This window comes from Hypanus sabinus, chromosome 11 (assembly GCF_030144855.1).
Source record: "Hypanus sabinus isolate sHypSab1 chromosome 11, sHypSab1.hap1, whole genome shotgun sequence".
Classification (NCBI taxonomy): Eukaryota; Metazoa; Chordata; class Chondrichthyes; order Myliobatiformes; family Dasyatidae; genus Hypanus; species Hypanus sabinus.
The window spans coordinates 52,455,435-52,702,707 of NC_082716.1; the positions used below are offsets into that span (position 1 = coordinate 52,455,435).

General features: G+C 40.5%; 6 protein-coding genes across 12 annotated transcripts; 2 read left to right on the plus strand and 4 right to left on the minus strand.

The window, feature by feature from the left end:
• The first annotated feature begins 769 nt into the window (after window positions 1-769).
• Window positions 770-41,262, plus strand: podn (podocan). Its single transcript, XM_059984327.1, has 9 exons — window positions 770-1,112; window positions 4,306-4,399; window positions 19,392-19,456; window positions 24,072-24,181; window positions 28,235-28,391; window positions 28,483-28,598; window positions 29,503-30,160; window positions 32,320-32,468; window positions 38,336-41,262. Exons 1-9 carry the CDS (start codon window positions 861-863, stop codon window positions 38,505-38,507), a joined length of 1,773 nt encoding a protein of 590 aa, XP_059840310.1. The 5' UTR covers window positions 770-860; the 3' UTR covers window positions 38,508-41,262.
• Window positions 41,263-52,257: 10,995 nt separating this feature from the next.
• slc1a7a (solute carrier family 1 member 7a) lies at window positions 52,258-140,709 on the minus strand. 2 transcript variants are annotated; one of them, XM_059984330.1, is made up of 13 exons: window positions 140,569-140,709; window positions 135,538-135,635; window positions 128,306-128,418; window positions 127,869-127,948; window positions 107,039-107,254; window positions 96,124-96,166; window positions 94,598-94,823; window positions 86,158-86,257; window positions 72,114-72,347; window positions 68,604-68,798; window positions 65,609-65,743; window positions 65,395-65,494; window positions 52,258-54,535 (listed from the first exon to the last, which is right to left on the minus strand). In XM_059984330.1, the coding sequence occupies exons 1-13, from the start codon at window positions 140,604-140,606 to the stop codon at window positions 54,323-54,325; spliced, it is 1,791 nt and encodes a 596-aa protein (XP_059840313.1). In that variant the 5' UTR covers window positions 140,607-140,709; the 3' UTR covers window positions 52,258-54,322. The 2 variants fall into 2 exon arrangements, with proteins under 2 accessions (XP_059840313.1, XP_059840314.1); XM_059984331.1 differs by lacking the exon at window positions 128,306-128,418 and having other exon boundaries at window positions 140,569-140,601.
• On the plus strand, window positions 140,619-158,859 carry cpt2 (carnitine palmitoyltransferase 2). Of its 2 annotated transcripts, none has more exons than XM_059984328.1 (5): window positions 140,619-140,974; window positions 145,749-145,829; window positions 151,066-151,172; window positions 153,840-155,144; window positions 157,241-158,859. In XM_059984328.1, the coding sequence occupies exons 1-5, from the start codon at window positions 140,757-140,759 to the stop codon at window positions 157,570-157,572; spliced, it is 2,043 nt and encodes a 680-aa protein (XP_059840311.1). In that variant the 5' UTR covers window positions 140,619-140,756; the 3' UTR covers window positions 157,573-158,859. The 2 variants fall into 2 exon arrangements, with proteins under 2 accessions (XP_059840311.1, XP_059840312.1); XM_059984329.1 differs by lacking the exon at window positions 157,241-158,859 and adding an exon at window positions 156,193-157,234.
• Window positions 158,860-159,000: 141 nt separating this feature from the next.
• czib (CXXC motif containing zinc binding protein) lies at window positions 159,001-175,838 on the minus strand. 5 transcript variants are annotated; one of them, XM_059984332.1, is made up of 8 exons: window positions 175,785-175,838; window positions 175,619-175,702; window positions 172,737-172,793; window positions 171,702-171,783; window positions 162,959-162,990; window positions 162,694-162,771; window positions 159,820-159,885; window positions 159,001-159,239 (listed from the first exon to the last, which is right to left on the minus strand). In XM_059984332.1, exons 1-8 carry the CDS (start codon window positions 175,788-175,790, stop codon window positions 159,162-159,164), a joined length of 483 nt encoding a protein of 160 aa, XP_059840315.1. In that variant the 5' UTR covers window positions 175,791-175,838; the 3' UTR covers window positions 159,001-159,161. The 5 variants fall into 5 exon arrangements, with proteins under 5 accessions (XP_059840315.1, XP_059840316.1, XP_059840318.1 ...); XM_059984333.1 differs by having other exon boundaries at window positions 171,702-171,818; window positions 175,785-175,837; XM_059984335.1 differs by having other exon boundaries at window positions 171,702-171,818; window positions 175,597-175,702; window positions 175,785-175,802.
• A 2,153-nt stretch (window positions 175,839-177,991) lies between these two features.
• On the minus strand, window positions 177,992-190,488 carry magoh (mago homolog, exon junction complex subunit). The gene is made up of 5 exons (XM_059984338.1): window positions 190,337-190,488; window positions 184,414-184,472; window positions 184,056-184,166; window positions 180,881-180,963; window positions 177,992-178,366 (listed from the first exon to the last, which is right to left on the minus strand). The coding sequence occupies exons 1-5, from the start codon at window positions 190,452-190,454 to the stop codon at window positions 178,267-178,269; spliced, it is 471 nt and encodes a 156-aa protein (XP_059840321.1). The 5' UTR covers window positions 190,455-190,488; the 3' UTR covers window positions 177,992-178,266.
• An 8,925-nt stretch (window positions 190,489-199,413) lies between these two features.
• Window positions 199,414-237,194, minus strand: LOC132401960 (cytochrome P450 4B1-like). The gene is made up of 12 exons (XM_059984340.1): window positions 237,021-237,194; window positions 229,450-229,594; window positions 227,716-227,760; window positions 225,540-225,667; window positions 224,460-224,584; window positions 218,336-218,487; window positions 217,891-217,997; window positions 215,460-215,650; window positions 214,632-214,765; window positions 213,430-213,494; window positions 210,038-210,120; window positions 199,414-199,744 (listed from the first exon to the last, which is right to left on the minus strand). The coding sequence occupies exons 1-12, from the start codon at window positions 237,192-237,194 to the stop codon at window positions 199,561-199,563; spliced, it is 1,533 nt and encodes a 510-aa protein (XP_059840323.1). The 3' UTR covers window positions 199,414-199,560.
• Between the last annotated feature and the right edge of the window lie 10,079 nt (window positions 237,195-247,273).

Consider the following 247,273-nt stretch of genomic DNA (forward strand, 5'->3'; position numbering starts at 1 on the left):
CATTACTGAAATGTTGTTTAATAGTTCCTGTTAATTTTAATACGTGGCATTTTCCTGCTTTCGCTCTGGAGTGTTATTACCGAGTTAGACATGGTTCTCTCTTATTAGGGCTTTTAGCCAATTGAAAATGAATGATTAGACATAAAAGAAGTTTGTTCAATAGTGTGTTTTGGCTAGGCTTTCCAGAGACTTACCCAAGAAAAGTTTTGCAGAGTTGTGTGCTCCCATATGATAACTCCAGAATGGTCCTAAACATTTCTCTTGCATGTTTCTGAAAGAGAACGGAAGTTATGTTTGGAAGTTGATGCATAGTTTCTCTCCATTTTTGATTCACATCTGGAAAAGATCTTCCTAGAATAAAAACTTGTCCAAGCCCAGGGCACTTTGGAGAAATGAAAATCACATTCTCACTGTAAATCTTTACACCCTGTTCTTGGTTAAGAGGTGATTACGGTAGGCTGAGTGTATTGTTCACCAGCAGTAATAATTATTTGTTGAATGTAAAGAAAAATATGTACATTAATAACAATACATATCTAAATATTTAGTGCAGTCTATTAACTATTCCAAGTGAAATAATACCAAATATTAATATTTAATACCTTTAATTTCTCAATCTGCATGTTACAGTGAAAGATGGAGATTTTGGATTATAAATGTGAGGAATTTGCAAAGTATATATTATAATCAGTTGTACCTCAGGCTAACTTCAAGTTTTAGCACATTTAATAATTAATTTTCTCCACTAATTATAGTTAAAATGATGGAATTAAAATTTTGTATTAAATAGGCTGTGAAATTCTATCCCACCTTGTATGTGCTAAATCTTAAAAAGAGTTGCATTGTTTCAGGAGGTAAAAATGAATTGGAGCAGTTGGCACCCTGTGTTGCTATGTCTTCTGAGTTTCAGCTGCAGTGCAATAAGTGAAGAAAATTACATCCATGAATTAGTAAAGAATCAAACAGGAGTGACAACTGATCTCAACGTGCAAGTAGACTACTGCCCTACTGACTGCAGTTGTAACCTGGATGGAACTGTGAACTGTGCTGGGGTGGACCTAAAGGAATTTCCCAAGAACTTATCGCAAACGATATTACATCTGTCTTTGCAGGTAACCAATAGTATAAATACGAGGATTGTCTTGCTCTGTCCTGTTCCACTGCAAAAAAAGAACTTTTAAGAATGTCTGCCCCTTGATGTGTAGCAAATAGTAGCTTTTGATGAACAGCTATACATGGCAATTGTTCCATGCCCTCTCCAGAGTTGTATTTCCACCTGACATTCTATTATCATTTCAGGCTAACGCAAGCTGAAACCTTTTTGGTATTAGGCATAGGCAACCATTTTAGCAATTAGCATTAACAGACTAAAGGACAGTACAGTTCATCTAGTCAAGCGTAAATTTATTTTTCTCCTGAGCAACACACACAACATGCTGGAGGAACTCAGCAGATCAAGCAGCATCTATAGAAATGAATAAACACTCAAGGTTTTGAGCCACGACCCTTCTTCAGGACTGGAAAGGAAGGGGGAAAATGCCAGAGAGAAAAGGTGGAGAGAGGGGAAGAAAGACAAGCTGGAAGGTGAAGCCAGGTGGATGGGAAAGATAAAGGGCTGAGGAAGAAGGGATCTGATAGGAGAGGAGAGCAGACCATGGGAAAAAGGAAAGGAGGAGCATCAGGGAGATGTTATAGGCAGGTGCGGAGAAGAGGTAGGAGACTAGAGTGAGAGTAGAATAAGGGGAAGGGGAAAAATTTACCAGAAGTAGAAATGGATCAGCTTGGAGGCTATCTAGATGGATTATGAGGTGTTGCTCCTTCACCCTGAAAGGGGCCTCATCGTGGCAAAAGAGTAGGCCATGGACTGACATATTGGAATGGGCATTTCTGTCACTTGCTGGGATATGTGCCATGAGGGGGATTAGTGGGGAGGGACAAAGCGCAGAAGGAGTGGTCCCTGGGGAAAGTGGAGAATGGGGGCAGGTAAAGATGTATTTGGTAACAAGATCCTGTGAAGATGGTGGAAGTTGTGGAGAATAATGTTTTGGATGCAGCTCATGGTAGGTGAGGACTAGAGAAACACTATTGCTGTTAAGGCAGTGGGTGAGCACAGATGTCCAGGAAATTGAGGCGCAGGTGAGGGCGGCATCAATGTTGGAGGAAAAGAACCTGCATTCTTTGAAGGAGGAGGACACCTCTGACGTCCTTGAATGGAAAGCCTTATCTTCCTGCCTAGTCCCTGCATACTTAAACTCATTATAAAGACCTTTCTCCAGGGTTTGGTCCAACCAGATATCAACCCACGACCCTCTGGTTGTTCTTCCCACTGCATTAATATATTAAGCTTGCTGTATTATGAAAATACAACATAAATTGAGCTTCCTTTTTATTTTAAAAATTCAGAGTAAATTTGTTATCAAAGATGTCACCATCTACAGCCATAAGGTTAATATTCTTGCAGCCATAACCAATCCACAATAATAATCAGAATAGAACCATTGAGGGACAACACCAGTTTAGGTGTTCTACTAGTGTGCAAAGGATAACAAACTGTGTGATGCAAAAAGAAATAAATAATAATAAATAAATTAGCAATAAGTACCAAGAACATGAGATGAAGAGTCCTTGAAAATGAGTCCATAGGTTGTGGGAACATTTCAACGATAGGGCAAGTGAAGTTATCCTCTTTGGTTCAAGAGCCTGATGATTGAAGCGGAATAATTGTTCCTGACCTGGTAGTGTGAGTCCTGGACCTTTTTACTGATGGCAGCAGTGAGAAGAGAGCATAACCTAGGTTGTAGAGGTCCCTGATGTGGGATGCTGCCTTCCTGTGACAACACTCTATGTAGATGTGCTCAATGGTGGGGAGAGCTTTACCTGTGATGGACTGGGCTGTATCCACTATTTTTCTGAGATTTACAGTTCAAGAACAATGGTGTTTGCATACCAGTCTGTGATGCAGCCAGTCAATATACGCTCCACCACACATCTACAGAAATTTGTTTAAGTTTTAGATGTTATGCCGTATCTTCGCAAACTAGAAAATAGAGAGACTGTTGTGCTTTCTTCATAATTGCATTTGTGTGCTGGGCCCAGAACTGGTCCTCTAAAATGACATCATTGAGGGATTTTAAATTGCTGATCTTCTGATGACCTCGGACCTCTACCTCCGATGAGGTCTGGTTCATGGTCCTAGTTTCCTCATCCTAAAGTCAATAAGCAACTCCTTTGCCTTATTGACATTGAGTAAGGGTTTTTTGTTATTTTATTTAGAGATAAGGTGTGGAACAGGATCTTCTGACCCAACGAGCCACAGCATCCAACAATCCCCCTATTAATCCCTCGCCTAATCACAGAACTGTTTTACAATGACCAAATTAACCTACAAGCTAATGTGTCTTTGGACTGTGGGAGGAAACCAGAACACCTGGAGGAAACCCATGTGGTCACCAGGGGAACATACGAACTCCTTAGAGACAGCGACAGTATTTGAAGCATTACGCTGACTGATAAACTGCCATGATGCCCCTTTGAACTTATCAAAGCCTTACATTTGTTGACCAAATAATTTAAAATCAAAATAACATTCCAGTTCCAGTTAACTAATTATAGATCTATTTGTATATAAAGAGAACTTCTAAGCTTTTTGTAAAGCACGGTTCCACAAGCTGAGTTCAAAACAGTGATTGAAATTGTCATTAAAACAAGCATGACTCATGGGATGCCCCATGAGGTAGAAATATTAAACACAAATCATATTGTGACCTCAATCAACATCTTTTACAAGATGAGAAAAACTACTTTGAAAAAGTTTGTGATACTTTGGGTGGCCTGAGAGTAAAATATAGGAGTTAATTGTTGACAGAATATGGAAGTAGCAGAGGCTACTTCAATCATTTCATTTATCAGAACATTTCCACACATGCAGAAATCCACTACTTACTTGTATCAGCCAAAAGTCGTCTGTTGATTTGAAACCTACAGTATGTACCCAGAGGTTTTGAAACGCGGGACATTCTCATGGGATAGGGTGGAGTGAAGGTGCCAGTAGACCTTGCCAAAACTACATTTTGAAAGCAGTCCAGAAATATAATAAGCACTGAAGTTAAATGCACACATTGTTATACAAGCATCATCATTGCTTCGCTTTGTTTTACTGTAATCATAGATCAGTTTCCCACGGTAGTGCACTACTACGGTGAGATATCCTTCTTCCAATTCACTTCTGATCACCTCCTCAAGCTTAAAGGGAGCTTTCTGGGCTTTTGGCAGAACTCAAAATTCATGTCATTTCTTTTTATACAGAACAATGCTTTGGAAGTGATCCCACTGGAGGAGTTATCAAGGCTGCAGAGTCTGGAAACTTTTAACTTGCAGAATAATCGGCTTACATCTAAAGGTAATGGAAGCTTTTCTCTCTGCTAACTCCTAAAGCTAAAGGGAGGGCTCAGGCCCAGTATGAACATGGATTCATTTGCTAATCACCCCTCAAAGTTAACTAAAACCCATTTACATAATGGTGTATATCTTAGCTTTAAATCGGAAATTTACAGATTGTTAGTCTGGTTGCAATCTGCTTGGCTTCCAAGAGAGCTTTGGTCATAGAATCACAGAAAAGTACAACAGAGAAAAAAGCCCTTTGGCACATCTAATCCATGCCATAAGACCATTAGACATAGGAGCAGAATTAGGCCATTCAGTCCATCAAGTCTGCTCCACCATTCCATCATGGCTGATCCTAGATTCAACTCAACGCATTACACCCACCTTCTCACCATATCCTTTGATGTCCTGACCGATCAGAAAATGATCAACTTAAGCCTTAAATATACCCATGAACTTGGCTTCCACCACAGTCTGTGGCAGAGCATTCCACGGATTTACGACTCTGGCTAAAACCTCTGTTCTAAAGGGTTGCTCCTCAGTCTTGAGGTTGCGCCCTCTAGTTCTGGATATCCCCACCATAGGAAACATTTTCTCCATATCTACCCTATCTAGTCCTTTCAACATTTGGTAGGTTTCAATGAGATCACCCGCATTCTTCTAAATTCCAGTGAGTACAGGCCCAAAGCTGCCAAATGCTCCTCATATGTTAACACCTTCATTCCTGGAATCATCCTCATGAACCTCCTCTGGACCCTCTCCCAATGACACACATTTTTTCTGAGATATGAGGCCCAAGACTCATATCAAGACAGTGCTCCAAGTGTGGCCTGACTAGTATCTTATAAAGCTTCAGCACTATCTCTTTGCTTTTATATTCCATTCCCCTTGAAATGAATGCCAACATTGCATTTGTCTTCTTTACCACAGACTCAACCTGTAAGTTAATGTTCTGGGAGTCTTGCATGAGGACTCCTAAGTCCCTGTGCACATCTTATGTTTGAACCTTCCCTCATTTAGATAATAATCCATACTATTGTTCCTTTTACCAAATGTATAATCATACATTTCCCAACACTGTATTCCATCTGCCACCTTTTTACTCATTCATCCAATTTGTCTAAGTCCTGCTGTAGTCGCACTGCTTCCTCAACGCTACCTACCCTCCACCTATCTTCATATCATCCGCAAACTTTGCCACAAAGCCATCGATTCCATTATCTAAACCATTGACAAACAATGTGAAAAGCAGCGATCCCATACCCGAGGAACACCACTAGTCACCGGCAGCCAACCAGAAAAGGCCCCTTTTATTCCCACTCACTGCCTTCTGCCTGTCAGCCATCCCACTAACCATGCCAGTATCTTTTCTGGAACGTCACAGGATTTTATCTGGTTATGCAGCCTCATGTATGGCACCTTATCAAACACCTTCTGAAAATCAAAGTAAATGACACCCACTTTGTCCCCCCAGCTTCCTTGAAGAACTCTTAACAGATTTGTCAGGCAAGATATCCCTTCACAGAAACCATGCTGACTTTGACTTATTTTATCATTAGTTTCCACCTACCTCAAAACCTCATCCTTAATAATAGACTCCAACATTTTCCCAACAACTGAGGTTAGGCTAACTAGCCTGACATTTGCTTTCTTTTGCCTTCCTCCCTTCTTAAACAGTGGAGTGACATTTGCAATCTACCAGTCCTCTGGGACCATGTCAGAATCAAGTGATTCTTGAAAGATCATGACCAATGCATCCACTATCTCTTCAGCAACCTCTCTCAGGACTCTGGCATGTAGTCCATCTGGCCCAGGTGACTTATCCACCTTACGACCTTTGAGTTTCTCCAGCACTTCTTCCTTTGTAATAGCAATGGCACTCACTCCTCATTCCTGACACTAATGGACCTCTGGCACACTGTTACTGTCTTCCACAGTGAAAGCTGATGCAAAGCACTCATTAAGTTCATCTGGCATTCCTTTGTCCCCCATCACTACCTCAGCAGCATCATTTTCCAGTGGTCCAATAGCAACTCTCACCTCCCTTTTACTCTTTATATAACTGAAAAACTTTTGGTATTCTGCTTTATATTAATGGCTAGCCTAGCCTCATTTTTTTTCTTCTCCCTTCTTATAGCTTTTTTAATTGCCTTTTGTTGGATTCCCACTCATCCAACTTCCCATTCACTTTTGCCCATTTAAACTTTCTACTCTCATCGACCTGCACCAGGACCTTAGCTCTCCATGCCCTACCATCCATATAGCTATCCAAACTTCTCTTAATCTTTGGAATCAGGTTTGGATGCACCACTTGTGCTGGCAACTCATTCTACACTCTCAAGACCCTCTGAGTGAAGAAGTTTCCCTTCATGGTTAGTTCAAACATTTCACCTTTCATGACTTCTAGTTGTACTCCCACCCAACCACAGTGGAAAAAGCTTACTTGTATTTAACTTATCTATACACTTAATAATTCTGTATAACTCTATCAAATCCCCTTTCAATCTTCTACATTCTAAGGAATAAAGTCCTAACTTAATCAATTTTTCCTTTTAACTCAAGTCCTCCAGTCCCGGTAACATCCTTGTAAATTTTCTCTGTACTCTTTCAGCCTTATTTACATCTTTCCTGTAGGTAGGTGACCAAAGCTGCACACAATACTCTGAATAAGGCTTCACCAATGTCTTGTACAACTTCAACATAACATCCAATCTCCTGTACTCAATACTTTGTTTTATGAAGTGCAATGTGCCAAAAGCTTTCTTCGTGACCTTATCTACGTGTGATGGCACTTCCAATGAATTTTGAGACTAAATTCCCAAATCCCTTTGTTCTACAGCAGTGCTCAGAGCCCTACCATCCACAATGTAAGACCTACCCTGGTTAGTCCTACTGAAGTGCAACACCTCGCACTGTCTGCATTAAATTCCATCTGCCATTTTTCAGACCATTTATCCAGCTGGTCCAAGCTCTCATAGTCTTCTTAGCTGTACACTACGCCCCCACCTTGGTGTCATCTGCAAATTTGCTGATCCAGTTAACTACATTATCATCCGGATCATTGGTACAGATGACAAACAACAGACCCAGCAACGATTCCTGCGGCATTCCACTAGACACAGGCTTCCAGTCGGAGAAGCAGTCATCTACTACCACTATCTGACTTCTTCCACAAAGCCAATATCTAATCCAATTTTCTATCTCATCTTGAATGCCGAGCAACTACACCTTCTTGACCAACCTCCAATGTGGGACCTTGTCAAATACCTTGGTATATTTGAAAACTGTGTGCATTACTTTATACATTTAAACAGAGGATTCTTGGAGTGAATTGCATTACTCTGATGCTCTTCGTTCTGGTTCACTTTCATTTCCATGTGAAAAATGTCTTTTGTTTATGTTGTACTTTTCATTTAACTTTCATTTTAAGCGTTATATTTTCTTTAAATATCCTTTTGTAGTTTCTCTTTAATGAAAATGTTTTTCAGCTTTCAAGTTCTCTGGCCTCGTATTCAAATGAAAAAGAGGAAGTCTGCTCATATAGGTATCCTATCACTAACTCATGTATGGTTACTAAGGAGTGTGTGACAGCAATGCAGTCTCTCAGATTTACTATTATGTCCACTATACTGCATCTAGATTGTTTCTTCTTTTAGTGTGAACTATCAACTTGAGATCTTTCTGGACCTTGACCTGAAAGATCTTTAGGAACACATACTCAGTTTGGTTTTCATTCAGCAGTTGGACAATACAGAAAGGCTGACACATATAATGCATCCATGGTTACCATTATGCAACCAAGCAACTTGTTGGATTACTTCAGATTCAGAATTCATTTAGGGTGGGAATTGGAGTCTCACATAGTGTAAGGAGCTCAGATTCCCTGCTTTAAAATGCATTAATTTGAGTTTTTACAATACAGTCACTTCATGGTCATGTTTATGATAACCATTTTCTTCAATTTTTAAACTAAAATCTTCAAGTAAACAAGGTGTAGTTTAATGAGATGTACTTATCCAGCAATGCTTACATTTTGCTTACACAGTTCCTGTCATTATAGTGGTGGTCATTCTCAGCAGATGAGAGATTTTTCTTGGATTGTACCACAATTATTTTCATATTCTGGGTTGTGCAAGAATCTTCCAAGATGTCATAAAGTTACAAGATCTTTCTCTTGATACTTGATCTCACTTACCCATAATTATATTTGTAAATGCCTTGGAGCCCAAACTAAGCACCACATTAACACATTTTTTGATTCTTATTTTTTTTTCTTCTGTTCCTTTTCTCTTTATGGCTTGTTGGTCCTCTTTACCATAACACTTAGCTATTGCATAACCCTTGTTGATTACATCCATTTAAAATTCCCCCTTCTGCTAAATAGAGCTGGCAATAACAATTTATAAAATACCATTGCATTTTAGTGGTTTATCTCCAGCAGAAAGCTTAAAACATCAAATGTCACTTCAGTCTTTAAGAAGGGAGGGAGGAAAAAGACAGGAAATTATAGGCCAGTTAGCCTGACTTCAGTGGTTGGAAAGACGTTGGAGTCCATTAATAAGGATGAGGTTTCGAGATACTTGCAGGCACATGCTAAAATAGGTCAAAGTCATCATGGTTTCCTTAAAGGGAAATCTTGCCAAGCAGATCATCTAGAATTCTTTGAGGAAATAACAAGCAGAATAGACAAAGGAGAGTCATTGGATGTTTTATACTTGGATTTTCGGAAGGCCTTTGACACAGGGCTGCACATGAGGCTGCTTAATGAGATAAGAGCACATGGTATTACAAAAAAGAAGATTGACTGGCTGGAGGCAAAGAGTGGAAATATTCTGGTTGGCTGCCAGTAGCTATTGGCGTTCTGCAGGAGTCAGTGTTGGGACCATTCTTTCTCATGATCTGAATAATTGAATTGATGGCTCTATGGCACACTATAGGTTGCAAACGATACAAAGCTAGGTTGGCGGACATGTGTTGAGAAAGCAGAGTGTCTGCAGAAGGACTTGCACAGATTTGGAGAATGGACAAAGAAGTGGCAGATAGAATACAATATAGGGAAGTGTGTAGTCCTGTACTTTGGTAGAAGGAATAAAGGTGTGGACAATTTTATAAATGGAGAAAATTCAGAAATCAGAAGTGCAAAATGACTTGGGAGTCCTTGTGCAGGATTCCCTAAATGTTAACTTGCAAGTTGAGTATGATATTAAGTACATTATGTTGCACATTGGTGAGGCTGCACTTGGAGTATTGTGTAAGTTCTGGTCAGCCTATTATAAGAAAGGCATTGTCAAGTTGGAGAGGGTGCAAAAGAGATTTATGAGGCTGCTGCCTGGACAAGAGGTCCTGAGTTATAAGGAAAGATTGGCCACACTGGATCTTTATTTCTTGGAATGAAGGAGAATGAGAGGTGGCCTCATGAAAGTTTATTATATCATATTGGGTATAGATTAAGTGGAATTTCATAGTCGAGAGGTAAAGGGCATAGATGCAGTTTGAGATTTAAGAGACCTGAGTGGTAAATTCTTAACACAGAAGATACTGAGTATCTGGGATGAGCTGCCAGAGGGAGTGGTCAAGGCTGCTGCAATTGTAACATTGAAAAGGCGTTTCGATAGGTACACGGTGGGGAAGGGCATGGAGGGATGGATATGGGCACAAAGTAGGCAACTGGGATTAGCAAGGAGGATGCATGGACCAGTTTGAATGAAGATCCTTTTTCTATACTGTATTACTGAATGACTCCATATGGAAAAAATAGAATAGCTGTGTGTTTTTTTTAACTGAGGTTTGGCAATGTTGGTATCAAAAAAGACCATATTGTTTTTAAAAGCTAATATACATGTACAACAGGCAATGAAGAAGAGGGTTTAAGTGGAAGAGCAAGAATGCATTACTGTATGTGCAGTATGTCAAGTCGTGCTAAGGACATTCCTGTGTTATCATTTACAGTTTTGATATCCTTACCTAAAAAATTAATATAATTACTATGGAGAGAATGCAGTGAAAATTCATCAGAGTGATGATAGATCTGTGGTATGAGAAAGAATTATGTAGGCTATACCTCTAGTTTTTAGAATTGAGAAGAATAAGAGATGAACTCATTGAGATCTGCAATGGTTATACAAGAAACTACCTGTGCTGTACAGGTAGCATTTTCTGTTTTTTATTCTTCCTTCAAATCGACAGCTTATGTCCCCAGTGTTGGAAAAGTGGCTATCTTTTCTATGTGGCTATCTATTCCAACTGCTTCCCATGTGCCCATGTGGATACAGGATTTTATATTTTTAATTCAATTAATAATTGTTCGTACCACTATAAAGGCCTGCATTTACTGTCCATCCAGAATTGCTTTTGAACTACAGGCTTTGCTGCCCCTAAGCTCACACCTACGTCAAATCATGTAAAGACAATAATTTACTTAAAGCTCCTCTTTCATTCTCAAGTTTGATTCATCTCACAGGTAACTCCCAATCGCAGTGCACCTTCATTAAGATGTCCTTGGAGCAATGTGGGCTGCCTTTAATGTACTAATATGTTATAATTCTGCATTCCTGCTGATGAATGCTGACAATTAACTACATATTTAGCACTAGCTTCCTGCAAACACAATAAGTTGCTGATTCCATTGCATTGAGTAAGTAAAGGACAATTCTGCCTCATTCTTTTTGTAGAGTAATTGATTTAGGTCAAATAGGTAATTTTTGGGCTTCTGGCCAGGTACATGTATCGAGTATAACTGACGTTTTGATGACAAACTCTGCCATCTTCTTCAGGGATGATGCCTGGGTACATCTAGACTGCTGGTATCTATAGCCCTGTTGGCCATCCCTCCTGAGCAGTTAGTCCTCATACAATCAGGTTTTCATTCTTCCCCCTTGTTTACCATTGAATTCCAGTTCTTACTTTGAACGAGGATGAGAACAACCAATCAGGAGGAACAAACTATAAGGGCATAGGTACCACCCAGCCTAGACATACCTGGGCATCATCCGTGATGCACCATCAATAACTCACTCTGAGACGTAAAGGCGAGATATCGGCTTTTATTGACTGGAAGAAGGAACAAGCAGTGGCTGACCACCATACTACATCCTGGGGACAGAGAGGCCGGGCTCAGACCTCAATCGCCTTTATATAGGGGTCTGTGGGAGGAGCCACAGGAGCAGTCAGCAGGGGGCGTGTCCAGACAGGTATATGTAGTTCACCACAATCCGTGAAGAAAATGGCAGAATTTGTCATTGAAATGTTGGTTATAGTCAATACCTGTACCTGGTTGAGACCTGAGAAGAGTTTATTTGTCATGTACGCTGGGAAAGCACTAGATCTTTTTTCAATTGATTTAGGTCTCAAAATCTATTGAGTTCTGTTTCTTGTGTCCCATCAGTTTTGAGATGATAGTTTTTGTAATCAAATCAGAATATTCATATGTGTTATGGTACAGAAGCTGACAGTCCCTGGGCACCTTGGAGTATCATCACCCCACGTGGGTGTCACGGTTGAGGATAGGCTTCTGGTTTAAGGTACTTCCCATTTACGATCTGTTATGGTTTGTAATTTCAAAACATTAAACTAATTCAAAGGAAGACATGGGAGTCCAAAATACGGGTCTAATTTTATGTTTACTTTAAGCGAGGCACACAGGTATCATGTGGTAATGTGACGATGTATGCAATTCACATGTTTATACATATAACCCAAAATGAATTATTCAAGAATGCTTAATCAATACACATACATACACACATACATACATACATACATATATACATACGTGCATACGAGGATTACTCAAGTATAATTGAAATGTTAAATACACAACAGGATCAAACAGATCCAGTCCTCAACACAACCTTTAAGATTATTATCAGAGGTTAAGCTTGGGTCACCAGAAGCAAACTTAGATATGACATCAGATTTGAGTTTTCTGTCCAATCAAGCAGAAGTGTCAAGGTAACACTGTTTAGTGCATGGTGGGCAAAGTAAATGCTGTGGCATTGAGAATAGGTGCTGAATTTGTTATTGTATATTGTATAGTTACAGTGTAAAGTGAAGTAGAACAAATTTCATTGTAAACTACATTCAAGCTATTCAGATATTGACTGTAAACAGAACCAGTTGATTTGTAATTAAATTTCTTTTCTCAAGGTTACTGGTCAGTTCATCTCCAGGAAGGATGGGGAACAACACAATAGAAATTGACTTGATTAATAGACTTGATTCACACCATCCCAGGGTTAAAATAACAGTTGGAATATTTTCTCTAGACAGTAGACTGTGGTTCACTATTGAAATATTTGGTGAAACTGATACACTGAAGAGTTGGAATTTTTAACAGCTATTTATATTTTTCACAGCCTTCTCTTTAAATGTCCCCCTGAATGCCCACATTAATACTAGTATAAGAGCAAATTGGAAATTTTGCTCTAGCTGTTTTATTCTTCTGTGCAGCTGTTGACTCATAAATATCCTGAAGCATGTCCTTATCAATTTCCCATCTGGTTTCCCTTCTTTTTTGCTGGATGTCATTTTCAAAAGTACAACTTTTCAAGTAGTCTTGTTTTCATTTAAGAACATTATTTTAAACTTCCCTTAAGAATGCTGAGGTAATAAGTTTTAAGCACTTAAAAGCAAATGGTCATCTGCTTTGGTGGTAAACCATGTATACCTGTCTGGTCAGGCCCTTCTGCTGACTGCTCCTGTGGCTCTTCTCACAGACCCCTGGATAAAGGTGATTGTGTCTCTGCTCCTCCCACAGTCAGCTAGCATGGACGTGCTCCATTTTACTGCTAATAAAAGCCTTTCAGTATTTACTCTACTTCCAGTCTTTTGGAGTTATTGATAGTGCATCATTTTATAAGCTGTAATTTTAAAGCATGGAGCACATTTTGAGACGCGACAAATTGGACATCGACCCGTCAACACCTGAGCCCGGCATCGCTTTCGAGCTCTGGCTAACCTGCTTCGAATCAAACCTGGAGGAGATTGAAGTGACCGAGTCTGCCGCGAAGTGCAAAGTTCTCCTCTCCAGGGTCAGTCCACGGATTTAATCGATGATTAGAGACCAGCTGAGTTACGACGGCACGATAATCGCCCTCAGAAGACAATACCTGCGGCCAGTAAATAAAGTCTATGCAAGACGTTGCTTAGCAACACAGTGGCAGCGGGCAGGAGAGTCGAGCGCCGAGTTTGTCCAGGCCCTACAGACGCTCGTGCGGGCCTGCGATTGCCGGGGGCTGACGGCGGAACAGCATGCGGCGCTCCTAGTAAGAGATGCCTTCATTACAGGGATCAGGTCAGTGTACGTGCGCCAGCGGCTGCTGGAACACGCCGATCTTACCTTACATTCGGCGATTGTGCTGGCCAACATGCTGGAGGCCGCTCTACACAACTCTGACGATCTCCAGGCACGCGATCTCCCGACAGCCTTGTGGATGCCGCAGACACCTCAACCTGCCGGCAAATTGACCACGGCTGCTGCCAGTCGCAAGTCCACGAATTGTTATTTCTGCAGATTCGAGAAGCACCCCCGAAAACACTGCCCGGCCCGAGAAGCTACCTGCTCCAGCTGCGGAAAGAAGGGCCACTTAGCCAAGGCCTGTAAGTCCAAACCGCAAGCAGGATCGAGCAGCGCCGCATGCGAGGCATGGGGGTCGCCATCTTGCCTGCCCGCCGCCGTGTGTGAAGCATGGGGGTGGCCATCTTGGTTGGCGCCTCCTTGCACTGCCTACAACCCAAGGGTGCTTACTGGGCACCCCACCACGCCGGACCAAGACAGTGATTCAACTCTGGCCTCCGTGACCCTCGACCAAAGCGCTCCCCACCAGCTCGCAAGGTCAATGATGGACATCCTGGTGGAGGGACGCAGGACAAGTGGCTTGTTTGACATGGGCAGCACGGAGAGTTTTATCCACCTGGACACAGTGCAACGCTGCAGACTCGTGACATGGCTGGTAAGCCAAAGGGTCACCATGGCTTCTGGGTCGCATACAGCAGACATCCGGGGGGGGGGGGCGGTTGTGTAGCGACACTAGTGGTGCAGGGCACAGAATATCGAGACTTTACATTACTGGTCATGCCTCAACTGTGTGCCCCTGTGCTATTGGGGCTCGACTTCCAGAGCCACCTGTAAAGTGTGACAATGGAGTATGAGGGGCCCCTCCCACCAATCACTGTCTGAAATCCACAGTTCTGTGGGAAATCGTCACATACCCCGCTACTGACCACACTCACGCACCGACCCGCGCATCCCACCCAGCACCATGCCGACAGCTGTGCTACTGACACCACTTACGGCCTCTCCACCCTCAAGATCCCTCCCCCACCGCTGTTCGCCAACCTGACCCCCGACTGTAAACCTGTGGCAACTAAAAGCAGGAGGTACAGCGCGGGGGACAGGGCCTTCATTCAGTCGGAGGTGCAGCGGCTGCTCAGGGAAGGGATCACTGAGCCAAGCACAAGTCCTTGGTGGGCCCAGGTGGTCGTTGTTCGGAACGGGGAGAAGAATAGGATGGTCGTGGATTATAGCCAGACCATCAATAGTTTCACGCAGCTTGACGTGTACCTCCTATCCCGCATCATGGATATGGTCAACCAGATAGCTCAGTACAAGGTGTACTCGACAATAGACCTAAAATCCGCTTACCATCAGCTCCCCATCCGCCCGGAGGACCACCCTTACACTGCCTTCGAGGCAGACGGCAGGCTTTATCACTTGCTGCGCATCCGCTTCGGTGTCACAAATAGTGTATCTGTCTTCATAGAGGGAAATGGACCGAATGGTGGACCAGTGCCAAATGCAGGCCACGTTCCCATATCTGGATAACATCACCATCTGCGGTCACGACCGGCAGGACCATGACAACAACCTCCAAAAATTTTTCCAAGCGGCCAAAGCTCTTAACCTTACCTATAACAGGGACAAGTGTGTGTTCAGAACCACCGGACTTGCTATCCTTGGGTGTGTTGTGGAGAACGGAGTCACTGGCCTTGACCCCTGTTGTGCCCCCTGTTGGAACTCCTTCTTCCCGACACCCTCAGAGCCCTCAAAAGGTGCCTGGGCTACTTTTCCTATTACGCCCAATGGGTCCCTCATTATGCAGACAAGGCCCGCCCCCTGGTCAAGTCCACAACATTTCCCCTCTCAGCCGAGGCCCGCACAGCCTTCAACCACATTAAAGGGGACATTGCCAAAGCAGCAATGCATGCGGTGTACGAGACCATTGATGCACCATCAATAACTCTCGGAGACGTGAGGCGAGATATAGGCTTTTATTGGCTGGAAGAAAGAACAAGCAGCAAGTGGCCACCACACAACATCCTGGAGACTTGAGGCCGGGGCTGTGCCTCCAATCACCTTTATACCGGGGTCCGTGGGAAGAGCCACGGTCAGTGGGAGGAGCCACAGGAGCAGTCAGCGGGGGGGGGGGGCGTATCCAGACAGATATATGTAGTTCACCATAACCATTCCCTTCCAAATAGAGAGTGGCGCCTCCGACTTCGCACTGGCTACTACCCTCAACCAGGTGGGAAGACCAGTGGTGTTCTTCTCCTGTACTCTTCAAGGCCCTGAAATTCGGCACTCCGCGGTGGAGAAAGAAGCCCACGCCATAGTGGAAGCTATTAGGCACTGGAGGCACTATGTCGCCAGTAAAAAGTTCACCCTGCTGACCGACCAGCACTCAGTCGTGTTCATGTTTAGCAACCAACAGCAAATCAAAAATGAAAAAATTTTGAGGTGGAGAATCAAACTCTCCACCTACAGCTGTGACATCATGCCTGGAAAGCTCAATGAGCCCTCCAATGCCCTGTTCCGGGGGACGTGTGCCAGCACGTATAACATATAACCATATAACAATCACAGCACGGAAACAGGCCATCTTGGCCCTCCTAGTCCGTGCCGAACTCTTAATCTCACCTAGTCCCACGTACCCGCACTCAGCTCATAACCCTCCACTCCTTTCCTGTCCATATACCTATCCAATTTTACCTTAAATGACACAACTGAATTGGCCTCTACTACTTCTACAGGAAGCTCATTCCACAGATCGACTGGCTATACACCCTACATGCAGATCTTTGCCACCCAGGGGTCACCCGACTTCTCCACTTCAGGATGATGACCAGAGACTGCCAAGTCTGTGCAGAGTGCAAACCACACTTCTACCGACCTGAAAAGGCACAACTAATCAAGGCCACCCGCCCCTTTGAGCAACTGAGTGTCGACTTTAAGGGCCCCCTTCCCTCCACCGACGACAATGTGTACTTTCTCAACATAATCGACGAGTACTCGCGGTTCCCCTTTGCCATCCCCTGCCCTGATACCACTGCCACATCCGTCATAAAGGCCCTGCGCCAGCTCTTCACTCTGTTCAGATATCCCTGCTATATCCACAGTGACAGAGGGTTCTCGTTTATGAGTGACGAGCTGCACCTGTACCTGCTGGCTAGGGGTATTGCAACTAGTAGGACTACAAGCTATAATCCCTTGGGGAATGGACAGGTGGAGAGGGAGAATGCCACAGTGTGGAAGGCCACACTCTTAGCCCTTATGTCAAAGGGATTGCCGGTCGCTCGCTGGCAGGGGGATCCCCCCCCACCCCCCACCGAGGCACTCCACTCCATCCGCTCCCCGTTATGCACGTCCACCAATGCCACCCCTCATGAGCGGCTCTTTTCTTTTCCCAGGAAGTCGACCACTGGGACCACCCTACCGGCTTGGCTGACGTCCCCAGGGCCAGTGCTGCTCCGGAAACATGCGAGGAGCAATAAATACTCCCTGATGGTTGAGAGGGTTCACCTACTTCATGCAAACCCTCAGTATGCCTACGTGGTCTTACCTGATGGGCGGGAGGACACAATCTCCATCCGCGACCTGGCACCTGCAGGAGCACCAGACCGCTACCCTGAACACTCCGTAGTGACTATGAACCCTGTACCCACCGATATATATACCCACAAGACACCGTGCACTCCAAGCCCTACACAGACACCTCACGACACTCCCATACTGGGCACGACGCACACGCACGAGGGATTACTGATGCCTAATGGGCTGGCACCTCAAGTCAGGCCGGAGCCAGCACAAACACCGTCGCCAGTACAATCACCACAGGTGCTACGTAGATCACAGCAATGGACTCGACCACCTGATAGACTTGACCTGTATATGTACTTGTCAGACACTTCACTCCGCGGGACTCTCTTTTTAAAAAGGAGGGCTGAATGTGGTAAACCATGTATATCTGTCTGGGTACACCCCTCTGCTGACTGGTCCTGTGGCTCCTCCCACAGACCCCTGTATAAAGGTGATTGTGTCTCTGCTCCTCCCACAGTCATCTAGCATGGACATGCTCCATTTTACTGCTATTAAGAGCCTTTCAGTATTTACTCTACTTCCAGTCTTTTGGAGTTATTGATAGTGCATCAGCTTTATTATGAGAAAATTATGGTACAGATCAGATGAAGGTTGTATCAAACAGGACCATAATGTTAATATACAGTAAATAACTTAATTATGATTATGTTAAGAAACAATGCTGAGAGAGGGAAGGATAGAAGCAGAATATTAAGGTCTTTTTATCATCCTACTGAAAAGCAATGTAGTTACAGTTTTGAAATAAATGTGTTTCTACCTATTAAATTGCCAGTGTGTAGGGAAGCAATGAGACGCCTCCATCTCCGGAGGTGTTCAGTAGCTTCCTCTCGGTTTTCAGTACTGTCAGCCATGCATTTCTCGGGTGGAGACTCAGGAATACTATTGCACTCAGATGTAGAAGGTTTCTTCATTGCCGTTTCAATAACAATTTGTTTTACCAGTCCGGGTTGTTAGCCCTGAGTGAATCCTTGTACCTGGAGGACCGGGTGGACCACTCCGAGACTTGTCTTCTACCCTTTCACCTGTTTGGCATGGGTGACCCTACCAAGAGCCAAAGCACAAAGGCAGCCAACACGGCTCTCTGAGTCACTGAGGCATGCAAACAGCAACAATGTTGTGGTCCCCTTGGAGGTTGAAATAAGTGATCCAATTCACTTTTGCAGGTTCATAGTGTTGAAATCAGGACTCAACATCCTGAGCCCCATGCTTGTTCTATGTCATTCATTTTGTTCTCAGTGTAGACTACCTTCACATAGAATGTTTGTTGCAGTCAGCATTTACGGTAGTTTTTTTTTTACTTGCGCATTCCCGGGCAGGAACCAATTGAAAGAAGCCAACTTCCACAACCACACCAAGGACTGGGCATTCCACAACAGAAATAGCAGCATGTTGTAGGGCTGGCAGAACAAGTCCCCCAGCACATCACCATACAGAGTAAGCAAAAGTACTTTAACAGACAGCTGCTCACGTCCTCTGGCATAGCTGACAACGAAAATAATTCTGAATATTTCTGAAGGTCAAAACTGAACTTCAGAAAAATTTTAAACTAGTGAAAAGATTAAAATGTTTATTTATCACTAAAAACTAAAATATTTTTATAGACAGAACTATGGATAACTTCAAACAAATAAATCAAATCTAAAATATTAACAGTTTATTCCCTCACAGCTCTTCCGCTACATTAAAATCAATAGAGGACAAATATTGGACAGCTTATTCAGCAAATTACCCAAAATAATGATGAGGAATTTCCATAACTCTGTGCTCCCAAGTTGTAATGCAGTTGGGAAATCATTCACAACTTGCTGATAACTCTTTTGGATCTTCTGTGTTTACTCACAGTTCTTAAGGTTTCCCTTGGTTACACAGGGAAATGTTGAGAGCTGTGAGGGTAACTACCAACAATTCTCTGACGCGTGTAGAAATAAAGAAAATTCTACATTTTTTATTCTGATTCTGCATATGGTTAAAAGAAAAACCCCAGTCTAATCATAACAAAGTTACAATTAAACTAGGCTTAAAATAACATGGCAAACAGTACTCTATTGCTAAAAATGGGTTTTCATTTCTGATGAATTAAACTATTCCAGTGTCAAATGTAGATGATTGAATTATCCTTCTTTGGTTTTCAAAGGTCTTCCTGATGATGCATTCCGCTCTCTTAAGAATTTGCTGTATTTGTACCTGGCAAACAATAAGGTAAAATAATTTCATTACTGCATTTGATACACGTACAAGATTACCTGGATACTGTTTAAACCAGTAGATTACAAGCTGAACAAAAGCATATTATAACATTCAACCTTCATCAGGAGCAACCCTTGCCAATGGATAAAAAATTGTGATGTAATGGTGCAGAAAGAAATGATCATCGTGTTGTATGATTGAAATAGTAGTCTCACTCTCAGATGACTGCTTAAGAATACAACCAGGATTAGAAAACTAATTGCCTCTCAATCACTATAAATATATGTTGAAAATGTTCATCAAAATTGATGCTAATCAATCATTCAACTTTAGAATTACATTTTAAACTTTCAAATGTAGCTAATTGTTATAATTTGCTCTGTTATTTGAACTTTTCCGCCATTAAATCCCCAGTGCTCTTAAAGCAAAGGAGCTGTATTTTGTAGACCTGGGCATACATGTGTACATCTGCTCTTGTTCGTGTTGTTATGGCAGCGTTGAGTTGAGGCTGGAGGATTCTACCTGGCAAGTTAAACATCAGCAGAAAAGTGAGCGCTAGATTTGTTTTCCCCTGTCAGGGTGCTCATGGAGTAGTCTGATCTGACGTCAGCATGTTCACACGTGGTGTTATAATGAGAAGGTGAAAAACTGATGGCAAACAGGAGAATAATACACTCAGTAGCCACTTCCTGATTCCAATAGAATGTTCGTGCTGCTGTGGCCTATCCACTTCAAGTTTCAACATGTGTATTCCGTACTCTGTTGCTGTGTGAATGAAGTCACCGGAGAAAATTACTGGTAGATACAAAGCAGCTTCTCTATTCGACAAAACAAGGCACAGCAGGCATCGTGTGGAGAAACTTACAGTGGGTAGGTCTGCTGGCCCAGCATGGGGCTCCATATTTTATGTGCCAAACATCAAAGGACAACTCCAGATTTACAATGTCTGGACAATGCTTTCTTTGAAACTACATACAAACTTCACACCTCCTGATTCACATCCACACCACAGACATACAAATGAATTTTAATCAGTATTGTCTGGACTGGGTTTCAAAGCTTTTAGGAGCCCTTTGTTCAGAGCTGCACTCCAAATTAAATCCACAATATATATTCAGATGTGAAGACTGGTAGCCAAAGTCAACTGTTAAATATATGTGTCCTAAACCCAAAAATCACTCTAACAACACCATCGTTGTAATGCGTGGTTATTTGAGTTACTGTCACCTTCCTGTCAGCTTGAATCTGTCTGGCCATTCTCCTATGACCTGTCTCATTAACAAGGCATTTTTGCCCACAAATCTGTCTTACACTGGCTGTTTTTCTTTGTTTTTGTACCATTCTCTTTAGAAACTTGTATGTGAAAATCCTAGGGGATCTGTCATTTCTGACGTACTCAAACAACCTAGACTGGTACCATTCTACGGTCAAAGTCACTTAGATCATGTTTCTCCCCCATTCTGCTGTTTGGTCTGAATAACAACTGAACCTCTTGGCTAAGTCTGCATGCTTTTATGCATTGAGTTGCTGCCACTTGATTGACTGATTAGATATTTGCACTAACGAGCAGGTGAACCTAATAAAGTGGCCACTGAGTGTGTATGATTAACTTTAACCCTCATAACAGGTTTTATTTGATAACAGAAGCAAAATTCGTGACAGTGCTGGAAAATAGTGCCAAAATACAGTAGATGATCAGCCATGTTTAATTTTCTTATAACATTAACAAAGTTTATAAACAACTTACTGGTAAGCAATAGTCTAATATAAAATTGGGATGAGTATATATGAGTCACTGCTACACAAATTTTATGATGCATAAGTATCTGAGGAACATGATAAAGTGACGTCTGGACAGCAATTTCTTTTCTTCAATTCATTTAACCTCAATTGAATTACTTTAGTTCCTTTAACTCAGAAGTTTTGTTTTGGTGGCTTCTTTTGAGTTGGTGGTGGAGAGGTCACTAAACAAACTGTTATCTGTTATGGACAATCGGGCACATCCTCTCCATGGCCTACTAACTAAGCAGCAGAGTAGCCTTTCAAGCAAACTCATTGAGCTCTGCTGTACCAAGGATCGTCACAGACAATCATCCTACCAGATGAAATAAGCATATACAGCACTTTATCTCTGCGCAGCAGGAGAGCACACATCATAGTGTAATAGTCTCTGCTTTATTATTTTGTACATTATTGCACATCATTGGTGCATTATGATTGTGTATGTTATTATTCTGTACTTAATTATTAGTTAATATTATTGTATTTATTATTATTTTATTATCATTGCTAAGCGTGTTTTTATATGGTGCTGCTATAGTGAAATGATTCCCCACTCTGGATCAATAAAGCATTTATTATTATTATTATTATTATTATTATTATTATTATTATTATTATGTCCCAATTAAGGTCACAAGGAGTTGTCAGGTACCTCAAAATATTTAGTTAATTGAACTAAATGCATGTATTGAATTGCCTGATGTTGTCAATCCCACTTCATTTACTTAAAAGGCATTTGCACCTAAAACCAAGGTCAGCAAGGTTTTACTGCTGTGCACTGACACATTGCCACAGAATGGTAGATATGGGTTTGTCCTCCTCCTGCTTAGCACTATGGGCCTCTTACCCCAATTTTGTTGTCACATGGATTTTTTTAATCCCATTAGCAATGGACAGAAGGTTGCATACATTTGATTCTACTGCCTATAATACAGCATTGGTAGGTTCATTCACCACTGTAAATTGCCCTTGGTGTGTTGGAAAATGTTAGAAAATGGTGGGAGGTGATAAGTATATGGGGAAAATAAAATACTAATCTTACAATAAAAGTAGCATCAGCGTAAATTGATTAGCAAGGACTCAATGGGCCAAAAGGACTGTTTTTATGCTGTATAATTCCATGACTCCTTGTCACCCAAGGGAGATGAATTGGCAGAAGGCAGAAACAGTAAAGGGAGAGGAAAAACATTGAGTGTAATCCTCTGGAAATTAAAAAATAACTTCAATATGCTGAAAGAGCTTCGGTTTCATGTCAACAACAGAACACATGGCGGACAACCAAGGAGTACAGTAGTGTTCCAAGGTAACATCATTGGAACATGAATCATTTATAACTTTTTCCAGAGAGTTCTGCTTTCCTTCATTAGCAAAGATATTTTTCCATATTCACGTTTGTCTGAGTATATGTCTACTGAAATATTTCTACGTTGATTCAGCCGACAAAAAAATCTAAATTTGCTCCTTTCGGGAGGACATCAGTTCTTTATCGATAACATTTGTGTGTCATGCAGTTTCTCTGTTTACTCATCAAGCTAAGATTACAGTAAAGCTCGGCAATCAGTTACACACAAGGTGAAGTTAGACTGGTGGAGCAAATGAGTGCTTTATTTATATTGCTGGTGTTTTTCTTGAGGAATAAAACACATCCAAGATACTCTTGTGAGACATTGGATGAAATTGCAGCCAACAATTGACAATGTTTGACATGGAGAACATAATGTTTGGACATCTTGAGGCACTCCAAGGCAGAATAATTCACTGTAAGAAAAAAAAAGTGGTTACAGAGTACTGTACACTTGAGTGCAAGTGAGTGGGAATTAATGGTGCATGTCAGTATTGGGAAGCTAAGATGACCACAAGCCTGTGGGGAAATAGTAAAGAATGATGAAATTTGACTGCTGCTGGATCAGACAACATTCATAAGTGGCTGCTGTAATTTATTTTGTAACTGTTACCTATTGAATAGATCATCTTTGTAAAAACAAATGTTGAAAATTGGCTTGAGGTCAAAGATGGGAGAGCATAGATTTGGAGACAGACATGGTGGATTGCTTTCATCACAGTCTGTCAGCACCACTAAATTCCTTTCCCTTTCCTCTAAAATATTTGGTGTCAAGTGTATGTTAACATTACAAATTAAAGGAGCAGTTTTAACTTGCCTCACTTGGTGGGAAACTCGGTGGATCTGATCTAATCTGTACCCAATTTTTATTTTTCATTGAGGGTGGAGTCAGAAGCTGGCTGCTGAGCTAATCTGATCTATTATTTCCCTACTGGGGGTGGGGGGTAATGTTTAAAAAAAAAACCCTTGGAAGGTTTACAGTGCGCTGAGATATCCAAGTGATCCCTGACCCCAGCAAGGACTTGTGCCTCAGGAAAGAAATAAAAGTTATTTTAATAATAATATGGTTATTTTAGCATATCTGTTAATCATTATGTTTAAATGGACATTTTTCATACCGAAATATTGCAGATGCAGGAAACCTGAAATAATAACTGAAGACCTTAGAAATGCTCAGCAGTCAGGCAGCATTAGTCAACATTTCAAGTCCATGACATTTGTCATTAACCTGAAATAGTAACTCTGTATCTCTCTACATCAATCTTCTTTCAGCATTTTCTCTTTTGTGGATAGTCTTTCTTTGACTTGCAAGTGGAACAAGTAATAATTCAAACTCTGCTTTCACAATGATATGCAACCATTTATTCACATGGTAGCTGTCTAGCCCATGAAGCAGGCCAGTTAACATGAAAAATAATTGTACATCTTTTAGAGTTAAGTCTGATTTATTAACTTAACCATAGAGACCAGCAATCTATTGACTGCCTATTGTATGTTTTTCAGCTAACAGTTGCTCCAAAATACCTGCCGAAAACCTTGATGAGTGCAGATCTTGCAGCTAATTACCTTACAAAGATATACCCTCTCACTTTTGGGCAAAAACCAAATCTAAGGTATGATTTGCCGAGAACCTAATGCATGCTTCACAGTATATCCCAGAGCAATGAGAAGATATCATTATCATCATAACCAGGATTCTTTCCGTCCTCCCCACTGACCCCCTTTCCAGCCCACCTGAAGCTCTTGCTTGTGTTGGGATCTATTGGCCTTTGCTTAACGGTTCATACTTTTAAGTCAAGTGTACTGTGTGATACTGTCCACTCTTCACTGACATAATTTGTTGGTGCAGTTTACCATATAAATCCCAGTCAAGGAATACATTTTGTTATAATTGCAATAAATGCTGTCTTTAAGCTGGTTCCACCCTAGAAATACCTGTTGCATTTCTTAATGTGAACAACACGCACAAAATGCTGGAGGAACTCATCAGGCCAGGCAGCATCTATGGAAAAAAAAGCACAGTAGACCTTTTGGTGCGAAGCCCTTCGGCAGGACAGGAGAAAAAGGAAGCTGAGGATTAGTCTTGAAAGGTGGGGGGAGGGGGAGAGAAATGCCAGGTGATAGGTGAAGCTTGGAGAGGGAGGGATGAAGCAGAGAGCTAGGAAGTTGGTTGGTGAAAGAGGCAGAAGGTCATGGAAGAAAGAAAAATGGTGGCGGGGGGTAGTAAGGAGCATGGTGGGAGGGAATGGGCAGGCAAGGAAATAACATGAGAGAAGGGACAAGGGCATGGGAAATGGTGAAGGGTGGGGAGAGGCATTACTGGAAGCTTGAGAAAACAATGTTCTTGCCATCAGGTTGGAGGCTACCCAAATGGAACATAAGGTATTGTTTGGATAGCCTCCAACCTGATGGCATGAACATTGTTTACTCAAACTTCCAGTCATGCCTCCCGCCCACCCTTCACCATTTCCCATCCCCTTGTCCCTCTCTCATGTTATCTCCTTGCCTGCCCATCGCCTCCCTCTGGTGCTCCACTCACCCCCCATCCCCTTTTATTTTCTTCCATGGCTTCTGTCTCCTTCACCAATCAACTTCTTAGCTCTCTGCTTCACCCCTCCCCCTCCAAGTTTCACCTCTCACCTGACATTTTTCTCTCTCCTCCCCCTACCTTTCAAATCTACTCCTCAGCTTTTTTTCTCCAGTCCTGTTGAAGGGTTTCACCCCAAAACATCAACTGTGCTTTTTCCCATAGATGCTGCCTGGCCTGCTGAGTTCCTGCAGCATTTTGTGTGTGTTGTTCGGATTTCCAGCATCTGCAGATTTTCTCTTGCTTGCATTTCTTAATGTGTTTCTCTCAGTATTTAGCAATTATTTCCAGTCAGTTAAAATACATAGTATTAGACCTATGTTGATTATCATAGGAATGTTATATGATAATATCTACTAATAGTTACTATCAATTTGTTCGAGGTTACAAATAGAAAGGTCCCAGTGCTTAAGCTGTACCATGTTTCAACAAGCAACACTAATTAGTGGTCCAAGGTTTTTAATCTAAACTATATCGTTTTGTGAGGAAGTACTCAATGCAGTTGAGATCTTTCCCAAAGGTTAGAATCAGTTCTCTTTGGTCTTCTAGCAGCTGCTTGGCCGCAGCTTAAGTCAGGACCAGTAAAGGTAATAAAAGGAGGAAAATCTAGCTTTGATAATGCTTTCTGTCATTTGTTCATTGTTTTATTTCTGTTTCTTGGATATCTATGAAGAGTAAGAATTTCAGGTTGTATACTGTATTCATTCTCTGATATTAAATTGAACCAATGGTAGTATACAAATGACGTGAAGCCTACTAGTTGTATTGTAGCATGGAGTGTATTATCAGGAGCCCCATCAAGAGTGTCCTGACCAGCTGCATCACTGTCTGGTACGGGAATTGCAAGGCATCTGACTGCAAGTCCCTACAAACGATTACAAGGACTGCTTCGGGGATCATGAGGCATCTCTCTTCCACCCATTAGAGATATTTATCAGGATCACTGTATACACAGGGCCCTTAGCATTGTCAATAATCCCTCCCATCTGTCCAACAATCTCTTTAACTCCCCCCCCCCCCCCAACCCCGGCCATCGGGCACTAGGTGCCGGTAGCATTAGGACAAGAACTGTTAGGATGGAAAGCAGCTTCTTTCCCCGTGCCGTAAGACTACTGAACTCCCTGCCACCGCTTAGGTCTCATAACGTATGAAGCATCAAAGAGTGTTACAATGTTGTGCTGCATGTGCACCTTATTATTTGCTAATTAATTTGTGGTAATATTACTTCGTGCTATGTGTGTGATTTATATGTATCGTGATGCCCACCTTGATCCAGAAAAAAGTTGTTTTGTTTTGTGGTTTTTCTGTGTATGAACTTGAACTTGAAGGCTACCTCAGCTAGGATGGCTTGTTGAGATGAGATGTGCGTTTAATCTCAGTTCAGATAAAACTCAACAATTGCTGCCACCTTGGTCCCTCCTGATCCTGTACTAAATCATCATTCAGCGATGCCTCCTCTTTTGGAGGGCACAGTTCAACATCATTCTACAGCCTTGTCATCAGTTATTCTGGCCTAAATCAGTGTCCAAGTTTGTACAGCATAAATATCAGTATGAGGATGACTGAGACCTTGCATTTATATCCATCTTTCACAACTCCAAAACAGTTTTCAGCTGTTAAGCTGTGTTTTTGTAATACTGTAGGAGCCAATTTATGAATGGCAAGCTCTCACAGAGAGCTCTGTGAAAATTATGAGGTAATTTATATGTTACTATTGTTGAATGAATGAAAGATATTCGTCAGGACACTAGGGATGATCCTCTAACTATGAGGTCTTCTACAAATAGCTTCTTGTTTCATCCCTAGAAAGCAGATTCAAAAATATAGCACTCCCACAGTACTGCAGTACCTGTCTAAACCATTGTGTTCATGTCTCTGAAGAGGACTTTTGGCCAGCAGCCTACTGACATGAGAGCACTACCAACTGATCCAAAGCTGAGAGATGAATGGATATACTCAGGAGAGGACGAAACAAGCTACAAAAATAAAACAATGAAAACTTCACCCCAATATTAGTCATTTTGTTAATATTAAAACTGAATCAATATTAGAATACTCTTGGCTGCTGGAAAACAACAATTCAAAAGCTGTTGATAAGTTGTAAATAATTTGGGGACATACAGAAAGCACCCTGTGTAAACGCAATGTATTTCAGAATCAGAAACAGGGTTTATTATCACCGGCATATGTCGTGAAATTTGTTAATGACACACCTTCGTAACTGCCTCTGTGGATAACCACTAAATTTGAAACAATACAAAAAGTTCATTGTATCTGGTTTATGAAACTAAATCCTGGGGTCTATGTACAAATCTTGTGATTTTAGACTATGCACAAGTTGAGATGGCTTCATGCAGTTATGGAGCACCTTGCTGAGACAATACCTAGAGTATTATATACAGCTTTGATCTTCATATCTAAAAAAAATGTTTTTCACAGATGAATGCACCCGACTGGCTTCAGGCATGGTGGGTTGCTCTGTGAGCAGAGATTGAGTAGTATAAACTTGTATTTTCTGGACTTTAAAAAGATTTGGAGGAAGTTTCAATAAAACTTATGAAATTCTTTACATGGCTGAATGCAGAATGAATGGTTTCCCTTCCCTAGACCCAGGGTAATAATTTCAGAATAAACAGTAGGCCGTGTCGGACTGAGATCAAGAAAATGTTCTTCATCAGCAGGTAATGAGTATTTAGAATTCTCCACACTGGGTGTCTACGGGGCTGAGTTATTGAGTTCAATCAGAACAGAGACTGATAGATTTCTTGGCATTGAAGAAATCAAAAAGTACAGAGAGAGTGCAGGAAATGCCATTGAGGTAGAAGCCCAGCCATAATCTCAGCAAGTGGCAGAGCAGCCTCACTCTTACTCCAAATCCTTTATATATATATATATATAGATTGTGTGAAAGAGAGACATTTGATGCATGTTTAAATTAGTTTGGTTCAAATTGGGCTTAGTCTTTAAATATATTTGAGAGATTCTGAATAATCAGCTTTTCTCTTTGAGTTGTTATCATGAGTTGTTATATTGATGACATTTTACAAAATTATTTTTTTTTAATTCTCAATTCCAATAGGTCTATCTATCTCCATAACAATAAACTGACAGATGCAGGATTACCTGATCATATGTTCAATGGATCTGATGGTGTTGGAATATTAATCATGTCCAGTAATTTCCTGAAGTACGTTCCCAAGAATTTGCCAAAAGGGCTGTTCAGATTACATTTAAAAGTATGTACAGTCATTTTAAAAATAACTCGCTGTTATTCTGTTTAATATAATTTTACCTAATTGCACTCTTTTTATCTTTAAATATTTACAGAACAACAAACTGGAAAAGATTCCAAAGGGAGCTTTTGATCATCTTTTGAATCTCCGTGAACTATACCTTCACAATAATTACATAACCAATGAAGGAATGGACAATGAAACATTTTGGTAAGTTTTGCATGTTAAGCAGACTCTGGTTATAATCTTCTGTTGATTCTACTCCATAAAGTGTCAAGCATGCACTTTGGAAAAAATCTACAAAAGTTTTTTGAAATTCTTGATGCTGCTTGATATATTACTTTACAAATTCCTGCTTTGTTCCTGCAAATCTACACATCTGCTCTTTTTAATCAAATTGCTATTGTTTCCCAACTGACTCTTTAATTGAAAATGTACAGTATATTGTTGCAGTATTTTCCATTTTATTACATGTTTACTGACTTAACATGATTCCCACATGAAAATGTTGTTTCATATTGACTGACCTTGTGAACTGAGTTGTGAACAGCAAATGAAAGGCCAAAAGTACAGTATGTTCTATGCAGGTTTGCAAGCAGGAAGGGATTGTTGTTTTCAGAAAGTGCACTCCCAAAAATATGACTCAAACTTCATTCTTACTTTTCCATCAATTTAGGAGGTTTGTAGAATTTCAATAGCTGCCAAGATTGAGTGTAATGAGGCCACGGAGAGATTTGAAAAGAAAGATGGTGATTGTCAAACTGAGTGATATACTAGACACTAATGTAACATTGAGTGAATACATTGTGATGTGAGTGCAGACCTTTACTAGTCCAGTGTTATAGCCACTAGCTATCTGATCCTCAATATGAAGTATTCATAGATCATCAGTCATCCAAAATGATCTCCCTTATTGTTCCTCATCCAGACTAATTCTGTGTGCTTCCTAAGTCAAGCTTACATACCAGGTGGAAAGTATGCAGAATAAAATGACATGCCGCATTGCAGCTAAGTTGCATCTGAAACCATCCTAGGACAATCCCCTTTCCACTAGTACACAAATATCTGTAGCATGTATATGATTGTACCTTACCTAAGTTCTTGTTGATTTAAGGAAACTGTCAAGCTTGGAATACCTGGATTTGTCGAGCAACAATCTGACTCAAATACCACGAGGGTTACCTCGAAATATTATCCTTCTACACTTGGAGAAAAATGCCATTAAGTCAGTACCTGCTAACTGGCTGACACAGATAAAAAATCTTGAATACCTCTTGCTTCATAATAACAAGATAAGAGCAAAAGCAATTCACCCTCTTGCATTCAAGGGGCTTAAAAAGCTCCATACCTTTCACCTCTACAATAATTTGCTTGAAAGAATCCCAAGTGGCTTACCGCGAAGGGTGAAGACGTTAATGCTCCTCCACAATCAGATCTCAGAAATTTCCAGAAATGATTTTGCTTACACATATTTTTTGACAGAACTTAATTTGAGTTACAACAAACTAACAAGTCCAAAAATCCACCCTGAAGCATTCCGGAAAATGAGACTGCTTGAATCGTTGGATTTTTCTGGAAATAACCTGAATGTAGTGCCCAGTGGCCTGCCGAAGAATTTGCACATATTGAAGCTAAAGGAAAATGAAATCAGCTCAATTCCTGAAGGCTCACTCTCAGGAATGACAAAACTTAAGGAGCTCTTCCTAAGTAATAACAAACTTAAACTGAACTCGGTCTATTCAGGAGCATGGAAACAACTGCCTGCACTCCAGGTAAAGAAATATAATTATCATCTAAGCTGAGAGAAGGGTAATAAATCTTTGCAAGGCTGTGGAAGAGGTTTCATAGACTAACTCCAGAAAAGTGAGACTTCAGCTACAAGTTTAAGTTGGAGAAGCTATTCTTGTCCTCACTAAAGACTTGAGAAAAGTGAGCAAAATTATGAAGCATTTATATAATGTTTACAAAAAATATTTTCATTAGCTGATCGTACAAGGACAAGGAGAAACAGTTCTAAAGTTTTGAAGTTAACCAAAGTCTTTTTCAGAGGCAAGTGAAACTAACTGCCTGTGAGGGGGTAGGGCTGGAAACGAAATTCCGATCGGAAGTGGATATGTTTTTCTCCTCCTTTAGTTGTTGGATGGTTAGGATTGGTGCCCAAACAATGCTGATGATATCGGTTTACTTGAAAAACAAATAAATTACAGATACAGGAATCCTGAAGAGATAACAGAATGTGATTGGGATACTCAGCTGGTTAGGCAGCATCTGTGGAGAAAAAGCAGTGTTTAAGTTTCAGGTCAATGACCTTTACCAGAACTTGAAAAGATGGGGGGGGGGGGAGAATAAATAAGCTTAAGCTTAAACTGTGTAAAGGTAGAACAGTGGAGAGGGCAAAGGGAACATCTGTGAGATGGGTTGGAGATCAAGATATGCAGATAACACATTAGTTTTTGGTAACTCAAGAACAAAATGAAAATTAATTATAACTAATCAACTTCTTGAGTATTGGTGTTATTACATCTATCAAGTATGTATTATGAATGGGTAAGAAAGTAGTTTTGCAGTTGTAAATCAGAGTTTTCTGTTGCAATATGATTAAGCAGAAATAAGAATAGAAATGCTGGAAATATTCAGATGGAGAGCAACTGTGGAGAGACAATAGTTAATGTTTCAGTTTGATGATCTTTCAACAAAAAATATTTGGATAGGTTTTTACTTAGTAGGGGAATGAAGGGTTATTGGAAAAAAGCAGGTAGAGGGAGCTGAGTTTACAGACAGATCAGCCATGATCTTACTGAATGGGGGGTCAGGTTCGATGGGCCAGATGGCCTACTCCTGCTCCTATTTCTTATAGTCTTATGTAACTGAAAAAAAGTTAGAAATCAAACATATTTTATGTTGCTGAAAAAAGGGACATTTGGATGTGGAATAACAGGATTCATTCAGGCTTTCAAACTTGTACAGTGGGAATTTCAAAATAGATTGGACTCCGTTTAATGAACTTGCTAGTTTAGATGATGCAAGCCTGTAATTTCTATCAGTGTGTGTTATAAACATCCTATATTGGCCATGATGATGGTTTGCAAATTAGAATTATCTGTAGAAAATGTGAAAAATATCAAACATGGTAGCATACTGGTGCATTAATCAACTGTGATGTCTCACTGCTCAGGAGGCCTGGCTTCCATCCTGGCCTTCTGTGTGCAGTTTGCACACTTTCCTTGTGACCATTCTGATCTTTTCTTGTGCCCTAAAACAAACAGAGTAGTGGGTATTTAATAGGTGAGTGAGAGACAATAGATTAATGGGAAATGAGTGCAGCAATGAAATTAATGGAAGTTCTCTATGATCCACAGTCTGAATGGCATCCTTCAACAGTGTGAAAGTACACAAGAATATAAAGAGGTCAGGCAGAATCTGTGAAGAGAGAAACAGTATTTTAGGTTGATGATCTCTGATCAGAACTGAAGATTGCGACAAAGTCATTGATTTGAAATGGTAATATGTTTCTCTCTACATGGATGCTTTCTGATCTGCTGAGTATTTCTAATATTTTTAGTTCTTCAGAATTCCAGCATCTGATAATAATTTAAAATTAATGAGAGGATTTTTTATCGTGGTAATAGGCTTATGAAGAAATGGTAAAACTGTCAACTTTACTGATTCAAATGTCAGTCAAAAGAGTTTCAGGGCAGAGAAGGGACTGAAGAATGGGATGAAGAAGATTTTCAGGGGATTTATGATCTTAAAGGAGATTTAATTGCAAATTTTAGCACCATCTGCTGCACAATAGACCTTCAATTCAGTTAGCTAAAGTAAAACACTAGCAAAGCATCTGAAGACAATTAAAATAATCTGCATTTTGCTAATATCTAGGATACAGAACATATTTCAATGTCCGTTTACATTTCTTGTATTCTATCTTCAGCTTTTGGATTTATCAGGCAATCAGCTTTCCCATATTCCTACTGATCTGCCAGAGTCTCTTCAGTATGTTTACCTTCAGAACAATCAAATTTCTGTCATTCCAGAGAATGCCTTTGAATCCACGCCTAACATCAAAGGGATTTTTCTTAGGTAAGTTGATTTTAAATAGCACAAAATTTGAAATTGCTGATTGTCAGAGGAAAAAGTCATTTTTGTTTTCAAAGTTTAATAAAGGGAAAAAGCAAGTTAGAGATTAATTACTTACACCTCTTAAAACAATGTTTAATCCATTTTGAAAGCTATGTGCACTATTATATGTTTTAATATATTCTAGATGTAAGTTGCACTGAGGAAGAAAGTGAGAAAGGTTGAAAGATCCGTCATGTTGAGGCAAGTGGCTCTTCCACATGCCTCCTTGCCTATGATATTTCTTGTCATATCTTTGTTCAAAGATAAATATATCCATGCTATAGCAGAGGTCCTGAATTATGTATAAAAAATACATAGGAAATAAGCAGGAAGATAGAAGGATTTGTGGTGCAGCAGAGCTGTGGTTTGAGACGACCAATGAAAATCCTCTTAATTAATGACTATACAACCAGCAAGTTAATGGATTTCCAAGGAAGGAAATTGAACTGCTGATTATTTTACCTAACTTTGGGGAATTGTGGATCTTTACATGTGTTTTCCAAACCTTTATCAAAAGTATATTCAATTCATTTTCTCCTTTGAGTCTGGAGCAGTTTAGTTAGGCAGTTTGAATCCAGGGATACAGTGTGTCTGAACCTAAAATACAAAGTTCAATATTAACTCATATTCTCAATTAGAGAAATCAGCCATGATCTTTCTGAATGGCAGAGCAGACTGGATGAGCCATATTGCCTACTCCTACTCCCAATTCTTATGGGAACTGGAAATCTGAAAATATATACAGAATATGTACATTTTTAGCACAGACAGTTCCTGGGTTTACCATGATGTAATGCATGTATATTAGATAAGTTGCAGACATTTCCAACATTTTCCAGTTTATCATCTTGTGTCAAAAATGCAGCTGTGGTATTGAGTGCATATTTGGGATTTTGTCATGGTATCGATTGTAGGACTATTGCCTTTAGTTAATGAAGTTATGGATCCAAGCAGACCTTTCTCTTCACAGCCACACGTGCCTGCAGGGGGTTTTTATCTGTAGCTTGCCCTCCCTTAAAATACCTACATAATCACCTTCAGAAAGAGTTAGTGCACTGCAAAACAAGATGTGAATTGAGCATGGCATGCTTAGAAAATGCTGCACTACCAAAGGTGCCACATTTACTTTTTCATGTGGATGTAAGTATTCTTATTGAGCACAAATGGTTGCCAGGGAAGTTGACTTACTATCATTTATTAATCAATCAATCACTATCATTAACAGATATTCGGGTGACAACACATGAAGCTAGACCTTAGCTGAGATTTGGCATCTCTCAGTGTAAGCACTGCTAAGTTTTGGGATTCCTGTGGAAACTCCAAGAATCCAAGATCGTGTTTCCCAGCTCCACTAGTTATTACAGTATTGCTTCCCCATTAGACTCTCAAACAAATGGAAGAAGAGGATCTGGTTGGGGTATTTGCTCAGTTAATATTCATGGTTCTAGTCAATTGTTGATGATTCTATGACTCCAAGTTGGGGTGGTGGAGGGCAGAAAGGGATAAATGAAGTAAGTTTCCTGTTTCTAAATTAGAACATGGAACACTACAGCCCAGTACAGTCCCTTTGGTCCACAGTGTTGTGCTGACCTTTTAACCTACGTGAAGAGCAATCTAAGTCTTCCTTACTACGTGGCTTTCCATTTGTCTATCATCCATGTGCCTGTCCAGAAGTTTCTTAAATGCCTTAGCCTCCACCCCTGACAGGGTGTTCCATGCACTCACCACTCTCTGTGTAAAAAGATTTAACACTGACATCCCCCCAACCCACCCATACTTTCCTCCCATCACCTTAAAATTATGCCCCCTGGTATTAGCCATTTCCACCCAGTGAAAGGATCTTTGGCAAGCTACTTGATCTGCATCTCTTATCTTGTACACCTCACATCCTCCTTCACTCAAAAGAGAAAAGCCCTAGGCTCGCTCAGCTTATCCTCGTAAGACATGCTGTCTAATCCAGCCAGCGTCCTGGTAAATCTCCTCTGCACCCTCTCTGAAGCTTTCCGCATCTTTCCAATAATGAAGTAACCAAAACTGAATACAATATTCATTAGAATCAGTTTTAATATCACTTCCATATATTTGTTGTTTTGTGGCAGCAGTAGATTGCAATAAAAACTATAAATAAGTATAATAAATATATATAAAAAAAGAAAGTTAAATTCATGGTGCAAAAAGAGAGGGAAAAATATTGAGGTAGTATTCATGGGTCATTTTCCATTCAGAAATCCGATGGAGGGGAAGAAGCTGTTCCTGAAAAGTTGAGTGTGTATCTTCACGCACCTATACCTCCTCTTTTTTTTAGTAGCAATGAGAAGACCTGTCCTGGGTGATGGGCATTCTTAATGATGGATGCTGCCTTCTGAAGCTGTCTTGGATGATGTGGAGTCTAGTACCCATGATAAACTGGCTGAGTTTACAACTTTCTGAAGCTTTGTCCGATCCTGGGTAGTGGTCCCTCATACTGCACAGCGATTCATCATTAAGAATGCTCTCCAGGTACATCTGTAGAAATTTGCGAGTTTCTTTGGTGACATACCAACTCTCCTCCAACAGCTAATGAAATATTTCTGCTGTTGTGCCTCCTTAGTAATTGTATCAATATACTGGGCCCAGGATAGATCTTGAAAGATATTGGCACCCAGGAACTTGAAACTGCTCACCCCTTCTACTTCATGTTCCTTGATGAGCACTGGTGTGTGTTCCCTTAACTTCCCCTTCTTGGTCCACAATCAATTCCCTTCATCTTACTGATGTTGAATGCAAGATTGTCGCCGCGACACCACTCATTCAGTTGATCTTTCTCACACCTGTACTCCTCATCATCTGAAGTTCTGCCAACAATAGTTGTGTTGGCGGCAAATTAATAGATGATGTTTGAGCTGTGCCTAGCCTCACAATCGTGTGTGTAAAGAGAGTAGAGCAGTGGGCTAAACACACATCCTTGAGGTGCACCACTGTTGATTGTCAGTGAAGAGGAGATGTTATTTCCAATCCACTCAGACTGTGGTCTCCTAGTGAGGAAATCAAGGACCCAGTTGCAGATGGAAGCACAGAGGCTCAGGGTTTGGAGCTTGTTGATTAGAACTGGGGATATGACTGTATTGAAGGCTGAACTGTAGTCAATAAACAGCAGCCTGATGAAGGTATTACTATTGTCTAGATGATCCAAGGCCAATTGGAGGGCTAGTGAGACCTGTTGTGGTTATACGCAAATTCTAGCTTAGACAGGAGTTGATTGTAGCCATGACCAACCACTCAAAGCTACTGGGTAGTAATCATTGAGACAGCTCATCCTGCTCTTCTTGGGCACTGGTCTGATTGTCACCCTTTTGAAGCAGCTGAGAGAGATTGAAGATGTCCTTGATCACTCCCACCAGTTGGTTAGCGCAAGTTTTCAGAGCTTTACCAGGTACACCATCAGGGCCTGATGCCTTGTGAAAGTTCACTCTCTTGAAAGATGTTATGACGTCGGCCTCCAGAACAGAAGTCACAGGATCTGCAGATGCTGTAAGGATTCACACAAGTGTAGTTTATTCTCCTTTTCAAGACGTGCATAAAACACACTGAGCTCATCTGGGAGTAAAGCATCAGAGCCATTCATGATGCTAGGTTTTGCTTTGTTGGAAGTAATGAACTGCAAACCCTACCAGAGCGAATGTGCATCCAATTCCATCTCTAATCTCAAACAGAACTGCTTTTTTTACCTTTAAAGCAATCTTCCATATGTCATACCTGGACTTCTTTTATAGTTTGGATCACCAATCTTGAATGCCAATGATCTAGCCTTCAGTAGACTATGAATGTCCTGGAACTTTGGTTTGGAAATGGTTTTGAAGGCAAACATTCATCCACACAGGTCCAAGTGTAGTCTAACCAGGGTTTTATAAAGCTGCAACACCACCTCGCAGCTCTTGAACTCAGACTCTTGACTAATGAAGCAAACACCTTCTTCATTGCCTATCAACTTGCACAGCAACTTTGAGGGATCTATAGATATGGGCCCCATGACCCCTCTGTTCCTCCGTACTGCTAAGAATCCTGCCAGTAACCCTGTATGCTACTTTCAAATGCAGCCTTCCAAACTGAATTACTTCAATGTTCAAATTTCAAGGTAAATTTATTATCAAAGTAGATCTGTGTCACCATATACAGCCCTCAGATCCATTTTCTTGCAGGCAATCACAGTAAATCCAAAAACACAATAGAATAAATAAAAGACTGCACCAGACAGGATGGACAAACAACCAATATGCAAAAAAAGAAAATAAATTGAACAAACACAAAAGAAAGATAAAACAATAAATAGTCAATATTGAGAACATGAGATGAAGAGTACTTGGAAGTGCTCTTAGGTTGTGGGAACAGTTCAACGATAGGACGAGTAAAGTTGAATGAAGTTACCCCTTCTGGTTCAAGAGCCTGATGGTCGAGGGGTAATAACTGTTCTTGAACCTGGTGATGTGAGTCCTGAGGCTCCTGTACCTTCTTACTGATGACAGCGGTGAGAAAAGAGCACGATCTGGATAATAGGGATCTTTGATTATGGATGCTGCTTTCCTGCAACAACACTCTCTTTAGATGTGCTCAGTGGTGAGGAGGGCTTTACCCGTGACAGATTGTGCTGTATCCAATGTTTTTTTTTATTGGCTTTTTCATACAAGGGCATTGGTGTTTTCATTCTAGGATGTGATGCAGCTGATCAACATACTCTCCACCACACTTTAATAGAAGTTTGTTAAAACTTCACAGGACATGCCAAATCTTCACAAACTTTTAAGAAGGTAGAAGTGCTGCAGTGCTTTGTTCATAATGGCACTTACATGCTAGAAAGACCGACCCTTGGAAATAATTACACCAAGGAATTTAAAGTTGTTGATCCTCTACATCTCTGATCATCCAATGAGGACTGGCACAGGGACCTTTGGTTTCCTTCTCCTGAAGTCAGTAATCATCTCCTTGGTCTTGCTGACATTGAGTTAGAGGTTGTTGTCATGACACCACTCAGCCAGATTTTCAATCTCCCTCTATATGCTGATTTATCACCACCTTTAATTTGGCCAATGAAAGTGAACTTAATCAGCAAACTTAAACATGACATTGGAGCTGTGCTTAGCCTCACAGTCATAAGTATAAAACAAGTAGAACAGGGGGCTAAGTACACAGCCTTGTGGTGTCCCTGTGCAGATGGAGATCATGGAGGAGATGCTGTTGCAAATCCAAATTGACTGGGGTCTGCAAGTGAGGAAATAGAGGATCAAATTGCACAAAGAGGTATTGAGGTCTAGGTCTTGAAGCTTATTGATTAGTTTTGAGAGGATGATAGTACTGAATGCTGAGCTGTAGTCAATGAAGAGCATCCTGATATATGCATATTCACTGTCTAGATGTTCCAAGGTTGCTTGAAGGATCAATGAAATGGCATTTGCTGTTGACCTGTTGTGACAGTAGGCAAATTGAGTGGATCCAAGTCACTCTTCAGGCAGGAGTTGATATGTTTCATCACCATTTCTCAGCCCAGCTCAGCATCCTACTAATGTCCTGTTGTAAGCTACAACAACCTTCTACACTATCCACAACACTACCAACCTATGTGCTAACTGCAAGCGTACTGGCCACCCTTCCACTTTCTCATCCAAATCACTTATAAAATTAAATTATTCATTTTGTTTGTCTCATTAGTGTTCAAACTAGTTGTTCTAAATCCAAGCAACAATATTGTACTTTAAAATTTTGATTTGGATAGATTTTAGAGCCGTTAAAGATTCTGTACAAGTGCGAATTTTTTCTCACGTTCATAATTTGAACCCAACTTTTTCCTTTCACAGGGACAATAGTCTCACAACAACTAGAGTGAAAGTATTTGAAAAGCTGAAGTTCTTACAAGTACTGGATATGGGCCCCTACACAGAGTCCACTTCCACATCCACAAAGGAAAATGGCACCTCAGAAGACAATTCAGAGAATGATTCTGACCAAGCTATTCAGAATGACAAGTAATCACCCACGAACAATAATCAAGACATTTAGCATTGTATTTTCCATATACAAAGGTTGTGTATGTGTAATCTAGCCATTATTACCTCTCTTCCTACAACTTTAAGCTCATTCCAGTCTACGTACCCAGTGATGCCTTAGCTCCCAGTTGTTTTTCACCTCTTTTTCTACTCACTCATTTCATTCAACTACATCTTTGGTATTATCTCATTCCAGATCAAGTATTCAATTTCACCTCCCCAGCCTCACTCTTGCTGTTGTTATCATCCTGAAAAATAATTGAGACATTAAGCATTCTGTTTTCATGCACAAATGTTGTGTACGTCTGCCATCCAAATCTGTGTACCCTTTTATCACCCTTAAAAAAGTCTTCTTAATTTACAGATTTCTAATCCTCTAGTTGTTCTTCACTACCAGTGTTGTTTTACGTCCATAGTGTCTCTGCTCCTTACCCAATGATCCCAAATCCAGTTTATTTGCTGCCAAACTATGATAATTAAAGAGTCAAGTATATATTTCTCCTTATGTCCACAGCCTCCTAGGTCTTTCTAACATTATCAACAATATTGACATTTAATCTTCCCAAAATATTCTAATATACTCTCTGCTACAGGGATGACGTCTCATGAACTTCTCTCAATATTGGTATTATCTGTGTACAATGCCACCTCCTCCTCTGTTCAGCTAATCACTTCTGGGTCTGCCTTTCATTCATGACTATAGCATTACTAAAATTTAAGAACAAAGTTTGTTTCCATAATCTGTTTCTGCCTCTTCTATTTCTGAACCAAGGGTGATTGCTTTTGGTTTTGAAATTGCCTGTGAGATATTATTTGGGCCAAAGCTTCCCCTAGCTGAGGCTCTCGTGCCCCCATGTCTCTGGCTTCCGTTCCCTCACCCTCTTTATCAATATCTCAAAATAAATCAAATGTGAAAAATTGCCATTCCATTTAGTCCTGAAATAAAAAGAGAAAATTCTGGAAAGAGTCAACAAGCATGTAAACATCGGTGGAGAGAGAAACAGAGATAATGTTTCAGAATTCAACAGAAATTTAACATTTTCCATTTAACAGAAATGAGGAAATTTAGAAACCATGATTTGGACTGCAACAAAGGGAGCGGAATGCAGAGAACAAAGGGGATATGTGCATTCGAGACCAAGGGAAACAGAGTGACTCAAAAGTAGTGATGAAACTGGCTAAGAGATTGGGTGAAAGGATGATCCAAGTGAAGAAGGATGTAGAGGAGATGGATGAAGCAAAGGCAACAGACAAAACAGAGATTGGTTTTCACCACTGTAAGAAAAGAAATGTATGCCCAGTGGACAACCTCTAAAGATTTGTAAACCTATTACTGCTGCAGGTTGATGACCCTTTCATCAGAACTGGTCAGCTCTGATGCAAACTAAAAGAGCTGGCGATTGCAAATGGTGAAATTCTACTTGATACCTACAGGCTGCAGCTGCCTTGTTGGAATGCTGATCCTCGAGACATCAGGGTTGAGGTACAATGGAATGGAAAATTAGAGTAACTAAGAACTAAAAGCTCAACATGTTTTTCTCTCCACAGATACTACCTGACCTCTGTGTATCTTCAATATTTTGTTTTTATTTCAGGCTTGCAACACCTGTCCCTCCTTCACCACTGATTCTCTGAAATCTTTGTAACAATTCTAATCTCAGTTTCCATCTGTAGCGTTCTGTTGGCAAAATCCTGATACGTGCCTAAATTATTTCTTACATTTGCCTCCCCTCCCTCCCCTACTGTAGCTGGATTTCCCATCTGTTCTCCACAAGATTTATGAGATCAAATACAGTCCATGTTTTTACCAAGATTAGGTCTCGATCCCCCATCATCTGCTGCCTCCAAGCTTACAAAACGTCTGTGTCCTAAATATTCTTAAGGATTTCCCATCATCATATTCTTCCTGCCATCTGTTTTAATCCAGTGCATAACTACACAACTGAAATACCTGCTCTCTCCTCAATATTTACAACTTTATTGCACCACAGAGGTTGCTGAATGTTTATACCAAGCTGTTTTGCCTGCCTTCCTCCCCCCTTCAATCTCACCATCACTTTCTAGTCTCACCACTTTACTTCCCTTTTGTCATGTTCACATCCACAATTCTTTCCTTCATCAGTGTAAGATACTGAGACACCTTTTGTAATAAAAATATGGTTTAAAATATGGTTTGTTTGCAGGGGAAGACAATGGTGTTTGTCAGAAGATAATGGCTGAATTGCTGTTACTGTACTTTTATAAATAAACCAGCTGATTGTGTTTATATCCATGTTAATTAGAATAATCTAACAGTTATATATCTTAATTCTAAATTTCAAAGGTTAAACTTCTTTTATTGAATGCACCTATCCTTTGAAGGATTGTTCTACAATCATGAACGCTGCAGCTTAAAGGAATCCATCCAGTCCACTGTTCCTGTGATGAGGAGACATTCTTAATTTACTCTGACTGTTGATATAGATCAGGGGATTCCAACCCCTTCATGCCATGGACCAATACAAGTACACAAGGGGTCTGTGGACCCCAGGTTGGGATCTCTTGATATAGATAATACCTATCACATGAGAATATTACAAGCATTTAATTTTGACGATAAAATTTATTGTTTCTAATTAGATTTTAACTGGGTGCATTTAGCCTGGACGTTGATTTTCAATAGGACTGGTTGAGTATTTTACGGTCTTGGTGACATGTTAGAAATGTTATTATGTGTGTACATCATTTATTAAAAGATAATATACTCACCATAGTCTCCATGGATCAATAGAACTTATGGCTGTTAAGTTTCTTGGGTATGTGGGAGACTGAAGAGATTCCATTTGCAGGAATCTTGAGCAACACACAAATGGAACTCAGTAAGTCAGGCAACATCAGTGGAGGATTAATGTTTCAGGTCAAGAACCTTAATCTGGAATGAAAGATGATGGCAGGGGGGACAGTATAAAAATGTATAGAGTGAAAACTGGAGCAAGAGCTAACAGGGTGCTGGGTGGATCAAGGTGAGGAGAGATGATAGGCTGAAAGGGGAGGAGAAAGTTGGAATAGTGTCAGAAGCTGGGAGGTGATTGGTAGATGTGTCAATGGTCTGAAGATGATGGAATCTAATAGAGGAAGATAAAGGGAGGAAGGTAGGGAGGGTGGAGGAGAGTAATGTGAGAAGGGAACGAGTTGGAAGTATGTGTGGATGATGGGCAGATGGAGAGTGTGTAGGATAAGAAAAGGAAAGTAAGGTGGGTGGCAGTGCATCATGAGGAGACTGACAAGAGACAGAGGGGAGCTGTTGACTGGAAGCTAGTGAATAAATTGTTCCTGTCACCCAGGACAGAATTTAAAGTGTTGTTCCTCTGGTTTTCATGTAGTCAAATTTAGCCTGATCCTCAGGCTGAAAAAGGCCTATCAAGCTACTTTAGCATATGGGGAAATTTGAAAAGGAAAAAAAAAGCTTATCTTGCTTGTCAACTCCAACTCTGAATAAATAAGTGACAAAATATGAATTTCCCATACCTTGGAAACCAATTCTGACAAAGAGCCTGACATCCAAAAAACAAAATATTGCATAAAATGCACTAGTTAAATTTTTGAAGAATGGATTTTGATGACTCTGACATTTAATAAGAGCAAGCTTATTTTTAAATCAGGTGTTCTCAATTTCTGCCGCATTCCACATTGCTGAGATGAAAAACACCTCAAGATGCTGGAGAAATATTATCAGTACTTCACAAGCTGTTATACATGCAGTCATAAATAGATGAATATGCATCACCTTAGCCTGCCAAGCAAATATAACCAGCATTGATTGAATGATAATTTTGCATTCACTTTGTCCATTTAAAATGCTACTAGTTTCCAGATTCACAAAGTGAGCTTATTCTTCATGGTCAACCATGGCACACCAGAAAAGAAGTGTTTCAATGGTGTCCTCAATTTAAATATGAGGAAGGGAAAATTCAAACCAATGCACAAAAGACTTTTGCCTAGGATTAATACAATTGGATGGAGTCTGCTGCAAAGTTCACAACCACCTTGTCTCTACACCATAGCAGCTGCTATCAACCATCTAAAAGCTACACGATAACAGCTAAACAACAACGCCTCACAAACACATGAATTCTATCTGCTAGAAGCTCAAGAACAGCAGACATATTTACATTCTGCTACTGGCAGGCTTTCCTCCTAGTTACATTATTACTCTGATTCTTCCATCATTGCGAGTTCAGATCCTGAAATTTCCACCTCACAGGAAAGCAACAGTTGAAGAAAGTGGCTTGCCATCAACTTATCAAAGGCAATTCTAAATCAATAATGTCTTGGTTTTGCTAGTGATACTTACATTACACAAATTACTAAAAGAAAACTAATTCAATCCATTCTGCAATGTTATTTGCTTTCTGTATCTTAGACACAAACAGAATATGATCAGATTAGATTAGATTCAACTTTATTGTCATGGTGCCGAGTACAGATACAAAGCCAATGAAATGCAAAGAATAGTGTTATTTACAAAATAACTGTGAATAAAAAGTGCTACAGTATACAAATATAAAAGTACTGAGACAGTACAATATAGGTGCAATACTGCTTAGCGCTGTGATGTGAGGTTCAGCAGGGTCACAGCCTCAGGGAAGAAGCTCTTCCTGAGCCTGCTGGTGCGGGAGCGGAGGCTCCTGTAGCGCCTACCGGATGGGAGGAGAGTAAAAAGTCCATGGTTAGGGTGAGATGCATCCCTGATAATGCTTTTCACCCTGCCCAGGCAGTGTTTATGGTAGATGTTCTCAATGGTAGGCAATTGAATACCAATAATCCGCTGGGCAGTTTTCACCATACGCTGGAGTATTTTGCGGTCCGATATGGGACAATTGCCATACCATACTGAGATGCATTTGGTGAGTATGCTCTCAATGGTACAGCAGTCCGTCAGTACCCTGGGACAGAGGTGAGCTTTCTCGATGCTCCACAGGAAATAAAGGTGCTGTTGCACCTTTTTGATCAGGATGGAGGAGTTCAGGGACCAGGTGAGATCCTCAGAGATGTGGACACCAAGGAATTTGAAGCTTGATACACACTCTACTACAGCTCTGTTAATGTAGATGGGGACATGAATGTGGCTCCTAGCATGCCTGAAGTCCACAATGATCTCCTTGGTCTTCTGGGTGTTAAGTGCCAGGTTGTTGTCAGCACACCACGTGGTCAGGTGCTATACATCGTCCCTGTAGGCCATCTCATCATCCCCTCTGATCAGGCCAACCACAGTGGTGTCATCTGGGAATTTGATTATGGAGTTAGAACCATGTACAGGAATGTAGTCATAGGTGAAAAGGGAGTACAGAAGAGGGCTCAGCACACAGCCTTCAGGCTCGCCGGTGTTCAGGGTGAGAGTGAAGGTGGAGAGGTTGTCTAACTTAACAGATTGGGATCTGTTAGTCAGAAAGTCCAAGGTCCAATTGCAGAGGGTTGAGCTGATACCAAGCTGGCGAAGTATGGCAATCAGCTTGGAGGGGGGGTCACAGTATTGAATGCCGAACTAAAGTCAATTAACGGCGTTCTGACGTAAGAGTTGGGGCTGTCCAGGTGGGTCAAGGAAGAGTGAAATGCCATGGAGATGGCATCTTCTGTTGACCTGTTGGTGCGATAGGCAAATTGATGGGGTCCAGGGTAGTGGGCAAAGAGGATTTCAGATGTGATAGAACCAGTCACTCAAAGCACTTTGCAATGATGGGGTGAGTGCAACTGGGCGGAAGTCATTCAGGCCCATGGCAGTGGAAGGCTTTGGCACTGGCATGATGGTGGCAACCTTGAAGCTTGTGGGGACAACTGCCTGGGCCAGGGACAAATTGAAAATGTCCGTGAAGACCCCGGCCAAATGCCCTGCACAGACTCTGAGCACACAGCCAGGTATTCCATCCGGACCAGCTGCCTTCCGTACATTCACCCTGCTCAGGGTGGCACAAACATCAGAGGTGGAAAGTGAGAGAGGCAGTTCACCAGGTGGGAGATCCGCTTTGAGGGTGACCTCCTTGTTCTCTCGGTCAAAGCGAGTGTAGAAGTAATTGAGCACCTAAGGGAGGGAAGCAGAGTTGGAAGGGGGTACAGTACTAGGTGGTTTGAAGTCTGTAATGATCTGTATACCATGCCACAGGCACCGGGAGTCTGAGGAGTTGAAATGCTCCTCGATTCTGTTTGTATATGTGTTTAGCCTGAGAGATTCCCCTCCTTGGGTTGGCCCTGGCTTAACTGTAAGTCTCCCGGTCTCCAGACCTGAAGGCTGAATCTCTGGCTTTGAGCAGGAGGCGATCCATGGTTCATCCATGGTTGCTGATTGGGGAAAACTTGTATTTGTTTTCATCTCTCTATCTACACACTTGCTGATGTGCTCAAGGACAGAGTTGGTATATGAGTCAATATCAATCTGAGAGTCTGTGGTGGCATGGGCAGCAAACGCTCTCCAGTCTGTCTGCTGGAATTGGTGCTGAAGAGCAGAGTCAGCACCCTCCAGCCAGATCTTAATAGTCTTCATTGTGGGATTCACACGTTTAATGACACGGCTGTACTTGGGAGGCAGAAACAATGAAAGATGGTCGGACTGTCCCAGGTGGGGGAGGGTAGTGGCTTTGTAAGCATCAGCCACATTTGTGTAGACGTGATCTAAGGTTTTATTTCCCCTTGTGGTGCATGATACATTTTGGTAAAATCTTGGAAGCACGGTACGTAAATTGCAATGGTTAAAGTCCCCAACGACAACAAAGGCTCTGTCTGGATGCGATGCCTGCAGCTTGCTAATAGTGACACTGAGGGCTTTGATGGCTACTTCAGCATCCGGTGGTACATAAACTGTGACAGCAATGATGCATGTAAACTCTCGCCGTTGATAGAAAGGTCTGCACTTGTGAGAATCTTGATTCAAGGTTTCGCAGTTGAGGACATTGCTCTTGTCCTTGCAACAATGCCTAACTTTGAACAAACAACACTTAAGAATCTTGATCTCTGACAAAGGTTAAAAGAAAGCATAAGACTGTCATTTTTCAAATCATACCTAATTGCTTCAATTGTACGACCTTACGCACTTTTGCAATAAAGAATGCCATCAAATCATTACAAAGGGGTGACATTGGATTGGAAGGTATTGAATGCGTTGAGTTAAGAAATGACAAGGGTGAAAGGACCCTGTGGCAGTTATATACAGGCTTCCCAACAATAGCTGGGTTGTGGACTACAGATCACAACAGGAAATAGAAAGGGCATGTCAAAAGGGCAATACTATGATAGTCATGGGAGATGTTAACATGCAGGTCAATTGGGAAAATTAGGTTGGCAATGGATCTCAAGAGAGGGAGTTTGTTGAATGCCTACAAGATGGATTTTTTTTTTTTAAGAGCAATTTGTCGTTGAGCCTACTAGGGGATCACTATACTGGAGGAGGTGTTATGTAATGAACTGGAGTCGCTTAAGGAGTTTAAGGTAAAAGAACCCTTAGGAAACAGAGATCACAATAGGATTGAGTTCATCTTGAAATTTGACAGGGAGAAAGTGAAGTCTGACATAGCAGTAAAGGAAATTATAGTGGTATAAGAGGATTTGGCTGAAGTAAATTGGAAGGAGATGCTAGCAAGGATGACAGCACAGCAGCAATGGCTTGAATTTCTGGGAAAAATGAGAAAGGTGTAGGATAGATGTATTCCAAAAACAATGAAACACTCAAATGGCAAAATAATACAACTGTGGCTGATGAGGGAAGTCAAAGCTAATGGAAAAGCAAAAGAGAGGGCATACAACAAAACAAAAATTAGCAGGAGGATGAAGGATTGGGAAGCTTTTAAAAACCTCCAGAAAGCAACTGAAAGAATTACTTGCAGGGAAAAGAGGAAATATGAAAGCAAGCTAGCAAATATTATCAAGGTAGATAGAAAATGCTTTTTCAAGTGTATAAAAAATGAGATGAGACTGGATTTAGGGCCGCTAGAAGATGAAGCCAGAGAAATAATAATGGGGGCCAAGGAGATGGCAGATGGACTAAATGAGTATTTTACATCAGCCTTCACTGTGGAAGAGGCTGGCAGTGTGGCGGATGTTGAACGGAGTGAGGGAAGAGAAGTGAGTGCAATTACTATTACAGTCAGCCTTACGTATCTGCAGGGGTTTGGTATCCTCCCACGGATATCAAATTCCACGGATGCTCAGGTCCTGTATATGAAATGGCATAGTATTTGCATATAACCTATGCACATCCTCCCATACACTTTAAATCATCTCTAGATTACTTGTAATACCTAATACAATGTAAATGTTATGTAAATAGTTGTTATACTGTATTGTTTAGGGAATAATGACAAGGAAAAAAAAGTCTGTACATGCTCAAACAACGAGTGCTGGAGAGGGAACTTCCGTTTTTTTTTCGATCCCGATCCACGGTTGGTTGAATCCGCAGATGCAGAACCTACAGATATGGAGGGCCAACTGTAAAAGGTGCTCACAAATCTGAAAGACCTAGAAGTTACATAAGTCACCTGGACCAGATGAACCACACCCTAGGGCTGTGAAAGAGGTATTAGTAGAGATTGTGGGGGCATTAGTAATGATCTTTCAGGAATCACTGGAATCTGGCATGGGTCCGGAGGATCGGAAAATTGCAAATGTCACTCCACTCTTTAAGAAAGGAGGGAGGCTGCATAAAGGAAATAATACACCAGTTAGCCTGACCTCAGTTGTTGGGAAGATATTGGAGTCAATTGTTAAGAATGAGTTTATGGAGTTCTTGGTGACACAGGACAAGATAGGACAAAGTCAGCATAGTTTCCTTTAAGGGTAAATCTTGCCTGACTGAACCTGTTGGAATTCTTCGAGGGCATTACAAGTAGAATAGATAAAGGGGATGCAGTGGATGTTGTATATTTGGGCTTTCATAAGGCTTTTGACAAGGTGACACACGAGGCCCAGTTAAGAGTTCATGACATTACAGGAAAGTTACATAGTTGCAGCATTGGCTGATTGGTAAGAGGCAGCAAGTGGGAATAAAATGATCCTTTTCTGGTTGGCTGCCAGTGACTAGTGGTGTTCTGCAGGGGTCAGTGTTGGGACTGCTTTTTATACTGTATACCAATGATTTAGCTGATGGAATAGATGGCTTTGTTGTCAAGTTCGCAGATGATACGAAAATTGTTGGAGGGACAAGTAGTGTTGAGGAAACTGGAAGGCTGCAGAAGGAACACACACAAAATGCTGGTGGAACACAGCAGGCCAGGCAGCATCTATAGGAAGAAGCGCTGTCGACATTTCGGGCCGAGACCCATCGTCAGGACTAACTGAAAGAAGAGATAGTAAGAGATTTGAAAGTGAGAGGGGGAGGGGGTGATCCGAAATGATAGGAGAAGACAGGAGGGGAAGGGATGAAGCTACCAGATGAACTCAGCATCTTCTATGCCTGTTTGAAGGGGAGAATATAAACACAGCTATTGAGATCCCTGCTGCACCTGATGACCCTGTGTTCTCTGTCTCAGAGGCTGATGTTAGGCTGTCTTTAAAGAGAGTGAACCCTCGCAAGGCGGAAGGTCCGGATGGAGTACCTGGTAAGGCTCTGAAAACCTGTGCCAACCAACTGGTGGGAGTATTCAAGAACATTTTCAACCTCTCACTGCGACAGGCGAAAGTACCCACTTGCTTCAAAAAGGCAACAATTATACCAGTGCCTAAGAAGAATAATGAGCTGCCTTAATAATTATTGCTCGGTAGCACACACATCTACCGTCATGAAATGCTTTGAGGTTGGACATGACTAGACCATAGAGCATAAGACAAAAGAGCAGAAGTTGGCCATTTGGCCCATCAAGTCTGCTCCACGATTTCACCATGAGCTGATCCAATCTCCCCTTTAGTCCCATTCCCCTGCCTTCTCACCATAACCTTTGATGCACTGACTACTCAGATACCTATCAATCTCTGCCTTAAATACACCCAATGACTTGGCCTCCACTGCCGCCCGTGGCAATAAATTCCATAGATTCACCACCCTCTGGCTAAAATTTTTTTTTCACATCTCTGTTCTGAATGGGCGCCCTGCAATCCTCAAGTCATGTCCTCTCGTACTAGACTCCCCCACCATGGGAAACAACTTTGCCACATCCACTCTGTCCATGCCTTTCAACATTCGAAACTTTTCTATGAGGTCCCCCCTCATTCTTTTAAACTCCAAGGAGTACAGTCCAAGAGCGGTCAAACGTTCCTCATATGTTAACCCTCTCATTCCTGGAATCATTCTAGTGAATCTTCTCTGAACCCTCTCCAATGTCAGCACATCCTTTCTTAAATAAGAAGCCCAGAACTGCACACAGTATTCCAGGTGAGGTCTTACCAGTGCCTTATAGAGCCTCAACATCACATCCCTGCTCCCATACTCTATTCCTTTAGAAATGAATGCCAACATTGCATTTGCTTTCTTCACCACTGACTCAACCTGGAGGTTAATCTTAAGGGTATCCTGTATGAGGACTCCCAAGCCCCGTTGCATCTCAGAACTTTGAATTCTCTCCCCATTTAAGTCTGCCCGTTTATTTCTTCTACCAAAGTGCATGACCATACACTTTCCGACATTGTAATTCATTTGCCACTTCTTTGCCCATTCCCCCAATTTATCCACGTCTCTCTGCAGACTCTGTTTCCTCAGCACTACCGGCCCCTCCACCTATCTTTGTATCATCAGCAAACTTAGCCACAAAGCCATCTATTCCATAATCCAAATCGTTGATATACAACGTAAAAAGAAGAGGCCCCAACACGGACCCTTGTGGAACACCACCGGTTACCGGCAGCCAACCAGAATGGGATCCCTTTATTCCCACTCTCTGTTTCCTGCCAATCAACCAATGCTCTATCCACATATGTAACTTTCCCTTAATTCCATGGGCTCTTATCTTGTTTAGCAGCCTCATGTGCAGCACCTTGTCAAAGGCCTTCTGAAAATCCATATACACAACATCCACTGCACCTCCCTTGTCTAGCCTACTTGTAATTTCACCAAAAGATTGCACTAGGTTTGTCAGGCAGGATTTTCCTTTAAGGAAACCATGCTGAGTTCTGCCTATCTTGTCATATCCCTCCAGGTACTCCGTAACCTTATCCTTGACAATCAACTCTAACAACTTCCAACCACCAATGTCAAGCTAACAGGTCTATAACTTCCTTTTTGCTTCCTTACCCCCTCCTTAAATAGCGGAGTAACATTTGCTAGACTGAACTCCTGCCTCAGCAAGGACCTGCACCCATTGTAGTTTTCCTATCGCCACAGTATGTCAATGACAGATGCAATCTCAATGGCTCTTCACACAACTTTAGACCACCTGGACAACACAAATACCTACATCAGGATGCTGTTCATCAACTATAGCTTAGCATTTAATACCATCATTCCCACAATCCTGATTGAGAAGTTGCAGAATCTCGACTTAGGTACCTCCCTCTACAATTGGATCCTCAACTTCCTAACTGGAAAACCACAGTCTGTGTGTATTGGTGATAACATCTCCTCCTCGCTGACGATCAACGCTGGTGCACCTCAGGAGTGTGTGTTTAGCCCACTGCTCTACTCTACTCTCTGTATACACATGTATATAGCACAGCTCAAATACCATCTAAAAATTTGCTGATGATACAACCATTGTTGGTAGAATCTCAGGTGGTGATGAGTGGGCGTACAGGAGTGATATATGCCAACTAGTGGAGTCATGTCACAGCAACTACCTGGCACTCAACGGCAGTAAGACAAAGGAGCTGATTGTAGATTTCCTGAAGGGTAAGATGAAGAAACACATACCAATCCTCATAGAGGGATCAGAAGCAGAGAGAGTGAGCAGCTTCAAGTTCCTGGGTGTCAAGATCTCCAAGGATCTAACCTGGTCTCAATATATTGATAAAGAAGGCAAGACAGTGGCTATATTTCAATAGAAGTTTGAAGAGATTTGGAATGTCTACAAATACACTCAGAAACCTCTGTGGATGTACCATGGATAGCATTCTGACAGGCTGCATCACTGTCTGGTGGAGTGGCTACTGCACAGGACCGAAAGAAGCTGCAGAGGGTTGTAAATCTAGTCAGCTCCATCTTGGGTACTAGCCTGCAAAGTATCCAGGACATCTTCAAGGAGCAGTGTCTCAGAAAGGCAGCATCCATTAAGGACCTCCAGCACCCAGGGCATGTCCTTTTCTCACTGTTCATCAGGTAGGAGGTACAGAAGTCTGAAGGCACACACTCAGCAATTCAGGAATAGCTTCTTCCCCTCTGCCATCCGATTCCTAAATGGACATTGAACCCTTGGACACTACCTCACTTTTTTAATATATAGTATTTGTGGTATTTGCACGATTTTTAATCTATTCAATATATGTAATCTGTAACTGATTTAGTTATTTATTTTTAATTTTTTTTTGTTTTTTTCTTCTATATTATGATGAAATGGCAGAGCAGACTCGATGAGCCAAATGGCCTAATTCTATTCCTATATTTATGACCTATGGTCACTTTAAAGATTCAACAATTGTTGTTTTATGAAAATTTTGCTGTTAGGTTTGCCATCCTCAACGTTGGGATGGTTGTTAAGTCCTTTATCTTCTCTCAATTAATGCACCTAGTTCCAAATGGAGCAAATTGATCAGTGGAATCCATTAGAAAATAATAGCAACATTTACCAAGGAGAAGCCACATCTATTCACCTGCAAATCAGTAATATATTGGGTTAGTAAACATCACTTGCATCACATATTTCATGAAAGCTTAATTTATTGTCAGCCAGTAAGATCATCAGAAGAAATAATGTGACTATACATCAATGGTTACCCATCAACAATTACATATTTTCTATTAATCAGACATTGCAAAGGGGTCAATCAGCATCTTCATGTTATGTATTTTCTACAGAAAGACCTAAGAAATGAAAGCTGATGTGAAGTTGAACGTAAGATTATTGCCTCCATTTGGATGCAACAGTTCTTCATAACCAGAGACACCACACACCCTGGCCACTCCCTTTTTGACCCGCTGCCATCCAGTTAAAAGTTCAGGACAATAAAAGCCAGAACAATTAGATTGAGGAACAGCTTCTACCCCAGTGCTGTGGCCTCCGTCACTCCACTCCGACAGAACAATGACTGAAACTGTGAGCACACACGAGGACGCAAATATTTGCACTAACGGCACTTTGTACATTACTGTGAGATTCTGGTGCTGCTGCAACTTATTTTCTGCTGTTTATCTGTTTAATACTTTTTTTTAATTACTGTCTCATTTTTATCTACCACTTTATTTAATTGCCTGAGAGGAAGCTAAACAGAGTTTCATTGTACCTATGTATAATGACAATAAAGATCATTCAATTCAATTCAAAACTGAAGTCAATTTGTCTGACTTTGTAAAATTTGCCACATCTAAATTGTATATATATATCGACCCTAACTTCACACTATGAATAATATACTATTTGCTTCAGGCCTTAATATAAACAAAAATACTCTCAACTAATAACATTTCAACTAATGTATGAAATAAAGATGCACTCAACATGATATGGCCAAAAAAAACACATCCACAAAGTGATTCAAACAAGAGAAAATCTGCAGATGCTGAAAATCCTAGCAACACACACAAAATGTTGGAGGAACTCAGCAGGCCAGGCAGCAGCTATGGAAAAGGGTAAATAGTTGACATTTTGAGCCAATACCTTCCTTCAGAATCTTGAAGGAGGGCCTCGGTCTGAAACGTCAACTGTTTACTTCTTTCCATAGATGCTGCCTGGCTTGCTGAGTTCCTCCAGCATGTGTGTGTTCCACAAAGTGTTTACTTGGCCATTAATTTCAACTTTCAACTCCTTTCAAAGTATTGTGGCTAATTAATTGAGACAAATATCCCAAGTTTCTAGCATTTCTGGAAAATCATTTTAGAACCTCAAAATTGTAGGGCAAACTTGTGGTTTGTAGGGGAAAAGAGGAGGAATTTATTTGAAAAGAGCTGAGGAACTGTTTTCAAGAATAGCAGCACAGATAAGACAACCAAATTCAGCATGAAGTACAACTCCTAACCCATTGGAACTTTCAAACTTTTTGCTGAAGAAATGACTGGTTCATAATTAAAAAATAAAAATAATTTTCCAAGAATTCCATTTTAAATCTTTATTTTTAAATAGGAAGATTCCTTATATATCCATGCAGCCCTAACAAACATACGTTTTGTTCTCAACAACTTGATAAAAGTGCTAATGTTTAGCTTTCTTCTAAGAAGAACTACTATTAACCTCTTAATTAAACTAACTTTTAAAACCTCACGTTTATTTTCTCTACTGCTCTTCTTACAGTAGTAATGACTGCATGTTTGGTATGGAAGGGCTACTGCATGGTTCAAAGTAAGTTTCAGTGAGTAGTAAACATAGTTAGCCCCATAATGGACACTGACCTCTGTAGCAGCTAGGACATCTTCAAGGAATAATACCTCAAAATGACAGCACCCAACAATAAGGACCTTATCATCCAGGTCCCAGCTTGTTCTCTTTGCTACCATCAAGGAGGAGGTACAGAAGCCTGAAATCACACACTCAATAAGTCAAGGACAACTTCTTCCCTTCTGTCATCCAATTCCTGAATGGACATTGAACCCATGAACACATCACTACTTTTTATTCATATTTTTGCACTACTTGTTTAATTTTATATATATATATATATATATATTTATATACACACACTCTATGAATTTAATTATATATTAAAGTTTACATATACTTACTGTAATTCACTTTCTTGTTTTTTTTATGTATTGCATTGTACTGCTGCTACAGATTTCACAACATCTGCCAGTGATATTAAATCTGATTCTGATCTCTTCACTTGACTCCTCAGAACACATGTGATTAACAGGTTTGTCTGAGTGCATGAAGCTGGCATGCATCAGGATTTTTGGCCGGAAGTGCTTAGAAAGGATTTGGAGTGAACACATATTAGAATGATGTAATTACATTAAATTCAGCTCCCATGTGATTAAAACCATAACATGCATCTACCAGGAATACAGATTAAAATTCAGGAAAAGAGTGACTCTTCCAACATAATAAACTTAAGACAATGGAGTTTTGTTAAACATCTTTAAAATGATGGCTACCAAAGGGCTATCAATCATCCGGTCTTTGGGCATACCAATTGGGGGAGGATTAGAAGTTAAGCTATTGGCCGTTCGTCCAGCCGAGGAAGAAGGAAGTCCACATAGATCCAAAGTAAACTTCAGCAAAGTTTGACCTGGTTATTAGCTCTAAATGACACAGATAGATTCTGATGTCAGGAATAGCTTCAAAAAGACTACAGTTCCTAGGTAATAATCAGTGATCCTTTGATGAATTGTATACTAGAACATCATGCAGCAGAATCTTGCCTGCTTGGTCATCCCACAGACTGGATTTAGTGTTGACAAATCTTTGGGAAAATGGGGAATAAAAACAAATTGACAATGACAAATTGATTTAATTATCTTCATATTATTGCTGCAAGTGAAACAAATGTAAGGACAGACATTCTTAAGTTATTCCTTAGCACTCCTTATGAAATAACCTAGAAGACCAACCAACACTTTGTATTGAATAGACATAAATAACGTGCTGTTCACAAAAAAATGAGTAGTAATTCAAAGCAGTTTGAATCAGTGTGCACCTCCTGCACTACCATAAGTTCCAGTTGTCATTTCTCCTGTATATACCACATTTCCAGCTGTGAGGTAGTCACACATGTTACCAGCATGACATGAAGTATTCCTATTGAGGTGCATTCCTCTGACTATACTCTTGTCTCCAATTCATCTATTTCAATGGTGCAATAATCCTTCTTGGTGCTGAGACCTAGCTCCATTTGTACATTGTGATGAGATCCATCTGTGGCTCCTGCATAAAGATGTTTGTCTGCCTTATTAGCATCATTTGTACATCCATTTCTCTGATAGGTCATGATTTGATTGATACTTCCTGGCTTTGTTTCACAAATCAGTGGAACCTAATTAGGAAATAAAACATATAGTAAGCAGAGTAGATAACTTGATAAGCTGCCTAATTGTTAAAATGTGTTGTCAAATGCATGTCAAGATTCAAAAATCACAGGGGTATAGTTTTCACCAACATTGTTGAGTAGTAGTCTGGTAATGTGAATTACCATTCATTACAGCACCACTGGTTTACCTACTAATGAACATAGGGACGATGAACAGACAGCAATGTAGCAATGAAGGGGAAAATTTATTCCTAATTTCTCAGCTGTCAACTTAAAGAAATTCTTAATGAGGGAAGAAGTAACTGATGACATTTCAAAACACGGGAGACATTCAGAGCACTGAGTTAGTTTCTCTAATTAAAAAAAGCAATGACTGCATTTATTAGAAAATTAAAACCAAAACACCAGATGTTCAAAATGGAAAGTAAAAACAGAAAATCCTGAAAATGTCACTCCATTTTTCAAGAAGGGAGTGAGGCAGAAGAAAGGAAACTATAGGCCAGTTAGTCTGACCTGTTATGTACCCATAGGGGTCATATTTTCTGTGAACTATCACTTTAAAATGTCAGGAGAATGAGACACATGGTTTTGGACGTTGATGAGCCTTGGTGTGTCCACAGGAAAGTGGGTTTTCAGAGGATCGATTCGGGGAAATCAATCAGTGGCTCTCGCAGTGCAGAAAAGGAGTGACCGGTGGGGAGTTATTTGTGTGTCCAATCCTTGCCTGTGATGGCCTGATTAGGTTTTCCCACCACCTGGCACATATGACACCCTCTGCAGTAATTGACAATATCTTTCCTCACATTAGGCCAATAAAACTCCCTCATAATCCTGTGCACTGTCTTCTTTACTCCAAAGAGTCCACCTAAAGGCATCTTGTGGGCCAGGTTTAAAATTTCAGCCCTGTAAACCTTTGGAACCACTACTTGGTGCACAATAGCCCAATCCTCATTTGCCGGCACTGCAACGGGTCTCCACTTCCTCATCAACATCCCATCTTTAAGGTAATATCCCACTGACTCATTCTGAATTTCATCCTCAGAGAGAGCTGTCTCTTTTAAAGCCACAATTTCAGGATCTTTATTCTGTTCCTCTATAAATTCTTTCCTCAATAAAGACAAGTCTTTCTCATCCTCCTTACTCTCCTCAGCCTTACTACCCTCTAAGTCCGGTCAATATAGGGATGGTAGGAAAGTCTCGGATAAATCAACACTAGCATCAGCAGTTTTTTTCGACATGCACAGACGGTATACATCAGCATCCATGGGCAGGTCCTCAGCAGCAGCAGGCTTACCCATTGGCTGAACTGCTGGATAAACATCCCCACCTGTGAGGTCATTACCGAGCAAGACTTCTCCATTGTCTATCGGTACTTCAGATCGTACCCCTATTTTGACTGGTCCAGATACCAAGTCGCATTTCAAACCTATTTTATGCAAAGGCACAGCCTCAGCCCCCTTTCCAATACCTTTGATAATATTCACCTCACCAGTCTCCATCTCAGCACCAAACTCCAAAACACACTTTAATATTAGAGACTGAAAAGCTCCAGCATCCCTCCAGATTCTCACGGGGGTCGGGGTTGACCCCTCCTTCATAGACACAAACCCATTTGAAATAAATCTCGAGTCCTTCTTGAACTTGATCTGACCCCTCCTCCTTCCACGGTTCTTTTAAAGTCACCGACTGTGACCATAACAAAGGCGACCGTTCTTCTGTGGTGGAATTATCAACCCAGGCAAGGACTGGACACACAAATAACTCCCCACCGGTCACACCTTTCCTGTACTGTGAGAGCCACTGGTCGATTTCCCCGAATCGATCCTCCAAAAACCCACTCTCCTGTGGGCACAACAAAGCTCATCCAGTGTTCAAAACCGTGTGTGCCTGGGTCCAGCAGCTAACCTGGTATTTATTTCAGCATGCTGAACACCAGCTGTCCATCAAACTGCTCTGCCCTTCTCTCTCTGTAAGAACTTAAAAGCAGGCAGTGCCCTTGTAGAAATGTGAACAAACTACCGAGAAACCATAACATCAATCTTCCGAGCATTCTTCGCCTCTCTCTTAATAACAAGGTCCCTGCATTGGGCACCTCCCCCCTCTCTTTCTTTTTAAGAGTACAGTTCAAAGGGTCAATTCAGGACCCTGTCACAGACCTCAGTGGTTGGGAAGATGTTGGAGTTGATTATTAAGCAAGAGGTCGCAGGGTACATGGAGGCACATGATAAAATAGGCCATAGTCAGCATAGTTTACTCAAGGAAAATTCTTGCCTGACAAATCTTTGGAGTAAAGGAATTGCTCGAGGAATATAAAGAATGTAAAAGGAATCTTAAGAAAGAGATTAGAAAAGCTAAAAGAAGATACGAGGTTGGTTTGGCAAATAAGGTGAAAGTAAATCCAAAAGGTTTCTACAGTTATATTAAAAGCAAGAGGATAGTGAGGGATAAAATTGGCCCCTTAGAGAATCAGAGTGGTCAGCTATGTGTGGAGCCGAGGGAGATGGGAGAGATTTTGAACGATTTCTTCTCTTCGGTATTCACTAAGGAGAAGGATATTGAATTGTGTAAGGTGTGGGAAACAAGTAAGGAAGTTATGGAACCTATGACAATTAAAGAGGTGGAAGTACTGGCACTTTTAAAAAATTTAAAAGTGGATAAATCTCCAGGTCCTGACAGGATATTCCCCAGGACCTTGAGGGAAGTTTGTGCAGAGATAGCAGGAGCTCTGACGGAGATCTTTAAGATGTCATTAGAAACGGGGATTGTGCCGGAGGATTGGCATATTGCTCATGTGGTTCCATTGTTTAAAAAGGGTTCTAGAAGTAAGCCTAGCAATTATAGACCTGTCAGTTTGACATCAGTGGTGGGTAAATTAATGGAAAGTATTCTTAGAGATAGTATTAATAATTATCTGGATAGACAGGATCTGATTAGGAGTAGCCAGCATGGATTTGTGCGTGGAAGGTCATGTTTGACAAACCTTATTGAATTTTTTGAAGAAGTTACCAGGAATGTTGACGAGGGTAAGGCAGTGGATGTAGTCTATATGGACTTCAGCAAAGCCTTTGACAAAGTTCCACATGGAAGGTTAGTTAAGAAGGTTCAGTCGTTAGGTATTAATGCTGGAGTAATAAAATGGATTCAACAGTGGCTAGATGGGAGATGCCAGAGAGTAGTGGTGGATAATTGTTTATCGGGATGGAGGCCGGTGACTAGCGGGGTGCCTCAGGGATCTGTTTTGGGCCCAATGTTGTTTGTAATATACATAAATGGTCTGGATGATGGGGTGGTAAATTGGATTAGTAAGTATGCAGATGATACTAAGGTAGGAGGTGTTGTGGATAATGAGGTGGGTTTTCAAAGCTTGCAGGGAGATTTATGACGGTTAGAAGAACGGGCTGAATGTTGGCAGATGGAGTTTAATGCTGAGAAGTGTGAGGTTCTACATTTTGGCAGGAATAATCCAAATAGAACATACAGGGTAAATGGTAGGGCATTGAGGAATGCAGAGGAACAGAGATCTAGGAATAACAGTGCATAGTTCCCTGAAGGTGGAGTCTCATGTAGATAGGGTGGTGAAGAAGGCTTTTGGAATGCTGGCCTTTATAAATCAAAGCACTGAGTACAGAAGTTGGGATGTAATGTTAAAATTGTACAAGGCATTGGTAAGGCCAAATTTAGAATATTGTGTGCAGTTCTGGTCACCGAATTATAGGAAAGATATCAATAAATTAGAGAGAGTGCAGAGACGATTTACTAGGATGTTACCTGGGTTTCAGCACTTAAGTTACAGAGAAAGGTTGAACAAGTTAGGTCTCTATTCATTGGAGCGTAGAAGGTTGAGGGGGGATTTGATCGAGGTATTTAAAATTTTGAGAGGGATAGATAGAGTTGACGTGAATAGGCTGTTTCCATTGAGAGTAGGGGAGATTCAAACGAGAGGACATGATTTGAGAGTTAGGGGGCAGAAGTTTAAGGGAAACACAAGGGGGTATTTCTTTACTCAGAGAGTGATAGCTGTGTGGAATGAGCTTCCTGTAGAAGTAGTAGAGGCCAGTTCAGTTGTGTCATTTAAGGTAAAATTGGATAGGTATATGGACAGGAAAGGAGTGGAGGGTTATGGGCTGAGTGCGGGTAGGTGGGACTAGGTGAGATTAAGAATTCGGCACGGACTAGGAGGGCTGAGATGGCCTGTTTCCGTGCTGTGATTGTTATATGGTTATATGTTATATGGTTAAATTTGTTGGAACTCTTTGAAGAAATAACATGCAGGATAGACAAAGGAGATTGGGTTGATGTTGTGTAGTTGGATTTTCAGAAGGCCTTTGACAAGGTGCCCACATAAGACTGCTTAACAAGCTATGAGTCCATGCTATTACAGGAAAGAATGTAGCATGGATAAAGCAGTGGCTGACTGGCAGGAGGTAAAGAATAGGAATAAAGGGAGCTTTTTCTAGCTGGCTGCCAGGGACTACTGGTGTCCCTCAAAGGTCTGTCTCAAATACTCTTTATTTTATATGTCAATGATTTGGACGATGGAATTGATGGTTTGTTGCAAGGTTTGCAGACAATATGAAGATTGATAGAGGGTCAGGTAGCTTTGATGAAGTAGAGGGGCTACAGAAGGACAGACAGATTTGAAGAATGGGCAAAGAAATGACATGGAATACAGTGTCAGGAAGTGTATGGTCATGCACTTTGGTAGAAGAAATGAAAGAGTTGACTATTTTCTAAATGAAGAGAACATACAAAAACTGAGGTGCAAAGGGACTTGCGAGTCCTTCTACAGGATTCCCTGAAGTTTAATTTGCAGGTTGAGTCTATGGTGAGAAGGGCAAATACAATGATAGCATTCATTTCAAGGGGACCAATATATAAAAGCAAAAATGTAATGTTGAAACTTTATAAAGCACTGGTGAGGCTTCACTTGGAGTATTGTGAGCAAGTTTGGGCCTCTTAGAATGGATGTGTTGAAACAAGACAGGGTTCAAAGGAGGTTCAAAAAATTATTCCAGGATTGTATGAATTGCAATATGAAGAGTGTTTGATGGCTCTGGGCCTCTATTCACTAGAATGCAGAAGAATGAGGGGTGACCTCAGTGAAGCCTACCTAAAGGCCTTGATAGAGCGGATGTGGAGAGGATGTTTCCTATGGTGGGATAGCCTAAGAGGACACAGCCTCAGAATAGAGGGGTGTCTTTTTAGAAAAGTGATGAGGTGGAACTTCTTTAGCCAGAGAGTGGTGAATCTGTGGAATTCTTTGCCACAGGCAGCTGTGGGGGACCAAGTCTTTATGTATATTTAAAGCAGAGGTTGATGGATTCTTGATTGGTCAGGGCATGAAGGGATACAGGGAAAAGGCAGGACATTGGAGCTGAGAGGAAAATTGGATCAGCCATGATGAAATAGTGGAGCTAACTCCATGGGCCAAACGACCTAATTCTGCTCCTAAATCTTATGGTCTAAAATGCTCAGCAGGCCAGACATGATCTGTGGAAAGAGAACCAGATCTGGTGTTTAAGATGCATGTTCTGCTGAAGGGTCTTCAAATTGTAAAATTATCATTTTTCCTCACAGATGCTATTGAGACTTATAAGCGTTTTCTGATTTCACTTGTTCAGTTCCTTTAATAATCCATGCATTCCATGGTGTTTTGCAGCTATGTTTGGACATTACTGTATCATAGGTAAATTTTTATTGCTTATGATTGACAAATGGAGAGTTCTCTGAGACACAGCCCGGTCCATCAGAGCTGAAGTATTGTGCACAGTTTTAATTTAGCACATTCCCACAAGCATGCAGTGTTAAATCTAACATACTGCGTGTTTTACAAAAGCCTACACTCTTCAAGAATATCTCCACGCTACCTATCAGGATTGTTATTCGCAGTATTCCCTCACTCATCTCAGTTTCATTCTCATCACAGTGCTCAATGAAATTTTGCCTAATGGAGCAGACAATAAGAACAGCTCCTGGTGGGAAGTCATCAGTTTCTTAGTAGATTAGTGGAAGCCCTTCTGCATAACAGTCATGTCTCTCCAGCAAAGATACAGAGAAAATCAAAAAGAGCTTTCACATGTAAATCCATCTATTCCAACAAGGAGAGGTAGAGAAAATAGAAAAGTAATATTATTGAAACTAAAAATTCTGAATATGATTGATCGGGTAAATGTTGAGATGGTATTTTCTTTACAATATTGGGAACTTGGAGACATGGATTCAGAAATAAGAAATCATCCAACAGAGGAGGACTTTCCTTTCTCAAAATGGTCAAGTATCTGGAATTCTCCATTGCAGAGACCTGTGGAAGCGCAGTCTCTGAGTGCTGATTTCACGTGATTTAATATGTCAGTGAGCTCCCAATCCTTACAGGCTGGTTTCCAGATTCAATTCACTTGGGTAAGATCCTGCCAGCCCTAATTAACTCAGTCTGAGTATAAATATGAAGTTTCAGCACAGCACGTCTGGTTTTACATTTAGGTTTACTCATGCCAAAACACCATTGTTGTTGAAATGCCGTCAGATTAATGTCTTCTGCTTTAGTAAAGGAGAAGAATCTCTCATTAAATTCTTCCATATCTTGCTCTAGTTTATCAATACTTCTGAACTTTTCTTTCCTCACTCCAGATGTTTCGTTGAATATTTTTCTACTCCTTTTAGTTATTTTAATACTTTTACCTAATCATTATTATTCTATACCAGTCTCTCAAAATTATGAAGTGTTTTACCCTTCTCCCATACTTCAGTTTTCCCTCATCTGCTACAATTTATGTGTTTTTAAATCAAAGTGACACAGTATGTTATTACTAATTATTCATGGAGCCATTTTTTCAAGTTTTCTTTATTATATTTTAGATTTCTAATTAAATTTAGATTTGCCTCCAAATTTATATACATTTGTGAAACTAATTTTGAAAAATATAAACAAGAGAAACTGCAGATGTTGGAAATCCAAGCAATACACACAAAATGCTGGTGGAACTCAGCAGGCCAGGCAGTATGTACAGAAAAAATAGTCGATACTTTGAGCTAAAAACCTTTGGCAGGACATCGGCAGAATCCTGCTCAAGGATTTCAGCCCGAAACGTCAACTGTACTTTTTTCCCCACGATGCTGCTGGGTTGCATTTTCTTTGAAAAATATGAGATGATCTGGTATTTCCAGCTGTTATGACTGGAAACTGTCATTAGTCAGACATACTGACAGCAATTTGCGACAACTACACCTGCCCTGCTAAGTTCAGAAAGCAAGAGACTGCTGAAAAGATAAACTTCATTCCACAGGGCACAACATGTCAGTCTTCACAGAAGCAATCAACAAAAAAACATGATTAGACAAATTTCAACTCAATGCATTTTCATTTTTTTATTACAGAAAGAATCAGGTGAATTTATATTTTAACAGTATAACATGTGATAAAATCTGTTGACATTCCCTCTAACCCTGCAAGCTATTTTTGTATTTTAGAATCTCAGTCCCTGGAGAACATTAAAAATTATTCTAAAGTAAGATAGATTATAACATTTATGCCTCACACTTAATTACACTCGGATGTACCAATCTTTAGAACATAGAACATACGGCAAGAAGAACAAGTCCTTTGACCAACAACGTCTGTGTCAACCAAGATGTCAATTTAAACTTCAAATAAGTCTGGACATAGCCTGTATCCTTCAAACCTTACTTGCTCATGTGCCTGTCTAAATGGCTCCTAGGCTTTGCTGTTGTATTTACTTCCACTAACTCCCCCTTCAGGCACTCACTGCATTCTGTGTAAGAAATTTATTAAGTAAATCTCCTTTAAACTTTCCTCCACTCATTTTAAAGGCAAGTCCTCGAGATTTTGACATTTTCATCCTGGGAAAAATAACATTCTGAATTTCTTCCCTGTCTATGCCTCTCATAATTTTAGATACAATTTTAGATCAGGCCACTTTTCAGCCTTTGATGCCAGAAGAAAACATTTCAAGTTTTGTCAACTTCTCTTTATAGCTAAAGCTCTCTAATCTAGACTGCACCCTAGTGAACCTCTTTTGCACCCTCGTCAAATCTTCTACATCCTTCCTGTAATGTGGCCTCCAGAACTGCACACATTATTTCAAATGTGGTATGACTAAGTTTTGTACAGCAGGCAAGTAGAAATAATTCGGGTAAGAGCAAGGTGTTGTAGTTTGTGACGACAATGTCATGATAATTGTTGGGGATTTTAACATGAAAGTGGATTGGGAAAACCAGGCCAGTACTGGACCTCAAGAGAGAGAATTTGTGGAATGTCTAAGGAATAGCTTTTTTAGAACAGCTTGTTGTTGAGCCCTCTAGGGATTGGCTGTTGTGCAATGATCCGGAGTTGATAAGAGAGTTTAAGATTAAAGAACCCTTAGAGAACAGTGATCACAATATGATCAAATTAACTTTGAAATTTGAGAAGGAGAAACTAAATTCCAATGTGTCAGTATTTCAGTGGAATGAAGGAAATTACAATGGCATGAGGGGAACTGGCCAAGATTGACTGGACAGAGACACTAGCAGGAATGACAACAGAGCAGCAATGGCGAGTTTTTGTGAAAAATGAGGAAAGTGCAAGACAGATATATTCCTAATAATAAGAAATTTTTGAATGGAAGAAGAACATTACTGTGGCTGACAAGTGAAGTCAGAGCCAAAGTAAAAGCATAAGAGAGGGCATACAAGGAAGCCACAGCTAGTGGGAAGATAGATGATTGGAAACCTTTTAAAAACTTGCAGAAGGAACTAAGAAGGTCATTAGGAAGGAAAAGATGAATTATGAAAAGAAGCTGGTGACTAATATCAAAGAAGATACCAAAAGCTTTTTTAAGTATATAAAGGGTAAAAGAGAGTTGAGGGTAGATATAGGACCAATGGAAAATGACGCTGGAGAGATTGTAATGAGAGATGCAGAGATGGCAAAGAAACTGGATGCGTATTTTGCATCAGTCTTCACAGTGGAAGACATCTGCGGTACAGTATACCGGACATTCAAGAGTGTCAGGGAAGTGTAGTATGTGCAGTGAAAATTACCACTGAGAAGGTGCTCAGGAGGCTTTATGATCTGAGGGTGGATAAATCTCCTGGGCTTGATGGAATGCACCCTTGGGTTCTAAAGGAAGTAGCTGGAGAGATTACAGAGGCATTAACAATGATCTTTCAAGAATCAATAGAGTCTGGCATTGTACCAGATTACTGGAAAATTGCAAATGTTACTTTGCTATTTAAAAAGGGTGGGAAGCAGCAGAAAGGAAACTATGGACCTGTTAGCCTGACATCAGTGGTTGGGAAGTTGTTGGAATCAATTGTTAAGGATAAGTTTATGGAGTACCTGGGGGCACATGACAAGATAGGCCAAAGCCAGTATGGTTTCCTGAAAGGGAAATCCTACCTGACTAACCTACTGCAATCCTTTGAGGAAACTCCAAGCAGAATGGACAAAAGAGATGTAGTAGATGTGGTGTACTTGGATTTTCAGAAGGCCTTTGATAAGCTGCCGCTCAGGAGACTGCTTAGCAAGATAAGAGTCCATGGAATTACAGGGAAGTTACTAGCATGGATGGAGCATTGGATGATCGGCAGAAACCAGAGAGTGTTCTGGCTGGTTGCCGGTTATCATTGGAGTTCCACAGGGGTCTGTGTTGGGGCTGCTGCTTTTTATGATGCATGTCAATGCTTTGGACTATGGGATTAATGGATTTGTGGCTAAATTTGCTGATGATACAAAGATAGGTGGAGGAGCGGAAAGTGTTGAAGAAACAGAGAGCCTGCAGAGAGAGATAGTTTAGGGGAATGGGCAAAGAAGTGGCAATTGAAATATAATGTTGGAAAGTGTATGGTCATGCACTTTGATAGAAGAAATAAATGGGCAGACGATTATTTAGATGGGGAGAGAATTCAAACTGCAGAGATGCAAAGGGACTTGGGAGTCCTTGTGCAGGACATCCTAAAGGTTAACCACCAGGTTGAGCCAGTGGTGAAGCAGGTGAGTGCAATGTTGGCATTCATTTCTAGAGGTATAGAATATAAGAGCAGGGATGTGATGTTGAGGCTCTATAAGGCCCTTGTGAGACCACACTTGGAGTATTAAATGCAGTTGTGAGCTCCTTATTTTAGAAAGGATATACTAACATTGGAAAGGGTTCAGAGAAGATTCACAAGAATGATTTCAGGAATGAAAGGGTTACTGTATAAGGAACATCTGGCGGCTCTTGGGCTGTATTCCTTGGAGTTTTGGAGAATGAGGGGGGATCTCATAGAAACATTCCGAATGTTAAAAGGCCTGAACAGATTAGATATTACAAAGTTATTTCCCATGGTATGGGAATCTAGGACAAGAGGGCACGACTTCAGGATTGAAGGATGTCCATTTAGAACAGAGATGCGAAGAAATTACTTCAATCAGAAGGTGGTAAATCTGTGGAAGTTGTTGCCACAAGCAGCTGTGGAGGCCAAGTGATTGGATACATTTAAGGCAGCGATAGACAGGTTCTTGATTAGCCAGGGCTTCAAAGGGCATGGGGAGTGGGGATGACTGGAAGAATTATATCAGCCCATGATTGAATGGTGGAGCAGACTCGATGGGCCAAATGGCTTACTTCTGCTGCTATATCTTATGGTCTTATGGTCTTAAGACAAATGAGTGTACGGCATTCACAGTGAACAGAAGGTCCCTCATGATGGGCTGATTGTTCTCCCACATAGTAATGATTCTTTATTCTGTTTTGTGCTTCCATGGGGATTACATATTTTTTCCAAGATCAATTATTACTCAACATTCAAATGAGTTAACAAATCATTAGACAGATCCGCTGGATTGAAATAAATTTGAAAAGAATACAAAAAAATTATTTTCCTACTTCGTCATTTTCTTGAGTAAAGTTCTTTCGGCAGATATGAGCCATAATTCCAGCTGCCAGAGCATCTCCGAGAACATTAATCATGGTTCGAAATCTATCCCTTTAAAAGATAAATATTACCAGTCTGTAGAAATAATGGTTAAGACAGCCAATTGTTTTTTCAAGGAATAAGTAATACAAATATCTATTAAAATATATAAATATAAAATCTTACAGTGCCCAATCCACTGCAATTATCAGAGTGATGTCATCTGTGGGAAGTCCAACTGATGTCAAAACGATAACCATGGTCACCAAGCCAGCTTGCGGAATCCCTGCTGCACCTATACTGGCTGCTGTTGCTGTTATGCTAGACAAGACACAGAGGTATTTATAGTTGAGCATGGCTTCCTCCTTTATATGTACTTTGGTCTGTTTTTTTCTCCTTTCTGCACCAAAAACTAAGGGATTTATCCTGCACCTACATTTCTTGCATTGTTATATTTACACCAAAAAGAGAGACGTCAAAGACATACTACACTTCAGCATTCACCTCTGGTCTGGTCAGAAGACAGAAGACTTCAGCACTTCAAGGTTAAAGGCAGCAATAGCAGCTGCTTGTTTAATCCCCATCAGATTGGACAAACCTCCCAGTCATTGTTTGTGTCAGGGTTTATTAGCCTGGATGCCACTGCTGTAATATTCATTATTTACTTGGATGCTGTATTGACACAATATAAACCTTATAATTGGATTTTACTTCAAAATGGACTTCAGCAACATGTCCATATCTGACTATTGTCTTAAGTACAAAAGTTTAACTGCAGATACTGGCCAGTTTTATACAAGGCCACCAGAAACAAAAACCATTGTGCTAGTTCTAGTGAAAGAAAAGACTGAAATGACCATTGTGTCTGGCTTTCTGCAAACATAGAAAAAAAAATCAAATGCAGTACTTTGTGACAATAGGAAACCATGATGAGTATATTTGATAACCAGATGCTAACACCATCAAATGCCAACTCCTCCATTCCAGTATCTGCTACACAAAGTACTGGCTCTTCTGTAATATAGACAGTTTACAGCGTGTGTGCATGGATTGACACCTAAAGGTGCTGGGTACAGGATACTCATCATGATACAATTTCATATTTTGCCTCTGACTGCTAGGTGTGAAGCTGAGTTGTACAGACCACAGCCACCAATGTGGACTAGTTTATCTCAGCTGTGCGTCACTGTGGAATGGAGCTGAAAACATCTTTTGTTCCACATCTGATCATAATTCAGCAATTGGCACAGATGGAGTACATAATCTGCATACTTAAAAAAAAGGATCCAGCCAGCTTTGCAAAGGCTTCCACATTTGCGCAGATTTCGGTTGTTGCTTGGCTAAATCAGGACCACAAAATGAACAGACTATCTTTTTCTCACATTTATGCTCCCCTTGCCACTTTAAGCCGGGTGAGGATTGCCAAGTTTGCAGATGATATGAAGGTTGGTAGAAGGGCAGGTAGTGTTGAGGAAACAGGAAGGATGCGGAAGGACTTAGACAGATTCGGAGAAAGGGCAAGAAAGTGACAAATGAAATACAATGTTGGAAAATGCATGGCCATGCACTTTGGCAGAAGAAATTAATGCACAGACTATTTTCTAAATGGGGAAAACTACAAAAGTCTGAGATGCAAAGAAACTTGGGATTCCTTGTGCAGAACACTCTAAATGTTAACTTGCTGGTTGAGTTGGTGGTGAGGAAGAAAAATGCAATGTTGGCATTCATTTCAAGAGGCCTAGAATACAAGAGCAGTGATGTGATGGTGAGGCTTTATAAGGCACTTGTGAGGCATCACCTTGTATTGTGAATGGTTTTGGGTCTCTCATCTAAGAAAAGATGTGCAGACATTGGAGAGGGTTCAGAGGAGATTCACAAGGATGATTCCGGGAATGAAAGGGTTATCTTACGAGGAACGTTTGATGGCTCCGGGCCTGTGCTCACTGGAATTTAGAAGGATGAGGGGGATCTTATTGAAACCTTTCAAATGCTGTAAGGCCTAGACGAAGTAGATGTGCAAAGGACATTTCTAATGGTCGGGGAGTCTAGGACAAGAGGACTGAGGTCGTTCATTTAAAACAGAAATGTGGAGAAATTACTTTAGCCAGAGGGTGGAGAATTTGTGGAATTTGTTACTACAGGCAGCTGTGGAGACCAGGTCATTGGATGTATTTAACATGGAGATTGACAAGTTCTTGATTGGTCATAGCATCAAAGGTTATGAGGAGAAGACCAGGGAGTGGGGCTGAGGAGGGGAAAAAAAGGATCAGTAATGATTGAATTGCAGAGCAGACTCGATGGGCCAAATGGCCTAATCTTGCTCCTGTGTCTTATGGTCTTATGGTCATACAGTACATTCCAGCAGGTTATGGGGAATTTCACAAAAAGAATTATAAATTTGTTTTATAACCTGAAATTATCATCCACTTCCTTGCTAGCCTCAGCATAGCACTCAATCAGTTTCAATATACAAGTTGGCTAATGGTAAAAATTGTTTGAAATCAGCATTATTCTGCCTCTTATAGTATGAATGGTCTCCCTAAGACCCAATTCCTATTCAGTATGGGTCCTGTTAATATAAAATTATCCAGGAAGCTACTCTGCCATTAAAGATCTGAGCAAAACAGAAATAACCGAAGGATCGTTTAACAAATGCCGAAGTATTGGATCAGGCCACATCCCCGTAATCTCGCCCTGTTTGGCTCTGCTCTTTTATCCTGACTAATATATGAGGAGTTATTTTGTGAACCAGCCCAATTAGAATGGTATTCTCAACTTTACAGATATTATACCCAGACTGATCTCCATTGATTTCTATGTACACTCCACCAGCAGGGTAAGATCAACCGGAATAGGCCATAATCAGTGAATCTGATTGGCCCTGGACTTTTCAGCATTAGTTCTGAATCTTATTATATTTTGCAATTTCATTTCAAACCTACTGTCAATAAAAGTACATTCTGTAGTTGTGAGGCAAAGGTACTTTTTTCAGAATATCTGTAATGCTCTGCAGTGTAATAGTTAAACCGCATTCAGCAGTAATGGTGAAAACAAGAGCTTCTGTGAACTGGTTAATGAATTGCACCCCAGAAAGCCAATGACATTTAGAGAAGTGAGAGGCAAACTTAGTGACAAGACATTCAATTCCAATTTTACATGAAGAAATTAAAATTTCACATACCTCACAGTAATAATTTGCCCAAAATCCAGTTCATAGTTATTAACTTGTGCAATAAATATTGCTGCCACAGCTTCATACAAGGCAGTGCCATCCATGTTGATTGTAGCTCCCACGGGTAAAACAAATCTTGCAATTCTTCTATCAATATGGTTGTTTTCTAACAGGCACTTGAAGGTAATAGGCAAAGTGGCAGAGCTGGAAATAGATAAGCAAGAATCCAAAGATGAAATGATTTGTGCAAGTCTGATCTGTCCATTGCAATCATACAAAAATTCAATGGTAACTGCTTAAATTTTCCAATGTGCACCCATTCATCCTCAATATTCTTCTACAATAATAACCTGAACAGCTTTTGAAATGGTATATTTGGTAATTAACCAGGCAAATCAGTCTCTGGCCTAATTTACTGCACCTGGGAAAACAGCTTTACTTTAATTTTCCCACAAAAGCACTTTAAGTTGTTTCTGGCATGAGTCGTAGGCAGAGTTTTAACAAATATGTCATTGACTTAAGCTGGTAAGTATCAGACAGATGTTAAAAACAGAAGGATTGATAATTTGGATATGCGCAATATTCTCTTTTTACCCCCCAAAGAATAACAGGATTATAGAACAATTCAAGTCTGTTCTATATTTTATGAGAGTTTATTTGCTTTGTGCATTCCTTATAATCATCATTTAATTCTTCCTGCTCTGTGTCTAGTAATCATAGAGAGACATTATCCAGTATGTGTGCTGGATATGAATTTCAAATACTCTTTTCTTATTCTATTGTAGAACATTCCAGTGAAATGGTGTTAATTCTAAACAAGTAGGTTGATTCTTTTGAATCGAAGTACAGTGGATTCTGGTTAATTGGGACACATTGGGACCAGTACATTTTGGCCCAGTTAAGCAACTACCCCAGTTATCCAGTTTCATGGAAATAGTTGAAAAGATATAAATAAGACAAACTACTATTCAACTGAGTAGTGATGTATGTATTTAAATTAAATACTGAACAAATTAGAATGCTACCAATACTACTGGTGGCTGTCTGTCCTATCTGACGATGACAGGTAACCTTTGTTGGATGATTTTTTTTAAAGTGGAAAAGCCATTGCTCTCTCGATCTTGAAATTCTGGGTCCAGTGAGACAAGTGGACATCCCAACAGGGGTCTTCCCTGTTTAGGGTGAATGACCAGATCCAATTCTGTGCCTCGTCATGCACTTTGCTCTCCATGTAGTGCTGCAGAACCATCTTCCTGGCTATTGGATCTCACTGTAGGTCTCATCCGTCCCGTCTGCAGGACCTGAGTTAACATGCTAGGACAGGGAGATCCCTATCACACTGGGTATGAGACCAACCAGCTACGCTCACCTGGTTTAGCCCAACGATTGAAGTGGCGTTCCGAGATATGGCCACTGTCACTTGCACACAGCTACTTGCATGCAAATCGGAATCCTGATAAAGGGTCTCGGAACAAAACGTCAATGCTTTATATAATGGTTTTTTATAGATGCTGCTTGACCTGCTGAGTCTCTTCAGCATTCTATGTGTGTTGCTTTGGTTTTCAAGCATTTGCAGATTTTCCTGTGTTTGCTATTTAAAAACTGTTTGCTCTAAGCATGATGTAGTGTCAAACAGCGACAGGTGCTTGTTAGAAAATGCTCGGCAACAGTATCCTGCTCCAATTAAGTGTCATATTGTCCCAAATAAACAAAGGAATTCCCAGCTTTTTTTTGACTTGTTTTTCATCTTTAAGAGTTATCCTAAATAAGTGCCTGTCCCAATTAACTGATGGACCATCTAACTATAATCTATTGTATTTGAAAAGATCATGCAGCATAAAATAAAATCAGAAAATACTAGGCAAACTTAGTTAGCAGGTTAGGTAGCATCTGTGGAAAGGGAAACATAGTTAACGTTTCATGTCAAAGATCTCTCCTGGAGAACTTGGAAAACTGGACAAGAAAGTTGCAGGAAAGGGAAGGTGAGAGAAGAGAAGACAAAGAGAATTCCCCTGACAGGTGGAGGCCAACATTGTCCAGCTGTTATGGCCAGAAGATTTACACCCTCCTCACTTCAAAAGGGCAACAATAATATCAGTGCGCAAGAAGAGCAGTGTGAACTGCCTTAACAACTATCGTCCAGTCATGCTCACATCTACAGTGATGAAATGCTTTGAGAGGTTGGTTATGGCAAGAATCAACTCCTGCCTCAGCAAGGACCTAGAGACATTGTAACTTGCCTATCACCACAGTAGGTATTCAGCAGACACAATCTCAAAGTCTCTTCATGCACACACAGACCACCTGGACAATACAAACACCTATGTCGGAATGCTGTTCATTGACTATAGCTCAGCATTTAACACCATCATTCCTACAGTCCTGATTGATAAGCTACAGAACCTGGGCCTCTGAACCTACCTCTGCAATTGGATCCTCAGCTTCCTAACTGGATGACCACAATCTGTGCAGATTGGTAATAACATCTCCTCACTGTTGATCAATACTGACACACCTCAGGGATGTGTGCTTAGCTCACTGCTCTACTCTCTCTATACCCATGACTGTGTGGCTAGGCATAGCTCAAATACCAAACTTGCTGATTGTTGGCAGAATCTCAGATGGAGATGAGAGAGTGTACAGGAGCGAGATATACCAGCTAATTGAGTGGTGGTACAGCAACAAATTTGCACTCAACATCAAGTAAGACTAAAGAACTGATTGTAGACTTCAGAAAGGATAAGACAAGGGAACACAAACCAATCCTCAATGAGGGATCAGAAGTGGAGAGTGAGCAGCTTCAAGTTCCTGGTCATCAAGAACTCTGAGGATCTAACCTGGTCCCAACATATCAATGCAGCTAGAAAGAAGGCAAGACAGTGGCTATATTTCATAAGGATTTTGAGGAGATCTGGTTTGTCATCAAAAACACTCGAAAACTTCTGCAGATGTACTGTGGAGAGCATTCTGACATGCTGCATCACCACCTCACCGTCTGGTATGAGGGAGGGTGGGGTCTACTGCACAGGAGCAAAAGAAGCTACGGACCATTGTAAAATTAGTCAGCTCCACCATGGATAATATCCTCCATAGTATCCAAAACATCTTCAAGGAGTGGTACCTCAGAAAGGCATCATCCATTATTAAGGACCCCCAGCACCCAGGAGATGACCTCTTCGTATTACTACCATCAGGAAGGAGATACAGAAACCTGAAGGCACACACTCAGTGATTCAGAAACAGCATCGTCCCCTCTGCCATCCGATTCCTAAATGGATATTGAACCTGTGAACTCTACCTCACTTTTTAATTATTTCTGTTTTTGCACCACTCTTTTTAATTTAACTGTTAAACATACATATATACACTTACTGTAATTCTTTTTTTTCTATATTCATCATGTTTTGCTTTGTACCACTACTGCTGAGTTAGCAAATTTCATGATATTAAGCGTGACTCTGACTATAGAGCTGGTTCGTTGATAGATTATTGATAGCAATCAGATAACATGAAACATACCTTGACGAAGTAGCCAAAGCTATGAGTAAAGCTTGAAGAATTCCTCTAATATAAACAATTGGATTTTTCTTGGTGATAAGGAGGTACACCATGGGTAAAACAAGAAGCCCATGAACCACGAGACCACAAACAACTGTGATTGCATAGAAACCCAATTTCTTTCCAATGGCTGTAGGATCATCCATCTCCAATATTTTGCCGGCAATCAGGAATACAATGCCTAATGGGAAATAGCTAAAAGATAGACAGGTGTAATTAATGAAGCAAAACAAACATGGACACAAAAGCAAAATTAAAAGACTAGCTCATGATTTAAACAGTCTTTATGTAAAACCATGGGAATGACTGTAAGGATTAAAAAAGCTTTCAAAGATAAGAAAAAAATTGTCAATCATTGTGTCAGTAATTGATTGGGGGACAAGGATTGGATATTGTCTTAATTACTTTCGCGTCTTCAGAGTTTTAAGCAAATCTATGTTAAGTAACCTATGAACCTATTTTTGAAAAATATACTTTAAATAATTCAAAAGTTTAGAATTTTACTAAGATTATTGTTCTTGTTAGGTAACATAATTGGGAGAAATACAATGCATAATTCATACTGAGTTGGTGTTTTACTTTAAGAAGTTGGTTGGACATGATGACATTATTATGTAAAGAGATTTAGCACTTGGAGTTCAATAAAATGTGCTACAGGTTTCATTAAATATAAAACACCTCACTTAGTTTTATTTGCGAAAACCAACATTGGTGACCCCGATGCTCTAGAACAAGTCCAGAGTTATTGAACATGTTGGCCAACACAGTCACTTTGAAACTGCTGGAGTTTTGGGAACAAAATGCCTTAGCTTGGTTTGTACAAGTTGAGGCCCAACTCACTCTGTGAGGAATCACTGCTGAAGACACCACCAGACTTTTGGACTATCAGAGTTTAAGCACGCCAAATAGTTGCTCTCCTTGCCCAATCTCAGTGATCCTAGGCCTTCAGGTACCACATGCTGTCTCTCCTGGGAAACCACCATTCTTGTTTTATTTTTAAAGAACTCCATGCAGCAAGTGCCAGATAATATTCACATAGCCCTCACTAATACACCTGTGAGGGGCTACTGGGAACTTGCTAAAATGGCTGATAGTCTACACTCAGTTAGGCACCGGTGCATCATTCCTCCTCCTTTCACTACCTCAATAAGCCCAGTTAGCAAGGGCCCCAAAATAAGGATGTCCGTGTCTGCAAAACAAATGATGCCGGGCCTCTGCTTTTACCATGCTCGCTTTGGTAGGAATGCTAGGAAGTGCCATCCACCTTGCAGCTTTAATAGTGCCAGTGCATCAGGACGTCAGAGGTCTGTGAACAGCTGCCAGGGCCATCTCCGGTTATTACAGAGACCCTTTAGAGGCAATGCTTCTTGTGTGACACGGGTGCTCAAGTGTGTGTGCTGCCAGCTTCACCTATCGATGAGAAGACAGAGAGTAATGAAACCTCACTGGAGGCTACCAGAAGCAGTAGGATCCAGAGTATGGAATAGGATGGGTGACGGGTTTCCATGGGTGATGTTACACACGTGACTTTGTTCTGGCTAAAGCAGCTAGACCCCTGCTCAATGAAGATTTTCTGTGTGCCCAAGGACTGTTGGTCGATCTTAAGAACTGCCAGCTTGTGAATGTCAAGAAACTCGGGTCATTACCCTGCTCCCTCAGTTAGTTCTCCACTATGACTCCGTCAAACACACGCATTACTGCATGTGAGTTTACTCAACTGCTGGTCCAATTCCCAGACCTCACCAAGCCCACATTCTGCACTACAGTCACAAAACATGGGGTCAAGCTCCCCATTTCCAGAAATGGCCTGCCAGTCCATGCCTGTGCGCGTAGGCTGGACCCAGAAAAGCTGGCAACATGGAAAGACTCAGAATTGTATGCTGGTCAGATAGTCACTGGGCTTCACCTCCCTGTGTGGTCCCTAAGTCCGATGGTGATTGAACACCCATGTAGTGATTACCGATGCCTTAATAAGGCCACCACCCCCCAATCTACCTGGTCCCACACGTTTCAACATGTTTTGCTAAAAAATTGATTTTTTCAAAGCTGATCTAGTTAGGAGCCACTATCAGGTGCCTGTGTGCTTAGAGGACATTCCCAAGACAGCTGTGATAACCCCGTCTGGCCTTTTTGATTTCCTGCACATGCTGTTTGGACTGAAAAATACAACAAAGAATTTCCAATGGCTGATGAACTCTGCATTAAGAGACTGAGAATATCTTTTTGTTTACCTGGATGGCATACTTGCCCCCAATGTGTCCAAATCAGAACATGAGTCTCATCCCCACACACTTCTCGAGCAACTTCAGCCAACATGGGTTGATTATTAACCCTGCTCAATGTCAGTTCGGGTTGTCAGCCATTGACTTTCTCAGCCATCGCATCTCCACAGAGGCCCATCACATCTAAAGTGGCTGCTAATGTGGATTTCCCACCACCCTGGACTACTAAGAAATTACAGGACATTTAGGTATGGTGGACCTCTATCACTGTTTCATTCCACAAGCTGCCTAGCTTATGCCCCCCTGTACAGTGTGCTTGAAGGCAGTACCTCTAATCAAGTGCTTGACTGGTCAGCAGACATGACCAGGGCATTTGACTATACCAAATGAGCTCTTTCTAATTTGACCCTACTGGTGCACTCACTCCCCAATGCACCCATGGCCATAATGACTGACACTTCAGCCTGTGCATGAACAGTTGGTCAGAGGTGTGTGGCAGCCCCTCACCTTCTTCAGCCGGCAGCTCTGTCCCCCTGAAAGGAAGGACAGTACATTTGACTGCGAGCTTCTCGGTCTCTATCTGGCCATCTACCATTTTCATTTTCTTCTAGAGGGTTGCCATTTCACAGCGTTCTTTGATCACAAACCCCTTGTGCAGGTGATGGCCAAAATATCACACCCTTGGTTTGCACAGCAGCCATGCCACTGGGTGTACATACCTGAGTTCACAACGGATATGCAACATATCAAGGGGAAAGAAAATGCCTTGGCTGATTGCCTCTCACAGCCAGCCGTTGAGGCTGTACCCATGGGGTTGACTATGCTGGCATGGCAGCAAACCGAGTTACTGACCCAGAGGTCCAGGCTCACGGGCCTGCGGCTGGCTGACATTAACTTCAGGGGAGATGAGGTTCTCTGCTGTGTGATGTCTCAGCTGGTTGCCCTCACCCCATAGTGCCCGCAAATTGGAAACAGACTGGTTTCAGCTCCATACATGGCCTTTTACCTCAGGTCCAGAAGGCTTCACAGAAACTGGTTGCACTAAAGTTTGTTTGGCACAGCCTCATAAAGGATATGTGTGATTGGACTGCAGCTTGTATTGAGTGCCAGCGGGCAAAAGTTAACTGTCAAGTTCAAGCGCTATTGGCACCTTTTGAGATCCCAGTCAATGTGGACCTTGTTGGTCCTCATAACCCTTCCCGTGGTTTCACACACCTCCTTACCATAATGGGCGACATCTCCAGGTGGGCAGAAGTTGTCCCTCTTTGCATCGACGACGGACACAGACGTGGCTCAGTCATTCATCAGCTCCTGGGTTACTTGGATTGGCATCCCATCTGATATTTCCTCTGTCCGCTGTCCCCAATTCATTTCCAGTACATTGACATTAGGTCACATCACACCACGGTGTATCACCCACAGTCCAATGGCCTTTCCGAGTGGTTTCACCACTCCTTAAATGCTGCTCTGAGGGCTTCTCTGACTGATGAGTGTTGGCGTGATCATCTCCCATGGGACCTGCTGGGGCACAGAGCTGCTCCAAAAGAAGACATGCAGTCGTCTGTTGATATACTGGCAGACATTACAAGTGCCAGGTGATCTCATTCCTGACACCATGACCGTCTAGTTGGCCTCTCAAGAGCGTTCCATGCTCCTCAGTAATTTCAATTATTTTCACCTATTCCTACCTCCCATCATGGTGTATGGCATCCTAGGGTTCCTGTATCCTCCATTCCACCTCGTTTGTTTTCATCCACCATGATGCACAGCAACCTCCTCTTGGGCCCCCTTACGATGGACTGTTTCACATTCTTGAACAGGGAGAAGAGACTTTTATCATAGATAAGAAGGGTAAACTTTCAGCAGATCACCTTAAACTGGCCCACCAAAATTTGGAGCATTCCACTGCCATGGCCCTGCTGCCATGACATTACCATGAGCGTGTCATCACACCTCTGTACGAGCCAGAGACACCTGCTGTTCCTCCACCCATGGAACACAGAACCTGAGCTGGGTGGCTCGTCCAAGCTCAGGCTCACAATGCCAGTTTTAGTGAATTCTGGGGGCGGGGGGCATGGGGGGCCTGTGTTGGGTAACATAATTGGGAGAAATGTACATAATTCACAACCACTGCCATTGAGTTGAGGTTTCACTTTAAGAGGCTGGTCTGACATGATTATGTTTTACATAAGGATTCTTAGTGCACTTTTGTAATTAGGTTTTGGAGTTCAATGTTATGTGTAATGTTTGATGTTATGGGTTTCATTAAACATAAAATGCCTCACTTTGTTTTATTGGTGAAAACTTACATTCTGTTTCTTTAGTTTATTGAATAGAATAGTTCATTCACATATACACATTTGTCAATACATACATTGGTCAATTATTATTTTTTCAAATGCAATAAAACACCTTACATTATGCATAAAAATAATCATTACTTTTACAGTAGACTGGCCCAATGAATTTCTAAGTAACATAGGAATCTGTAATGTTTTGTAACTTCAAAAACTAATCGAAAGAAAAACATGGGTCTGGGATGCATAGTTTACTTTAGTGCGGTGCTCACGTATGACATAATGGCATATTGACGTACGCCATTCACGTACTTCTTACATATAACCTATAATGAATTATGTACAATATAGTGAATGTGACATCAAACAATATATTTATAATATTACTCAAATATTACTAAAATATTAAATACAGGACACTCCTCCCTGCTTAGCTATAAACTCCAATTCACTATAGAACACAAATACAGTATGCAACGTATTGTTCTCTAGTAATCTTAAATATACAGTGTACTATATAATATACAGTACTATATACAGTAAATATACAGTGTACTATATAATACAACTACTACATAGGCATCCACAGCACAGTAAATTTTCAATTGTCCCATTCTGGCCTGAAGATTTAATTGCTATGGAGTATTTCTTACTCTTGTGGGATAACATCTTTCCTGACAAGTGGAGTCAATCTGCTTGGCAGGTGAGACTTTAGGCTGTGAAACAATCTCAGGTTCTGGGGCCTCCTCTATGGTGGTTGTGGGAAGTGGTCCTGACAGCTCTGGACATCTTTTTACTCTAGCAACCTACTCTGCTCTGCTCAACAGATCAATGCATTTTCTCCAGAAGACATCAGACGCATTCTCCACTGTGTAGGAGAGTGGTCCAGTTCTGTTGTTAATCTCTCCAAGTACTCATTATTTATCACCTGCTTAGTCCCTCCCCAGGACTGCTTGTCCAGGAGTGAAACTTGTATAAGGAGTCCTTAATTCGTCTCAGCTGTCTGTCTTGCATACTCCTTCTGAGATTGGGTGTGAGGAGATGATCCAAGTGTGAGCACAAGAGATGATCCACGAACAGGATAACTGGTGAGTAGTTGGTTGTGGAGTGTACTGCAGGAAACCGGTGAATTTCTGATTCAGTGTCAGTGTAGTGTGTTCTGCTGACATTGATCAAAGTGCATTCTTTAGACTCTGGACAAACCTTTCCGCCAAGACATTTGTAACTGGGTGATACGGGATGTAATATGCCTTATTCCATTCATTTTCAAGAAACTGTTCTGTGGCAAACTGTAGTCCATTGTTACTGACTAGGTATTCTGGAACATTGTCCCTGAGGAGAGGCTGCTCAACCCATCAAGAGTGTGTGAGGCTGTAGTGAAGGCTACTGAGAACTCTTTTGGCCACTGTGTAACTGAATCCACTACGACCAATGAATTTGTGCCCATGAATGCACCTGCAAAATCCGCATGAATCCCGTCAGGGCTATTCCCTGAGAAGGAGAGTCGCTGTTCTTGGCATCTTCTGGACGTGTTGCCATTCCAAATAGTACATGGCGAGCTGCCCAATCTGCTGATCTATCCCAGGCCCCCAGACAAAGCCTTGAGGTAATGTTTTCATTTTACTATGACTAGATGATTGGCACATAGCTCTTCCAACACTTTAACCTTGTTATGCCTGCAGCCCCCTCCTTTGTGAGAATCGCACGATCACTATTGGTTTGGGTCAGGGGACCCAGGAAATAAGAGAGAGACGTGCGGAATGTCTCGTTCCTCCGGCGATAATAAAGCTACGGGACATGGCCATTGTCTCCGGAAGGCGAATTTGTGGATTGAAGACTGTACTACGTGGAAGCCCACAGGCAAAGTGGGCTGGTTGAGGGAGGGATTGCATCACCCCCAACCTGATTGACATCTGCGACCCTGCGAGTCAGGATAAAAGAGGGTCTGTGGGAACAGCCCTTCAGACGCAACAGAAGAAACGCTAGTGATCCTGTAATAGTGGGAAGCCATTTGAAGGAGGCCACGTGCATTCAGTTCCATTGCCTGGGACTGGTGGCTGGTACCATGGAAAACGGCTTTTAGCCAACAACGGGGAAACCAACTCCCCCGACTCAAAGGATTGGCATCATAAAAGACCTGGGCAAGTTTAACCCGTCTCTCTCTTAAATCCAAAATGCTGCAGCTAGAACGAACTAACAGTGACTGTTATATTTCCATCGGACAATACATTATCCCCTAGACAACAATAGAGCTATTTCTTATTGATTGTTATTATACCGCGCTTTTAGATTTAGTATTGACAACGTATATTATCTGTATGTTTGCATTAATCTTATTTTTGTGCCCCTTTTATCAATAAATACTTTCAAAAATAGTACCATCAGACTTCAACGGACCTCTCTATCTTTGCTGGCAAGTGACCCAGTTATGGGGTTCGTAACAAAGTGGGAGTTCTCGTCTCGGGATCTGACACCAAATTGGGAGGCCAGTGAATTGGGCTTGTGAGCCCAAAACTTGGATCTGGTTACGCGGGTAGCCAGACGGGAAACCAGCAAAGATGGACGTGGGTGAATTTTTGGAAAACCCGACTCTGGAGGCACTAGAGGCGGCCACCAAATCAGACTTGATAAGTTTGGTGAAGGGGTTAAACCTCGTAGAGGTGAGGTTGTCAATGAAAAAGCGGGACGTGCAAAGGGCAATAACTCAGTATTATATTGGGAAGAATGTGTTTACAGCTGAGGTATTGGAAAATATCCCTGTACAGGTACCAGCTAGTGGGACGGCTCAGTTAGAGTTGGAGAAATTAAAGTTGGAACATGCAATTCAGTTAAAGCAGCTGGAGGCAGCCGAGAAGGAGAATGAACGAGCCGAGAGAGAGAGGGAGTATGCGCTCCAGCTAAAGGAGTTAGAGGTGAAACGAGAGCATGAAATGCGGTTAAAACAGCTGGAAGCAGCTGAGAAAGAGAAACAGAGGAAACATGACTTGGAGCTGGAGAAGTTACGGCAAGAGCCATGAGTTCCGGGGTCAGACCGAGAGGAGCGGTTCAATGTTAGTCGAGAGTTGAGGTTAGTACCTCCGTTCGAGGAGACGGATGTTGATAGTTATTTCTTGCTTTTTGAAAAGGTGGCAGTGAATCAGAAGTGGCCCAGAGGTCAGTGGGTGGCGCTGTTACAAAGTGTGTTAAAAGGGAAGGCACAGCGGGCATATACGGCCTTGGCCGTGGAGGACGTAGAGTAGGAGAGTTATGACAACGTAAAGGCAGCCATTCTCCAGAGTTATGAGCTAGTACCTGAGGCATATAGACAAAAGTTTAGAAATTTAAAGAAAGGGTGGAATCAGACGTATACCAAGTTTGCCTATGAGAAGGGTGTGCTCTTGGACCGTTGGTGCACAGCAGAGATAGTGGAAGAGGATTATGGGCGTCTCAGGGAGTTAATTCTGATTGAGGAATTTAAAGGTTGTGTTTTGGAGGATATCCGGATGTATTTGAATGAGAAACCGAATAAGTCCATCTCAGAATTTGCTAGGTTCGCAGATGAAAATGCATTAACCCACAAGACAAAGTTTTCCTCGAATAAAAGTTCCCAGAGAGACTGTGGGAATGATCAAGAAAGTCCGCCGGCTGAGGCAGAGGTCCGGCCGGGAGCTAGTGGTAAGGTTGAGGGGGAAGGCCAGACGGCCAGAGATTTCCGGGCTTGACCAGTTTTAATTGTGGAAGGGGTGAGGGCATATTGCATCTCGGTGCTTTGCTCCAAGGAAAGAGACAGGAAAAGGGAAAGCAGCAGTCCCTATCAGATGTGCCGTGGTAATCAGTAAATCGACAAACGAGCCCCAGGTAGACAGAGTACGAGAAGGGTCTGAGACTTGTCTGTCACATGGAACTGTGTCTGTGAGGGAGGGAGACACACCAGTTCCCGTACGGATCTGGAGAGACACGGGGGCTGAGCTGTCGTTGATCAGCAGTAAGGTACTAGAGTTTGGTCACAAGACGAGAATGGTAGCTGTGAAGGGAATAAGTAAAGGGACAGAAATAGTGCCCTTACATAAGGTCATTATGGATTGTGAGCTGGTATCTGGACCAGTTGAAATAGGGGTGCGATCAGAATTCCCGAGAACCAACGCGGACGTCCTTCTGGGTAATGATTTAGCAGGTGGTAAGGTTTGGACAGCAATGACGATGACAAGCCGGCCGGTGAGTGCTGCGGCCCCGCCCCTAGATTCCAAGATCTATCCCGCATGCGCGGTCACTCACAGCATGTCGAGAGAGGCAGCTGAGAACGAGAGCAGTTTAAATCCGGCCAGTTTCGATTTGGCCAAGACGTTTCTACCGACCCTGTACCACAAGGGTTTAGAGGGTGGTAAAACAAAGAGTAGTAAAGTGAAAGAGGGTAAGGGAGAGGGGGTAGATCTTCCCTTAGTGAGGAGAAAAGTTCTAGAGGCAGAAAATAAAGATGAGGAACCGATAGAGCGGTTAAGAGGTCCAGAGGTGGAGAGGGATGATCTGTCTGGTTTGACAGAATTGTTTGAAGAAGTTGAAAATTCTAAAGGTGTTCCCAATAATGAAATGAAGGCAGTCTTAGATGAAAAGGAAGCCATTACCTTGAAGAAATCTGCTGGGTTGGCAGATGGGGTTGCTTCAGCCCGCGGGGTTGAGTTTACTCCGGAAGGGAGTTGCCCAGAGAGTAACTGGGAGGATCAGGGGAACTTAGAATTTGAAAAGGATACAGGTATTGAAAGCCTGGAAGAGGCCAATGTCCCATTTGAGTGTGTCCAAGATGGGGATGCACGTGGTACTGAACCTAGTAATGGAGCTCAGAAAAAGTCTGAGGTATTTGATTCAGTTGAATGAGACAGCCGTCCTTGTGGGTCAGATAGACTTGGTTCAGTGAAGAAAGGGTTAACCTTGGTAATAGTGGGAAGTGAGAGTTCCCAGGTGTTTGTGCTCGAAGGTGTGTTAAAAGTTAATGCAGAGCTCAAAAATGGGGAGATAAATATTATTATTGAAGGAAATGGGAAATATGTAGTTCCCAAATCGAATGAAGAAATCTTAAACCCTGCGGATCGCTTACAGATTAAGCTGGGAGATGACGGGGGGCCCCCCATGCGATTGTTATTCCAGAGTGTGGTGTGAAAAGGCAGAATTTGAAATGCTGCTTCAGCAAAGAGTTTGAACTGAAAACACATAGCCTGAAGGGTCCTGACGAGAGGGCTCGCCACCTGTGTAAAATTAAAGAGTTGGGTGGAAATTCAGAAGATGGTCTAAGTTTGGGACACGGTGTTGATAAAATAACCCCTATGAAAGAGTCGGGCGAGTGTTTACCTCACCAAAGTACCCAAGCTCCCCACGTGGGAACTAACTGGAAAAGAGGCGACGGTTAAGGGGGACACCATTTTTAAATAGCAAAACCGGTTGTACGGGATTTCGACAAAGCATGTGAATAATAAAGGCAACCCCATGGAAGCCTGCCTGTTAAGTTTGAAAACGACCAAAAGATTAGTATTTACAAAAACTTTTGTAGATGCACGTAAGCTAAGATCACAACTCCTTAGTTTTGTTGCTGAAGGGAGGAAATAAAAATAGGTGGTTATTAAATTGCAGTCTGATGCTATAAGACTTTAGTAAGGTACAAGATGTTAAGATATTAAAGGAAGTGACACTGTAATTGTTAACTGTTTGGATGCTGAATTGGATGTATCACTGTATTACTCTGTAGTGAAAAGGAAAAGCTTTTGTTTTGTGGTAGATTCCACAATCCTGTAAGACTCTGTACTACTTCGTTTTAACCACTGGTAAAAACGCATTGAAGAAATGGGGTGTTATGCCTGCAGCCCCCTCCTTTGTGAGAATCGCAAGATCACTATTGGGTTGGGTCAGGGGACCCAGGAAATGAGAGAGAAATGTGCGGAATGTCTTGTTCCCCCGGCGATATAAAGCTACGGGACAAGGCCATTGTCTCCGGAAGGTGAATTTGTGGATTGAAGACTGTACTACGTGGAAGCCCTCAGGCAAAGTGGGCTGGTTGAGGGAGGGATTGCATCACCCCCAACCTGATTGACATCTGCGACCCTGCGAGTCAGGATAAAAGAGGGTCTGTGGGAACAGCCCCTTAGATGCACCAGAAGAAACGCTAGCGATCCCGTAATAGCGGGAAGCCATTTGAAGGAGGCCACGTGCATTCAGTTCCGTTGCCTGGGACTGGCGGCTGGTACCACGGAAAATGGCTTTTAGCTAACAACGGGGAAACCAACTCCCCTGACTCAAAGGATTGGCATCATAAAAGACCTGGGCAAGTTTAAACCGTCTCTCTCTTAAACCCAAAACGCTGCAGCTTGAACGAACTAACAGTGACTGTTATATTTCCATCGGACAATACATTATCCCCTAGACAACGATAGAGGTATTTCTTATTGATTGTTATTATACCCGAGCTTTTAGATTTAGTATTGATGACGTATATTATCTGTATGTTTGTATTAATCTTATTTTTGTGCCCCTTTTATCAATAAATACTTTTAAAAATAGTACCATCAGACTTCAATGGACCTCTCTATCTTTGCTGGTAAGTGACCCAGTTACCGGGTTTGTACCAACCCTCAGTTTGGATCGTATAACAACACTCAGTCCTCATGTAAAGCAACCCCTATCAAGGGCAAGCTCATCCCAGTGCTGGTAAGAAATGGGGGAACTGGAGTTTCTGTTGCACATTCCAGACATTTTGGGTTGCCATGTGGACTTGACACAGTATGGGGTCTTTTCTGGTTTCCCTTTGGATTATTCCTGCCATAATAGGGAGACTTTTGATTTGCCTTAGGGAGAACACGTCAAGAGGTGTGTCCACTTTTGTACATATTTCATTTATTTCCTTTTCCAAGGGAAAAAGGGAAAATCCATCAGTATTTCCATGATTAGTTGTCCTCTTGAATTTATTTTGTAACTGTGTCCCCACAGAATCAGAGCCCATCTCGGCATTCGTGCTGCTGCTGTTAGTGGAACACCCTTCTGTCGATTGAAAATGGACACTAGTGGTTGATGATCAACAATAACAGTAAACTCTCTCCCATACAAATACTGGTTGAAAGTTTTTACACACGAAAGCAGTCTCAAGGCCTCTCTGTCAATCTGTGTGCAATTGTTCTCTGCAGTGGTAAGGGAACATGATGCAAAGATTTACTTCCATCACTCATAACATGCAACATGATTGCACCCATATTATAAGGCAAGATTCACTGGACGATGTGGATCATAACGTGTGAGTACAGTGTCTGCCATCACCATTTCCTTTGTCTTTTGGAAAGCCACCTCATACTGCTTAGTCCATTGCTATTTCTTCCAGATCTGTAGTAATGAGTTCAAGGGATGGAGCACTGTAGCCAGGTTTGGCAGGAACTGGTTATAGTAATTGACAAATCCTGAAAAGGACTAGAACTGTGACAGGCCATTTGGCCTTGAGGCATCCACTACTGCTTGAATTTTCTCTGCACACTTAGATAATTCTTGTGCGTAAAGGTGTGACCACAGTTAGTGAAGCTTGGCTTAAAGAATTCACACTTGTTGCATCATGCTCTGAGTCCATACTCTACTAATCTTTTTAAGACTAGCTTGAGATTTTGGAGATGTTCTTTGTCATCCAGTAAGAATGACGTCATTGAAGTAACACAGAGTGCCTGGGCAGCCTTGCAGCACCCGGTCCATAGCTTTCTGCCAGAGTGCAGATGCTGATGTTACTCCAAAAAATAAATCTAGTATAGCGATAAAGCCCTTTGTGAGTGCTTATAGTGAGAAACACTTTGGACCCTCCTTCCACCTCCATCTATAGGTAGACCTCAGGTAAGTCCACTTTGTTGGTGTATTTTCCTCCAGAAAGATTTACAAAGATATCCTCTATCCTGGTCATTGATCTACTTTCTGTTAATGGGTTGATGGTGACCTTAAAATCACCAACTATCCTGACAGACCCATTCTTCCTTGTATTGGCCATGGGCTCCAATCAACCTTGGAAAGAATTCCTCCAGCCTCCATGAGATCCAGCTCACTGGCTACATTATCTCAGATGGTAGAAAGAACCAGGCGGGCTCTGTAAAACTTAGGTGTGGCATTTTTATTTAACACTAGTTTACTCTTGATATCGTTGAGTTTTCCAATGCCATCCTTAAACTGCTGTGACATCACACAGTACCTTTCTTAATTCACTTTCAGTTGACTCTTCAGGGGATGTGGCATACAAATGGTGGATGGCGCTCCAATCAAGTTGTAGTTGTCTCAGCCAATCATAGCCCCAAAATGCTGGCCCTCCTGTTTTTAACACATACAAGCCCAATGTAGCTTGTTGGTTGTTGTATTTCACTGTTATGAATACAATTTCCACAGGAGTTACCTTTTCTCCATTATAAGTTCTTTGTTAGATATTTGCAGGCTTCAGTTCAGTATCTTTGAAATGCCACTCAAAATTATTTTGTGAAATGACTGAATTCCATATTAATTAATTTGCCATTCACCTCTGATGTAAGTCATATTGCTTATCTATTGTTAGTTCTCGCATTGTAAATCTCAGTCCTGCATCACTCTCATCATTATCTGATATTTCATCAACAGCATGCAGATTAGTGCTCTTTTGAAACTGAAACTTTAATTTTTATCATTTTCTCCTCTGTGCAGTCCATTTATTTTTGTCTGCCCAACATCCTCTTTGCATGCGTCTTACTTTATTGCATTTTCTGCAAGTTCTGTTTTTAAACCTGCATTGATCTGATGTATATGAGCTCCTGTCATAATAGTAACACTATTTTTTCGACCAGGCAGGTTTCTTCTTAGATGTTGCAATTTTGTTCACACTCACTTTCATTCCTGACTGTGGCTCAGTTGCATCTCTGGCTTCTGTTTCCATTGGTACAGCAATTTCAACTGCACTTCTAAATGTGAATTGTACTTCAGGTAAGAGTCATTTTTGAATGTTTTCTTGTAAGATTCCTCAAACTAAATGATCTCTCAATGCATCATTCAGCCCATCACTGAACTGACAATGCTCAATCTCTTCACTTCACCTACATAAGCTGAAATGGGCTCCTCTTTCTTTTGATTCTGTTTATGAAACCAAAATGTTCTGTAATCAATATTATTATCAGTTAATAATCATAACAAAATTATGTTATTTTTCTGAATATCTTGGTAATCCTTTTAGGTATGGAATGACAGAGACATTGATACACATTCATGATACACTGAATTTTAGTGTAGTAATATCAATAAAATAGTTGTAAGATGCATATTACCTTTAATGTTTTTCAACAAAATAAAATTAGAACTTACTGATCACATCTTCCAAGCATATGAGCCATTACAAGTTTGTAAAGATGTAAATTAACTCAATAATTTCATGTAAACTTATACTTGGCAGCCAAGCTACCTGACCTGTAAATCAATGACCTCAAAAGAGGAGTGAAAGAATATGTTCCAGACTAAATTATGCCTCAGGCGGAAACTCACCATGTAGCAATAGCTACAATCTTCATCACAGATTCATTCAAGCACTGACAGAAGCTAACCAACGGCATTCCATTCTTCCCCATCCTTCCAAGCATTATACCTTACATAGAGAATAAATAGCACATGTAACAATGACTGTTTGGAGCAGACTGGGTGACAATGCAAACATTTTATGGATCCATTACAAATTTAAGTAATTTGCATGACAAGCTGAAAATATTCACTATAAAAGAAAGGACAGGTAAATAACCAGAGCAGCAATAATTTGTGAAACTTCAAGATTATCAAGAAGCTGGGGAAGTCCTCTCTCTTTGTCTGGAGTAGATTATATTCAGATCAACATTGTAGCAATCTACAGTATGTCAACATGATTATTACTACCTAGTGACCAATATTCAAGCTTAGCTAAGAAAGACTGTAAAAATGTGTTTGCTGTGGTAAAGATACTAACTTTCATTTTAACTTTAATATGAAAAAGAAGTTTATTTTCCATCCAATTGGAATTGCAGCTCAACTTGAACAAGGTACGGTTTGAATTTTTCACCAAGAAAAGTAAATATTTTTGCAGTAACTCTTGTTTTTAACTTCTTAGTTTAAACAAAATATATGAAACTCTTTCCGTTTTTAAGCCAGATCTTCCTTTGCTAAAGTAATAGTTAATTATAATTTTAATAATGGAATATTAATCTCTAATTGTATTCAAATCATTTGGGAATAAACACAAAAATTCAGAAATCCTGTTAAACTTTAAAAAAATCTATTTGCATTGAGAGAATAAATTATTATCTGCTGTACATCCTCCACACTGCCCTTGAACAGGTTTTGACTTCCAGGGTGTTATGGACACATATTAGTGACTTTTATTTTTGGATAAATATCAATATCATTCTGTCTTTTGACAGATACTGAAGCTTTCAGGCTACAAAGGATAATTTAGCATTTTTCAAACATTCCATTGTGAAGTAAACCAGTATCGTACTTCACAATGGAATGTTTAAAAATGCAATAATAAAAATATAATTAGATTTCATGTTCTGAACCTAATTCTCCAGAAAGTAAATAAATTAAATACTATTTATAATTTTAAATTAAATGAATAGAAAGAGGTTGGAGCTTAAAACATATTGCAAATCACAAAGAAGTGCTGGAAATTCTTTACACTGAGTGGGGTGATTCAGATCTATAACTTTTCATCAAAATCACTATTGATGTCAGTTTCACTGTCTATCACAGATATTGCAGGAAATTATCACAGGAAACATTACTTACCTGAGGTGAGAGCATTTGTGATTGATTAAAAACTAAAATTACTTCCAACTTTTGTACCAAAGCAGAAACTGAATTCTTTGATTTGTTACCTATTGGTCTGAATAAGGTGCGTAAACAAACATTAATTTGTAGTCTTGCTGTTTGAAATATTGGTGACCTAAAGTTGACCATTAGTAACAAAAGCAATGCAAATATAAAAATTGCTCAAAATATATGGAGATTAATGTAAGTTAATTCATTTAGTTCCTCCAAAAATCATAACACTAATATTCTAAACACATTCAGTGCTGATAGTTTAAAGTACTTTGCTTTAATTTGTGAATAAATTCTGGCATGTAAGATGGCCTACATCCTCAGACAACGTATCTTGAAAGTAGTTTGATAATAACCTGGATTGCATCTTGTAAGCTACATTGGCAGGATTATCAACAGGTCTACAGGAAAATCAACTCCCTCACAGCCGTTGTGTTCAACTTTACTAAAGAGCAATTCAGCCTAAAGGAGAAGAAAGGGGATCTTAAGCCATCAGAGTAACCAAACAGGAGGGAAAGTGAGATTCACCACCTGAGAAGCGAGGTAAAGACCCTGAACAAACAATTCAAAAACAGTTCACCTGATGATAAAGTAGGTGTCAAAGATCTAACCAGCAAACTGTGGAAACAGCTACGCAAGCTCAGGAGGGTGGAGCAGCTGCCAAAGTGAAGAACGGAGAAAGAGAGAAGGAGAGTGCAGTTTGTGAAAAGCCCATTCAGGTTCACAAGGGCTCTTCTCAGTTAGCAAAAACCTGACACCCTAATCAGCCCAAAGCAGGAGAGGAAGAATTTCTACAGGAGTCACACAGCAATCCTTGTAGGAATCAGGGACAAATTCAATACAAAAGTCCCCCAATCAAGGATCCCAGCAACTGAGCTGAATGTGGCAGAGCCCACATGACAGAAGGTCCAGGATATCATCAAGAGAGCAAAGTTATCTGCTGCACCAGGATCAAGTGGTATACCCTACAAGGAATATAAGAAATGCCTAAAACTCCTCCAGATGTTGTGGAAGATAATCAGGAAGACTTGGACCAAAGGCTCAATCCCACCAAGCTGGAAAATGGCTGAAGGTTGCTTTGTTCCCAAGGAAGAAGATTCCTCCACCATCACGCAGTTTAGCACTATCTCCTTCCTTAGCAGGGAGTGCAAAATATTCTTCTCAGTGTTTTCGAGAAGTCTGACCTCTTACTTAATGGAGAATCGCTACATCAACACATCCATCCAGTGAGGTGGCAACCTGGGTTTTTCTGGGTGCTTTGAACACACAGCTAATTGATCCGCGAAGCCAGTCAGAAAAAAGGCAACCTAACAGTCGTCTGGTTAGACCTAGCTAATGGCAATGGATCAATTCCACAAGCCCTCATCCAGGTTGGCCTGGACCACAACCGTATCCTGCTAGTGACTTAATCAACTATCTCGGAGGATTCAAGTTACACTTCACTTCAGCCCACTTTACAACCAGGTGGCAAGACCTTCAAAAAGGGATTCCAACCAGCTGTACCATCTCCCCCACCTTGTCTGTCCTCATATCAGCAGTAGCAGATGTAGCCCAAGGTCCTGTGTTGGAGCCCGACATCCTACAACCTGCAATAGAGTGGTTCATGGATGACATCACAGTAACCACAGAAGATCAACAAAATCAGACTCCTGGTAAATTTAAGACATGGCTGTAGCAACATGGCCTTCTACCAAGGCTGCTCTGGCATTTCACAGTGCACAAGTTCCTACCATAACCACTGTAGAAGGCATCGAGAGGAAAGTCAACAAGCACCTGCAGACGTGGCTGAGGATTCACCCCATGTTTTTCTTCAGTGGGGCTGTACATAAGATTAGGCCAACTACAGGTCCTGTTGTCATCAGTAGTGGAGGAGTTCAAGGTGGCAAACCGTAGAATTGTATTAACACAGAGGGGCTCCAATGACAATCTAATAAACCAAGCAGGAGTCACAACCTGAAAGTTGGCCGCTAACTCGTTGATAGACCAGGCAGTGAGCTCCCTGAAACTGAGAGATTTCACCGGCAACCCATGCCTGGGACAGCAAGGCCTCGGCTCTGCACACTTCCAACGATGGGGCCAGTGCAAGAGATAGGCATGACATGATCCAGGCAGAGGTACAGAACTGCAAAAATGAAAGGTGGGTATTGAAGGCAGTGGAGTTGGGGTCACAGGGCACCTGGACGAAATGGGATTTTCCCAAGAAGATCACTTGGACTGAGCTTTGGAGACTGAAGCCCTCCCACATCTCTTTCCTTCTTCGACTCTCCCTACACCCTCACAGCTGCACAAGTGGGGGCTGAGAGATGATCCTATCTGCAAGCTTTGTGGTCAGCGGGGTTCACTGGCACACATATCGTCAGGATGCAGAACAGATTGAACACAGGAATGGTGTAGGTGGCAACACAACAAGGTCCTGCTGTTCCTTACTGACACACTGAAGTAGGAGAAGTGTAAAAAGAGTATAGGTGGCAGCGAAGCAAACAGGGCAGTCATTTTCATCAAGGAGAGGGCCACGGCTGTCATATCAAAGAGGCCTAAATCCAATCTGCTGCAAACTGTCAAATCACAGGAGATGAGGTTCAATGTGGGGAGGAAGCTGCAGTTCCTGGAGGTGGTACAAACCACATTTTGACCAGATATTGTACTGTGGTCCACCAAAGATAAGAAAATTATCCTGGTAGAGCTCACAGTACCACGGGAGCTCACGGGATGAAGGATGCAAGGAGGCTCAGGCGAGGAAGCCCCTGAAGTACAAGTCCTTAGTCCAGGACAAAGGATGTCAGACATGGCTCCGCTGCATAGAGATCGGCTGTAGAGGGTTCCCAGCAAGGTCAACATGGATGTTTCTGTCTTTGCGCTGGACCTTGATGAAAAGAGCAAGAACCAAGCAGCTTGCAGGATGGGGGAGGAAGCAGAAAGAGCCCCTTACTGGGTATGGAGCAGGCGAGAGGAGTTGTGCTGGAAATCAGGAGCAGATGGACAGTGACTTGACCATCACTGCTGACCTGCCAACTGGGGAGCAGAGTGGTTAGGGATTGAAACACTTTATGGAGGCTGGGCACCACCTGACAACATCTGCTCCTGGCCAAAGGCTCTTCAGGTAACTGAAGAGAGCACCCCAGTGTATGATGTAAACAAGTATTAAGAATTTGCTGTGGTGTGTTAATCAGCATGAGACATGCAACTGAAAACAACATTCAAAATTTGTAATGAATAAAAAATGAAATTAGAGGTTAAAGTAAATAAACTGTGCATAAATACATAAACTCCACCATGTATTTACAATATGAACATTATCAGTGCTTGGAGTTATGATGTTGTGGCCATTACAGAGACTCGGATGGCTCATGGGCAGGAATGGTTATTTCGAGTGCCAGGCTTTAGATGTTTCAAAAGGGACAGGGAGGGAGGCAAAAGAGGTGGGAGGTGTGACACTATTGATCAGAGATAGTGTCACGGCTGCAAAAAAGGAAGAAGTCATGGAGGGATTGTCTACGGAGTCTCTGTGGGTGGAAATTAGGAACAAGAAGGGGTCAATACTAGGTATTTTTATAGACCACCCAATAGTAACAGGGACGTTGAGGAGCAGATAGGGAGACAGATTCTGGAAAGGTGCAATAGGGTTGTCGTGGTGGGAGATTTAATTTCCCAAATATTGATTGGCATCTTCCTAGAGCAAGGGGCTTAGATGGGGTGGAGTTTGTTAGGTGTGTTCAGGAAGGTTTCCTGACACAACATGTAGATAAACCTACAAGAGGAGAGGCTGTACTTGATCTGGCATTTGGAAAGGAACCTGGTCAGGTGTCAGGTTTCTCAGTGGGAGAGCATTTTGGTGATAATGATCACAATTCTATCTCCTTTACCATAGCATTGGAAAGGGATAGGAACAGACAAGTTAGGAAAGTGTTTAATTGGAGTAAGGGGAATATGAAGCTATCAGGCAGGAACTTGGAAGCATAAATTGGGAACAGATGTTCTCAGGGAAATGTATGACAGAAATGTGGCATATGTTCAGGGGATATTTGCATAGTGTTCTGCATAGTTACATTCCAATGAGACAGGAAAAAGATGGTAGGGTACAAGAACCGTGATGTACAAAGTCAGTTGTGAATCTAATCAAGAAGAAAAGAAGAGCTTACGAAATTTGCAGATGTTGTTCCCTTATTCAAGAAAGGGAATAGAGATAGCTCAGGAAATTATAGACCTGTGAGTCTTACTTCAGTGGTTGGTAACTTGATGGAAAAGATTCTGAGAGGCAGCACTTAGGAACATTTGGAGAGGCATAATATTATTAGGAATAGTCAGCATGGCCTTGTCAAAGGCAGGTCGTGCTTTATGAGCCTGATTGAAATTTATCAAGATGTGACTAATCACATTAATGAAGATAGAGCAGTAGATGTAGTGTATATGGACTTCAGCAAGGCATTTGATAAGGTAATCAATGCAAGGCTTATTGAGAAATTAAGGAGACATGGGATCCAAGGGGACCTTGCTTTGTGGATCCAGAACTGGCTTGCCCACAGAAGGCAAAGAGTGGTTATATTGTGTCATATTCTGCATGGAGGCCAGTGATCAGTGGTGTGCCTTAGGGATCCGCTCTGGGACCCTTACTCTTCCTGATTCTTATAAATGAGTTGGATGAGGAAGTGGAGGGATGTTAGCAAATTTGCTGATGACACAAAGATTGGGGGTGTTGGGGATAGTGTGAAGGGTTGTCAGAGGTTACAGTTGGACATTGATAGGATGCAAAACTGGGCTGAGAAGTGGCAGATAGAGTTCAACCCAGGTAAGTGTAAGGTGGTTTATTTTGGTAGGTCAAATATGATGGTAGAATATAGTATTAATGGTTAGACTCTTGGCTGTGTGGAGGATCAGATGGATCTTGAGGTCTGAGTTCATAGGACACTCAAAGCTGCTGCGCAAGTTGACTCTGTGGTTAAGAAGGCATACGATGCATTGGTTTTCATCAATTAGGAGGTAACTTTGCAGCTATACAGGACCCTGATCAGACCCCACTTGGAGTACTGTGCTCAGTTCTGGTCACCGCACTACAGAAAGGATGTGGAAACCATTGAAAGGGTGCAGAGGAGATTTACAAGGATGTTGCCTGGATTGGAAAGCATCCCTTATAAGAATAGGTTGAGTGAACTCGGCCTTTTCTCCTTGGAGCAACAGAGGATGAGAGGTGACCTGATAAGAGGTGTACAAGATCACGAGAGGGATTGATCATGTGTATAGTCAGAGGCTTTTTTCCAGGGCTGAAATGGCTCGCATGAGAGGGCATAGTTTTAAGGTGCTTGGAGGTAGGTACAGAGGTGATGTCAGGGATAAGTTTTTACGCAGAGAATGGTGAGTGCGTGGAATGGGCTGCCGACAATGGTTGTGGAGGTGGATACGATAGGGTCTTTTAAGAGACTCCTGGATAGTTACATGGAGCATAGAAAAATAGAGGGCTATGGGTAACCCTAGATAATTTCTAAGGCAAAGACAGGTTCGGCACAGCTTTGTGGGCCAAAGGGCCTGTATAGTGCTGTAGGTTTTCTATGTTTCCATATGTAGTTTAAAATGTCTACAGCGCAGTGCAATGACGGCTACTGGAATGGTTGATCAGGTTAATTGGCGGGAGGAAAAGGACGGCATGAAGTTTTTCCTTTAATAGCCCTGAAGCACATTCCAGAAGAGAGCTTTGGAAAAGGCAGCTTGCTGGGTGTGTAGTTTCTGCAATGATTTTTCCTGTCTCGTTCTTTGTCCTGGGCACATCCAAGTCCTGCAGTGAGGGTAAACTGCAGCCACCGGCTGATGTGAGGATGCTCTCAATGACAGCAGTGTAGAATCACACCAGGATGTTCTTGGGAAGATGGAAGTGTACCAACTGCTGCAAGAAGTGCACCCTCTCCCGAGCCTTTCTGTTAGTGAAGGAGGTATGATTTTCCCACATGAGGTACTATAAAATAATGATGTCCAGGAACCTGAATGTTACAATGGTGTGAACTGTTGATTTGTTGGTGATGAATGGGTGAAGGGGAGACATATGTCTCCTGAAGGTGATATGCATCTTTACGGTATTGAGATCATTCAGTTCTGAGTTGTTGTGATTGAACCTGGACACAAGCTTGCTTATCTTTCGATGGTACTTGGATTTGTCACCTCTAGTAATTAGTTCAATGCCAGTGGTGACATCTGCAGACTTATCTGTTTAACTGATGGATCACTGAAAATGCAGTCATTGTGTACAGAGCAAATAGGAGAGGGGATAGAACACACCCCTATGGTGCACGAATGCTGAGTAAGTGGAATGTGGAGGTGTGCTTGCGTACTGCCTCCCGTCAGAGAGGAGGTTTGTGATCCACCTGCAAATGGGATCGGTACCTTAAGCTTGGAGAATTCTCTTGCAGAAACTCAGGAATGATGGAATTGAAGGTTGGGCTGAAATCAACAAAGAGAATTCTGACATCTATCAGGGGAGTCAAGGTGCTATAATATCAAGCCAAGACCAATGCTAATTGTATCATCTACAGGGCCATTGACTCTGTAGATGAACTACTATGCATTTAGACATCTTTGGAATCTGGATTTTAGACACGACATGATCAATCTTTCAAAATTCTTCATTATGATTAATGTGAAAGCAACTGTCCTGTAGTCATTGAGTCTAGAGATCCTTGATGTTTTGGGGAATGGAATAAGAACAGATTTCTTGAAATCTTCTGAAATAGTGCATAGTTTGAGAGACTGATTGAAAGTGTCTGTGAAGACTGTAAACAGCTGGATAGCACAGTGTTTAAGGATAGCAGGGAGGCAAAGCTAGGGCCAGAAGCCGTCTTGGTATTTTGTTTCTTGAACAGCTTCCTCACCTACTCTACCTTGACAATAAAGGTCTGGTTGAATGAGCAATAGAGTATGATCTGTTTGTCATATGTTGTTATTCTTCTCATACAGTTAAAAAGAGACTTCAATGAAGAAATAGTATCAAAAAGTTAAAGATAAAAATTTAACCCTCTAGGTGCAGCTCGTTAGGAATAAGCAGTTTAAATAGTTTCAGCATGGACTAGATGGGCCAAAGGGCCTGTACTTCTCCATGACACTAAATGTTTTTATTAGTACATTTAATAGAAAATACAGTTTTCAGCAAGCTTACCCATTGTTGCTGAGAATATAACAATACCAAGAACATTCATCCCCTCACTTGATCCCGGCCCTGTTTGGTAGATGATCTCTGGAGCTGGGGTGATTTCCAAGGAAATGTTGTGAATTATTTCAGAATCATTATCACTCTGAATTCCATAGATTAAAGGCATTCTCTTGGCAGCTTCATATCCTGGCACTTTGACTGAGATGACTATTGGGATGATCTTGGTTCGATACTGTGAAATAAGAAGATTTCAGTTCTCTCCATGAGCAATTCTCTAAAATCAAATCCACATGTTTATTTATTTTATTTTTTTCCACTTATTTATGTCCAACTACTCCAGCATGAACAACAAATTAAAATGAAACTTCATTCAAATGAGCCAAATTTACTTTTTTTTCCCATTTTGTCCTTAACATGCTAATTAATGTTGGATACAACATCACAAAGCATCTGTGATCTAGGACTTCAAATGTAGGGGAATCTTTTATGACTGGATTAGAATCTCCTGAACCATTGTAAACTCTTTAATGAACAATGACAGTTCAGGGGTGATCATTACTGTTGGTTGACATTTAACTTGACTTTTTTTTATTTTTCTTGATTAGAACTGCAATTAGATTTTTTAACTTTCTCTTTACTCTGTTTTGGAGATATTAAGTAATTGAATAAAGACGCCCACTATGCCTGGTGCTACCTACCACCAGGCAATGCATTTCCATTCTTAACAATTCTCTATGTGAAACACATTTCTTATTTCCTTTTTAGTTCATTTGGTAATTTCAGTGGGAACAGATGGGTTTATAATCTAACTACTAACCCATTGTTTAGAGGGCATAGTTTCTCTATGTCCATTCAATCAAAACACCCCAGAATTTTGAAATCATCTGAATACCTCCACTGTTTTGAACATAATTATCTCACTCCTGGGCATTATCTGATACAAGGTGTCTCTAATTTCATCAAGATGTTGTTGCAAATCCCAATTATGATGCCCAGACTGTACATAATATACCGACTGAGACTCAGCCTGTAATTTGCAAAAGCTGATATCACTACTTTATTTTTGTATTCAATGTAATTCATAAAATCAAACGTGTTTCTCTTTCTTGTGCTGCCCTCTTACAAAACATTACCTTTTAAATGATGGTATGGCTTCATGTCGTCCTCCCCCGTTTACTCTTTCACTTGGAAGTAAGAGATCTTGTGAGCAAAGAGCTATCCCTGACATCTGACCAAGAGTTATTCATCAAAGAACATCCCGAAAGCCAGATAACCTGATTAGGTCAACTTCTGGAGGAGTACAATGCACAAACTGACTCATATTTCCTGCATTCTAACAGCAGCCTCATCTGGAAACCTTTTGAAGTGCTTCATCTCAACTTCCCTTCCATTAACAAATCTGTGCTTTAGCATCTACTATTTCCTTTTATACTCCATTCAGTTATGGAGTTGTTCTTTGACATTTTGAATTATTATCATTCTAGTCTTTTCTAACACTTCACAAATGAAAACTGCATAGCAGAACGACTCACCTGTTGAAATGTAGCTTGAATGAGATTAGATGGGAACATGTTCCTTTCAGAGCAAAAAAAAACAAAAATAAAGATACTTAGCATTAGTAGGCGGTAGCAACATAAAGTATGTTTCAATTATAGTTGCAGTAAATCCCAATGAACAGTTACCATAACAAGGGAAATCAGGGGATAGAAGATTCAAAGCTTTTACCAATTCATTAAAGTTGTCAAATGAAGAATGTTAGTACTGATATTCACAATTATTTGGATGAGAATTTGGTTGGGCCAGGCCCTGGAATTACTGATCCTAGTAATGTAACACATGAATTTACTTTCATCACATGCAGAAAGTCTAATTTGCAGGCCTGAAGCATCTTGAGTTCCTTCAATGACAGAGGTTCCAATAGTACACTATGTAAGTCCATCTGCCCAAAAACTCCCAGTGGCTTTAACAGTGGGCAACACCTGGCTCCAATTTTGTCAGTGAATGAAGCAATGAGTATTTTTAAATGCCTGACATATCCCACTCTTGTTGAAAATTAAGCAAATAATTTCTTAAACGTAAAGTTTTAAAAATCTAAGATAATTGTGATTATAAATAATTAAAAATGTCAGACTGAACTGTATTTTTAAGCAATTTATCTTCCCTTTCTATCATAGCACTCTCCCACCCATGGAAATCAATGAGCTCACACCCAGGTCAGTCAGTTCTCCAACATAATTTCTTGGAAATCTCAACAAATTAAGTTCCATGAAACAGTGGACCATTCTGATTTACTGAGACAAGAGAGGGTATATCACTTGTCCTCTCTTGATGTAGATAATGATACTTAATAATGGTAGAATTGCTCATATTTAATTATTTAGGAATTGACCATTGAGCCGTAAATTTATATCTAATAAAGATATACTAAAACTTAAAATGTTAGATATTGAAATGATTACAGTTCTGGCTGTGCTGATTATTAACCTTGGATTTTGCTTTTAATTAACACATAATAATTGTTTTAAAAGGACTGTTGTTAAATTAATGAGTAACATTAATTCATTATCCTTTTATTGATATGTCCAGCAATAAAATTCCTCCAGTTCTCAGATATGAAAAGTTATAATTTACATTCAGCCGTCTTCTAGATACTTTAAATGTTCTCCAGAATTTCATTCCAGTGATCTATTTGTTTATGAAATGGTGAATTAACAGGTCTCTAAACTCAGCTGAATACTAATAATAAATAGAACCTGGACTATTGTCCTCTTCCTTTCCTGGGCTGAGGTAATTTGGTGTCACCACTAACTAAACCAGGCCATGAAATGAACAGAGACCCTCCCATGACTCAGTGTCATACTGGACAATGTATTAACTGGCCCAGTGTGGAGGTTGATCTCTGATAAATATGTATTGTAACACAAAATTTATCATTCTCCAATTTCATGAAATATAAAGGCATATAATTCAGAACAGCAAAGATTCAAAATGGTTTCGACAGCAGATCAGGAATACCACCTCTAATCAGGATTACCAAATAAAATTTGACACAGTCACATTGTAGCTCATTTGACCAAATCTTGTTCAAAGAGGAAGGCTTTTTAGAGTATCACATTGGAAGAAGAAAGAGGTATTAGAATGAGAATCAGAATCAGGTTTAATATCACCGACAAATGTTATGAAATTTGTTAACTTTGCAGCAGCAGTAAAATACAATACATAATAATAGAAGAAAAAAACGTGAACTACAATAAGCATATATGTGTGTGTGTGTATATAGATAAATTAAATAAGTAGTACAAAAGAATAGAAAAGTGGTGAGGTAGTGTTCTTGGGTTCAATGTCTATTCAGTAATCAGATGGCAGAGGGGAAGAAGCTGTTTCTGAATCAGTGAATGTGGATCTTCTTCCTGATAGCAGCAATGAGAAGAGGGCATGTCCTGGGTGATGGGGCCCTTAACGATGGACGGTGCCATTTTGAGTCTATGGAGGCTAGTGCCCATGATGGAGATGACTTAGTTTACAATTTTCTGCCACTTACTTCAATCCTGTACAGTAGCTCTCCCACCATCCCCCACCCCATACCAGACGCTGATGCAGCCAGTATGAATTATGGAGCTTGGAATCGCTGAAAGCTTGGCAACAGTTGGTGAAACAACTAAAGTTGGGAATTCACAAAGGAACAGAAATGGAGGAGATTGCAGAGATCTACATTTTCATCCAGGTCATTTATATATATCACATTTGCACAGAGATCTTGGGATCCAAGTTCATAGCTCCTTGAAAGTGGCTACACAGATTGATACAGTGGTTAAGAAGCTTCTGGAATGCTTGCTTTCATTAATCGAGGCATTGAGTTCAAAAGTCAGAAGGTTATGTTGCAATATTATAAAACTCTGGTTAGGCTGCAGCTGGAGTATTGTGTACAGTTCTTGTCACCCAACTTTAAAAAGGATGTTGAAGGATGAGAGGGTGCAGTAGAGGTTTACTAGGATGCTTCCTGGTTTCGAGGGCATGTGCTATCATGAGAGGCTGAATAAACTTGAGTTGTTTTCTCCAGGGTGCCAGAAGCTGAGGAGAGACCTGATAGAGGTTTACAAGATGATGGGAGGCATAGATAGAGTGGACAGAGTTTCTGTTTCCCAGGGCATGCATTGAAGTTCAGAGAGGGTAGTTTCAAGAGGGTTGTGAAGGCTAGGTTTTTTACTCAAAGAGTAATTGATGATGGAATGCACTGCCTGGTATGGTGGTAGAGGTAAATATATTAGAGGCTTTTAAGAGACGTTTGGATAAGCACATGGATGTAAGAAAGATGAAGGGATATGGACATGGTGTAAGTAGGGGTGGGGGGGTTGGTGTTTGGGTGTTTTTGATTTGCTTTTTAGCTGCTTCGGCACAACATTATTAGCAAATGGCCTGTTCCTGTGTCACACTTTTCTATGTTCTACCAGAGGGCATGCATATAAATGAGAGAGGTTCAGTTCAAAGGAGGTATGCAGAAAGACTGCGGTCAGGACTATCAGTGAAGGCAATTATGAAGGAGGCATTTAAGAGGCTTTTAGATAGAGGCATGAATATATGAACTTTGTGTAAGCAGAACAGACTAGTTTAGGGTCTCGGCCTGAAACGTTGACTATACTTTTTTCCATAAACGCTTTTTGGTCTGCTGAGTTCCTCTAACATTTTGTGTGTGTTGCTCAGATTTTCAGCATCTGCAGATTTTCTCATTTGTAATTACTGTTCAACTAGTTCAGCATCACATCATGGGCCAAAGGGAGTGTTCCTATGCTGTACTAATTTAATATTAGGTGTGATATGGGCAGCAAACCACTTTCCCACCCCAGGTCTCTCAGGCTCCACTGTCACCTCTTGGTTCTTCAGAGCCTCCATTTTCCTCCCATTCCTTCTTCCCTCTACAACTCTCCTCTCTCCTCTGGTACCCCACATTGCTCTGCGACTACACCGGTGCCAAGCTGTATCAGCCCTTGCCCTTCCCCTGGACAACATCAGTGTCATGGAGAGGGGAGACTTGCAGCATGGGCAACTGCTGGTCTTCCATACAACCCTGCCCAGGCCTGCGCCCTGGAAACCTTCCAAGGCACAAATCCATGGTCTCTCAAGATTAACAGATGCCTATTTTTCTTTTTGTTTTTGGTACAATTTAGGCCATTTTCAGATTGTGGTGATAAAGCTGAATGGATCAAATGGTTAGTAGCTTGCTTCAGCATAATCTGTGTTGTTGACCACTATTTTTGATCCACATCAATCCCTTAAATAAATCTGTATTTTACAGCTGTCCAGAATTTTTAGTAGGCTTTAAACTAAACACATTCACCTGAAATGGTCTTGATCATTGTTATTCACATCTGAAAAAATAATTAGTTTTTCATACATATTTAATCATAAATATCTAATGCAAAATATTTAATTAATTACTCTGGTCAGTCAGGAAAGGATACAGCTTTGTCATGTTCTGATTCTTTCTGTTCACTTTCAATAGATCACTGTTCACCAGATCAGCCATGATATTATTGAATGGCAGAACAGGCTCAACGGGCCAGTTAGCCTATTCCTGCTCCTCTTTCTTATGTTATGTTTCTACACTCCTAAAGAGAATGCACGGACATATCAGCGTTTAGAGGATTCACACTGGGCCTGTAACATACAGGCTGACATGCATGAAATTATGAAGCAGGGGAATTTTGAGTGAAGTGAAGGAGGAGGTAGAAAGATGAGAGCTTTAATAAGTATGATATTATGATTGTTACAGAGACGATAGAAATTTCTACATTGCTTGAAAGGGTGCAAAAAATTGGCACCTGGTGGCAGATCCAACTAGTTCTATGCAAGGTGTCAAGGGATGAGCATTGCAAAGAGGGATTATAGGGTGAAAGCGGAAGCGAGCAAGACACAGAAAGCCAGCTGGGCAAGACCAAGGCCCTGATAGATGAGGCGGAGGCAGTGGGGAAGAGAGGTCAGTATTCATATTGGGAACCTTTAGAACCTTAGTGAAGAGGCTGAGGTGGGATTGTGCAGCAAGATGATTACTTAATGGTAGTCCTCACTGCAAAGTAATGGATGCTGCAGAATCCCCAGAGCCAATAACACCAAAGCAGCAGCACCCAACAATCTAGAAGATGTGGTTTGGTGTGGTAGGTGGCGACATTGATGGGCCTCATACATACACAGGCATTTTGCCCAATAACAGCAAAATAAACATTAAGTGCTATTTACTATCACTGTATGCCTCTGGCAAGTGTCCATGTGTATGCCCACCGCACACATTCAAGGTAGTGAATTACAATTAGCAAAGCAGATTCCGGAGACAATTCACTGGTGCTCCACATCAGACCATAAGGCTATAAGACATAAGAGCAGAATTAGGCCTTTTGTCCCATCAAGTCTGCTCTGCCATTCAATCATGGCTGATCCTATCTTTCCCCTCCTCAGCCTCACAAGCTTGCACTATGCATGCAAATTTCTAGCCAAGAAATATTCAAACAGATAAGATATACATCTTACTTTAGAGGCATAACACCCATCAAAAACCCATGGGTTTTTTGAATTTCATTTAGGTGTGCAAGTGAGAACTTAGAAGAACTATAAGGTTGAGATGTCACCTCTCACGACTACTTTATTCAGATTTTAGTTAACCTGTGAAAATAACAATGTGACTGCAATGCAGTCCATAAAAACCAAATATTAGTTGTGATATGTTTTGATGTACAAGTTACATTTGTGGATCTTGAAATATGGACAGCAAAATTGTAGATAAATTCCAATGAATTCAGTCACTGAAGTTTTAAAGATATTTTTAACGTGCTTCAACAAGTGTATTTTCAATTTAGCATAACTGGGTAATTTTTGTAACATGGAACATAGAGCCATGCATCACAGTATAAGTGCTTCAGCCTATAGTGCTGTGCCAACCTTTTATTCTACTCCAGAATCAATCCAGACCATTTCTCCCACATAGTCCTCCATTTTTTTTTCATCCATCTGCCTTTCTTAAATGTCACTGAAGTATCTGCCTCTACCACCACCCCAATAGTGAATTCCATGAACCTAGCCCACTCTGTGTGAAAAAAATACTTCTGATATCCCTCCCCCCCACCCCCCGCATTCCTTCCTCCAATCACCTTAAAATTATACTCTTTCACGTTAGCTATTACCACCCTGAGAAAAATATGCTGGCTGCTCACTCCGTCAATGCCTCTTATCATCATATACACCTCTATAAAGTCACCTCTCATCCTCCTTTGCTTCAAAGAGAAAACCCCTAGCTTGCTCAACCTTTTCTCATAAACTTGCTCTTTATTCCATGCACTATCCTAGGAAATTTTCTTTACACTTTTTCTAAAACTTCCACATCCTTCCCAAAAAGTGGTGACCAGAACTGAACACAATACTCTAAGCATGGTCTAACCGGGGTCTTGTAAAACTGCAACATTACCCTGTGACTCTTGAACATAATCCCCAGACTAATAAGGACCAACAAATGATATGCCTTCTTAACAACCCTATCAACGAGTGGCAACATTGAGGGATCTATAGACATTGATTCCCAAATACCTCTGTTCCTCCACATGATCAAGAATTCTGAGCAGGAACTTTCAAAGTTCAAAATAAACATATTTTCAAAGTACATATATGTCACCATATACAATCCTGAGATCCATTTTCTTGTGGGCTTACTTGATAACTCTTCATAATAAAAATCATAACAGAATCAATGAAAGACTGCACCAACTTGGAAGTTCAACCAGTATGTGAAAGACAACAAACTGTGCAAATAGAAAAAGAAAGAAATAATAATAACAAATAAATAAGCAATAAATATTGAGAACATAAGATGAAGAGTCCTTGAAAGTGAATCCATTGGTTGTGGGAACATTTCAAAGACGGGGCAAGTGAAGTTGAGTGAAGTTGAATGAACTTTGAGGGATCTATAGACATGATACTTCTGTTCCTCTACATCGGAAAAAGGAACGTTAGGAAACTACAATGGACTGGCTATGGAGATAATCTATTTGGCTGATAAATACATAATTAAAGATGTAAATAGTTACTAAATTGGTTTTAAAAGATACAATCCACAATCACAAAATAATCATAATATTACAAATAGTGAAACAAAAGGGCAAATATGGCATGTAAAGTTCCTTCCAGAATCAAACCATTCTTATGATGTCTTGAAATTTTGCTTCTCATGATGGGCAGTGTTTAATGCAAAATTATTAAGAACTCAGTTAAAACTCCTACAGCTCATTTTGCATGGAGCCTTTGTAGCCAGCTGAGAAATCAAACATTCATCATTCAGAAACATCTGAAGATCTGCAGATGCTAGAAATCCAAAACAACACGATCAGTCCCGATGAAGGATCTCAGCCTGAAATATCGATTGTTTACTTTTTTCCATATAAGCTGCCTGGGTTGTTGAGTTCCTCCAGCATTTTGTGTGTGCTCCATTCATCATTCTGTCCAGCATTGAAGTCTGATCACATTAGTAAATGAACTGTTGTTACTTCATTCAAATAGCTGACATTGTGAGTTGGTAACCTATTTGGGGGAAATATTGACCTAAAATGACCTAAATCTGCCATTCATCTCCAAAAAGTAGGTTATAGATCAATTGTTGACAATGATTTCAAGTTGCTCTCCCCATCGAAAATTATGTTTTAAAAGTTCATAATTTAGGCAGAGTAAGACATTTAAAAAAATTAAGTGTGAAGAATGTGATTAGGTTCAAATTTACTTTTGGCTTAAGCATAGCTAGAGTATAATTTTATCTGTTTGTTGCCATTTGCCTGAACTAATTTAACTAACTTTTTAAAGTGCAATGTTCGAGCTGGAAACTTAAAAAGATTTCAAAGGTTAAAATAGATAGGCCTAACTGAGAGAAATAAAAACTAATCTTTCAGCTTTTATACATTTTTTTTACAAAATGCTTCAAATAATGGTTTGCTTATTTAACTAAGTTAAATTTATATCTAAGTTTGAATGGTTATCTTAACTGTCTTACAATAAGACGGAGAAATATTTGAAAGATATGATTATTCACCACACTTTCACACTACCCACTGTTACATGACCATGGTTTTGTACTGTGGGTCTCACTTTAAAATGCTTAAACAAGGCAGGACTATGACATCAGTATAACAAGTTGTGACAGACTGCTGGGACTTTCAGTATAGAGAGAGAGAGTGTGGAAGCTTTGGACTGCAGGAAGGAACAGCTCATTATCATATGGGTAAAGTCTGATACTTTCCCATGTCCAAAGAATTGGGTTGATAAATGGCATACGGTGCACATTGGATGTGTGACTGTCACTTCGTATGATCCATACATGAATTTTGTTGGAGTGTCCTGTAGCAATCACTTTTGTTAACCCTTACCTGGCTTCAGGTGTGCTATGTGGTAAGCACTTGTGCAAAGGGATATTCTGTAACTGTCACCTTGTGGGATTTCTACGTGGATTTCAGAATGACTCGACGGAAAAGATCTTCGGCGACTGTTACTTCATTTTTCCCACTGTGGAACCTGTGGGATTTTTCATGATCGCCTCCTCACTACATTTTAATGTGGATTTACAAATCTCTCCCCTCATTTATTCCCTGGATTACTGAACCTTTCTAGTTTGCCATCTTAAGACTTTTAAGAACTATTCCTAAGCCTGACAGTTTGGGAGCCACACATGCATAACACCGTTAACTTCTCTTTATTTTGTTTGTTTTTTTTCTTTCTGTATTTTGAGTAGATGCTAATAAAGATAGTGGATTTAACATTAAAACCTGACTCAATTGTGATCTATTGCTGCTGGTGCGTAACATAAATTGGGGGCTCGTCCAGGATTTGAACGTGTGGCCTCTTGCCTCATCAACTGACAGGGCAGAATAAGCCTGCTGAGCCTTACCCTTAATTACATTCTGTAACAGGAGAGGCCAACCTTCCCTGGGCCACCATAGGCTCTGAGCTTTTTCTCAAAATGCTGAAAGTATTTATCAACCTTAGCTTCATGAAACGGAGAGACCAATTTAACTTCCCAACTAGCAACAAACCTATCACCAGAGTCAAACACTGAACCACCTTGCTGTAGCTTCTCTAACCTTTCTAGTTCAAATTTGCTTTTTTTGTCTGCTTCCACAGCCTCAAACTGTCTTTGTCTGTCCTTTTCTGCAGCTTCAAATTGCCATTGTCTTTCTCTGTCCTCTAATTTAAGTGTCTCTAACCTTATTTGTTCCAGCTGTAACTGATGCTCAGCAGGTTTCCTTTCAGGAAGCAATTGTAACACCACCTCTTTAAACACATTCGTAGATACATAATGCTCAGCTATTCCCCTCTGGATCTCTGCCTTTCTCATAGCCAGTTTTACCGTAACAAATCCCAGCTGTTTAGCAATGGCCAACAAGTCATCCTTTCTGGCATCCCCTAATGCCTCAGCTTTAAGGAATTTTAAAGTTTTAAATAATAACACAAGTCAAGAGAATAGTAAGGTATTTGAATTTTCAAATTTCTGTCCAACAATTACATTAAAGATTCTTTATATTAATCCTTTATTAAAGATGCATTGCTTTAAGTCTATTATATTGCATCATATGATAATCTAGGTGAGAATAATTAGAATAATTTAGGCCAGGAATTAAGGTCTTCCTTGTCCTGATGAAGGATCTTGGCCTGAAACATGACTTGTTCACTCATTTCCATTGTTAGTGCCTGACTTGCTGAGTTCCTCCAGCATTTTGTGTTTGTTGCTCTGGATTTCCAGCATCCGTAGAATCTCTTATGATTCACCCTTAATGTTTTATATGACTCAATGCCATCACATATGGAGCAGTTGTCCTCAGTAGACTTGATAATTTTATCTTCACCAACACATTCCTTCAGGGGAGTGCAATTGCTCCACTCAGTGGACAAGCTTAGATTTGACAGGGAAGACACAAGATAAATTAATTCATTAAAAGTTCAAAGTACATTGATTATCAAAGTACATCTATCACATACAACCTTGAGATTCATCTTCTTGCAGGAACTCACAAAGCAAAGAAACACAATAGAATCAGCAAAAAAACACACACAGCAAAGACTGACAAATATCTAATGTGTGAAAAAAAGAACAATAAAAAATGTAAACAAATAACACATTGAACATGAACTGCAGAGTCCCGAAAGTGAGCCCACAGCTGCAGAGTCAGTTCAGCGCTGAGGCGAATGAAGCCTGTCCAGGAGCCCAATGACCCCAGGGCAATAACTGCTCATGAACCTGGCAGCCTGGGACCCAAGGCTCCTGTACCTCCTGCAAGAAGAGAGGGAGACAGGTCAATGCAGGCAGACGGGACGGGCTATGGTGAGGGATCTTGGCTGGCAAGGAGAAGAACATTGTTTTTTTTACCTTTCTTGTTCCCCAACACTTTAATCTGGCTTGATGCTTTAATGGAGGCTGGATATTGATTTGTTTTCCACTCTTGGGCCATTTCCGCTCTCGAATCTTGATGTTTTAATCTGGCTCGGCTCTTTAATTGGCGCGGACTGGGAGCTAAACATCTGTTCCTTTCCTGCTCTCAAGCCTTGATGCCTTAATCTGGTCTGAAGTCTGATGTGCCCCAGACTGTCACCATAGCGATGGCTGCTTCGGTGATGAAAATATCTGCATTCTTGAGAGTCAAGTTCACTGAATCCTTCCAGGAGATTGTAAAATTGTTAGCTCATTTAGATGGTTCAAAAGCACACTCCTTAAAGGAAAATTACAGACTGCAGATTGCAGTGATCACAGTCCAGAAGTAATATATCTAATAGGATTATCTAGTAGTTTTGTGAGCTGCGTGAAAAATGTCACCATATATCACCAGCGCCATCTTGAATGGCACATTACATCATTTAAATTAAAAAGAATCATATTATCTAATTCTGGCTCTGCATCTGCAGGAAAAATTACCATTGAACTATTGTAGACACACAGAAACCTTATAAAAGACTAATATGTTTATTATTATAAAGATCAGCTTTGTGGCATTATATATGTGTTGAAAACCTTCTCAACTTATAAATTGAACTGAACTTGTAAATAACTTTGCAAATGTACAATTTCTTCAATGAAAAGAAGAACTGAAGCATTATACTGGTGGAGCAGGTAATGCTGCTGCCTCAGAACTCCAATGACATGGCTTGTTCCTGACCTCAGACATCATCTGTGTGGTGGTTTCATATTTCACTAGGAACAGATGCACCAATCTTCTCCCACGTTCATGGTTTGTAGATTAACTGGCTACCGTAAATTGTCCCCAGTAGTGGTGGGTGACAAAGAATCAGGGTGAAGTTGAGGGGCATTTAGAAGAGAACAGGGAAATAAGTAGGGAATGTAATTGATGGAATTATTCTGAGTCCTAGCATTGGAGCAATGGGCCAAATGTTTTAAGAAAACAGTGAAATCTGAGACAATGCTCCACGTACCGTATCAGATCCAACAAAGCATCAGCAGAGCTCATGATTGGCTTTCCACTGTCCTCAGTGTTCTCCTTCTGGGCTGCACCACCAGGATGGATGATGGACACCATAATTATTCCAATAACAACAGCCACAAATGTGGTCCAAAGATAGTAGGCAATTGTGATGAGACCCAATCGACTTGAAGCTTTTGCATCTAAAGCAGCCAGTCCAGACATCAAGCTGAAAATCAAACACGAAGAGAGTTTCCTGAGCATAGATCTCCAAAAATTACTCACTCAACTCATGGCTCATTTAGGGTGTCATAGCTATCAGTTACCTCATTGGAATAAAAGGCTTAACATATAAGAACACAAGAAAAAGAGGCAGAAAAGAGTTGATAGGTCCCTTTTGCTTGCTCCACTGTTCAATTAGATTAAGGATCACTTCCTCAGCTCTACTTTCCTGTAGTCTCAATTCCCTTAATATCCAAATATCTATCAAATGGTGTCTTAAATATATTTGGCAACTGAGCATCCACCTATCTCTTGGGTAGAGAATTCCAAAGATTTATTGTCCTCTAGGTGAAGAGATTTCTTCTCACTTGAATTCTACATGTCCAACCACTTAGATTTCTGGTTCTAGACAGACGTACCAGGGAAAAGGTACCCCTGCATCTACCTTGTCAACTTCAGTAGAAACGTGTATGCTTCAGTGAGTTCATCTCCTGTGCCTCAAAATGCAAGACATTATAGGCCTAGTGTACTTCATCTCATGAACCAAAAAAAAAAAATCCCATCCCATGAAACATTATTTCACTATCAAAAATTCATCCATCCTGAGGCAGGGAGACCAAATGAAGGTCTGCCTACAATGTTCTGTTTGTCCCAGGCCCCTGTATAATTCCAGTAAGACTTCCTTTGGTGAAGGGTCTAACATTAAGTTGAATGGCTTTTTGACCTAAAGTATAAACTCTATTTCTCTTTCCACAGTCGCTTCATGATCAGCTGGGTGTTTTCATGAACATCTGTGTTTGTTTTCCTAATTTCTAATTTCCAGTATTTGCAATTATTTTTGATTTTCCAAAACCTCTTAACTCTTGTATTCAGATCTTCTTGCGTGGAAGACCAATATACCACTTGATTCCTTAATTGCTTGGTGTTCCTACATATTAACTTTCAGTGATTTCTACACAAAGATACACATGGCCCAATGAAAATGAACACTCTTTAATCTCTCTCCATTGATAAAATACTCTGATCTTCTATGTTTTCTACCAAAGTGCTTGATCTCCAACTCTTCCATATTACATTCCATCTGCCATTCCTACATCTATTCATTTAACTTACATTCTTCACAAAACCCACACAACCACACATCATCAGCAAATGTATCTTGGTTACTAAAATAGACCAGGACCAGTTACAGCTTTGGTTCCCTGTTGCATCTTATCAGACATAGTCATCCAGCCCAAAAATTATCCATTCGATCTTTCTCTCTGCTTTCAGCTTTGAATCCATGTCAGTACATTATCCTTAATCTCACACATCTAATTGTTTCATAATCTCTTGTGTGCCACCTTATTGAAGATCTCCTGAAAGTTCAAATAAACCCTATCCATTGCTTTCACTGGTTACAATTTCAAAGAAACAGATTTGCCAAACATGTCTTTTTCATCAACACCATAATAACATCTATGTATGTTGTTACCAATTTGTTAATGATAAATTCTAGTATTTTCTCTACAACCATTTTCAGGTAACAGCTTTCCTATTTCATTCCTGAACTGCAGATTCTAAGTGTTCGATCGTGATCCTGAGACAATGACTCCTCAAATATTGGACAAAAATTTTCCCATTCAGATTCCATTAATAATTTGGGAGCTTTAAAATACTATTGTTTCAAACATTCCAGATTTTAGGTGCTACGTCCTTGAGTGATTGAATTTCTCCCTACAAAATTTAGTATCATTCTGATGAGCATACAGCATGTACCTGCCAATGCCAATTTAACTTTCCTGAGGTACACTGCCTAGAACTGAGCAAAGGAACACAGAGAAGACTCTTTAGAAAGTACTCTGTCCTATTCCTTTTAGATCAAATGTGGGTGATCTTGTATTTTGTCATGTTGAAATCCTTTTATTTGTTGTTTAATAAATAACTTGTAATTTTGCGATTTTATCTGCCCTGCTATGGTGCCAGCTATCCCCAGGTCATCCCAAAATTTGACATGGAACATTCTGTACCTCATCCTAGCTGCTATTCAATATTACAAATCAATGCGCCTGCAGCATAGATTGCTGTGGAATGCCACTAGCCAGATCCTGATATTTTGTTCTTTGCATTATCTTTGCTCTCTGCTTCATGTGAATCTGATCATATCTTAACCTGTCTAAAAGATGTTCTTTAATCCATTGAGCTCAAGTTTGAACTAAGGTGTTATATTCCCTTATTTTGAAATATTTTATTTTAAAAGTGTATCAGATTCATACCAAGGCTAGCCACAATAATATTGCCACATCGATGGGTATTCAGTAGAAAACAATTCACGAAATCTTTCGAGATTCTACAAGCCACAAGTCTGAAATCTGGTAGGATATTTTCAGTTGCCTGGACAAGTGCAGTTCCGTTACACTCAGGAAGCTCAATACCTTCTAGCAGTCTATGTGATTGTCACTATATACACCAACTCAAAAATTCAGTCCCACTGGTGCATTTTGGCATCTGAATTTACAAACGCAACTTGCAAAGCATTTTTCAAAAATCTTCTCAGATTCACTGTGTATGCCCTAAAAAATGGACAAGGGCTACAGGCATATTGGAAAATTTCCTCTTCAAATGACTTTGAAATCAGACTTGGAACTATATCGCAAATTTTACATCATTGCTGCATCAAAATTCAGGACCTTTCCACCTGACATCACTGTGAGAGTACCTTTACCTCAAACCACAGTAGTTCAAGAAGGCAGCTCAGTATTATTTCCCAGGAAATGCAGGGATGGCAATTACACTCTGCTTTTGCTAGCAGCAACCACACCTCATTAAGGAATATTATAAGAAAATATAATATTCTTCCTCATTTGATGGGAGGATGGGTAGGGTGAAGATAGCTAAAGAAGAGTCAGGCTGACATATTTCACAAAAATTACCATCAGACATGTATCCACTCCATCTTGTCCACTGACATATTATTTTCCAGGTATTAACTTTACCAGGTTCCAATATTAAATAGAAAATAACGATGTTCTACTGCAAATGTTCAACCCACATCTAATATTAGTCAAAGTAAATTTATTATCAAAGTATATACATGTCACCATATATAACCTTGAGATTCATATCTTGCAGGTATTCACAAAGAAACAAAATAGAATCAATGAAAAACTACAAATAAAGATGAACAAACAATGTTCAAAAGACAACACATTGTGCAAATACAAAAAGAAGAAAAAATATCTTATACAGTACTGAGCAAAAGGCTTAGTCACATATATAGCTAGAATGTCTTTTGCATAGTACCGTCATAATTTTATGTATTGCACAGTACTGCTGCCACATAAAAAATCCCAAATTTCATAACGTACGTGAGTGGTGATAAACCTGATTCTGATCTAGGTCTCTTCACCAATCCTACTGAAGGGTCTTGGCCTGAAACATTGACTGTGTTGCCTGCCCTTATAATTCATACTTTTAAATACAGATTTTTCAACAGTAAAACATATGCTCGAATAAATGCTGGCTGCAGACCAACTGAGAAAAGCAGAGTACTTAAATCTTTTTATATACAATATGAGGATTTTGATTTTGCAGCTTTGAAAGTGCTGACATTAACTTGATTTTTATTCCATAACCTTAACACTACTGATGCCATTTGACACAGACATCAATGTACCGGGAAAAAAGGTGGAGGAAAGAACATGAGTGGGGATGAAATAAGGAATGCTTTGAAAGGACCAGTATACCTTTGACTTTTGCTGTAGATACAAACACTGTATAGTTCATATTTATTCTGCTGTTTCAATCACATACAATTTTAAAATAGCAAACTCTCACTTAGGTGCCAAAACTTATCAAACTATATTTGTGTTATGGAGACACAAAGGATAGAAATGCTAGGATCGCTATCATTTCTTTTACTTGATATTGTCACATGTATGACTTAGTTCACTGGGATGGTGAACAGGAGAAATCACTAGAATATCTCAGCCAATGCCTTTTGTCCGGTGCAGCATATTTGCTGCACAGGATCCATTATCCTGTTTATAACATTAAAGCCATCTCCAACAGTTCTCTGATACAGATGGTTATGAATAGATGAGAGATTTTAGTAATTACAAAATATATAATCCTCCCTAGCAGCGATTAAGTATTAATAGAAAACTCACATTTCTCTACAATGCTTATAGTGACATGCTCCAAAACTGATTCAGAATTAAAGCCTTACAAGGAAAATGCTTTTGCTAAACCCATGTTAATGCAGTATTTCCTCCAATATATCAATTTACATTCCAGGCAAAAGACAAGTCTAGTGATCAATTTGTCACTTTTAAGTGATCTGGTTTTCCTTGCAAGTAATTCTTTCAAAGAATATCAGCTCCTCCTTTTTATTGCTCAATGCTTAGCCATAAAACCATATACCCCTTTGAACTGCAAACACGAGGAAATCTGCAGATGCTGGAAATTCAAACAACAACACACACAAAATGCTGGTAGAACGCAGCAGGCCAGGCAGCATCAATAGGGAGAAGCTTCATCCTGACGAAGGGTGTCGGCCCGAAACGTCGACAGCGCTTCTCCCTATAGATGCTGCCTGGCTTGCTGTGTTCCACCAGCATTTTGTGTGTGTTGTAACCCCTTTGAACTGCTACACCAGAATATGGATGTATGGACCTTCCTACATTTCCCTTGTTCCCTACGGAGAGCTGATTGACTGAGGTTACATTGTCATCCGGTTCTTTCTGCCAAGGCACTGGCCATCTCCCCGCCAAAGCAATTCACATCTCTCCTCCTCCTCCTCAAAAATCCTCAACATTGACCTTTCTGTCCTTGCAAAATACTGCCAAATATCCAACCCCCTTTTCATTCCAAAGTTCAGGGTCATATTGTTGCCTACCAAAACCCTTTTGAATTTTATATTTATTTATTGAGATATCACGCGGAGATGCCCACTTCTAGTCCCTTGAACCACGCCCCCCCCCCCCCCCCCCCAGTGATCTCCCAATTTAATCCCAGCCTAATCACGGACAATTTACAATGACCAATCAACCTAACAACTGGTATGTCGTTGGACTGTGGGAGGAAACCAGAGCACCCTGAGGAAACCCATTTGGTCACAGGGAGAACATACACCCTCATTACAAGCAGTGGCGGGGATTGAAACAGGATCCCTATACTGTAAAGCATTGTGCTAGCCATTACACTACCACACCACCCGTTCTGTTTCCATTTTCTACACAACTCCATGTTGAAATAATTTCCCTATCCACTTACCTCTGTCTCCTGACACTATGTTTATCTTCTCTCCTCAAAGCCTCTTCAACTTCTTACAGTTACTACAACATCCTTCTCCAATGTCACACATCTAGTGCTAGCACAGTGTTATTGCCTTCATTTGACTTGTTTTTAAGTCATTGTTTCACAACTATTACATCCTTAACAATGGCTTTTCTTTCTATATTATCTTTTCTGGAATCTCTCAAAAACTTAGTCACAGACCTTTCATCCATAAAGTACCACTGATAACACTATATAAAACATCTACTGACAATGGACACTTGAGAGACTGAAGATGCTGTAATCTGGAGCAAAAAATAAACTGCTGGAAGAACTCAGCAGGTCAAGCTGCATCCGTGGAGGCAAAGAGAGGATCAAGGAATGGTGAGGGAAGATAACCAGTATATAGAAATGAGAGGGAGGTGAAAGGCTAGTAGGTGGTAGGTAAAACTAGATAATAGAGGAATGATGGGTAGATGGAACCACAAGGGAGAGTGAATCGGGAAGGTGAACCAAGTGAACCCAGGGAGGTAGGTATATGAGTAATTGATAAATTGAACCAGGTGAAAATAACAAGTCATTTACCAGGTTGTCGGGGGGGGGGGGTGGAAATGGTGAATAGAGATCCTGGGTGAACTCTTGAGAGTAGGAAAACAACTTAATCTATGCCTCTTATCATCTTATAGTCCTCTATCAAGTCACCTGTCATTCTCTTTAACTACAAAGAGAAAAGCACTAGCCCTCTCAACCTATCCTCATAAAACATGCTCTCAAGTCCAGGTAACATCCTTACAAAGAACCTCTGCATTCTCTAAAGCTTCCACATCCTTCCTATAATGATGCGACCAGAAGTGAACACAAGCTACAAAGTGCAATGTAGCCAGGATTTTATAGAGCTTTAGCATTACCTCACGGCTTTTGAACTCAGTCAACTCAGCTGATGAAGGGTTTCAAAGAAGATACACTACACTCCATCAATTCTACCCCTTTTTCATAGGTGACAATCTTCTTTCAATTCTTTCCTAAATCCATAATTATATTTTTATTTCAATCACTTTTGTTCAGCAACTTAGATCAAATGTTTATTACCCTTACACAGTTTAAGTACTTCTATCAAATTACTTAAACATTTTTCTAGAATCATGAAAATACTTCAGTCTGAGTAACAAATGAATGAAGGTGGGTAAAAGTTGAGTTTATTGTCATATGTACAAATGCAATGACAAACATTGCAGCAGCATCAAAGGAACATATTGTAAACAACATTCACAAGAAAAACACAAATTCAACATAAATTATACACAATTTTTACAAACAAGATCACAATTGGAACAAAAATAAAATTGAAGGACTCTTTTACTGTGAAGTGGTCATAGTGTTCACCCTGTTGCTAAATTGTGCTCAGCATAGAACGCAAAATGGTATAGCTCAGGAATAGGCCTTTCAGCCTACAGAGTTGTAGGCTGTACTAATTACATTAATAGGCCAAACTAATTACATCAGTAATCAAATGCTATTTTAAACTAATTCTGCCAACACAATTTCAATATCCTTCCATTTCCTGCACATTTATGTGGCTAAGAGCCTCCTGGGTGCCTCCAATGTATTTATCTCCACCACCACCCCAGGCTGTGAATTCCAAGCAGACCAGCTCTCCCTGTGCAAAAGACTTGACCTACACATTTCTGTTGAACTTACCTGGTCTCCCTCTCAATGGTAAACCTCTTCTGCACCCTCTCTAAAGCCTCAATATTCTGATTAGGATTTTGCCGGTTAGTTCAAAAACCAAATGGTTGAAGGGTAGTATCTGTTTTTGAATCTGGTGGTCTGAGACTTCAGGTTTCTGTACCTCCTGTCAAATGGTAGCTGCAAAGAGAAGGCAGGTCCCAGATGGTGGAGATCTTTAATGATAGATGTGCCTTCTTGAAGTAAAACTTCCTGTGGATACCACCAATGCTCACCAACTCCTTTAGGGGCATTAGACATGTCTGCAGGTTTAAGTCCTGAACTTGATCTGGCCCAGCTTTGAGGATCCACCTGGGATCAACTGGATGACTCTATTTAAAGGAAAATGGACAGTTGGCAAGTGGCAGGCTTCTGAAAGTTTCATATCAAAAGTCCAAAGTCAGCATGTTCCTGTCAGAAGGATAGGCATACCAAGATCAGGGAAACCTTGGCTATGTTCTGATGTTAAAAAAGAAGCATACATCCTGTTTAGATAGCTGGAAACAAATTAATCCCTTGTAGAATATATTTTAAAAAATTAAAAACTAGGCTTAAGAGGGTATATGGATTTACAGTCAGGATTAAAGATAGTACCAAAAGGTTCCTTAGATGTATTAACAGTAAAAAGATGAATACCAAAAGACTAGGTCCTCTTAAAGACCATCAGGACCACCTATGTGTGTGGAGTTGCAGGAGATGGGTGAGACTTTTAATATCCATTTTGTCCTTGGTGTTTACCAAGGAGAATATCATGGATGCCAATGAAATGAGGTTAATAAGATGTGAGGTAATAAGTAGCAAAGTCACATGCATGTTATGAGGAAGGAAATATTTGCAGCCAATAAGGTGGGTAAATCTTCAGGGTCTGACCAAGTACACTCTCAGACAATAACAGACCAGGGAACTCGCAGAAGCCCTTGAAGAGATATTTGCTTCATTGTTAGCCACTGGCAAAGTTCCAGAAGACTGCAGAGTATCTAATGCTGGTCCATTGTTCAAGAAGGGTTGTAAGGACAGGCCAGGGAACAACAGGCTATCAGCCTGATTTCATTCATCAGAAAGTTACTGGAGGGAATTCTGAGGGATGAGATTTACCATGACTTCGATAGACAAGACTTGATTAGGAGTAGTCAGCAAGGTTTTGTGCAGGGGCAGAGATGGTTTGACAAATCTTTTGGAGTTTCTTCAAGGGTGAACTGAAGGGATGGATGAAATTAGGACAGTGGATGCTTATATAGATCTTAGTAAGGCCTTGATCAGGTCCTGCATGACAGGCCGATCTGGAAGGTTAGGACACTTAGGATTCAGGAGGAACTAGCGAAGTGGATTCAGAATTGATGTATAAGTATTCACCCCCTTTTAATATGACACACCAAATCATCACTGGTGTAGCCAATTAGTTTTAGAAGTCAAATGATTAGTTATATGGAGATCTGTTTTTGGAGACCTGTGTGCAGTCAAGGTGTTTCAATAGATTGTAGTAAAAGTACACCTGTATCTCGAAGGTCCAACTCCTGGTGAGTCAGTAGCCTGGCAAAAATTACACCATGAAGACAAAAGAGCACCCCAAGCAACTCCACAAAAAGGTTATTGAAAAGCACAAGTCAGTAGATGGATACAGGAAAATTTCCAAGTCACTGAATATCCCTTGGAGTACAGTTAAGTCGATTTTCAAGAAATGGAAAGAATATGGCACAGCTGCAGATCTACCTAGAGCAAGCTGTCCTGAAAAACTGAGTAACCATGCATGAAGGGGACTAGTGAGGGAAACCAGCAAGAGACCTACAACAACTCTGGAGGAGTTACAAAGTTCAGTGGCTGAGGCAGGAGAGGCTGCGTTTACAACAACTGTTGTCCGGGTGCTTCACCAGTCACAGTTTTCTGGGAGAGTGGCAAAGGGAAAGCCACTGTTGAAAAACACTCACATGAAATCTCAGCTAGAGTTTGTGAGAGTGCATTTGGAAGACTCTGAAGTTATCTGGAAGAAGGTTCTATGGTCTGATGAAACCAAAATTGAGCTGTTTGGCTTTCAGAATAAACACTATTTTTTGCATAAGGGAAACACTGCACATCATCAAAAATACACCATCTCTACTGTGTAGCATGTTGGTGGCTGCATCATGCTGTGGGGATGCTTCACTGCAGCAGGCCCTGGAAGGCTTGGGAAGGTAGAGGTTAAAATGAATGCAGTAAAATGCAGGGAAATTCTGATGCAGTCTGCAAGAGAACATGACTTGGGGGAAGATTTGTTTTCCAGCAAGACAATGACCCCAAGCATAAAGCCAAAGCTGTAAAGGAATGGCTTAAAACAACAAAGTTAATGTCTGGGGTGGCCATATTAGAGTCCGCACCTTAATCCAATTGAGAATTAGTGGCTGGACTTGAAAAGGGCTGTTCACTCATGATTCCCATGCAATCTGACAGAGCTTGAGCAGTTTTGTAAAGAATAATGAGAGAAAATTTCTGTGTCCAGATGTGCAAAGCTGATAGAGGCCGATCCACACAGACTCAAGACTGTAATTGCTGCTAAAGGCGCATCTACTAAATACTGACTTGAAGGGAGTGAATACTAATGCAATCAGTTATTTTGTGTAATATATTTGTAATTAATTTAGGTTACTTTATAGAGATATGTTATCACTTTGACACAAAAGAGTCTTTTTTCTCAGTTAAAAAAAGCCAATAAAATCCATTGTGATTCAATGTCATAAAACAATAAAACATGAGTACTTCCAAGGAGGGTGAATACTTTTTATAGGCACTGTGCATGCTTTTACAGCATTAAGCAGCTGCCACAATTGGCTGATTAGATACTTGCATTCAGAGTAGGTGTACAGGTGCATCAAATAAAGTGGCCACTGAGTGTATAAAAGAAGGAAGATTACAGTGAAATTGTTTATCAAGTTTTTAATGCACAGCTTGAGTACACTGATAGTTTAGGTAATAAGAAATTTCACAGGACAGGAAGAGGCTTATAAGGATGTGGCCAGGACTCAAAATGTTAAATTATAAAGGAAAGATTCAATATGATGCAACTGTTTTCTTCAGAATAGGGGAGACTGAGGAATGAAAAGCCTTTGAGAAATGTAGATAGTATAAATAAATATTTCATATGTCCTGGGTGCCAAGTATCGGGGGCACAGATTGAATGCAATTGCCTGATAGACCATAGGAGAGACAAGGAAAAGGCTTTTCATTTTGAAGGTGGTGGGAGCATGGAGGTCACTGAATAGTCTTATAAGACATAGCCCATCACCATATCGTAAGTGTAGTTAGATGTGTAGCTTAGAGGGCAGTTAGCTGAAGGGCTAAAGATGAAGTTGCTGAAGTGGAATCAGGTCAAGTGGCTTATTTTCAACTGACTAAATGACCTTTATGTTATACATTTTCTATGATTTCTATGTTCACAACATCAGCAATCTCTCCTAAAGTTCATGACATTTTAGGTCATTGGATGTCCTATGGTTCCTATCTCAGTAAAGATGATCTGTTATTAGTGATAGATTATTAAAATAAGTTAAATTGGACAGTTTGTTGCAAAATCAAATAATTGAAAAACTGACAGCCAAAACCATTGTTGATAGACATCCTCAGACATTCTGAAGCAGAAACACACAGCAATCTCACATCGCACCTCTTTCTGAAATCTAAGCTTGCCTTTCACTCATTGAAGATCTCTTCCTTGAACAAATGTATTGAATTGTTTCTTCTTCTGAAGACTCTTGTCCCACGCCAACCACATTCTCATCACATGGCAGATTGTTCTGCTCTGTGACCCTGCTCTTCATCTTTGCCTTCATGTTGTGAGCCCAGAGGAATGGCCACCTCCACACTCATTTCTGGCAGGTAGAAGACGTGGACAAAAGGAGTTGCTGAGGTTTGGATCCCAAACTCAGCCAACTACTGAAATACATTCTATGCTTACAACAATAATACCCACACTTTTCTTCATTTGGCTCACCTCCCAGATATCAATGCACTACAATTTGTTGAAGATTCCTTATAAAAGCATGCCTTGGGGAAGGGGTTCCTCCTAACGACAAACACCAAGGTTTCTCATTCTTAAAAATACATGTTGGTTAATTGCTACAGCCGTGATATCAGTGATGAGAACACAAAAGTATGTTTCGTCTGAATATTTCCACAATCTGAGAGCAATGCACACACTGTTGATCAGCCAAAGGGCTAATGACTCATGAATAAAATGTGTGATTGGTACAACAAGTAAGCACCTATAATGTTGAAAAGAAATACTGAGGTGTGGGACCTGTGACCTACGAAGGGCCATGGATCCTTAGGTACCACATACAAAATGCTGGAGGAACTCAGCCGGCCAGGCAGCATCTATGGATAAAAGTACAGTCGATGTTTCAGGACAAAACCCTTTGGCAGGACTGGCCTGCCGAGTTCCTCCAGCATTTTGAGTGTACCGCTTGGATTTCCAGCATCTGCAGATTTTCTCTTGCTTGTGATGGATCTTTGGGAAGTGTTTTTTCTTTGGTTACTATATATTACCAGAGAAATGCAGAAAAGGCTAAACTGTTGTGGAGGCATCACATAATATTCTTCACATATGTCCAAAGCATAATAAAGTGCAAATTCCCGAATGCACAAACAAATCTTCATCTCGGATTTTGTCGAAATTTCTTCTAGATATTTCAATTTTGATTTTTCTATTAGATTGTTTAGTCTCTGTCTCAAATTTATGGTTTTCTTTAGTTGATTTAATACTTACAACACAGAAAATGGATATCACATATGTGAAATAGATGCTCAGTCGCATGGCTGGTGTTACTTTACATGGCAGTTAACCATTCCCTGTATCTTTATATATGGACATGGAGGGTTATGAAATTACAAGGCGTGCTGTTGCCACTTAACTGCCTGTAATGGTACGGTATGATTTTCAGCAAATAATATTTAGACTTAACAGCTCTTGACTCAGGTTAATGGAAAGCACATTTCTAGCTATAAGAGGTTAAATTCGAGTAACAGAATTGGGTTACTGAAAAAGTTCTAGATAATTATAGCATTTGGTATCTGGTATTAAGTATAAACCAGTTCAACAAGCAGCATTGTAATTTTGTGAATACCATGGAAACAGCACATAGGTGAGTAATTACTTCTCAGAAATCTTTCTCGCTGGGACAGATGCTTAGCCTCTGACAAATTTGCTTCATTATAGCTCAATAGAACACAGAAAGATGATAACAAAAAACCCTGTAGCCTTATGCTCTACATTACTTATGAGGAGCCATGTCATCTCTTGGGAGAGGCAAAAAAAAATAGCCAATTTTTTAGAAAATTGTGTTTGCAGATACATCTTGAAGATAAAATGAAGGTTAGAGAGTGAGAGATGCAGGAATGTTTAGGGAGGGAATTGGATAACATGGAACAATATCAATTTAAAATTTGGGATGCTCAAAAGACCAAAGTATGAGAAGCATTGATTGCTGTCAGGATTGTAAGGCTACAGAAGTAGCAGGAAAAACAGGGCAAGATTGTGAGGGAGAGGTGTTGGAAAACAAAGTCATGATTTTAAAATGGAGGTGTTGCTCAATCAGGAGCAACTGTGGGTCCATGAGATCTGGAGCAAGAAAAAAAGAGGATGGTACAGATTTAAGCATTGACATTATTTTATGGGTGGATATAAAATTGGAGGTCAGTCAGATGTTTAGGGCAGTAATCTCAGGATTATACAAACAAGAGCAAGAGTAGCACGATCAGGCATATTAATGCGTGGCTGAGAGACTTGTGTACGGGGCAGGGCTTCAGGTTCCTGGATCATTGGGACCTTTTCTGGGGAAGGTACGACGTGTTAAAAAAAAGGACAGGTTACACCTGAACTCAAAGGGATCCAATATCCTAGCAAGCAGAGCTGTTATGGAGGGTTTAAACTAATTTGGCAGGGGGCTGGGATCCAGAGTGATAAGGCTGAGGAAGGGGAAAATAGAAATAAATCAGAGGTAGCGTGCAACAAAGATGATAGAAAAGACAGGCAGGAGATGAGCATAAACACAGTCAGTGGGATGAGTTACAGGGCAATAGAGGTGTGGTGCAGTTAAAACACAAAGCAACTAATACTGGACTGAAAGTGTTATATTTGAATGCATGCAGCATAAGAAATAAAATGGACAATCTTGAAAATCATCTACAGATTGGCAAGTATGACGTTGAGGCCATTTCTGAAACTTGGCTAAAGGATGCCTGCTATTGGAAGCTGAACATCCAAGGATATATGGTGTATCGGAAAGATAGGTTAGTAGGCAGAGGTAGTGGTGTGGCCCTGTGTATAAGAAGTAATATTAAATCCTTAGAAATGGATGACATAGGATCAGAAGGTGTAGAGTCTCTATGGGTTGAGTTCAGAAATGGCAAGGGTAAAAGGATCCTAATGGCAGTTGTATACAGGCCTCCAAACAGCAGCCAAGATGTGGATTACAAATTACAGCAGGAGATAGAAAAGTCGTGTCAGAAAGGCAATGTCATGATAATCGTTGGGGATTTTAACATGAAAATGGACTGGGAAAACCAGGCCAGTACTGGACCTCAAGAGAGAGAATTTGAAGAATATCTAAGGGATGGCTTTTTAGAACAGCTTGTTGTTGAGCCAACTAGGGGATTGGTTGTGCTGGATTGGGAGACGATAAGAGTGCTTAAGATTAAGGAACTCTTAGGGAACAGTGATCACAATATGATCGAGTTCATTTTGAAATCTGAGAAGAAGAAACTAAATTCCAATGTGCCAGTATTTCAGTGGAATAAAGGAAATTACAATGGCATGAGAGAGAAACTGGCAAAAGTTGAACAGAAAGGGACACTAGCAGGAAGGACAGCAGAGCAGCAATGGCTGGAGTTTTTGCAAAAAATGAGGGAAGTGCAAGACAGATATATTCAAAATAAGAAGAAATTTTTGAATGGAAGGACACTATCGTGGCTGACAAGTGAAGTCAGAACCAAAGTAAAAGCAAAAGAGAGGGCATTCAAGGAAGCCAAAGCTAATGGAAAGATAGAGGATTGGGAAGCTTCTAAAAACTTGCAGAAAGAAACTAAGAAAGTCATTAGGAAGGAAAAGATGAGTTAGGAAAGGAAGCTGGTGACTAATATCAAAGAAGATATTAAAAGCTTTTTAAAGTATATAAAAGGTAAAAGAGAGTTGAGGGTAGATATAGGACCGATAGAAAATGACGCTGGAGATATTTTAACAAGAGACGCAGAGATGGCAGAGGAACTGAATGTGTATTTTGCATCAGTCTTCACAGTGGAAGACATCTGTAGTATACCAGACATTCAAGAGTGTCAGGGAAGTAAAGTTTGTGCAGTGAAAGTTACAACTGAAAAAGTGCTCGGGAAGCTTAGTGGTCTAAAGGTGGATAAATCTTCTGGACCTGATGGAATGCACCCTTGGGTTCTAAAGGAAGTAGCTGGAGAGATTGCAGAGGCAATATCAAGGATCTTTCAAGAATCGATAGATTCTGGCATTGTACTGGATGACTGGGAAATGCAAATATTACACTTCTATTTAAGAAGGGTGAGAGGCAGCAGAAAGGAAACTATAGAGGAAACTGTTAGCCTGACATCAGTCGTTGGGAAGTTGTTGGAATCAATTGTTAGAGATGAGATTACGGAGCACCTGGAGGCACATGACAAGATAGGCCAAAACCAGCATGGTTTCCTGAAAAGAAAGTCCTGCCTGACTAACCTACTACAATTTTTTCAGGAAATTACAAGCAGGATAGACAAAGGAGATGTAGTAGATGTGGTGTACTTGGATTTTCAGAAGGTCTTTGACAAGGTGCCGGCACATGAGGCTAGATAAGAGCCCATGGAATTACAAGGAAGTCACTAGCATGGGTGGAGCATTGGCTGATCAGCAGAAAACAGAAAGTGGGAATAAAGGGATCCTATTCTGCCTGGCTGCCGGTTAGCAGTGGAGTTCCACAGGGGTCGGTGTTGGGACCTCTGCTTTTTACGATGTATGTCAATGATTTGGACTATAGGATTAATGGATTTGCAGCTAGATTTGCCGATGATACAAAGATAGGTGGAGGAGTGGGTAGAGTTGAGGAAATAGAGAGGCTTAGATAGTTTAGGGGAATGGGCAAAGAAGTGGCAAATGAATCACACTGTTGGAAAGTGTATGGTCATGCACTTTGGTGGAAGAAATAAACAAGCAGACTATTACTTAGATGGGGAGAGAATTCAAAATTCAGAGATGCAAAGGGTCTTGGGAGTCCTTGTGCATGATATCCTAAAGATTAACCTCCAGGTTGAGTCAGTGGTGCAGGAGGCAAATGCAATGTTGGCATTTATTTCTAGAGCTATAGAGATATGATGTTGAGGCTCTGTAAGGCACTCATGAGACCACACTTGGAGTATTACGTGCAGTTTTGGGCTCCTTATTTTAGAAAGGATATATTGACATTGGAGAAGGTTCAAAGAAGATTCAGGAGAATGATTCCAGGAATGAAAGGGTTAATATATGAGGAACATCTGGCAACTCTTGGGCTGTATTCCCTGGAGTTCAGGAGAATTGGGGGGGGGGGGGATCTCATAGAAACATTCCAAATGTTAAAAGGCCTGAACAGATTAGATATGGCAAAGTTATTTCCCATGGTAGGGGATTCTAGGACAAGAGGGCACAACTTCAGGATTGAAGGACGTCCATCTAGAACAGAGATGCGGAGAAATTACTTTAGTCAGAGGATGGTAAATCTGTGGAATTTGTTGCCATGAGCGGCTGTGGAGGCCAAGTCATTGGGTGTATTTAAGGCAGATATAGATAGGTTCTTGATTAGCCAGGGCATCAAAGGGTATGGGGGGAAACCAATAGAGTGGGAATGACTGAAAGAATTGGATCAGCCCATGACTGAATGGTGGAGTGAACTTGATGGGCCAAATGGCCTACTTCTGCTCCTATATCTTATGATCTTATGGTATTATAGATGTGCAGAAGAATATTCAAATCTACTGATAATAGATTCCAGCATGAAGTTATCAGCCATGATGAACTGAGGCAGAGGTAAAATCCAACAAGTTACAGAGATTATCCATGCTTCCCATTAACTCTAATATTACTACCTTACAATTTTTCTGTTGACACTACTTTACAACTCTTCTTTTTTCAAATAAAAATGGAATTGATTTGACATGTTTCAGCCCAATGGAACATCCTCTAAATCTAGAAAGTGATATTGCCAAGTATTCACAAAGCAATTGTTCGGTACTCTAAATGTCATCTGGAGCATCGGCTCAATCCATCTTAAAGATTCTCATTCTGCTTAAGACTTCATTCTTATCTATCTTATGTTTACTGTGCAACTCAGAACTCATAAGTGATGCATTGTCTTTAAAAAGAATAATACTTTTGCCATATGCTTGGAGTCTTTTCTAATTTGTGTCAGAAAACCATCTACATTCATTGGTGTACAGCAAATCATCTTGCATCAGGCAGAGATGCATGCTTCACTTATCTACACAGGATGTCAGAGTTCAAGGAATGTAAGCATTCAGATAGTTTACCCAAATTAAAGTAAACAGTGCACAAGATGGATTCAACCACAATAAAAGATCAAAGAGCAGTTTATCAACTTCAATTGCAGCAACTAAATACAGTATTGAAAAGTAAGCAGATGATCAACTCATAAGGACAAGATTATACGAATTTTGGACCACCACATACACTCTGTTCAACACTGCATATTTTCCAGTTAAGTGAAAAGAGGATACAGTTTATCTTGTTCCTTTATATATTTGTCACGAAACTGAATTCTTCTATTCTTATTCCAAGAAATTCTTCTGTGCTTTGTCTGTTGCTGAACGATCTACGTCTTATCCAATAACAAAGCAACTGTTTTAATCAGCGCACTGTTCATCCAGACACTGGGCAAAGAGTTGAGGTCAAGGTTGAGTGCACCCACAAGCATTAACACGAGGTTGACTGGCATATTGATGGAAACAGATAATCTGCAACAACCATAGTTCCAATGGGCTTCAGTAAAGCTTTCGACAAGGTCATTTAAGATAAACCAATCCAGAAGATTACGATACACGAGATCCACAGTGACTCAGAATCACAGAGTAATCCAGCACAGAAATGGCCCTTCTGCTCAACTCATAAATACCAACCAAGGAGTCAATCGAAGCTAGTCCCTTTGGCAAACATGTGGAGACCTAGGAAATTGGATTCAACTTCAACATGGTCATAGAAGACAGGGAGTGGTGGTCAAGGGGTGTTATTTTGACTGGAAGGCTCTGACAAGTGGTATTCCACAAGGATCAGTACTGAGACATCTGTAATACTTGGACTAAAGTGTAATTGGTATGATTATTGTTTAAATGCAACATACTAATTAGCAAAGAAGTGTGGACAAGCGTGAGGTATTGCACTTTTGGAGCCCAGATGGAAAAGGAAAGTATACAGTAAATGTCAGGAATCTGAGGAGGACCAATATATTAAGGAATCTTGAGATGCAAATACCTAACTCACTAAAAGCGGAAAGACAAGTAGAGAGGTGATAATGAAGAGATTCACAATAGGTTGCTTGGATTAAGGAATATTAGCTATGAAGGGAGATTGGTTTGTTTTCTTTTGAGCATTGTTGGCTGAGGAGTGACCTGATAAAAGGGCACCATATTAACATAGTGGTTAACGTGACACTATTACAGCTCGGGGCATCCTGGCAGTTCAATCCTGGCATTCTCTATAAGGAGTCTCTGTATATCCCCCCCCCCCACCCCGTGAAATGTACGGGTTTTCCTCAGGTGCTCCAGTTTCCTCCCACAGTCCAAATATGTACCGGGTCATTGTAAATAATCTTCTGATTAGGTTAGGGTTAAATTGTGCTAGTCCGGATTTTCTGGGTGGTGTGGCTTGAAGGGCCGTGAGGGGCTATTCTATGTTCTATCTCTAAATAAAAAAAAATTACAAAGTATATAAACTTCTGAAAGGCATAGGTAGGGTAGATAGTCAAAGTCTTTCTTTCAGGAGGGAACTGTCAAACACTAGAAGCCAAGGCTTAAGGTGCGATAGATAGTTAACAAGTCTGTGGCATGCTATTCTACCAATGGTGTTAAAATTTTCATGGAGGTATCCTTCTAGTCAATGGCAGTCTGCAAGATCTTTATGATGGAACATGAAATTATATTGGCAGGAGATATAATCAATCATTTTTCTGCTGCAGATAATCTTAATTGGCATTTAGGATGTGAGATTTCTGCCTTCTATCTGTCATATTAGGCTTGACTATTGTTCAGTCATACTCTGCAGCAGCTTCATTACTAAAAGCCTCAAGAAGGCGGCATCCATCAATAAGGACCATCACCACTCGGGACGTGCTTTCTTATCATTAATACAGTTGGGAAGGAGGTACAGGAGCCTAAACTGCCACCCTCAATGTTTTAAGATCAGCTTCTATCTCTCTGCCATCAGATTTCAGAATTGTCCACGAATCTATGAACACTGCATCATCATTCCTCCTTTCCACTATTTATCTAATTTTATAACTTATAATAATTTTTAAATCTTGAACTATACTGTTGCTGCAAAACAATGAATTTCATGACATACGTCCAAACCTAGTTCTGAAAAGGATCTATGACCGACCACACAGCAAAGGGAAGGTAGTCACAATGCAGTTGGTTGACTGGAACCCTTCCTATTGCTTCTGTGCCTCCTATATTGCTGCCATGGCTGCTGTTAGAGAATCAGGAACATCTCTTTATGAGTCAGATAGAAATTTTCCAATGCTTACAGAACACAGAATCAGTTTGGCTCAAGAATTCCTGTTGGTTTTGAAGGCTGGCTTTGTCAACTGTAGATCTTTAGTGAGAAATGTAGGCATTTAGGATGTGGGATTTCCATCTTCTCTTTTTTCAGTACAATATTAAAGAAGAGCTGCCATTCTATTTATTTGCTCCAATAAAAAACCCATTGCACCACACCAAGAAAATAACAAGAATTTGCATGATAATCAATATCACTAAGATTCATTACCTGCTTAATTATTTTGTTTGCTTTGCGAGTGAGCCCTGCTGTGTTCATATTGATTGCTCCACATACAAAACACTGAAATGACTATTTTCCAAAAGTAATTCAGTGTCATGCCATGAACATTGTAGTTGCACCACAGAGATTGTAGCTATCTGTTTGTATCTACCTGCTTCCCAATGAAAATCCAGATCTGTTGGTTTATATCTGGAGTCAAATGAAATTCTAACAGATGTTATATTCTGTTTAGTGAAGTCCAAAAAATGATGTAATGTCAACTCATAGTTGACAATCAGCAATGAAAATTCCACCATAGCCAACGAGTGACTGATAAACATTATTCAAGAAATTCAGACGCATAGAACAAAAGCTTTAAACATTGCATTGATTAGACAATGGCTGGATTCTGTCTCCTCAGTACAAAGTTGTACTTTTGTTGTCTGTCTCTGAATTTCTTGAATAATTCTCCTGCATTGAATTACTTTCCATTTAAAAATACGTAGCTGTACAGCAAAAACATTCCTGTCAGATCAGAGGTAGGAAAACTGAATTAGAATGAATTAGTTACCTTCTGCTAGTTATTGTGAAGGTTCCTCATAACATCAAGTTCAAGTTCAGTTTTATTTGTCATTCAACTGCATACACGTATACCACCGAATGGAACTGAATTCCTCTGGTCCAAAATGCCAAAATGCACAATACGGTACATATAACTTACGGACACAACACAAAAAGTAATATCACCACAAATAAACTAACAATTAATAGGGTACTTATACGATACAAGTTAAAAAGTAAACTATAACGCTACTGGTGCTTCACACTTGATGAGACTGCCTGATGAGATTTATAAGCGGTAGCAGGGAGTTCAATAGTAGTCTTATGGCTGGGGGAAGAAGCTGCTTCCCTCTTAGTAGTTCTTGTTCTAATGCTATTGTACCTACCGCTGATGGCTGATGGGTGGTGGTATTCGAAGGAATTATTGGATGGACGGGAAGGATCAGTGACCATGCTAAGGGCCTTGTGTGCATAGCGCTCCTGATAACTTTCACTAAAGGGTGAAAGAGACCCCAATGATCCTCTCAGCAGTTCGTGCAATCCTTTATAGGGAACTTGCAGTCAGATGCTTTGCAATTCCTATACCAGACAGTGATGCAGCTGGTCAGGACACTCTCGATGGTACTCCTGTCAAAATGGGGGGGGGGGGGGGGAGCCTCACTCGCCCCAGGAAGTGGAGATGCTGCTGTGCTTTCTTGACCAAAGAGGTGGTGCTGAGGGACCAGGATTGTGCTAACACAATGCCAAGCAGAATTTGACTAAGTAAAACATCCCATCATCTAATCACTCAGTGTTCTCACTCACACGAAATCTATGATGCCCATCATCAGGATCACACTGAGAGGGAATGACACTTGAGTCACGTTATTCCAGTGGCACGGCATTAGTCGTTCTCCTCACTCTTAAATTGACTTTGTCAAAAGGCAGGGCAGTGGCTTGGGACCAGTCCCAGTCCTCTCAGCTAAACTGACACAACATGAAAGGTAATTAAAAACATTCCTGATATATAAATAGAAGTTTTCTAATATTTATTTGTGCAATAGAAAAGAATACACAGCAAATGAATGGCTGCTGGGACAAGTTTTACACTGACCTCGATACCACCAGCGGAAGAATTAACATTTTCAGCATCCTCATCAACAGCTCACCGGGGAACTGGAAATACTTAATTTCCTAAAAGAGAAGTCACAAATAGATAATCTACTAGGATAAGGCCTGAGTGAAAGTACTGATATTGTGTGTAATAAGAATGAAGCAAGCTCTTACATATATCTAATTTGAATGAAATATGAAATGACTTTGGCTCAATTTAGAAAAGTAATTAAATAGCTATTTGAAAATCTGATAGTAGCCCTTGATTTTTATTGCCTGAAGCATGTGAGGGACAAGGTTACTGATGTTAATTGGAAAATTATTGTTGTTTTTAAATGCTCCCATTCTGTTTGGAATGAACGATTAAGTAGATGATCAAATAGATTCAATATTGTTCACTGTAAGTTAATTAAAATCAGGTGTTTTCAGCTTGCCTACCTGTTCGGAAAGATGCCTGGTCCTCAGGAAAAATCCCAGCGAGCAGCCGATGATAACGGACAGCACGGAGAGAATCAGCAAACCGTTCCTTTTAAAGACATCCTTGATCTGAACTGAGACGGAAGCAATTGCCACTGTCATTGTGCCCTGGTCTCCTGACTTTGGAGAGGCCACTACTCCATACAATGGCAGTGCCCTGACTACCCACAGATGGGAGTTCAAAGCCAGTATCCCATATCTGGGCTTTGCACACAGAGAAGTCAATGCCCCTGACCTCAGAGCTAAACTTCATCAAATAAAAAGCATGCACAGATGCCATTATTATCCTAATGTGATGTCTCTGATCTTATTACCAGAGAATTCATTAAGGCGATTATTGACCAACCTAAGGCTGGACTCTGCCAGCTCTGAGGCAAGTATCTTAGCTCCTGGCATTGGACATTTGATATGTTTCTGAAAAAAATGTTAACTAGTACCAAAATACACCTTTTTATTCTGTAAATAGCTTCCCCTTCACGATTGAAGAATATTAATTATTTCTAGTACACAAGTGTAAAGCAGAACAAAATAGTTATCACTCAAGATCTGATAGAGAACAAAAAGCACAGTAAAGAATACAGTATTAATAAAAGCACACAATTAATATAAATACATAAGAGCTTATATACATAGATTGATTGTATGTCCATAAAGTGACGCTAGGCATAGGAGTGTCTGTACATAAGGTGAGTGACAGGAAATGATAAAGAAGTGGTGGTTAGGGCTGTGGAAGGATGAGTTTATAGGTGAGGGTGGTGATCAGCCTTGCTGCTTGGGGAAAGTAACTGTTTTTGAATCTGGTGGTCCTGGTGTGGATGTTATGCAGCCTCCTCCCCGATTGGAGTGGAACAGTCCATGAGCAGGCTGGGTGAGATCCTTCATGAAGTTACTGGCTCTTTTCTGGCACCTTTCTCTATATACATCCTCAATGGTGGGTAGGCTATGATGGTGTCAGCAATGCCACCACAGTCCAGCCTTCCAGTCCACCGCAGTGCAGCTTCCATACCGTGCACTGATGCAGCTTGTCAGGATGCTCTCCACTGCACATCTGTAGAATGATGCGAGTATAGATGCACATAGTCCAGCTCTTTTCAGCCACCTCGGAAGGTAGAGCCATTGGTGATCTTCCCTGATTGTGCAGAATGTTTTCTGGGACCATGAGAGGCTGTGTGAGATGTGCACTCCCAGGAGTTTGAAGCTGCTCGCAGTTTCCACTGCTGTCCTGGTGATGTAAAGAGGGGTGTGAGTAGAGTGAGTTTTCCTGAAGTTGGTAACCATCTCCTTTGTCTTGCTAACAATGAGGAAGAGATTATTTGCTTGGCACCCAGGCTTCAAGCTCTTCCCCCTCTGCTCTGTAGGCCGTTTCATTGTTGTTTGTGATTAATCCCACCACTCTTGTGTCATTAGTGAACTTGACAGTGATTATTCGAGTGTCTGTCCATGTAATCGTGTGTGAGTAAAATGTACAACAACGAGCTCAGCACGCTGCCGTGGTGGTGGGGGTCACTTGTGTTGAGGATGATAGAGAGGGAGGAGCGGTTGTACATCCTGACTGTCTGAGGTTTGTTAGTTAGGAAGTCCAGTACCCAGTTGCACAGAGATGTATTTAGACCAAGGGATAGGGGTTTGTTCACCAAGGTCTATGGGACAATAGTGTTGAATGCCAAACTGAAATTCAGAGCCAGCATTCTGACCAGTGTCCTTGTTTTCTAGGTAGTTTAGGGCCAGGTGCATGACAGCTGCTGTGGAATCCATTGTAGTCTGTCCATAAGCATATTGGTGGGTAGCCAATAGGACAGGAATGCAGTTTTTGATCTCTGCCACTATCAGTGTTCAAAGCACTTTATCATGATTGCCGTCAGTTCCACTTGCTGGATCTGACTGTTTAATTGTCATTTTCTTTGCAGTTTAACAATTACTTATCTGCTTGTGTTTTAAGTAGCCTTTATATGCATAACAGCTTATTATACCTCTAGTGGTTATACAAAGTATTATTCTGGAAAGCTCTGGAAGACCTGCACTAGCTGAATTGTACTTTACTTATTAACTTTTTACTGCAGTATTGACTACGTACTTTCTAAATGGATTATTATTATCTATAGATTAGAATGAAACTTCCCTTAAGTCAAGTTTTATGCCTAGTTCCTGACTTCTAAAAGAATCTTGGATTTAAACACCAGAAGCCAACATACTGGGCAGCAATCGTTTAGTTCTGAAAGTTTAAAGCTCTTTGGTACAGGACCGATGGTGGCTAATTTGAAGCATGTGTGGACAGCAGCCATGATGACTGGTTTGTTGAAGATGTCCATGAAGACACCAGTGAGCTGGTGTACACACTCCCCAAGTACTTGGCCCGGGATGTTGTCTGACCCAGAGGCCTCTACAGATTCCTTCTCACGCCTGCTGCTGTTACAGCCAGAGGCTGATCAACAAGGAGGACGGTAGCTTTCGTGACCAGCATTATGTTGCATGCCTCGAAGCACATATAAAGTTATTTAACCCGAAATACATTCCCCATAAATCCTCCCCCCAGCACCAGCCATAGCTAACACCCTCACAAAACCCTTAGTACATCCATAACCCTAAAACATGTTCCCTATACCCCCACAAGACATAAGCATTAACCCCACCACCCCGGCTAACTCCCCACCAACCCTAGCCAAAAGAACCCAAATCACATCCCAACTCGCCCTCTGCCCCAGCCTGAAACTAAAATATTGCTAAAAAGAAACTACGTTAATTTTGAACAAGAAAACAAATAAGCTCAAGTTTTTAAATGACTCCGTTGATCAATTGGCAGTCTGATTATGAAGTGTACAATGGATAACCTCTTTTGGGCAGTAGAGGTGGACAAAGGGGAAGAAGCAGGCAGACAGAAAGTTAAAGACTGCATTGGTGGGAAAAAAAATCAAACAGATTTTGTTGGTGTAACAAAGAGTTAATGTTGAGCACTGCTGAATGAGACAGATCACAGTTTGGACAGAAAAGGTCTAGTGAATGTCTGAGAGAAATTTCAAAAGACCTTTTAAAACTAAGGTTGATTTGTCTGGTCATTCAACGAGATTAAATATAGAATCTGTACTAAAACCATATAACCACATAACAATTACAGCACAGAAACAGGCCATCTCAGCCCTTCTAGTCCGTGCCAAGCGCTTACTCTCACCTAATTCCACCAAACTGCATTCAGCCCATAACCCTCCTTTCCTTTTCTGTCCATAAAAGCCTAAATGTTTTTTAAAAAGGCAGAAAATACTTAAAATAGTAGGTCAAGCAACATTTGTGGAGAAAGGAAGTTAACATTCCAGATTAATGCACTTACATCAGTCCTGCTTTTATTTCAGATTTCCAGAATTCAAAGTATTTAGCTTTTTGACTCTATTAGGTTACAACATTTTCTATGTAGATGGTTATTAGGATATGTTAGAGAATGTCTCATCCACTATCCTGAACTATCAGCTCCTCCATTTCATGCATCATGGTTGCATTAAGTATCAATGGAAAATGCACTGCCCCATCTTCTATCATTGCAACACCTAAGCTAATGGTCTTTAAAACATAAAGCTCAAAGGCAGTAGTCACTTATTCCAGTATTGCAATACTAACCTATGTTGGATTTGGAATATCTTCAAAACCACCAGTCATACAAGATGAAACATCCCCCCTAATAGCATTTGACTTTATTTCTTACATCCTTCACATATGAGTAAAAATCTTTACGTTACGTCTCCATCTAAATGTGCGATGTGCAATCATAGTAATTTATAATAAATAGAACAGTCAATGTAATATAGAGTACACTCAAGTCAGTGTGAGTTCATCAGTCTGATGGCCTGGTGGAAGAAGCTGTCTCGGAGCCTGTTGGTCCTGGCTTTTATGCTGCGGCACCGCTTCCCGGATGGTAGCAGCTGGAGTAGATTGTGGTTGGGATGGCTTGGGTCCCTAATGATTCTAAGGGCCCTTTTTACACACCTGTCCTTGTAAATGTCCTGAATCATAGTAAGTTCACAACTACAGATGTGCTGGGCTGTCCGCACCACTCTCTACAGAGTCCTACGATTAAGGGAGGTATGGTCCCTATACCAGGCAGTGATGCAGCCAGTCAGGATGCTCTCAGTTGTGCTACTGTAGAGAGTTCTTAGGATTTGGGGGCCCATACCAAACTTTCTCAACCATCTGAGGTGAAGGAGGTGCTGTTGTGCCTTTTTCACCATAAGCTGGTATGTGCAGATCATATGAGGTCCACAGTGATGTGGATACTGAGGAAATTGAAGCTGTTTACCCTCTCAGCCCCAGATCCATTGAGGTCAATAGGGATTAGCCTGTTTCCATTCCTCCTGTAATCCACAACCAGCTGCTTTGTTTTTACGACATTGAGAGAGAGGTTGTTCACTTGACACCACTGTGTCAGGGCGATGATTTCTTCCCTGTAGGTCGCCTTGTTATTATTTGCGATTAAGCCAATCAATGTAGTGTCATTGGCAAATTTAATTAGCAGATTGGAGCTGTGGGTGGCGATACAGTCATGGGTATAGAGAGTAAAAAAGGGGACTCAGTACTCAGTCTTGAGAGGCTCCTGTATTGAGAGTCAGAGGGTTGGAGGTGAGGGAGTCCACTCTTACCACCTGCCGGCGATCTGACAGGAAGTCCAGGATCCAGCTACACAAGGCAGAGTCAAGGCCAAGGTCTCTGAGCTTCTTGTTGAGCCTGGATGGAACTATGGTGTTGAATGCTGAACTGTAGTCCAAGAACAGCATTCTCACATAAGTATCCTTCTTCTCCAGATGTGTAAGAACGGTATGTAGAGCTGTGGATATTGCGTCATCTGTCAATTGGTTGTGTTGGTAGGCGAATTGTAGGGGTCTAGTTTGGGTGATAGCAAGCTGCAGATGTAATCCTTGACCAGCCTCTCAAAGCATTTGCTTATTATTGAGGTGAGTGCGACAGGACGCCAGTTGTTCAGGCAGGTTAACTTGGTCTTTAGGAATAACAATGCACATGAACTGCCATTGTTAAAGAGGGTGACTCACCACTACTTTCTTAAGGGCTATTTGGGATGGTTATTAAGTGGCCCAATTAGGAGAGCTCACATTCCAATATTTAAAGTAAAATATATAACATTTGAAAAGGAATTGCTTCAAAAGGTCAAATATTACAGGATAATGTTCAGAATCAGAAAAGCGAATAAAATAATCAGCTCCAACAATGATCTAGAATTAGAGCAAGTCTGAACAAAATACTTCCTTCATTAATGAAATGTCTACAATCCGATAATTTAGAAACGAAGTGGGATAGAACTAATTCTCAGACGGAGTTTAATGATGCATGTCCACAAAATTTTATGTATTTGGGATGTTGGTATGGCTCAATGGCATGAATTATTGTCCATCCCCATGTGCCTTAAAAGATGTCATTTGCTCTCTTGAAACATTTGTGGTTTTCAGATTATTGATAGAGATGCTGAAATCAATCCTCCCAGTATTGATTCTCTAAGATTTAATAATAAACAGATCTATGTAAATAAGATGATATTAACAAGAATATAATTACATCTAATTCAAAGTTTGCCTACTAGTTCTTAGTGCAATACCTGGGGTTAGTGAAAATCATGAGGCGTAACATTATGTAACACATTACCCCAGATTTAGAAATATACCTTGCCAGAGGACTAGACACTCTGGATGCAGGAGGATGCTTCCTGATTTTGAGGAGCCTACAACAAGGGGTTACAGTCACAGGATACAGGGCAAGATAATTATAGAATAACTACAGCTCAGAAGGGCATTCACTCCATCAGGTCTACTCTAGCTCTCTATTCAACTAACTCACTAGGTTCACCTTGGCCTCTTCGATTGCCCTGAAAATTATTCCTCATGCTATAAAATAGAAAATTTCCCTCTGAAGGCCACAGTGGAACTTGTCCTCATCACAAATACAGGCAAAACATTCCAGATTCCAAGCACTCATTGCATAAAAACTCATGTCACAAAAAATTCTCTTCCCCCAACATTTCTGTGTCCTCTAATCCTCAAACCCTCCAAAACAGGAACAGCTTCCCATTGTCCGCTTCTGTCAATTGTCCTCAGTGCTCTCTCTTGCAAAGAAAGCTCTCCAATCTGCCCTTCAAGACTGAAGAGAGAACATTTTTTTTTCACTTAAGAGATTGGTGAATCTGTGGAATTTTCTACCACTGAAGATACTGAAGACCAAGTGAATGTATGTATTTAAGAAAAAGGAAAATATCTTTTGGCACCAAAGGTGTGACGGGAGAATGCAGGAGTATAGAGGATCAGCCATACTGAAACTGAATGACAAAGCGGGCCTGAAAGAGCCAAACAGCCTACCTCTATGTCTTTTTACTTTGTCTCAAAGAAATTCAACTGGGAAGGTGATAATCTTCTTTTCCTAAACCAATGTTGAAGTTTGTTAATAATTCTTCTCCCTCAAGCACATCTTTAGCCAAAGGGCAGAACATTTCTTCAATCCACAAAAACAATCCTGGGATGAGGAAAATCAGAGGGGAATAGGGGTTTCAGGATAGCAAGATGGAAGGAGTGAAGGTAAACCTAATACAAACAATTCCTCTCCTCTCTGAGGACTTTACCACATACATCAGTCCCAGAGTCCACTGGTCACAAAAGGGCTCACGGATGCCATTAGTCAGTCTCACTCCCTCCCCCTCTCTCTCTCTCCATCACAGTAGGAAACATACAGACCAGTTATTTCTAACAGGGGTGGTACTGTCCCCAAAGTGGGCATTAGGGGAAAAAGAAGTCATCAGGGGCGTTGAAGATTCTTGAGGAAAGGTGAAAAGTGGCACCTCTAACTTCAGGCACAAGACCTGACCAACTGTTAGTAGAGTAGGCACTTCCAAAAAAAAAGGATGAGGCACTGCAACACAGGAAGAACTATAGCTCTGCAGGTGGATTTACACCCGTTGTCACAACACATCTGAAACACAGCAACCGCATCCAACTTTACCAACCAAATAGACATTATTGGGGATGCATAAGTTAGCAATCAGGGTGCCCAACAGTTCTCTTTGACTTGCAATATGGAACGAGTTCATACAATTTAACAGTTGTTAAGTCAGGTATGCCCTCTTAACTTTCTCTACAGAAAACAGGTTGGACAACGATACAGTGCTGGCCAAACCAAACAGTAAAATAGAGTCAATCGGTGAACTTGCCTACCTGAAGTTTTTGGCACTGTGGTTGAACTTTTGCTCAAATTTGACAACTTGGGAAACAGGATTGAACTTCTATGTGGAGATGTGGCATACCTAGTCAATCTGTATGACAAAATGAACATTTTAAATACGAAACTGCAGGGTGAGAATTTCAATATAATTCAAGCAAAACATGCAGTGTCTACTTATATTGAAAAATTGGAAATATATAAGCAGAACATTGGGAGAAGAATGTTCTCATAGTTTCCCTGCATGGAAAGAATGGCACTCTTTTTCACAGATGGTGATTTACAAGAGTACTGCTTATACCTATGGAGGTTGAAAATACTTCAACTAAATGTAGGTGCTCTCCAAGGTAGTTCCTTTTGCTTAAACAGAATCTTCCAGAGACCAGCGTGGCTGACTGTATCAAAGGCCTTAGTCAGGTTAATGAATGTCATGTACAGTCCTATGTTCTGTTTACAACACTTCTCCTGTATTTGCGCAGGATGAAGATCACGTCAGATGTGCCTCTGTTCCACACTGACTCTCTGAGGTTGCTTTCGGCGATGGTAGGGATGATTCTGTTCAAGAGACTTCTGGCAAGGATCTTCCTGGCAGTGGACAGCAGGGTAACACCTTTGTAGTTTGAACAATCCAATTTCTTCCCTTTGATTCTGTACAGGGAGACAATTACAGCTTTGTGAAGGTCATTTGGGGGTGAGCCCTTCTCCCAACAAAGTGTGAACAGGTTTGTGAGCTCGCTTAGGAGAATGTCTCCACCCATTTGGTACACTTCTGCTGGGATCCCATCAGTGCCTGGGGGTCTTCAGCTGGGAAGTAGCAGCTTTGACCTTGTCCAGAGTTGGCAGGCCATCAGCATAATCCTGACCTCATGCTGGGGAATCATTTCCATGGAAGCTTCTTGTATTTGATGATTACCCCCGATAAAGCTCTTGTAGTGCTCTGTCCATCACCTCATGATGACGTCCTTGCCTGTTAGCAGGCTGGAGCCACTGGATGAGCGTAAAGGGGCTTGAATCTGTCAAGTCAGATGCCGCGATTTGTAGAAGGCTCAAGTGTTGCCATTGCCTGCATGGTGCTGCATTCGTTCTACTAGGGAAGTCCACCTATTGTGTTGCATCTGTCTGTTAGGCTTGGAGAGTGCAGCACACATCTGTATTCTGTCTCTGCCACCTTCTCGCCCAGAAAAAAACCATGCAAGAGCCCATCTCGACCTACTAATTGCAGCCGACTGTGCTCTTATGCACACAGAGGATGTGCTATAGGCTGCAGTCACTCAGTTCACTGAGGCTGCAAGGGCTTTCGGGTTAACGATCAGTCTGAAGAAAACAATGACCCTCATGGCATTTACAAACCCACCTAGGATCACCATTAACAACCATCCTCTCACCACGGTTGAGCAGTTCACTTACCTGGGGAGCATCATCTCCATGACGCTATGGTAGTAGGGGATGTTGACAATGGACTTGCAAAGCGAGCAGTGCCTCGGGCACTCCCAGAAACGTGTGTGGAAGAGCCACCAGCTGCTTCTGTCCACAAAAATCCATGTGTACAGGGCTGCCATTGTCACAACACTGCTGTACGGCACCGAAGCCTGTGTCTTCTACTACAAGCAAATCCAGTTGCTCGAGTGCTTCCATCAACACAGCCTCCGCACCATTATGGTTATTAGCTAGCAGGATTGTGTCTCCAACGACGAGGTCCTGCAGAACCAAGCACTGAAGCCACTGTGTTGCTCAAGCAGTTCTGCTGGTCAGGCCCTGTGTCTCGCACGGACAACTCCAGGTTACCAAAAGCAGTACTCTACTGAGAGCTCTCTCAAGGCAAGAGATCACGATGCCCCATTCAAGAGTTACAAAGACCAAATTAAACAGCAGCTTTCTCAGGAAAATAGCAAGGTCAACGTGTGACAGCGACTGGCTTGTGACAGACACCACTGGAGAACACTGATCTACTAAGTAGCCAAGAATTCTAAGGAATCCAGAAGAGTGACTGTTGAAGAGAACAAGAGATGCAGGAAGGACTGTACTACCTAAGTGCCTGCATCCCATCTGGTCCCGTGTCCCTAATGCTCCAGAGTCAGCAGATCCAGAATTGGCCTCTGTAGTCACCAACGATCATGCCGTCGTTCCTGAGGACTATTCTTCATTCCTGATCTTCGAAAGCAAAGAACCAGCCTTCATCATTGTTTACACCTACATTCACTGAAGAAGGATCTTCAGAATCAATTTTAATACAAGGATTCAAACAATCTGGAAATTCCAGACTGGGAAATGAACCCATTTCTTTGCAAGGTGGAAGAACAGGAAGAGAGCTTGCAAGAATAAATTATCAAAATTCAGAATGATGAAAAAGAAAAAATGCTTTTCAAAAATGGCGGCTTTTGTGGTATGTGGCTTCACTGTCATATGAAATTTCCTGGTCTTTGAAGAAGAGCTAAACTGCTCTTCATTGCATTTCCATCCTCCTACCTTGTTGAAAGAGGCTTCAGTGCAGTGAACCACATACTCACAAAAACCACTTGGACATTGTTAAGGCTCATGCTGTCACAACTTGAACCAGATATTTCAACTCTTGCTAATTCAAACTCAAGGATCACATTGATACCGAAGTTGCCATTCAGTGCACAGGTCCTGTGTAAGCTAGGTTTAACAACAAATAAAAATTTAAAGCAGTATCATTTTTCTCCAGTTAGCATATGGTAGACATGTTTTTACATTATGGGGGCGCCAGAAAGTATATTGTACCTAAGAGAGGCATTATCAAGTATGAGTGTGCATTAGGGGGTATTGGCAAGAATCAATGTACTTTGGGGGACATTGGGCTAAAAATGGTTGGGAAACATCTTTACAGATTATTTGGATAAACAGATCCTTGGATGCCACTGTCAGGATCTGTTCATAGTCAACTTGGCCATACCTCATGAGGAGATTTAAAATGAAAACAGAAAATCATGTAAGTACTCAGGAGGCCAAACAGCATCTGTGGAGGAATAAATAGTTTTAACATTTCAGATTAATGATTTTTATCAGAACAAGAATTAAATAGAAATCATATCTACTTTGTTACAGAGAAAGGTGAGGGGTGGAGAGAACAAAAGGAATATCTGTGGCAAGATTGGGTTGGGATGAGGGAAGACTGAAAGGTCCAGATTGAAGTGATGCCATGTTGAGAGCATGAAGAGATCCAAATGGAAGAAGATGATTAATAAAAATAAAAAAAAAAATAATGCTGGAACTTGGATGTAAAATGGTTCTTTCTGAGAGTCTTCAAAAGTTTGATATCTGAGAAGGCAGAGTTGAAGGTTATACTCTAAGAATTGGACCTTGACTAGGTAGTAGATGACATTCCTCAAAACTACACTGGGCTTTGATGAAAGCACACTCAAGGTACAAGACAAAGTGGAATGGAGAATTAAGGCAACAGGAAATTGAGAAGTTGAGGTAAACTGTATGAATTGAATAAAAGAGTTCCGCGGTAACTCAGTCTGCATTTTCAGAAAGGGAAAATAAATGCTGTCTGCTCCGCAGGTTGGGCAGCAGCTCTGGAGAAAGAAACAGAGTCAATCTTTTGGATGGATGGTCCTGTCATTAGAGTGGTGTAGAGATAGAAACGGTGACAAGGTTATTTGAGGTACCCCTTGTATATGACTAGTGTACAGTACCCTGAAATTGATAGTCACATCATTCTATCCCAGTGAAACACACACAAAATGCTGGTATAGCTCAGCAGGTCAGGCAGCTTCTATGGAAATAAATAAACAGTTGATGTTTCAGGCCACGACCCTTCATCAGGACTGGAGAGGAAGGGGGAAGAAGCCAGAATAAGGTGGAGAGAGGAAGAGGAGTACAAGCTAGAAGGTGATAGGTGAAGCCAAGTGGGTTAATCGTGGCAGTACAGGAGGCCATGGACCAACATGTCAAAATGGAAATGGGGATAGGTATTAAGTGGTTGGCCAACAGGAAATCTTGCTTTTTGTGAATGGAGCAAAGGTGCTCGACAAAGCAATCTATGCTGGGTGGGTCTCACCAATGAAGAGGAAGCTGCATCGAGACCACCAGATTTAGTAAATGACCCCAAAAATTCACAGGTGAAGTGTTGCCTCATCTGGGAGGACTGTTGGGGCCCTGAAAGGAGGTGAATAGGCAGGTGCAACATTTCGGCTTGCAGGGATAAATGCCAGGAGGAAAATTAGTGGTGGTGGGGTGGGGGTTTAGGGAACAAACGGACAGGGGAATTACAGAGGGAGAAATTGCTGTGGTAAGTGGAGTCATTAGATAAAAATATACATTTGGTGGTAGGGTCCTGTTGAAGATAGTGAAAGTTGCATAGAATGATATGCCGGATGCAGAGGCTCATGGGGTGGTAGGGAAGAACAAGAGGAATTCTATACCTGTTAAGGTGGCAGGATGATGGGGTGAGGGTGGGTCCAGGTAATAGAGGAGATGAGGGCAAGGGCGAGTCCAGGAAATGGAGGCGATGTGGGTGAGGGCAGCATCAACCATGGAGGACGGGAAACCCTGTTCTCTGAAGGAGGAGGACATGTCTGATATCTTGGAAAGCCTCATCCTGGGAAATGAAGTGGCAGAAACAAAGGAACTGAGAAAAGGGAATAGCAGTTTTACAGGATATAGATTGGGAAGAGGTATAATTATAACAGCCGTAGGAATTGGTAGGTTTATAAAAGACATCGGTAGATAGTTTGTCTCTAGTGACAGCAAGATCTAGAAAGGTGTCAGAAATGGACCGTGGATTTAAGGGCAAAATTGTTGAAATTGGCGCGTTCAGCAGGGGTGCAGGAAAGAGCACCAATGCAGTCGTCAACGTAGCGCAAAGAGCTGGGGAGCATTATCGGGGGAGGCCTGGAACATGGACCATTGCACCTCGTAGACAACTAGAAGGCGGCCATAGCTGGAGCCCATGACTTCACCTTGAGTTTGGAGAAAGTGGGGGGAGCCTAAAAAGAAATTGTCGAGTGAGGACCAGACGGAGGAGGGTAACGGGTAACAGAGCAGGTCAGTATTTCCCCCACCTCAGCTCAGAGTGCAACGTTGCCATGGACTCCTCCATACCCGCCCTTCCCTCTCGTCACTTCCTGCATTTACTGGGCTGGAGTCCGGAACTTCCCGGGAATCCAGGAGGGCGAGTGAGATCGAACCGCTACTTGTTAAATCGGGTTTCTTTGGTAGCTTGCATCAGTGCTTGTGATCTCCGGCTGTGATGGCTGCCTTACGACTTTCGCCTGCGGTCAGCAGGCTGAGCGAACTGGGGTGGGTAGCGTCTCCGGCCGGGCAGTGCCGAGCCCGGGTCGGCATCACAGTGCGGGCTCCGGTCGGCGGCGGCGGATGTGTGCAGCGGGCGAGCAGCTGCAGCCCCGACCCCGACTATCTGCACGAAAGCATCGTCCCCACCAACCACTTCCAGAAGAGCCTCCCGCGGTTAGTGTCAGTTCCCTCCCGTGCCTTGGTGCAGGTTTTTTTTTGCTTAGTGGACTGCTGGGTGAAAGGGCAACTTGCAAAACACCCGAGCTTTTGAACTGCGCGTTTGTTGCACTTTGAACGGGTTTTGGAGTGAAAGTTGCTGGAAAACATTACCCAAGTTGTGAAAGCTTCATTTTCACCGAGTTGTTACAGTTTGCCTGTATCATTTGTATCCCGAAGCTCCTGACTATAATCTGCAAGGTTAGGCAAATATACTATTGCTGCTGTAAGCTGGTTACAATTATGAATCCGCTTAAAATAAGTTTGCAGGGAATAAATGGGTCTTTTGCACACTGCTTTCCCGTGGCCAGGAATTGGTGTTTGTGACCAAGCTATATGCAATACACATCAATGACCGAGAAGCCCAAATATTTTATTTCCTAGCTTTCTAGTGCTACAAAAGTAGATATAAATAAAGGAGAAGGCTGCAAAGAGATTTCAATTTGGATATTTTGCAAAGTGAATGAGAACATGGAAATAGAATATTAGAAAATTGTGAGTCATGGACTTCAAAATGTCCTAACCATGATGGAAAATTTAAGAAATTTTGAGGTATAAACGAAGGTGCATGCAGTTAAAAACAAATGTACAGGTGCAGCAAGGAAATGGGAAGAGAAATGATAGTTCACCTTTATTACTTACATTTATGGAGAACTGACAGGGCAAATTGATCACATGGTAGACAGAAAAAAGATTCAAAAACTCTCAGAACATCCCTCTAAAAACTTTAAGCATTGAGGCATACCACTGGGAACAACAAGCATTGGATCTTCCTGTTTGGCATAAGACATAAGAGCAGAATTAGGCCATTTGGCCCTTCATGTCTGTTCCATCACTCCATTATGGCTGATATATTCTCCCTCTCAACCCCCGCCTTCTCTCTGTAGTCTGACACTCGTTCTACTGGAGAACTTATCAACCTTCGCTTTAAATATGCCCAAAAACTTGGCCCTCACAGCCGTCTGTGGCAATGAATTCCATAGATTTATCACTGAATTGAATTGACTTACATCCTTCATATACTACTCTTTACATTACGTCTGTCTAAGTGTGCAATTTATAGTAATTTGTAATAAATAGTATGTAGAACAGGATGACATAGAAATACTGTTGCATCAGCATGAATTAATCAGTCTGATGGCCTGGTGGAAGAAGCTGTCCTGGACCCTGTTGCTCCTGGCTTTAATGCTGTGGTACTGTTTCCTGGATGGTAGCTGCTGGAACAGTTTGTGGTTGGGGTGACTCGGGTCCCCAATGATCCTTCAGCCCCTTTTTACACACCTGTCTTTGTAAATGACCTGAATAATGGGAAGTTCACATCTACAAATGCTCTGGGCTGTCTGCACCACTCTCTACAGAGTCCTGCAATTGACTTAAGTACAGTTCCCATACCAGACAGTGATGCAGCCAGTCAGGATGCTCTGAGTTGTGCCCCTGTAGAAAGTTATTAGGTTTTGGGGGCCCATACCAAACTTCTTCAACTGTCAGAGGTGAAAGAGGCATTATTGTGCCTTCTTCACCACACACCTGGTATGTACAGACCATGTGAGGCCTCAGTGATGTTTGTCTCAAGGACCTTAAAAGTTGTTCACACTCTCAGCCCCAGATCCATTGATGTCAATAGGGGTTAACCTGTCTCCATTCCTCCTCTAATCCACAACCAGCTCCTTTGTTTTTGCGACATTGAGGAAGAGGTTGTTTTCCTGACACCACTGTGTCAGGGTGATGACTTCTTCCCTGTAGGCTGCCTCATTATTATTTGAGATTAGACTAATCAGTATAGTGTTGACAGCAAATTTAATTAGCAGATTGGAGCTGTGGGTGGCGGCACAGTCATGGATATACAAAGTAAAAGGGGGGGGGCTTCGTACACAGCCCTGAGGGGCACCCGTGTTGTCAGGGGGCAGAGGTGAGGGACCCCCCTCTTACAATTTGCTGGTGATCTGACAGGAAGTCCAAAATCCAGCTACACAAGGCAGGGTGAAGGGTGAAGTCTGAGCTTCTTGTATCCAAGAACAGCATTCTCACGTAAGCATCCTTCTTCTCCAGGTGTGTAAGGACGGTATTTAGAGCTGAGGCTATTGTGTCATCTGTTGATTGGTTGTGTCAGTAGGCGAATTGTAGGGGGTCCAGTGTGGGTGATAGCAAGCTGCAGATGTAATCCTTGACCAACCTCTCAAAGCATTAAATTACTATTCAGTTGTGTGCGACAAGATGCCAGTCGCTTAGACGTGTTACCTTGGTCTTTTTAGGCACTGGAGCAATGATGGATGTTTTGAAGCAGGAAGGCACTGTACTCTGGGAGAGAGTCTGTAATTGTCTGTAAACTCATCTGTCAGTTGTCCTGCACACAGTCTGAGTACCCAGCCTGGGATGCCGTCCCGTCCCGCAGCTTTGTGACTGTCCACTCGTTGGAAACACCTGTGTACTTCAGTCTTGCGATAACCAAGATGCAGGTTGCAACAACGGCTCATACGTGTTGACAACTTCAAATCGAGCGTAAGAGAAAAAAACAATTTAGCTCATCTGGCAGACACACCTGCCAGTTGTGCCAGGCATCACCTTCTGGCTAAAGATATTCATCTTTGTTCGAAAGAGACGTCCTTGTAATCTGAGGCCTTGCCCTCTGGTCCTAGACCTCCCACTGTAAGAACCATCTTCTCCATGTCCACTCTATGTAGGCCTTTCGGTATTCAATAGGTTTCAATGAGATCTCCCACATTCTTCTAAACTGCAATGAGTACAGACCCATGTTAACCCTTTCATTCCCCAGATCTTTCTTATGAACATCATCAGGACCCCCTCCAATGCCAACACATGCTTTCTTAGAAAAGGAGCCATAAACTGCACACAGAACTCCAAGTCTGGTCTGACCAATGTCTTATAAAGCTTCAGCATTAGATCCTTGCTTTCATATTCTAGTCCTCTTGAAATTAATGCAAACATTGAATTTTGCCTTCCTTACTGCTGACTCAACCTGAATGTTAGCCTTTAGGGGATCCTGTACAAGGGGCTCCCAAGTTCCTTTACACCTCTGATTTCTGAATTTTCTCCCCATTTATTTTAAAAAAAAAGTCTACACCTTTATTCTTTCCACCGGAGTGCATGACCATACACTTCTCTACACTATATTCCATCTGCCATGTCTTTGCCCATTGGCCCAATTTGTCCAAGTCCTTCTGTGGACGCCCTGATTCTTTAACACTCCTGTCACTCCACCTCTCTTCTTATCATCTGCAAACCTGGTCATAAAGCCTTCAATTCTGTCACCTAAAATAACATGAAAGAACCACCCCCAACACCGAACAGTGCAGAACACCACTAGTCACTGGCAGCATGCCTACATAAAGTGATCTCATTGAGATTTACAAAATCCACACTGAGCTAGATAAGCTTATTGCAGGAGGATTGTTTTCCTAGGTTGAGGTATCCAGAAATTAAGCACAACCTCAAAACAAGGTAATTCGCGATGAGGTAAAATTTCCTCACTCAGAAATTCCTTCTCTTCTCCACATCTCAGGAGGGCTATGGACGTTTCGTTTGATAGATTTCTGGACATGAAGTGAATTAAAAACAATGGAGGTAGTACCATTTTCCAGCATTGAAGTGGAAGATCAGCATTGAATGGTGGAGCAGATTTGAAGGGCTAGATGCTTCTCCTCCTAATTCTGATGTTCTTGTATTTGCTGGCTTCACAAATTCCACTAGAATTTTGAATTTTCATAGGATTGTTATGTTTATCTGAAAATGAGATTAGTATTAATAGATTGCTCAGACCATCACTGGAGTGTGGAATGGTTTCCATACGTTTTATTATTGATTGTTTTTTTGCATGTATGGTATAGGTACATACTCAACTCCTTGCTGGTCTTAGAAGTTTTTTACTTGTACTTGCTATAACAGCCTGTAACACTCAGAACACACCCTCATTCCTTTCCTGAGCCAAGAGTTCCTTGATAATGATGTTGACTGCCCAATGCTATGATCCTTCCTCAGAATTATTAAAGTGGATGTCATGTGATGAAATCTTCAGGTAGGAGCAATTCCCAGTGGCCATCATTGGATATCAAAATGGTGTTTTGCCGTTATTGCCTGTTTGAACTGGGGAAAAAATAACAAATTGAGTGTGACCCAATCACAAACAAGAGAAAAACTGCAGGTGCTGGAAAGCCAAGTAGCACACAAAATGCTGGAGGAACTCAGCAAGCCACACAGCATCTATGGATAAAAGTACAGTTTACGTTTTGGGACAAAACCCTTCGGCAGGACTCACTCGGCACAAAACAACTGTACTCTTTTCCATAGATGCTGCCTGGACTGCTAAGTTCCTCCAGCATTTTGTGTGTGTAAATTGGATATGAGTTTTAAATTGAACTTCAAGCGATATAAATCATTTTGAAGAAATCTTTGTAATGATCATAATGTCAGGTGTTGACATAATAATTCTTTAACTGAAGATTGTTATGGTGACAAATGCTTCATAAAAGTCTCACATCATAATAATCTCCCCAGTGCATCAAGCTATGGCTTTGATGCCAAGCAACACTTTGTATAATATATAAGCCTACAGGACCTTCACACTATACTGAGTATTAATAAGTGATATTTTATACAGCAGTATAAATGAAAATTGAAAATTATGTACATTATATTTCAATTTGAAAACTAATTACCCTGCAGCTTTAGGCTGTGTTCCTGAGCTACTTCCTAATTTACTATCTTTATCCCAAAGATTACCTGTTCCAAAGCTGCAGGATACAGTCCGCCGTTACCTGAATGCACAGAGACCACTTTTAGATAATGACCAATATAGGTAAGTAAATAAAATTTTAATTGGCTGATAGTTTAGAAATGTTATGTCAACTTTGTAATGCAAAGAAGTAAACACCCAGTGTTTTGATTTGAGTGTTTTCCAGTATTTTAATGTATATGGTGTTCTTGGAATTTGCCTCTTCAGCCTCTTTGCATAATTATTAGTAGCTACCATATCTGATCAAATGTGCAAGTATTTAAAGGCACAAGGTATGATAATCTAACTGGAATTAGAATCTGGTTTGCTATCACTGACGTGTATTGTGAAATTTGTTGTTTTGCGGCAGCAGTACACTGCAATACAAGATAATAAAATCTATAAATTACAATAAGAAAGATATAATTAAGTATGTAGTGAAAAGAGAGAGCAAAAAAAATTAGTGAGATAGTGTTCATTGTCCGTTCAGAAATCTGGTGGAGGGGAAGAATCTGTTCCTAAGCATTGAGTGTGTGTCTTCAGGCTCCTGTACTTCCTCCTTGATGGTAGCAATGAGAAGAGGGTATGTCCTGTGTGATGGGGGTCCTTAATGATGGATGTCGCTTTTTGAGACATTATCTTCTGAAGAGGTCCTCGGTGCAGGGGAGGCCAGCATCCATGATGGAGCTATTCGAACTTGAAACTTTCTGCACCCTTTTCTGATCCTGTGCTGTGGCCGCTCCATACCACACGTCAATGCAGCCAGTTGGAACATTCTCCATGGTACATTGGTAGAAATTTGCAGGAGTCTTTGGTGTCATTTAGTCCCCTTGAACTTCTAATGCAATATAGCCGATAATGTGCCGCCTTTGTAATTGCTTCCATACGTTGGGCTCAGGATAGGCCTTCAGAGTTGTTGGCACCCAGGAACTTGAAAAAGCTCACCCTTTCCGCTGCAGATCCCTCAGTGAAGGCCGGTGTGCGTTCCCTTGACCTCCCCTTCCCGAAGTGCACAATCAGTTCCTGACATTGAGTGCAAGGTTGCTGTTGCAACACCACTCAACCAGCTGATCTGCCTCACTCCTATGTGCCCTCTCTTCATCATCTGAAATTCTTCCGGCAATAGTTGTTATTCGCTAATTTATAGATGTTGTTTGAGCTGTGGCTAGAGACAGACACGGCTGTAGAGAGAACAGAGCAGTACCACCCTGCGGTGCGCCATTGTTGATTATTACTGAGGAGAAGGTGTTATTTCCGATCCGCATTGACCATCGTCTCCTGACGAGGAAGGCAAGGGTCCAGTTTCAGTGGCGGGTGCAAGGCCCAGGTTTTGGAGCTTGTTAATTAGTACTGAGGGTATGATTGTGTTAAACACTTAGCTGTATTCAATAAACAGCAGGCAGATATAGGTATTGCTATTGGCCAGGAAATCCAAGGCCCAGTGGAGAGCCAGTGAGATTGCGTCAACTGTAGACCTATTGTGGTGATAGGCAGATTGCAGTGGGTCAAAACCAACCTCTCAGAGCTCTTCACCCTAATCGATGTGAGTCCAGCTGATAGTTGTTGAGGCAGCTCACCCTGCTCTCCTGGGCCACTAAAGCAGGTGAGAATCTCATGAAGGATTGAAGATGTCCTGGAATACTCCAGCCAGATGGTTGGCACAGGTTTTCATTACATTACCAGGTTCATCATCAGGGCCTGAGTCCTTGTTCACCCTCATGAAAGATGTTCTGACGCTGGCCTCCAAGAGGGAGATCACAGGGATTCTGTAGGGACTCGCACGTGTGTAATTTTATTCTCCCTTTTGACATGTGCATAAAAGGAGCTTAGCTCATCTGGGAGCGAATTCCTATTGAGACCACGATAATATATGGATACAAAGACATGGACAATCCAGAAATTTGCATAACATTTATTTTACGCATTGTATCAAAATAACCTGATACAGATTTTAACTTGTTTTTATCTTTCAAGCGTAATACCCTCCTACTGTTTATGATATAGGTATAGCTTATTTGTTGAAATTATGTTATAAGTTCAGTGTAGGACAAAGCTTAGTATGCTACAGAGTAGGAACTATGAGTCAGCATTGTAGAGGGGTGGGATGTAGAAATGCAGCCTTTTCCCCAAGTGTAGAGGAGGTGAGAGATCACTCAAATGCGCACTGAACAAGTGTTTTAAGTCTTCACAAAGGTCATGTATGGATTGCAGTTTGGGAACATGGAGAGACAAGTATGTGCTTTGTATTGGGGAGACGAAAGTGAAGGAAGGAATTAGGGTAGGCATATACTTGTTTCATTATTACTTTCAAGCTTCTTCACAAAGATAGTGTTCGTACATTAATATTTTGACTTAATTATTTGGAAAGATATGGATTGACCAATAGTTACAGACTGGCTCCTGAATGGGGTACCAAAGCAATACAGATGGTCAAAAGATATCCACTTCTTTACCTGTTGATAATATTTATTTAAATGCATAAGTGCTGTAAGATCTGACATTGAGCGGTACGGTAGCATAGCAGTTAGTGCAATTACTTTACAGCATCAGCAATCAAATCACCAGTTGGTTCAATTCCCGCTGCTATCTGTAAGGAGTTGGTCTGTTCTTCTCATGACCATAAGGTGCTCCTGTTCCCACAATCCAAAGTCGTATGGTTATGGTTAGTGAGTTGTGGCATGGCAACACTTGCAGACTGACACCAGCACAAACCTTGGGCTGTGTTATTCATTTACACAAAATAGCACATTTTACTCTATGTTACGTGTGACAAATAAAACTAATAGTTTAATCTTTTTTAAATTTTTTAATGACACCATTTGACCAAGGGAGTATTCTCCGCCGCCAACACTCCTCTTCTAAGCAACACCATTTAAAATATTAACTGGCTTTTTGTTTGTCCGATACTGTGTTTAATTTTGAAGTTACTTGGAATGGGATAATGTCAGAAACAGTTATACATCTCTCTCTTCAACTACCAGTGAACCTTGATAATGTACGGTTGGGTTGTTGGGTTGGTCAAATTCCAAACCCAGTCTAGCCTTAACCAACTCGTATACTCTCCCTCCAATAGAGATCAGTGAACAATGATCAGGACATGTGAATGCTGGCAGAGTTTCCCCTTCCTTTCACATGAAGTTGAAAAGCCTCAGCTGAGATAATTTAACTGGGAATGGACTAGAATCATCCTGGTGTGCTGAGTGTAGGTCTCATTTTATACAATGCAGTCAGCAATTGAGTGGTTTTTGCACAAATCATTGATTTCTACAGTATATGCACCTCTATATTACTAGATATTGGTTTACTTCTATAGCTTCAAAATTAATTTGTTATAATTTTGAAACTAAAAAAAATTGCAACCTATTTTGTTAAGTCATCTTTTCTTAATAAGATGGTAAATGGATAACACAAAAAGCTTTTGTGTTCCCAGACTAGAATGGTAATACTGATTTCTGTCTCTATATATTCACCAAATGCACTGCAAGAGTTGTATATCTACAGCCATAGAACATACAGTATAGCACAGGAACAGGCCTCTCAGCCCACAACGTTGCGCCAAGCCGATTAAATTAATAATCAAATGGCCAATTAAACTAATCCCTTCTACCTACAGAATGTACATTTCATTTCCCTCACATTCAGGAGCCTATCTAAACCTCTCTTAAAAATTCCTAATGTATCTCTCCCTGCCACCACCCTGTGTGAAAAGTTCTTGCCCCTCACATCTCCCTTGACTTACCCCTTCTAAACTTAAATACATTCCAAGATTATTTAATGTCTTTTCCTGTTCACAGATGTAAGGAGAACAAAATAATTGTTACTCTGGATCTGATGCAGCACAAAAAACCCATGAAAGAGAAAAAAAAACAATAATAAAAAAAACACATAATAAATATAAGTAGATAAGCTGGTTTGTATACATTGATTGTATATCCATAAAGTGACGCGAGATGGTGCACAAGGTGACTGGTGGAAAATAATAAAGTAGTGGTGGAGTTAGTGGGTGGAGGTGTTGATTGGCTTTACTGCTTGAGGAAGTCTCTGTTTTTTAGTCTGGTGGTCCTGGCGTGGATGCTGTATAGCCTCCATCCTAAAGGGATTGGACAAACAGTCCATGAACAGAGTGTGTTGAATCCTTCATGATGTCACAGGCCCTTTTTTGACATTTTTCCTTATATGTCCTTAATGGGCAGGCTTTTGCCAGTGATGTGTTGGGTAGTTTTGATTGCCTGTTGTAGAGCCTTCCTTCTGCTATTAGACATTTCAACCCTGGGAAAAAGATATTGTCTGTCTACTCTATGCCTCTCATGGTCTTATAAACCTCCATCAGATTTTCGCTCAGCCTCTGCCACTCCAGAGAAAACAACCCATGTTTGTCCATCCTCTCGTTATAGCACAGGCCCTCTAATACAGGCAGCATTCTGGTTAACCTCTTCTGCATTCTTCCAAAGTCTCAACCTTCTTCCTATAATGGGGTGGCGACCAGAATTGTATGCAATACTCCAAATGTGGCCTAACTAGAGTTTTATAAAGCCACAACATAACTTTCTGGCTTTTGAACTCAAGCCTTGACTAATGAAGCCATATATGACCTATAGCGGCCCTATCAGTCTGTGTAGCCACTTTCGAGGAGCTATGAACTTTCAAGATCCCTCTGCTCATCAACTCTTAAGAGAGGTGCAACTCTTCACGTTTAGCTGAGTTAAACTCTATCTGCCATTTCTTCACCCATATCTGTAACCGATCTATATCCCACTGTATCGATTACCAATCTTCTGCACTAACCACAACCATCTTCGTTTGGTGAGAATTGAATCTGGCTTGACAGCAGGTAACTTATGGAAGACTATCCTGGTCTTCAGTGTGTGGGCATGCAGGGAAAGTAGCCATCTTGAAGCACCAGAGAGCTTGTAGCACCTTGGACATACTCATGTAGGAGTCAAAATCTTCATAAGACGTAGGCATCAGATTAAGAAAGATGCTTGTTTTGCAGCTTTAATGTGCTGCTAAAAAGATGGAAAAAATAAATAAAATCATCATTAACTCTTGAAGCATAATCTTTCTTTAAACAGCTAATGTTTGCAACTGAACAGGGAACTGTCTACTCTTTGAACTGTCTAGACATTTTAAGGCATAAGAGATGTCTTTGGGTAAGCAAACATTGGAGTTCTATCTGTGGGCTTTACTGTGTTTCTGATTTTAGATCTGGCAACAGTGGCATTTAACAGATCAAATATTTTAATATCCATGCCAAGTGGCCCCTTGCTCGGCCTGATTATGTGCACATCTGCCCACATTATATGCTTTTTCTTTGTTACAGGAGAACAGAAAAGGTGGCTCACGATTTTGAACAGGGGGTTGGTAAACAATTACACGAAGAACTTTTGGCTCAGGACAAAAAAAACAAACATACCAGTTACATTTCGGGTGAGATCCTCAAGCTGTTTGATCTGAACTGTTATCGCAAAATGAAAGAACAAACCTTTGCCTGCTATCATTGTTCTGAAGGGACGATCTCTTTTGTATCTTACAGTGGTGCTAGAAAGTTTGTGAACCCTTTAGAATTTTCTCTATTTCTTCATAAATATAACTTAAAATGTGATCAGATCTTCATGCCAAGTTCTAAAAGTAGACAAAGAGAACTAAATTAAATAAATAACACAAAAACATTATACATATTCATTTATGTAATGTGAAAAATGATCCAATATTGCAATATCTGTTGAAAAAAGTATGTGAATCTTTGCTTTCAGTAACTGACCATTCCTCCATACAAAACTGTTTCAGTTCAATTAACTGTTTCAATATTCCTGGGATACCTTGCATGACCAGCTCTCAACAGGTCATGCCACAGCATCTCAATTGGTTAAAATCTGGACCTTGACTTGGCCATTTCAAAACATGAATTTTCTTCTATTTAAATTATTCTGTTGTTTACTGTTGTGTTTCAGATCATTGTCTTGTTGCATCATCCCATTTCTATTAAGCTTCAGGTGACAGACTGCTACCCTGGCGTTCTCCTGTGAAATGGTGATAAAATTTTGAATTCATTGTTCCCTCAACAATTACAAGTTGTCCAAGCCCTGAGGCAGCAAAACAGCCCCAGATTATAATGCTCCTTCCACCATGCTTCACAGTTGTTATAAGGCTTTGGTGTTGTTGTACAGTGCCCTTTTTCCTCTAATCATACTAGTGCGCATTTCTGCTAAAAAGCTCAACTTTTGTCTCATCAGTCCACAGAACATTGTCCTAGAAGCACTGTGGAACATCCAAGTGGTCTTAGCAAACTTGAGATGTGCAGCAACGTTTATTCGTGGAGAGCAGTGGTTTCTTTCATAGTGTCCTTCCATGAACACCATTCTTCAGTGTTTTTTTTATAGTGGACTCATGAACAGAGACTTTAGTAAGCTTTAGAGATTACTGCAGGTTTTTTGCTGTTACCCTTGGATTCTTATTCATCTCCTTCAGCATTGCACATTGTGCTCTTGGTGTGAACCTTGCAGGACACTTGCTCCTACGGAGAGTAACAATGGTATTGAATTTCCTCTATTTGGAGACAGTTTCTCCCACTGTGGACTAATGAACACTGAGGCCTTTAGAAGTGCTTTTGTAACGTTTTGTCAGCTTCATGCACATCTACAATTCTTCTTCTAAGGTCCTCTGAAAGTTGTTTTGATTAAGGCATGGTACACTTAAAGATATCTTTCTTGAGAAGTGCAGGCTCTGTCAGTAGCCTGACTTTGTGTGTCTTTTTTAAAGGGCAGCGCACCTCTATAACCTGCACCTCCAATCTCAATTCATTGATTGGAGCACCTGACTCCAAATAGCTTTTGTGGAAGGCATTACCCCAAAGGTTCAGATACCTTTTTGAACCTAGACTGTGATTGTTTAAATGATGTACTCAGTAATGATGAGAAGCAGTACAACTGTTTGTTATTAGTTTAGGCAGATTGTGTTTGTCTATTATTGCAACTTATATTAAAATCAGACCACACTTTATGAGTAATTAATACAGAAAACCAGGTAATTGTAAAGGGTTCACAAACTTTTTCCTGCAACTGTAACTGGAAGAATGATCTAAATACTGCTACTTTGTATTTGCTATAATAATTGTCCTTTTTGCCAGTTTGAAACAAACCTGTTAATTGGTGAGAATCTGAAAATATATATTATTTGTCTTGCCACTTGATTGAGTTTGATTTTTAAAATCATTTACATAATGTTTCTTGTTACAGTGTACAATAGATGAATTATTGCAGCTTTTCTACCCGATGGCGTAGTGAATAATTGTAGTAGGAATTATGATTGATATAAATGTCTTCAAGTTCTGGTCTATGTAATATTAGTTGACTTCTGAAGATATAAGAGATTGCATATACTGGGATCTGGGCACAAAATCAAACTGCAGGAGGATTCTTGCCCCAACAGAGCTAGCACTCTCTTGGATCTTACCTTTCACCCCACCAGCCTCTGCATCCTGTACATCATTCTTGGTAACTTATTCCAGCTGCAGCACGATCCTGCCACCAGTCTCACCTTCCTCTCTGCACTCCTTTCTGCTTTAGCAGGCAGGGACCACATGCACTTCATGTCTTGCAGGTTTGTTCATCACCCCTTCCCCCACCCCCACCACTAATCAATGGTCCCTTTACTCCACGGATTCTGCCTGATCTGATGAGCTCCTTCAGCAATTTGTTTTTCTGAATTGGTAGAAATGCCTGAATTGGACTTGGGATCCCTAGTTTAGGGTAAAGGAAAAAGTGGCAGATTTTCCTTTAATTATTCAGTGATCTCAGAATGGTAAGCGCTTACCTAAGTAAACAAGGATAGTATCAAATTTAACTTGATATGGCCAGTACAGTCAATATGATATTGTATATTAATAAACAATATCGATAGGGGTCCATGGAATCTTATAACAACACTTGTGAGGAATTGTGTGGAGAATTTTGTTTGGGTGATTTACCTATTAGTAGATTAAAAAAAAATTAAACAAACTGGATAAGCAAATGAGAAGTTTCATATGGGACACATTATGTTTTAATGTTTAATATATTCAGAGCTTTTAGAATTATTTTTTCTCATTATTTTTAGGACCATGGTTTGACATGTACCTAAGTGCCCGTGAATCAGTGGTCCTGAATTTTAACCCCTTTATGTCGTTTAATCCTGATCCAAATCCTGCATACAATAATCAGCTAATTCGGGCAACCAACCTGACAGTGTCTGCAGTACGTTTCATGAAGACTTTTCGTGCAGGTTTACTCGAACCTGAAATTTTCCACCTCAATCCTGCTAAAAGTGACACAGCTCTTTTCAAGAATATCATTCGCTTTGTTCCCACTTCTGTTTCATGGTATGGTGCCTATATGGTTAATGCCTATCCACTTGATATGTCTCAGTACTACAGACTCTTCAATTCCACTCGTATTCCCAGACCAATTCGAGATGAGCTTCTTACAAATAAAAGTGGCAAGCACTTGCTGGTGATGAGAAATGGACATTTCTATATATTTGATGTTATTGATCAAGATGGAAGGATCACAAAGCCTTCTGAAATCCTGGCACATTTCCAGTATATTTTGTCTGATTTCAGTCCCCCTCCTGAATTTCCACTTGGGTATTTGACGAGTGAGAATCGGGATGTCTGGTCCTCTCTAAGACAGAGACTATTGGAGGCTGGGAATAAAGAGGCATTAAATAAAATAGATTCTGCTGTCTTCTGTGTTTGCCTTGATGACATTATCATCAAAGACCACCTTGAGCTCTCCCATAACATGCTTCATGGAAATGGCCTCAACCGCTGGTATGACAAATCGTTCACTTTCATATTAACCAAAGATGGCACTGCAGGTGTGAACTTTGAACATTCATGGGGGGACGGCGTCGCTGTCCTGCGTTTACAGAATGAAGTTTTCAAAGACACGACCACGCGGCCTGCAGTTTCCCCAACAACACAGCCTGCAATGATTGACTCCTCTAAGAGTGTGCAGAAGCTTGAGTTCAAACTCGATGATGTTCTTAAAGCAGGAATTTTGAGTGCTAAAGAAAAATTTGACACCACTGTGAGCACGTTGACTATCGAAGCTGCCGAATTTAAAAAAGGTGGGAAAGTGTTCCTGAAAAAGCAGAAGCTGAGTCCTGATGCAGTGGCTCAACTCTCTCTTCAAATGGGCTTTCTGAGGCAGTACGGCAAAACAGTAGCCACTTATGAGTCATGCAGCACTGCAGCATTTAAACATGGTCGTACAGAAACTATTCGCCCTGCCACCATATACACCCAGAAGTGCTGTGAGGCATTTGTGAGGCAGCCTTCGAAACATAGCATCTCAGACTTGAAGGCAATGATAGACGAGTGCTCCAAGTATCATGGGCAGCTAACCAAAGAGGCTGCAATGGGTAAGTTCAAATTTGCTTACTTAGATATTGAAATGATTTGTTTTTACAACCTTTAAAGCCACTGGCAGCCTTCAGCTATCAACATTCCATATGAACCTAGTCCCCTGCAACTAATGTTTATTTGAATCATGCTGTAGCAAATCAGATTTCTTAGCCCATTAGGTTTGTCTGGTTATTCATATATTTTTTTACCAGAGTAGATATGGCTGTGACTTAAAAGCAGTGTGCTTGATTTCCTTAGTTCAGCTATCTGCAATTATGCTGTAATGTTTATAATTAAATTAAAACTATGTGATCAAAGTACAAAAATATGGTGGTGTAGCGGTGTGCTACACGCAGCGCTGAAATAATGACACGGAGTCGGTAAACTGAAATTAAAAAAAGCTTTTATTCGAACTTCGCGGCTTCGCTTTAAAGCATCCCTGATCCCGCCCTCCCCGGGCGCGGATGCTGTAGGAGGCACGTATTCACAGTCCTGTCCCACGTGCGGATGCTGTAGGGGGCACGTATTCACAGTCCTGCGCGGGCTTTTCCCTTTGTTGGTGAAGCAGACTTGGCGCCCTTTTGGGACTGGCCTTTATGCCGGCGCGCTGGTAATTTGTAAGCTAGTTCGAGTGCGCTAGGAAGTGGGTTGCCACAGTGGAATATTAATTTAGACCCAGAAAGAAAATTGCATCTAAACAGCAGTCTTGGAGCCTCCCCTCAATGTGATACTTCTTAAGTAATAGATATGGCCCTGATGCCTCTTGATGTTCTTTCAGGTGATCTTAAGATATCCTGCTAGGAAATTAGCCCATTTTCAAACAAAAAAAAAGACACTCAGTGGCTACTTTATTAGGCAAGCCTGTATACCTCTTTAATGCAAACATCTAATTATCCAATCATGTACCAGAAACTCAATGCATAAAAGCATGCAGACTCGGTCAAGAGGCTCAGTTGTTGTTCATACCAAACATCAGAATGGGGAAGAAATGTGATCCAGGTGACTTTGACTGTGTAATGATTGTTGGTGCCCAACATGCAACTTCCATTGAATTTTTTCACACAGCAGTCTCTGAAGTTTGCAGAGAATGACGTGGAAAACAAAAACCATCTACTGAACAGCTGTTCTGTGAGTGAAAACACCTGGTTAATGAGAGAGGTCAAAGGAGAATGGCCAGACTGATTGAAGTTGACTGTAACTTTATTAACTGGACTTTACAACGGTGGTGTGCAGAAGAGCATCTTTGAACATATGTCAAATCTTGAAGTGGATGAGCACAGCTACAGCAGCAGATCTACAAACACGCACTCATTAGGTACAGGAAGTACCTAATAAAGTGGCCATTGAGAGCATATAAGCTATTAATCCAGTAGTTCAGCCTATTTTGCTCTAATATGTTTATTTAATAACACTGGTAGTTTGTAAGCATGCATCATAGCTTCACGGGTACAGAGTTAATCAGTGTTTACTGTGCAGCTGGACATCTGCTGCAGGCTTCTCTATTCTTTGGGTCTACAAAAGGAATGTGTGACTGGTATTTTAAAATGAGAATTATTCTTGTGGCCTTTTGAGATTTTCCAAAGCTACATCATCACCCACTACTGTATCATGGACTGAAACTGCTCCATTTACTAAATGAAACCCAACTACAATCTTGCATCATGACAAATTCAAACACGAGGAAATCTGCAGATGCTGGAAATTCAAGCAACATACACAAAATGCTGGTGGAACACAGCAGGCCAGGCAGCATCTATAAGGAGACGAAGGGTCTCGGCCCGAAATGTCGACAGTGCTTCTCGTAGATGCTGCCTGGCCTGCTGTGTTCCACCGGCATTTTGTGTGTGTGTTTCATGACAAATTGTATGTTTTAACTTTATTATAAAAATAAAAGCAATCCTGGAAATACTCAGTAACACTTAAAGAGATGGCATGAAAGATCATCAACCTTTATATTAATTGATTTTCTCTCTGCACAGAAGCTAGCTTGACCAGCTGAGTATTTCCAGGTTACTGCCTTCTGCAGTTTTTATTTTACATTCTACCAACCATACTTTTAAAAGGGTCTTTCTGACATTGGCCACTAATTTTTTTTCTGTTTTTTTTCTCACAGCTCAGGGATTTGACCGCCATTTATTTGCCTTATGTTACCTGGCAAAATCTAAAGGAATGCCTTTGCCAGAACTATTCCAAGATCCATCATATATTAAAATTAAACACAACATTCTTTCCACCAGCACCCTAACCAGTACAGCCATCCAGTTAGGAGGCTTTGCACCTGTTGTTCCTGATGGTTTTGGAGTTGGATATAGTGTTAATGATAACTGGATAGGTTACAATATTTCCAGCTATCCTGCTCGAGATGCTAAGGAATTCCTTAAGTGTGTCTGCAAAAGTCTGGATGATATCTTTCACGTATTGGAAGGGCAACCCATCAGTGGCTGAGTTACAGAAACTGAAATGGAGAGTGAATTGATATTATCCTGCAGTTACAGAACTTAAGGCCCTAAAATGTTATACTTTAATGTTATCTCTTAATCAGTACATTAGAAAGAATTAAAAATTATTCTTAATTGTCGAGATTTTGGATGCAAGGCACTTAACAACACACTGCTCTGCGACGTCACCGGTGCCAAGCTGCGTGGGTCCTAGTGCCCTTCCCTTGGACAACATTGGTGGCATGGAGAGGGGAAGGCCTGCAGCTTGGGCAACTGCCGGTCTCCCATACAACCCTGCCCAGGCCTGCACCCTGGAAACTCCAGGCACAGATCCATGGTCTCTCGAGACCGACGGATGCCACCATCCAGATCACATTGAGTTTGCTTAATCAGAAGCATTATTTCAATTTTAAACAATTGATATCATTAACTGGACAAGATTATTTTGTAACTTCCTGACCAACCTAAATCTTAAGGACTGTCAAAGGATCAAGCTGATCCTCTCACCAGTCCACTCCAAGCTAAGCAACTACTTACTCAATTTTGCTTGTTTTTCCTTGTCAGTTTGATAAGCCTACAGACAAAATGCCTCCTTTTTTAAGCATTTTGTAACATTTATTTCATGGTGATTACACAAAGATTAATACTCCTTTCACATTCTATTTAATGATTCAGAAAGTCTTGTATGAATTAAAATTGAAGTGATGCTTTTAATTATGCAAACTCAAGGCAATTTCTAGGTGCTTTATGTTGTGTTCATTTGTATTTAAATCAAAAGCAGTCAGTCATAGATAAGTACTTATAGTTGGTTATGTTGGCGTCAATTAAAATACAATTAGCCTAACACTGATGTTGAAGAAAAATGCAATGAAGTTGCTTTACTATAATTGCTTTTTTTAAATGAAAAATAAAGTTCATTCAGATTTCCATTAAAATTTCTTTGATATTCAATTTGTATTGTTACTTTGTGTTTGATAGCAGCTGAAAAGTATTTGAGGCTACTGATGGCCTCAAGCGCCAGAGTTTAGCTTTAATATCACCAAGTCTGCAAGTTACAAAGTTCATGTATACCAGGCGTCTATTTTTAAAACAGAAGACCAACTAAATCTTCTGGTTTTTTAGTAGCTGTGTTCTTTGATCCAGACAGTATTAAAGATATTTGGAGCAAAAGAGAAAATCTGATGAGCAAATGTCCTGTTATTCATTGTGGAATGTATAACAGAGCCCTGCAAACCAAGATGAAACAAAGAGCAAACTTGAGAATGACAATCTCTGGTTGATGTACCTTTGCAGCTTCCAATAATAAATGAACTTATTTAAAATTTATTTTTATGTCCACTACTGAGTATTTTGCATTTATGCTCTTTCAAACTAAATACTCAGTTTGCTGTAGTGGCATTAAAATGCTAAGAATAAAAAAAATCTCAAATAAGGGTTAGTCTTAGTAATTTTAATGTAAACAATTGTTTGACTGTGATACGTGATGTAAGTCCATTGCAATGACAAACAAAACCCACATGGGAAGGAGTTTTTTAGCTGATCCTGGGACTTCTCCAATTAAGTAGAAGGGTGTCAAGATATCAGTTGGAGTGAAATTCATATCTTAACAAACTTGTGAGTAACATCATAGATTCCCACTGACTCTTGGATTTTCTCATCATAATCATTCCAGTCCTAAACAAAAGAAAACATTACATCAGCATTTCCAGAGTAAGTTATTGCACTTCAGCTCCACTTTACCACTGACAACTCCTGTCATATAGTAGGTTACGAGTCCTTTGCTTGTTGGCCATTTCCAAAAATCCTTGTAACAATTTTGTTTCTGCATTAAAATTAAGAATTGAATGTTTGTTTTGTTAATTTTTCTATTGCTAAACAACCAAAACAGCCATTGAGATTGCATCTGCCGTTGACCTATTATGGCAATAGGCAAATTGCAACAGGGCCAGGACCTTGCTGGGGGCAGGAGTTCAGTCTACTCATGACCAACCTCTCTAAGTATTTCATCATACGTCATCACCACGAGGCTGGCACAGGCCTCAGTTGATAATTATTCTTTACTAGCTGATTGTCGCAGTTGAGATAGTACAATTACACTTAAGTTTAATTGGACTAACAGAAATAAGTGTTTATTTTTAATCTTTGATTTTAATTATATTTGGAGATTTAAGAGAAAAAAAATAACATGTTAATGTTATAACAATTTAAATCACTACAGGCCCACTTCAGTTATGACCCCCGAATGCAAGCTCACCTTTTCTAGCAGATTAATTTCATCAAATTGTGTTCTAGACTCTGTTCCTTCTGCAGTAAATCCAGCCTAGATCCAGAAAATATCACAACAAAAACTTGTTTAAAAATTCAGTTATTTCATTGGATATCATTTTGCACTCCAAAGCACCAACTATTCTTACAGTTCCATTTGCACAAAAGTGGCAGTGGGATCTTGTAATGGGATGTGATTACCAAGGTTTTTTTGATTGTTCTCTAAAAGGAATCTATGTGAACAAAACAAACAACTAAGTCTTAAAACAAATCCTAGTGAAATATCAATACCCAGCATCAAATCTGGAGTGGCAAACAACTTATTTTTAAAAAATGACAAGTCATAAATTTTGCCAGTCCTTCATTAAGAAATCCAGATCTGTGGAAAGATCAACAATTAACGTGTCAAAGACTTCACCAGAAATGTCGAAGTGAGGAAACTTTGAATTGCAGATGGAGTGGGTGGACAGAGGGGGTCGAATAAAATGAACCTGCCACCTTCAACCAGATTCTAACATCAGATAATTCTTTCCCTCCCCTTTCAGAATTCCAAAGAAATTGTTCCTTCTGTAATTCCCTAGTTTTCTCTCCACAAATCATGGTACTTTTACAACCATCTGGGGATCTAAACTCCCTTCAGGAATCAATTACTGGTTGTGGTGGAGTTTAGTTCAGGTTTTGGACACCTCACAACACTTGTGGTTGGCTTACTTTGGGCTGCTAAGCTAGTTCTGAATCTATTACAATTAGCAGAATGAGACTGCAATGTAAAACAGTATTTTAAATCTGCAGTTGAGAGTATTTTGGTATCACTGGGTCAATGTAGTAGTCATGCTTACCACTACCATTATGCACTGTATATACAGTTGCAAGAAAAAGTTTGTGAACCTTTTGCAATTACCTAGTTTTGTGCATTAATTACTCATAAAATGTGGTCTGATCTTGAACTAAGTCACAATAATAGACAAGCAAAATCTGCCTAAACTAGTAACACACAAACAATTGTACTTTTCATGTTTTTATTGAACACACTGTTTAATCATTCACAGTCCAAGCTGGGAAAAGTATGTGAACTCGTTTATTTAATAATTAATAGAACCTCTTTTACCTGCAATAACCTCCACCAAACCTTCCCTGTAGCTGCTGATCAGACTTGCACAACAGTGAGGAGGAATTTTAGACCGTTCCTCCATACAAAACTGTTTCAGTTCATCAATATTTCTGAAACACCTTACATGAACAGCCCTCTTCAGATCATGATACAGCATCTCAGTTGGGTTAAGATCTGGACTCTGACTAGGCCGTTCTAAAACACAATTTTTTAAACGATTCTGTTGTTGATTTACTCTTGACTTTCAGATCATTGTCTTGTTGCATCATCCAACTTCTATTGAGCTTCAGGTGACAGACCGCCACTCTGACATTCTTCTGTAAAATGTCTTGATACACATTTTGAATTCATTCCCTCAACAATTGCAAGCTATCCAGGCCAAGGCAGCAAAGCAACCCCAAACCATGATGTTCCTTCCACCACACTTCACAGTTGGGATGAGGTTTTGGTGTGGGTGTGCAATGCCCTTTTCCCTCCAAACATAGTGGTGTGCATTTCTGCCAAAAAGTTCAACTTTTGTCTCAACTGTCCACAGAACATTGTCCCAGAGGCGTTGTGGAACATCCAGGTGGTCTCTTGCAAACTTGAGACAAACAGCAAAGTTTCTTTTTGGAGAGCAATAGTTCCCTCCTCCTCCTCCATGGTGTCCTTCCATGAACACCATTCTTGTTCAGTGTTTTTCTTATAGTGGACATATGAACAGAGACTAGCAAGTTCTAGCGATTTCTGCAGGACTTTTGCTGTCACCCTTGGGTTCTTATTCATCTCCTTCAGCATTGCATGTGTTCTTGGTATGATCTGTGCAGGATACACACTCTAGGGAAAGTAGCAATACTACTGAATTTTCTCCATTTGTAGACAATTTCTCTTGCCCAGGACTGATGAACACTCAGGTCTTTAGAAATGTTTTTATAGCTACATGCTTCTCTACAATTCTTCTAAGGTCCTCTGAAAGTTGTTTTGATCAAGGCATGGTGCACATAAAGAGACCTTTCTTGAGAAAAGCAGGCTCTGTCAGTAACCTGCCCTTGTCTTAATAAAGGACACCTGTACAACCCACACCACCAATTTAAACTCATTGATTGGAAGACTTGACTCCAAACTGCTCTTGTAGAAGGCATTACCCCAAAAGTGCGCATACTTTATTGAACCTAGACTGCGATTGTTTAAATAATGTACTCAGTATTGATGAGAAGTAATACAGTTGTTTGTGTGTTATTAGTTTAGGCAGATTGCCTTTGTCTATTATTGTGCCCAAGTTGAATATCACACCACATTTTATGAGTAATGCAGAAGACCAGGTAAAATGCAATGGGTTTACAAAATTTCTTGCAACTATACGTATCTACATATGAACTGGCAGATTGCAAGGTCAAGTAGGTACTTCTCAAATGTTGAATTCCTTACATATAGCCGAACAACTTTGGTGGGAAATTGAAGCTTGAATTGTATAGTTTTGAATTGCAACAGATGGTCAGAAAACATTACTTCCCTGGATACTGGATTAAAAAGAGCACAGAAACATGGATGAAAAGCAAATGAGCAAATATAAGTAAGGACAGCAAGGGGAAACAACAAATTCAAAGTTATGTGAATGCACATGAACAGGAGAGTTTATATACAGGAATGGTTTGGAGAAAATGTGTGTAGTGAAATCAGAGGAAAAGGGTCAGACAAGCTGATTATGAACCTGAGAATATTTCTGTCAGTTGGTTTAGAGAATCTGCAATATAATAGTAAGGTTTTTTTTACCTGTGGCTGAAAATCAACTGGTTCCAAACCTCGACATTCGAATTGTACGATTGTCTTAAATTTTTCACTGTCTTCGGCCTTTTGTATAAAAATTACAACTTGATTAACATTTATAAAATAATTCTGTATGCAAATATATACAAGCAGAAACATAATTCAATAATTGTTTCACGAAGAACAAAAGATACATGTTTTGCTTGAACTTGAATAAACTACAGCATAGCTTAGAGCAGAAAACCATATGTATAGTCAAAAGCCCACTTACATTATATGGGTTGATGGTATCCTTCAGAATATCTAAGAAACAAATTGACAATTTAAAACAAAATGAAATTTTAGATTGTTGCACATTAAAACACTTAAAAGCTATAAGTTTTAAATATCATAGGACAAATGCTGATAATTCTGCTTAGATTTGCAAATGGTGAGCCAACAAATACAAAAAATGCACTTTTTGCTTTTAGTCAGGATAACTGTTTCAACTTTACAAAAAAATTAATAAAGGCTTCAAGAATAGATTTTAATGGACTATAATATCCCAATTAGTAATTGCAAAATCTGTATGAGCCCCACATAATGAGAATTAGTTACCAGACCTAAACAAGACTCTTCTTGGCTACCATTTCTGAATATTGGATATAACTACAAGAAATCAGTAACTTGGTGATGATTCATTGCCAAACAAAACACTGATCTACTTACAAATTAGCAAAAGTAGTAATAAGCTGTCTAAAACAAATAATGATCATTTCAAAAAATCAAAAAACCTCTTTCCCAGTTGATATAAAAATTTCAGATATCATCTTTATGACCAAACTTGCAAACCTCAGCTACTGAGGTATAATGCTTTGAAATAATTCTAGTCACATTACTGAATCGTGAGACAATAAACTAAATTTATTTGACACCTTCTATGCATAAAATTCATTCAGTGACTACTTTATTAAGCACAGTTAGTCATTAATACAAATACCTCATCAGCCAATCATGTGGCAACAACTCAATGCAAGGTTGTTGTTCAAATCAAACATCAGAATGGGGAAGAAATGTGATCAAAGTGACTTTGACTGTGGAATCATTATTGGTACAGAAGATAGTTTCAGCAGTAGATATTGTTGAAGCAGTGCATCTGAAGTGCTTTTGAAGAGGGAATATGGTACTTCATGTTCAGAAGCCATAAAGAATCCAGTTCTGCATCACGCAGATCGGAAGGTACACAAGCATAACTACACAAACAAATACCACTGGATTTGTACAGAATGGTTTCTGTCTCATCAGCAAACAAACCTACAAAAGGCCCAAAAGTCTATAACTGACATCATTCAAACACTTAAATGCCAAGCTTTCAGAAAAGTTAAATTCTATACTAGAATATTGCAAAGGAGCAGTATTTTACCTTTTATGGGTTTGCTCATTGAAGAATGGTGTTAGAAATCATTTTTTCCAAATAATAATTCTTATAAAATTTGTACTTTTTAACAAACATGTTTGTCCCAACTTACTGGCACAAAGTGAAATTAACCGTTTATCACCATTCTTATTTTTCATTGGCTAAGTACAAGCATATTACCCACATGATGTAATTGTGCAACCATTGATGTTTTAGTTTATCTCAGGAATTTTCCTTACCTATAAAAGTGATGGATTTTTCAGAGGCACCATCTTTTTTCCTCTGCCGTTCATTTAACTCTTAGCATTGTTTTTCAGTTCTTTGATGACTCTGGGCCTGTACTCACTTGAATTTAGATCTCATTGAAATCTTTTGAATGTTGAAAGGCCTATACGATAGATGTGGAAAGGATGTTCCCCGTTGTGGGGGAGTTGAGAACAAGATGGCATGGACTTTGGATAGAGGGACGTCCATTTAAATCAAAGATGCAGAGAAATTTCTTTAGCCAGGTGATGAATTCGTGGAATTTGTTACTGCAGGCAAATGTGAAGGCCAGATTCTTTAGCGTATTTAAGACAGAGGTTGATAGGTTCTTGATTGGCCATGGCATCAAAGGTTATGGGGAGAAGGCCGGAGAGTGGGGCTGAGGAGGGGAAGAAAGGATCAGCCATGATTGAATGGCGGAGTAGATTCGATGGGCCAAATGGCCTAATTCTCCTATGTCTTATGGTCTCATGGTCTACAGTCTTTACTTAGTTTGCTTAGCATTTGTATGTTTGTACTCTAAAATAAACAATCATTAGAATTAAGATTCCTCATCATTACTGACTCCCAGAAGAACCCTAAGCATCAGAAAATAAAGAGATTCACCACTGGACATAATAATATTGAAAGTAATCCACAGGAGATTCACTACCCTAATTCTTGGGACAAGAGGATGACCAGAAAAGTTAGATCTGTATTCTTTGGAGGTCAGGAGGAGGGAAAAGGACAGTCCCGAACATGAACATGACTTTCTTACCAAAGTATGGCAGCAAATCTCTTTAATTTTCTACCCCAGAGGAGGTAATTAAGAGGGAGATAAACAAACTTTAGATATACTAGTCATTATCATTTTGAATGGCAAGTCAGGCTTGAGGGGTCATTTGTCCTATTCCTGCGCCTATTTTCATGTGTAAATAAAAACAAGCTGAGCAAAAACAAAAGAGGAGATAAAGCAGATGACCAAATGTGTGTACAAAATGGTAGGTTTTAAGGAACATTTTTGAAAAGGGAAGAGAAGTGGAATGGTAACAACAGAGGCCAAGGCAGTTGAACGTAACTGTCATGTGTGAAGAAATGAAAGGATGCTCAAGAAAACATAACAATACAAGAACAGGTCCTTTGATCTGCTGAGCATAATGCCAATTAAACTAATCCCTTCTGCCTACACGATTTATATTCATGCACTTATCTAAAAGCCTTGAATGTCACCATTGTATCTGCGTCCACTACTACTACCAATCATGATGTACCGTTCTGGAAACTTATCCTGTGTATAAATACTTGTAAGCATATCCCCTTCAAATCCCCCCCACCCACCTTAAAGCTATACCCTCTAGTATTTGACATTTCAATCCTGGGAAAAAAAATCTCCCTGCCTACCCTATGCCTCTCATAATTTTATAAACTTCTAACAGGTCCCCAATCAGCCTCCAATTCTCCAGAGAAAACAGCTTAAGTGTTACCAACCTCTCGTTATGGCTCATGACATCTATTTGAGGCAGCATCCCGATAAATATCTATCTAAAGTCTCTACATCCTTTCTGCAATGGGAGAAACTAGAGTTGCATGCAATGCTCCAAGTGCAGCCTAATTGAAATTGTGTACAACTGCAACAAGAGCTCCTCACTCTTGTACTCAATGCTATGTGCATTCTTTCCCACTTTATCTGTATGATTGCTACCTTCAGAGAGGTATGAAGCTGAACCTTAAGAAACTTCCGTTCAACATTGCAGTTAGGGGTCCTGCTATTAACTATACTTGCCCCTTATATTTGCCTCCCAAAGTGCAATGCCCCACACTTGCCCTGATTAAACCCTGTATGCCATTTCTCTATCCATAATTGTATCTGATCTGTACTCCAGAGTAACTAAAGGCAACAAAAGTATGCCATGGAGCTGGAAACGGAGTTCCAGACAGAATGGGTAACAAATTTGATTTGAAAACACAAACAAAAAGAGAGATTAGCTATCAATCCCAATCTTTGCGGACTACCACCCGATGAATCATACCTTTTTGTACCAGTGAAAATAAAGACAAAGATCAGTCTTTTTTTCCAAAAGTATTTTCACTTACAATTGCTTTTTTTTTTCAAGAATCTAAGATTCCAAAATACCCCTGCAGCTAAGTGCAGATCATTTTAAGGAAATGGAAAAAACAGTGATGAATGTAATGGACTAGTAATCCAGAGGCACGGATTCCCATCTCAAGAGACCAGCTGGGGAACCTAAATTTAGTTAATTAAAATAAATCTGGAATTAAAAGAAAATCAGTAATGGTGACCTTGAAATCAGTAATGCTTTGCGAAAAGTTGTAGCAAGCCGAACAGTTGTACCAGATGGTCAACAAAACAAAATAAAACTACAGCACTTCGAAAAAGTATTCAGCCCTCACTACTTTCACATCTTCCTCTCTCTTTTTCTCAATTCAAAATATATTGAGGTAGGACTTTTTTGAGCTAATCTACAAAACATTTTGCATAATGTCAAATAAAATTATTTTAAAATCTGTCAATAAATCACTAAAATTTAACCAAAACTGTGAAACTGTAAAAGTATTCATCCCCTTTGTACTTACTGCACCAACTTTCCTTGGGTGCAATTATTACCTTATCAACTCACCCAATTTGTTGATATGGAAAATTGGAGGATCACCTATTTCCAATGAATTCATAAGATCTCCCTCTGTACGGCCCAACAGTATGGTAGATTTTCAAAATGAAGACAAAAGAGCATTCAAGATAAGTCAGGGAAGTGATAATAGAAAGTACAAATCTGGATAAGGGTACAAGACCATTTCACAGGCACTGAACATACCATGGAGCTCAGTGCAGTTCATTGTGAAGAAGTGGAAAAAAGATGAACCCACAACCGCACTGCCTAAGTCAGGCCACCTCTCTAAACTTAGCCACTGGAGAAAAATGGCACTTGTAAGAAAGAGTATTGTGATGCCAATAGTCATTCTGAGTGAGCTGCCTAAGACAGTGGCTGCAACTGAAGATGAAGTTCACATAGCTCCACAATCTCTAAGGCCTTGCACAAGGGACATTTATGGAAGAGTGGCAAGAAAGAAACCCTGACTAAAATAAAATTGTTTCTTGCCCGTAAAGGCTTTGCAAATTGTCACTTAGAAGATACTGTAAATACGTGAAAGGTCGTATGGTCGGATGATCAACAAATCAAAGGTCCGTGGTCCTGCCATGCTTATCTGTGAATGGTACTGAACAATCGGGTTATGATGCAATTGTACAAGATATTGGTGAGGCCATATTTGGGTTTTTGCATTCGGTTTGGGTCACCCTGTTATAGGAACTATGTGATTGACTGGAAAGTGTGTAAAGAAGAATTCCATGAATATAGCAAGGACTTGAGGGACTGAGTTATAGGAAGAAGTTAGACAAGGTGGGCCTTAATTCCTTGGAACAGGGAGGCTTAGGGGTGATCTCAGAGGTAGATAATTTTATGAGAGGCATAGACAGAGTAAGCAGTCTTTTTTCCATTGCTAGGGAAATGAAAACCAGAAGACATAACTTACAGGTTAGAAGTGAAAGATCTAATAACCCAAGGAGCAATGTTATCTTTTAGTACACAGTGGGCATAGATAACAAGTATGGAACCAGCTGCCGAAGTAAGTGGTTTAAACAGGTACGTTAGATATATTTAAGAGTAGACATATGGATGACAAGAGTTTAGAAGGATCTGGGAAATGGGACTACCTTGAATATACACTTTGGTCACATAGACAGCTATGGACTGAAGGGCATTTCTCTGTGCTGTACAGCTCTATGGCACAAAATAACAAATTTCTTCAACAAGCAAACTAGGTAAGGGCCAAAAATAAGGCAGTAGTGATCGCATCCAACCTCAGCCAGATGTTTCAAAAGCTGATTCACTTCTGTCTCCTCTTCTGGTCCCCAGAGTGCTATTCAACATGGATGAAAGAATAATTCCAAAGTTGAGGTGAGACAAATTCTTTGTGATGTCAAGGTGGCATTTCTTCAACTATGCTATCAAGGAGGCCTGGTAGAACTGAAATCCCTAATTACAGCCATAATCAAATACAAAGACTGCTGACTAGTCCCAACAAGAGAGCCTGTGATACTTAATCCCCCCAAGTAGGGAATCAGACAGGGCAGGTGACAGAAGTTTGTGTAGGGGTACACTTTGCATCTAGTTATCATAATGTCATTAGTTTCAAAGTAAATATGGAAAAAGATATCTCTTGTTCATGGGCTGAGATGCTAAACTGAAGAAAGGCCAATTTTGATGGTATCTGAAAGGATATAGCAAGTGTGGTTTAGGCCTGCTTTCTGGCAAAGGTGTACTTGGGAACTTGGAGGCCTTCAAAAATGAAATTTTGAGAATACAAAGCTGATATGTGCCCTTCAAAATAAAAGGAAAGAATCACAGGTTTAGGGAACCTTAGTCTTCAAGAGATATTGAGTTCTTGCTTGAGAAAAAAGAAAGAGGTGCACAGCAGGTACAGGCAGGTAGGAACAAGTAAAATACTTATGGAGTATAAGTAGTGTGAGAGAACACTTAAGAAAGAAGAAGGGCTACAAGAAGGCACAAGGTTGACCTAGCAGTCAAGATGATGGAGATATGTTAAGAGCAAAAGGTTTGCAAGGGACAAAATTGGCCCTTTGGAAGATCAGAATGATAATCTATGCCATCTAGTCCAGTATATTGTTATTTAACTATATTCGTGTATATATTTATAAAACCATATAATGCATATAGAAATGAGATAATGTTTCTCCAAAACGGGATATAAGGTACAGTAGTACACATATCACACAGTAACTTACAAAGGTAAAATCTACAGATGAATCACACATAAATAACAAACTAAAGTGTAATGGTATAGAACAGATCAACCAGTGAGATGAAATACAAAGTGGCAGAGAGCTCAGAAGCCTAACGGCCTGGGGGAGAAACTTTCTCATCCTGACCATTCTTATTTTCATGCATCATAGTCTGCTGCCTTATGGTAGAAAGACAGAGGATGCTGGATTCATAGGTGGGATCTTTAATAATACTAAGGGCCCAGCAGGGTATGCAGTGCTCCTGAAAAATGTCCCCGATGGATGGCAGGGAACCCCCATGATCCTCTCAGCTGTTCTCATAGTCCTTTGTGGGGACTTCTGGTCCGATGCATGGAGCCAAAAGATATGGGGTACATCTTAAATGGATTTTTTGCATCTGTATTTCTTCAGGAGATGAACAGAGTCTATAGAAGTGAGACAAAGCAGCAGTGAGGTCATAGACCCGATACAGATTTCAGAGGAGGAAATGTTTGCTGTATTGAGGCAAATTAGGGTGGATAAATCCTCAGGGCCTGACAAGATGTTCCCTTAGATCCTGGAGGAGGCAAGTGCATAAATTGCAGGGGCCCTAGCAGAGATATTTAAATTACAGTACAGGCAACAGTTGAGGTACCAGAGGATTGGAGGATAGCTAATATTGTTCCACTGTTTTAAGAATGGCTCTAAAAATAAACCAGGGATTTATGGCTGGTGAGCCTGACATTAGTGGTGGAAGAGTTAAGGGACCAGTATTGGGATAGGCATGGACTGATAGATAAGGATAGTCAGCATGGTTTTGTGCTTGGTAGGTCTTGTCGAACCAACCTTATAGAATTTTTTTGAGGAAGTTACTGACAAAGTTTATGAAGGTAAGGCAGTGGATGTTGTCCGCATGGACTTTAGCAAGGCATTTGATGAAGTCCTCCATAGAAGGTTAGTCAAAAAAGTTCAGTTGCTTGGCATTCAAGATGAGGTAGTAGACTGGATTACACATTGGCTTTGTGACAGAAGCAGAGACCGGTAGTACACGGTTGCCTCTCTGACTGAAGGCTTGTGACTAGTGGTGTGCCGCAGTGATCAGTGAGGGGTCCACTGTTGTTTGTCATCTCTATCAATGCTCTGTATGATAATGTAGTTAAGTAGACTGGAAACTTTGCAGATGACACCAAGGTTCTGGTGCAGTGGACAATGATGAAGGCTATCAGAGCTTGGAGCAGGATCTGGACCAGCTGGAAAAATGGGCTGAAAAATGGTAGATGGAATTTAATGCAGACAAGTGCAAGGTGATGCACTTCAGTAAACCCAACCAGAGTAGGTCTTACACTGTGAATGGTAGGTCACTGAGGTGTGCCATACAACAAACAAATCTGGGAATACAGGTCCATAATTCATCGAAAGTGCATCACAGGTAGATAGGGTCATTAAAAAAGCTTTTGGCACATTGGCCTACACAAATCAAAGTACTGAGTACAGGAGATGGGATGTTATGTTGAAGTTGTACAAGGCATTATTGATGCCTAAATTTGGAGTATTGTGTGCAGTTTTGGACACCTACCTACAGGAAGGATGTAAATAAGATTGTAAAAGTACTGAGAAAGTTTTCAAGGATGTTGCCTGGACCACAAGACTTGAGTTATAAAGAAAGATTGAATAGAACTTTATTTCTTGGAACGTAGAAGACTGAAGGGAGATTTGATAGAGGTATACAAAATTATGAGAGGTATAGATAGGGTAAATACAAGCAGGCCTTTTCAACTGAGGCTGGGTGGGACTACAACTAGAGGTCAAAGGTTAAGGATGAAAGTTTAAGGGGAACATGAGGGGAAGCTTCTTCATTCACAGGGTTATGAGAGTGTGGATTAACCTACCAGCACAAGTGATGCATGCGAGCTCGATTTCGAAAGCTAAGAGAAGTTTCGATAGGTATATGGATGGCAGGGGTATGGAGGGCTACGGACCGGGTGCAGGTCAATCGGGACTAGGCACAGACTAGATAGGCTGAAGGGCCTGTTTCTATGACGTTGTTTTGCAAAGTAAACATATTGAACTTAAAAATTTTCACACCAACTACTTTGTGCTAATATGTGGCATAAACAATTTTAATTCTTTTTCCTATGTTTTTGTAAAGATATTAATTTCTGTAGCATTTAGTCCAAATGCACTCAAACAAAAATAACTATTTGAACTTTGAAATGTATTTGCAAGATACAGGTGTGCCCCCCCCCTTTACAAAGGTAGAGCGTTCCTATGAAACCTTTCTTAATCCGAAATGGCGTAAAGCCAAGAACCATTAATTTATATGGGAAAATTTTTCGTAAAAGCGAAAATCCTCTTTGTAATGCGAAAGCAGGTTGCTAATGTAGGTCTTTTGTAAAACCAAAGTGGCACAAAGCGAACGCTTGTAAAGCAAGGGGCACCTGTATTAAAAACCCTTGTCATTGGTAGGATAAATATTATTTTAATCAATATATAATTTATATTCAGAAGAATTGAAAAGGGCAGCATAATTAAAACACAGGTTTTGGAATTTTATTTCTTCCGTCTTTTACCTACCAATAGAGTTCTCTCTTGAACACAACTTGCACTTTTGTATCATATTGGCACTTCCTCTCCCACCTTTGAGTGGGGCACTGTTCTGTACAAAACAACAACTTGTGTTTATGTAGGAACCTTTTAAAATAGAAGATATTTTAATATTTTAAAAAATACAACAGTACTGAAAAGATTGATAACCAGGGTGTGTCCACAAGGAAAACAGAGAACCAATGCATTTGGATATCATAACCTAACAATGAACAATATCATTGAGGGGCTGTACGAACATTATGAAGAGGGAAAGGTCAGGGTCAGAGCTCATGAAAAAGTTATTATTGTGGAAATCAAAATAATAATTGCTTGTAATTTATTGACTTAGTTTGAAGGAGAAATTGAGTTAGGTATTGATGTCTCACAGAGCTCCAAGCAGAGGAGATAGGGTGATGACTAGTCAGCTTTTGTGGAAAGGTCAAAGGCTTATGAAAGAACATCCTCCTTGTCAAACATATTGTAGTCTGTGCCATATGCCAAATAGTTACATTAATGGAAACATTCAAAGTATACATTTTGGAACTGCTAGATTTAGAAGTCTGGCAGAGGAAATCAATAACTAATTGCTCATTTAATGTAGGGGAGTTATAAAAAGAGATTTAATGTTAAAGAGGCAGCAACTGTATCCACAAAGAAATGAGATTGTTCAAGTACGAGTGGTAAGAAAGAATTGTGCAGGTTAGACACATGTGGGTGCTGAGAGAGCAAGAGGAAGAATACACAGGGGTGAAGGTACCAATATGAATGTTGGAAACCAAGAAACCCATAAAACCATCTCTGGAGATGAAGACAATTGGATCTGGGAAAATCATTAGTAAATTGTATTCATACACTGATTGGAGCAGGCTGAGAATATGTAAACTAACTGAAGTTAGAACATCAGGTTAGCACTTCATGTAGATTTTAACCAATTATGACCTTGCAATTTGATAAAATCAGTGAAGATATTTTATTTCAATAATCAATGGGGAATGAGTAAAAGATGTGCAAAATACAACTCACCATTAACGTGACATACTGCCATTTTTGAGAAACATCACCACAATTCTGACATTTCAACTATTGTAAAAGCATACAGATATTAATTATTGACTATTTATAATTGTGCAGTATAATTCAGTGAATTATAGTACATTCATAAATGTTAACATAATGTTTGTGATTAATTGAAGTTTTGCCTGAAGAACTATGTGTCCTTCTTAAACACCATCCTGGGAGCATTATCACTTCAAAAGCTCCAGTGGTTTATAAGGAAAAACCACAACCTTGAGGCACTGGAGAAGGGCATCATTCAGTAACTGAGCTCCAATTCAGAATGGCAGATACAACTGTGGAGCAAGGGGAGAAAACAGCGGTAGGAAGAGAAACACGGAGTCATTTAACAATAACCGAGCTCCCTGAAGCATTGGCAGAGAAATACAAACCCCATTTCCAGAAAAGTTGGGAGATTTTCTAAAATGCAATAAAAACAAAAATCTGTGATATGTTAATTCACGTGAACCTTTATTTAACTGACAAAAGTACAAAGAAAAGATTTTCAATAATTTTACTGACCAACTTAATTGTATTTTGTAAATATACACAAATTTAGAATTTGATGGCTGCAACACACTCAACAAAAGTTGGGACAGAGGCATGTTTACCATTGTGTTACATCACCTTTCCTTTTAATAACACTTTTTAATCGTTTTGGAACTGAGGATACTAATTGTAGAAGATCTGCAATTGGAAATTTTGTCCATTCTTGCTTGATATAAGACTTCAGCTGCTCAACAGTCTGTGGTCTCTGTTGTCTGATTCTCCTCTTCATGATGCGCCGTACATTTTCAATAGGAGATAGATCTAGACTGGCAGCAGGCCAGTCAAGCACACACACTCTGTGTCTACAAAGCCATGCTGTTGTAGCCCATGTAGAATGTGGTCTGGCATTGTCCTGCTGAAATAAGCATGGACGTCCCGGGAAGAGACGTCGCCTTGATGGCAACATATGTCTCTCTAAAATCCTAATATACGCCTCAGAGTCAATGGTACCTTCACATACATGCAACTCACTCATGCCGTGGGCACTGATGCACCCCCATACCATCACAGATGCTGGCTTTTGCACCTTTCGCCGATAACAATCAGGATGGTCATTTTCATCTTTGGCACGGAGAACTCGACGCCCGTTTTTTCCAAAAACTAGCTGAAATGTGGACTCAGCACACGGTTCCACAGTCTTTCGGTCCACCTGAGATGAGCTTGGGCCCAGAGACCTCACCGGCATTTCTGCAGAGTTGATGTATGACTTCCTCCTTGCATAATAGAGTTTCAAGTTGTATTTCTGGATGCAGCGACAGACTGTGTTAAGTGACAATGGTTTTCCGAAGTACTCCCACGCCCAGGTGGCTATAATTGTCACAGTAGCGTGACGGTTTCTTAGGCAGTGCCATCTGAGGACTGGAAGATTACGCGCATTCAACAATGGTTTCCGACCTTGCCCTTTATGCACTGAGATGTCTCTGAATTCTCTGAATCTCTTCACAATATTATGTACTGTAGATGTTGAAAGACCTAAATTCTCTGCAATCTTGCCTTGGGAAATGTTCCTTTTGAACTAACAATTCTCTCACGAATTTTGGCACAAAGGACTGAGCCACGACCCATCCTTGCTTGCAAAGACTGAGCTTTTGATGGACTCTACTTTTATACCCAAACATGATACCTCACCTGCTACCAATTAGCCTGCTTAATGTGGAGTCTTCCAAACCGGTGTTACGTGAATATTCTGTGCACTTTTCAATCTTATTTTAACTCTGTCCCAACTTTTGAGTATATTGCGGCCATCAAATTCTAAATTTGTGTAGATTTACAAAATAGAATTAAGTTGGTCAGTAAAACTATTGAAAATCTTTTCCTTGTACTTCTGTCAGTGAAATAAAGGTTCACGTGAATTATCATCAGATTTTTGTTTTTATTGCATTTTGGAAAATATCCCCACTTTTCTGGAAATGGGATTTGTACAAACATACAAGAATATCTTAAGTGGGTGGTGATGGAGGAGTGTTGGGTGGTTATTAAACTAAAACCCAGGTATGGCCACGTAGCAGTGCCGATGTTATGTTGTTGTCAGAAACTGCTCTATCCAAAAACACTGAGCTACAGTTATAGGGCAGTTTCAAGACTGGAACTTAAGGGATTGTAGATGTGACAATACAGTAATGGGCTGTTCTCTTCTCTTAAACTAACTGGGCCGCCTTTATGTCCAAGCCTTTTGTACAAATGGTCACAGTCACAGAGCAGTGCAGTTGTGCAGCTTGATCACGATCTTACAATACAGTTCCTTCCTCAACTCAGCCCTCCACCCATAATAGATACAGAAGAGTGTGCTCCATTGTCACTGGTGACCCCTACACATCCCCCCCCACACAGTAGCCCAATCACTGGGGGCCCTCAGTTCTATACCCAGAGTATCCAGTCATAGGGGACCCTTGCCCTACACCCATCCAGACACCCAGTGTGTTCACAGTCCTACACCTGTATACAGTGTGTCAACGGCCACTGGGGACCCCTGCCCTTCACTCATTCCCACCCACAATTTGTCCAAAGACCAACAACCACACAGTGCGTCCGCAGTCCTACATCCACACAGTGCGTCCACAGTCACTTGGGCAAGGCCCCTGCCCTTCACTCATCCCCACCCACAATATGTCCACAGACCAACACCCACACAGTGCGTCCACAGTCACTGGGGCCCCTGCCCTTCACTCATCCCCACCCACAATATGACCACAGTCACTGGGACCCCTGCACTTCACTCATCCCCACCCACAATATGACCACAGTCACTGGGACCCCTGCCCTACATCCAGACCCTCCGTACACATTTCTTGTAGCTGCTCCACCTTCAAGAACCAGCGAAAATCTTCTCCGTCCGGCTGCAGCTTACTGATATTTTCCAAAGTCGCTTTGAACTGGAGACCAAACTTCTGCAAAAATAATCAATCTAAAATTAACCCAGTAACAAAAAATAAACCAAATGCCACAGAAACCTCCGCGGACGTCACTCACCCCCATCTTCAGCCTGCCATCGATTTACGGCCTATTGGCGCAAAGTAATTACGACAGCGCCGCTGCAGCGCCCCCTAGACATCGCTGCCGCCACTGCAGTCAACTGCCCAGCTATTCACCCTGGGCGACCATGTAGCTGAGTCATTGACTTTATTTCCAAGTTTACAAGTAAAAAATAATTGCATTTTAAGAAATATTTAAAAAAAGCCTTCGTAAACGGGCCTTCGGATGATTTTTTTTGCGATGGTATTCAGTAAGACTTATGCCAGCTCTGACAACTACCTGTCCCTGGATTCGTTGATTTGAAAAAAAACTATTGCGGCACTGAATATGATTTGCAACTGAGTATCATCAGCTGTTTAGAGTAGCACTTTCCAAAGACTGATTTCCCTCTGGATAAAGAAACTTTTTCTCTTTTTTTTCCTCCAGCCATCCCCTTATTATGATTCTGAAATTGCTGAACGCAGGAATCTCAGTCGGGAAAAACATGAATCCTGTATTCCCCCCATATGGATTTTGTACATTTTAATATCATTATTATTCTTTCTTAAAATAAGTAAAGGCCCAGTGGATTTCACAAACCCACTATTGCAGAAGTCGATTTGGTGAAGCTTCACTGAACTCAGACCTGTACACAATATTCTAGCCAAGGTCCCTAATTTGAACACGATTTATCTGCTCTCAATAAACACTTTTAAATATACCACTTCAATTACAGCTCCATGGCTTTATCCTGTAAACCTTCTGGGGAAAACTTCTTTACTGCATTTAAAATATTCCATATAAATGCTTGTGAAAAAGCAAGATTGCTAAACATTTATTGCTAGTGGTATCACATTGAAATTATATAGCATTGTATAGATAAGGGGCAAAAATGATACTATGGTTAGAATCAAAACAATAAAAATACTTCAAACATGAGGAAATCTGCAGATGCTGGAAATTCAAACAACAACACACACAAAATGCTGGTGGAACACAGCAGGCCAGGCAGCATCTATAGGGAGAAGCGTTGTCAACGTTTTGGGCCGAGACCCTTCATCAGGAAAAAATACTTCAGTTGGTGGAAATCCAAAATTTAAAAAAAAAATCAGAAAATGCTCCGAACACTAAAATCTGGCAAAATCCATGAAAACCCTCCCAACTCTGGTTGCAACTTTATACAACATAGCCCTAGACCTATAAATTTACTCCCTTTCCACAAATTTTGCCTGATCTGCCGATTGTTTTCAACAATTCCTGTTTTTAAAATCTTAAAATGCACAATAGACTTTTAGTGTTAGATGGCCCATACCTTCCCCTATTGTTACTTACATAGCACTCAATTTATAATAGGGTTATATTTCTTGGGTCCTTTATTCCTATACATTCCCTATGAGATTTATTTCAAATGGACTAAGTGACACACAAGAACCAAGGTCTGAGCCCAAGTATTCAATGGTGTCATCAAAGTTTATATGACATTTGTTATGCCTCAACTAATACAGGGCTGAAATCACCTCAGCATACCCGAAGCTTCTAAAAAAAATCCGACTTTCCACTACACCGCATAGTTATAACACTGGGTGGTTTTCAGACCTCAAGAAAATAGTCTGGTGTAATTATACATCCAAATAAACTTTTAATATAGCTACCTTCTCTAGCACATTATCAAAAAATGTGCACAAACTTCCAGAGTAAAATTTAAAAATCGAATGGGGAAATGAACCATGAAGATAATTTAACAAAGCACAGAATTTCCTCGAGTAAACATTGGGCATTAAAAATACATCAGAGGGAAAAAATTCTTAGAAATATAAGCTATTGTGGATATAAACAAAAGAAACTAATGAAAATATGTATTCTTCAAGATTTTAATTATTCTTATATTGGCAAACATCGAGCCAGAGCAATCATATTCTTTCCACTGACAGAGATTTCTGATGTTGATCTGGTGTTGCTGGTAAGGCAAAGCATCTTCAGTAATCAAAATTGCAGGAAGTGGACCTAAACCCTGTCAACCAGGAGTACTTTTTTAAAATATAAAATAATATACAATTGTCTGCAGTTAAGATGATACCCAACCTCTAATCTTGGCTTCATACTATCCTCTAACTACAAAACTCTATAAAGACTCTGGTGGCATGTTTCATAAAAGCTGTTATATACTCCAAAACATTTGCTTTCTTGATTAATAAAACCTTTAGAAATACATTACGAAATAGCAATACCGGTTAGTGACTTCTTTAATTCATTAAAAGTGAACTTCCAGCAGCAAACAAATGTAAATGATGTTTATTTTAATATAAAAAGTAATAGTTTATAAAGATGGAATTATTTATATTCACATTAAAAAAAATTACCAAATCCACAATCCACATTAGACAAAGTTAGTTCCTGTAACAAAGAGTCACCCCAAGCCAATTATTACTATCCTTTATTTCCCCCACCACCCACTTCAATCCATCCCCAAATCCATCATCCTTGTATGGACATCAAATTCTTAGATGGGCTTGATCTTGAAATGTAGCCCGATGAGACTGAAAACTAGGCATTTCAAGTCTTGTACCAGGTAGTAGAATACTCGAAGACCCTCCGGATCCCTAGAAGCAAACATATATTTTGTTCCATTTAAACAAAGCATTGCCAGTAGAATAATGTAAAACTAGCAGATTTCTACCTAATGATCTGTGCAAAGGTAAAATATATCTTTTAAATTATCAGTTATTTATTCCATCAGACCACGTCCTCTTCTTTCTCAAAAATACTGACTTATTCTGGAATGTGCGATTGAAGGCATGGACTTCTTTCTCTGCATCTCATTAAAGCTGCCATCCTTCAATTAGCTATTTACATGACAAGCCTAAACTTGTCTTAGATGTAGCTTTTTTTTAAAAAGAGGTGTTAATAATGAATTTTCTATAGCATGATGGAGGAGCCATCAATAACAAGCAACCCTACCATTTTGGTTACTGACTTGTTTTAGAATAGTGGTTCCCAAAGTGTGCAATCCAAGTTTCTGAGGGGACTGCCAATCAATAGCAAGGGGAGGGACTTAATTTAAGAAACAAATTACTTTGAACACAAGCTCAATATTTTCAATCACCATTGGGGTAGGCAGGATTCTTTTCCTTTTGAGGCATTGGGTTAAATCAAGCTACAGCAACAACGTGATGACATAAGCAGCATCACTAGAGAACAAATCCATTGCAAAAGTTGCATGTGGCAGCAGTAACAGGAGGGAAAGACACAGTACGAGAGGGGAAGGCTGTAGTTACATACTAAAGGTATGATTTTGTCATTAAAGGACTGAAAAGGAACAGAGGTGACAGGGGTTGTGGGGAACAATTAGAAGCCCCGGTACTGGCAAGAGGCTGTAATGGTTGCATGCTTCATACAACATTTCAATTCTCATTGCTAAATCTGGAATGCCTCATTCAACTGGAGAAAAATTAATTCTATCAGCGGCAAGGGAGGTTCTGCGTATGGTTTTGCGTAACTCAATAGCCCAAATAATTAAACTGATTCTGGTCAGTGACTACTCTGTTAATAGATGGAATACCTGAGAATGTGGAAGACACATTGTGCAATATACCTAGGACAACAGAACTTGCTCAGCAATTGGAAGAGTCCATTTAACAAGGAATGACTCTTTGCTTCTTGGATATGCTCACTTCATTAAAGATGAAGAGTTGCTATTTTCAAGGGGATGTCGAAGGGGACATTCTACACACCAACATTCTTGTTTGTACAATAGAGGGAAGACTGAACCCTGGAGCCAGTATGGGGTTAGTACTTCCTTGAAAAAAAAGCTGTGCTCAATATTTTTATCATTCATGGGGTAATTCACAGAGAACACCTCGTTGCAAAAAAAACCTGTAATCAGCCACACAAATCATTAAATACTGTTATCTCAGCAGTAAATAAACTCAAGTCCCATGCTTTCAATTCTTGACCATTTTGAGAGCCTTGTATTGAGAATGATGAACAGTTTGAAGGTTTGCTGTTGTACCCAGAAGTCAGAAGGCCCTCAAAAGGAAACTGCTGAGGTGCACTTGAAACTATGATAAAGTTATTTAAGACTGAAGTACTTAATTAAGTAATCAATTTAAGAATATTAGGCCTAACATTGTTTATTTGTCAGAATTATTCGCAGAGTATAATGAAATCAACATTCAACTGCAAGGTAATGATATGAATCTTATCAAAGTTAAATCAGTCATCTCCGCATTTCTGTCCAAGTTAACTGTATTTAAGTGCAACATTAGCCATTGTGATCCTTTCCAATATTTCAGCCGATCTGAGTTGGACGAGAAAAGAAAGAAAGATGTGTACTGTGCCCACCTAGGTGAACTCCAAAAAAACAAGTCAGAGAGATTGCAGGATCTTCCAAACTTCAGAATGGGTAATAATCCATTTCTTAACACTTGTAATAAAGAATTAACAGGAAGGATGGAGGAAGAATTCATCTTGCTACAAAATAACTGAGCTGAAGCCAAGGTTCAAAAAAAATTATACCAAGACTTTTGGTGGCATAAAAAGACTGAACTCTATCCTACACTGTGGAAAAAGGTCATGATGTATTTTATTGCCTTAACAGCATAGTATTTAGTGAAGAGCAGTTTTAGTGCAGTCACTCAACTTTTTTTAAAAGCAATCAAACAGTCTGCAAATTACTAAACACAGGGATCTGAGACTCCATCTGAGTGACATTCAGTCTGATGATCAGAAGCTGGTATCACTGCACCTAGCTCACCCATCTCATTGAAACATGAAAGAATAATGAAGTAGTGAATAGTTGGACAAATAATGTACACACTCAAATTGTTGATGAAATTTATTTTTACTTTTCTATATAGCTTTAAAAAGATCTGAATAATTTTTTGGAAATTATTTGTCACTGCTTTTAATTTACAGTTCCTATTTTCTTTCACAGTGCATTATAAAAAACTGTACAATTTTGATTTATGTAATGGCCAGAAAGGGTGTAGGGGCACTGGGAGTCAAGGGGGCAGTAACCCAAAAGTTTGGGAAGTTCTGTTTCCTCAATAAAGTAATACATTGTTGCCTATACCATTTTTAATAGATTTTCCCCATTTTTTCAAAGATACACTTACTTGGATTGGTTAACATCAATTAAAGAGCCAATCTTAGATGTTGTAAATGAAATATGTTCATCTCCTATTACAATTTCCAGTTCCTGTTATAAACAAAATATGAAAAAGGACAATTATTTATGCATATTTCACAAGAGGATCATTTTAATTGTTAGAGTTGGTTGATGCATTTCATTGACCACTACATTAATCACATGCAATCAATTAATATAGAAAAGATGCAGACAATGGCTTTTCGAAACTGCAGAATTAAAGCTACCCATTACTTTCAACAAAGTGACAGTTGTTGCAAAATTAATCCTGTATCCCAGTGCCATTATTACCCAAACTATCTGACTGTTGAATTAATCAATATTCCTTTCACAGACTCCTTTACTGATAAACAAATGTTTTTAAATATTAGATTTCAATACAAGGTTTCAATCATTCCAGTATTTATCTTGCACTGTGACCATCAGAAAAAGTACACCATGGAATCAAAATAATATGCTGCATGAGCAGAATAACTCAATATTAGACCACAGGACATAGGAAGAGAATTAGGCCATTTGACCCACCAAGTCTGCTCTGCCATTCAACCAAGGCTGATTTATTCTCCCTCTTAATCCCATTGTCTTACCTTTTCCCCAAAACCATTCATGCCCTTATTAATCAACCTTCATTTGAATATACCCAATTACTTGACACCTACAGCCAGTGGTAATGAATTTCAGAGATTCACTACCCTCTGGCTAAGCATTGCGGCTCTATATAGATAATTTAATATAACTTCCACTCTTACTCTTACCTACTGCCTCGCACTACTGTGGAAATTTCAATTTAAACCAGAACCCCAGATCAATTCACATTTCTTGTTATCTTCAATAACTTGAACTGATAGAGCATCTTTAAAAAGTTCTAAATAACTTTGGTAACAGATAACAAAGCATGCAAGAAATTGGAGATGAAGAGAAATGCAGAAGTTTAGGGAACTAATTCCACAGAATAAGAATTTTAGTTCCATGATGACAAGAAAGCACATGCAGACCATCAAAAACAGGTATGAAAAGTAATTTGAAATTGAGCTGAAGCAACAGGATGGGTGCTCTGAGTAGATTTATATTTGTGGTGAGCACATTGTTGTAGTTAAACCTTAAGAGTGGCAATAGAAAAACACGTGCACAGATGGTCTGCAATGCAGTGAAGGTGTTGTATGACTAAGGAGTCTGACACTGAGAATGGAGGTGAATTACTACTTTCCTTCCTGATAGAAGAACACCAAGGCTAAATGTAGCAATCACACTCAACAACTGATGTTAATAATGAACAAAGACTGTTGAATACATATCTTAATTACAAATTATGCTATATCTTTACCTCCAGGAAACCATGGGTCAAGTACTTTGTACACCTATACTGTATGTAGGATCCTTAAGGTTGTCATAGCTGGGGGAGGTAATGGGGATAACCTCCCACTACCCTATTAAATGGTGTGTGGCTCAAATAGGCACTGACTACCAAGTCCAGCTTCAGGCTCTCACATGTGGCTTATCTACTAAGCATGGTGGAATCGTTACTACTGACCAGAGAAGGGCCAAAGGCAGGTTACTGGCACCTTAAAACCAGTCGCTTTAGACAGATGGGGTTCATCAACCGAGGTCAGCAGTTCATCTAGAAGGAAATTTCTCATCTTAAACCTCCACTGCCTTGTGGCTATACCCACCCATGAGGAAGGCCTTCAGAGTAAATCCCGAGGAAAAATCTGGAGCTGGATTCCCTAAGACAGTCCTACGTGAGTTCAACGTTGACTGGCAACTCCTGCGATACTGCTGATGCCAAACTGAATTTGGTCTCTGTGTTCCTTTGGATTCATTAGCTGTGTGGAAAGGGGGAGCATCCTACACGGGCAACAGCTTGTTCCTCATATGGTACTGCCCTGGCTTGCATATCATGTAGACACTGGGACACAGCATCCATGGCTGACCCTAAACAACAGAGGGCCTCTACATCTTAGTATTATTTACGATGGGACCCACTATAACAATCAAAATTGAGATAATTAAAAGTATGCTTGATGTCATATTTAAAATTTTGCCCCTTAGATTTAGATGTTAATTGCAGAAATTTAAGGATTTGTATTATAAAATATCAACAGTACATTTTTCTGGTTGGTGGAGCCCAAAATATAATTGTTTCAGTTTTACTTATGCTGATTTGGAAGCTGTTGACTCGTCAGTCAAAAAACAACATAGAGCAGAAAATCAGCACAAGTGAAGGACAGACGAGGTTGCATACAACTGATGAAAGTATGCTATTGAGATGGTATCAGTAGAAGCAAAAATAAACAAGTGAAATTGGAAGGAGAAAACACTGATATATTATTGTCACATGTATCGAAAAAACTTTGTCTGCATGCCATCCATACTTAATAAAAAGAAAACAATGCTGAATACAGAGTGTAGCAGCTACAGATAAAATGCAGTGCAGGTAAACAAATAAAGTGAAAAAGCCACAAGGAGATAAATTGGGAAATCTCAAATTCATCTTTGGCATAGTCTGTTCACAAATGAAGTAATTGCAGGATAAAAGCAGTCCTCAAGTCTGATAGTACTTGGATCGTTGAAGAGTGGGTCAAAGTTTAGTGCTAAATGCACAAATCATCGTTGCTGTGAGAAGATTTCTGCGTATAAAGGACCTTTCATGATTTCAGTGCATTCCAAAGTGTTCTATGGAAGTTGATGTAGTTTAATGGTTTTACTCTTTTGTCGGTTTAAAAAAAATCAATATAAGGATAGAATGCTGCTGGACAAAGCTGCATTCAAGTGTATGGTGCAAAAGCTAAAAAATTCCAGATTCTGGAATTAAACACAGGCAGCCTCTGATGAACTGACATCGATCTGGAATAGCAACATTAAGCAGATGCTGCCTGACATGCTGTTTTTATTTAACATAGCTTGTGTCTGATAAATTAGCTAGTGGTGCCTTTACAGCAATGCAGGCATCAATTTTTTTTTTATATTTGAATTTTAAAAGTTGGTTAGTTTTTAGGGAAGGAATCTAAATAAAAAATCCCGTCCAATTTACATACTAGATTTAATCAACGTTTACTGAGCTTATGCAAACGGAAATGCATCATATTTTCACAAGTAGTCAAGCAGATATTTTTTGATAGCATAACAAAGGGAAAGGTACTGACCTGTCGTCCTACTCGATCAGGTGGAGGCCACAAAGCATCATCTTCTTTTGTGATTTCACTATCTTCTATGATTCGCTTCAGCTCTTCCATTACACTTTTATGGACATATGCCTATCAAAATAAGAATTATATGAACAAAGTATCAGAATTATCAGAACACAGTAATATATGTATTAAAATGCATATCACAAGAAAACTAAATTCTAAAACTTCCAAAATTACTTTTCATCAAATTTAAGTTAAATCTATCTCAGAAAAAATACAATTTTACTATCTAAATAACTAGTTCAGAACTTAACTGCCACAAATTACGAATTTTCTCCAACTCAAAAGACTCAAAAGTTTTAAATATGCTTACCTCTTTTCTAATCATAACATCATTTTTGTAATTGCTGTTGTTTGCATATCTGAGTTTACCTGTCAGAAAACATACATATTTTATTATTCCCCAAAACTATAATTCACATCTTAAATCACTTACATTTCTCTGATTACTATTAATGCACATCCTCAATATGGAAGTGCATTCCTAAGTTACCAATATTGTAAGTTTAAACAGAAAAGAACAGGCAACACATAGGATGCTGCAGATGCTGGAAATCCAGAGTAACACACACAAAATGCTGGGGGAGCTCAGCATGTTGGGCAACACCTATGGAAATGAATAAACAGTTGATATTTCAGACTCCCGAAAAGGAAGTGGGGAGGGGAAGGAAAAAAACCGGCAGATGATAGGTGAAGGGGAAAGTAGGTGGGTGGGAAGTGGGGAATGAAATGAGAAGCTGGGAGTTGATACCAAATACCAGAAGTTATAGAAAGCAATGTTTATCCCATCAATTTGAAGGTTACCCATACAAAATTTGAGGTGTTGCTCTGCCAAGCAGAGTGCGGCCTCTCACTTCTAGTAATTTCTTCCCCCATCTCTCTTTTGCCATTCCGGCTCCCCTCTCAGCTCCTCACCTATCACCTCCCTCACATGCCCCTCCACCTTCCCTTTCTCCCATGGTCCACTGGTCCAGCATTTTGGGTGTGTTACTCTGTATTTCCAGCAGCTGCGAGTCTTTGTTGTCTGTACTTTAGTAAATGCACTTTAGTAAACTATTTAAGAACTTTTTAAAAGCTATTTATTAATGCTTTTTGGGAGGGTGATTTTAGATGCATATCATATTTATACTGAGGTAAATACTGTATGTAATTAGTTTTGCTACAATAAGTGTATGGGACACTGGAAAAATGTTGAATTTCCCCTTGGGGATGAATAAAGTATCTATCTATCTATCCTCTTATATTTAAATTTCTCCCATATCTGATCAGATTCCTTCTTCTTCAGCCCTTTACCTTTTCCATTGGCCATATCCCCACTTCTTCCTTTTACCCCCCTCCCTCCCACCCACCTTCCCCCTCACTTTGCTTCACCTATCACCTACCAACTTGTACTACTACTGCTTATTTGGGCTTCATTCCCCATCTTGATAAAGAAAAAAAGAATATTGTGTCTCTAATATATTGAATTTAAAGTGTATTTACCTAAACATTGTGGCTATCATTTGAAAAAAATGAAAATAGTTGATGCAGTTAACTCCAGTTGCAATAAAGTCCTGAAGTGTTGATCCTTCTCCCCAGCATCAATCTCCCTCCCAACAGTTTGTATCTGTTCACAGTTTTGCATAAAATTACTCAAAATAATGTTTAACAGCAAATTTACTGATTGCCACTCTGCCATGGATGGTCCCATGCCCAGCTGCAAAAGGAGGAAGGCTGGCATGGGGCTAGCAACCCCATCCTGTAAAAAAAACACAGCGCTACAGAAACACCAACAGGAGCCTCATCCCTGGGAGAGTAAGTATTTTACCAAGAAGATGGCTTACACCTAGGATAACATAAAAGACTAGCCCAGGACAGAGGACTCTGGTGAGTTGCTGTCAGCAGCCTATGCCCCAGTAAGGGTGATGGACTTGAGTACATATGCCCATTTTCAGTAGTTATTCACCAAAGCTTCAATTCCAAATAATAGTCTGTTAAAAAGTTATCAGAGAAAGCCCCTTTACACCACTGAAATAACCCAATGACCATCCATCTTCTTCACTTTACTGGTCATTTCCTTAAAAAGGTAAAAGCTGAATTCAGAACTGATGATTTTGTAAAATTGTGAGAGCAAGGAAAGCTGAATTTGATCTCAGATTTTGACACAAGTACAGGCACAGCTACAAGGCAGTGGATCTGAGGAGCCACAAGTATCCGAAGTCTTACACCACTGATATACTTTCTTCCTGAGAAAGCTTAACAATCTTCCTGAGCTTGGAACAAAAAGCAGCATTCTGTCCACTGATTCACATTCAAGCTCAGGTTTGCCATCTGACTGTACATATACTGTATCCAAACAAAACAACATTCCTTCCGACCCGTGGTGCATCCACAAAACATACATCACTCACAGCACATAGAACCATAGAACATTACAGCATAAAAACAGGCCTTTTGGCCCTTCTTGGCCGTGCCGAACCATTTTTCTGCCTAGTCCCACTGACCTGCACCTGGACCATACTCCTCCATACACCTCTCATTCATGTGCCTATCCAAGTTTTTCTTAATTGTTAAAAATGAGCCCGCATTTACCACTTCATCTGGCAGCTCAATCCACACTCCCACCACTCTCTGTGTGAAGAAGCCCCCCCAATGTTCCCTTTAAACTTTTCTCCTTTCATCCTTAACCCATGACCTCTGTTTTTTCTCCTCTAGCTTCAGTGGAAAAAGCCTGCTTGCATTCACTCTATCTATACCCATCATAATTTTATACATCTCTAGCAAATCACCCCTCATTCTTCTACGCTCCAGGTAATAAAATCTAACCTATTCAGCCTTTCTCTGTAACTCAGTTCCTTAAGTCCTGGCAACATCCTCGTAAACCTTCTGTGTACTCTTTCAACATTAATATCCTTCCTGTAATTTGGTGACCAAAACTACACACAATACTCCAAATTCAGCCTCACCAACGCCTTATACATCCTCACCATAACATTCCCACTCTTATACTCAATACTTTGATTTATAAAGGCCAATGTACCAAAAGGGTACCACTACCGATCTACCTGTGACACCACTTTTAGGGAATTTTGTATCTGTATTCTGAAATCCCTCTGTTTTACTGTACTCCTCAGTGCCCTGCCATTTACATAGAATACAGAAATCTATAGCACATTACAGGCCCTTCGGCCCAAAACGTAACCTACTCGAGAAACACCTAGGATTACCCTACCGCAGAGCCCTCTATTTTTCTAAGTTCCATGTACCGATCTGACAGTCCCTCAAAAGACCATGTTGTATCTGCCCCCACAACCATCACCAGCAATGCATTTCACACACCCACCTCTCTCTCTCTGGAAAAACTTACTCAACATCCCCCTGTACCTATTTCTCAGCACCTTAAAACAATGCCAAGGTTGTCAAGCCGAGGAGTGGTAGTGGAGACAAGCTCCCACTACCTAAAAGTGCTCCTCACAGCATGCGCCTCAAACAGCCTCTGACAACCAAGTCGAACTCCTGGCCTTTTCCTGTGGCTTAGCCTCTAAGCCCGGCGGAACTGTTTCTACTGACAGAAGGGGCGAAGGCGGGTCCTGGCACCCTAAAACCAGTGCTTTGGGTAGATTGAGTTCGTCAGCCTGGGAAGGCAGTCCATCTAAGAGAGGGAAAACTCTGATTTCAAACCTCCGCTGCCTTGCGGTCATACCCACTCATGGAAAAGGCTTCGAGAGTAAACCCGGAGGACAAATCCGGAGATGGAGTCCCTAAGGCAGTCTGACATTGCCTTCAACCTCATTCTGGCAACTCCTGGAATGAAGCTGTATCGGCCCTTGCCCTTCCATTGGACAATGTCAGTGGCATGGAGAGGGGAGACTCGCTGCATGGGCAACTGCTGGTCTTCCATACAACCTTGCCCAGGCCTACGCCCTGGAGAGGACACTCCAGTGTCGCCTCACCACTAAGGTACAAGACTTTCCAGTGGCAGATCCATGGTCTTGCGAGACTAACGGATGCCACACAAAACAATGCCCCCTCGTGATAGCCATTTCATCCCTGGGAAAAAGCCTCTGGCTATCCACACTATGAAACAAAATATTATACTAAAAATAAGTTAATAAAATATAATTCAAAATGCATGTAGATTTGCGTAGCACAGGTAAACAGTATGGTAAGTAGCTCACTGTCGTAGCGGTGGCAGGATATGCAGGGTATTCATTAGTCTCACAACCTGAGGGAAGAAGCTGTTACCCAGCCTGGTAGACGTAGCAGACATCAACTGTACCTCCTTCCTGTCAGCAGTGGGTCAAAGAGATTGTGGTATGGGTCCTCAACAATACTTTCAGCAATGTTCCCAATGAATGTCACAAATGGGGGAGAGGGGATTTGAGAGGAAGACCTCTGTTATCCTCTCAGCAGTTTTTACTGTCCTCTGTAGGGCCTTGCAGCTTCTGTATCATCTACGTAACAAACACCCCCTCCAAAAAAAAAAGTTCAGATAGGAAAGAAACAGGAGCTTTTCTAGCTGACCTTCCTTGAAAGCCTTGTAAAATAATTCAAGTTTTCAGCCTAATAATATTGTTGCATCTTGAAAAGTTGCACATTCTAAACAACTTCAGGATTTTCTACCTTCCTTTTGCAGCAGTCAATGCAGGAAGACTGAGGCATTGCCAACACATTGATAAGAAAAAGTAAAATCTAAGTTGAGGATGAAAATAAAAGCAGAGTTAAAACTTCAAAGATTACTGAGATAATGTAATATCTTAGAGGCTTAAAAAAGACAAATTTTGAGTTTGTCTACAGGGAAGCAAATAAAGGGTCTGAAGGATAAGAAACATCCAAAACCTAATAGCCCATATCTTCGACTTTAAGATGACCACTAAAGAGAGATGCCTATTGTTTATGTTCAATGGGACCCAGATCTGATGGTACACCTGTCAATGAATGCATGGCCAGGAAAAAATGAGGATAAATAGGTTATCCTTTATGATGAAAGGACTTGGACATATCGTAACTGTATAGGACCTTAACAGGACTACACTTGGACTACTGTGTACAACTTTAACCTCCTTATTCAAGGATGCACCTGTCATTGAAAATATACAAGAGATTCACTAGACTAGTTTACCAGCTGACGAGTCTGGGACTGTACACTCTACAACAGGGGTTCTCAACCTTTTTTACACAATGGATCAGAACAATTAAGCAAGAAGTCCATGGATTCCAGGTTGGTAACCCCCACACCAGTTCATACAAAGGTCTGAAAGGGCTTAACATTCTACATGTAGGGAGTTCATTTCCCCAGGCTGTGGAGTTTGGGGTTGTGGGGGGAGCAATAAAGTGGAAAAAAGGAGTGGAATTGAAGTATGAGAACACTGAACATCATTACCCAGTGCGGTCCCTTCGGCCCAAAATGTGCCGACCTCTTAACCTACACCAAGATCATTCTAACACTTCCCTCCCACATAGGCATTTGGATAAAGGAGAAATGGATGGCCATCTTTGTTCTACTGTGAACGTTTGCAAGAAAATGCACCCCAGGGTAGGATATGGTGACATATATGTCCTTTGATAATAAATTTACTATGAACTGTTTCTTAAATATCCCTAATGTATCTGCCTCTACCACCACCTGTCTAACCAGAGTTTTAAAGAGATGCAACATTACCTTAAACTCACTCCCAACTAATCACACCATCAACTTGCATGTCAGCTTTTGAGGGATCTATGGACGTGGAACCCAAGAACCCTCCATTCGTCCACACTGTTAAGAATCCTGCCATTAACCCTGTAATCCTTCAAGTTCGACCTTTTAAAGTGCATCACTCGACACTTTCCTGCATTGAACTCCATCTGCCACCTCTCAGCCCAACTCAGATTGTAAACTACAATCTGCTACGCTATCCACAATACCACCAATCTCCATGTCATCTGCAAATTTAACCACCCCTGCACTTGCTTATTCAAGTAGGGAGGTAAAACACTAGTATGGATCAACTGGGCCTAAGGATCTGTTCTCGTCCTGAACGCCTGCCTCAGTGCAAACCCTCAGGAAAGCGGAGGGGATGGACCAAGGCCGATCCGACCCACGCCGGGACGCCGACTGTCTGCTCCTCCCCAGGTCTGCCGAATTCCTCCGGTATTTGTGTGTGTGGCTCCGAAGCGGTCCGCCTGACCAGGCGGCTGCATGGCGGAACAGGCCAGACTGCCCAGGCCTGTCACTCACACCAGCCCCCACTTCGCCACCTCCAGACACAACTTACCATCCGGCCTGAACTCAAACTCCAGGAACTCGTGGCCGAATTTCCCCTTGTGCCCCACATAATAGCGAAGATAGAAATCACTCGACATGCCGCCTTCGCTGAGGCCGCCCCGCCGCATCGGACGCCGCCAATTGTCACAGCTACGCTGAGCGTTGCGTCACACGCACGAAAAACGTCACATGTCAATCAGATATGGGGCGTGGGAAGTTCACTGTGAGGAGGTTGTCTCTTAAGGGATGTTTAGTTTCTTGAAGATAGAACTGGTTTGAGAAGTTTTCTTTCTAATGAAATGTGTTTTTTCAGTAAAGTATCGCTGATATATATCTACAGTAATCAACAACGCAACATTTCCTCATAACAGCAACGTGCAAATGACCAGCTAATGTACTGGAGGAATGATGAAGGCTACCCAGAGCCCTGGATTCACTGCCGTCCTCTTCAAAGAACTTGTGGGCCAATAAGTTCGTAGAACTACCGCGGCATCAGAATTAAAAACAAACAGCATCTTGAACTCTTCTGTTGTAGCGTATCATATACATTATCTCTTTTTCTTCTGATGATATCTCTGGAGTTAGTGGAGACGAATTTTCAATCCAGAGCTTCAGCTCTGAAGTGATGGAGGAATTCAGTCATATATAGGGAAACAGCCCATTCAGCTCACCAAGTCTGGCCATTTTGTATCCATTTTTGCTAATGAAAATGGTTATGCAATGAATAAATAAATTAATTACATTATCACGTTTTATTTTCCCCACATTCCCAACAATTCCACCCTGCCACTTCCAGATTCTATCATTCACCTGCACACAAGGAGCAATTTACAATGGCTTATTAGCTTTCACCTGCAAAGTGGGTGGTAAACCCACTCGTCATGGGGATAACTTGCATAGTCTACACAGACAGCACCTGGAGTCAGGATTGAAGCTGGGTCTTTGATTCTGAGGTAGAGAGGGTCAGCAACTTTAAATTCCTTGGTGTTATTGTTTCAGAGACTTGTCAGGGTTGAATATGGTGACATAGATGTATTTTAATATTATATTTACTTAGAACTTCATATCATCATTGAAGTTCTAATATGTACAAGGCCATAAAACCATATGACATAGGAGCAGAGTTAAGCCTTTTGGCCTTTCAAGTCTGCTTCGCCATTGATGCACCATCAATAACTCACACTGAGACGTAGGCGAGATATCGGCTTTTATTGACTGGAAGAAGGAACCAGGAGTGAGTGTCTATCATACAAGGTCTTGGAGACTGAGGCCGAGCGTCAGGCCGCAGGTCTCCTTTATACAGGGGCCTGTGGGAGGAGCCATAGGAGCAGTCAGCAGGGACGTGTCCCGACAGGCACATAGTTCACCACAGCCATTCAATCATGGCTGATTTTTTTCCTTCTCAGCCCCATTCTCCTGTCTTCTCCCACAGCCTTTGACTCCCTTACTAATCAAGAACCCATCAACTTTAACATGAACTACATCCAATGACTTTGCCTACAGCCATCTGTGACAAATGAAGATTCACCACCCTCTAGCTAAAGAAATCCTTCCTCATTTCTGCTCTAGAGGAGCATCCTTCTATTCTAAGTATATGCTCTCTGGTCCTAAAGTCTCCCACTATTGGAAATGTCCTCTTCATGCCTACTCTGTCCAGGCTTTTCATATTTGGTAGGTTTCAATGAGATTACCCCTTCATTCTTCTCAACTCCAGTGAGTACAGGCCCACAGCCATCAAATGCTTCTCATACATTTAACACTTTAATTCCTGGGATCACTCTAGTTATCTTCCTCTGGACTCTCTCTAATGTCAGCACACACTTTCATGGGAATGGAGCCCAAAAGTGCTCACAATATTCCAAATGTGTTCTAACCAATGCCTTAGAAAGCCTCACCATGGCATTCGTGATTTTATATTCTAGTCCTCTCAAAATGAATGATAACGTTGCATTTGCCTTCCTTACTGCCGACTCAACTTGCAATTCAAGCTGTGTTTTGTGGAGATGATGAAGATGATTAATGAGGATCGGGCAGCAGATGTTGTGGCAAACTGGTCCCGATGATTCAGTTAAAGTAAGTTGGTAATGTGGATACAAAATTGTTAGTGATGTTGAATAATTGAACTACTGTTTGTAGTATATGTTGATAATATGAGTGAAAGTGTAAGTGGACTGATCGGTAAGTTTGCCGATGACAGACGCTGATTAATAGGATAATTAGTCATTGTAAATTTGCCTGTGATTAGACTGGAGTTAAATCAGTGGGTTGCTGTTGGGACTTCTCAAAGGGCTGATACCATGCTGTATCTCTAAATAAGTAAGTAAATTGGTGAGTTGTGGATAGTGACGAAGATTGTAACAGGATAGAGCAGGATATGGATCAGTTGGAAATTCCGATGGAGAAATGGCAGACGGAGCTTCATCCAAGCAAGTGAGATATGTATTTTGGGAGGTTCAGTGCAAGAGGAAAATAAAGAAAATGGCAGGACACTTAGGACACTGATGTATAGAGGAATCTTGGGTTGCAAGCCAGTTCCTGAGCTGTGCTGTTTGCAGTCCACTGGGATGGTGGTACATTTTCCACATCTGTCTTCTAATCTTCCTGAGTTGACATTCATTGCCCTGATATGAGCCTCTTTTCTCTTCCAGCCATTGCATTATCTGGAGTTTAGTATGTATTGTGTCACCACAACCTTATGATGCATTGCTGGTCAGTTAGCTGTTTAATTGTCCACCACTACATAATCAAATACGACAGGATTGTAGAATGTTACTCAGGTCTGATGATTGTGGGATGGTCAAGCTCCATTAGTTGCTACTTTTGATTATAGGGTGAATGCATGAGACTAGAACTAGAGGTCATAGGTTTAGGGTGAAAGATGAAATATTTAAGGGCAATCTGAAGGGAAAGTTCTTTTCTTTGAGGTTGTATGAGTATGAAATGAATTATGAGCGGAAGTGGTAGATGCAAGATTAATTGTAACATTTAAAAGAAGCTTGGACAGGTACATGGATGGGAGGGCTTTGGAGAAATATGGTGTGGCTGCTGGTAGCTGGAACTAGGTAGAATATGAGGTTGGCATGGACTGGATGCGCCAAAGAACCTGTTACTGTGTTGTACTCTAGTTCAAGTTATTGTCATTCAACCATATACATGTATGCCACCAAACGAAACACCATTACCCTGGACCAACATTCCCCCACACACACAACACATGAAGTAATATTACCACAAATAAATTAACAAATAATAAGGTGAACATACGACAGAAGTTAAAAGGTAAACAGCGTAACGCTACTGGTGCTTCATATGTGATGAGACCTGGCTAGTGGCAGGGAGTTCAGTAGTCTCACAGCCTGGGGGAGGAAGCTGCATCCCATCCTAACAGGTTGTTGGGCGGATGGAAGGGTGCTATGTTTAGCGTGTCTGTGTTGCTGCTTCACCTCATTGGCATATTATTTTTACGTAGGTCTGACGCTACACCTGCCAGGCTCTTCTGTGCACAACCTTAAGAAAAGGTTGGTCCCTTTACCAGATGATAATGTAACATGCGAATAGACTGGGCCATGAAATTACAGGGTGTGGTGAAATATAACCTGTAACTGTTGATAATCTATAGTTTCAAATTACAAAGGTTAGGTCTATTGTGAAGTTATGTTTACTGTAGTAGTGGTGCACATATATGATATGATGTAGTGCTTTCTCAGTATGAGCTTTGCCTCCACAAGGATTATGACGTAGTTTCCCCTTACACTATCGAAAATGAATCTGCAACAGTTAAGTTTGTGAGAATGGCAAAATCTCTCACAATGGGTTACTTCTCAGTCAAGTCTACAAGCTATGCCTTATAGGAACAAGGCTACTCAGTCAGTGATAATTCAGTGAGACATCTCTGATAATAAATAGTGAGGTCTCAGACTCAGTCCCCTTCCAGTTCTCAATGACTCTCCAAGTGTTATTCAACTTGTATTCAAGCTGCAGTATTATAGAGATTTTTAATTCACTTCTTTTTTTTTCTAAGATTGGCATGTACAGTGGGTGTAGTTTGATTGAGGAGATGAAAATATCTAGTAAGTTGTATCTGTTTGGATGGACTAATGTAGCTAAAGAATTGGTTATTTTCTATGCAGCAGTTTTATTGTGATGTAGCTGAGGAAGCTAGATTTTGAAGAGGCCATTGTTAGCAATTATCCAATGCTTTGAGTGGTGCTGATGGTGTTTCCCTTTCACTTTGTATATGCTAAGTTGTATAATTTTTATTTTATTGATCTGCAAGCATTTTGATGCAACAGAGAAAGTTCAAAATTAGAAATTTGCTGTCATAGTTTTGAACTTTTTCCAAACGCACATCTGCAACCCAGTGTAAGCAAAGCAGCTTCTTCTTCTGCTCTGAATCCTCCACACTTCACGAGCAAGCAGAATCTAAAGTACCCCTAACATTATCATATCATAGAACCGTTTACACTGTTGTTAATCTTCTAAGAGTGTATAAAAAGAAACTCGAAGGATTCCTTATTTATTATTAAATTGTTCATTAAATTTCTACTGTTAGATCAAGAAGAGTGCATTTCTTAACCTCCATTGCTTTCTTGTTGATTCACATTGGTTATTCCGCGACTCAAACACATGCATACAAATGCACATATCTAAACATGCACACACAATAGCAGATGAAAATATTTTTGAATCACCATACATGCAAATCAAGAAAAAATGCATAATCAGAAAAAAATATCATCCCAAAATTCTAAAGCATATTAACTTCAGTAAGAACTTAGTGCTTTTGCAATGTGATTCCTTTAAGAATCTCTTTGTGCAGCTTTTTTCTATCACCAGGTATAAAGAGCTAATGTTAAAAGTGAATCTAAAACATTTGCCATTTTTAATAAACTTTTCTCACTATCCATTTCTTGCTTACTCATTAATTTACATGTACACCCAATGAGAATGTATTACTGGTATATGAGAGGTTTGTGATGAAGCATATCAGATTAAAGGTCTGATCCACACTGACATTTTGGATGCACGTGGTCAACATAAGTCAGTGTGGTTTCAAATGGCAAAATGCTAAGATGTGATTCTGAAAGTCCGCTCTTGACAGAGCAAAACATTGCAATTCTAAGCTTATCATATTTCATTCAGTGGCATGCTTATTAAAGATAATTTAGCTAAGAAAGATTAATTTAGCTAATTTGGAATATACCATGAGAATCATTTTCACCTGTTTTCCTATTGACACACAGCGTACACCCCAATACAGACATAATGCAGGATCAGGACATTATAGGGTCACCATGTTCATTATACAGAATTTCATCTAATTTAATGTATTGTTGCTCCGCCCAATTTTCACATTCCAAGTGTGCCTTAAATAAAATATAATACATGGATAAATTGAATATAGATTATATTGGATTCAGTGCAAATTATCAGTGATTTATTAAGGTATAACAAAATAACAATAATGATCCCAGCACAATCAAGTTAGTCAAGAAGATTCAGTCTTCAACGTTCAAGATAAAGTAATAAATTTTATTAGACAATGGCTTTGTGTGAGAAGCCAGAGAGTGGTAGTAGATGGTTGCCTCTCTGACTGAAGGCCTGTGACTAGTAGAGTACCACAAGGATCAGTGCTAGGTCAACTTGCTGGTTCAGTCGTTAACTGAACCAGCAAGTTTGTGGGTGACACCAAGACTGGGAGCGTAGTGAACAGCGAAGAAGAGGAAGACGATCATTGTTTGCAGTGAGACCTGAATCAGCTGGAAAAATGGCAAATGGAATTTAATGTGGAGAAGTGTGAAGTCTTGCATTTTGGTCAGACCAACTAGGGTAGGTCTAACACAGTGAACAGTAAGGCACCGAGGAGTGTGGTAGAACAAAGAGGTCTGGGAATACAGGCACATAATTCACTGAAAGTGGTGTCACAGTATCTGCATTAGTTTTATGTCTGTAGTGCATCCAAACTGATCCAATTTACTCGAAAGCTTTTGGCACATTGGCCTTCATAAATCAAAGTACTGAGTACAGGAGATGAGAGGTTATGTTGAAGACGTATGAAGTTGGTAAGGCCTAATTCAGTGTACTGTCTGCAGTTTTAGTCACCAATCTACAGGAAAGATGTAGATAAGGTTGAAAGAGTACAGAGAAATTTTACAAGAATGTTGCTGGGTCTGGAGGATGTGAGTTATATGGGAAGATTGAATAGGTTAGGACTATTCCTTAGAACATAGAAGAATGAGGGGAGATTTGATGGAGGTATACAAAATTATGGGGGTTATAGATAGGGTAAGTGCAAGCAGACTTCTTCCACGGAAGTTGGGTGAAAGGTGAGAACTACAGGTCATGAGGTAAGGGTGAAAGGTGAAAAGTTTAAGGGGGATATAAGGGGAAACTTCTTTATTCAGAGGGTCATGAGAGTGTGGAACAAGCTGCCAGTGCAAATGGTGCATGTGAGCTTGATTTCAACAGTTCAGAGAAGTTTCCATAGGCATATGAATGGTGGTGGCATGGAGGGTGATGGTTCTAGTACAGATCGATGGGAATAGGCCATTTAAATATTCGGCATGGACTGGATAGGCCAAAGGTCCTGCTTTTGTGCTGTACTTTCAATTACTCTATGACTAATTTATCCTATATTTCTATTGCTCATGAAATCTTCTCCCAGCTGTTGATTCACTGAATGCCTTAAATCTCTGAACAAAGTACACAGCTTACAATCATATGCTCATCTGAAAGCTCTTTTAACTAATTATGAACAGTGCCTCATAAAATGGCCAAGACATGAGTGGTGTTCCTATTGCATAGGTTTTCATGCCCATATCTGTAACAGGTAATCATTGTCTGTCCTTAGACGACAAGGGCTTGATTAACAAGCTCCTGGTAAAGTTGCCTGAATTACTTATCCTCATTTTATTTATTGAACAATGGCTCATATAGTATCCAGTGGGGAGAACAATCAGAATTGTGTCTTTGTGTTTCGTGGAGACACAATGGATATTGAGGTCCAGTCCAATGGTTTCTTGATCTACTGGATGGATCGATCTACAGAACATTTGGGGAAGGCAAGGGGTGTGGGATTTGTGTTTCATAATACACTCGGTGGTGCTTGGACATTGTGGTTTTGTTGCATTCTTGTTCGCTCGACCTGGAACATCTAATGATTAAATGATATCTGTTCTACTGACCAAGAGAGTTCAGCTCTGTGATCCTGACCACCAAAGGCTGATGTTAAGCAAGCACTCAGGGTATTGAGTAATGTGATTGACAAGCAAGAAACAGTGCACCCTGATGCCTTTCAAATCATTGTTAGGGACTTCAGTCAGGCTTGTTTCAAGAAATCCCTGCCCAGTTCTCATCAACGTATTACTTGCAGCATTGGGGACCCAACACAATTGACCATTGTTATACTGCGATTAGCAACGCCTACCTTTCAATCCCTTTCTATTTATTATGCATGCCCCAAGATAATGAATCTCAGGGTAGCATATGTTGACATGTATGTACTTCAACAATAAATTTTCTTTTAACTTTGTAATTTGAAATGGGAACAGTAGAAATCTGCAACTTTTGCAAGCCCAGAGACATTAAGATCAGTGCTGCACACATACTTGGCAAATCCCATCCAGATCAACAAACGCGGGTCCTCACAGTGGATTCAAGGGCATCAATGAAGAAAGAAACTGAAAAGGAAGCTAATGACTGCTACTGTGCTTTCCTAAACTGTTACCAAAGATGGATTCCAGCAAGGATACTCATGTTTTTCATTGGATTTTCTTTGTTGCTGCCAGTGTGATGTTTGTAGGATTTATTTGGGCTACTGAACACATGAATAGATCATATTGGATTATTATAACTATCTCCAAACTTTTGTTTCATTATTTTCAATTAAATGAATATCAGAAGTGCAAAATGAAAGTTATGTGATGTTTCCCATAAAGCACTTTTAGGACAAGAAACTATGTGGCTGAGTTGTGGCAAAGGCAGGGGCTGGTTCTTGGGCTGGGTTCAGATCAGGAAAATTATAACACAAAATGTTGGCAGTGAAAGGACAGGATTATGATCCCACAATCAACAGTGTAACACTGGGAAAAATATTCATATTCATTTTTGGAAATCAGGTCTCACAGAAAATTCCAGCATTACTGACCCATCCATAATTGCTTTTGAGAAGATGATGGGGAATTGTTTTTTAACTCACCGCAGTTCTGCTGGTGAAGTCATCTCTACTATGTTTATGACAAAGGCTTTCCATGATTTAGATTCAGCCACTGTGTACTGACAGTGATGCATTTATAAATCAGCATTATATGGAATAAGGGTAACCAAGGGTTAACCTAGAAGATAGAATTGTTAGGATGACTTTTGAAAGATGGGAAGCTCAGAGTCTTGTTTTGGAAGTAAGTGATCAACAGTAAGCAAACAGATACTAGGGTAATTACAATACATTTGGTTGTGATTGAGATGTGCAGGGACCAAAAAACAGGTATGTTCTAACCACAACACTTCTGATGTTGGCAATTATGTTCATAATTGTTTTTATAACTTTGTAAGTTGATTGACTGTGTTGTGTAACAAGTCGTTATTTACACTTGTTTAATTTGCATTAGTGAGATCGGAGTTGTAATCATTAAATGCTAATGTAAACTAGAGCCACAGAAACAGGATTAGAGTTGACAGTACTGTCTGGTTGCCAGATGTAATAAATAACTGGTTTCCATCTTATAGTATGACATAGAATTGTTAGTTTTAATTTTCAGTTAGTGAAAGAGAAAAGAGAAAATATATTCTCATCCATTTCTGCGGTATTTGTTACATAAAAATAACTGCTATAAACAATTAGAGCATTATTCTTAGAGCATTAATGTTTTATGACATAATTGGCAGAAACCCAGTATTTCATGTGGCATAACACATGAGAAGAGACTGCAGTAATGGTGAAAAACTAGCTCGTCAAAAGTTTATGAAACATATTAATATTCCCTAAAATCACAAGAGTAGTCTTTAACTTGATATGGTGGTTTAAACTGAGAAATGGGGTGTCAGAAGCCAGGATACATTCTTCTCAATCACTGTTACCCATTTTACATTACCACATAGAGTCTCAAACCACTGCAAAGCGAAAAACATATAAATTATTACCCATTTCCAAATTATTTTCTCTGGTTTGCTAAATTATAAATAACTTCATTATCACTGATTGCCAGAAGGGAACTCTTGAGAGAGTTGGCTTTATTATCATGATTTTCCTTCTCTCTCAAGTTTTTTTATCTTTAGGTATATTCCATTTTTGGACCGGAGGACCAGTTGTGGAACTTTGACTGGTAGCTTTGATTCATCAACTTCCAGCTCAAATCGGTTCAGGATCAGTGCAATGGCCACCTTCATTTCATTCATGGCAAAGTGCTGACCAATGCAGTTCCTGCAAAAGAAACAATTACTTAACTTTTTATTTTAACTTTATTATTTTAACTTTAATGTTTTAACTTCACACGGGAGCATTTTCAATTTTTCTTTGAAAATCCAATGAAGGAGAAAGTGCATCCTACAGAACCAATATAACAGCATTCAGCCGTAGGATACCTTGCTGAGTTTACACTGCCCCAGCAGTCTCAGAATTTCTCATGTCTGCTACAAAGTGTTTTTAAATGATGCACCATCATATAAATAACCAGCCATGTCTGTAGCAATTCCGTTATAATTTGCAAAAGGAGTGATTTGGAATCTCTGCCCATTTTAAACATAATCCCTTTTATTAGTGGGCACAATGTTGGGGATGGGGACCCCTTTATTTCTGTCATACCATGTACAATCAGATCAATATTGCTGTTACATGTTCAAAAGCATCTTTGACAAAGAGACCAATAAGCAGCTATCTCTCTGAACTAATGATTATAGGGTGAAGGTCAGTGAACTTGAGGCAGTGAACTAGCAACCTACATCTTATTGCAGCCTTTTCTCCAATTCTACAGATAAAACTGAGTCTTCTTGGAAGGAAAGTATGAATCTAAATGTTCAATCATTACCTCTGTAAATAGAGGTCAAAAATCCCTTCCATGTTCTCTTTCCTAGCCTTACCACTCATCCTGATTCCCTTCACAGTGCAGTCCTTGTTTTCAATGCCTTTCTGCCGCCCTCCTGCACTCTCACTAAACTTAATTCATCCATGAAACTTGCACATCCCCGAGTGATGTTACATTTATAGCGTTTCACTTTCCCACCTTTGAACAGAAACTATCCTTATAATTAGGCCTTATTCCCATTCCTTTCAAAACCACAGTCATCACCTTGAAACGAAAGCCCTCAGACTTTCCAAGTACAATATTATCCATAATTTAATCTCTGACAAGCTCCTTGGACAGTGACAGTAATATCCTTCAACACATTGAATATATTGTGACGCTATGGGGAAGGGTGTGATCGACAGCCCACCCCTGCATTTCTAATGACCTGTACTGTTTATTGTTCTTGTGTTAAAATGCTTTTGTGGGATTATGGTGGGAAGTTCCAGTTCATTTATTGTTACATTTTAGCTTGGGTTATACAGTTATTCACCTGTGTATTTGTGGGTCAGCCTGATTGTAACCCGGGCTTGTGATGGTCACCTCCCCCATTTGGTGAGACTGGTTAGGTTCACTCTCATGGTGCCCTGTCTGTTTTGTGTTTATCACAATAAAACAGTTGTTGAGTTCAACGAGCTTCCTCATCTGTCATTATGGACCAAATACTCGCCACAATATCTAAATCAGGCCAGAGCATTGTATTAGTCCTGATTAAAATAACCAGTTACAACATTGAAATACTCACTGTTTCAATTTGATTTCTCTGCTTTAGTTTGATACTGTCCACCACTTAGCTACGATGGCGCTAGAGAGCGGTTTCTTCAAGCTCATCTGAGGAAACAGCTTAATTTCTACCTTTAATGCCTCTATTTTGCCTTTCTAGGTGGATGGGGTTCTGTCAAAATCTCTGACCTACAGCTGCAGTCAAACTTTGGTTCTCTATGGCAATGGTTCCTGCTCCTGGAGTTCACCGACCAGCCATTTATCAATGCGGGCTAGAGGACGAGCACGTCCTCAGGGTGCTGAGGCTCTGCAGTCCAAGGACAAGCCAATTCTATGCTGGTGTCACTGACTGAAGCATTGTGGGAGAAAACAGTGTATTGTGAACAAACGATCAGCTATCGGAGGTCTGAAACTTGGTGAATTGCTATCTCTCTCTCACATTGGTGGGGAAAAGTTTGTTGCCAATTCTTAGAGAACTCAGAGAAAGCAGTGACATGACAGAATTTAACATCGTAAATCAGTGAGTGTTCATTTTAGTCTTGTTAGTCTCACCTCTAACTGTGTGACACCTCACTAATGCTTTATTAGGGAGAGAGAGCACGTGTGACATGTCAAATTGACAGGTGAATGATTAGTTTCTGTTGTACTGCATATCACGGTCTTTCTTGGGGGCTTTGCTGTTGCTTGCTTAGAGGGTGCTGATGCTTTTTGTTGAGGTGAGTGGAGGAGGGGAGGGTCGATGTTTTACTGCTGCTTGTGCATGGGAGGGGAGAGTCGGGGGGGGGGGTTTGGACTCTAATGTTTTTACTGTCGCTCATCCTTCTACCTTCTGTTTTCACAGATGCCTGCAAAGAACAAGAATTTCAGGTTGGATACCGTATACATTCTCTGATACTAAAGGGAACTATTGAACTACCTTCTTTCTTAGGGTAAGAAATGTACTTCAATGTGATGCATAGTATTCACATCACTAAAGATTATCAGGCCAACCTAAATAGCCTGGGCAAATGTGTGCTACACTCGGGGAAAATGCAGTATTTCTATCTTATTGCCAAATCACGCTGGGAGCGGGCAGCAGAGTGAGAGGCAGCAGAGTGAAAGGGCTTTGGCTCAACGGGCTTCGGCGGTAACGAGACGAGGAGAGGCAGTTGTTGATTGCAAAAGGAAGTAGTATGTGTGTGAGACTGGTTTTATATAGAATAGTACAGCACATTACAGGCCCTTCGGCCCACAATGTTGTGTCGACCCTCAAACCCTGCCTCCCATATAACCCCCAACCTTAAATTCCTCCATATACCTGTCTAGTAGTCTCTTAAATTTCACTAGTGTATCTGCTTCCAACACTGACTCAGGCAGTGTATTCCACGCACCAACCACTCTCTGAGCAAAAAACCTTCCTCTAATATCCCCCTTGAACTTCCCACCCCTTACCTTAAACCCATGTCCTCTTGTATTGAGCAGTGGTGCCCTGGGGAAGAGGCGCTGGCTGTCCATTCTGTCTATTCCTCTTAATATCTTGTACACCTCTATCATGTCTCCTCTCATCCTCCTTCTCTCCAAAGTGTAAAGCCCTAGCTCCCTTAATCTCTGATCATAATGCATATTCTCTAAACTAGGCAGCATCCTGGTAAATCTCCTCTACACCCTTTCCAATGCTTCCACATCGTTCCTATAGTGAGGCGACCAGAACTGGACACAGCACTCCAAGTGTGGCCTAACCAGAGTTTTATAGAGCTGCATCATTACATCGCGTTTCTTAAACTCTATCCCTCGACTTATGAACGCTAACACCCCATAAGCTTTCTGAACTACCCTATCTACCTGTGAGGCAGATGTGGTTGGTGTCAGATGTGGCAGGTCCTGGAGTCTCCTGGCATCCCAAATGGCCACATCTGCACCCGGTGCATCGAGATGCAACTCGTAATTGACCATGATAGGGAACTGGAGCTGCAGCTTGATGACCTTCGTCTGGTCAGGGAGAGTGAGGAGATGATAGAGAGGAGTTACAGACAGATGGTCACTCAAGGGCCATGGGGGACAAAGAAATGAGTCACAGTCAGGAGAGGGAAGGGGAAGAGCCAGATACTAGAGAATACCCCTGTGGCTGTACCCCTTGACAATAAGTACTCCTGTTTGAGTACTGTTGGGGGGGGGGGGGGTAACTGCCTACCTGGGGGAAACAACAGTGGCTGAGCCTCTGGCACAGAGTCTGGCCCTGTGGCTCAGAAGGGTAGGGAAAGGAAGAGGAAGGCAGTAGTGATAGGGAACTCTATAGTCAGGGGGTCAGACAGGTGATTCTGTGGACGCAGGAAAGAAACGCGGATGGTAGTTTGCCTCCCAGGTGCCAGGGTTCAGGATGTTTCTGATTGTGTCCAAGATATCCTGCGGTGGGAGGGAGAACAGCCAGAGGTCATGGTACATATTGGTACAATGACATAGGTAGGAAAAGGGAAGAGGTTCTGAAAGAAGCCTACAGGGAGTTAGGAAGGAAGTTGAAAAGCAGGACCTCAAAGGTAGTAATCTCGGGATTACTGCCTGTGTCATGAGACAGTGAGTATAGGAATAGAATGAGGTGGAGGATAAATGCGTGGCTGAGGGATTGGAGCAGGGGGCAGGGATTCAGATTTGTGGATCATTGGGACCTCTTTTGGGGCGGTTGTGACCTGTACAAAAAGGATGGGATTGCACTTGAATCCCAGAGGGGCCAGTATGCTGGTGGGCAGGTTTGATAGAGCTGTTGAGGAGGGTTTAAACTAGTTTGGCAGGGGGGTGGGAATGAGAATATGAGTGCAGGGATTAAGGTAGAAGGACAAGGGTATGATGCTAAGAGTTCTGAGTTGATGAGGAAGGACAGGCAGGGGACGAAACATAATTGTAGCCAGTTAAAGGGGTTGAAATGTGTCTATTTCAATGCTAGGAGTATTAGGAACAAGGGGGATGAACTTAGAGCATGGATTAGTACGTGGAACTACAATGTTGTGGCTGTTATTGAAACTTGATTGGAGGAAGGGCAGGATTGGATGATGCAGGTCCCAGGGTTCAGGTGTTTTAAAAGGAATAGGATGGGAGGTAGAAAAGGTGGGAGTGGCATTGTTGGTCAGGGTTAGTATCAGGGCTATAGAAAGGGAGGATGCTGCAGAAGGAGTGTCCACGGAGTCTGTCTGGGTGGAAGTCAGAAATAGGAAGGGATCAATCACTGTGCTGGGAGTAGTCTATAGGCACCCAAATAGCTCTCGGGACACCGAGGAGCAGATAAGTAGGCAGATTTTAGAATGGTGTACAAAATACAGGGTAGTAGTTATGGGTGATTTCAACTTCCCTCATATTGACTGGCAGCTCTTGAGTGCAAGGGGGATAGATGGGGCTGAATTTGTCAGGTGTGTTCAAGAAGGATTCCTGGCACAATATGTGGACCGGCCGATGAGAAGAGAGGCTATACTGGATCTAGTTCTGGGTAATGAATCTGGTCAGGTGACAGACCTCATGGTGGGGGAGCATTTTGGTGAGAGTGACCACAACTCCCTTAGCTTCAGCATAGCTATGGAAAGGGATAAAATCAGATGAAATGGTAAAGTGCTTAACTGGGGAAGGGCTAACTTTGAAGGGATGAGGCAGGAACTAGCGAGAGTAAATTGGAAACAGATGTTCAAAGGGGAAAGCACAGAAGTAATGTGGGAGAAGTTTAGGGACTACTTGAGCTGGGTTCAGGATAGGTTTATCCCACTGAGGCAAGGAAAAAATGGTAGGAAAAGGTAACCATGGCTGACAAAACATGTGAGACAACTCATCAAGAGGAAAAAGGATGTTAGATATAAGAAGCAGGAAGTAGGAGGGGTTCATGACAAAAATATAGGGTAGCCAGGAAGGAGCTAAAGAAAGGAATTAGGAGAGCTCAAAGGGGGAATTAGGGGGAATGTAGGATTAAGGAGAGCCCTAAGGCATTCTATGCGTATGTGAAGAATAGTAGGATGACGAGAACGAACGTGGGACCGCTAAAGGATAAGAAGGTCAACATGTGCTTGGAGGCGGAGGAGGTTGGGGAGGTCGTAAATGAATACTTAACTTCAGTATTCACAAGTGAAAAGGATCTTGATCAGGGTGAGGTCGAAATAGAGCAGGCCTGTGTGCTGGACAATGTGGAGATTACGGAAGAAAAAATGCTAGATCTTCTTAAAAACATCAAGATTGATAAATCCCCAGGGCCGGATATGATACACCCCAGGTAGTTGTGGGATTTGAGAGAAGAGATCGCTGGAGCATTAGCTATGATCTTTGAATCCTCTTTTGCTACAGGGGAAGTACCGGAGGATTGGAGAATGGCAAATGTAGTTCCCTTGTTTAAAAAAGGTAATAGGGAAAAACCTGGAAACTATAGATCGGTGAGTCTTACGTCAGTGGTCTGCAAACTACTGGAAAGAATTCTTAAGGATAGGATCTACGAGCATTTGGAGAAGTACAGTCTACTCATGGATAGTCAACTTGGCTTTGTGAAGGGAAGATCATGCCTCACGAGCCTGATTGAGTGTTTTGAAGAGGTAACAAAAGAAATTGATGAGGGTAGGGCAGTGGATGTGGTCTACATGGACTTTAGCAAGGCATTTGACAAGGTCCCTCATGAGAGACTCATCCAGAAAGTCATGAGGCATGGGATAAGTGGAAACTTGGCTGTTTGGATAAAAAATTGGCTTCAAGGAAGAAAGCAGAGGGTAGTTGTGGAAGGAATGTATTCTGCCTGGAGGTCAGTGACTAGTGGAGTGCCATAGGGATCTGTCCTGGGACCCTTGTTATTTGTGATTTTTATAAATGACCTGGATGTTGAGGTGGAAGGATGGGTGAGTAAGTTTGCAGATGACACGAAGATTGGAGGAGTTGTGGGTGGAGCTGTAGGTTGTTGAAGGTTATGAGAGGATATAGACAGGCTGCAGAGTTGGGCAGAAAAATGGCAGATGGAGTTCAATACGGATAAGTGTGAGGTGATGCATTTTGGAAGGACAAACCAGAAGACTGAGTACAGAATTAATGGTCAGTTACTTAAGAGTGTGGATGAACAAAGGGATCTTAGGGTTCAAATCCATACATCCCTCAAGATCGTTGCACAGGTTGGTAAGGTAGTTAAGAAGGTCTAAGGGATGCTAGGCTTCATTAACAGGGGGATTGAGTTCAAGAGTAGAGAGGTCATGTTGCAACTCTACAAATCTCTGGTGAGACCACACTTAGAGTATTGTGTTCAATTCTGGTCACCTCATTATAGGAAGGATGTGGAAGCTACGGAGAGGGTGCAAAGGAGATTTACCAGGATGTTGCCTAGTTTGGAGAACAAGTCATATGAAGCAAGGTTAGCAGAGCTGGGACTTTTCCCTTTGGAGCATAGAAGAATGAAAGGGGACTTGACAGAGGTCTGCAAGATTATGAGAGGCATAGATAGGGTGGATAGTCAGTACCTGTTTCCCAGGGCACCAAGACCAAACACCAGAGGGCATATGTACAAAATTAAGGGAGGAAAGTTTAGGGGGGACATCAGGGGTAAGTTTTTTACACGGAGGGTTGTGAGGGCCTGGAATAACTTGCCAGGGATGGTGGTGGAGGCTAAAACATTAGGGGTTTTTAAGAGCCTCTTGGACAGGCACATGGATGAAAGAAAAATAGAAGGTTATGGGGTAGTGTGGGTTTAGTACTTCTTTTAAAGGATTATGTGGGTCGGCACAACATGGAGGGCTGAAAGGCCTGTACTGTGCTGTAATGTTCTATGGTTCTATAGTTCTATCACAAAATCTAACAGAGTTGTGTCTGTTATTGAAGGGATGCTGTCAAGGGTTTTATAAAATTAACTCAAGTGCCTTGTTAATACAGTGGTGCTAGAAAGTTTGTGAACCCTTTAGAATTTTCTCTATTTCTGCATAAATAGAACCTAAAATGTGATCAGATCTTCATGCAAGTCCTAAAAATAAAGAGAACCCAATTAAATAAATAACACAAAAACATTATATTTGTTCACTTATTTAGAAACATAGAAAACCTACAGCACAATACAGGCCCTTCGGCCCACAAAGTCCTGCCGAACATGTCCCTACCTTAGAAATGACTAGAGTTAACCATAGCCCTCTATTTTACTAAGCCCTATGTACCTATCCAAAAGTCTCTTAGAAGACCTTATCATATCCGCCTCCACCACTGTTGCTGGCAGCCCATTCCACGCACTCACCATTCTCTGCTTAAAAAACTTACCCCTGACATCTCCTCTGTATCTACTCCCAAGTACCTTAAACCTGTGCCCTCTTATGCTAGCCATTTCAGCCCTGGGAAAAAGCCTCTGACTATCCACATGATCAATGCCTCATCATCTTATACAACTCTATCAGGTCACCTCTCATCCTCTGTCGCTCCAAGGAAAAAAGGCTGAGTTCACTCAACCTGATCTCATAAGGCATGCTCCCCAATCCGGACAACATCCTTGCAAATCTCTCCTGCACCCTTTCTATGGTTTCCACATCCTTCCTATAGTGAGGCAACCAGAATTGAGCACAGTACTCCAAGTGGGGTCTAACCAGGGTCCTATATAGTTGCAACATAGCACCTAACCACAGAGTCAACCTGCACAGTAGCTTTGAGTGTCCTATGGACTCGTACCCCAAGATCCCTCTGATTCTCCACACTGCCAAGAATCTTACCAATGAAGAAAATGAAGGAAACTCATATGAACAAATGAAGGAAAATGTATAAATGAAGGAAATTCAACATTGTGGTTACTCTCCCCAGGATTGGTCAATCAACAAAAATAATCACTTTAAGAACAAAGCGTGTAATATTCCAGGAGGTCAGGAAGAACCCCAGGGTAACATCTAGGGACCTACAGACCTCTTTTGCATTGTTGGCCAATGTCAGTTTCATCAGGTAAACACTGAACAACAATGGTGTGCATGGCAGGTTTGCCAGGAGAAAGCCACTACCCTCCCAGAAGAACATTGCAGCTCATCTAAAGTTTGCTAAAGACCATATTGATAAGCCAAAAGGCTATTGGAAGAATGCTCTGTGGATGGATGAGTCCAAAATAGAACTTTTGGCTTAAATGAGAAGTGTTAAGTTTGGCGAAAAGCAAACACTGCATTCCACTGTAAGAACCCCATCTCATCTGTGAAACATGGTGGTGACAGTGTCATGGTTTGGTCTTGTTTTGCTGCCTTGGGACCAGGACAGCTTGCCATGATTGATGGAACTATGAATTCTGAATTGTACCAGAAAATTCCACAGAAAAATGTCAGGGTATCCGTCTGTGAACTGAAGCTCAAGGGAAAGTGGGTTCTGCAGAAACACACAAGTCAGTCCACAAAAGAATGGTTAAAGCAGAAGAAATCTCACATTTTGGAATGGCCGAGTCAAAGACATGACCTTAATCCTATATAAATGTAGTGGAAGGACCTGAAGCAAGCAGTTCATACAAGGAAGCCTACCAACATCCCAGAGGTGAAGCAGTTTTGTAAGGAGGAATGGCCTAAAATTCCTCCAAGCTGATATGCAGGACTGATCAACAATTACTGGAAACGGTTAGCTAAGGTTATTGCTGTACAAAGGGGTCACAACAGTTACTGAAAACAAAGGTACAAATGCTTTTCCCAACAAATATATGTAATATTGGATATTTTTTCTCAATAAATAATTGAACAATTTTTTGTGTTATTTATTTATTGGGGTTCTCTTTATCTAGTTTTAGGACTTACGTGAAGATCTGATCACATTTTAGGCCATATTTATGTATGCAGAAAATACTAAAGGATTCACAATCTTTTTAGCACCACTGTAAGTCCCTTTGTATGGGGGCAAAGTGATTTAAACAATTCTGCTGCTACTCAGCTCACAGGTAACATTCCAGGGATAGATCTCTAGGCGGTTCCCAATTCTGCCATTTGGCTTTCTGGTAGGCTTGGTATCAAATAGGCTGAATGATGAACAACTCCCATGGCGAACCCAATTACATTCCTAACCTGGGTTTCATTATCCCCATCTCGCTCAAGCTACAGCAAAGGCTGTACCTGAGGTGCCAAGGATTTTCCATGTCTTTGTTTCAAAGAAACTTCATAGTAATACACCTGACAACTTCAATATTCTGTTTCTTGTTCCATATCTCCTTGTATGAGGTTGAATTTCAGACTTCACAGTCCTGCATTTTGAAATGCCATATCCTTTACTTCTAAAAGCCTAATTCTTCAATTCTACCCATGAGGAGAAGTTAAACAGCGTACGCTCCTATGCTCTATAGATTTGAAAAGAAATGTGAGATGATCTCTTTGAAATGTCCAATATTAGAATGGGCATTTTATAGATTAGAGACAGTGATAATATGGGATTTATCTTAAAGGGCTGTCTAGAACCAGGGTCCACAGTCTCATAATAAGATAACATCTATTCAGGACTCAGGTGTGAAAGAAATCACTTCACCCACAGGGTGGCGAATTTTTGGAATTCTCTGCCTGTAATGACTGTGGAGGTTCGGATGTTCAGTTTATTCAGTGAATAAATAGATAGATAAAGGAATTGAAGGATTATGGGATAAATGCAGGAAGATGGCACCAAGATAAAAGATCAGCCATCTTCTTTTTGACTGGCAGAGCCAGCATAGGAGTCTGAATCACCAGCTCCCGTTTCTAGATTTTATGCTTGGTCTTTCCATGCCAGAGTGTTTCCCATGCTATTTCAAAGCACACTGAGATATTTATTAATGCGATGTTGCCCTCTCCCACATTCCATTCCCTGATTTATTTATGTCTAAGTTTTTCATCTTTGTGTTTTTGGTTTAAATATTGTACAGTATTTAACACAACATAGTGATATTGAAATTGTTCTAGTGAATTAGAATGTATTGATTTACTGTAAATTATATTATTATAAAATAATTAATGTCAAAGGCAATCTAATGTAATACATTGTTTTCCTACCTTGGTCCAACAGAGAAAGGAATGAAGGCATGATGGTGCCTGTGTTCTGAATTTTCTGGGGTAAACCTCAAAGGGTTAAACTCCTGATACATGGAAAGCAATAGTACACATCACAACTTTGGAACAGTCAGAGGTAAATTGTTGATATATAATTATAAATTCACACAAAGACTATCCTTTGTTATGTCACAGTAAACCTGCTTCATTTTGACAGAAACAGTAATATCTTTCCAGATTGTTATTTAAAAGTTGTTATAACAAGAATTTGTAAAGGATATGTTCTAGGAAGTTACCTGCAAATGAAGGAACAAAATAGTTGCTTCATGAAGAATAGATCAGATATATACGTCTGTCTCTCAGATGTCCATTTTTACTAGCTATTTATGTATATTACACTTGGGTTTCAAGTATCTCACAATTTTTATTTTAATAATGGATTCACCCTATTAAATTTGACTATAACACACATGGAATATATTTCAAATCATCCCTCTTTAAAGAACATTACACAATAGTACACTTGTTTAACCAAGGCAATCTGAAATGGGAGATATTTGTCTATTACCTTCACATTCATGCTTGTAAAACAGTGAGAATGATCTTCAAGAACCACAATGTTACTAGGGAATTGGATTTATAGAAAGTCCTGTATGACTTTGAATTGTTGAAGTCAAGCTTGGGTGCTTTTCAAAAAGTCAGAATTGCTAAACAAAAAGCACTAGCACATAAGTATACAAAGAGCTATTACAAGTAAATTGTGGTGTATGCTGCATAATAATAAAAATGTTTTAGACATAATATGTGAAAACAAAATGAAGATTGGGATAATGGTCTGGAAACTCAATGCAAGGCCTAATGTCTATTAGAGTAAGTGATAAAATTTCATTAGAAAACTGATCTCAAAATAGGTTAACATGTTGATTTTGAGGTTTGCCGTTATTTTGTGGACTCTCCTGTGCATACAATGAGTTAATGCACATTAGTGGCTGGGACATTCTGCAATGGCATTCAGCCATACGTAAACCACAAATCGATACAACTTTTGTGAATTTAGTTTAATTCATGCATGCTGGAGGACAAATGTGAATCTGCCTTGGCAAAATTTAAAGTGGACCTGCCTCAAAAAGTCACGAACCACGGACTCCAGAACTGGTAACTGCTCTTCTTTTAGGTGAAGTTACTCCTTGTTCTGGCTCTTCTTCCAGTCCCACCCCCAAATCATTCTTAATCTTAATATTCCACCATCCTCCACAAGTTAACCTTGGCCCTCGCCCAATCCAATAACAGCAATATCTCTTGTCCCCACCACACTGGTAACTAATTGATTGTATCTGTGATGATCTGATTGACCTTTTAAGTATGATACGGAAACCCTTCCAACCCTCACCCTGGGTTTCTTTCCAACTTGTTCTGCTGCCACACTCCCCAAGCCAAATCCACAAACTAACTTTTATCCTCTGCATTATGAATCGTGGAGAGAGGTCTTTGAGAATACTGAACACATAAGATCTGTTCTACTGTACATGAAGCTTTATTCCCTGAATTCAGTAGAATTTTGCAGGGACAGTCCTTCACATAAAACATGCATTAACTTCATTTGTATTCCAAATTTACTATGCCTTTTTTCAGAGTAAAACGTTTTTTTCTAGCCAATAAAAAAAACTCAACTTGTAAAAATGTTGGTTTTTCTACCCAACCTGCTGCTCTTGACTGCATATTATTGTACTGTATGCAGTATATTTATTTTTTGATTACAGAAACTTAAAGATCTTACAGAAGTTCCCTATCATGATGTGCCATCCCACACTTCAAGTGGCAAATTATGATTTTTAAATGCTGTTCTTAGCAGTCCAGAACACCACATTTAACAGAAAACAGATGCTTAACATCCAGGAAAAATACTCTAGTGCCTAAGTAAAAAATTCCTAAATTTCCTTAAGATTCTCCTGAACATCCAGTAAAACACCAGTAGAGGATTGGAGGAATCACTAGATAAAGGTGCAAACTATAATTTTAGTAGCTGGCTATGTTAGTCCTCTGGGTATTACACTGACTGGAAAATCCTTCTCCATTAGAATTGCAAAATGTCAATAAAAGTAAATTGATTCAGTTGTATTTTATCAATCCTTGCCTGCCATTTTGTATCCAAATATTGCATGGAATTTCTGTCAGATGCAAGCATAGGAGATTACTCAGCAAAATTTATTCACTATAACAAAATGTTTTCTTTTCACTTTCTGGCATAGAATTGGATAAAATTCTACAGTAAGCTATGTTCTTAATGTAAGAATATAAGAATATGATAAACTGAAGCAGATAAAGCCATTTCAACACCTCACCTCTTATTTGCTATCAAATGAGATCAAGGGTGATCTGATCTTTATTCCAAACTCCATTTTCCTGCCCTCACTATAAAACCGTTTATGTCGCTATTGTCTGAACTCTCTGCCATTCTACCAGTTATAGATAGTTTTCTGAAAATTACCCTTACTTTTTTCATGTTACCAATCCTTTTTTTTGACCAACAAACATTTGAACTCTTGTGTAGTCATGTTTTACGTAGCGCTTTACCAAGCACCTTTTGAAAATGCAATCATGCTGTGTCCATTGTCTTCTTTTAATCTGCCTTGGACCCTAAGACGTAGGAGCTGAATTAGGTCATCTGACCAACTGAGTCTGCTCCACCATTCAGTCATGGCTGATCCTTTTTTCCTATCTCCTCCTCAACTCCAGTTCCTGGCCTTCTCCCCGTAACCTTTCATGCCATGTCCAATCAAGAACCTATCAATCTCTGCCTTAAATACACTTTTTTCTAAATAATTGAGTGGAAGAAAAAGTCAGATGTAACTTCGCTGGTTACATTCACAAAGAACTCCCACAATTTTGGTAGGCATGATTTTGCTTTCATAAAATATTTTGACTGCTTACTCATGTCAGATTTTGCAAAATGTTCTTTTTATCATTAAGAATGCCTTCCTACATTCTCTTGAGAGCAAGTGTTAGCCTAAGTAGTCTGTTGTCCCTATTTTCTTTGTCACTCCTTTCTTGAACAGTAATGTTTTCTAAGCTAATTTTTCCAGAATTTATGGAATTTTTAAAATCTAGGGACTAATGTCCACTTTCTTAAACACCCAAGCTAACATGAGGCACTAATACTATAATATAAATGTAAAACTTCAAACATATGTTTTAAGTTTGAATGACGATATAAAAAATTCAGAAGCTGAATTACACTGTCTGCATTTACAATAGATAAGTGACAATTAAATCAATGGAAGTCAGAGAAAGAGCATTTAGGGTCTTGTTTACAGACACATTGCTGAAAAGTCTGGCAGTAAGAGTTCTGATACAGATTTAATTATTTTATTATTACATGTGAAAATGGAAATTACCTCAGGATTTTCCCAGAACATTGGATTCCTGTGGAGGCAGTAGATGCTTAATGCAACCAGACAGCCTGTGGAAATATAATTAAATAACCTCAGTCAATCTGACAAATAAGTGTATATCAACTGATTACTCCTGTTAGAATTTTTATGCATGACACTACCCTCCTGGCCAGATGACAACTAGCTAATATTCCTCAGTCTTCACTAATAATAAGATATAGACTTAAAAGCTGGCAAAAAAACTTAATACTTTTTCTTTAGGAACAATCCCTGATCTCTACATGTTGATTCTTTTGATGTTTTGGCTGCTGCTTTGACCTCACTAGACCTGATAAGCCATCAGGTTTGTACATCAAATTTGGAAATGCATCGACACACCTAATTTAACCTTCATTACCTGAAAGTGCTTCATACATTTATATGCACTTAAAGTTAAGGTCAATGATTGAAATTCACTCCTATCAATCATAGGCCCAGCATTTAGTTAATGATGCTTTTTGCATCTTTTTTCTCTTCTTGGTTATTTCCCTTGGAATTCATCGAGTATCTTAATGGAATTGATTCTTCCACTGTAGTAAAGTTGATAATGTGATTCTTTAAATAGCTCTTCCACCATTTTAAGACGCAAATTCTCAGACCATTATTTCCCAGAAGGAACATTCAGCAAATGATCAATGGAGGAAGGAGCTTCTGTCTCTGAATATTGATACATCCATCCAACCTAACCAATCCCTTGAAGATGATAAAGAAAGGCCAGATTAGAGCTCGGTGTCTCATTTGCAACAACTAACCCTTTGATTCACAAATCTCTATGAAATTAAAATCTGCAAGAACAACAAGGGCGGGACTGTAGGTAAAATATAGCAAAATTTGCCAGTGCTAGAGACTGTGTTAATAATGCTTACTCTCACTTTGCAGTCTCACTAAAGCTGTTGTGAGCAATCCAAATGCCTTAGTTGAAAGGATTCATGGGCTTATTGCGTGATTTTCACGAGACATAGAAACAATATAATGACTGTTATTGTGCTGGAATCAACAATGTGTCACTTACGTCAGCATACACCTAATCTAGAAATCATGATATCTCTTGCCCAGAAAAGTAGTTGTTTGCAAACAAAATATATACATAGGGTCCACCAAAAATAATTCAATGGATTAATAGGTAAGAGTTTACTTTCATCTTAAAACTTAATGAATTGTAACACCTGCAGGAACTTGTTTTCCATCAGGGAATACCAGAGGCTTGGTCAGTTTCCTGGACAATCCTGGAAGAGGGGGGAAAAGCCGTAGAGACTCCTTTAGACACATTGTGGTGTATGGCATTGTACTCAGGAATTCCCTGCAAATACAGAATAAAAATAGAATTCATAACAAGGGTTTTATTGAGGAGTGGCACCAACCAATAACAATCAAAAATAATCTGTTAGAATCTAATAATTAAAACATTTTAAATAAGTCTGCTTTGAGAGATCACATATTTAATAGTGTCATCAGCAAATAGATGGTAAAAATTGTTAAATCCAGGAGGGACTCATTTACTGATGTTGATGTGGTTGATGAGGCTTACAGCGTTCAGCTGCGGAACCTTCATAATGTACGCATTTTTTTCATTGCCAAATATGACAGCAGGATCAGGTATTCAGTTGCAGTTAATGTCCTGACATAAGGGTTGAAGAGTCTTGTGTAACGCACTCTGATACTTCTTTCATAGCTTACTTTAAATATTCAAATACTATTAGTTTAAATAACCCAATGAAGGCTACCATTAACTATTTTACTGGATGCAAAATCATTGAACTTTAGGAATCACTTCACTTCGTCCTTCCCCTTGCCATTGAAATCTGCTCTTTTTATCTGCTTTATCTTTTTTATCTGGAGATGTTTTCCCATGTTCTGCAATCCAGAATTAAAGAACTGTGCAATTTTTCATGCTAACTTTTCTAAAACATAATAAACTCAAATATTTTTCCAGCTCAGGATATTGGACTTTTGGATTCTGGAAAGTTTGATAAAAGTATCATTTCAAAACCCACCACTTAAATTCATCACGCCCATCCAGAAGTTCCTGAATTTCTTCCCTGCACTTTTGCTGGTGTTCTGGATGTTGGGCCAAGCAGTACATGAGCCAAGAGATCCCACTCGCTGTAGTATCATGGCCTTCAAACATGAAGGTGTCAACCTCTGCACGTAAATCTTCATCTGATAATCCAACTCCGTTTTCATCCTGAATTAAGAAGAATGCTACATGGAATCAAAGTCACTTACTTTCACTGAAAAAAGGCAGTGGAAGAGAAACAAACCATTTGTAATTGATGGAAAAATCATCAGAAAATTAAACAAATCATTTATTCCTCCTATATACTTAGTAAAAATATAGCTAATTGTGAAGTCAAAGCATTTCTTTTAAAGTTCAAATGGTCTTTCTAATCCTGAGATTAGATTCCAATTCAGACCTATTAATCACACATACATTGAAACATATAGCTAGATTTGTGTTAACAACCAGCACACCCAAGGATGTGCTGAGGTCAGTCTGCATGTGAGCTACCCGTTCCTGCACCAAGATAACATTGAGCAATACAAACAACAGTAACAACATCAACGACTAAACAAGATAACAAGAGCAAAACATGCACCCATTTTATCCCTCCCAATCATCCTTTTACACACCCAGACAGGCCTCAAACCCCAGGATAGGCTGCCTCTGGACTCCGGTCCTTGTCCTTAAGACTGTCAGACTCATAGACGTAGGGCTTCCAACTTTGGCCTACGCTCCAGGATGCCAATCATGGTTTTGACCTTCAGGTCTTGATTTCTAGACTTGTGTGGATCTCCAACCCCAGTGACCTTGTGACTCCTTCAAACCCTTATGACTCCTTTGGGCCACTACCTTCAGTCATAAACCTTCAGGTTTCAACCTTTGGCCTTGCCTTCAAGTGTCCACTGGGTTTGACCTTTGGGCCTCTGCACTGAACTTACATGGACCATGGCCTTATGGACTTCCTACCTGAAACTGGTTTCCGACCTGAAGAATGGTGATCTCCTCAGTACCTGCAATCTGTGATCTATGCACTTTGGAGACAGCAATTTTACTCACCAGACCATTCTAATCCATACTCTAGAGTAAATTTCAGGAGTCAAGTAAAAGCATGTGTAAAAATTAGGAACCCTTTCATTTTGAGAGGTTGGTGATGAAACACCAATTCCTGCCTGAGAAGTTACCTGGATCCACTCCTCTTTGCTTACCAATACTCCATATCCCCAGTAAATCCCTTTCATTGGCTCTTCACTCAATCCTGGAACATCTGGACAGTCCAGATGCATACATCAGGATGCCCTTTATCAATTACAGCTCAGCATTTAGCATGACATCTAAAACTTTGACAAACTTCTATTGATGTGTGGTGGAAAATATATTGACTGGTTACATCACAGCCTGGTATGGAAGAACCAATGCTCTGGAAAGGACAATCCTACAGAAGTTAGTGGATGCAGCCCAGTCCATCATGGGTAAAATCCTCCCACATCTACATGGAGTGTTGTTGCAGGAAAGCAGCATCCATCATCAGGGACCCCCCACTACATGGGTAATGCTCTCTTCTCACTGCTGCCATCAGGAAGAAGGTACAGGAGGCTCACGACTCATACCATCAGGATCATGAACAGTTATTGACCATCAGGGTCTTGAACTTCAAACTTCACTCAACTTCAGTTGCCTCATCGTTGAACTGTAGGATCACAAGGTACAGTCTAGACTTACTTTCAAGGACACTTCATCTCATGTTCTCAAATTTATTTATTATTATTAATTCTTATTTTTCCTTTTAAATTTGCACATTTTGTTCTTTTTGGCACTCTGGATGTCCACTCTACTGGGTGTGGTCTTTCATTGATTCTATTATGGTTATTGGATTTATTGAGTATGCCTGCAAGAAAACTAATCTCAGGGTTGTATATAGTGACATATAAGTAATTTCATAATAAATTTACTTTGAGCTTTTAACTTTGAACTTCAAAAGGCTGTGGCAGAAAGTTGTGGAACCAGCACCTAAGGGTAGACACAGGGGCAGAATGTTAACTAGCACAGTTGGATGGCTTCTGTCTAATTTGTTGGACTTAGCAGTATGCCTTTAAAAGTCACACATGGAAGGAGACAAGATATTGAGGAAGACACCAGTACACAGCAGTGTCTCTATGACCAACTTTTAGATACTATTAGATGTGGTAAAGCAAGACAGAGAAATGGAAAACACTGTGTTGCATAATGGAAGTGATATGGTAGAGGCACCGTCTATTATCAGTTTTCTTCCCATTATATAGAGATACAATCTTGATCACCTAATAAACTGAAACTGTTGCACAAATAATTCATCACATGGCATCACAGAAATTTTGGAGAATGACATGATCATCACTTTGACTTTAACAGTGAGTGGAATAACCATGTTTACTATGGGTACCAACCTTTGAGCACAGAAGAATATCCAAAAAATCACGATGTTTCTTTTCCTTGATTCTTTGCAGTTCTTTCTCATTTTTCAGTGCTTCCTTCCTTTGGCGTATCACTTTGTCTGGTAAAAGAATCATTTGGATAAATGTAACTCAGTAGAGAGCTGGACAGAACAATTCATAGCGTACAGCTTTGTAAAAACAAAAGGGAAGGGGAAGCCATTCTGAGGAATCATTGGTCTAAGAGCTTAAGTCACTCAACATGAGCCTACAACTTTCCAGACTAATGCAATTGTGGGATAGGTTATTCAAGAGTGAATAATTCCAATGCAATTTCAAGATCAATAATATAAAAATATATTTAGAGGGAAAGAGAGGCAAATAAATGATTTGCAAATTCTGCTTTGTAATTCCTTTCAATAATGTTGAGTAATGAGACATGCTGGCAATGATTGTTTACCTGTGTGTGCATGTGCCAGGTCACAGGCTTTCCGGAATCGGTATCCATGAGGAGTGAAGTAGTAGACAAGGTCGTAATGATATTGAAAGGTTTTAAATCGGTGACTTGTAAGGAAACCGAGCTCATACACAGCCTGGATATATGAATTATGGCTACAAAGTAAAGACAAAATTCAAATCAAAAGAATTATATTTCATTAGAATAATGGTACTTGCATTAATGTGCTATTCTTGGAACAATATTCATTCCTTGCTTTCACTATAATAACAATAAAATTCTGCATTAATTGTGTTCAGCTGTTAGAACACATTTTTTTAAATTGATTCTTTGGGAAACTGCTCAACCCAACCAGTCTTTCTCACTCCTGTGTGTCTCAGAATCAGGTTTAATTCCACTGACATACGTTGTGAAATTTGTTTTTTTTTGCGGCAGCAGTACATTGCAATACATAAAAACAAACAAAAAATAAATTACAGTAAGAAATACAGTGGATTCCAGTTAATTGGGACATTGGTTAATCAGGGCAGCTGCTTATTTGGGACAACCCTTAAAAACAAAAAAACTAATTGAGAGAAAAGCTGGGTATCCATTTATTTATTTGGGATGCTATGCCCCTTAATTGGATTAGGAGACTGTTGCCGAACAGTATTGAACTAGTGTCAGTTGCGTGTGCTTGTGTGGCTGTTAGACCCTACACTGTGCTCAGAGCGAATAGTGAGCGTAGCTGGTGTGGTGAACTACATATACCTGTCTGGACACGCCCCCTGCTGACTGCTCCTGTGGCTCCTCCCACAGACCCCTCTATAAAGGCCCGAGCCCAGCCTCTCAGTCTCCAGGATGTAGTATGGTGGTCAACCACTGCTTGTTCCTTCTTCCAGTCAATAAAATTGATGCACCATCAATAACTCTCTCTGAGACGTAAAGGCGAGATATCGGCTTTTATTCACCACATTCACCCCCCCCCCCCCCGCCCTTTGTTTTAAAAGACAGTCCCCATGTGGCGAAGTTTCTTACAAGTATATTTACAGGTTAAGAGTTACTGATGGTGCATCAGCTGGCAGGTCTCATATCCCTGTCCTAACATGCAAATTCTGAGCAGGTGAGATCTACGGTGAGCTCTAATGGCCAGAAAGGCAGTTCTACATGGAGAGCTCCACGTGGAGAGCGAAGGGCATGACAAGGCACAAAAGGAGTCATGGTCATCCACTGCAACCAGGGAAAACTCCAGCTGTGACGTCTACTCGTATCACTGGACCCAGACTTCCAAGGTTGAGAGACTGGAATTGCCCCAGTGCAATGGCTCTTCCATTTTAAAAACTCTCCCGCACAGATTTTCTGTCATCGTTGAATACGATAGACAACCACCAGTAGTATTGGTAGTGTACTAACTTATTCTGCATTTCATTTAAATACATAACTTGTTACTCAATTAAATGAGACTTTGTCTTTTTTTATACCTTTTTAATTATTTCCATGAATATGTTCTAATTGGGGTAGCCACTTAACTCGTGGTCCCTATGAGTTCTAATAAACTGGAATCCATGGTGGATTTTGTAGACTGTGGACTGCTTTCACACAATGCTATCAATGACTGCATCCTCCAACTGTTCACTTTCATTGCAACTTTCAAGATGATGTCAATATCTTCAAATTCTTTGTAGTTCCTAACTTATTAAAGTAGTGAAGTCATTTCATTCTTCACTCTCAACCATCTCTGGCATCTTGAAGCCTGAATGCTTGAAACTGCAGTGAGCAAATTAGTTCTGAATTGTCTTACTGCTTATTTCTTGTCAATTTTCAGTGACAAAAATCGTTGCTTTTTGAACACAAGCACATGCAACTGGCGCTATTTAAAACTGTTCACACTAAGCACAGTGTAATGCTTAACGGCTACACAAGTGCACACGTCTAACGCTAGTTCGAAACTGTTCAGCAACAGTCTCCTGCCCCAGTTATGTGGCATAGTGTCCCAAATGAACAAAGGGAATCCCAGCTACTTAGTTGATTAGTTTTCGTTCTTCTAGAATTGTCCCAAATAAAAGTCCCTGCCCTAATTAACTGATGGCTCAATTAACTGGAATCTGCAATATATATAATTAAATAAGTAGTGCAAAAAGAGATCAGAAAAATAGTGAGGTAGGGTACATTGGTTCATTGATGGTTCAGAAGTCTGATGGTGGAGGGGAATAAGCTGTTCTTAAAACAATGAGCGCATGTCTTTAGGCTCCTCATCGACATCTGAAATTCTGCCAACAACAGTGGCGTCATTGTTGAATTTATATTTGGTGTTCGAGCTGTGTCAAGCCTAATTATGAGTGTAGAGGGAATGCAGCATAGGCTAAGTACACATCCCTGAGGTGCTCCTGTATTGATTGTTAGCAAGGAGATCCACACCGACTGTGGTCTCCCAATGTGGACGTCAAGGATCCAGTTGCAGAGGGAGGTACAGGGGCCCAGATTTTGAAGTCTGTTGATTAGTATAGATAACCACATGGTGTTGAACAACCAGTGGTTATCAATAAATGGTAGCCTGATGTAGGTACTGCTGTTGTTCAGGTGGTCCAAGGCCAAGTGGAGGGAGTGAAATTGCAATCCACTACAGACCCCTTGTGACAGTAGGCAAATTGCAGTCAGTCCAAGTGTTTTCTGAGCCATGACTTACCTCTCAAAACACTTCATCACAGTAGATGTGATTGCTATTAGGTGAGAGTCATTGAGACAACTCCCCTGTCTTGCTGTGATCTTTCCTTCAGGTGCTGCTCTTAACCTCAGCCTTCCTTACTATAGTTACTGTAGTATCAACATGACTTTATGGAGTTTGCAGTTCCCCACCTTTATTTCATGGCTGAGATAGATATTAAGGAAGGTATATTCACAGCATTTGAAACCTAAGCATAGAAGGCTATAGATGAAATTGGATTAGCATAGACAGATAATTGATAGTTGGCATGGACAAAGTCATGCCATTTGTCATAGCTGGGAGCTTAATATCAAAGGATACATTTTGTATCAAAAGGACAGGCAGGAAGGCATAAGCAGTAGTGTGGCTCTGTTGGTAAGAGATGAAATTATATCCTTAGAAAGAGGTGACATAGGGTCAGAGAATGTCCAATCATTATGGGTGTAGTTAAAAACTGCAAGGGTGAAAAAACATTATGGGAATCATATATAGGCCTCCAAATAGTAGCCACGATGTGGGGTTGAGATTGCAAAGGGAGCTGGAAAGGTCAAGTAATAAGGGGAATGTCACAATTGTAATAGGGACTTCCATATGCAAGGGGATTGGGAAAATCAGATTGGTGTCGATATGCAAGAGAGGGAATTTGTTGAATACCTGCAATATGGCTTTCAGCAGCAGCTTGTGCTTGAAGGCAAAGCTATCTTAGATTGGGTGTCGTGTAATAATCCAGATTTTATTAGGGAGCTTAAGGTAAAGGAAAGAATAAGAGACAGTGATCATAATATGATTGAATTCATACTGCAATTTGAGAGGGAAAAGCCTAAGTCAGGGGTATCAGTATTGCAATGGAATAAAGGGAATTACAGAGACATGAGAGAGGAGCTTGCCCAGGTGGATTGGATAAGGATTCCTGTGGGGATGACGGCAGAGCAGAAGTGGCTGAAGTTTCTGGGAATATTTCACAAGACGCAATATAGATATGTCCCACAGAAGAACTTGTTCTCAAATGGCAGGGGTAGGCAACTGCGATGGACAAGGGAAATTAAGGATTCCATTAAAGCTAAGGAAAGGGCATAAAATGTAGCAAAAGCAAGTGGATGATTGGGAAGGTTTTAAAATCCAACAAAAGGCAACTAAAAAGGCCATAAGAAGAGAAAAGATGAAATATGAGGGCAAACTAGCCAATAATATAAAGCAAGATACTGAAAGTGTTTTCATTTATATAAAGAGTAAAAGGGAAGTGAGGGTTGATATCGGACCACTGGAAAATGATGCTGGTAAGGTAATAATGGGGGATAAAGATATGGCAGATGAACTGAATGGGTACTTTGCATCTGTATTGACTGTGGAAGACACTAGCAGTGTGCCAGAGGTCTGTGAGCGACAGGAAGCAGGAGTAAGTGCCATTGCTATTACAAAGGAAAAAGTGCTGGGCAGACTCGTAAGGCAGATGGCACCAGATGACCGCATCCCAGAGTTCAGAAGGAGGTTGCTGAAGAGATAGCAGATGCATTGGTAATGATCGTTCAAGAATCACTTTAGTCTGGCATGGTCCTGGAGGACTGGAAGATTGCAAATGTTATTCCACTCTTTAAGAAGGGAGGAAAGCAAAAGAAAGGAAATTATAGGCCAGTTAGCATGACCTCAGTGGTTGGGAAAGTGTTGGAGTCTATTATTAAGGATGAGACTTAGGGGTACTTGGAGATTAATGATAAAATAAGTCAAAGTCAGCATGGTTTCTGTAAAGGGAAATCTTTCCTGACAAATCTGTTAGAGTTCTACGAGGAAGTAACAAGCAGGGTGGACAAAGGAGAGGCAGTGGGTGTCATTTACTTGGATTTGCAGAAGGCATTTGTTAAGGTACCACACATGAGCCTACTTAACAAGATAAAATCCCATGTCATTACAGGAAAGATACTGGCATGGATAGAGGAATGGCTGACAGGCAAGCGACAGTGAGTGGGAATAAAGGGGGCCTTTTCTGGTTGGCTACCAGTGACTAGTGGTGTTCCTCAGGGGTCAGTATTGGGACCACTACTTTTCACATTGTTTGTCAGTGATTTTGATAATGGAATTAATGGCTTTGTGGCAAAGTTTGAAGATGATACAAAAATAGGTGCAGGGGTAGTTAGTGCTGAGAAAGCAATGTTATTGCAGAAGGACATAGACACATTGGAAGAATGGTAAAAAGGGGTAGATGGAATACAGTGTTGGGAAATGTATGATAATGCATTTTGATGAAAGGAACAAAAGTGCAGACTATTATTTGAGTGGGGAGAAAAATCAAACATCAGAGGTGCAGAGGGACTTAGGAGTCCTCATGCAAGACTCCCAGAAGGTTAATTTACAGGTTGAGTCTGTGGTAAAGAAGGTAAATGAAATGTTGACATTCATTTCAAGGGGAATGGAATACAAAAGCAAGGAGATAATGCTGAGGTTTTATAAGACATTGGTCAGCCTGCACTTGGAGTATTATAAACAGTTCTGGGCCCCATATCTCAGAAAGGATGTGTTGCCATTGGAGGGGGTCCAGGGGAGGTTCAAGAGGATGATTCCAGGAATGAAGGGGTTAACAAATGAGGAACATTTGGCAGCTTTGGGCCTGTATTCACTAGAATTTAGAAGAATGTGTGAGGATCTCATTGAAACCTACTGAATGTTGAAAGGACTAGATAGGGTTGAGATGGAGAAGATGTTTCCTATCGGGGGGTATCCAAAACTAGAAGGCACAGCCTCAAAATTGAGGGGTGACCCTTTAGAATAGAGGTAAGGAGGATCTTGTTTAGACAGAAGGTAGTGAATCTGTGGAAAGCTGTGCCACAGACTGCAGTGGAGGCCAAGTCTGTGCGTATATTTAAAGCAAAAGTTAATAGTTTTCTGATTGGTCAAGGCATCAAAGGTTATGGCAGGAAGGCAGACGTATGGGGTAGAGAGGGATCCATGATCAGCCATGGTGGATTGGTGAGCAGACTCGATGGGCTGAATGGCCTATTTTGCCTCCTATGTCTTTTGGTTTATGGACATGGTATGCAGAAGGGCCTGTATAAATGAACAGGAGTCACTGTGATGAGAGAGGAAAAAGGAGAGAGTGAAAGGCAGAAGGAGAAAAAGCAGAAAAGGTTAAAGTGAAAAGCAAATCTGTCAATTAATTCCTATGCTTTTTATTAAGTATTATGTAACTAGTTAATTACTTAAACTAATAAACTATAAAATGACTAATAAACAGTAAATAACAGCCTTGTTAAACAAAAAGGAAGAGCTAGATCAGAAAATATTATTCATACTAACCACAAGATTAAAAGAAGGTAAACAAGCACTGTAAGTGGATATTGGGAGGCAGGCAAGGCTCCCAATGAGTAGGATAGAGCAAGACTCTTGTTTTTTTTAAATATTGAAAAGTGGGCAACCATTAATAATAAAAATAATGCATTATAATTTTCTAACCTTTCAATCTGACAATTGCTACGATAACTGAAGGCACACTTCAGAATACTATCCAGAGTCATAAGGCTCAGATGATGGTAAAGCTCCACTGATTTCCCATTTGTGCTGAGTAGTTCCCATTTGTCCTGTGGAAAAAGATGTTATTCACATCAACACACACAAAATGCTGGAGGAACTCAGCAGGTTGGGTAGCATCTTTGGACAGGAATAAAGAGTCGACATTTGGGCCTAACCCCTTCATCAGGGACCCTTCATCCAGCATCTGCAAACTCTCTCATATGAAATATTACACTGCTATATTGAGTGCTTAGCTACAGAAGGTAGGGAAAATATAACCACTTTAATTTTAGCCCTGATTACTAATCAGGCATCCAACCAAAATTTAACATGGCTCTAAGGCTTCCCAACCTGGGGTTCACTGGCCCCTTTCTTAATGATATTGGTCCAGGACATAAAACGGATTGGGAACTGCTCTAAGATATTTATCAATGAATTAAGACTCCCACTTACTAATATCTTGCCAAGCTAACGCTATTAACATTTACACAGTCAATTTACTTAAATATGTAATTATCTACAACAAATCCTATGTCAATTTTACATTATGAATGAAGTTACTCCGTGCCAAAGCAGAGTGAAACCATCCATATTTAGGGAGATTTAGAGATGACTAAGAAATTGTTTGCAATGTAAAGTTAAGATCTTGGTAGTTGTACTGTATGCCTCCTGTACAATGCATTAATATAATCTTGCTAGAAATGTATTTCTATATAACGGATGGGGTATATTAATTTGCTTTTCCCCTGTAAATTAACCATATGAACAGAATCTCCAATACCATTCTGTCAACATTATGATAATCCATTAGGGGGAATTTACTAGGAAATTCATCTAAAGGTTGTTTGGTGCAAGCCCCAGCAAACGGTACCAACACATTTCATGTAGGAATCGTACAAAGAGTGGGGTCTGGATGGTAAAAATGCTTCAAATGTAAATAGCTAATATTCCTTTCAATAACCAGTATCCCACTCTTACTGGAAAGTCACAATTAAGAGTTATTAGAAGTCTCAGAAGACATACCAGCATGATTCTAGTGGCCTCTGCGATTTCCTGCACATAAAGCTTTAATACATCGTAGTGGAACCCAGGTGTCAATAGTCGCCGATGACGATACCACTTCTGACCACTGGATATTAGCAAGCCATCACCTGAAATTCATAGAGTTTTATTTCTAAATACAAGCATTATGCACCCTTTTAATCTGCTTGTTAAATTAAAAGACTTTTGCTCCAGTAAAGAGTTGGATGATTAATTTGAAATGAAGCAGTTATGGAGCCCTCTCAATTGATAAACACATTGAAAAATATGGAACTAAAACCTAGAAATTAGGAAGATTCAAACATTTAATTTCTTATTCAGATTACTTCAGCTAAGATGACAGTTTGATCATTCAGTCTCAGAGCTCCTGAGGATAGGAAAGCTAAAATTAGCCAAGATGGTTACTTTTCCTTACTTCACAGAGTGTTGTCCTTAAAAATGCACTGGTTTCGTGACTGTCTCTTGATCTAGCATACTGCTGAAGTTCACTACTTTATCTCTCACATGAAAAATGTCAACTTACTGGGAAGGAACAGGGTGAAATACAGGTACAGTCAGTGGTGGACAATACCTATTAAGTTAGCTCCTTCTGGGAAGGAGCAGAGAAGTAGATTAGAAAGCAAAATAGTTTCTAGGCGTAATTGACGGTCTCCCAGTCTGCGTCGGGTCTCGCCAATATATAAAAGGCCACACCGGGAGCACCGGACGCAGTATACCACACCAGCCGACTCACAGGGGAAGTGTTGCCTCACCTGGAACACCTACGCTCGGTCTGCCAGAAAAAGCAGGATCTCCCAGTGGCCACACATTTTAATTCCACATCCCATTCCCATTCTGATATGTCTATCCATGGCCTCCTCTATTGTCAATATGAATCCAAACTCAGGTTGGAGAAACAACACCTTATATACCGGCTGGGTAGCCTCCAACCTGATGGCATGAACATTGACTTTTCTAATTTCTGTTAATGCCCCTCCTCCCCTTCTTACCCCATCCCTGACATATTTAGTTGTTTGCCTGTTCTCCATCTCCCTCTGGTGCTCCCCCCACTTTCTTTCTCCTGAGGCCTCCCGTCCCATGATCCTTTCCCTTCTCCGGCTCTGTATCACTTTCGCCAATCACCTTTCCAGCTCTTAGCTTCATCCCTCCCCCTCCAGTCTTCTCCTATCATTTCGCATTTCCCCCTCCCCCCACTACTTTCAAATCTCTTACTATCTTTCCTTTCGATTAGTTCTGACGAAGGGCCTCGGCCCGAAACGTCGACATCACTTCTCCCTATAGATGCTGCCTAGCCTGCTGTGTTCTACCAGCATTTTGTCTGTATTGTTGTTTGAATTTCCAGCATCTGCAGATTTCCTCGTGTTTGCATTTTATTCTCTTATTTTTTCAAAGATTATCTGAGATTAAAAGAGGCAGAAGTGCTTCTTAAGTCCCATAAGGAAAATCTAAGCCTTCCCTTGACTTAGCCATGTGAAAGCAAGGAAGTGTCGACTGCTTAGGCAACTGGCTAAGAAGATGGAAGGTGGTAAGAAAAATAGTGAACTGTGAAATTATTCTTCAATAAAAAAAACAGAATAGGAGAATCTTTTTACATGTAAACATTAAACTGCAGGGGAATTGGGTGGTCTACTTACATGAACTGAAAAATAGGGAAGTTAGATGGTGTAAAATTGGAATGTAAGAGAAATAATGAAATCTTTCTTGCTACACATAGAAGAAACAAACAGTCAATGTTACAGGTCCGATGAAGTGTCACCGACCTAAAGCATTAAGGTTCACATTCTGTGGACTCACAGGGGTGACTGTGGATCCTGATGCATTAGAGGCAGTCAGGGTGTGTGCTGATATCCATTCCCATCTGTTCAAAATAGAATGTATTAAGTACATCAGGAAGGGACTTGCTGTGATCTGTGATTCTGCCTGGCTTTGTTTTGTATGAGTATGGAAATTCTGCCATATCCTTACAGTGCTCTTCTGACATTTTAGACCCAATTTTTTCTTGTTGTTTTGCACATTTGAGATGGATGCATACAGGCATCCACAAGGATGTACAGAAATGATGAGGGTCACAGTAATGGGGAGGATCTGAAAAGTTACTAACATATTGTGCGGTTTGTGATAAAGCAATACTCCAATGATTATTGCTCATAGTACATACCAATCCAAGGAAGCATAAACCGGTAGACCACATCATCTTTAGGTTCTGAAATATGTAAGCAAAGAAGCAGATTGTTCAACAGTCAAAATTATATAAGTAATTTGTTCTTTTCTTCATTATTTGTACATCTGAATTTTTAAAAGATGAATTATTTTCCTCTCGTCACTTCCCAACAAAAACAATTTCAGTCTCTTCACAAATTAAAACTAAAAGTTAATTATCTTTATTTCCATTTTCTGAGATTAATTTCATACATTATCGTATGATACTAGGTAAACCTGAGAGCACATTTAATCCCCTAACAAGGTATTAGTTGGGAATTTTATTCCCAAAATCCTAATTTTTCATCTATTTAAGTTAATAACAGGAAATTCACAGCTTGTGGCCCTGAAACCCCTGAATAAATAATACTGTCTGTAAGGTCCTTTACTGTTTGGAATTCAGTTAATTATTTCAACAATAGCTCAGAAAAGTTACAAAAAAAATCTAATTTAGTTTACGGCCAAGTGGCCTTGAGAAAAAGCCGAGACCTTGTTTAGTCTTATAGGGATGGATGGGTGACAAGTATCCAAATTATTTTCAACATTCACTAATGGACTGCCCCTCATTCAGGACACTTTTCAGGAGTGCCATGTCAAAGCATATAAGCTCCACCGTGGAATCCACAGAAGTACCACAAATTCATATTTTTTAAATGGATTAGTCAATCTTTTCTCACTGGAATTAAAAGTTTTTAAAAATATTTCTTAATAATAGTATTTTTGTGTACGATGTGAAGCTGTTAACAAAGCTGTTCTGCAGGGTAAATCATCCCAGTTCTCAAATTCTTTTCCAAATGACAAAATGGCTTGACTTAAAATGAAGGATTTACTGTATTTTGTCTACAAATAAAGACAGACTAAGGGGTCACAACCGAGCAGACAAGCATCAGCCAGAAGCAGAAGAGAGGAGATAGAGAGAGGTATAAATTGAGTTCAAAGGAGCAGAAAAATGAGACTGGATAAGAAATGAACTTCGGAAATTTTCAAAGAAGCCAAGTAAATAAATCTCTTAACAAAGAGTCAGAGCAAACACAATGCACTGCCACACATTAAATAGTCGTATACCATTGCACTTGTACTTTTACAAATTTAGAATCAATAATTAAATCTGTATATTTTGTTTATTTTTATATATCAATGAAAATAATAGTAGAGAAAGAATCATTTTTTAAAATCATCCATATTGTAAAGTCTCACTCATTAAAATGGACACTTCTTTTCTTGTGGATAGGACATTACAGAAAAACCAAAATACAGTCTCTGCCTGGGATATATAATGGTTCCATTCCTGAGAACTGTCTGTCAGCCAACTTCTCCATAAAAAGTCTATTGTCTATCATAACCCATGTAACATTGTTCCATTTATACATTATAATTCTCTAATTTCATTTAATAATCACCTTAATGCTAGCCATAATTAAATTAATGAAATATATACTGCATCCAATCATTAAGGAATCTCATGAAAATCTTTAATTGTCTAGCTTGAAACGTGCTTTAAAAACATATGGTAGAATTTGTGTAAATTCAGATTTCCACAGGTCAGGTTATTTGTAACCTAGAGAGGCCCTGTAATGCCATTTTTGTACTGTGGACAGATTTTCATTAGAATAAGGCAATGATACAGGATCTCTTAAAAATTAAAACTAGGACTTCTAGTTTATACATCCAGGAAAAGTCTGAAATTCCTCACCTGAAACTGCAAGCAATGCCTTGGCATAATCGGGATGGTACAGAGCTAAAAATGCTGTAAATGGACCAATCCACACTTGGTGGCCATATGGATAGCTCTCTGCCCATTGCACAGCCTTATCCAAATTAGCCCCATCTTGAGCAAGCTGTAATGAAATTAAATGAGACAGAATAAAACATTGACAAACTTGGAAGATTTTGCCTCCAGAAATCTTGTCAGACCTGACATTCTTGGACAGACGTCTTAAATGAGAAAGATGAAATATTGATCTCTCATTCCATCTCATCATGGCCTTGCACTTTAATTGTTTACCTGCAGTCAAAGTTCAAGCTCAAAGTCAACTTATTATCTAAGTATGGTTGTGTCTACTCTGAGATTTATTTTCTTGCAGGCATTCACAGTACAACAGAGAAATACAATAGAATCGATGAAAAACTACAGACAAAGACGGGCGAATAAACAATGTGCAAAAGAAGACAGTCTGCATAAACAAAAAAAATTATAACAGTAAGTTATAATAAAAATAAAATAAATAATAAATAAAAATAAATAAAACTGAACATGAGTTGTAGAGTCCTTGAAAGTGAGTCCATAGGTTGTGTAATCAGTGAAGAGTTGAGGTAAGTGATCTACACTGGTTTCAGGAACTTGATGGCTGAAAGGTGATAACTGTTCCTAAATCTGGTGGTGTGGGATCTATGCCTATGACCTTCTGGATGAGCTTTCCCTGGGGAAGCTTGTCAAGCACCTCACTAAAATCCAAATACACCACATCCAGCAGCGAGAAGAAGGCATGGCCTAGGTCCTTGATTATGTATGACAGCACTCCTTTTAGCTGTCTCTGTCTCTGTAGTTACAATGTCTCTGTAACTATAACACTATATTTCCCATTCTGTTTTTGTCCCACTCCTTTTTTACTAGGCATGTAGTACATATGGATGGGATAAAGATTAACTTGCAGGATGAGTCGGTAGTGAGGAAGGCAAATGCAATGTTAGCATTCATTTCAAGAGGTCCAAAATACAAGAACAGGGATGTGATGCTGAGGCTTTATAAGGCACTCACCTTGAGTATTGTGAACAGTTTTGGGCTCCTCATCTTAGAAGAGATGTGCTGGCAGTGGAGAGGGTTCAGGGGAGGTAAACAAGGATAATTCCAGGAATGAAAGTGTTTCATATGAGGAATGTTTGTTTGTTGGCTCTGGGCCTGTACTTGCTGGAATTTAGAAAGATGAAGGGGGGGGATCTCATTGAAACCTTTTGAATGTTCAAAGGATGTTTCCCATCTAGGTCAAGAGGGCACAGCCTCAGGATAGAAGGATGTCCATTCAAAACAGAGATGCGAAGAAATTTCTGTAGCCAGAGGGTGGTGAATTTGTGGAATTTGTTGCCACATGCAGCTGTGAAGGCCAGGTCGTTGGGTGTATTTAAAGCAGAGATTGGACATGGCATCAAAAGTTACGGTGAGAAGGTCGGGAAATGGGGTTGAGCAGGAGAGAAAAAAGAACAGCTATGATTAAATGGTGGAGTAGAGTCGATGGGCCAAATAGCCTAATTCTTCTCCTATGGTATTCTGATCTGTTGGATGGTATGCACGTTAAAAAAATTTCAATACATATGACAATAATAAACCAATTACATTGACAGGGTAGGAAATTACCAGAAGAAGTGAAAAGCCAGATGTAGATAAGAATAGAACAAGAAAAAATCTTTAGCCACTGAAAAAGGACCAATGGTCCTGTCCTAATTCGGATGGTGGGGAGGAGATATTTTTGTTGGTTTTACTCTTCTACAAGATAATGTTTTTTTTTGCAAACTTAAATCTACAAATTCTAGTAGTTCTTCAGAATATTATCCTGCAGAAATAACATGCAATCAGGAACTTTATCCATATGTTTCAGTGTTTACCAGTGAGAGGGACCTTGATGAATGTGAGATCAGTGTAGAACAGGCTATTATGCTGGAGGATGTTGAGGTTAAGGCAGAGTTGATGTTGGAGCTTTTGAAGAATATTAGAATAGATACGTCCCTGAGGCCAGATGGGATACACTTCAGATTATTATGGGTAGCAAAAGAAGAGATTGTTGGACCATTGATGATAATCTTTGCTTCCACACTAGAGTTTGGGAAATATTGTTCCAGTTGTTCCTTTGTTCAGGGATAATCTGGTGAATTGTACTGTGGACCAGTGAATCTTGCATCAGTGGTGGGCAAGCAGTTGAGAGATTTTGTAGGGACAGAATTTAGAAGCATTTGGAGAAGTATAGTCTTACTTAGCCAGCATGGCTTTGTAATGGCTGTCCGTGCTTCGTGATCCTGATTGGATTCTTTGAGGCAGTTACAAAACAAACTGATGAAGTAGAGTGGTGGATGGCGTGTATATTGATTTTACTCAGGTGCTTAACAAGTTTCCCCATGGAAAGCTCATCCAGAAGGTCATAGGCATGGGATATTTGGAAACTTGGCTTTGTAGATTTGGAATTGGCTTGTCCACAGAAAATAGAGGGTGGTATTAAGTGGAGTGTATTCTGCTTGGAGGTATGTCACTAGTAGTGTTCCACAGCGATCTGTGTGGAACTTTTATAAACGACTTGGATGAAGAAGTGTGTGTTAGTATGTTTACAGCTGATACAAAGTGATTGTGTTGTGGATAATGTGAATGATTGTCATAGGCTACAAATGGACTTAGACAGGATTCTGAGCTTAGAAGTGGCAGATGGAGTTCAAACTGGAAAAGTGTTTAGTATTCACTGAAGGTTGAACCTCAAGGCAGAATACAAAGTTAATGGCAGGATTCTTAGCAGTGTTGAGGAACATACAGAGGAAGCTTAGGACTCTAGCCCTTAGGTTCCCCAAAGTTGGCATGCAAGTTGATAAGGTGGTTAGGAAGGTGTATGGTGTGTTGGCCTTCATTATTTGTAGGTTAAGTTTAAGAGCCATGAGATAACATTGCATCTTTACATGACTCTGGTTAGACAACACTTGGAATACTGTGTTCATTTCTGGTCATCTCATTGTAGGAAGGATGTGGAGCATGTCTTATAAGGAAAGGTTGAGAGAGCTAGGGCTTTTCTCCTTGGAAGCAAAGGAGGGTGAGAAACGGCTTGATAGAGGATAATAGTATAAGATGATAAGAGGCATTGATGGAGTGCACTGCCAGTGCTTTTTTCTAGGGCATAGATGCCCAATACCAAAGGCATCCTTTTAAGGTGAATGGAGGAAGGTTCAGAGGAGATGTGAGAGGTAGAATTTTTTACTCAGAGAGTGGTAAGTGCTTGTCGGTGTGGGTACTGGTAGAGGATGACATGATGGGGACATATTAAAAGATTCTTACAGAGGCAGATGTATGAATTAAAAATCAGGCTCATAACGCATGACCTGCCTTTGACAAAGCCATGCTGACTATTCCTAATCGTATTATGCCTCTCTAAATGTTCATAAATCCTGCCTCTCAGGATCGTCTCCATTAACTTACCAAACACTGAAGTAAGACTCACTGGTCTATAATTTTCTAGGCTATCTCTACTCCCTTTCTTGAATAAGGGAACAACATCTGCAACCCTTCAATCCTCCGGAACCTCTATAGTCCACATTGATGATGTAAAGATCATTGCGAGAGGCTCAGCAGTCTCCTCCCTCACTTCCCACAGTAGCCTGGGGTACATCTCATCCAGTCCCAGTGACTTACCCAACTTGATGCTTCCCAAAAGCTCCAGCACATCCTCTTTCTTAACGTCTATATGTTCAAGCTTTTCAGCCTGCTGTAGGTCATCCCTACAATTGCTAAGGTTCTTTTCCGTAGTGAATACTGAGGCAAAGTCATCATTAAGTACTTCTGCTACCTCCTCCAGTTCCATACACACTTTTCCACTGTCACAGTTGATTGGACCTATTCTCTCACGTCATATTCTCTTGCTCTTCACATACTTGTAGAATGACTTGGGGTTTTCCCTAATCCTGCTCGCCAAGGCCTTCTCATGGCCCCTTCTGGCTCTCCTAATTTCATTCTTAAGCTCCCTCCTGCTAGCTTTATAAATTTCTAGATCTCTATCATTACCTAGTTTTTTGAACTTTTTGTAAGCTTTTCTTTTCTTCTTGACTATATTTTCAACTCCATTTGTACACCATTGTTTCCCTGTCTCATTGGAACATACTTGTGCAGAACGCCACGCAAATATCCCATGAACGTTTGCAACATTTCTGCCATACATTTCCCTGAGAACATCTATTCCCAATTTATGCTTCCAAGTTCCTGCCTGATAGCTTCATATTACCCCTTACTCCAATTAAACAATTTCCTAACTGTTCCTATCCCTCTCCAATGCTATGGTAAAGGAGAGAGAATTGTTATCACCATCTCCAAAGTGCTCTCCCACTGAGAGACCTGACACCTGACCAGATTCATTTCCCAATATGAGATTAAGTACAGCCTCTCCTCTTGTAGGCTTATCTACATACTGTGTCAGGAAACCTTCCTGAACACACCTAACCCCATCTAAACACCTCGCTCTAGGGAGATGCCAATCAATATTGGGGAAATTAAAATTCCCCATCACGACATCCCTGTTATTTCCACACCATTCCATAATCTGTCTCCCTATCTGCTCCTTGATTTCCCTGTTACTATTGGATGGTCTATAAGAAACACCCAGTAGAGTTATTGACCCCTTCCTGTTTCTAACTTTCACCCACAGAGACTCAGTAGACAATCCCTCCATGACTTCCTCCTTTTCTGCAGCCATGACACTATCTCTGATCAACAGTGCCATGCCCCCACCTCTTTTGCCTCCCTCCTTGTCCTTTCGGAAACATCTAAAGCCTGGCACTCTAAGTAACCATTCCTGCCCTTGAGCCATCCAAGTCTCTGTAATGGCCACAACATCATAACTCCAAATACTGATCCATGCTCTAAGCTCATCCAATTTTGTTCATGATACTCTTTGCATTAAAATAGACACATCTCAAACCATCAGTCTGAGCACATCCTTTCACTATCACCTGCCTAACCTCCCTCTCACACTGTCTACAAGCTTTCTCTATTTGTGAGCCAACCACCCCTTCCTCTGTCTCTTCAGTTTGGTTCCCAACCTCAGCAATTCTGGTTTAAACTCTCCCCAATAGCCTTAGCAAACCTCCCTGCCAGGATATTGGTCCCTCTCGGATTCAAGTGGAACCTGTCCTTTTTGTACAGGTCACACCTGCGCCAAAAGAGGTCTCAATGATCCAGAAATCTAAATCACTGCCCCCTACTCCAATCCCTCAGCCACACATTTATCTTCCACCTCACTCTATTCCTATACTCACTGTCGCATGGCACAGGCAGTAATCCTGAGATTACTACCTTTGAGGTCCGCTTCTCAGCTTCTTTCCTAACTCCTTGTAGTCTGTTTTCAGGATCTCCTCCCTTTTTCTCCCTTTTCATGATATGTACCATGACCTCTGGCTGTTCAACTTCCCACTTCAGGATACCTTGGACATGATCAGAAACATCCTGGACCCTGGCACCTGGGAGCGAACTACCATACATATTTCTTTCCTGCGTCCACAGAATCACCTATCTGACCCCCTAACTATAGAGTCCCCTATCACTACTGCCATCCTCTTCCTTTCCCTACCATTCCAAGCCACAGGGCCAGACTCCGTGCCAGAGGTGCGGCCTCTGTTGTTTCCCCAGGGTAGGCTGTTCCCCCTCCCCCCAACAGTACTCAAACAGGAGTACAGCCACAGGGGTAGTATCTGACTCCTGCCCTTCCCACTCCTGATTGTTACTCACTTATCTGTCTCCCAAGTACCCTGTGTGACTACTTGCCTATAGCCCCTCTCTATCACCTCCTCACATTCCCTGACCAGACAAAGGTCATCGAGCTGCATCTCCATTTCCCTAACGTGGTCCCTAAGCAGCTGCAGCTCGATGCACCTGTGCCAATGTGGCCATCCCATATCTGACACCCAGTACAGAACACCACTCTCACAGACATACTTCATATTCCTTTTCTTCACAAGTAACTTACCTCGCCTCGACCCATTATCGCCAAAGCCACATTGAACCAAAGCCCTCCCACTCTGACTCCCTCCACTCCATTGCCTGCTCCTCCGGTGCCCACTCTATAAAGCTGTCTTCTTTTAAAATTCTTCCCACCGGTCTAACTTGCTGACATCCATGTGCCTGTGCAGTCATGCCTTGTTCAAACCGCTGAAGAAAAACCTCTCTCCTTTTAAATTCTTCCCACTGGTCTAACTTGCTGACGTCATGAATGATCCATTCCTCCCTCACTCAGAGCCACTGAGGCTGAAGCAGGAGCTATGCAGCTATCTGCCTGTGTGATTAGCTCCATAGCTAAATAGCTCCAGGGATTGTCCATTGGAAACAGCTCAGAGCTGTAATCAACAGATGCATCAGGAAATTGCTGTAAACTTTCATTATTAAAAGTGACAGTATTTGAATGGACTTATTCTGACAATATGTCAAGTGAACAGAATAGAACAATTTTAATCATTGAATTTCGAATTGGTGAATAATACAGGAGGCCTTCAATACTTACCTGGAGAGCCTAACCAGAAGTTTTAATTCTTTTAGATATCTATCAGTTTATTTAAAACTCAGTGTGTATGAGTGCTGGAATCACCTTCTAGTATTGAAAAGTTATAAAGATCAGGTAGGCAGACAAAAGCTGTACAAGAAAAAAAAGAGCATAAAATATTCACAGATCATTCAGCGGGGAAGGGGGAAAGGAAAGAATGTTGAAGAACTGTGACTTGTGGACAAGAGTACAGATACAGTATCGGCAAAACATCAGTGAGGTGACAATATCTCAGATAATAACATGAGAACTCAAAGGAGAAAGCAGAACCATACAGAACACACCATGCATAGTTTATAGAAAAAAGCAAATATTTTTATATTATAAGGAGTATATTTATTGTTACTGTACAATAATATCACTTTGGATTATTACAAAATACTGCACTGTATATATTTAATTTTTATACTGAAGTATGTTGGCACGCAAGCAAACAGAGCAGCTATTTTATAATGAAGGGGAATGAGATGAATGGTCTGCTAATCTGCTTGATTTTGATGACATTGAAAGGAGAAAACAAGGCTCAATAGAAGGAGAATTCAGTGACCGTCTCCAAAAATATATGACAGTTTATGTGCATGAGAAACGTGAAGAGAAGATTTTCTCGATGGGTCATCAATTTCCTAACAATGTATTTCCAGGCATCAATGATCCTCACTGCAAGGAAAATTTGCTTTACTTCAAGAATGATAGTTTTGAATATATCGTGTTCCTTCTCTGTACTGGCACACTAAACTGCAGTGTAAATTTAGAGACTGTCTTAAGGCTGAAACTCACAAATTTGATCGTTATAGATGAAAATGTTACGACATGACCTGAGCAGTTAGAAATAAATAATGTTAAAATAGCAACATTATAGGTAGCCACATAAATTATACTTTGAATCAACAACACACTACAATGGATCCACAAAATTGCAGGTATTGGTTATTTCCGATATTGTCTAGAAAGATAGTTCTCAGATAACTTCATTGGCTAATTTTATACATACCTCATGTGCATGCCCGTATAACCAGTGTGAAGGAGGTCCTGGGAAGGGTTTCATTGCCTCCATTAACATCCATCTCTTACGAAAAAGATTCAATATCTTGATCAAAATGGATACTGCAAAGATACCAACTAATAACTGAAGTAATTGATATAGATCTATCGTATATGAGAGCATTTTCTGTAATTGCTGTTACAGCCGTTATTTGGATGACCGTATTCAAAGAGATGACTAAGTATCTGAGTTCAATCTGGTCTGAGAACAATTCTCGTTGAATCTGCCTTTTAACAGCTACACCTGTATTATTAATCAAATTCTGATAATCAAATCAATGCAAATAGTTCAACTCTCAAACATATCTTGTGCCATACTGCATTTTTTCAGTTATCTGCAGCCTATATTTGATTTTTATCATTTATTTCTCTTCAGATCAGAATTATTGTGAAATTTGTTGTAGTTTTATTGGTTAGCATTGTGAAATACAGCCTTCATGACATACATTATCATGGCAACAATCCTACTCATACTCAAATTGTAAAACTCAAATAAGAATTCCTAAGAAATTTTGCAATGACTTGCCACAGTCTTCCCTAGTAAATATGCATAAGTTGTCAAAATATTGTTTACATAGAAGGCAGTGTCTTGAAATTACACATTGGATATTATTCAGAATTTAATCTATAGGTGTTTCCCTGATTAATTTGAAAGAAATAACAACTGACTGTTTTAACCTCTGGCACTCCCAGGTCAAGTTGAATGCAGTTTAGTCTTATTTCTAATTAAACGTAATAAAGTACTTAACCTTAAACCTGGAAATACTGCCTCATAACAACATTGGGATTTTTACTGTTTCCCACACAGTTAAAAAACTGCAACCTCATAATGACAAAGAATTCGTTAGAGTGATTCAGCTAGAGACAAATAGTATATTAAGCTCAAAAAGCAGACTTCTTAAATTAATTCATATAAATGTTTTTTTAAATGGTGTTTTTTTAATTAAAACTTTATTTTCTCAGTCTGGGTGTTGCTGCTGGCAAAATCAGTGTGAGCTCTAATAGATCGAAGTGACCAACTTAGTCGGTCATTTCAGAGGGAGTTACAGGTCAGCTATATTGCCAGGGGTCTGAAGTTAGACACAGGTAGGTTCTGGTAAGAATGAAGGACATCAGTGAATTAGATTAGTTTTTAAAAACACTCCAGTAGTTTAACAGATTTATTGACAATAATGTTTTTTTCCACATTTATGTTATGAATTGAATTGTAGTTCTGTAACTGCCATGAGCTCATGTCTCCAATCAGCATCCAGATTTCAGGCCTACCAGTCCCATTACTTGAATGGCATTCTACTCCACACACAACATAACAAACTTTTCATCCAATAGTTTCAGCTTTTCTCGAAACTTGTCAAAGTCTTGCATCAAAAGATTCCTTTAATAAGCACCTTTTTAACCTGTGCCATCTTCTTCCTATTCCAAAATTCTGTCTAATGTTTTGACTCTCCCTGAAATCACATCTTCCTCTGTGCTCTATCCTACAACCACATGATTTCTCAGAGCTCACCTTGTCCTCTCTCAGGTTTCTGAAAGGTCCATGAACGATGAATATGAATTCATTGTTCACCTTTGCACTATTTATTTTTGTAACTATTAGTAATTTTATCTCTTTCACTGTGCTGCTACCACAGAAAAGCAAATTTCATGAATACATCAGTGATTCTGAGACCACAATATTCACTTCCTTCTTGCCTGACTATTGCCACAAAATTAAGAACCAACTAATTTCTGTTTCTCCACCATCTTTGCTGGTATTGTCAATTGTTCCTTTACTAAGGTTAATCATGCCATGATCTTCAAATATCCTCTCTTCTATTTCCTGTTTAAAATATCCAGCCCCTAATTTCAGGTACCTAAACCTCCCTGCCCCAATGTCTTTGAACGTGCTTATTTTCTAAATGGCCATACTTCTTTCTTTCAACTTGTATTCAAACCCCTCTGATTAGGGTTTCCACTGCCAGAGGACTTAATTGGTTCTTACCAAGATCATAAATCACTTTAGATGTAACTGCACCTTTTCATGATATACACATTTCCTTAAGACATATAAACACAAAACCACTGGAGCAGGAGTAAGCACCTGAGAGAAGTAATTCTTCCTCATCTCAGTTTTAAAAAGTCCTTATTCAGGCACCCTGTCCACTGTTTCTAGATACTCTGATTCAAAACTCCAGAAGAGATCACAGGTCTAATCAGCACCATCTTTCTTAATAGATTAATCTGTTTGTTGCAGAACTAATCCAGTGAATGTTCCATGCATGGCCTCTCTTTTATTATCCAGTTGACTGTATTTGCCCCCATCTGAATTTCTGCCTTAACTCAGCAACTCTCTTGCAGTCCTCAACAATTTAAATTAGTCTTTCTCATTTTTCACTTTTATTCTGGCGGCCGGAGCAGTGCGCATCGAGGAGGTTTCTTGCAAGTCAGCGACACTTGTTTAAAAGGAGAGCTTCACAGGCAGTCAGTGTCATTTCAGGAGCCCAATCAGTGGCGGGAGCAGTGCAGAGAAGAGTAAATAAATGTACAGAAGGGCCAAGTGGAGTGGCCATTGTTGGAGTGGGCCAGTGGTGAGAGTGGTATTGTCAGGCTTTGGCTCAAAGCAGGCGTTGGCTTTGGGTAAGTTTCTGTTAAATTTCCCTTTCTTCTTACTGTGTCAGGGGTACTTTGTGTTATTTGAATGGCCACTGTGTGTTCTTCATGCCGGATGTTGGAGTGGGAGATGAGTTTCCTCATCTGTGTGAAGAGCATCCAGCTACAACTCCTTGAAGACCGTGTTAGGGATCTGGAGCAGCAGCTGGATGACTTTTGGCTTGTACAGGAAAGTGAGGAGATAATTAATCAAAGATACAGGGAAGTAGTCATCCCTAAGTTGCAGGAGGTGAGTAGCTGGGTGACTGTTAGGAGAAATGGAAAGGCATATAGGCAGTTAGCACAGAGCATCCCTATGACCATTCCCATTGATAATAAGTGCACTGATTTGGATACTGTTATGGGGGATGACTTCCTAAGGGAATGCCATGGAGAACATGTTACTGCACTAAGCATTGGACCATGGTGCAGAAAGGAAAGAGGGAGAAGAGAGGAATGGTAGTGTTAGAGGACTCAATAGTCAGGGGAACAGATGGGCAATTCTGTTGACGTGAATGGGACACCCGGGTGGAATGTTGCCTATCAGTTGCCAGGGTCAGGGACATCTTGGATCAAGTCTACAGCATTTGGGAGGGAGAGGGAGAGCAGCCAAATGCTCTCTTGGTACATATTGCCATTAATGACATAGGAAGGAAAAGCAAAGAGGTCCTGAAAAGAGAATTTAGAGAGCTAGGCAGAAACCTGAGAAGCAGGACCTCCTGGGTAGTAATTTCTAGATTGCTTCCTGTGCCACATCCCAGTGAGGGTAGAAAAAGGATGATTTGGCAGACAAAAGTGTAGATGAGAAGCAGGTGCAAGGGGCAGGGCTTTAGGACCTTGGATTATTGTGATCTCTTCTGTGTGAGGTATTGCATGTACAAAAGGAACAGGTTGCAGCTGAATCCGAGGGAGACCAATATTCTTGTGGGCAGGTTTGTTAGAACTGTTGGAGAGGGTTTAAACTAATTTGGCAGTGTGATAGAAACTGGAGTGAAAGGATTCAAATTAGGAAAGATGTTAAAAAAGCAAAGATAGTGTGCAATCAGACTGTTGGGAAGGACAGGCAGATGTTCCTGACAAAATTGCAGCCATCAGGGTGTGTATCAGTGCATGAGGGTTGCAGAATCATAAAGGTTAGTAATTACAGTACTCAAAGTCTTATATCTCAATACACAGAGTATAAGAAATAAGGTGAATTATCTTGTTGCACTTTTACAGATTTTGGGTAGGATGTTGTGGCCATCACTGAATCATGGCTGAAGAATGGTTGTAGTTGGGAGCTGAATGTCCAAGGTTACACATAGTATCGAAGGAATAGGAAGGTAGACAGAGAGTGTAGCATAGCTCTACTGGTAAAGAATGGCACAAAATCATTATAAAGATGCGACATAGGATCGGAAGATGTTGTATCCTTGTGGTTTGAGTTAAGAAACTGCAAGTGTAAAAGGACCCTGATGGCAGTTGCAAACAGGGCTTCTAACAGTAGCTGGGATGTGGTCCAAAGATTACAATGTGAAATAGAAGAGGTGTGTGAAAAGGACAATGTTAGGATAGTCATGGGAGATTTTTAACATGCAAGCAGCCTGGGAAAATCAGGTTGGAAATGTTGCTCAAAAATGCATTTGTTGAATGCCTATGAGATGGCTTTTTAGAGCAGTTTGTCATTGAGCCTATTAGGGGATCAGCTATACTGGATTGGGTGTTATGTAATGAACTGGAGGCAATTAGGGATAGGGAGAAAGGAATGTCTGATGTAGCAGTATTTCAGTGGAGTGAGGGAAATTACAGTGGTATGTGAGAGGAGTTGGCCAAAGTAAATTGGAAGGAGCTGCTGGCAGGGATGACAGCAGAGCAGCAATGGTGTGAGTTTCTGGGAAAAATGAGGAAGGTGCAAGATAGATGTATTCTAAACACAAAATGGCAAAATAGTACAACTGTGGCTGATAAGGGAAGTCAAAGCTACTGTAAAAGCAAAAAAAGAGGGCATACAACAAAGCAAAAATTACCAGGAAGACAGAGGATTAGGAAGCTTTTAAAACCCTATAGAAAGCAACTAAAAGCATCATTAGGAGGGAAAAGATGAAAGAAGAAATCAAGCTAACAAGCAATGTCAAGGTAGATAGAAAAAGCTTTTTCAAGCATGTAAAAATAAAAGAGAGATGTGAGTGGATGTAGGACCACTAGAAAATAAGGCTGGAGAAATAATCTCAGGGGACAAGGAGATGGCAAATGAACTAAATGAATATTTTGCATCAGTTTTCACTGTGGAAGACACTGGTAGTGTGTCAGGTGTTGAAGGGTGTGAGGGAAGAGAAGTGAGTGCAATTAGTATTACAAGGGAGAAGGTGCTCAAAAGGTGTAAGACTTAAGGGTACATAAGTCACCCAGACGAGCTAAGCTACACACCAGGGTTCTGAAAGAGGTAGCAGTAGAGATTGTGGTGGCATTAGTAATGATCTTTCAAAAATCATTGGACTCTGGCATGGTTCTGGAGGACTGGAAAATTGAAAATGTCACTCCACTTCTTTAAGAAAGGAGGAAGGCAGCAGAAAGAAAATTATAGACCAGTTAGCCTGACCTCAGTGGTTGGAAAGATATTGGAGTCAATTGTTAAGAATGAGTTATGGAGTACTTGGTGACACAGGACAAAGTAGGACAAAGTCAGCATGGTTTCCTTAAGGGAAAAGTTTGCCTGGCAAACCTGTTGGAATTTCTTGAAGAGAATTTAAGTACAATAGATAAAGGAGATGCAATGGATGTTGTATATTTGGATTTTCAGAAGGCCTTTAACGAGGCACCACACATGAGGCTGCTTACCAGGCTAAGAGCCCATGGTATTACAGGAAAGTTACTGGTGTGGTTAGATCATTGGCTGATTGGTAGGAGGTAGCAAGTGTGAATAAAAGGATTCTTTTCTGGTTGGCTGCCAGTGAGTAGTGGTATTCCGCAGCAATTGGTGTTGGGACCACTTCTTTTTATGCTGCATATTAATGATTTAGATGATGGGATAGATGGCTGTGTTGCCAAGTTTGCAGATGATCCAAAGATTGGTGGAGGGGCAGGTAGTGTTGAGGAAGCAGGAGGGTTGCAGAAGGACTTGGACAGATTGGGGGAACATACAAGAAAGTGGCAAATAAAATACAATGTTGGAAAATGCATGGTTATGCACCTTGGTAGAAGAAATAACCGCAGACTTTTTTCTAAACAGCAAGAAAATCCAAAAATCTGAGATACAAAGGGACTTGGGAGTCTTGTGCAGAACACTCAGAAGGTTAACTTGCAGGTTGAGTTGGTGGTGAGGAAGGCAAATGCAATGTTAACATTCATTTCAAGAGTCTAGAATACAAGAGCAGGGATGTGATACTGAGGCTTTATAAGGCACAGGTGAGGCCTCACCTTGAATATTGTGAATAGTTTTAGGATCCTTATCTATGAAAAGACGTGCTGGCATTGGAGAAGGTTCAGAGGTGGTTAAGAAGGACTATTCCAGGAATGAAAGGTTATCATATAAGGAACGTTTGATGACTCTGGACCTATAGTAACTGGAATTTAGAGATGACAGGGGATCTCATTGAAACCTTTCAAATGTTGAAACTCTAGACAGAGTAGATGTGGAGAGGATGTTTCCCATGGTGGGAAAGTGTAGGACAAGAGGGCTCAGTCTCAGAATAGGGAATGTCCATTTAAAACAGAGATGTGGAGGAATCTCTTTAGCTAGAGGGTGGTGAAGTTGTGGAATTTCTTACCATAGGCAGCTGTGGAGGCCAGGTTGTTAGGGGTATTTAAAGCAGAGATTGATAGCTTGATTGGCCATGGCATCAAAGGTTATAGGGAGAAGGGTGGGGGGTAAGGCTGAAAATGAGAATAAAGTATCAGCTATGATTGAATGGCAGAGCAGACTCAATGGGCTAAATGACCTAATTCCCCTCCTATGTCTTATGCCTCACGTCTTATGCTGTCCTTTGATGAACTACAGGTTTCAACTCAACCTTGCCATTTCTCTTGACCCTTCTTTTTTATGGGATTTGTCATGCTACTGAGCAGCAGTGTGGACAAGGTTACTCCATGTGGTATCAACAGTGGGGTGGGCAGGGAGGGGCTGATGTAGTGCAAAGTAAGTGATAATCATGAATAGAGAGGAAGTGAAGGCAGTAAGATGTCAATATATTCATTGCACTTTGGGTGTTTTTCCCAGGATACAGGGTGTCACAGAATTTCACCATCAGCAGCTATAGAATGTAGAACTCCACCCACGATAGGGAACCAGTGTAGCAACATTACAGATACTCAAACAATAGTAGGCCTTTTAAAAACTTCATTCCTTCTGGCAGAAAGGACACGGGAGCCTACTTCCAACAGGTCCAGAGCACTATTTTAGTGCAATCCTGTTTGTTCTGACCCAGGTTGGTTCAGAAAGTCAAGATCCTGGGGCCAGAATGTAGTTTGCCTACCCTTCATCCAGCTATCGATCCCCAAACCCAGGGAATGAAGTGCATATTACATTAAGGGAGACAAATAATCAATTTTCACATGAAATCTGAAAGGACTTGCTATGTAAGAAAGCTGAAACATGGCAGAGAATGGAAGTGATGAGGAAGGTTAAGTCATCACTCTGGGTTTTCTTAAGAACATTGTCTGCTAATCATTGTAATGTTGTTCTCTCATTAATATTGGGCCTCTCATCTTAGAAAAGATGTGCTGGCATTGGAGAGGGTCTACGGAAGGTTTACAAGGATGATTCCAGGAATGAAAGGGTTATCATACGAGGAACGCTTGATAGCTCTGAGTCTGTACTCGCTGGAATTCAGAAGGATGAGGGGGGGTCTCATTGAAACCTTTTGAATGTTGAAAGGCCTAGACAGAGTAGATGTGGAAAGTATGTTTCCCCTTGGTGGGGGAGTCAAGGGCAAGGGGGCACAGCCTCAGGATAGAAGGGCGCCTTTCAAAACAGAGTTGTGGAGAAATTCCTTTAGTCAAAAGGTGGTGAATTTGTGGGATTTTTTGCCACATGCAGCTGTGGAGGCTGTTGGGTGTATTTAAGGCAGAGATTGATACATTCTTGATTGGACATGGCATCAAGCATTGAGCAGACTCGATGGGCCAGATGGCCTAATTCTGCTCCTATGTCTTATGGTCTTCGGTTGGTAAAGGAAAAAATCCAGAGTTTCCTCTGATACTCACCACCATACTCCTAGGTGATGTGTGCCCCTATCCAGGGCAGTCACTTCCTGGGTGTTGTTGGCTCTAACATTTAATGATGTTTGAAAATAATCACACAGTTGAAAAGTAAGTTTAAAAATAAAGGAAAATGAAAAGATTAAATAAATAGAAAATGCTTATAACTATTAAATACATCCAAATTCAATCAAAGTTAAAAACATGTAAATTACTTGTGTTGCTTACTATGCTTTCCCTCCTTGGAATCAAATGGAGTCACTGCCACTGCAAGAGCTTAATATCCACATGGACCACAATGCAATGCACAGCTAGGAAGTGCCAGTGATATTTTGTCAGGCAGAGCAGATGGTCCACAGGCATGTGAGAATTCAAAATTTCCAGAGAGTGACAGCTTCTCAGACAAGTGCTGACAAAGCCCACATAACTTCTTCAGCAGATATGTAAATGTTGTTTCTCAAAAGTCTTTGCACCTTTTCGGCCTGTTTCCTTTCTCCCTTAGGTGGCCCTGTTGGTTCAACTCTATGACTTGGTGCCCTAAAATATGCAGCGGACAGAAGCAATCTTTGGGCCATGCAAATCAATGTCCTGCATCTTTCCGAGTTCTGAGATACCATCAACATATTTTAGTGTATATTCAACGTTTCCATTTATCTGAAACAAAGATATATCATCCTAGAAGCAAAGTGTTATATTTGAATTCACACAGTATACAGAATAAGGTAGATGACCTTGCAGTGCTATTAGAGATTGGTTGGTATGAAATTGAAGGCATTACTGAGTTGTGGCTGAAAGAAGATCACAGTTGGGAACTTAACATCCAAGGATACATATTTCATCAAAAAGGACAGGCAGGTCAGCAAAAGGGGTGGCATGCCTCTGTTGGTAAAATGTTAAATCAACTCCTTAGAAAGGGGTAACATTCAATTGGAAGATGTAGAATTCTTATGGGTAGAGTTAGGAACCTGCAAATTTAAAAACGTCTCTAATGAAAGTTATATACAGTAGGCAGGATGCAGACTACAAATTTCAATGGCAAATAGAAAAGTCACGTTAAAAGGCAGTTGTTGGGCATTTCAGTATTCAGGTAGATTGGAAAAATCAGGTTGGAGCTGGATCCCAAGTGAGCAAATTTATAGAATGCCTATGAGATGCCTTTTTAGAGCAGCTTGTGGTTGAGCACACTAGGGGAAAGGCAATTCTGGATTGATTGTTATATAATAAACCAGATTTGATTAGGGAGCTCAAGGTAAAGGAACCCTTGGGAGGCAGAGATTATAATTTGAAAAGAAGAAGCTAATGTTGAATGCATCAGCATTACAGTGGAGAAAAGGGAATTTCAGAGGCATGAGAGAGGAGCTGGCCAATATTAATTAGAAGGAGACACTAGCAGGGATGATGGCAGACTGGCTCGGGTTTCTGGGAACAAATCAGAAGGTGCAGGATACATGCATCCCAAAAATGAAAAGGTATTCTAAATGGAGGATGATTCAACTGTGGCTGCCAAATGAAGTCAAAGACAGCATAAGAGCAAAAGAGGGGGCATATAATATAGCAAAAATGAGTAAGAAGTTAGAGGATTGGAGAGCTTTTAAAAAAACAATAGAAGGCGTAAAAAAGCTATACGGAACTAAAAAAAAATGAAATAGGAAGACAAGCTTAAATATAAAAGAGGATACCAATATTTTTCAGATATATAAAGAGTATATATTGGACCAGTGGAAAATGACATTGGAGAGGTAGTAATAGGGGACAAAGAAATGGTGACTGAACCTAATGAGTAGTTTGCATCAGTCTCCACAGTGGAAGGCACTAGTAGTATGTCAGAAAATCAAGAGTATCAGGGAGCAGAAGTGAATGCAGTTGTCATTTCTAAGGAGAAGGTGCTTGGGCAGCTGAAATGTCTGAAGGTAGTTAAGTCACCTGGATAATGAGGGTTCTTAAAGAGACAGCTGAAGAGATTGTGGAGGCTTCTGTGATCTTTTAAGAATTGCTAGATTCTGGAATGGTTCCTGGTACTGGAAAGTTGCAAATGTCACTCCACCCTTTAAGAAGGGAGGGAGGCAGAAAAGAGGAAATTATAGGCCAGTTAGCCTGACTTCAGTGGTTAGGAAAATGGTGGAATCCATTATTATGGATGAGGTTATGGGGTATAAGGAGGCTGCAGAAGGAGTTAAGACAGATTGGAAGAATGATCAAAGAAGAGGCAGATGGAATATAGTGTAGAGAGGTCATGCACTTTGATAGAAGAACTGAAGGCATAGACTATTTTCTAAACAGGGAGAAAATTCAAAAATCAGAGGTGCAAAGGGATTTGTGAGCCCTCATGCAGGATTCCCTAAAGAAGAACTTGCAGGTTGAGTCAGTGATAAGTAAGGCAAATGCAATTTCGAAAGGACT

Excerpts from the sequence above, each read along its gene's own strand:
- podn (XM_059984327.1), top strand. The coding sequence starts at position 861 with ATGAATTGGAGCAGTTGGCACCCTGTGTTGCTATGTCTTCTGAGTTTC. Across the intron at positions 1,113-4,305 it reads TATTACATCTGTCTTTGCAG|AACAATGCTTTGGAAGTGAT; the intron begins GTAACCAATAGT and ends CTTTTTATACAG. Across the intron at positions 24,182-28,234 it reads GGGCAAAAACCAAATCTAAG|GTCTATCTATCTCCATAACA; the intron begins GTATGATTTGCC and ends CAATTCCAATAG.
- slc1a7a (XM_059984330.1), bottom strand. The coding sequence starts at position 140,606 with ATGGAGGAGTCCATGGCAACGTTGCACTCTGAGCTGAG. Across the intron at positions 65,744-68,603 it reads GGGCAAATTATTACTGTGAG|CATAACAGCAACAGCAGCCA; the intron begins GTATGTGAAATT and ends TGTCTTGTCTAG. Across the intron at positions 54,536-65,394 it reads TTACTCAAGAAAATGACGAA|GTTCCACTGATTTGTGAAAC; the intron begins GTAGGAAAATAA and ends TTTCCTAATTAG.
- cpt2 (XM_059984328.1), top strand. The coding sequence starts at position 140,757 with ATGGCTGCCTTACGACTTTCGCCTGCGGTCAGCAGGCTGAGCGAACTG. Across the intron at positions 145,830-151,065 it reads TTAGATAATGACCAATATAG|GAGAACAGAAAAGGTGGCTC; the intron begins GTAAGTAAATAA and ends TCTTTGTTACAG. Across the intron at positions 151,173-153,839 it reads ACATACCAGTTACATTTCGG|GACCATGGTTTGACATGTAC; the intron begins GTGAGATCCTCA and ends CATTATTTTTAG.
- czib (XM_059984332.1), bottom strand. Across the intron at positions 172,794-175,618 it reads ATTTTCGCTGGTTCTTGAAG|TTGAAATGTCAGAATTGTGG; the intron begins GTGGAGCAGCTA and ends CTTTTACAATAG. Across the intron at positions 162,772-162,958 it reads ATACCATCAACCCATATAAT|GCCGAAGACAGTGAAAAATT; the intron begins GTAAGTGGGCTT and ends TTTATACAAAAG.
- magoh (XM_059984338.1), bottom strand. The coding sequence starts at position 190,454 with ATGCGGCGGGGCGGCCTCAGCGAAGGCGGCATGTCGAGTGATTTCTAT. Across the intron at positions 184,473-190,336 it reads GTTTGAGTTCAGGCCGGATG|GTAAACTCAGATATGCAAAC; the intron begins GTAAGTTGTGTC and ends GTTTTCTGACAG. Across the intron at positions 184,167-184,413 it reads ATGTTATGATTAGAAAAGAG|GCATATGTCCATAAAAGTGT; the intron begins GTAAGCATATTT and ends TTATTTTGATAG.
- LOC132401960 (XM_059984340.1), bottom strand. The coding sequence starts at position 237,194 with ATGCTCTCATATACGATAGATCTATATCAATTACTTCAGTTATTAGTT. Across the intron at positions 218,488-224,459 it reads AGCAATTGTCAGATTGAAAG|CCATAATTCATATATCCAGG; the intron begins GTTAGAAAATTA and ends TTTACTTTGTAG. Across the intron at positions 214,766-215,459 it reads GGGCGTGATGAATTTAAGTG|GGAATTCCTGAGTACAATGC; the intron begins GTGGGTTTTGAA and ends CTGTATTTGCAG.